General features: G+C 43.4%; 3 protein-coding genes across 5 annotated transcripts; 1 reads left to right on the forward strand and 2 right to left on the reverse strand.

The window, feature by feature from the left end:
• The first annotated feature begins 928 nt into the window (after positions 1 to 928).
• Positions 929 to 55,744, forward strand: CCNYL1 (cyclin Y like 1). The gene is made up of 10 exons (XM_090044850.1): positions 929 to 1,310; positions 21,097 to 21,171; positions 25,919 to 25,953; positions 30,116 to 30,216; positions 32,604 to 32,639; positions 35,583 to 35,634; positions 40,616 to 40,735; positions 44,535 to 44,701; positions 50,800 to 50,962; positions 53,944 to 55,744. The coding sequence occupies exons 1-10, from the start codon at positions 1,100 to 1,102 to the stop codon at positions 54,058 to 54,060; spliced, it is 1,077 nt and encodes a 358-aa protein (XP_089900976.1). The 5' UTR covers positions 929 to 1,099; the 3' UTR covers positions 54,061 to 55,744.
• Positions 55,745 to 59,973: 4,229 nt separating this feature from the next.
• On the reverse strand, positions 59,974 to 64,450 carry FZD5 (frizzled class receptor 5). Its single transcript, XM_090044851.1, has one exon. It carries the CDS (start codon positions 64,365 to 64,367, stop codon positions 62,676 to 62,678), a length of 1,692 nt encoding a protein of 563 aa, XP_089900977.1. The 5' UTR covers positions 64,368 to 64,450; the 3' UTR covers positions 59,974 to 62,675.
• Positions 64,451 to 101,437: 36,987 nt separating this feature from the next.
• On the reverse strand, positions 101,438 to 230,424 carry PLEKHM3 (pleckstrin homology domain containing M3). 3 transcript variants are annotated; one of them, XM_090044852.1, is made up of 10 exons: positions 228,880 to 230,424; positions 214,499 to 214,729; positions 209,984 to 210,874; positions 209,223 to 209,267; positions 188,949 to 189,884; positions 167,629 to 167,774; positions 162,831 to 163,024; positions 148,698 to 148,761; positions 122,198 to 122,355; positions 101,438 to 105,291 (listed from the first exon to the last, which is right to left on the reverse strand). In XM_090044852.1, the coding sequence occupies exons 3-10, from the start codon at positions 210,573 to 210,575 to the stop codon at positions 105,114 to 105,116; spliced, it is 2,313 nt and encodes a 770-aa protein (XP_089900978.1). In that variant the 5' UTR covers positions 210,576 to 210,874; positions 214,499 to 214,729; positions 228,880 to 230,424; the 3' UTR covers positions 101,438 to 105,113. The 3 variants fall into 3 exon arrangements, with proteins under 3 accessions (XP_089900978.1, XP_089900979.1, XP_089900980.1); XM_090044853.1 differs by lacking the exon at positions 214,499 to 214,729; XM_090044854.1 differs by lacking the exon at positions 209,223 to 209,267 and having other exon boundaries at positions 228,880 to 230,422.
• Between the last annotated feature and the right edge of the window lie 25,145 nt (positions 230,425 to 255,569).

Below are 255,569 nucleotides of genomic sequence, written 5' to 3' on the forward strand. Positions count from 1 at the left end.
CTACTAATCCATCTTCCCTAGGGCCTATTCTCACATTCCTATCCTCTGAGCAGCTGTGATAGCTGCTAGTCACGCAGCAAACGTGTAGTCAGGAAAGGTGAGGGGTTGCTTTGTGGGAACGAGTTGCGGGGGAATGGGACATTGAGGTGTCCTTCTGAATGAATAGGTCATGTTTAACCCTGAACAGCTTGTGGGCTTAACGTTTATATCTCCACGTGTTGTAGACTTTTCCCATGGGAATCTCTTTTATGAGTAGCTCGACCTCATTAAGATGATCCTAAGCACGTTGAAAGTACAACTTTAGATGAACGCCATTTCCACGCAGGCAGAGAGAGGAGGCCGCTATTTGAGCAGAGGGGAAGAGACCTGTATGGTGACCATTTCTGTAAGGTGTTTGAACTGAATCTGAAAACTCTGTGAACCGCTACTGCGGTGGCTGTGGCAGCAGCAGCAATGCTTGAGCAACGCCCAGTACCGCACTGGGGCTGTTTTGCTCCACGGAGGTAGCATGGCCATGGGGCAGGGCTGGTTTGGTGCAACCCACATGTGGGAGCTGCCAAGGGAACCAGCTGAAACTCAGGCCAAGACCTTCCGTGTCCCAGGGCACTGTGTGTGGCACCTTGACAACATGCACTTCCTACAGTGACTGCCCCTGCCCCCAGAGTAAAAATCTCTGAGGGGGGTAGAGCTGCACCCTTGGGAGAAGGGGCTGAGCCGGCCTGGTGCAGACTGCCAGAGGTGGGTAAACGAGCACAAGCCACCTCAGCTCCCCTTAGTGCCTTATTCCTCCCCCCTCAGCCCCGCCCCAGCGTGACGCAACGGAGGGGGTGGGGCCTGGGCGGGGGCGGAGCTCACGCAGCCGGGAGCGGATCACGTGAGGCACCGCCCCTCGCCGTGCGCTGGGATTGGCTGGGCGGAGCCGCGTGCGGCGCGGGGCGGGGCTGTCTGCGGGGGCGCCTGGGAAGGTGGCGGCGTCGGCTCGCGTCCGCTTCCGCCGGTGCCGGAGCCGGAGTCGCGGCTGGGGCGCGATGCGGCGCTGCGCTCGCCCATAGCCCCTAGCCCGGCGCGGGGCGGGGCCGGGCCGGCGGCGCCGGGCTCCATGGGCAACACCGTTACCTGCTGCGTGTCGCCGGACGCCAGCCCCAAGCCCGGCCGGGCCCGCGCGGGCGCGGGGGGCGCGGCGGGGCCCGAGGGCCGGGCCGACGCCTACCAGGTTGCGGCCAGCACAGCCGAGGCCGAGTCGGGGGACTCCGACCCCGGCGGCTGCGGCTCCCACCTGCAGCACATCAGCGACCGCGAGTTCCCGGATGGTGAGCGCTGGGCGGGCGAGCCTTGAGGAAGGGGCCGCTTCTGCCGGGAGGGCCCCAGGGCAGCAGCGGGCTCCCTGCGGGCTCGGGGGGCGGGGGCTTGAGGCCTGTGCCGTAGGGGTCTGGCGGGTGACAGCCCGGCTGGCTGGGCCCCGTGGTTTGAGGCAGGAGCCGCCACTCTGACCCGTCCGTGTTTTCCGTTCTGGTTCTCCTCCACCGCCTGAGAATCGCCTGCTCTCTCACGAGTGCGTGCCAGGAGCTTGTGCTGTGCATGTCCCTGTGGGAAGCCAGGTTATCGCTGTCTTCTCAAAATGGGCTCAAGATGAGACAAAGACACGTTTCAGACCAAGGAAACTTTTGGTAGAAGCTGGTGAATTGATGTAGTTGCATGGGCGGGGGGCACACATCTCACTGGCCCTGGATTTTGCTGCCTAGTTAGCGGCCACACAGCTCTTTCCTTTTTCTTTCCCTTCACCGATACCTTGTCCAATTCCCAGCCAAGCACAGGAGGAGGTTAAAGAAAGAGAAAGCAGCGAAAGTGATTAGACAGCTGCAATGAAGTCATGCGAAAGAGCTGGGTTTCCATTGGGAAAGGGTGGGTGACACCAGCAGGCAAAGTGTTTCAGAAGACAGTATGGTTTTAAGCTGTGATGGAGACCTGGCTGACTTTGGATGTTTGTGGAAGGGGGATGGGAGCTGCTGCATTCCTAATCTGTGCTTAACGGAAGGAAGGAAAGGGGTGGGGGTGAAGGAATTGGAAATTACAAAGGTTTGCAACATGATAACATCATGGCAGGACAAGGGCAATTAATAATCTGGCCATGCAGGAAGATGAGTTATAGCAGTAGATTTACTGCACTGATGGTCTCTTTTTCACACAACTTTTGGTATTCTGCACTTCCTCATTTAATCAAGGATGTTGGATGTTGTCTGTTCAGACCGTTTGCAATTAAACATGGTTATTCCCGCGATTAGTAAGAATTACTCTGTAATATGTCTTCTTCCTAACCATGCATAGGAAGCTGTGGCAGTTTGATGCTGTTATGGGAATTGTCTAGAGATTACTCGGTTGCTTACTGATACTTGTGTTTGTTTGAACATCAGTGTATACATTGCATGCCTCTGGCTGGGTGAAACATTGCAGGTGAGTTTGCATTCTTTAACCTTTGACTCAAAGAAGAAAGCTGGACTTTTCATAACTGTAACAACTGCACCTATGCAAGACATGCATGGTTTGAGAGACAGCCGGTTTGCCATCTGGTGTGTAGGATGTATGCAATAACACTTAACGTTGATCTTCTGTTCTTGTTTCTGAACTTAGGGACATGTTTTTTTTGGCAGTTGGAATGAAATTGGTTGCAGAAGAGCACAAGGAAATTGTAGAAGTGAAGTTAAACTTCTGTGGTTCTGCACACAACCATATGGCACAGCTGTTGTTATAGAAATGAAATCAAATAGAACAGTCAGTTTCTTGGCTATCCTTTGAGACAGCTGCGTAATGCAGCAATGGGAGAAATTACACTTGCAGTTTAGAAAAGGGTATGATTGCAGGGAACCAGTACAGAGCCTGTGGAAAACCCCTCTCAAATCCATTTTGGTAGGAGATAGTTGTTGAATTCTCTAAAAGTTCTACTAATCTGAGCAGAAAGCTTAAGCCAGTGATTCTCATCTAGAGTGTCCTAGCACCCTAGAGTACCACCAGTTCCTTCCAAGAGTTGTGCAGAGTTCCCTGCAAATGTTAAGCATGCAGACATATTTCATGAGACAGAGTGATTTCAAATAGGAATTCATAATGTTAAAAACATTCTCATCTGTTGTGACCATGAATCTTTTGCAGCAGAAAAATTGTTCTATTATTTTTCTGGACTCAAAACTGAATGAAAACAAGAGGTGACATTTTCTGATGGGTGTGTTGAGTCTCATAAGGGGTGCTTTGAGCCTAAAAGAACTGAGAGCCACTGACCTAAGCCAAATAAACCTAGTCAGAAATAAGGGTTACTTTCTGTTTGAATCAGGTCAGTCTTGCAACTAATACTACAGCCATTCAAAACAGCAGCAAGTTCATTCAAATATCACCATTGGCTTTGGAGCTGGGAAGCATTTAATTTTATGTTTGCAGCTGTTATGATAGAGCAATACAATCCAGAGATAATGTAGTGGCTACAAATTGGTTTTGTGGCTGTTGAAACTTTGTTCTTGAGGCTGGACATAATTCTAGAATTTGAGATGCTTACCTCATACCATTTATAGAAGACATTAGTGGTGCAGTTATTTGTAAAGTTCTGTTTGTTTTTCCCTTTTACATTCATGTGACCTTGGAGAGATTTTGCAACAATAAATGACTGTCCTGGCTACCTGCTGCTTCTGGGTTTCAGTATATTTGGTTTTTGTGTACAGGGCTGCTGAACAAGAATTGAGTTTTTGGAATCTTGGAGTGATATACCTATGCAAATAGACTACTGTGGAATGATTATTTTATAAAAGTATTTCAGGGTCTAAAATGTGACAACCTAAATAGTTGACTTTACAACATAACACACTGCAAGATTAAAAAAATCAAACTAAGACGTTCTTATGAAGGTATAGCCTGGGAAGATGACAGTTACAGTTTTACAGTCAGTCTCCAAATACAATGAACTCTAAATGTGGCTATTGGTAGCTCTGTTGTGCTGTCTCCAGGCCCCGCAAGCATCTGATAGAACTCTACAAATTCTATACTCTTTACTGTTGTCATTAGTGATATTGATTAATCTAGTCCAGCAGATTTATGAAAGGGGTGGTGTAATGGGTTGACTGTTCTTCCTATTTCAATAACTGCAGGATTGGAATGTGTTATTGTTAGCCAGTTTCCTTTCCTCAAGTGATTAAAACAATAGCAGCAAAGGAAGTAGAGGTCATTAGGATTACTCTATTCCTTTCTCAATCTTAGCTATTTTTTGAGAAATTCTTCTACTGACTAGAGCAAGCATCTAGAATTTGGAAGTGATAGTAGAGACTTCCTTCTAAATTTCTGGGTTGAATCAGAATCATAGAAGTAGGTTCGGAAGGGACCTTCCAAGATCTTCAAGTCTGACCCTCCACCTGGGTGGGAGAAAAGACTGGACTCAAATGAGTCCAGCCAGGTAGTCATCAAGCCTCTTCTTAAAGATCCCCAGGGTAGGAGCCAGCACCACTTCCCTAGGAAGTTGGTTCCAGCTCCTAGCCTCCCTAACTGTGAAGTAGTTCTTGCAGATGTCTAATCTAAATCTACACTCTAATAATTTGTGTCCATTGTTCCTTGTCATGCCAGAGGGTGCTAGGGGAAACAGTGTCTCCCCTAAACCCTTCTAGTCCCCACCCCCCAATGAGTTTATAGACAGTCACCAGGTCCCCCCTCAGCCTTCTCTTGTGACGGCTGAACAGGTTTAGGTCCCGCAGTCTTTCAGTGTAGGGTCTGCCCTGTAGTCCCCGGATCATGTGAGTGGCCCTCCTCTGGATCCTTTCAATGTTGTCCACATCCCTCCTGAAATGGGGCGCACAGAACTGGATGCAGTACTCCAGCTGTGGCCTGACCAGCGTTGCATAGAGGGGGAGGATCACCTTCCTGGCTCTACTTGAGATGCACCTGTGGATGCACGACAAGGTCCGGCTAGCCCTGCCAACCATGACCTCGCATTGCCAGCCCATGTTCATCTTGGAGTCAGTAATGATTACAAGATCCCTTTCTGCCTCCGTGCTCTCAAGAAGGGAGTTTCCCATTCTGTAAGTGTGCTGCTGGTTTCTACTGCCTAAGTGCAGCAAGCACCCTGCACTTGTCACTATTGAAACACATCCTGTTTATGTCAGCCCACTCCTGTAACCTATCCAGGTCTTGTTGCAGTCTTTCCCCCCCTACTAGTGTGCTCACCTCACCCCAAATTTTGGTATCCTCAGCAAATTTAAACAGGTTGCATTTCACCCCGTCGTCCAAATCGCTGATGAAGAAATTGAACAGCGCAGGCCCAAGACCGAGCCCTGGGGGACTCTGCTGCCCACTTCCCCCAGGTCGAATATGACCCATCCACCACCACCCTCTGAGTATGACCCTTGAGCCAATCTGCAATCCATCTGAATGTGTAGGCATCAATGCCACAGTTGCCTAATTTTTTAATGAGGATGGGGTGGGAGATGGTGTCAAAGGCCTTGCTGAAGTCTAGAAAGACTACATCCACGGCGACACCTGCATCCCTTGCCTTTGTGACCTGATCATAAAAGGCAATCAGGTTGGTCTGACATGACCTGCCCCTAATCAAACCGTGTTGGTTGCCCTTGAGCATCATTTCTGAAGCGGGCCCATCACAGATGTGCTCCTTGAGGATCTTCTCAAAGAGTTTCCCAAGGATAGAGGTAAGACTGATGGGCCTATAGTTGCCCAGGTCCTCTCTCTTCCCTTTTTTGAAGATGGGGACCATGTTAGCTATCTTCCAGTCATCCAGCACCTGGCCCGAGCACCACGAGCGCTTGTAAAGCCATGCCAAGGGCCCTGCAATAACCCCAGCTAGCTCCCTCAACACCCTGGGGTGGAGAGCATCTGGACCCGCTGACTTGAATACGTCCAGCCCCTCCAGAAGCTGTCTAACCCGGTCCTCCCCAACCTGAGGTCTGGAGGTGTTCCCCTTGAGTCCATCTGGCATCACAGCGGGGAAGCCCCGGTTCCTGCACAAGAAAACAGAGGTGAAGAATTGGTTAAAGAGTTCTGCTTTCTCCTCTGACGCATCCACCAGATTGCCCGGCGTACTTTGCAGGGGCTCTACATTTCCCAGTGCCTTCTTCATCCTCCCTATATATTTGAAAAAGGACTTATTATTATCCTTGATCTTGGATGCTAGTCCTAGCTCTATGTCCGCCTTAGCTTTCCTGACAGCCTCTCTACAGGCCCGAGCAGAGGAGGTATACTCCTCTTTGGAGCTAGCACCCCCTTTCCACTGGGTGTACACCGCCTTTTTGGCAAGCAGGCATTCCCAGACATCCTTGGTGAGCCAGGGGGGCTTTCGGGCACTCTTGCCCCCCTTGCATCGTGTTGGGATGGACTCCCCTTGGGCCCTGAGTATTGTTTCCTTAAGGAACGACCACTCGTCCTGGACACTGAGTTCTCCTGCCCTCAAGGGCCCAAGCGCCTCACCCACTAGTCTCCTCAACTTGTTGAAGTTGGCCCTCCTAAAGTCTAGGGCTACCATCTTGCTGCAGGCCCTTGACACCCTGCGCTGGATGGTGAATTCCAGCAAGCGATGATCGCTATCGCCCAGGTGGTCAAGAACCTGGAGGCCCCTTACCAGGTCATTGCCTGTGGCCAGGACCAGGTCCAACAGGGCGTTTCCTCTGGTGGGACCGTGCACCTCCTGGATTAAGTGGAGGTCCTGTATCTCAGCCAGGAACCTCCTGGAACCGTCTGTCCTGGCTGACTGTTCCTCCCAGCAGATGTCCGGGTAATTAAAATCACCCATGACAACTACATCCCATGCCTTACATGCCTCTGCAAGTTGGCCCGAAAATTCCGGGTCCAGCTCCTCCCCTTGGTTGGGGGGTCTGTAGTAGACCCCCACCGTCAAATCGCTCTCCCCATGGTCCCCTTGAATCTTAACCCAGAGCACTTCAGCCTGCCCGTTGTCTAACCCCATTCTGCTGGCAGAGGATGTGCAGTGCTCCTTGACATAGAGTGCCACACCCCCACCTTTCCTTCCTTCTCTGTCCTGCCTGTAAAGCCTATAGCCCCCAGTGCTAACTGCCCAGTTGAATGCAGTGCTTTGGAGCATGGTTGGAAAACGAAGCAGATAATACACTGGCCTTTATTTAACTGAAATTTTGAGTGGAGCTTTAATGTATGTTAAAATTGCTAACAGGAATTTGAAAGCCTACAGCTGAGGTGTGAACCTCTTTTAACCTTTTTTGCTATGAGGAGTAATTTGAGGTGCTCACTCAGGCTTGTATATTTAAATGAGGAATATTTTTCCCATTTTACCAACGTGGAATCTTGATGGATCAATTGCAGCTAGTTAATGTTGATAAAAAGAGAAACTAAGATATGATGAGGAAAAAACAGTACTATCGTACATAAATCCAAGCGATTAAGATCCACTTCTTTGCTGAAGATGTCAGAGCTCTTAATTTTTAAGTGAAGTTCGTATTCAGTGGTTATGGGCTTGCTCAACAAACCTAGTAGTTGGCCATTAATTTATCTGTTGTTATTAAGGACTAAATCACAGTAAGTCACTTTATTTTATTAACTTGCATTATGCACTGTACTCATAATGATTACTATGTATTCCTGAACAGCAAGATGAATGCTGTTTAAATAGAAAGTGTATATGTCCAGAACAAAAATAATCTGTGTACCTTTCACAGAATGGGGGTTTACAAGACTGATCTGAAATCACCTTAGGCTTATCCTCCAAGGCACAGCCTGGTACACTTGCTCCAGGAGCTCAGTAACATTACTTTTATTACACGTGTCCAGTCCAGTCCAGAATTGAACAGGAAATAGCAATGTGAAAGTCATTAGTGGGACATAGCATCACTAAGTAAACTTTTATAAACAAATTTATTTTTGCTAAAGCTTGACTTACTCATATTTGCTTTACATGATATATTGAACTAATAGAAGATTATGAACAAGGAAAACTTGAGTTTGCCTTTCCTAAGCACCATCCAAGTACATGAAGCTTGGTCATATTAAATGTTTCAGGCTAAGGTTAATTGCATTGTAGTTGCCAACTGATGGCTTAATTGAGCAGCGAGTGTTCACCCTGATTGTATGCAAGCAGCATCCAAGAAAATTGTGCGTCTGTTTTTAATTGCCCATCAAGGCTCTTCCTAGTTTTAGTAATAGCAGATGGCTGCCAGCTTTTAGCTCTTTACATGCTATTTAAGGTTTCTTGCCCTGATTACAGTTTGTTAATAGATATGTTTTAGACTTGTTTCCCATGTAACCCTAACCCTCACTGCCCTATCTAGGTTAACTTTATAGGGCTGTTGGCCTCCTTGTCACCTGCTGACTTTTTAGTCAGATCTTTTGTCCTCTAGTCTTGAAGGCCTGGCTTAGTTTTACTGGACTACAGTGAAACTTGTCTCAGTTACACTCTGAGAGCATCTTTTCCCTTTTCAGGCTTGGAGTTCAGCACTTCTGAACAGTGTTTTTCATGATTCACATAATCAAACATAGCAGGAAAAGAGCACTGATCCGCTGAATTAGTGTGCCTGTGCTCTTTGGAGTCAACTGATGCTCTTTTGTTTTAAGAATCTGAAGATCAGTTGGAAAAGGTACTGAGTGGGTTGGATAATCAAGAAGGGCATAGAAATCCAGATGGGATATCAGGGGGCACCAAATGAAATGTGGTAGCCATATATAGGTAATATGGTGTCGGGGGGTGTGGGGTGGTGAAGAGGCAGGAAATAGGTGAGGGGGAAAGAAAAATGAAAGTTGCGTGTGTATGTACCAGAAGTTTTCAAAACCAGGCCGAGAATCTTGTTAATAGGGATCAGCCTATTACTTCCATGTTGTCAACACTGGAACAATATTTGAAACGCCTATTACTAGTTAAAAGCCCAGACAGAAGAAGGTGGCTTCCCAGTGGAGTCCAGAAGCAGCGTCATACCAAAAAGGGGAGTCCTTTACTTAATTCTTCTTAATGTGCTTAATCGCTACTGTGCATCCATTGTTATCTAGAAACATACTGATAAACTGTAGTCTGACCTGCCTAATGTACAGTCAGTAAATTTTGATGCAAAAGATCTAAGTTCTGTTCATTTTTTATATTTAATTTTCATGTTAACTAACCTAAAGTACGTGGGAGTTGAATTTTCATCCAACTAAAGTGTTTGCAAGCTCAATTTAAAAAAATTAAATAAAAACACCCCAAAAAGCAAAATTCCAATATGAACTTTTTGATGCAACCTAGTAGACCTCTGAGTTTGCTTGCTTAAGTAAAAGAAGTTGTGAATAGAAGACAAACTTCACCATAAACAATCATGATCTGTTTCTTTGCTCCTTCTGTGCCCTTCTCTTTTTCTCCTGGGTTTTATGGCTGTCATCTTGTTCTTCCCTTTCTCTCCTGAAAACAAAAAACCAAAATCTTTAAGCTCTTTCTCTTGTGATTCTTCCCAGAATTGCAGGTGGTATATAATCTTTGCACAAAACTTCAGTTATTGACTTCTTTCAAGTGGTGAACAGCAGTTATCTGGTCAGAGGCGCTTCTGGAGGCAATGTACTGAGTGCCCATTTTATAGAAATATTTTCCCAGGAATAAGTGTAAAGTTTTCACTGTCAACTGGGAATTGATAATAGGGAATGAAAATACTGTAAGTTTGTCCACCACTCCATTTCTGCTTGTGTGCTTTTGTGCTACTGGTAACCAAACAACCTTTATTTTCTTTTTCCCCTTTCAGCTTTACCTCCACTAAAATTTTCAAATATTTCTGTATCCAGAGAATTTAAAATGTTATGTTGTTTTGATTGAGGTTCATGTTATAAGTACTAGCTAGATATGAAAAGCCAACTGAAGTTCATACGGACAAAAAGCCTCTTCATCCATCACAGCATGAGCCTTCAGACCTGTAGAACTTTTGTCTTGGCTATAACGGAAATTTAAATGTCAAGAGAGATTTATTTTTTGTCTCATTATGCAGGGCAGGGGAGAAAATGTACAATATAGTAACCTGATGGGTTTGACATAAGTGAAATTTTGAATTGCATTTCAGGTTACCTTCCTTCAAGGATTCTGTGGTCTGTTTACAGCTTAACTGAGAATTCTGTTTCCTGCATCAATGTAAATAATACCTTCATGTTCTTGGTTTAAAAAAAAAATTAGACTGATGGATCTGTTAGGCTTAAACTTTGTGCTTCTTGGTAAGGAACTGACCTTACTGCAGAAGGTATGGAAAGCTCCATTATACAAATAGGAACAAAAATTATCTGAATAAGCACTTAAGATAAATAGAACTGGAATTTTAAAACCTTTCACCTCCACCTCCTTCCTGATTCTGTCACTGGAAACCCTTCTCGTTTGCTTTGCTTCTCCAAACTGCAAGGTTTCATGTCTAGACGCAGCAAAAGATGTGGCTAAGAGCAATCAGTTTTTAGGACATAGCATATAGTGAATTTCAACCAGGGTGTTGTGGCAACCTAAGGTGTTTTGAGATCCTTCTATAGCTGCTCCAGGGTGTCATGCAGTATTAGTCCTGTTACCTGCTCATGAGAGAAACCCATAAATTTCAAATAGGAATTCCTAGTGTTAAAAACATTCAATTTATTGTGTTCTTTCTCAGTTTTTTTGCAACAGAAAAATGCTAAAAATAAGTGAAAAGTAAGAGCTGGCATTGTCTTGAGGGGTGCCTTGAATCTTTAAAAAAAAAAAAAAAAAAAAAGTTGAGAATTACTGGCATAGCAGAACCTGATTGGGAGAAGTGCTGTATAGAAGACCAATTAATAGGTGGAAAAATCAGCAGGGACATGAGATTTCTTAGATCTGGGTGTGGGAAGTAACTTCAGTCCTCTAACAATGCTTCCTTAAATAAAGACAAAGATTGGGAGGATGCAGCAGAACACTACTGGAAACTTGGAGTACAGTCTTCATCCTTGTTCTCATCCTTGCTTAGGACCCATCAACAAATAAAGCCATCTGGAGGGTTCTGAGTTAACTTTTCCATGTTATTCTGTTCAATTAGAAGGAGCAAAGAAAGTTAAAGTACTGAAATAGGTATAAAAAGTTGCATAAAAACACAGTCCAATATCTGTAAAGAAGATAACAGTAAAACATTATCCCAGGGTGAGAGAGAGAGAGACTGCTTAAAACTCTTGATTAGAATTTGCATTTAAGTATGCTGTGGGATTGACTTATAATCAGAAGAATACATTATCTAATTCAATTTTAGGGGACAGACACAGGGTTTTTTCCTTTTGAATATTTGTTGATAAGTTCTAGATAAAGCCCTTGAACCACTCCTAGTTTATCCCTGTCCTTTCAATGAAAGGATATTGACACTGCTGTCACCCTCTTGCTATACATAATGGCAAGTTGAAGGGTATTTTGATGTTTTGGGCATTCTGTCTGGTAGTTGTATGTAAGAGTTAGTTCCTGAAGTTTATAAGAGTAGGTCAGATGAACACTTTTCTGAGATGGTTTTGACCAGGGATGTCAAACACATGACTCATGGGCTGGATCCAGCCTGCAGAGCCATCTCATTGGGCCTGTGGGGCTCCTTGAGGGGCTAGGAATTCAGAGAAAGGGGCAGGCTCCATCACTCTACCAAAATCTGAGATCCTGTTAGGGACATGTTTCCTCTGCAGGTAGTAAGCAACAGTTGTGTTAATCCCTGTGGCTTCCTGATACTGCTCACCCTGGCAGTCCATATCTTCCCTTTAAGAAGATGGTTGGTCCAGGGTTGACTCCTGAAGAGCCTGGTGAGTTTGATTTCATCTTCCAACTCTCTCTGGTTTAGATGAGGATGGAACCTGCTTTGACCAGGCAGTCTGGCTTTACTTAAGCCAAAACATCCTCATTTTTGTCATGTATGGCATAAAATACTGGCTTACTACAATAGTGTGCACATCAGGTATAAAGTTGTTGCACCAGATTCCTGTCTGTTCTAAAATCCAAAAAACTGAATTTGGACATTTGTAAAATTTAACTTTTAACAGGATTGTTCTGAGCAGTTATTCTGGAATAAAATGGAGTAATTAAAGTCTGAAATTGGATTAAGAATAGCCAGAGCCACTAGATTGGGAAAGTACTGGTTGATGCCTGCACTAATATTAAAAGGTAATTTGAACAGCCTTCCTGTAACTCATAAAATCCCAAATCTCATATTTAAAATATACTTTTTAAAAACAATTTTTCATTTCCCTCATTTAAAATGAAGTCAATAATAAATAGTACTAAACCTGCTTAGTCAGAGGGCCTAATATGCAAACTGCATATTTACTTAACTTTATTCCATGTTGTCCTTTTTCAGAGATTTGATGGAATGTGAGATGTGTGATGGGCTACTAATCCAGTATATTTGATAGTAGTAAATATTTTTTTTTCCTTTCTCTCTTCTGACCCATCCCTTGTATGCAAGGCAAAATTGTGATGAAATGTGGGAAACACCTTCTATAATCTGCATAGATAGAAAAAATAGCTGCTGACAGATGCATCAGAATATCTGTACACTGATCAATGAAATCTGTTGGGCCCTAACATTAAATGGGTCAGGCATAACAATTTCTGAAAGTTCTTTGCTTCATCTGAATATTTTTCTCCACCCAGTCACACTCCTCTCAAACTGTGGTTTGAGTTTTGTTTATTTTTAAATTGGGTCTACCTCCCTATTTGGGAATTTGTGGTCCCTCTTACAGTCTGCCTCTCTGTCCACATAAAATAATACCTGCAACTCTGCACAGCAGATCAACAGTATAACAGGAAAATTATGGAAGCCTGTTTCCTTTCTCTTAAACCTTGAAAAGTCAGAAGCCATTTTGGGATGCATTTGGTAGCTGTGTTAGTCTCAGACAAAAATAAATGCAAAACTCTAGAGCTCTTGGTTTAGAGAGGATACCTTTTATTAGACCAACTAAGACATCGCAAAAATGTTACCTTTTTCTGCAAGCTTTCAGACGCACACACCCTTCCTTAGGCTCAGGGAAAAATAAAGCTGATAAAAAGTCCCCATAGGTAGAAAATAAACTTCCTTTTCTGTAGAGGAAGCTGAAGGTGGAAGTCTGTTCCTCTGGGTCTCTTTACACACTCATGGACCCAGAAGCCATTTCATGCAGTTAAATAGACATATACTGCAGAATATGCTGTCTCAGAATTCTCAGCAGGGGCTATGAATTAAATCCACTTGGGTTATGCTGCAGTGCAAATAGCAGTGGCATGATTCTTCTTGTGGGACTACCACAGGGGGATCCTGATAATGCAGTGTTAATAAGGCCACATACAGCTTTAACCCATGAAATGCTTGTGGGGTTTTTTTTGTTTTTTTTGTTTTTTTTTACAAAAGAGCATCTATTAAACATTTGCCAGATATTAGACCACAGCCTTCATTTTCTGGTACCTTTTTAGTCTAAGTAGCAAAGATAAAAGACATTGCTTTAGTTAGTTTCTTACCAAGTCAAACTGTCCTAAGGGCAGCTGTAACAAAGAAGGAAGACTCGCTTCCCAGTATTAACACTTTGAATTGAGTAATCCACAGCCCTCCTTGTATAAAAACACTGATCCATTTTAAATATGTATGAATAAGGGGTGTCACTGCACTTGAAAGTTTTTAATATATTGTCACTGGTGCCTGAAAGAGAAGCTGACATTGCATGCTAAATTTCAAAATAATTCTCTTTAAGAACTTTGTGGCCGGATTCTGTGTTCCTTCATTATGTAATACAAGTAGTACTTGCTCTTTACCAAGGAATGGAGCTGTAGTCCTTGAAGATGATCAGTTTAACAATGACCAGCTATGTGGCCCTGTGCAGGTAGGATTGATTTCCTATGGAGAAGGAATGAATGGTTAGAAATGTATAAGGATCCTATTCTTACACAACTGTGGTTAATATTAGGAAGGGTAATTTATAATCATGATGGAGATGCGACTATGGAAAAAAAAGCACTTCCTTACTCAGACCTTGTCTTTGCATACTTTCACAGAGCCCACCACAGTCCCTGCTGCAACCAGTGAGTGCGGAGCTTTTTGTTTTTTTGTTTGCTGGGAGGCTGAGCTGGGCGGGAGTGGGGCAAGGCAGACATGGGGGGCTTCTTCCGTGGCTCCCCCCGTTCGGGGAGAAGCAGGCACAGCTGGAGGAGCTGTGGGAAAACCTGCAGTTGCCTGGCTGTGCCTGCCTTTCCCTGGCTGATCTGAATCACTCTGAATCTTTTCCAAATCTATTTGGAGGCTTCGGATTCAATTCAGACCTTTTACTGAGTCTCCCAATTTGATATGGATTATGAGGTTCAGCTGCCAAATCAAGCCGAATCTCCTCCAAATTGAATCGGTGATCGAAGCTTTGCACAGCCCTAATAGACATAGCTAGATCTAGATAGATAGATGTGTGTGTATATCTAGATCTATATATCTAGATATTTTTAAATTAGAATCAGTCTATGGAAAAATGAAATGAATTCTGTCCCCTGTGAATCAACAAGACACTGATTTTACTTTCTGTGCAAATCTACTGAATGTGCCAGGTATTGACGGTTTAATCTGAAGACTGTGTGGCATCGGGCATATCAGTGGATATAACTTGGATCATAGAAATTATGGGTGTAGCATGGAAAACGAAACTTCTTGTGTTTTCAGTCCAGCGGCTAGTTTGCAGACATGAAGATCAAAAGTAAAATTCACACAGCTGATATGGAAATAGAACCTCACAATGCTATTTTGGTCACAATTTTGGAATAGAAATGCACTAAAGTGGCTTGAAGGAAATGGATCATGAAACACCACTTCATCTGAATTCCTAACCATGTTGGGAGTAATAAACTTCACTCTCCCAAGCATCCTGACATATCTGTTAGTCTTATGCCTGTTTTTGTTTTATTTTTTTATTGGGGCTGTTAAATAGCCAGGACCTTTCTGCTCTGATAGATGATAAAGGAAGGGCACTACAGTCATTAATCAAACTGTCAGCCTGCTGGGCCAGAGAAGAAATCCAATCTAGAGCAATGAGATGCTTTTATGACTTAATGGTTTAAATATGTGCTGTATCAAAATGTTAGTGCTCTAAAAGATATTGTCCAGTGAAGCAGAGGATGGTAATAATGCTATCATGGGAAATAAATTACTGTAGGACTCTAAACTATTGTGAATTCCCTTGCTATAAAACTGTCAGAGGGAGTGTTACTTGGGTAAGAGTGACGCTCTGTCATCTGCATTCTCTTCTAAAGTTAGCTAATGTAATGCAGTGTATAAACACCTATCGCTAGGTGTTTGGTGTCCAACGATTCAGTTGTTGAAAAGCAGTTTGTATGGCTAGAAAACTTATTTTATAATCATGTATATGAATACAGTTGGAGCCTAGGTGCTGGGTTGATGTCAGGGGAAGGACATAATATGATCTGCCATGGGACAGGCACCATAATATGATCTGCCATAACATGATCTGCCCATGGGATAGGTACATGCCAGCATCAGTGCAGGGAACAGCGGCACTGGTGGTTACAGAGGTTTGCTTTTAGCTTGTCCTTCAGCTAAAACAATTTATAAATGGGTATTGTGAAATAGAGAAGCAAGAGTGAACGTCAGTTCCCTGTCACTCTACCTGACCTGGTTGGTCCGGATAACTTGACGGCTTTGGTGCTGCTTGAATTATTAACTTTATTAAAATCCCGAAATTTGCAGATGTGCATGTACACACACCCAATCTTCCCCTGCCTTGCCTCCTCCCCCCTTGCAAATTTTGGGCATTGTAGTTCTGTATAGGGATGTATACTACCAAGATTTAATTTCACAGTTGTGAATCTGGTGAGGCATTTGCCTTCTACTGGCTTTCACTTCTGGGAAGTCATCCTGTGGTGGACATTCAGATTTCTTGATACTTTTTTACCTTGTTTTTTTTACTATTTTACCTTGTTTTTTCAGCCCTTTCTATGGCTTTGGCTGTTATTTTCCTCTTCTGTTCTTGTTTCTGCCCTTTCTGTCCCTGTTCTTCTACAGTTCTTTTGGGATAGCTGTCTTACCCACCACACACCACGGACTAGCAGAGCCGACTGTTGTGCAGCCCTGCCCTTTGCCACTGATTGGAGGGGGACAGGGTCGGATGACAGGCAGCCCTCTCAGCTAATCACTGGTGAGGGGCAGCAGCCATCTTGCCGCCTTGTCAGCAGCCTCCCTCCACCCTTCCCTAGGGTGGGCTGTGTGGCTGGAAGGACTGCTGGGGAGCCAGCATCTTATTTTTTTTAGTAAGTCCCTCTTCCCCCACCCCCCACAACAGAGGTTGCCCAATTTCACAGTTTCTGTGAAATCCACACAGTCACAATTTGGATGGGTCCCTAATCATCAGGGATCTGGGTTTTTTGTCGCTTGCTTGTGGCCGGCTGTGGGAAAGCAGTGCAGGGTGTGGCAATGGCAGTGGTGGCTGCCACCGTGCCACTTGCCCACAACCGGCTGTGTGCAAGCAGCGTGGAGCATGGCAGCAGTTGTGCAGGGGTGGCCACAGTATGTGAGTCTCCCCTCTCCCCTGGGCAGGCAGGTGTGTGTGGCCCGTGGAAGGGCACCACTGCCCTCGACCCCCCCGCCCTGCTCCTGGGACCAAGCACAGAGATGCACTCCCTCCCTTCCCTGTCCCCCCTGCTTCTCAATCTAGATCCCCCATCCCCTTCCTTTTCACCTGCCCTGCCCCTTCCCCACACACACACCTACTTGTGTGTGTCTGTCTGTGTATGCATGTGTGCATCTGTGCCTGTGTGTGGGGAGAGTGAGGGGCACCAGCAGGGCTGGGGGGTGCTTTAATTTTAAGGATGGATTTTGGGAGTTTGATCAGAGAATTTGCAATTTTTTGGAGGAATGCAACTATGGTAGTCTTGCTGCCACCTTGACTATTGCTGAGATAAGAAAGCTAGGTACATTTACAACTTTAATTAGGTGTTTGTTGCATGGATCTTGTCCCAGGTGAGAACAACATAATGTCTCTTGGTGCTTTGTTCCGCTTGTAGTTAGAAGTAAGATGTTTAAGCATATGACTTGCAGCATTTTTAGCATTAGATTGACCTTCTCCCCGTCTTTCTTCCTTGAGGTGAGCTGTGAGAATGAAGCAGGTCAGAATAATCAGAGAAACAAATTTATTATCTTCATCAATTAAACATAAAGCAGTTTTTTCCAAGAAAATTAATAAAGATGTCTGAAAAGTAAAAGAAATACTAGGGAATCAAAGCTCATGGAAGAGGTGATATCTTGTATTAGATCAACTAGGTATTTGCAAACAAATTGTTTTATTTATTTGCAAGCTTTTGGGTACACACACCCTTCATCAGGCATGGGAGAAAGCAGAGACTGTAAAAGTTCTCTTAGGTAGAAATGAAAATTCATGTTTTGTATTCATAGGGAAATATTATGTCACTTGATATAACTTAAAGGAAAGAAAAAAACATTGTTCTTTGCTCCTTTCATCCAATTTTTTCACTGAGCTACTGTACAGCTATAGGCAAACCAAAAATTTGCTTCTCATAGAATGCCCATTGTGGCATAAGTACCAAAGGCATTCTGTTACAGTTAGCTTATGACCAAGGATCCTGGTTTTTCTTTCCCATGGGAAAACAGAGAAAACCACAGATTTACCCTTTTTATCAGAGAAAATGCAGATTTCTCCTTTTAGCAGAGAAATGCATGGATTCCCTGCTTTTGCAAACAGCTCTGCTGGCTGGTTTGCCTGGAAGGGAATGGGGAGGGGGAAGGACGGGGCCTGAGGCTCTCAGTCAGCCACAGCTCTGCTCTGCTCAGCTTCACTCTTCGCTCCTGGAGCCTGAGGTAAGTGGGGCTTGCAGGTGCTGGGTGCCCTTCTGGCAGGGTTGTGGGCCATGGCTGGGGGACACTAGCAGGGCTGGGGAGGGGGGGAGCTGGCCCCGCCCCCACCTGAGCAAGCAGAGCAGTGGGGGAGCCGGCTCCATGCTATTTCTGCTGCAGCTGCCTGCTGTTAGGGACAAGGAGCTGCAGACTTGCATCCCTGGCCCCATTCCCTGACAGCTGTGGGCCTCCTCCAGCAGGGCCCCCGGGGCAGGGGCTGTGGGTGGGGGCAAGAGACACAGGTAGGGCGAGGGGCTGTTGTGAGGCCAATGAGGGGCACCAGCAGGGTTGGGATGGCTTTGGGGGTGAGTGAGAGGCAGCTGCAGGGGGCATTGGGGGCAAGTGAGGGGTACCAGCAGGGCTGGGGGTGGGGGGCTTTAGGGGGCTTTTAATTTTAATACTGGATTTTGTGGGTTTTATCAGAGAATTTGTGACTTTGTTTTTTAGCAGAGAAAACCAAGATCCCTGCTTATGACCATCAGTTTTTATGGCATGCAGTCTAATGATGAATATCTGGTAACTAATAGTGATGCAGAGTGCTTCTACTCATGGGTTGCTGCTTTTCCAGGCCTAGATCGGTAGTAACTGCCAGTAACATTACTTGCTGTTTTAGGCCACCTGACAATCGCATGTGAAAGGTATTGATCTTAACCTGTTTTCTAATGGGTAGGAGTTAATATCAGAAACCAATCAAAATATAAATGTAAAGTAATAAAACTGACATTCTTAGAAATTTTAAGTATAGAAACAAGAAAGATAAGTGTGAAAAGTAAATGCCTTCTTAGCTTCAAATGCTGATTGTACCTCTTCTGTGGATAATGTGGTACTTCATTATACAGCTGTTAGTTTGACCCCATACGTGAGTGCTGCTGTGTTCACTCTATAAAAGAGGGAGATGGGACAACTTAATTGCATGAATAGACTGGGTTGCTTTTAGAAACTAATCAGGGGAGAAGATGATTCTTGAACTCACCCCCAGAATAGCTCTTGTGTATCCTATTTATATAGCAAGGGCTCAAAATTTATGAGACTTGAACTTATATATACTCCTGGACTGCTGTCAAAACAATGCTGTTGTACCGAGAGACCACTGATATTTATATATTTACTTATTTAAAATACCATATAGCTGGCCAGTGTCCAGGATGAAAATCAGTGTTGTATACCATTGAGAATTTGGAATGAAATGTGTAAGAGGAATATGCATGCTTGACTTACTGATTTATGAGAAATGTGTATACTGTGGCAAAAAGTAGGGGGGTTGATTGAAGGGAGGGGACATGTGAGAACCTGTCACAGTACTGTATAATATGCATTATCTTGGCTGCTAGTGATAGAGTTGGTATTTGTAATCTGAGGGTGTGATACTACATCAACACGTTGCCTTGAAACCTTTGATTATATAGACTTCTAGTTCGGTTTTACATAGTTCATGAAGTAAATGTGACATATAGAATAAATCCAGGAATAGGGTTCATCAGAATGACATACATAGACAAGAAATTGTTCTTTCCAGTTTGAGCAAGAGAGTGTAGTAGAAAATGATTTAATTCACTCAGACTGTGGAGCATGGGTTGGTATGTCTGCAATGTGATTCCCTCAGACCAGCTGTTCCTCTTCTAAACCTGATGCCAGATCGAAATAGCTGTGTGATGGTTATGACTCTTTCAGTGCTAGCAAATTTTATGGTGACTGCTGTGAACTTGGAGTGAGTTGTAGCTACTTTATGTCAGCTTTGATTTACTGCGTCAAGAGATCAGAGTAACTTTAACTCCTGACATTTACTTGCCAATAGTATACTGATAAATATTCAGTGTAGGAATTTTTTGAGGGGGGCAGGAGGGAGGTTTAGAATTCTGTTAAAAATAAGAATGCAAGAGAGCAATCTAAGTGTCCATGTTTGAATGCAGATCTGTTATCACCCCAGCAAAAATTTTCCCCTCTGAACACTTACCAGACTGCTGTGTCAGTACCCCATCACACCAAAGCAATGTGTTTTAATCTGTGCGTGTTATTTTCAGCAGGTACTTTTTGATGCACCTGGTGCCGATCCTCAGTCCAGAACCCCATTAGATTTCTCAGAGCTTGGTTTCCCTACGAACCCAGAAGTGGTGCAGCCACTAAAAAACATGTTAGTTGCTTAACATGTTTCCAGATCTGGTTCCGTTTCATGGCTTGCACTTCACTTCTTTAGATTCTTTTTTGGTCCTGGAGCCAATTTTTAAGGCTGACTTCATTCATTCTGTAGCTTTCCTCAGGATTTGAGCTCATGACTGACATGTCTTGTATTAAGATGATGATTGTACTAATTTTATAAAATTAATAAGTTGCATATTTACTGCTTAAGTAATCGCAGTAATATCTTGAAAAATGGTTTTATCCCTTTTTAAAATATTTGTGACTGTTTCCTATTAAAATTAATCTATAACAAATTCTGAGTTTTAGGTGACAAATTCAGCTTTCTGTTAGTGCAGACAAATTTTGGAATATAAAAAAAAAAAAGATGATGTTCTTTACAGAAGCTATTTCATTGCCAGTCTTTTTTTAATGGTTTTTTTTTTTAAATAATTAATTTGTTTATTTTATCTACACTGATTCTGGAATTGTGAACACTTTTGTGGTCCTTCTGTAGTAACTAGTGCTACTCATAAGAAGTCAACATTTTTATACTGCAACTTGAGCATTGTTGTAGCAAACTAGAACAGAATAGTTTTAAATGGATATAAACTCTCGTCTTGAGAGATTGTGTAGTATGGTGGGCCGTGCAGTGATCTAGAAAGCAGGTTGACTAGGTATAGATCAGTGATTCTCAACCAGGGTGTCCCATGATCCTTTCAGGGGTGTTTTGGAGTGCCATTCAGTTTTTAGTACTGTTAAGTGTGCAGGCATGATTTAGAAGATGTACCAGGGTTTTCAAATAGGACTCCATAGTGGTAAAACCATTCTGACCTGTTGTGGTCTGAGTTTCTTGCAGCAGAAGAATTGCTTTATTTTTCTGTAGTTTAAAAAAAAAAAAAAAAGAGTAAAAACTAAGCTGGCGTTTTTCGAGGGATGCCTTGAGTCTAACAGGTTGTGTGCCAGCCAAAGAAGTCTGGTATCATTAGGTACCTTCAGCTTTTTCCACTTCCTCTCACCAACTCCTTCCCTTCCTCTCCTGCCCCCCAAAAACAAACAAGCAAACCCCCAAACAAACAACAAAATGAACTCGTCTGTCTTTGCCTCAACTATAATCAGCTGCATCTTTTCCTTCATGGTATATTTTTTTCTTTATCAGTTTCAAGTAGTATTTTTGTACTTTCTATTTCAGATTTAGCTTTGGAATCGAATCCATCTGATCATCCCAGAGCAAGCACAATTTTCCTGAGCAAATCCCAAACTGATGGTAAGGTTAACGACCTTTTTTCCCCTTTCTGAAAAGGGAGAAAGGAGCATGGTAGAACATTGAAAAACATAACTGGCTATTTTAATTGCACATCAAGTTTAACTTGCTTTGTATTTCAGCTTGCTTGAAAAGGGGCTACTAACACAAGAATTTGTAGGTGTTTATAGAAATGTTTTACCCAGACTATTTCATAATGACAATTTATGTCATTTAACCCTTAACATCATCTTGCCATTTCATTAGAATTTCCTGATATTTAGTATTAGTTTTGGGATTCTACTAGTTTGAAAGAGCAGGGTTGTCTCTTCACAGTAACATTAATCCAACTGAAAGAGATGGTGGTTTTATAACCATGACTTCAAAACAGTCTGCTTGTAAAATGAATCGGCATTAATAAGTTGCATATTTACTGCTTAAATAAGTACAGTAATATCTTGAGGAAATCTTATCCCCTTCCTGACTATTTGTGATTCTTCTGTATTAAAATTCACCTGTAACAAAGTTTAAGTTTGAGGTAACAAATTTAGCTTTCTGTTAGTGGAGATTAGATTTGGATTGTAAAATCTGAACTGTTCTTCATCTTTAATGAAGCTACTTTCATAGGTGTTTTATAAACAAGATTTAAAAAAAAAAAATCTGCTCCTAAGTGGGAAGCTGTTCCTAATGATTTGGGGGGCCTAAGCCATCAATTTCTCTCTCTTCATATACAGTTAGTGTTCAACCCACACCACATACTTGAGTTCCTCTACCAGTGGAGTAGATTAAATTGTAAACAAAACTTTTTCTGTGAGAGATCCAGCCTGGGATCAGTATATAGTTAAATAATGAACCAAGCTGAATATTCAATAGCATTTTATATAATGGTGCATTAATATATCAGCCGCATACCAGATCGGCACCAATAAAAGGAAAACTTATCAGCAATAAGGTTTTTTTGGCTGGCATAACTGATAATGTCACCGATAAATGCCACATGCATGAGTGCAGCTGCAGCATTCACACAGCCAGGAATGCAGCCCAGCAGCTTGGAGAGAAGCCTCCAGCTGGTAAGTCTGTGGGAGGGGGGGAAAGGGGCATGGGGGAGGGAAGGGGTGTGGGGGTACAGATTGAAGCCTCTGTGGTGAGGGAAGAAGTGGAGCAGGGGCAGGCACTGCCCAGCCAGGGCAATGAACACAGCACCAGAGCTGGGAGTGTGATGGAGCTGCAGGGGGGTGGAGCAGCTCCTGCAACTGTGCACACCTCCCAGAGAGGCATGGGAGGGTTATGTGCCCCTCCCCAGATTTTTGCATGGGATGAGGGTGGGCTTCCTGCTGTGGGCTCAGGGCCAGGGGCTGCACCTACCTCTTCCCAGTTGGGGGGCTGGACTGAGTGGGTGGGGGCAGGGTGGGCAGCAACAGTGCTGGCAGGGGTAGATGCAGGGTGGGCTATAGCCACCCCTTCCAACGCTGCTGTTGCCTACCCCACCCATTTGGAGCCCTGCCCTTCCCCGCCCCACTGGGAATAAGCTGGTGCAGCCCTTGGCCCTGGGCATGAAGCAGGCAGTCCACGCTTGCCCTGTGCACGTATCTGATGAGGCACATGCCTCTCCTTGTGGGGTGCATGCATCTGCCCCCTAGCCTCCCTTGTTCCCCAGATGAGCCACCTGCAGCTCCATCTTGCTTCTGGTGCTGGGGTCTCATTCCCCCCCTGACTGGGTAGCCCCTGCCCTTGCCCTTGCCCCACTCCCTCCTTCACCATGGGAGCCTCAATCTGTCCCCCTACCCCACCACGCTCCTTTCCTCCCACAGGCTTACTGGCAGGGTGCTGCTCTTGAAGCTGCCAGGCTGCATTCCAGTAAATCAGCCGTTGAATCGGCATTGACCAATATGGCTGGTTAATAATCAGCCATTGGTATTGGCCAAGAAAATCTTTATTGGCACACCCCTAACTGAATATGCAAATTCACCTGAAAAAGCAGAGAAATATTTTTATCGTTCCTCTGTAAATGTCTGGAATAATAATAAGTTTAAAAACTAGGTGTTTTCAACTTTTTTTGTCTAAAGTGTCTGTATTTTTTGTAGTAATAAACATAATGTTATAAAGGGAAAACTAATGCCATTTGCATTGACAGACAGCTTTAATATTTTTGCTGCCGGTATAGCCTCCCTGAAGAACAGTTAAATTGATAAGTCTGTTAGTTTCAGTGCCACAATTCAGAATCCTATCAATAGTAGTAAAATTTGGTCAGGTCAACTTTGATGTTTGGGAAATAAATATCCAGGCAGCAGAGGCAGGTGTTGGTCATATTTGTGGAAGAGAATACAAAGGGAGGCCTAGAGGAATTAGACATCTATTGAAGGCTGTAGATGAAGTCTAGAGTTGCAAATTTCAGACCCATAACAGGTCTTACTTTTAATTTTTATTTTGAAACTTGATGCAGTGTGAACATGAGTAGTATGATTGTCAGTGTGCAGTTAAGTTAAAACTGTTGAACTAGATGATAGTCTTGCTGGGAACAGTGTAACTTAAATATGGTTCATTATTAAACTGTTCACTAAAACAGATTTTATGGGACTTCTCCATGAGGAGAAAGGGCAGATCCAGTCTAGATTTTACTGGATCTGCTTTACTCTTAAACCTTGTGTGGAGGTGGTAAAATCAGTAACTAGTATGTTGATGCTATCATCAAGACCATACACTTTTTTATTTGGTAGGACTGTCATTTTGACACAAATTTTAAAGTGCTAGTAACTTGGTAGATGTAAGATGATGTAGTCCTGTCTTTTGAAAGCTACCAATTCCAAGTCAGAAGTTGAAAGTTTGGAAACACGGTATCTTTATTATAAAAGCAGAGTGGCTGGACTGGATTATAAAGCAATTTATTTTCTCTAGAACTGTGTGGCCACATCCACACGAGTGTGGACATTTGTTTCCCTGGGACAAAATAGCAGTGGCACGCCTTGTGCCACAGCCAATTGTCCCTGGGGAATACCTGCACCCTCTGGTGCACAGCAGGTTACCCTGGATGGGGTAGGGGAGGCTGGGGCCAGCACTGAGTTGGTCCCAGTAGCCTTACTTGGGGTTCTGGGGGCCTCCTGAGGCTGCAGCAGCAGTGATCTTGCTGCTCGGAGCCTTGCTAGCAGCCAGAGCATGATTCCGCTCAGCCAGGCTAGTTTTGAGTGGTGTGCGCTGCCTCTGCATGCACTGCGCTACTTTTTATTTTTTGCACAGGTTTTTTGACCCCTGAGTATCCCCTGCCCTTGCAGTGCAGAGAACAGCTGAATGTGTGGTATGTGGTGCTGTAGACACATCTGTGGCACTACATAGCGCACAGCTGTGCTCATCTGGACACGGCCTGTTTATGTGAATACCTTCAATACTTCTTTGTTTGGCTATCATAATTCTGTTTACTGCTACGACACAATAGCTGGCTTTTAATTTCTTACTGTTTTTAAGACTGATCCAGTATAGTATGGTAAAACTGCAGTGGTTCCAGCCATCATGCTCATGGATGGAACAGAATTTTGCTCCTTTGCCTAGATGGTTGTCCCCTGCCCTGAATCTTCAGTAGAACAAAGCACTTCACCTTTTTAAACATCTGTATCGTGACAAAATCACATGGCTCTTTGACCTGATACCAGACTGTACATGTGAAGTGAATTTAAATATGGCAAGGCATTGTCCTGGTGTGCAAAACACTGAGAATATAATATATTGTTATGACTTCTGTTATTTTAAATCGAAGCTATGCAAGTACAGTTAAAAAAAAAAACAACAACCCTAATTAGGATTTGAGCTGATGAAACTGCTGTGAACAGTGAAATTTCTTGCCAGTGTGCTTGCAATAAGCTAAGTAGGTAAGGTATCTTGGAAGAGTTACAAGCCACAGACTTTTTAACCTGGATATAAAATACAGATCTGGCACAAGTAGAAATGAAATGCTGTGGTTTGGACAAGCTTGGATGCATGCTATTGTGGCAGTAAGTGGGTTTGTTGTTCAAGCTTCGTGCTTCAGTTATTTTTTATGGTTAAAGTATAAAGAAATTAATCATTGGAAAGTTAATGGAGGGAGCAGTAGATAAAGTGCTAATTGACAGAGCTTGGAAAGCCCACCCCGCTTCACCTCCTTAGTCTAGATCTAAGCTTTTCTTTACCTTCAAAGAAGACACAAGCTATTAAGGAGATACATTAATGGAAAACTCTTACCTGAATGTCAAATTGTCTAGCTTCATTCTCTCCTCTACTTGATATAAAACCATTGTAGAATCTAGGTACTCATTTGTAAAGTGACTGCTTTTTTAGTTAGGTCAATAACTTATTGAGGAATGAGCCAACTCTTTACTCTGTCTACCTAAAACTTAGGTGACTTTTTCCTCCATAGTGTGGTAGTGTCATAAGTATTTGTTGACAAGTATTTCCATCTAAATATGGAGACCAACTACTAGGTGTTATAAGACCCAACTTCAGACCCTAGGGTGTCTTTATTTTACATGTAAGATGAATAATGTCTCAAGTGTAAAGCTTGTATTACAAATTTCTGGCTGTAAATAGTTTTTAATTATGCTCTAAACATTTTTGGTGCTACAGCCCATTATAAGACTGAGAACAATTGAATAATTCAATTTTGAGTTACTGTAAACTGAATTTACACTTTACCAGTTACAGGTGAATCTGAGCTGCAAATTCCCATTTATGTTTTATAAAGCTAATATTTTTCTTGTCCTTCCATCTGAATTTTTTTGTCCCTTTCCCTCTCTTCCCTTTTTAGTGCGTGAGAAGAGGAAGAGTAACCATATCAACCATGTAAGTAAGACAGACTATTAAATATAAATGCTCTTTGTTCTTTTTTCATTGTTCCTTAAGCAATTCAGGTCTAGAAAGAGGTCTTTAAAATTTTACCCCCCTCTCTCACATATTGGTATGTGAAAGATCTATGCCTGCAGGTATGATAGAACAGAACAATGTCACAAGCACAACATTGACACTTTTTTTGCACTTACCTAGTGTGGTAATTATAATAACCAGTTGCAGGGGGGGAAGATTGAGACGTGTGACTTAATGACTCAAAATAAGAAATAAAATCAGGTAAATTTTAAAAAATTTTGGTCTTTAGATTTAAAACTTGAGTCAGTAAATTCTTCCTGTTTAGTGTTGCTATATGAAGGCATTTTTTTAATACCACTAGTCTTCAGTGAAGTGCCTTTCTTAAATGCAATTTTTTTTTGTTAAAAGGAAGTAAAATTTGAGCTGAGGTGGTCAACTAGCAGAAATTATTCTGTATTGTAAAAACATACAAATATGCAAACTGAGAATTTTTTCATCTTGAATGTATGATTGCATTACTGTAAATGCAAATCTTTTTATTTCAATCATTGTTCGTTATCTTTGAACATTTTAAGATCTCTGTCAAATTCCACTTTAGAATTGCTGTCCTGCAGCTCCATGCTTACCTTCAGAAGCATGTTAACATGTAACACACCTCCAAGTGAGTCTGTACATGCAAGGGATGTCACAAGCATTTTAAGGTGTTCTAAGATGGAAAATTGATCAACTATGAAAATATTTATTTTCAAAGGTCTTTGAGTCTTCCTGAATTATTGTACATTTTGGCTCTTGCAGTCATTGTACATTATACAAAAATCATGGTGACTGTAAAAATATAATTAACAGTGCATATCATTTTACATCTGGCAACACCAGCAGCATGAGAGAATTAATGTCATGATAAATGGGCCAAGGGGATGTCTCCTAGTAACTCCCACTGTTTGTTTTTTAAAACTGGGGTTTGTAAAACTACTTGGTGCCCAACAAGTCTAAACATGCTGTTAAAAATGAAACATCATTGTTAATGTAACAGTGTGCATTTTGCCTAGGGTATCTTCAGATATATTTGTTCTGAAATTAAAGTCAATTCTCTCTGCTAAGACCTGGTTAAGGACCAACTCGCTTGTTTTTACTGGAGGACTAAAGAACTAGAATTCGATCTCTGCCTGAGCATCAGCTGAGAAGTCTGAAGGCTATTGGAGCTTTTGCCAAGAGAGCTGTCTTAAGTCTGGAGATATGGCATTGACTAGATGTTACCAAAAACAAATGAGTCTTGATTTTATTATAGAAACAAAGAAATTAAAGGCTGGAAGGGACCTTGAAAGATCACAGAGTAGTTCAACCCTGTTGCTGTGGGCAGGAATACTGCTGAAATCAAGTGATCCCAGCAAGGTGTCTGTCCAGTCCTCTTGAAGACTTCCAAGGTTAGGGACTGCACCACCTCCTTGCAAAGTCTGTTCCAGATTCTGGTCACCCTTACTGTAAAGAAGTTCTTCGTTGCGTCCAACCTGAAACCATCCTCTAACAGTTTATGGTCCCTGCTCCTTGTCTTCCCCTGCGGCGCCCTAATGAACAGTTTTTCTCTTAGCTCCCAATATTCACTCCTTACATACTTACAGATGGCCATCAAGTCTCGACTCAGTCTTCTCCTCCCCAGGCTGACAGTCCCAGATCCCTTAGTCCAAGCTTGTCTGACATATGGCCTGTGGGCCACCATGCAGCCTGCCAAGCCATTTTATCTGGCCTGAGGTCCCTTACTCGGGACTGGAGAGGAGTCCTGGTGCCTGCTCTGCGCTCCATGGCGAGGCAGGCAGGGGCAGCCCACGGGCCCCAGCTGGCAGCGAGAGATGGGGAGCTGCTTACCCCCGCGGGGCCAGACTCATCATGTGAGCCAGCTCCCGCCACCGCTGCCTCGAGGGCTGTGTGGCATGGGGCTGCCCCATCTGTGCCTGACTGGACAAGCTGGGGACAGCACCTGCAATTTCTCCTCTGGCTCCTCCACTTGTCCCCGGTGTGCAGCCGGGGGAGCTGCAGCATGGCTGGTGCCCTGCCCGTGTGCCGCTCGGAACGGGACAAGCCTGCATCGGTCAGTCCTGAGCGGCACACAGCTCCACCGCCGCGTCTGCTGGCTGGTGCAGACCTGGTCGGCCTCCTCCCATCCCCAGCAGCACATGGGAAGCCAGCTTCAGCTGCATCCTGCTTTTCCTGGCCGGTGCCGACCCGGTTCTGCCCAGGCAGGTTCTGCAGCACCATGTCAACCCAGGCATGGCACCAGCAGGCCGGGTGGGCTCCAGGTCAACCCCAGCCTGGCCCTGCAGCTTCTTTAGCACCAGGTCAACCTGGTTGTAGCTAAGCGGCTCCTGCAGTATCATGTCAGCCAGCACCATGTCAACCCCTGCAGCTTCGTTGGTGTCAAAGGTCACGTGACATCACTTCCTGATGTGATACCACTTCCTGTGAGGTCTTTGAATATGGCTCGGGAGCCCACTGAGTGATAAAAAGTTTGTGATCCGGCCCCACATTCAAAAAGGTTGGACACCCCTGCCTTAGTTGTTCCTCATGAGGTTTGTCCTCCAGGCCCTTAATCATTCTTGTGGCCCTTCGCTGGACCCTTTCAAGATTCTCCACGTCTTTTTTGAAGTTTGGTACAGTTTTTGAGGCATTCTCCCAAAAAAAGGAAAATACTGTACTTTTAGTATTAAAATTCAGTAAAATCCTTATTAAAAAAAAGGATCCTAGGTACTAAAATATGTTAGTGCACTGGAGGGAAGAATCCAACTTCCATATACCATATTTACTCAAATCCAAAATGAAGAGGTTTTTTTTCTCAGTTCAACATGAGGGCAGCAAGTGTGGGGGGGGGGACCTTCAATCTTAGGTTCAAGTACTGGCCTAGGGGAGGCAGCTACTGCAACTTGAGGCCCAGCCTGAGCTCCAGAGGTGGAGCCACTACCTGTCCCAAGCTGGGGCTGAAGTGGCTTATGCAGCAGAGGGGGTATGGCCCAGGGGATGCACAGCTGGGGAGGTGCAGGGGAGATGTGCAGAAGCAGGGGAACTGCTGTGCCTCTGGTTCTGATTCAAGCCTGAGGCCAGAGCTGCAACAAATGCAGCTCCCTGGCTTGCTTGGGACTAAAACCATCATATGCTCTGTACTCCAGACTGGTGCTGGGGGTGGGGCAAGTGACGGGGGTAGGGGGCAGGCACTTGGGGTGGGGCAAGTGTTGGTGGGGGGTCAGGCAGAGGGGCCAGGGATGCAGAGAATTTAAGACAACTTTCTGATTACACATTTGTTATATTTTGCCACGTATAAAAAAAGTTGTGTTTTCATTTACAGAATCTAGTGGGGGGAGGGGTAGTCTTAAATTCAGAGTTGTCTTAGATTCAGTTAAGTATGGTATTTATTAGTTGAAACCTTCATTGTGCCTGACTTTTTAAAAATTCCTTCTAAGGTTTCCTCCTTAGCCTTCAGCTATAGCTCTAGACAATGTTAAGTTTTCCAGGCAGTTTGCACAGTAATTCAAATTGTGGGACATTGAGTAAAGTGATTAATTATAGCAGAGGTTTTATGTAAAACTGAATTTTTAAGGATGTGGTATTCAGTTCCCCAAATGTGCCCAGTTTAGGATGTCATGTAAAAGAAAGGGTGAAAAAAATATGCAGGAGTAGGAGCCAAAAAACAGTTGGGGTAAGGAAATGTAAGAACATACTTAAGGATTGGGGCCAGGGAGCGGGGGGTGCACTTCACCAAATATCACGATTTTGGGGCATAGTGGTAGGTGTGCACTGGGGGGGAAGTAGAGTGGAAATGTCGGGGGTGGTATAGATTTCTGTGGTATGTGCTGTGGCTAAAAAAAATGAATAGCTAAACTCAAGTTCATTGATTCATGTCTAAAACTAAAATTTCACAATCTTGGTTGTGTTCATACATACACACATACATACAGTCCTTTCAGATGGGGTAGTGTTTTGAGTAACTTGACTGAACAGGTAGCTTAGATGCCAAGAGCCTTCATTTACAAATACCTCCAGTTTTATACATTAACATTTTGGATGAGCAAATGGAGTTGTAAACCTAAAATCCAAACTGGTAAAAGCCCTTCTCTTACCTGTGTTAATTTTTTTTTTTTTTTTTTTTTTTAAGGTTTCTCCGGGGCAGCTTACAAAAAAGTATAGCTCGTGCTCAACAATATTTATAGATGACAGCACAGTCAGCCAGCCTAATCTTAGAAGCACAATAAAATGGTGAGTACCATTCTAATCACAGAAGGGACAGAGCAGCATTGCAAGCTTTTTCTTTGGGAGTAGTAAATTGTGCAAGTATATTTCATTTGAGGTATTTGACTCTGGTACGAGTCCAGTGCTGCTCATCCTTGGCAGTTTGCTCTTGGAAAAAAGCTGCAGAGTCTGGGGGATAGGTTAGATTTATAGAAGTATGATGGGAAAGCTTTCTTTTGTCAGCCAGTACTGCAGATCAAGGCCGTTGACTTTTACATATTTTGGTACAGCCATGGTCAGTGCACCTGATGATTTTTTGTGTGGAACTGGGCTGTCAGCCTCTGAATAAAAAAGGGTTGTTTAATTGTTGAAAATAAAAGCAGAAGCAAAATCCGTTGAAATGGTGGTGTAAAAATATTCTTACTTTAGCTGTGATGTTGTTCTGCCCTCTAATGGTAGCAAACTATAGTGGGGTTCCCTTTTTGGTTCTATAGTCTTTCCGCTGTATTTCAAAGTATGTTTGCTATTTTTAGATGCATATGTTTTCAACAACTCAGTCTTTGTTGTTCCCCATCTGAGATGGCTTTTTGGTCCACTTGCTGCCAATGGTGGAGAGACAGCCACTTCCCTAATGGAACAGTCATTAACTGAGATTTCTGTGAAGAGGCTTTCCTGTATTTTTCATGAAAGCAGTACATTTGTCACCAGAAAGATTGAGTAAAATTTGGAAGTGTATTAAACTTTGGATTTGGCTTATTGAATCTAAGGTTGATGGTGATGCATGTGCCTGCTGCTTATCTGCTTTGCCAGAGTGGACATGTTGGTAAAGAGTTTTGAGCTAACCCATCCCCTCTCGTCCAGTCTCTGCCACGTGGAATATTCTTCTGGCAATGATTTAGGTCGTGCACTGGGCAATCCTAACTCTTTAGGACTTGATAAGTATTTTAAATCTCTAAACTTGAACTAGTAGGACACTGCATGGTTTAGAATTGTAAAATAATCTTTTCTTATAGCTAGCCTTTCAGCTATGACCCTGAATAATAAAGAGCTGGAGAATTTTTCTTTGACATGTTGACTGAATGTAACGGTCACAATTTTCCCTGTTCCTCTTGGCCAGTGCTAGTAGTGATTATGTAAAGGCTGGTTCATTACCTCTGTGAAATTAGTTTAATTCCTGGTATGTAGGTGTCCACTTCAGACCATTTAGTTGGCAACAGTGCCAAATATGACAAGGACTGAAAGGACAAGAGACTGAACTTGAATATTGTTTCTTGCTGGGCTCATGACTCAAGATGTAGTGGAGCGGTCCCTCCTATACTTTTTCTCTGGCTAAACGTAGGCTTTAATCTCTCCAGGGCTATTAAATCAGTGATTCTTTGTCATTTAAATTCACTTTTAAAAGCCTTTAAGAGAGAACAGATGCTTTACTGTGCAGTTATACCTATTATAATATTTCTTATAGATGTTGAAACACTGTATCTTGAGCTAAATCTCAGCAAGTATTGCTTGACTCTAAGGTCATATTTTCCTAACGCTAGGCTCTGGCTTTGGAGCAGGGGAAGGAGCTGGGGATGATGGTATGGGAGTACCATCAGATTAGGGGTTTTGATATTTTCACTCAAGATGGCATTCAGCATCACTTGGTGTGGGGGGGGTGGGAAGAGCAGGTCAAAACCATAACTGTTGGTTTGGGGACACTTTCTCATGTAGCTGCTGGGACCCTTGACTATGCTTCAACTTGTCTACTGCCAGAGCCTGTAGCTTCCCAGGGCACAAACCCTACCAGATACTCTTCTCTGCTATCAGAGGCAAAGATATTTTGCTAGCAGCTTCCCCTGGTTCAGTCTCTTGTTTATATAGATATGAATGTCTCTTGTCACTGTACTCCAAATGCCATTATTGACTGGCTGCTTCTTGACTGGCATAAAGGACAGATATTTCAAACTATAAACTGCATTTACCATAAAGGTTTAAAGAAAATATTGAACCCTTGTGAGTCAGTTGTTTTTTGACTTTTTGAATCTTAAGCTCCCCCTCTTTCCTCGATTAAACAAGCATGCATTTAATCTGTGCACTTCACTTTACTTCTTGGATGAGATGAGAGGATATATGAATATGCACACACATACACACAGCATTTCAAGTGAGTTTAACCAATTGAGTGATATCTGTTCTGGCTAATATCTGTTCACTTTTGCAAACATCAGGACTGAGGGATCAGGGAGCTTGTGTCAAAAATGGTTTAGGTAGGTTAGGAAGCCTATTTCATTTTAACTTCAGCAATGGCTCAAGCTGTAAATGGTTTGCAGTAAGTTTCTCTCCTTAGCTGCAGCATGTGTGTCAAGATGGAATGCACAGAATATGCTTCAGTAAAATGACATTATCTTCTCTTTTCCCATCTGCTTTCCTTTCAGTGTGACACTAGCAATATACTACCACATAAAGAACAGGTAAGTACCCTCAAGAGCTGTCTCTTGTTAAGTAAAATAACTGTCCTGTAATTGAGTCAGTTATGACTAAATAATTTGAGTTACCTTTGGTTTAATAGCTAATAGTTTTGTGTTGGTAGCTTTATAGTTCATTGAAGGCCCCCCCCCCCCATGCTTTCCCTCTGCTTGTTGGTGTCATTCACTGACCTTCTCTAAAACCAGGTCTGTGTTCAACATAACATCAAAGGTGAAGAACAAAATGTTAACAAAAATGAAAGTGGCAAAAATGGGAAACCTTTCTGAATATGTGCCCAAACTAGTATTTAAGTTAGGTTTTGTCTTACTCCCTCCTGAATGAATTGTGTGTAATTAGGTGAATCTAGGAGAACTTTTTCCTGTGTTTTGTATCCTATAGATCCATGTATGAATTGCCTCAAGTTGTAAGACCTAATTGTTTAAGAGGTAGCATAATAATCTTTGAATTGAGAAATGAATATTGAGGCTTGTAAAACTTTTTCCACTTAATTTTAGTTGCAAGTCCCATTCAAGGTTTAGAAAGTGGGAATAGTAAGAATAGAATACAAGGACCCTGACTTCTTTAATTCGTGAGCAGTCATAACAGCTGTGGGCAGAGGGATTCCAGCAATGTCCCCTTAACTGAGATACCTCTTCGGAGTTATCTTCTCTAGCACTGAGCCCAGTGTTCACTAATAATTCCTACTGACATTAGCTGTCCTGAAAGAACTAGTCTGTAGGGCAAACAACAGATGTTAGGAAATGTCCAGTCTAGCCTCTCTAGACTTCAGTGTGAGCATATTCTAAGGGTGAGGGATAGGCAGCCCCACTAGGGAGAAGGTTAGTTGAAAGTAAAGATGCCTTTAATCTCAACTGCCACACTACAGTTTTTGCTGTTTTTGGTAAAGGAGGACAGTCCTTTTTGTTGGGCAAGAAGGGCTGTGCTTTAAGCATTAGACTTGATTTGAACCTATTGTGGTTTAGGATCTATGAAGATGTTTAAGGCTTTGGATTTGAGGTATTGTGTCAACCTGTGTTATAACATGTACCAACACACTTTGCACAGGCAAGACAAATCTAAATAGAGTAAAGACCTCAGAGCAGGCATGAACTTTTCTATAAGGAGCCAATTTATTGAAACTAAAATGTTTTAAAACAAAAATTCATGGAGGGGCAGGGGGATAAAGATGCTATTTGACATGTTTGATAGCATGGTAACTTTAATATAGACAAGTTGGCTGCAGTTAGATTGCTGATTTTTAAACCATGGAGAGCCAGAGGTTTGATTTTGAAGGCCAACATATCCTAAACTGTATATTTAAAACATTCAGGACTCCACCTTTGTTTTTTCAAGGAGGTTGGAGCCAGATTGTACTCCTGAAGGAGCTCCAAGGCAGTGTTTCTCAATCAGGGCGCTGCTTCACCCGTTAAAGAATCTTGTGGCATCCTAGGATACCATTCGGTGTTAAGCACTATTAGGCCTGCAAACAACTGTACATGATTCCCAAGATGGAGCAGGGTAGTACCCCTGAGCAGAGATTCTCAACATTTTTAGACTCTAGGCACCCCTCATCAGCCTCAAGGCACTCCCTCCAAAACGTGTCATTTTGAACAGCAGCCCAGTTGAAATACTAATTTATCCATGTGGCTTACCTCCTTGCAGAGGGGTCAGGCAGTGAGGGCTGGGGAGCAGCTAGACGGGGGGGATCTTGAGTCTACCCTTATCTGCTTGTCTCCTCACACCTGAAGCCTCAGCCTGTTTTCTGCTCATCTCCTTACACTTCCTGGCACCCTGGTTAAGAATCACTGCCTTGGACTTGTTCAGAATGTGTTCAGAAATGCAGACGTTTTCATTGGCAACAGCCTACTTTGTCAGGTGGTAAAAAATGAATGATGAAGTTAGGCTGTTGTCTGCAAAGGCTTATGCATTTTTAACAAGTCTCTAAGGTGTTGCCCTGCCCTGCCTTCTGCCTGCCTTCAGATTAGCTTGACTGACTCCCTCTCTATATGATCAACAAGATAAACCCAGATAATCCATAGTGTCAAAAGTCTGACCTGCTGTGTGGTCTTTCTGAGTTCTTTGCCACAGCAGAATTGTTCCTTTTTTTTCCATAGCCAAGAAAGCAGTGAAAGCTAAGAACTGGCATTTTCTTCATTAGGGTCAAGGCATCCCTTGTTAGACTCAAAGTCAAGAACCACTGCTCTAACAATCCCATATCATAGATTGTAACTTTATTGCAAAGTTTTGATATCATGATAGCTACCTTAAGTTAGCCATCTCAATGCAAAATTATAGAGGAAGCAAGCATTTTGCTACCTTAGTGCTGACTTTGACTAGCAATGTTATCTTTTTTCATCTGGGGTGGGTCTTGAGTAGTTACGTTATGGAAAAACTACCTATAGGAATTTACAATGTGATTAACTCATGTTTCATTTACGTAGATAATTAACACTGTTTCTTTAATTGAAAATGGAGCTGCAGTTCTGTTGGAAATGTGCTACAAGGGTTTGGCACTCATGGCTTTTATCGTTAGCTGCAGCATGGATTTAAAATCATATTCAACTATTTGATAGCATTTGTTACCTTAATGAACCCTTTTGTAATCTTCAGAATGAAGATTTCCTTTAGTGAATATATCTGCAGAAAAAAAACATTGGCGACTTTATTAAGTCGCCTATAGTACTTATATTTTAGATGCCTGACTAACTTTTGAGTGTTGAGCTAGTGGTTTACTCTCTTCTACTTATTAAACACTTTTGGTTGTGGCAGATTTCATAATTGGTCTTAAGGGAATGCAGCAAAACCTAGCTCCAGATTTCAGGAAAAGAATTGAAACTATAAAATGTACCTGTAATCCCCTTTTAATAGAGTGAATAGCTTAGTAAGAGATGCTGTACACCATCAATAACTAATCCCTGTTGGTAAAACATGTACTCCTTATTTTATAGAGATTCAGACAGATCATTGGATATTTTTGATGAAAAATCACATCCTCTTACAGTAAGTGCCATCTCTTGAGTCTTTCTTTTTAGTTCTGTGTTTTTACCTTGATTTGTCTTGCATGTGAGAGAGCGCATGGATTAGTATCCAGGTCCAAAGAGTAAAATCTTCCTTTTTTTTTAATTACTCTGTACTCAGTTCACCAAAGACATGACTATCTCTTCTGACCTTCAGAAGCCAGTTAGTTCCTGAAGATATTTGCATATCATGTGCTGTCGTTCCCTTTTCATTTGGTATCTGTAGAGTAAGATGAAAGAAAATGCAATATAATGAAGGTTTGATATTTAGGGGCTTAAGATGTTGCTTCCACACTTTTTTTTTTTCCTTGCCATTTTCCTCCTGTCTGTTTTAGTGCTACTTTATGCCATGCAGTTGGTTTCCTAGTCATTTAGAAAGACATGTATTGCCTTGAAAACCTATATGTCTACTTTTAAGTGGCTGTAAATAGGAGTAAATGGTGTATGAAGCGTTGCACAAAGCAGGAGACAGTGAGTCTGGCCTTTTTAAAATTTTGCCTTTTCAAATTCATTAATGTAAATACACTTAGTGCTTCTTACCTTGTAGTGTGGGAGATTCACCATGTTGTTAGTCTATAATTACAGTCCTGTTTATACAATCTTTAAGGTGCAAAATCTAATAATAGAGTCTAGCTTAAGGCTGTGTGCTTTCTGTGGGTAGTTGTTGAGTGGTGTCAGGTTTATGACTGCCTTGCAGAGTCCTGGCCATTTACTCATTTTTGTCAGGAATGAATTTAGTTGAGCCTGTTATAGTTCAAATGTTTTAAGCAGATGATGGTTAATTTATCTGCCAGATGCTAAAATTAAGTGTTAGAGTTCATGTAACTTAAGTGTTACAGTTTCTTTCTGGTATCATGTAGACTGCCTAGAAAGGACCGCATTGTGCTAGGAGCTGCGTCTTTATTATAAAAACAACAACAGTCCATCTTTCAAGGTAGATGCAGAGGGGAACTGTAGTCCGTCTATCAATGAAACGGAACTCTTGGGCTCGTCTCTTGATGCAGTGTATATATTGACTAGTGAAGGACAAATGTCGTGTTTTATTGTATTAAGTAATTTTACAGGTATTTGTTGGTATCTGTAGCATTGGATTTTGAGCTCTAGTATCAAACTTATTTTGAAAGAGTTTTCTAAAAATACCATACATGAGGGTGTTCAATACAAAGGAGTTGAATCCCTGTTGTAAGATGGGTCAACCGTTCTCAGCATCTCAGTTCTGTTCCTAAGGACAGATGGACAGATGTAATGGGTGCTAGGACCCAGCCACTGTCACCACCTTTCCCTGTGGTGGTATATGGAGAGAGTGTCCACAACTGGTGCTTATCCCTGCAGCAGCAGGGGAAAACAACTGCTGATAAAACCCTCTGCAACTACAGGGGAAAATGCCAACTGTGGGCACTCTTCCCGTGCCACTGTGGGTACTTTACTTGTGCAGCCACTGGGAAAAGCAGTGGCGGTGGCAGCTGGATCTTAGTGCCTGCCCACCTCTAATACAAACTGGGTCAGTTTTGCTGCTGCAGGCCCGTGCCTGTGGGCCAGATCTGACCTGGGCTGTAGTTTGGCAACTCCTGACCTAAGCCATTAAAATAGTTTGCTCCTCCTTGATTTGGAGGAGCAGGCTGCTCCAAATCAAGGCAAATCCTTCCTGAAGGAAGTATACCAACAGATTCATTACTGACTTTTTATCATGTCCAGTTTCAAGTATGCTCAGACTTTTTGGGTTTCTTTCCCCCATCACTCTCCCTGCCTTCAGTCAGATTATTTGTTGCTCACTTGCTGAATTGGCTGCATCAAGATCATCAGCACTGTGGTGTGCTCCAGTAACCTTTGAGGATTCCTTATTCTATGGCTTAAGATTGTCAAACTTGCTTGGGGCTCCAGACCAGATCCAGTCCATAGGACTCCTTGAAGGCCAGATACAGCTCAGGATGTAGGGGGTTGCGACAGTGGCCACTGCAGTAGAAGCAAGAGGCCTGGTGACACCCAAGTCTGGCAGGCTCAAAGGACCCCAGAATCTGCCATGGTGACTGCTGGTGTCCCAGGAGACTGCATAAAGAGGCTCTGCAGGCTAGTTCTGCCCTACAGGCCATATATGTAACATCCTGCTGTGGCCTGAATGTTGTTTCTGATGCCAGGCACCTGAGTATTTCTTGCCTGTGCACTTTCCCTGAAGCTACTGCTTCTGGTATTTCCCAGTCTGTTTAAGATATGGTCCTTTAAGTGACATGTGCAGTGGTCAGAGTTAACTCAGACATCTAGACTGTGTCAGTGCCACTTGTTGCACAGACCGTGCTCAGGTAGTTTCATTGCAACATCGGAAACTCCAACATTTGCTGAGTCTCCAGTATCATTTGTTTGAAGTCCCAGGAAAACCATTTGTTCACTAACTTGCAGTTGTTAAAATCTTGAGTGCAAGGAACCTGTGCATGAAAACATCTAGCAACCTTGTTAGTCAGCTGAGGGTTTGGTATCCACTTAAAGGCTTTCCTCAGGAACAGCATATTAAAGCTTAGCGCTCAAAGTTAAGGTGCTGCTTTTTGCGTTTTGGAACCTGCTTGTTTTGCAGCTCCCCCAGACCTCTGCGGAGAAAGCTCTCATTTTTCTCTGTTAGGCACAAGAGAAGCACAAACTTTTATGCATGAGGGTATGGACATGATGCAGTATCATGTGTGGCATTTAGTACTGGTGATCATTCTGACAGCTGTGTTTCTAATTTGCATACTTTCTTAGCATGTGATGTATTAAAAAATCCTAAGTGCTCTTCAGATATGACCCAGGTTCATCAGTCTACTTGCTTCTGATGACACCTTTGCACTATATTACTACTCAGTTCTATGTGTCTGGCTTTGAGTGCCCCAGCATTATGATCCAGCTGGCAAGCTGTGTTGTGGCTCTTGATGTTCTCTCTTTCCCTACCATATGGTTATTGCTATTGAACATGCAGAGGAGGCATGAGAGTATTATCCTATGATTACTGCAGTTTAGCTTCAGTTTGCATTAGAGAGAGAGCCCTTTAATTTTATCCTGAAAAACCTCTCTCAGTATGAAAGCCCAAACTCTCAACCCTCCTCAAGTTTGGGATACTAAGATTCCTTTAGGGGTGTTGGTCAAGTTTTCAAAAAGTCTTACAGGATGTGGGAGGTTAGTCTGATATCTTGCATCTCCCTTACTTAAAATCACTTCATTTTTGGCTTTGTCACTTTTAACTTAGACCTTGCTGTAGCCATTGGTCTTATAGTAGTAGTTTGGCAACTCCTGACTTAAGCTGTTAAAACAGTTTGCTCCTCCTTGATTATGGGCCATGTCCAGACAAGTGCAGATGTGCAGTATGTGGCACCGTAGAGCTGTCTGCGCCCCCCCCCCATACCAGGCATGCAGGCATTCTCCACAGTTTTTTTTTTTTTTATCCCAGGGTCAAAAAACCCATGCTGAAAAAACCAGGGTGGCACATGTGGTGGCATTGTGCACCACCCAGAACTAGAGCTGGGCCATCTGGAGCCACACTTCATCTGCCAGCTAGGCTTCCTGCCATGGCTGCAGCCCTGGGAGGCCCTCAGGACCCCAGGTAAGGCTGCTGGGGCCAGCACAGTTGCTGGTCCCAGCCTCCTGTACCTCACCCAGGGTAACCTGCCACATGCCAGAGCACACATGGCACAGGCATTCCCCAGGGACAAGCAGCAGCAGCACAAGGTGCTGGGGAAACAAATGTCAGCACTCATCTGGATGCGCCCCTGGGGTGTGTCCAGACGAGCATGTGCATGTGGTTTGCAGTAGCTCAAAGGTGTTAGAAGCACTGCAAACCACACACAGCACATATGCAACCATTCACTGCTGTAGCGTGGTGCCAAAATGTGACACTGGAAAATCCCAGTGTTAAAAAAAACCTGTGACAAAAAAGTGCAGCACACACGGCAACAGTGTGTGCTGCCAGAAATGGCCTGGCTGTCCAGAGCCACACTCTGGCTGCTGACCATGCTCAGTGTTGCCAGATTGGCTGCTGGCCTCCCCTGCTCCACCTGGGACAATTTGGCATGTGCCAGAGCATGCCCTGGGGCACAAAGCAGTGGCAAAAATGTGTGCTGCTGCTATTTGTGCCATAGCAAATGCACACACCTGCATGTGGGGACGTGCCCATGGATTCTTTTTTGGAGGGGGTTTCCTTAAGCTTTCTTTTCATTGATAGTGAGACTCCTATATGGCCAGTATCATTAAAGATAAGAATAATTATGCTTTTGACATTAGTTTACTTAAAATAGTATCTCTTCCGTCACTGTCCCCTCAGCTGGGAGGAACATTTTTGAGGTATTTTTCTCAGTTTTCGTCTTTTGAAAAGCCAGTGTTAGGTGCGTGCATGTGCGTGTGAAACTTCTCCAAAGTGAAACAATGTGTGTCCTGATAAATCTGGAAAAAACATGAGAAATTCTACAGATGACACTTAATTTCCATGGTGGCATATAGAGATGGATTGTGGGTCTGTCAGTTGGCCTTGGATATCAAAAAATTACTTTTAATTTCCATTGTGTTAGGGGATTTAATTCAGGTGAGTAAAACTATGCTGTGATATCTTCAGTAGTAGTGATATATCTATAAACGATGTTATATACAAGGACGTTACATAAATCTTAGTATGCCAACAAGAGAACTTACTCTTTCTTACAAATTTCTTGCATGTCAAAAACTATGCACTTTATAAAAATTACCCCAAGAATATAACTTTAATGCATCTTCAGGATAATAGGAAGCTGTCTGATTTTAATTTAAACTCATTCTCACAAAAGCAGAGCATGAATTAAAACAAATTACAAAAAATAAAACTATTGCTTTTCATAGGGGATGCTCGCTATTCCATGTCCAGTACTTCTTTTTATATAGGATTGTATTCCTTTTTTTTTTTTCTTCTTTTTTGCAAGTGGAAGTTTTTAGTAAGTAAGATTTGCAGTAACTGCACATTCTTTCTGTTTCAGCGAGAAGAAGTTCCAGATGACTACTACAAGCATGACCCTGATCACAAGCACATCTACCGCTTTGTACGGACACTTTTTAGTGCGGCACAGCTGACGGCTGAATGTGCAATAGTGACACTAGTAAGACATGCTTGGTCATTGGAAATATGTTTCTGAATATAAGCTTTAAAGGTCTATTTTTCATTTATGAAATTAAACTACATCAGATCTAAAATATAACTAGATGAAAAAGGAGTCTTTGAAAGCCTGTATTGGTAATAAAGATTAATTGTATTACAGTTCAACTATAAATTAGAAAATATTTTTAACAGCTTTCCAGAGGCACTTATGCAGTTCTTTTCCTATACTTGAATATTCAAGTCTCAATCACTTGTCCCATTAAACTTGTTTGTTTTAGACCATAAACAGCTACATATTTGCCATGAAGAGGAATGCGGTTACAGGGAACTGCCAATTAGATATGTGGTTACTGGTTTGAATGTAGCTTAGAGTATTTGTTATTGGAATCAGTATTAACTGAGTTGTGACCTTATTGTAATTGTTGTGGGTATTTTCATGCATCCTCAAGCATAGTTGAGATGGGACTTCAATTCAGCTCCTATACATACAGGTTGTACAAGTAGTGTAATAATATCTGGTTTTGTTAGCCAGTGAGTGGCTGTAGTGAAAAAAATGAATGGGTTTTATGCATGTTAATTTAGAATTCATGTATAGATTTTTCAGATTTCTCATTTGCTACTTTACTGGAGACTTCTTGCTGTGGGATATTCAGAAAGGGCTTAAATACATCAGTGGTGAAAAGGAAAGTTTTCCTGGAGACAGGCAAACATTTCAACGTGTTTATATAAGTTATTAGGTTTACAAAATGTAAAAGCTAATGTTATTTATAAATTAAAGTTTAAAGTAGCTGACGTGCTATTGGGCAAATTTGAAGCAGCTGCAGCCCTGGTTACCTATGGCTTTTCCAGGAGACCTAGTACAGGGGTGCTCAGCCTCCAGTCTGTGGGACAGATGCAGCCCTAGGTATTGGGCCCACAGGGCTCCCCACAAATTAGGAAATTTGGTACCAGGGGAGCAGTGGCTGTAAATATGGTCACCCTCCTATGCTGCCGAATTCCCAAGCCCCATGCAGCACTTTGGGACCAGGTTAAAGCCAGGATACCCCCTGCTTTCCTCTGTGCAACAATGTGGGGCTCTCACAAAACTGCCCAGTGCCAGATTGGGACCACCAGCCAGAAATGGCCTGTGGGCGGTATGGGTGCTGCCTATCTGGTTGAGCACCACTGAACTCGTATATCTGAACCTGTAAGCAACAATAAAACTAGCCATGTTATTTTATAGTGCTGTTGCATACAATGCTAGTGGTACAGTGGGGCTGTTTGAGGAGAATAAAATGGTTGTGCAAGCCTCTCACAGAAATTTGCAAGTTAGAAGAAGGGATAGTAATGGATAGCCAGGTCAAACAGTGGGGTAATCCTGGGGTGAAAGAAAAAACATCTTTTCTGTTTCATCCATTGAAGAGGTAGGCTGCTTCTAACTTATCAGCTACTTTGAGTCCTTCTACATGTGCAGGTAAAGGCACAATGATCTAATGCAGAATCTGCACAATCATGACTCCTGCCATGCCCCACACATGATGTGATTTGTGGAATGGCACATCAGATTCTATCACTCCTTATTGCTGGTACAGGGGGAGCCTGACCCCAGCTTCCCCTGCACTGGCAAGAAGCAGGCTCCCATGGCTGGAAGCCCCTTCAGCTAATGGGGCTCCCAGGTGTGGAGGTTCACCATGCACTCCTGTGACTAGGACCCCTTCCAGCCACAGGGGTCCCCGTAGCAATGAGACCACAGCTGACATAGTGCCTCAGCTGTGGTGTTGCATGGGATGCCGCTGGGGTGGGATCCTTGTTAGCTGTTGGGGCTCCTAGCCATGGGGGTGGAAGCCAGCATCAGCTGGGAGCTCCAAGGTTCACGGGTGCCCATGGGCCCCCCCTGCCCCCTAGCTTAGAGCTCTGATCAGGGGCTTCCAGCCACAGGGACCCTAGTTGCATGTTCAATTAATGGCTTGATAGGAAGCAGCTACAAAGTCATTACACATTTTGTGGAATAACTTTTTAACTTATTTCTCTTTTTATCCTACGATTAATTGATTGAACATGTTGCCTGGTGATAAACTGGTTAACCATGCCTTATGTATAATATGTAGATGGGACCTTTTAGTCAGAGTCTAAATAAAACACAGCTGCCAAAGGGTCAAGCAACAGTACTCTACTGAGAAACTTCTTGCCCTTGCACTCTTAGACCACCTCCTGCTATTTTAACATCCTCATAAAATTTAGTCTTAGGTAGAATCTTTTTTTCAAGGTATGTGACTGTGTTTAGAACTAAATTAACAACAAAGGCATACATTTCATTGTATCTTGCTGAACAACTTCAAAAAGTAGATTAGGTGGAGGAACTGAAGAGATACAGAATATCCAAAAAAACACTCTTTTCTTTAAAAAATTCTGTATTGAGAATTTGGGCTTCAGTCATCTGCTAGATTAATTTTGATTTCTCTTACTCCTGAAGATAAATATAGTTCAAAAGATGAGTAGAGAAGGAAAAAAAATATAACCAAAAAAGAAGGTATAGGAAAAGAGAGAACCTCTTTATTTCATAATTTGACTTTTAAAAATAGTGATCGAGAAGGCTGAATAACTACATTCTTCATAGATTCATAGATGTGAATAGATTCTTGTTTTGCTTTGCTTGGGTAAAGCATGCAAGCAGTTTTGCAAAACAAGATTCTTGTTCTGAACAGCTTGCCCAAGGTCACAAAGTTGTTAGAAAAATAACATTAAGGAAATGAGTGGCTTGTGGGTTTCTTTTTTTCTTTAAAGTGGATTTCAGCCACTAGATGGCTCTGTTACCTATAGAAAAACTCCTAGAGAGTCCAATCTGAGACTATAATAGAAACAAAAGTTAGTAAGTATGGTACCTAGTTATCTTTATCATTCAAAAAGCCTGGTGAATGCAAAGGGTAGTACTAAGGTTGGTCAGCTAGAGTTGCCTCCAGATTCCTGTACCTGCTTGTGAATGGAACATTTTAAATAATATGCCTTTTTGTATTAAAAAAGTAGTGTTTTTTATTTTTTATAAAACATTTTTATAATGCCACATATTATTTTTTTAATTAAAAAATATATATATGTATTTGTCTGTTGCTTAGCACATGTAACTGTAATAAACCTGTGTGTATAAAGATAGAGAAATTTTGTCAGGAAGCAATAGAGATTCAAGCTTCATGGGCTGGTTGGGCCTGGAAACCATATAAGGGAAACAAAATACCTTGAAACTGTAGGCTTTTATCTGAGGATTTTTCACCACCTGTCTCTGAGTGCAGCAAGCTGATACACGAGGTAGCTCAACTGCCAAAGGGTTGGGTGGTGGTGGCTTAGTCTGTTTCATACAAACCATCTAAGGACTTGTGTGATTTTAAAAAACATGCAACACATCTGCCTAAGAACAGACCATGGTTCAGACTAGTTCTTCCTGTCTTGCTTCAAATGCTGCAGCTGATCCATGATGAGAGAGAGTTTTAGGGATGAGTGGTTAGTAGTCACAGATGTTCAGTTATGAAAAATCTGATATTTCCAATAATTGACTTGAGTTCAGTTTTTCACTGGTACAGCAGAAGTTACTAGAAATTCAAGAACTTTATAGTATGTTTTAAGATAGCTCTCTCTTTATGACTTCCATTGACATGGATTTATGTAACTTTTTTTAAATTCTAAATTTTAAAACCAAGTAATAGTCACGGATGGCTTACTCTGATAAATGAATGAATATTAGTTAAATCAGATGAGAACATCGGTTTGAGTTCTTAACAGTCATTGACTGAGATCAAAGATGTCTAAGATCAGTTCTCTTTTTGTAGGTTTACTTGGAAAGACTCTTAACCTATGCGGAGATTGACATCTGTCCTAGTAACTGGAAAAGAATAGTTCTAGGAGCTATTCTGCTGGCTTCTAAAGTTTGGGATGATCAGGCTGTATGGAATGTGGATTACTGCCAAATATTAAAGGACATTACGGTTGAGGACATGTAAGTTGCAAGATGTCATCAATTTGCTGCTCTTTTCAAACATCATTTTTGGAGATCTAGTCAAGTGGTCCATTCTAAGACTGATGCTCAGTACACAGAACTGAAATAGTTTGTTGTTGGGTTTCCATTGCTTTTTAAAGCAAGAGAATTACCTAACAGGGCAGCTAGCAGAAACTCTCTTATGGAAATAAATCCTATAGAGTTCCCTCACTTTATGCAGGCTCTGTAAGTGCAAATTCACTCTTATGCGATGACCCTCTTTATATAAAAAATTCATTATATGCGAGGTAAATTCACACTTATGCAATCAGTGTGGTGGCAGCCCATAGTCAGCTGCATTGTGGGAGTGACACGCACCAAAATAGTCTCCTGTGTGGATCTGTGCTCCTCGTTCGTTGTCTGCAACACGTGTTTCTGTAGTTGCCATCCCCATTATGGTTTCAGTGTCTCACTAGCTTATCACCTACCCCTCTTCCTGATCCATCAATGAAGCCTTCACCACCCTCTCTTCACACCAATTAAACATTCACCGCCATCCTGTGCTTCTGTGTACTGTCTGCTGTCGGTGAGTACCAAAATTGTCTTGTAAAAGTGGTAGAGATGGGTCTGGGGGTCAGTACAGTCGTGGCTTTGGAACATATCCCTATTTGTTACATTGGAAAGTGGGTTCCCTTTATGTGAATTTGGGTTGAGTGTTTTTTTCCAGGAACGCATGTACAGCATAAAGTGAGGGAAACCTGTACTTGTTTCTAGTGACTTACATATTGAAGTTAATAATAACCTATACTAATTTGTGTTGCCCACTCCCAGCTTTTCTTTCACACTATCAGTTTGCTATTTTTATTTTTTTATTACCTCATGAATGTCATTGCTGTACTGTACCAATCAAAATCTGAAAGTGATTTTTTTTCGAGGATTCCTTTGCGTCTATTAAGATGAAATTTTAAATGAAATACTTGGGGATGCCTTTTTAGCTTGGGTTTTTATAAGCTCCTGAAACTAATTGTGATTTCTGTCTTGGGTCTGTATTCCCAGTATGCTCGGGAACATCCCAAGCTCAAAGTACAGAGCTATTTTGTGCAACAGATCTGAACAGCAGACATCTGCTGCTAATGTAGACACTTCCCAAGTGTTGCCTACTTCCTTTCCCTCTCAGATGAGTTCTTGAAAGCACTTCTTGGATCAGTATAACCAGCTGCTTAGTCTGACTGTTCATTCTGCCTGTTCATTACATACCTCATGTACTTCAGCTGTAAGTTTTAGGAAACCTTTGGTTCTATTACATTGGTTACTGTCTCTTTATCTTTGACTGTCCCAGTTCATGCTGTCTCATAAAGCATCACCTCTTCTAGTTCTTTGTGCTTACACAGTAGGTCAAGTGAAGGGGGAAATGAATGACATAGTGATAAGTTTGGAGGGGTTATATTGTTCTGAGCAGTTGCGTCATGTCCTTGCAGGTAAACGTCATTGTTCTGCTTCTAAAGACGGATTATTGCTAGTGCTGTGACAGCTTGCACAAGGAAGTTTCCTCAGACAGTTGGGTCCTGGTCTGAGGATCTGAAGCTGTTCTGATTTCACACATTTCTTTTGAGTCATGAGTAAAGACGACTTGGAAGATATTTTTTAAAAGCTTTGCCTTGGAAGGGTCCAGGGTAAATGGTCAGATAGTCAGTTGGTCACTCAACATTTTGGATGCTTGCCCATCAGTAGGAGCAGAAATGAACAAGATGCCAGTGGGACCTAGCAAGAGCACCAGCATTGCTGTCCCTGGAACACCCCAAATCATCTTGCTAACTACTGGCACTTGAGATTTGTTTTCCTGGACTATCAAGACAGGTGTGCATTTGTCCATGTTGCTGTCCACTCCAGCAAGTAACAGGTCAAAACCTTCATTTAGTTTAGTCATCAGGAAGCATAGATCAGCCCTGTGGTATTTTTGTTTGAATGACCTGTGTTGTTCTGGTTTGAAGTACTTTATTGTTGCAATGTCTTGAGATCTAGTTTCTACTGCTGTGGAAGCATTGCATGCTCTGAAATAGAGGTCTGGTGCCTTTTCCTTCCTCACAACCCATCCCCAGTTGGTGGCATTGTTGCCTAAGATTCTTTTGCTCACTTTATACTGTAATTTTAAGAATAAATGTACAGATTAGCACTCTGGTAGTCTTGCTGCTTCAGCTCTCAGAAGCCTGCAATACTTGTTTGGGAAGAAGGTAGCAGTTTCAAAGATTTTAGAGAATTTTGGACATTGAGTCTGGAGGAGGGCTTTTCTGACACAAAGTATCTCTGCTGGGTGAGACAAAGGCAACTAATCTCTCTCCTAAAATATTTAGCATTTCATGCGCCTCTTTTTCACGTTCATATGTCTTCCATAGTACGCTTTCTGGCTTCACTCTTCATAGGTTTGAAAATTAAGTCCGTTAGTTTAGGGACCATCCATAACACAAATCAGGCTCCAGATTGTGGGGTTGGTAAGTTGATATGCATGCATTCTACCTAAAGGTGGTAGGGAACATGTACATTCTGCCCAAGCATCCTAGCGTTGTCTCATCACCTTCTCCATTAAGTCCTGGTTCTTATGCTGAGTTGTTTGGCCAGCCTGATCTTACCCGTTTGTTTGTTTTTTAATTCATATACTTAGTTATCCCAAAGACATCCTAAACATGTAGTGAACAGTTTGTGTAAGGCATGAGTCCTTGGTTTGGAAAGATCTCTCACTGTCTTCCCCACCTGCCTTTTTTAAGGGTAGCAATTTAGAGACTAGCTAACAGAATAATGAAAATTTCTGATAGCTGTATGTTTCTTAATACTAATCTTGAGTTTCCCATGCCTCTCCATTAGTTAGTTTATGGATGTACCATAAGTACTAAGGAGGTGGTGTGTGCACAGATGTTTTATGGATCTAGTAAACATCATACTGGATTTGGTGCCTCATCCAAACAATAGTTTAAACTCTTCCAGGTGTTAACAGTTGATTGGTAGATTTGTATTTTTCATATCTTCACTAAATGTTATTCCTTCTGTTCAGGATCAAGCTAGGACTTAAGTGCAACTATCTGTTCTGCAGGATTTCACACAAGATTATTTTTCAAGAATACCAGAGGCTGAGTTTTCCTCCTCCTTAATTTAGTTGTGCCTTATGAAAAAGAGAATATTGAAAATGGTTGAGAGAGACTGTCTTCTCAATAAAATGCATGTCATATTCGGCACCCAAAGCACTCCCTTAATGGTGGTTGCCAGTGCTGTTTTTGGCTTCTCTACCTTTCTTTGGAACAAATCAAATTGAACTAGTGCTGAAGATATCTGCAGCCAGTCAGGTGTCTACATCACCCTGCCAAAGTCAGTTTTATTGAAACAGTAGCAGTATTTATTTTTCAGTGTTCTCCTGTGTGTAGTTGAAAGCTCTGTGATCTTACCAAGGCAGTGTCCTAGAGAAATACCTTGTGCATGCAGAAGTGTTTACACCTTTTGATGAAAAGGTGTTGGTAGCTGCGTGTGTTGGTTTGAAGTACTTTAGGAGAAGGTTTTATTTTTTTGTTTTGTTTTGTTCACTGCTGTCTTTTGCTGGACCTAGAAGATCTCCGAGCTTTGGAGTTCCCATGCATAAATCTCCGAGCTTTGGAGTTCATGCAGAAACATAAATCCAGGAGTCATTGCACTGCATAAAATGGTCTGCACCTTTAGGAAACCACTCCCAAAGCCAACAAAACTTAATTTAGGCCCAATTTGGTCTGACAGCGTCCTTTTAATTACCAGCTTAGCTGCTGTATTTTTAAATTACTTTCCTGATGGGAGGAATCAGCATGGTAATCCTGCTGAGGGAAGTGCTTGGAAAAAAGACTTTAAAAAATTGGTCACGTTCTTCTGTTGGAAACAGCTTTGTAGAAAGCATTAAGTTGGTTATTGATGAGGCCTGTCCAGCTGTCACACAGGCGGGGGCCATATCAGCTGGGGCCACACCAGGGTGAGCCATCGCCCCTGGGGCCACACACTCCATGGACCCTTTTCCACTCTTACAGACAGATTTTGTGCGCAGACAGAGGTAAGGCTTTGTGCAGGTGTAAGAAGTAACTGTTTGTGTTGTCTGGGCTTCCTCTGCTGTCCAAGATAGTAATGGATCCTTCGGTCCCTACTTACTTGGGAATGCTAACTGCAGAACTGATGAGGGGTACTTCACTTTGCTTTCAGCTTTGTGCAAACTTAAATAAAAAGAGCCACAACAGAAGGGATATTGATGAAATATTTTTTTCCCCTTCTCTTAACTCTACCAATGTGCTTTAATTTTACTGGATTTTACAGTCTTTGGGGTCCCAGCTGTTGAATCTGGTAGGAAAATTAAATTTTTGGGGAAAGTTATAATGATCTTTATAAAGGGTCCATAAGCAAAATTTTGATGGGAAAGGTTGATAGGAGGCAATTTGACCAAAACATCAACCTTCTGCTTGTTGTTTTATGCCTCTTCACCCCCCCCCCACCAAAATAAAGTTTGCACCTAAGGCAGTTAAGAAAATGGCTTTCTAATTGAAAAACCAAAGGAAATTAAATGGATATTTCGAAGTCCTTGTTTGTCAGAAACTTGCCTGCTTTGATGGAGTGCATCCATAATTACTAAAAAAATTAACTGTGCAGCTGCTAATCCAATGATTGCATGAAAGAGGGCACATGCTGTTCATTCTTTTGGCTACATATGTTTGTAAATACAGCACAAAACACATGGGCATTATGCTTTTGCTGGATTTTTAAACCCTATTAATAGACTTGTTAATCCTATGAAGTATTGTGTTTTTGCAGAATTAAAATGTATTAGTGTGGCAAGTACAAAAGGGGTGGTGAAGAGCATTTATTCATGGGATAAATCAAGGCCTGATCAGCTGATCATCAAAACATTATCTGATTTACATTTCTATAGGCTTATGACCATATGAACAGGAAATTAATTTTGGCAATAGGTTCAATGGGCCTTGAGTCCACCCTGCTAGAAACAATACAAAGCTGCTGTTCACATTATGAGACTAGCCATCCAGCACAAGACACAACCTGAATGATTCCTCGATGCATTTTTCCCTTTCTGGTGGGTGAAACATCCATCTTAAAAGCTTCCAAAGAGCAAGAACAACTTAGCATTGAAAAATCATTACTGCAGTTTGAAAACAGTTGATTTATACAGCTGCTGAGTTGTGTAATTAAAGCTCCATTATCTGTGGGAACTATAGTGCTGTTCAGAGTTGGTGTTATACTGAATCATGCATCCCAGGTACCAGTTTCTACTTAAGGTTCATTTTGTAAAATTGTTTATTTTTCTGTAAAATATTTCTGGTGTACTTGACCACACTACAATAGCCCAGACCTGGCCTTTTCATGCAACAGGCCACTTCCCACTTTTCTCCAGATATTTTGCCCACTACAAATAGCGAAGTGAGTCAAAACTAGAGACAGTGCCCTTTGACATAGGACTTTGTTATTCTGCCTAATGCTATTGAGGTGAAAATTCCTTCTCCCACCTAATGTCGCTTATTTATTTATTTATTTATTTATTTATTGGAGATGAATCCATGTTGCTTCAAGAGGCTTTTTTCTCAGAAATAATAGCAGCAGCTCTTCATAGATCCATTTGTTGCCGTGGTGATATGCCTACTCCTTTTGTTGGTCTGCGTCTACTTCAATAAACCCCCTTCCTGTTATCAGACTGGCAAAAATGTCTGCAAGTTCTTCAGAGCTAATAAACAGCGTACATCACTCCTTTCATCTGATGGCTGTAGTGTGGGGCCTTATGAGAGAGTGAGAATGGAGTATGAATTGTACAGCTGCACTAATGGAACTCTGAAGAATGAACCTACTGAGTTGACGGAGCGAGTGCACAACAGTGCAATAACCTTTCTCCCCCAAGCTGAAGGTGCTGGGACTCAAAAGCTGAACCTTGTTTTGAACACTAGTGAATTAATCTACCTCTTTCTGAAAGAGAGCATACATAATGTGTGTGACTTTATAAAGTTTGCTGGTTTTAAAAGTGAGCTTGAGCTTTGTTCAGTTTGACTCAGTTGAAAATGCTGAATCTTATCTTTTCTTTTTTTTTTTTTTCCGGTTTCTTCCTTCCTCATTAGGAATGAGATGGAAAGGCACTTCTTGGAGTTGTTGCAGTTTAATATCAATGTTCCTGCCAGTGTTTACGCCAAATACTACTTTGACCTTCGCTCCTTAGCAGATGACAACAACCTGAGCTTTCTGTTGGAGCCTCTTAGTAAAGAGCGAGCACAGAAACTGGAGGTAATGGTATGAGACTGTGAGCTGGGTGCCCCGTACCTGCATAGTAACTGCATCTGTTGCTAATCATATGAAATGGTCATTAGCAAAACTAAAAAGCATTTAGATTGGTGCATTAGAGCTTATTCCCTTAACAAGAGTGAGCATTTTTAAACCTTTGTTGCCTAAGCAGATACTCTGAGCAGGAGGAGGAAGAAGAGAAGCTACAGAAGTCTGGTAGAGTTCTTAGTTTAAAAACTGAGTATTAATTTATGGGAACTTAAGTAAGGTAGGCTGCTTAATACTTCAGGTTTGGCTGCTTTGGTACCAGATTCTTGGTCTCTTCCCCTTGTCACTTCTTTCCAAGATACCACAAACACTTACGATCAAACCATTCTCAATTAGATGAGCTGCAGGTTTCCACAGTGCCTCCTGCACAGCTCCTGCTGGCTTACAGGACTGGTTTTAATGCCCCTAATCAAGATATATTAAATGTAACATTTGGAGGTAGCAGATCACTTCACAAGTTTAAAAAATCACCTTTCTAAAGAAACATCAGCCCAAATTAAATAAAAGAGTACATTTTGGAAAAATCCCAAATAGCCAGAGGCACAAGAATGAATGTCATGTACTAGTACTAACATAGCAGAACTTTGCTAGTTAAAAAAATACACCCACCCGCATGTCCCAAGCTGACTGCACAGGGGCCCTGGTCCTGTTCTCTGGTATTTAAGTGCATTTAGTTAAAACAGGCCTTGCTTTTCACTGTATAGGTCTGTATGAGGAATGTTTTGAATCATCTTGCAGACCTGGAAACTCCAGGTGAAATTTCTGGTAGAGGCAACACCAGCCTTTCTGAGCTAACTTGAACACAGTCTGTTATATGAGTCTCTCTGTTCTGTTATATGAGTCTCTACTTGCGTCCTGTCCACCCTGTGTAGACTTTAACAAGTGCTGTAACCTCTTCCATCAAAAGAGGGGTTTGCTACATTATTTTTTCATTTACCCCAAGACCTGTAGAGCATGTTGGCTGCTTTTCTTCTTCCAGAAGCTTAGGGAGGCTTACTGAGGCTTTAAAATGATAGGCAATATGTGCCTAAACATTTCCTTACCTAAAGCTGTTGCTTTTCTGTTCTCTTTCCATCTCAGCTTTGACAAGTAAGTAGTATTAAGGCTAACGAGTGTCACTGATTTGTAATGTGGTTACAGTGTAGTTTATATTCCATAGGAAATTGTTTTTATTGAGTTGATCAGTATTGAAGTAAAAATGTGTGATGTGTAGAGATGTGAGCCTCAGTTCTGTATTTCTTTGCCATGAGCTGGTGGGTGTCTCGTATTAATATTATGTCATTGAATGGTTCTCAGTATGCTGTGGTTTGCCACAATGTTCACAATTGCGTGTGTGTATGTATGTATCTGTAAGTTTTGTTTTTTTTTTAAAATTGTGGCATGAAGCCATAAATATTGTTTGAAGCATTTGCAAAACTTCATGTTAACCTTCCCACCCCCCCTGCCTTTTGAGGCAGAAATACAGAAGTCAGTTTGGGAGCCCATATAAAGTGAATTAGTATCCTAGTGAACTGAAAAATGACGTATACCATATGGGGGACTGAGGCTTAATATGTCAACACAGGTTTCTTGATGATTGATGTGCTAGCATTTAAAACAGGCTGGCGGTTCTGGTTGGCCTTGTAGTGGGGGCTTATGCAGCCAGTGTCTCAAAGAATGCCACTCTCAAGCCAAATGAATGCCTCCAGAAGGTTGACAGAAATAAATGTAAATAATTATTTTAAAATACACTTAGCAGTTTGTTCATGCTGAGAAGTGCTTTTCACCTTTTGAACTCGCAGAATGCCGGGCTGTTCAGAATGGGTGCTGCCTTAAAGGGAAGGCACAAGTTTTTTCCTGAATGCAGGGCTCTGCAAGTTCATCTGGTGCTGGTGGTAATTATTAACGGAGTGCACAGAAGGAAAAATCTGCTTCAGCATACAAAATATAGTGACGTCCTTGTTCATTTGCATATGAGCGTCCCAAATGAGGGCCTGTCATGTCAACTGTTTTAGAAACATGGGGAGGCTGCCCCGTTATGAAGAGCCCATAGTTCCACCACAGATTTGGTGGCAGCTAACTACTGGAAAATTACGCCAATGCCTTAGTAGCTAAAGAAAGTTAACCAATTTTGCAGTTTGTTTCAAGCAGTTGGATTACTAAATTTTTGCTACCTGTGCAAATATTAAAAATTTGTATTGAAGTGGGGGGACATATCATGCCCTTGGGCTCTGGGCTGGCTCCGTCAGTTCATAACTTCAACCAAAAATTGACTGGCATCCTGGCAGCAAAAACAGAAATCCTATTAAAGTTCCAATTTCTGTTCTGTCTCTCCTGGTCCCAGGCAGTTGTGCCGGACTGAAAGAGCAATGACCTCTTAGCCTTTTTGTCCTGGGCCTTACGCACATGGTCTTGTAGTTTGCACTTTGGTATTAGAAACCTGTAGACCAGGCCCATCTGTTTAGATGCAATTGTGAATACACTTGAGTTGGATTCAAGGTTTCCATTAGATTGTGAAGAGGCAAGCATAAGATTGAAGTTGTTTAGAGGGTGCACAGTCTTTAAAAGTCTCGAACTCCTGCGACTAAAACTGATGCTTGTAAAAGGTGGGGAAGAGATCTAAGAGATGCTGTCTTGCTGTAGAAGGCCCTTAATTATTTTACCTCAATTTAAAGTTCCTGTTGGCATACCTGGGGCATAGCAACTGCTTAGTCAAGAGCTTTGTCACTGTATGAGCTTTCTAATACCCGAGCACTGCCAATTTTGAGAGGCAAGGATTTCTTAGGGTGATCTCTTTTATTGGACCAGCTATGTACATAGTTTTATGTACAATAAAAGAGATGACCCTAAGATATCCTTGCCTCTCTTGTAATTTCTGGACTGTCTCGGCTACAACATTACTCTTATGCTACCTGCTTCTTATTTGTGCATTTATTTGGTATTTGAATGTCTTCCAGGCTATCTCGAGACTGTGTGAGGACAAATACAAAGACTTGTCAAAAGCTGCTATGAGACGATCTTTCAGTGCTGATAATTTAGTTGGTATTCGCCGTTCTAATGCCATCCTCTCCTGAGGAGAGAGAGAAAAGAGTGCAGCACCGTGAAGCCAGCATCCACATTAAACGAGGAATACCACCACTCCATGCATACAAGCCAGCAGTGATGGTGTCTTCCAGCAATGGGAGGAGGGGTAAAACTAGCCAAGGGACTCCAGGGCTTGAAGAGTGTATTCCATGCAGCAGATGGGACCTGGTCATATCAATGCTCTCCTCCTTTTAATGTATCCAGAGGTGCAAAAACAAGCTTCCCTTCCCCCACAGATGTTTGCTTACTGTGTAGGCCTATAGCTGTGAACTATGAATTTTTAATAACGAGTAGTTTTAAATTTTAGAATTTAAACACTAACCACGTGACGATAGTTACAACGTTCTTCCCTTTTCTCCTGTTGTCCAGAACACCACTGCATTTGCCTTTCAAGGCTGATGTGGTGCTAACAAAGAAAAACAAATACATACCTGGGACTCTAATAAAGTATACAGCCACTCTGGAGCTGGAACTGCGGCGAAGATCAGTGTCCAAGGGTTTCCCCTGATTTTGCTACTAAAAAGCTGCTTCTGCTATTGGAGATCAGTTCTAAGCCAAGAAGCCACTGAGCAAGATGCAGGTCTAACTGCACCACTAGTATTGCTCCAGGAGAGATTGTCAAAGAATTGTGAATGTTTGGCTTGGGAGCAGAGAAATGTTTTTTACATATTGATTGTTTAAAATACATAGGGTCCATGCTGCATTTCTTGTGAACTATGGTGCTTCTCACTTTCTAATACTTTTGTTATTGCTCTGAAAGATACGCAGTTTGGTTAGGTTTTTTTGAAGATCTGAATGAGAGGGTTTTTTTGTTTTTGTTTTTTGTTTTAATTGGAAACTGTGGCATTGTCCCAAACAGTTTAGCAAGCCAGTAACGAATAGACGGTATACTGCATGCACCTCTGAATTTCACTACAGATTCTTACAAGGTTGACAAGTGAGACACATCGTGCATCTGCTTGTGCTCCCCTTGACTTCGGCTTCCAGGCAGGGGTTTGCATTCATGATGTGACGGTAGTGAGTTTTGAGGATCTTGAATTGACTGACAGGGGTAGACAGCTATTTTCAATTTAGTAATAAGATTTCTTTCACATTACTTACACAAAACCCAAATGCGTATCTTATCACATTTTTTTTGAGAAGTGAACTTTAGTTTGTGCAACTCTGCTGCTCTTCAGAATTGAGTTGACACTTTCACTGAGAATTTGGGGTGGAGTTTACTTTCAAGCTTTGAAATTCTGAACTCTAAACAGAATAAGTATTAATAAGCTCTTCCTGTTATAAATCCTAGTATACCTTCCCCTCCTGGATGTAAACTGATTCTAGGCATTTTGTCCTAGGAACAAATCTCACTCAGTATGGCACATTTGTGCCACCTCACTTCCAGCCAGGGTCGAGAAAGCTATGCTTAATACCAAGCCCATATGCCTTTGAGAGTAAGGGGCTCATGAGTGTAACAGTCAATTTGGCAGCACTCAAACTATTTAAATGTAACACATAGTATTCTGAAGTTTGCAAATCTACCAGTCCCTGGCCCCCGATCGATGGAACTTGGAGCTTCAGGTATTGATCATAATTCAATTTTGAAAATAATGCTACATCTTCAGGTGGTTTTTCTTTCTCATGTTTGTATTAAAAGAAAAGCTAATAAACTCTATTTTAATTAAAGTTAAAGGGAGTTAGTGTGTTCTGTACTGTTTTACATGATTTCTCAAAATGCTTTCTAAGCAAGTTTGAGAACAGGAATGGGGTACTTTGGAATCTTACTACATCTTAGTGGTTTGTTCTAATCCATCCCCAGTCGCAGCTGATTAGCATTGTCATTTTTACCAGGTTTATCTTCAAATATGTCTTAGTAGCCAATAAAGAGTATTATTTGGAGACCTTGAACAGCTTTGTGTACTGGGCGGGGGGGCGTGTGAGCTGAAGGAAGAGTATTACTTTAAATGGACACTTCTGTGATTCCAGCTTTTATTTCGATCTAAAATCTGAACAAAACTGTTCAAACAACTGATCAGGACTGGTAATGTTCCCTTGCACTTAAATTTACTCATTCTTTTTAGAGGCGATTTCAATGCACGGTGTTGTGCTAGTTCCCTTTATGAATCTACTTTGGAACAAAGTTAGTTTCTGTATCTTTAAATCCCTGACTGAGTGAACTGTAACCCATTTCTTACAAGTCTCTGGCTGTTGGCTAATACCCTGCAGCCTGGTTTTGAACTTTCTGGTTTATGTGAGGTGACTATCAATGTTCTTTTCCTGGGCTGCTTATTTTGCTGATTGATATATAGCTTTCATGAAGCTTCTGGTGTTTTATAAGAAAAGGACCACCTGTGGCAGTCATTCACCTCTTTGCCGGATAAAATAATGGAAACCGGAATAGTCATGTTAAGTATTTCATAATTCTGCTTGTAGGTACATGACTTTTTGACAGCCTGGACTGTGCTTCTACTTGTAAAATCACAAGAGAACCTGATCTGAAGTGATCTGAACCTGCTTTCATAGAGGATGTGCTACCAACTGTTGCCGGTGTTCAGCTAGTGTAGTTGCCTATAAGAAGCTTAGGAATGTATCAGACTTACCAAAGCTGATTAACATCAGCAAGTACTGTGATCTAGGGCATCTGAGGTACCAAGAATTGCTGCTTAAAGCAATGCAGTATGCAGTGCTGCAACATTGTATCACGTCTGAGACCCATTTTGTGACAAAACAGACAAAAGATTAAAATGCTAAGAGTTTGTTACCTTCATAATGAAATGGTTTATCAGTGCATTACTATCTTTAGCCAACTTGAAAGCATTGCTCAGGTTGGCTAACGGTATTTGCCGTATTGTAGACATCCCTGTCTGCTCCCCCACCCAAAATTCTGCCATGTTTCCTTTGGGCCTTAGTAACCAAGCACTGCAGGTGCAATTTGGTTCTGTAAAAATTATCTTGTGTGTGAATTCAGTGTCTTAAGAGAGATGGTACAAGCTTATACAACTTTTTTCTTTCAGCAGTTTCTCTGCATCCGTTTCAACTGAGCATTCCAGTCTCTTTCATTTAACCAGAGAGACAACCGTATTTCAGATGATGGGATCTCCTGACCCATTGCTGGATATTTTGGTATTTTAAAGGTTACCAAGAACAGTTGAAATGGAAATAAGGTGTGATCTTTATGTTGCTTCCCGATGTATAATGGCCTGGGATAGATTTCCCAGCCTACTTTTTATAAGAATATTCTGTGGTTAATGGGAGAAGTAGGATGATGCTGTAACAAGGCTGCAGCCAGAGCATCTTAAGGCATTTTGATCAATTCAACAGTTAAATAATAGGAAGAAACTAAAGACACTGATGCACCTTAAGTAGGAATTTGGTTCCTGTTCAGTGGTGCCTCCTTCCACCCAGAAACAAGAAAGGCAAAACTAGAAATCTGCTCTTGAGAACCGGTTTATTTATTTTTTTGTATCTTTAATGTAAAATAACAAAAAGGTAAAAATGATGTTGCATCCATTGAAAGGGTACAAGAGCCCTGCTTGGTATGTACTTCAGGAGAATGTCTTCCATGTGCTTCCTCTAGGTGTGCCCAAAAATGGGTCCTTTCTCATCATTCATTACTCCTTAGATGGTGAATAGCAACTACTTTTGTTTCCAAACAGGAGACTTGAAAGGAAATTTTATTCAAAGCCATGGTTTGGAAATACCCTCTGTTTCTAAATGTTACTGTTCCTGAAAAGACAAGTTTATCTTTCCTTACCTCTTTTGCAGGCTGTAACGTGCACTGGGTAAAGTTTAACTAAATGCTGAAATCAACAGTTGTATACTTTGATTTGTAACAAGATGCGCTATGAGTCAACTTCCTAGCTATGGCAGCACTCTTTAGCGGGCAGCAAGCTGCCCAGGTATGTGCTTGCCTCATTGCAGGCTATCTAGAGTAAACACAACACCTGTCCACAAGTAGGTGGTGTGGGGTGGAGATCAGTACCATGCCAACCATTCATTGATATGATGCTAGTTGAATCCAGAGGGCACAAACTTGCTACAAGTACAGTTTTTTCCTGTGTATACAAAGAACTGTTTAGTTTCTAAGGCCATTCCGTATGAGAACTACTTTAAAAGTGGCTTTTGCAGGTAAAGGGACATGATCTTGACATTTACTCCATTCTTAAAGTGCATCTTTTCTGGGTGAGAATAGGAATGTTAAGAACCAAGTAGGCATTTCTGGACAGAAATGCAACTGAGGGGGGAGCTCAAGTGCAATATGTTTACTCTTTAGAAAATGGGGACACAACCAACCCATGCCAAGCAGGGCTGTCTAAAGCAGCTGCTATTATATACAGCATGGGTCATGACAGTTCTCAAGTCCTGTCTGTGACTGGTGCAATGCAAGAGAAGGGAAGAAAGCAATTTGCTGAAACGAGCCTGAATAAATACGGTGATGGGTGGGATACACAGTGGCAAACAGGGATCACTTAATCGTGGCACAGAACTTTCCAATACAGTACAGTGGGGTGGGACTGTCTACCCCATATGATCAGCACCTTACTACTTACAAGAAGCAGTTTCCATGCTGGTGACTAACTCTGGGTCCAGCTCTTGGCACCTGGAGACTTTTCAGTCTTAATACAGGCTCTAATGCTGTGTGAACAGCTTGAGACCTCCAAGGCCTGAGCAGGGGAACTGTTCTAATCCTCACCTTTCATGCAGAAAGCTAGCATTTAAAAGGAACCAAGGGCACACTGTCACTTCCTATATTATAAAAGACCCTGTCCTGAGAGGCACTGCTTGCCCTCTATCCCCAGTGGGAGTTGTGGCTCTTGGCACATGATAGGATTGACTCCTTGCCAGTGAGCCATAGGAGGATGGGTAACTGTGGGCTGGGGCCCCAGAACCATATTGGGTCAGTGTGTCTGTTCTGTTGGTTCTACTTTTTGTCCTAGATAAATCTTGCCAACTTGTTAAACGTGTAGGCACCTGCTCGATGGATCTAGATAATCACAAGTGAGTAAGTTTTAATGCCTTGCCTCCCTATTTAAAGTGTTTCCCACATGCTGGGGTAGTTTCATACTTCGAATCTTTTGGAATATTTGAAGCTCCCTTCAAGGTTTGGAAAATGTTCAGGCTTTGTATCTGTAAGCTGCCAAGAGGCCATACAGCAAATCAGGAATGGGCCTGAGACCACAGAGTACCCTAACCCAGTTGCCTGAGAGATGTCAGGCTGGTAAGTATCAGAGGACTGTTCTGCAGCTCTTTGCCCAGTGATAAGGCGAGCCTGCTCCAAATTGTTTTAGGGCCCATGTACTAACAGTGGACTGTGATTTTTGCACATCAGCCTCCTTCATTCTATAGGTGCAGTTACAGATGCAAGCCCAGGGCCATGGATTTGCTTCACAGTAGCTTCTGTTCTACTTACTATTACTTAAAAATGGTTTTTGTTTTTTTTTAATCAGACCAGCCCTGAGTTTCCCCATGGCCTGTTTCTATTATACTTTTCCTGCAAGGATCTGTACCACTTCTTGTTTCCTTCTGGGGAATATGCAGTGCCTTGAGCTTGGAAACAGGGACCCACTCAACTAAGCAATGCGCCCATATTCTACATGGAGGGTGCATCTACAAGCTGAGTAGACTAATTCAACTATGTATTAGCACAGTAGGCAAACCCTGTGCTAATGCACAGTAGAATAATAGTCAACTGCACATTAGCATCACCAAAAAAAGTGCTCTGGCACTAATGCACAGTAGCACCAATTATGGCGCATTATGGTAGTACCTGTAATTACAGGTACTACCTTATGTGCTGTAATTACAGTGCATGAATGAACATGTAGATGCAGCTAACCGGCCCTTTCTAATAGACTTACAGCTACTCCCGGCAGTGTAGGGAAAGCAGTAGGAAAGAGAAAACACACATTCAGCCAGATTGGTCTCATTTCCTCCCTTATTTTTATTTTGCTCTACCAGGATTAGGAACAAAGAGACAAACAAAAATAGACATTTCTTTGTTTTCTCATAAATAACTAATCTTCATACTTTTTCTTTGAATAAAATTTCATTTTCTTCAACTGTTCACAAAATATAATACATAGTTATTTGTTTTTTTTTTAAAAAGTTGAGCAGTGTCAGCACTAGAAGTAGCTGAGGACTCAACACCTTGCCTATGCTATTATACAGGGCACAAAAATAGCTGCACTTTTCCACTTCCTTTTCTGTTGTGGTGGTTTGTGGTGTGACAGGCTCCAATTCTGAGGAACCTAGAATCCAGCCCCAAATGCAGTGTTTGGGCTTTTTTGACTGCCTGCACTACCAACCTGTCATTGGACCACAGCTGAAATCATACTTGTTTCCCTCCACAGCCCCCCAGTAGAGTTGGCAGTTTGTAGCTGATGATGGGTTTTTAAAGGTTAGACAGGGTCAATTATATACACACATGGAAAGAGTGGGAGAAAGAGAGAACTTTTGACATGGTTTTGTTCATTTATTGCATGAGGTGTGCTGAACTGTATCTACAAAAGGCACTAAAGAGAGATGAGTATTCCTGGAGGGGGATGCAGTCAGTATAACGTTATTTAACGCCCTGGACTACACGACTCTACTGCTTAGTGGATCTGTGCCAAAGCTGCCTCATTGACTACACCAGTACCAAACCCGTATCAAAGTTCACAAAATCTGTCCTATTTACAAAATGGATCCAATACTACAACTATATACAGTTTGTAACAGAGCCTGGTGAAGTTCATCCAGGGAGAAATACTATATAGCATGCTGGACTAAATGAAGTCTGTCACAAAGCTACTAGGAGCCTGTTATTGAAGAGCAGATGACAAGGGCGGTGAGCTAAGTTGCCTGCCTGCCTGTTCCTACTTTCTCATTTGTGTGCATGCACACACCCACAAACAAGGCCTGGAGCTCTTTTGGGTACTGCTGCCATGGTTCACCTCCCCTGCTTTTTTCCTCAAAGTGAGGGGGCAGCTTTTAAGTTCTGCAGTCCCTTTGGGAGGGGTTGCCCAAGCAGTGGCTCTCTGTCCCGTGTTGGGGTGATCACCTGAGGTAGTGTAGACAGACCTAAACTGAGTTCTGAGGGGATATGCACAGGTTGAGGATGGAGAGAGACCCTAGCTTTTTATGAGCTTTTGCCCCCTTGCCACAGCTCCTTTTGTTGGGCACAAAAGTGAAAAGGCCTCTACGCAGAGTTGTAGTTTAAGAAAGGACACTACTTTGACAGGTCCCCACATGCAGAGCTTGCCTGCGTGCAGTGCGGCCAGTATTGCATGCATCTCTCTGGCAAGTGACCCACCCACAAACTGCTTGCTGTATTTGCTTGGTTATTACTGTAGCACTTGATGCTGTGCCATGTAGGTAAGTGATATACCCCCTCTTATGCAAGGCGCGCATATAACCTGCAGCCTCATAACTTGTAAACAGCCTCTGGCTGCCAACACTGGCCACCAGGGACTGAGTGCTCCCAGCTAGGTAGCAGCCTCAGCTAAGTCTCTTCAGCATTTACCCTGGGTAGTGAGAGATGCTGGCCACTGCAAAACAAGGAGGTTTAAGAGGGGGAGAAATAGTGCTGTCCTGGGATGCTGGAGGGGGAGTGCTGCAGCAGCCCACAGCACAGACTTCGCAGGTGCAGGAAAGCAGCCACGGCCAGGCCCAGGAAAGCGGTCCCATGCATTTATGTCCTGCTGCTTTGCCTTGGGCTTTACAGATCCCCTCCGCTCCTTTCCTCTTGAGTCACCCTGTGCGTTCCCTGCGGACCTGTCTTCTACAGCAAAGAGGGCGTGTAACCTCTGCACTCCCACCCTGCTCTGCCCTCCCTTCCCCTCCTGTTCAGACTTTTCCTCCCTTCCCCAGACTGGAGAGAAAATGACAAATCCCATTCATCTCCCCAGCCGCCTTCCCACTTCCAGGGAGTGCAGGATGGAGCTGCCAGACTGCCCCTTCCTGGGTGGGTCCCCGCTAGCACAACCAGCCCTTTGGGAAGCTGTGAGATCCCAGATGAGCCCGAAGGAGAGAGCTGGGAGCAGGGGCAAAAAACCCAACAATGATGTGGGCAGCAGGAGCACAGCTCTGATGGGGGCCAGGGCTGAGAGAGGTAGTTAGCTGCGTCAGTCCAAAGGCAGGGCAGTGGCGGCTACAGACCAAGAGCGTCTGCGAGCACAGCTAATGTCTCTCAGGGAGGGGAAGTGCCTGCAGGGGGGAAGAGTGGTGCTACCACCCCTGGGACAGCAGCGTGGCTGGGGGAGGTGCAAAACAAGAACCAACCCGGCTAAAGTAAAAGCCTACCAGCCCTGCTCCCCCTCAGGCTAGTGCCCGCACAGAAAGAGCCTTGCAGGCCTCCTGTCCCTCAGCCACATGCACAGGCCAGGCTCCCCCGGCTGCCTCTGGGACACCCCAGCATGGCCTGTGGGGCGGTCAAGGTGGGTGCTCAGGAGTGAGGTGCTCCCACTGTGGGGAGGGGAGCGAGCGGCCCAGAGGGATTGCCACTGGCAGGAGGCAGCCAGGGCTGGGGAGATAGGCAACCCCGAGGAGAAAGGAGCGTGCAGCCCTGGGCAGACCCCGCCGCGCTGCCTGCCCCGCTCCTGCCCTCCTGGCCTTGCTGAGCAGCGGGTGCCCCAATGCCAGCGGCTCACACGTGCGACAAGGGCACCTGCTTGTGGTAGGCAGCAGCAGCGCCCGCCCTGGCTGCCAGCACCGTGCTGTCCAGGGCCGCCCCACCGGGCTTGGTGCTGCGGCAACACTGGCCCGAGAAGCGACGCCAGGACTCCAGAGTCTTCCCCGACCAGATCCAGACACCGGACGTGATGCCCACAGCCAGGCCCATGAAGTACTTGAGCATGAAGACAGCATAGTCAGGCTTGGCGGGAGGCGGCTCGCCGGGGCAGGCGCAGGCATGGGCACGCTCCCAGCGCTCCCGCGAGTGCTGCTCGTAGACGTGGCAGGCCACGACGGCAGCGGCGGGCACAGTGTAGAGCAGGCTGAAGACACCAATGCGGATCATGAGCTTCTCCAGCTTGTCTGTCTTGGTGCCGCCCTGCTTGATCACGCTGCGGATGCGGAAGAGCGACACGAAGCCGGCCAGCAGGAAGAGGCTGCCGGTGAGCAGGTAAAGCACGAGGGGCGCCAGCACGAAGCCGCGCAGGTTGTCCACGCTCTGGTTGCCCACGTAGCAGATGCCGGCCACCGGGTCGCCGTCCACTGAGCCCAGCGCCAGCACGGCGATGGCCTTGGCGCTGGGCAGCAGCCAGGCGGCCAGGTGGAAGTAGGGCGAGTAGCTGGCGATGGCCTCGTTGCCCCACTTCATGCCGGCCGCCAGGAACCAGGTGAGCGAGAGGATGACCCACCAGATGGAGCTGGCCATGCCGAAGAAGTAGACGAGCAGGAAGACCAGCGTGCAGAGCGCGGGGCCCGTGGTCTCGTACTGCACGTGGCGCGAGTCGGCGCTGCAGGCCACGCGGGCGTGCCCGGCCACCAGGCGCACCAGGTAGCCGGCCGACACCAGCAGGTAGCAGGCGGACAGGAAGATGATGGGGCGCTCGGGGTACTGGAAGCGCTCCATGTCGATGAGGAAGGTGGCCACGGTGGCGGCGGTGGAGAGGAAGCAGAGGATGGCCCAGAGCCCGATCCAGAAGGCGGCGAAGGTGCGCTCGTCGGCGCTGAAGTAGGGCTGGAAGCAGGGCACGGCGCAGTTGGGCACCTGCCCGGCGCGGGCGCGGTTGTAGAGCGGGTGCGACTCGGGCGCGATGGGCACGAAGGGCTCCCGGCAGCGGCAGGCGCGGGCGCAGGGCGCGGGCAGCGCCGGCTCGGGCGGCGTGGGCTGCGCGAAGAAGGGCGGCAGCGTGGTGGCCTCGCTGCGGTTGTAGCCCATGCACAGCGCCTCCGAGTCGCCCAGCACGGGCAGGCGCTCGCAGCTCATGCGCTCGGGCCAGGCGAAGCCGTACTGCCGCATGAGCGGCGAGCAGCCCGCCTTGGCGCGCTCGCACACGGAGCGGCAGGGCGGCAGCGGCTTGCTGTAGTCCGGCAGGCAGATGGGCGTGTAGACGCTGCACAGGAAGAAGCGCAGGTCCGGCGAGCACTGGATCTCCACCAGCGGCCAGAACTGGTGCACCTCCAGCCCCGCCTCGTCCTGCGTGTCGTGGTTGAACTGGTTGGGCATGTAGGTCAGGTTGTAGCCGATGCCCTTGCACATGGGCACCGTGATCTCCTGGCACACCGGCGCCTTGGACGCGCCCGCCGCCCGCCCGGCCAGCGCCGCCAGCAGCGCCAGCACCAGGCTCCGCGCCCCGCCGCCCATGCCCCCGGGCCGGCTCCGGCTCCTCATGGCAGCCCGCCGCCCCGCGCCCGCCGCATGGCCCCGCGGGGCGCCCACAGCCGGCCCCGAGCCGCCCGCCGGGGCCGCTGCTGCAGCGGGCAGAGTGCGGGCAGCGCCGCCACCTGCGCTCTAATGCCCGGCCCCCCGCCCCGCCCCCGGGCCCGCCCCCGGCCCCGCCCCGCCCCGCCTCAGGGAGGCGCTGGGGCCGCGGCCCGGGCGGGGACGCGCGTCCCGCGGAGCCGGGGGAGCGGGGGCGGCGGCCCGGCGTCGCGCCCCTTCCTCGCGGCTTTTCCTCTGGTTGTTTTTTCCCTCCGGGGTGTTTGTAGCCGCCTGCGGGCGCGCTCTGCTGTCCCGGCAGCGGCAGAGGGGCAAATACCGCAGCCCGGCGGAGCAGAAGGGCAGGCGTCCGCTCCGCGCCGCCCAGCCCGGTGGAGCGGGCTGGTTTCTTAGCCATTGCCTTGAAATACCTGCTCGGGAACAGCATGGCCGGCTGCCTTTGCCATCTACCTCTGCTGTGAAACACCGTGGGATGGAGGGACGCTTTTGAAAACCCTTTTCTTCAGCTCTCGCTCTTCCCCCCACATTTTATCACTGCCCCGCCACTCGCCGGGACCTCTGCCTGCCTCTGGCTCAGCGGCCGTCTGTGGCCCGACGGACACCTTCACCTCACCTTTTTTCATAAAACGTATTGAACAGCTCTCGGTTTAGCTTATGCATCAGAGGGGAGTTATCAGTGCCTGACAGGGCCATGGATTACGGCTGAAAGGGCAGCTGGCCCTCCCAGGAAGGGGAAAGACTTGCCTTTTCTCCTTTATCCACTCCCTGCTCTCTCCACATCCTATCCCCAGAGCCGCGATGCTTTTGTTCTGCTCTTGCTGTTAACTTTGCCCCTTTACCCACTGAACATCGTGGTAATTTGGGGGGGGGGGTGTTATGACATCCACTAATGGGAATCAAGAGTTGGCCTTTCTTGGGGGTGAGCTGATCTTAAGGATAATAAGCAAGGAGCAAGTCCCAGTGTTTTGCAGGGTGGAGGAAAAGTCTTTTCTTCGTGAAAATGAATGGGGAGTGTAGAAGCAAATCTGTCTGAATACCTGAACCCTTCTCCTAGGAAGGAAACTGGAGCAATCCAGCTGCCATTCAATGTCCAGGCTACTAGTTCAACAGCAGAGTGATTTGGGGGTCTGGGTTTAAGCAAGGAAAATGGGGTGTACAGCTGCAATATCATCAAAGAAGTCCCAACTAGGTCAGTCTTTGGACCCCTTCTGGGGTCTAATAACTACACAGAGCAGGCTACAAACTGTCAGGATTTGTATCCATCCCCTCGATTAATTATTTCACAGCAGTGGTAAGCACCTATTTCCTCTCACATTCTGCTAACCCCTCTGCAATAAACCAGAAGGAACTAGGGAGGAAGGAAGCCTGTAGCAACAGCAATATAACCCCTCTCCAGCATCTTGGTTACAAAGTGTTCTGTGCAATTGCAGCCACAGGGAATCCTTACGGCCCATGTCCATGCAAGCAGACCCTCTTTATTCAAGGTGTTGTTCATGCTGCATTTCCCATTTCAGCGGGGTGCTATACCACTGCAGGCAGAGATGTCTTAGGAGTGAGTCTGCTGTTGACCTAGTAGCCTAGACAACTTGGGGAGGCTAAAAGTGTTCGGGGAACTTGTCTTCTTGTCACTGGCACATCGTCCTATCCTGAATCTGTCCCACTGGAGCTAATGGCAAAACTTCCACTGACTTGAATAGTAACTGGATGGTTCCACAGTGGGCACAACTACATGTCAATTAACAGGCCTGAATTTTCTGTGCAGAAAATTCAGGTTAATTAAAGCGCCCTTGGACATGCATCTGAACATGTGTCGGCTGGGAACAAATTTGCTCCCAACAGGAGCAGTTCAGTCCAGGGTTGCTTCTGCCCTGCTCTGCCCCCTTGCAGCATCCAGGGGGAGCTCCCCCGGGGTGCTAGCCCCAGGCTGGCAGGAGGAGTGGGGGCTGGTCCTGATCTCTGTGGGGGGAGGAGGGCTGTTCCAGCTGTGGGGGCAGCTGCCTCCTAGCCTCCTAGACCTGTCCTGATCTCCATGTGGCTGGGAGGCAGCTGCCCTGCAGCTGGGACAACACCCCCCCCACCCTGAGGAGAGGATATTGGGGCTTACCCGGGCACCAGTGGCCTCCTGCTGCCTGAGCTCACTGGGAGCAAGCACTCTTTTTTCTAGTACCTGTATATATTGGTACTAGCAAATAAAGCATTAGACTAATTTAATGCACAGCTATTGATACACACATGTAGATGGTGATGCTTTACTGCACATCAGAGTAGTCTAATGCACAGTAATGTGTCTTGTGGAGACACACTCAGTGTTTCCTTCATAGGAGAGGAGTTAGGGTATTAGGGCAGATTTGCTTCTACAATCACCATTCATTTTCCCAAAGAAAAGACGACTTTTCCTGCACACTGCAAAACACTGGGACTCGCTGCTTATTATCCTTGAGACCAGCTCACCCCAAAAAAAGGCCAAATCCTGACTCCCATTACTGGCTGTCACAACACCCTCCCATTGTTACAGCCTTCCAGGCGTGGGCCTCTGAATGTTTTGCTTTTGTCTGACTAGTAACAGAGAAAAACTCCTATTCCCACCAGGTGACGTGCAACAGTTTCTTCACAGTCTCAGTACAATGATGGCAGGAGCCTGTCCTTGGTGGGGTTGCCACAGAAAAATACCATAGCCAATACAAAGCAGGCTGAGCAGCCCCTGAGTGATGACCTTCATTTGAATCACCCAGCTCACAGAATGGCATGAAGAAACAAGGAAGTCATTGAAGTTTATCAAACAATAGCCAGCTCCTGGTTCATCCCATCTCCTCTAGTCTACAGCATCCTACACAGAGTAAACACAGTCATGGCATTTATGAGTGGCCTATCACCTCGGAAGCTCAGGCTCTGAATCTGCAAACACTTGTCTACACAACAGCTCTCACCCCAGCTTTGCTAAAATGGGATTTTAAACTGATTGCTCAGAAGCAGTGCAAGACTCCAGTGGAGACTTCTAAATTGATTTAACCCTGGTTTCTGTTTACTAGATTAAACTGAAGCAAAAGAAGCCAGATTAAAATGAATTTAAGACTGTTTACATGGTGGTTTGCATTAATTAAATCAATTAAAACTCCACACCTTTGGTTAAACCCTGGAAATGTGAATGTCAACAAGGGCATAAAGCAGAGCTTAACTTTATACAGCTGTAGTTGTCCCATTAACTTCCAAAGAAGGCTCCTGAAAATCAACTTCAGTGCATACAAAACTATTTACTGGGCCAGGTCCTGAACACCCAGGAGATGACATAACAATGGGATTTGTTTGTTGCTTTGCTCTTTCTTGCATAGATACAAAATTACTGTTTTAAAAATCTGCTCACCGTTATTTCAGCTCTTAATGTCCAGGAAGTAGACTAGACAACCTACTGGGTATCCTTATTGTGTTCAATCTCTTTCAAACTCTCTGATGCTTATGGAAATGTTGTATAATATTTAATGTGAATGAGACCAATCTGGTTCCACAGATATTTGAAAAAAAATAGCTTATCCTTTCTGGAGAGTTTTTAAACCCACTGACAGAGATTAGAGAGAATTAGGGATTTATTAATTCTGTAGAGTTAATCTTTATGTAGAGGGACATTCTCTGTTTAGTTCTATAACAGGATACTATGGTTACTTCCTGTTTTAGCTACTCGAAACTGCCAAAAATGAATGCATTTCTTTTTCATCAGTATGGTTAAGCTGATATGGTACCTGTGGTGTAAATGCCAAGTTGCTGACAGTAGATCAGATTATGAAAAAAAAAAAAAAGCAATATTATTTTCAAAAAGTATTTGTCCCTTTTTTGGTTGAATAATGTCTACTCCTCTACGAGGAATTCAAAGCAGTGTTGTCACATGTCCATGCATTTGTCCCTCTGTATCCGCTGGTTGTCTCTCTTCATGTGGATATTCATTTTGCAGTCAGGGAAGAGTCTTTGTTTTATGTTTGTTCAGTACCTGGCACAAAAGATTTCTACATGTTCTTACAATAGAAATAAGCTAGCAAAACCTTACTCCCATCAGGTTCAATGAGATTACATCCATGGATAAGGACTACTTGTGTGCCTGTGGTTTTGCAGGATCACAACAAATACACCAAATTAGGCATATACTTGTAGGAAATATAGATGGATGAAGATGAAACGCTAGATAATGATGGGCCAGGATGTTTCCAAGCAAGTGGATTCATTCACAGTTTCATAGAGTTGAAGGTACCTCTTGATCTAGTCTGGCTGCCTGTGTCTTAGGCTATCCTAGTTACCTGTGGGCTGAGACCAGTAACCTGAGTTTGGCAAAAGCCTGTCCTCCAGAAAGGCATCTGCTCTCGACCTACAGACATAAAGCAAGGGTGAATTCACAGTTCATTTCAACAGTTGGTCTGAGCTAGCCCATTCTGTGTATTTTTGACTATTTTATCAGTAAATGCATGAATTAAATTAATAAAATTTACCTGGATCCCTGTATTAAATTACACACCAGGTGAGGGGCTATAATTCATTCATGGTGAGTCCTGAGGACTCTCATGGCTCACACTTTTATTCACTTCCAGACTGAACCATCAGCTGCAGGGGTAAGAGGTGCACCTGCTTCTCTGAGTGTTTGCACACCCAAATAGTTATTTGCATGTGGAAGGGATCAGGACCCCGGGCAAGTAAAGGTACAGCTCTGGGATGCAGCCCTCAGGTGCAGTAACTGCCTGCCTGTGCAGACACATGCATCTGTTGTGTCCCAAACTGAAAATATTACCTCTTATTTTGCATGGGTTTGTAGAAAAAGGGTTTCCCCAGTCTCATGTATAGGCTCATTGTTGCCATTTATCTGTATAGAAAAACCTTTCCCTATTCAGCCCTCCTTGACTGTCTCTCAGGAACCTGATAGTTCTGTTTCTCCTATTTTGTGAAGGGGAAAAAAACCCAACCTGCCCAGTAACTAAACTTGCAGCTCCAGATGACACCTGGTAACATCAGCAGTCCCCTCAGGGCTAATCCCAGCAGAACTGCTGGGGTATTTAGCATAACAGTGGGAGACAGCCCTGCATCTTTCTAACTACACAAAGCCTGTCAGAGCAATGGGAGTCGAGGAAGAGGTGCTAATCGCCTTCAATGTGCAGCACTTAGCACCTACTTGGTAGGTGCTAAGTGTTGTGAATTACCATGGGGCCTGCTTGTGATGGGAACAGAAGGAGCTGTGAAAGCACATTGAAAGGCATTGAGGACTTTAGTTTCACTTCATTAGCAGCAGTTTCTAATCTGTATATTTTTACCCCTGCACACTGTCTACACTAATCCTCCAAAAGCTGAGAGGGTTCTTCAAAGATGCCAGTGCAGACAGGGTGGAAATGTGTGCACTGACAGGTCTATTTATTCCAGAATAGTTACAAGTATTTGTTGAAAAGGAATCCATCCTAGATCCTCAGATGAACCTGCAGTCTTCTTGACTCCAGAACAGAAGCACTTTTATGTCTGCATGGAAAAGTTATTCCAAGCTAAGTCTTCCAGTATAATATAGCTATTCTGGAATAACTGTGTCAATCAATAGTTCTTTTTGATGCAGAGCTCAGGATTAGGAAGAAGGTAGGAGCAGGGTTGGGCATAAGGGGTTTGGGTGGGTGCAAGGAGTGGCGATTAATACGGATGGATGGCAGGGGAAGGGATGAAGGGGAGGAAAAGGGATTGGACTATCTGGAGATTCGTGGGGGTAAAGAGGATTAGGCACTGTCAAGTCTTCACCTCTTCCCTTCCATTTAAAACTGCTGTCCCCACCATTCATCTTTCCTTGGCCAGGAGTACGTGGGGGGAAAAAAACCTCTTGGCAGGGGCAAGAAGTGGCAAGGAAAGTGGTGGGGGAGGGTGAGCTACTGACCGGTGTGCAGGGCATAAAACGTGTGTGTGTGTGTGTGTGTGTGTGGATGGGAATAATAGAAGAATTGGAGAGTCTGAACTTTGGGAGGTATTGGAATTGTATGAGGAAGACTGGGGGGGAAAGGAGGGGATCGGAGCTACATAGCAGGGGGAATGATGGGGAAACTTCAAAGCCCACATATCTCTGCTGTCATATCTGCCTCCCTCTTAAAAAAAAATGTTCCCACTGAGTCCCTCCTAGCCCTTTTGTTCTCTCCTCAGCTCTTTAACCTGCAGGTCCTGTGCTAACACTTGTTGGAGAGAAGTCGGAGGAGAGGGAACCGGGCTGTGCTGGACAGGCAGAGAAGTAAAGAGATTAACATGCAGCCGGTGTGTTCCATTGCCAGGGTGATCACTGAAAAGGGAACAGAGACAGCAAGTGAAGGCTGGGCTTGTAGTGAGGGCTGGGCTTGGATGGGACTGAAAATTATACATTTTTGCTTAAGGCAAATTTGGGCTTAGCTGCAGCATAGCAAACAGAAGCTGTCCCACTTACCCTACCCTCAAACACGGAGCCTACTCTACCTCCCCAGGGGATTCCTTTTGAGATCTTGTCCTCATCAACTTCTCAGGAAGCCCCAGAGACTCATGTTATGTTGGCCACCAGTCTGCTGACAATGCCATGGCAAGAAGACTCCTTTATCTATGGTAGCTACAAAATTCAGCTCTGAAGTGGGGCATACATGATCTGCCCAGGCACTACTGCACCTCTCTTCATGCCATCACATTTCTGCCATGCCCCTTCAACCAATCCTTCCACCATTTTGTTCAGGTACCCCTAACACCCTGACCGCAGCTGAAGTTTATGTAGATAAATGGTGGAATTCAAAATGGGAGCTCACAACACTCACCCTGGCATGTTCTTTCAGACCAAGATGCAAATTCATATTAGAGCGCTGAGACAGAATAAGGCAGGCCAGCAAATGTCATCCAGTTACTCCTAATACATCACAGTGGTATGCAGAGCCTAATAAACTTTGATAGACTGAAGTAAGACATAATGTCTGAGGACATTATTTCCCTTGGCAGTTTGCTAATATCACCATCACCATAACTAACCTATACCCAGTCCTTACCGTCTCCCCAAAGAACACAGAATTAAGGCTGAGTTGCAGGGGAGGAATATACTTTAACTTTTTGTTTCCTGGTTTTCAGGGGGTTAGGTATGTCCATTCTCCACATCCTCAAGGGGCATGAAGTACTGCTAAGCAACCTTAATGTTATCTAAACTAAATGTTAGCATATTCAGTTTATTTTTTAGGCTTCCTTGCTTTCTTCTTCCCAATGTATAAGTTAAATACATTTCCTCAGTGGTGACAAAGAGCTTAGTTTTAGAGTGATACTCTCACTTCAAATTAATGGGCTACAGTGCAAAGGAGTTTTGATTGCTTAAAGGCCAGAGTATTTTGCAATGTGTTTTATAGCTAGACATGGAGTGAAATCCTGGCTTCACTGAAATCAACAGAATTCTCCTCCTGATTGTAAGGAGGGCAGGTTTTGCCCATTGTTGGTCACCTCTTCAGTGACCAGCAGTGTTGCGGCTTAGTTGGATTTCTCAGGATCTCAGGGTTTTGTAGAAAACTCTTGCTCATTTGCATTTAATCTTTAGGGCCCTAAAATATATCTATAAAATAAGTGCACGTGAGCAGGGAAAAACAAAAACCAAACAACTCCAAAATGTTCAGTCACTGGTCTGGCCTGCAAATATGCCTCCTGGAATACAGGTTTACATTTTTCACTTGCCCCAAATGAAATTCATCCTAGTGCAGGGAATCTGCAAAACAAGGACCTGGAAAGAACATATAAACCAAATCATGCTGCTCATTTTTTCTCTCCATTATGATGTATTAAAAGGCATGAGGGTTTTTATAGGTTAGTTTATTATGCATGTTTTTTACTTTAGGCATATCAGGAATCAAATGTTAAGTCTAATCTAGGAAAAGAACTTCCTAGGGGTCCCACATGTATAATAATAGCTTTTTCACTCTTCAGCTGGAGGGATGTTACATTTACTACAGATCACAACTACTAATACTACTTAGCTTTTAGAGCTTAACAGGTCATATTATTGTACCTCTTTCCATTAACCTGTTGGAAACTTCTGTAATTAAAGGGGCAGGATACCACACTATGCAGGTATAAAAGGGTTTATAGTGGTGGTATCATGGGGAAAATGTTATACTGGTAAGAATACATTCACTTCAAGGGCTGTAATCATTTACCCATTTTGATAAATATATATATATATATATATATATCACATCCATACTGAAAGTGTTATTATACTGGTGGAAAAGCTTTGCTGACCAACAGCTTTTTAGGGGTTGTAGTTTCATATGCCAAACATTTGTGGAGAGTTCAGACTATCACATTCAAACATTTTAGCTAATTTGAGGTAACTGGCATTTGCAAACATACTCTGCGACATATGAGAATGAAAATCTGACATGTGAGAGAAGTAGTAGTTTTGAGGAAGGCTCTTTATCAAACTATTTCTGTTAACCCTTTTAACTCAAATATCAGACAGAACTTAAGAGAAAGCTCTTTGAGCAATGCAAATATCCTTTGCCATTCAGTTGAGACCTGACAAAGCTGCCATTCCATTTTCTTAGTTCCCAGAGGAGTTCTCTCAGCAAAAGCAGAGGAGCCAACACTTGCAAATCTTTCTATGTCTGTGGGACAGAACAAGCAGACCTTAATTTTAAAGCGATGGGGTGGGGATGACTTTGATGCTCATAGAAAAGCCCAAAAGGCACAAACTCATTTGCCTTTCCCCTGTACATGTCGGTTTCCTAATGTACCTGTTAACTCTTTACCTAAAATGATAAAAACAATGCTTATGGGTTATTTCTTCCTAAAATTAAAGACCGGCATGACCTACACCAGACCTGAACCCTCTTAAAGTCTGGATCAGCTCAGGTCTGGACCTAAACTTTGCAGAGTTGCCTTCCTTCATAAAATGTATCTAGCCAAGCATCTCAGAGCCACACTCCACAGTCATTTTGGGTCAGTTTAGATCTGGAGTCAGAAGATGACATCACAGTTCAGCCCTGTCCTCATTTTCAGTGTAGTGATGGTACTTCGTGGTGACAGAAACTGAACAACACTAACAGAGCAAGTATACCCTGACAGCTAAACCCAAAGCCGGCTGAAGTCAGTGGGAGGACTACTGCTGAAGACAACTTCCACTAACACCCTGTAACTTCAGTAAGCTTATGATCAGGTCCTGAGAAAAACGCCTCACTATTGCCTGGTTCAGGGGCCAACACCTGAGAAGATCTGTTTTTGCAGAGGATCCTGATGGGGCACCGGGTGCAGCTAGCCTGCATGAAAGATGGTCAGCACTGAACAAGCCTGCTTTGCTAAATTAGTAAAAAATTAATTATTCGTTCCCCAAACAAAGCAACACTGCACCCAGCACATGATGCAAAAATAGCATTAAAGAGACACTCCAATGCCATATCCTGTATTGCACTGTGTTTATTTAAAATGTCTGTGCCAATTCACCCCACTATGTAAACAGCTTGGAAGAGGCTTAATGCTACATCAATCTACTTTTCATAAACATGCTGTGTATTATGCTGGGAGCCTGGTTTCAAGCAGCCTGAATAGAAGAGAAGGAATACACAAAGTCAGTGAAGTGAAAAGGTTAAGGTACTGTATAACCTATTAACCTTTCAACATTTGCCTTTGTCCTGGGCTGTTCTAGAAATGTTAACTCTTTCCCCACTACCCACAAGCTCTTGAACCTTTTCCCTTTACAGCACTTAGAGCGTGGGGGTTGCTGCATGTTCCTATTTTAATCGCTGATTGATTTTTTTCACTCACCAGTTGGCGTATTTTGATTTCTGGGGAAGTGATAGAAAAACAGAACACAGACAGAAAAGAGAAAGAGAGCGGGAATGGAGCATAGAGATGGAAGGTGTGAGCTTAAATACCATTTCCTATTGTATTCCTCTTCTATCCTTTCCCACACTACATTTTCAGCAAGACTTGACCTCTGCTTATTAGTGAAAAACGGGAGGAATTTATGCTGTTCAAGTCCTAACTTGTCTGCCAATGACTTTGCTAAAGACAGCAGAATGGATGTCCCTGCTTGGTAACATGCTCACTGCTTTTAGATTAACTCATGAAGCCCTGCTATTGCCAAGGAGCCCATACATGTGGTTTATTGCCCCAAGTTCAGCACTCTCTGGGCAAATTCCTCCCTGGAAGAGGTGCTAAGGAAAAGGTGTTGTAGGAAGTGTGAGTCAGCCGTGCCCATTGTTTGCCTTGTGACTGCAATCACAGCATAGCCTTGGTACAAAGGTCATGGTAATGCCTCACATCCCATCTTTCTGCTCAGATCTACTCCATATATGGCAGGAAAGGTTGTGCCACCCAGAAACACCAAACAGTGCCTCTAGGACAGGGTTTTCTAACCTCTGAGCCCCTCTTCAGGAAAATAAAACCAATCGTGTCACACTTGGTTAGCAGGACAGCATGAGGGCATTGGCCTCACTACTGCTCTGCACCTTACCTCCCTCAGTCAACTCTTTGCTTCACCTTAGGATCAGAAGCTGTTTGCTTCCTTCACACAGAGTTTTTCCCCTCAGTTTTTGACTTAAAAATGAACTAACGAAGGTGGTGTTGTGTCCCAAAAATGCTTTACAAAAAAGCCATTTTTTTCATTCTGACATCTCTTGGATGATACTGAAAACTACCACCAACATTTCCAACCTTGAAGCTGGAGGCACTTCAATCCACTTTTCAGCGCCTCATTTTTTTCTGTGGTCTCTCCCAGCAGCTCTTCCTGAAGTGCATGTGGTGTAGCTATAAAAAAGCAGTGGTACTCTGAGATATTCATAATGCTGGCTCTAAAAAAAATCTCTGTTGAGAGATGGGGAGAGCCTGCCTTTGTGTTTTTAAGTTATAAAGCTTGCAGATTAGTGGAGGACAGGTTGTTCTTTCAATGTAATTTCTTTATGTAGACAAACATTGGTAAAGTTTTTTGGGGCAGGTGGAAGTGCCCAGTGCCATAAGGGTCCGTGAACCTGTGGGCCCTGATATGAATGCAGAAGTGCTGCCATCAACTTCAGTAAGTATAAACTGAAGCTTCTTAAGAAGTGCTAAGAACCCTCAAACCCCAGTGAGGTGCATGGTACAGAATTCAGATTTCAGGACTTTGCAGGATCCAGCCTCATCCTGATACAACTGTATATTACAATAGTCCCAAATGGGCTGAATCAGCTCCATGTTATAAGGCCAGGGTTCTTCCCTCATGTGGTTCAGAGCAGGTTAGCTAGGATTCCCCAGGGCTGGGGACAGAAGTTACATATACACTGGTTTAAGTGATCAGAAACTGGTTTAAACTTGTAACAGAACATAGGTTCAGTGCACATAAACCAGTTTCAAAATGGCCAAAACCAGTCTGAGATAAACCCGTTTGAATGTAGTATCAGACTTAACTGATTCAGCTCATGGAACTTCTGTCCCAGACCGCTTCCTGGTTTAAATTAAACCAGAGCCCCCCAGCATCCCAGCATGCTCTGCAACCCTGGGCTGGGCTGGGCTCTCTGCTTCAGTGGAGCAGGGCTGGTCCCACCCCTCTGCTCCCTAGCCAGAGCAGGGGCGGGCAGGGGCAGGGGCATGGTCAGAAGCCAGCCCCACCCCTAAGGTGAAGGGGGTAGAGAAGAGGTTTATTCCCCCTCCCTCCCCTGTCCCACCATCATGGCCCCCAGGCAGAGTCTGCCAGGCAGGTGCACAGCAGCCCCTGCCAGGCATTTGTTGCTTGCTGCTTCACTGACTGGGCCGTGGCCATCCCGGGCAGTAGCCTCAAGCAAGCTGGCCAGATAGGGGGTTTAATTCCCCTCTTCCTGTCCCACCAGCATGGATCCAAGCTCAGGGTGCTTCCTGCTCACTGCTGCAGTGGAAGAGGTAGGGGCATGGCCAGACACTGGCTGGCATGGCCCCCTGAGGCAAAAGGAGCAGGGAGATGGTTTATTCCCCCCTCCTCCCCTCTACCTCCCAGGGACTGCAGCTGGGGTCTGCTAGCCCTGACTGCCACCTCCACCAATTGCTCCCTCCATGGGGTGAGTGGCGGAATAAGCTCCCTCCCTGCCCCTCCACCAGATGCCAGAGGGAGGCGGAAAATAACCCCCTTCCCTGCCTCCTTTACCTAAGGGGGCCATGCTGGCCAGCCTCCGGCTGTGCCCCCCTCCCTGCCACTGGAGTGGCAAGGGGGGCAGTGACCCTCATGGGGCAGCAGCCCCTGTCATGGTTTCCAGGGAGTGCAAGCCTCTTCGGCAGGGGGGGGCTGTGGGGCTGTGCTGTGGGCAGGGAAGAGATGCTGCAGACTGCATGGGGTGAGCAGTGGCACCAGGGCTTGGAGGGATAACTAACTCTCCCACCCCCCTGAGCCCCGCTAGTGCTGCCGCCACTCACCCCGCACAGTCTGTGGTGGTTCTGCCCATCCTGCTCCCACCCGCAGTGTAGCCTCCCTACCCAAAAAGGCTTGGGCTCCTGGGAAACCATGACAGGGGCTGCTGCCCCATGAGGGTTGCTCTCCCCTCACTGCTCCAGCAGCAGGGGTGGAGGCACAGCCAGAGGCCAGCCAGCATGGCCCCCTTAGGTGATGGGGCACAGAGGGGAGTTATTTCCCACCTCTCTCCAACATCTGTCAGAAGGGCAGGGAGGGACCTTATTCCATCACCTCCCTGTGCAGGGAGCAACTGGTGGAGGCGGTGGTTGGAGCTGGCAGACCTGGGCTGCTGTCCCCTGGAGCAGAGGGGGTGGAGGAGGGGAAACAAACCCTCCCTGCCCTCTTTGCCTTAGGGGCCATGCCAGCTGGTGTCTGGCCATGCCTCCACCCTTGCAGCAGTGAGCGGGGGAGTGCCAGGCAGACCCCGGCTCGGGTCCATGCTGGTGGGAAAGGGACAGGGGAATTAAACCCCCTCCCTGGCCACTTGACTTGAGGCTGGCCATCCCGCCCCAACACAGCTTCCCTACAGCTGAGGGCTGCTCTAGCCTGAGCCACTGTAGGCATGTGCCTGCATTTCCTGAGTTAAAAGTGAAAAGTGACTCACTTGCAAATTGATTCCATCTAGCCAGGTTAGACTAACCTGCAAAGATTGAATCAATTCAGGCCCTGGCTTTTTGAATGTCTGTCCCTAGCCAAGGTGTCTGGTGTATCGTGTTTATCTCTATTCTGTCGTTGCGCTGAGCTGGTTTGCTATTATAGTATTTCATTTGTGTAATGAGTTTTTGTATGGACCACATCCCTTAATAAGCATGTGTCTGTCATCTGCACTGGAGTGCTAAGGATATAGTTCTCTATTTCTCATCAAAATGAATTACTAAACAATACTGGGCATGTTGTATTGCTATACTCCATGCTTACCAGGAAAACTAGTAGGAACATGATGTTTTGCCATGTTCCAGCTTGTGCAATTTACCCATGGGTCAAAGTGAACTATTACGAAAACACTTTTCCAATAATTGGACCTGCTGGAGAGCTGCCCAGTGCTTTTCCTAGTTACTGTCACCACCTTTATACAATACCTCCTCCATATATCTTAGAGCCTAGGGGCAGGGGCAGTCCATGTGTGTGTTACAGATCAATGACTTGGGTCAATTGCACCATCCCCAGCTGGCATAAATGCTGTTTAAGGGTTGTGTCCCCATTGTGGGCCCAGCATGTTTAGCTGATACAGCCTAATTCACCACTGCAAACTAGTGGAAATCATCACATTGCAAGGCTGGGAAATCTTTAGAAAGTCATATTTTGTCCTGCAGATCTGGGCTATGGCCATCCACGTCCTTGGAGCTTTAAGGTCTGGGTCACTGACCCTGATTCTTTTGTGATGGAGGGAGAGACGGAAGATTTGGGGGGGGGGGAGTGCTTATATTTTTGACTCCTCTAATGCCCCACCACCATCTGGGTATATCATAGCTTCTCCTCTCTGGTGGTTGCAATACCCCTGTCCTGTTTCAATCTACTTTAACCCCTGCTGATGCCTTATATATACACACCACACTAGTCTAAATAGCATCCAGTCAGATGGAAAAATCCACTCAAGTAGAAGCTTAAGATATGATCCAACTCATTAAAAAGCAAACAAACAAATTAACCAACCCCCCCTGCAAACTGCCCCCCACCTCAAAAAAAAACCCCTCAAAAAACTTATTGAGGAAGCAAAAACTTGCATCCCTTTGGCTACCAGACATAAATCATTCTTCAGTGAGATGCAGCCAAGTAATAGATGTTGTTCCATGGAACAGCCAAAGGATTCCTTTGGTCAGCCCCATTCAGCTGACTTAGAAGCATTACCCTCAGTAGTCAACCCAGTAACAGGCAGGGTTTTAGGAGGACAACCCCCCAAATTCTATTATTGAGTTTTTCTTACCCCAATGCTTTTTCAGTGGGGAAAATGTTCAGTACATATCTAATCTATGTATTGAGTGTAGGTTTTTCCATAATGCTTATTAGCGTAAGTCGCTGGGGGTAGACACTAGTAGGCTCTGGTCCCTGCTGTCAATAGGTTCATAGATTCATTGATTTTAAGGCAGAATGATCAGCTCATCTGACCTGCTGCCTGCCACAGGCCATTGATTTCAGGCAGTGATTTGTGCATTAAGCCCAATAACTTGTCACTGAATTAGAGCTGGCATGCATTCAGGGTAGATTAAAATGTTTAGACCCTTGCTGATTAACTTATGCCGAAATGACAAATAAAACTGGTGCTTTCTAAATCCTAGATGTAATTCATTATGATTTTTGCTCACAGGCTGCTCATTGCAGTCTCCACCTTTTGTTTTGTTCTCTTGTCACTCTCGTGTTTTATAAATTATTCTAGCCTCTTACTGTAAGCTGCTCTGAGCCTTTGTGGGAAAAGGTGGCATATAAATTGAACAACAATAAATATCCTATCCAGATATCTGTGTTCAACTTTGTTTTATACTGCATTATAGGCAACAATTGAAGCTGGATGCAGGTATTTATGAATGCCATCTCTCTTTGAAGCACAATAGCACATGCCCCTCAGTAAAAAAATCATAGCTTTTAAGTTTCCCTGCCAATTAGTTATTAGCTGATTGGCAATAAGCAATCAAAGGGTGTTTCATTATGCCCTCTGCTTAATAATTCTGACTTACAGTAGATAAGAGAGGACAATCTGCTTCAGATATGAACCATTTTGAAAGAGAAGAGTGATATGCCACACAAAAAAGAGTATGCATCAGCTGTTGCACTGCAACTGGGCACGCTTACACAAGATGTTTACTGTGCAGTAGTAGACTAATTAGCTCCACAGTATACTTTGTGTGTCTACACTTGTGTCCCTATTAGGTTGAAGTAAACTAATTTACCCCGCAGTAGGATAGTACTTGTAAATACAGGTATTTGCAAGTACTATCCTGCTGCAGAGTAAAAACTTCCACAGCAGCACACATGTAAATGCTGGAGGGGTTGGCTGGGGAATGAGGGTGCTTCACTGCAGGGACTGCCTGCTGGCTAGCTCCACAATGAAGCAGCCTTGTACCCCAGCCAGCCCCTTTGCAGCACGCTGAGCTGGAGGGAGCAGCCCAGGCTGACAGGCTGACCCCCAAGATCCCCAGCCAGCTGGGGTTGCCCTGACCTCAATGTGCTGCAATTCCAGGCTCATGTGTAACCGCATGCCCAGAAGCAGTAAACTAGTGAGAGAAGCACTGGAGTTCATTGCAGAGCATTAATATGCATGTGTAGATGTACCCACTGTATGTCTGCATGCTGCTGTAGTGATGCAATTACCAACATTGCTGAAACTATAAACCTGAATAAAAGCTGGAGCAGCTACAATTGTATTGCTACAGAATCATGCAGCTATAACAGGTACACCCTAACAGTTTATATTATTATCACTTGATATAGATAAAATTGCTACATATGTCTGTACCCTTTGCACATATAGTAATTGGCAAATGAAAGCTGTACAAGAAAGAACCCTAGGTTTTTTGTTAGCATTATTCAATTTTATAACTATTCCTTCATATAATGTCTCTGTTTGGTTCCTGGGGAACAGGTCTGCGTGTGTTGATGGGGAAAAGGGGTAAGTACGGCATCTCATTTTTACTGTCAGCTTGGTGCAGTTTCCTGACATTGCTCCAGATACAGCTAATTCTTTGTGCCTGGTTGTATATAATGCTACATTTGCTACACTGGGAGACACGTGAAATCCAATTACAGGCCAGGTAGGCATCTGTTGGTTTGCTCTGTGTTTCTGTTTCTTTTCGTTTTTTATGAACATGTAGCTGAACATCCAGAAATGGAAGAGATATGGTATCAGTGCCAATACATTTGATGGGATTACTTCTTATCTCTACAGTGCCACAGGTATATATAGTGCTTTACAAACAAATACATATGTGGTTTTATTTTGTACACTGCAGTACTGCCAGCAAGTTCCAGCCACACATCAAGATCTTGCTATGCTACGTGGTGTTTAAAGACAGAAGAAAATAGTGTTCCCTGCCCCAAAAACTTAAAACCTTTGGTGATAAATCCCTCAAGTGAATGCATCACAAATGTCCTTATCTTTAGTCCACATAACAAAGATGTCAGACTATCTTCATCACACCCAGGGGTTTTCTTTGGGAGTTGGGCTGATCTTTCCTTCTAGTTCTGCCCACTAAAATGTTGGCCTGTGTTGACATTTTGTGATCTCCCATAGAGATACCTTGTAACTGTAGACAGTTTTTCCTGCTGAGAGTGGAGTTGTTTTGTAAGACTGAGATGTACAAGGTGGTGACCGTTTCTGCATTTAGTTCTCTTGCTGTTCTTTGTTAGTCTACTGATGTTTATTTGGATAGGGTATCCATCCACCTGAGGAATACTGAGACTTTACAGGCTTCTCTGAACTGGCAACTTGTTCTATAGCAAATGGGTTTCCTTGAAAAAAGGGAATCATAGGATTTTCAGTAAGAGCCTGTGGGAGATGGGTACCTAATTCCCTTAGCTTCCAGGAGATGAGGGGGGAATACCATCCTTCATTCTCCTCTATCAGAATTTCACAGATCTTTCTGCATATTAGCTAGCAAGTTTTCTGCTCCAGTAGCATTACATCATTGGAAACTCCTGTAGACAGACTGTTGGTGGCCACCATCTTCTCAAGTAGCGTGACCTGCTGTGAACAAGGGTTAGGGGCTGTGGGAAAACATTAGTGGTCCATCTGTGATAGAGCACTCCCAATATTACTGTAATGCCAGCACAGCTGAATGGATGCAGCAAAGGTGGGAAATGTTTCAAATTATCCAAGGCTTTTGAGATTAATTCTGCATTGCCTGGTGCTATAGACAACTATCATTTTGAACTGGTAGTATACAATAACCCCTTTTTGTTCAGGGTGTAAAGGCAAAGCAAAGGCAGTGGAAGCATATCAGCATATATTTCATTTTTGTATCATGTATATGTATAAAAAAATAAGTAGTTCCAATTTCCCCCATGTTAAATTCGGACACATGGCTATATGCAGTACACATCCATATGGCATACAAAGCACTGTGGCTGGTGTTTCTGCCCTTAACATGTGTTATTTCAATGCATGGGGTAACTTCCTACATGCACGGCTGCAAGCACTGTAAAGAACTCATGTGCAGAGATTAACCTTGCTTAGCTGAACCAACAACCATGATTTATAAACATGAAGCCAAGGCCCCCATTACCTTGGAACAATGGAAGAAACGCAGAGGCTGGGGTGGCATGGGTGCTAAGACTGACAGCTGAGAGGCTGCAAGCTCAAGGCCATAGCAGAAGCACTTACGGTGCAACTTGTTAGATTCCAAAGAAATCTGTGAATTCTGTTAAATAGCTTGTCACACAAGGACAAGGCATGGAAGAAGCAGAGAGAGGGAGAGTAAGGGGGTAGAACATAATTTAACTCTTTAAAAGTTGGCAGCTTGAGTAAGAATTCAAGCTCAAGTGAGAATCAAAAGCTGTTATGATACCCACTGAAATGTTACAGGAATTAGGAGTAAGACTGTCTGGTGTCCTGAAGGGTGCATGTCTATACCATGGCTGCTGCATGCCCCAGCTGAGCTATTCCTCGAGCACAGCACACTCATGCCTTCCTGCTCACATGTTCCAATCCACCGATACACCGGCAAGGTCACTCCAGGTCATCCTTCTGCAGCTGGTGCTCTCAAGACCCTAATCCCACCCTGCTTGAGAATGGCCAGTAGAAACAGCCAGAAGGCAGGGTAGATATGCACCTTCAGGCTAAGTACAGACCATCAAAAAGCCTGAGGGTGAATCAATTCATAGATTTCATAAACATTAGGGCTGGAAGAGACCTCAGGAGATCATTGAGTCCATCCCCCCACCCCAAGGGCAGGAAGTCAGTGAGGGTCAAAGGATCCCAGCAAGATAGGCATCCAACTGTTTGTTAAAAGAGTCTAGAGTAGGTGCTTGCACCACCCCTGGAGGGAATCTATTCTAGGCCTTGGGGGCTCGGATAGTAAAGAAGTTTTTCCTTATGTGCAGCCTAAAACTGTCTTTGAGGAGTTTGTGACCGTTGGACCTTGTCATCCCTTGGGGTGCTCTGGTGAACAGACTTTCCCCCAGATCCTGATGCACACTCCTGATGTACTTATAGGCTGCCACCAGGTCCCCCCTGAACCTGCGCTTTTCCAGGCTGAAGAATCCCTTGGCTTGCAGTCTCTCTTCATAAGGCCTGTTCTCTTGTCCTCTGATCATGCGCATGGCTCTCCTCTGCATTCTCTCAAGTTTCTTCCCATCCTTTTAAAATTGTGGAGCCCAGAATTGGATGCAGTACTCCAGAGGTGGCCTCACCAAGACAGAGTACAGCGGGAGGATGACATCCTGAGATTTACTTGAGGAGCATCTATGGATGCAAGCCAGAGTTTGGTTTGCTTTACTAGCTGTGACATCACATTGGTGGCTCATGTTCATCTTGTGGTCAATCATGACCCCCAAGCCTCTTCCAGCCATGGTGTTAGTGAGCAGTTTGTTTGAGCTGTGTAGATTGAACCAATAAGAAAGTGAACAGACATTCATTTTTGTTTCAGAAATGCAGCCACATGCCTGCAGTGGGCTTAGGCTACAAGCTGAAGAGTGCTACAGGATGCCTCCCTGCTCAGTTGGGGAAGACAGCTTGGGCCATGGCTAGCCTACCCACCTCACAAGGGTGGAGGTGCAAAGCATCTTGGAATGCTGAGGGACTGTGAGTTAACTTGAATCTGAAGGAGATCTGGGGCATAAGTTCAATAAACTGATTTAACTGAAATCAGTTAAGTCTGATACTACGTCCATCTAGGTTTATCTTAAACCAGTTTTGACCATCTTGAAGGCAGTTTATGTGCACTAAACTTCTGTTGTGTTATGGATATGAGCTGATTTTTGACCATTTATACCAGTTTGTGTGTAATGTCTATCCCTAGCCTTAAAGACTCACTAAAAAAATATCCCTATAGAGAGCATGAGTTGAAGTTTACTTCATCAGCTGCTGTGAAACAATATCAGGGCAACCTTGTTGGACATATTTCTGGGCTTAGAGCATACAATGAGGGAGGTGGGGTGGGCTCTGGAGTGTCCTGCCTGGGGTGCCATGCTGCTGAGATCTAGACAGGCTCTATGCGACTTAGGAGTCTAATTTCCATTGCAAGTCATCCCTTAGTCACTTCCATGGCTTTTGCCCTGGACACCTAAGTCCCTTACCATCCTTCAAAAATTTCAACCTACACCAAGGCATTATTTTCTGTACTTGTGTAAATATACTTAACATTTGGTACAAAAACAAATATATATACCAAACTGCAGCCAGACTCTGTTACAGTGACTGCATTAGTTCCACCTTAGTCCCTGGAAAAATCATGGAGAAGATCCTCAAGAAATTAATTTCTAAGCACTTGGAGGAAAAAAAATGATTAGGACAGTCAGCATGGATTCACCAGAGACAAGTCATGCCTGACAAACCTGATTGCCTTCTGTGATGAGGTGACTGGCTCTGTGGATGCAGGAAGACTGCGGTGTACCTTGATTTTAGCAAGGCTTTTGATATCATCTCCCACAACATTCTTGCAGGCAAGCTAACGAAGTATGTGCTGGATGAATGGGCTGTCAGGTAGATAGAAAACTGGTTGGAGTATTGGAGTCAAAGACTAGTAATCAATGGCTCGATGTCTAGTTGGCAGCTGGTATCAAGTGGAGTGCCCCAGGGGTTGGTTCCAGGACCAGTTTTGTTCAATGTCTTCATCAGTGACCTGGAAGATGACACAGAGTGCACCCTCAGCAAGTTTGCAGATGACACCAAGCTGGGGGGAGTAGTAGATATGCTGGAGGGTAGGGCTAGGATTTAGAGTGACCTAGAAAAATTGGAGGATTGGTCCAAAAGAAATCTCATGAGTTTCAACAAGGATAAGTGCAAAGACCGGCACTTAGGATGGAACAATCCCATGTACCCACGTACATGGGGGCTGACTGGCTGGGCAGCACTGAAGGAAAGGGCATGCAGGTTACAGTGGATAATAAGCTGAATATGAGCCAGCAGTGTGCCCTTGTTGCCAGGAAGGATAACGGCATCCTGGGCTGCATTGGTAGGTGTGTTGCCAGTAGGTCAAGGGAAGTGATTATTCCCCTCTATTGAGCACTGGTGAGGCCACATCTGGAGTACTGTGTTCAGTTTTAGGCCTCCCACTACAGAAAGGATGTGAACAAATTGGAGAGTCCAGTGGAGGACAACAAAAATGGTTGGGGGGCTGGGGCACATGACTTATGAGGACAGGCTGAGGGTACTGGGCTTGGTTAGTATAGAGAAGAGAAGACTGAGGTGGGATATAATTGCAGCTTGGACTAACTACCTGAAGGGAAGAGGATGGAGCTAGACTGTTCTCAGTGGTAGCAGATGACAGAAGAAAAAGCAATGGTCTCAAGTTGCAGCAAGGGAAGTTTAAGTTAAAATTAGGAAGAATTTTCTCACTAGGAGGGTAGTAAAACACTGGAACAGGTTACCCAGAGATGTGGTGGAATCTTTATCCTTGGAGGTTTTTAAGACCCGGCTAGGCAAAGCATTGGCTGGGTTGATCTAGTTGGGGATGGTCCTACTTTGAGCAGGGGGTTAGACTAAATGACCTCCTGAGGTCCCTTCCCTTATTTTCTATGATTCTGTGGAAAGTAGAAGATCCATGCTGTTGACATGGTATTTATCCATATTAACTCAAGCGTTACAATACAACTTGAGAAAACCAATGCATTGATTTAGGTTGTGATTTTCAAAGGATTTTAAGTGACTTTGGGTCCCAGAGGAAAAAGGATTTACGTGACTGAATTATCATGCAACGAAAGCTAGGTCATACCAAGAACGCAGCAAAAAGAACACGGTAGGTACATTGTAAATAAGGCTGGGTACTCCACCCTGAGCCTAACTGCAGTTTTTCTGCTTATTTATGTTTGATTACCATCTTCGGTGGCCCCACAACTGGGGCTCCATTGCACTGGGCTCTGCATCTATATATACAGAGAATGTCCTTGATCCAATCCAAATGGACAAAGCAGATAATAGTATCCCTATTTTAAAGACCCAAGCAAAGTCTAAGACCAAGTCTTCCTGACCACTGGCTTGACCACAAGACCCATCTTCTATAACACAGCAATTTACTTTGTACTCACTATGATGCACTCAGTATAACAGTGTGTGCGCATAGGAGTTTTCCTCTTCCTTGCTGCCATTGGATGCATCACAACCTGAAACTGTTCATATGTGCACTTTTTGGAACATCAAGGCGTGTGTGTGTGTGTGTGTGTGTGCATTTACTGGCCCATGAAAAGTGGGAAATCCCATCATGAAGTTGACATGATAAATTATTATGGTTCTTACAAAGTCCTTACTCTTCATTGAGTAAATACTTATTTATGGACTTCAAAATTGTAGATTATGTAACTACATCATCTAAGACTTTAAGAAACCTACCATGTATTGAACTGAGAGTCTAAAAGGTCCTTCAAAGCAATTAGGATCTATTGTGATAGGGCCTATTATGTATTGAGACCATTTTAAAAACATGTGGTATTTACCCAAAAGATGGTAATGGCTGTTTAAATACATAGTCAGGTGGATGCTGAAATGGAAATTTCTATGTATATTGAAAAGTTTCAAGTAAAGAAGTTATTTGGGGTGCTTTTCAGTGATAAATATGTGCTCATTTCTAAAAAGTGAGGGTGATTGTATTGGGATAAATCTGTAGGTTTAAAATTAAGTTGTAGTGAGACTCCTGGAAACTGTTAAATGGACAGCTCTGAAGCAAGACAGTGAATAGTTTTCCAGAATACACATCCTGTCCCACTGCAAAGGGTCTGAACTTCAGGGCTAATGGATGGCTGAAAGAGTATTTCAGCTCCCATGCCCACTGGTACTGCCTAACCTGACTCATACTGAAAAGCACTTTTGCTTGGCAATTAGAGACAACTTTATCTCCAACAGAGACAGTTGCCCATTTGGAAACGCCATGAAAACACCAATTCATTCCATGTGGCCTACAGAGTGACCCACAAGTTGGGGTTACTACAGACTTGCGCTGGATTGGAAAGGCTAACCTATGGCCTGACTGTCAGTTGATGTAAAGTACATAGCACCATTGGCTTTCAAAGGCTATTGATTTATATCCATTTAGGACCTGATCCCTAGAGACAAAGAGTCCATATCACATCTTAGGGTTAGCCAGCCCCATCTATTAAATGATAATACAGACTATTTACTACACCTTTTTTAGACCAAAGCTGTTTTGGCCTACAATTTTGCAAGAATAGATATTTTATTTTCCATTCTCTGCCCCTACAAATGAGGTGCAGTTATGTGGGTAAAATAGGTAAAGCAGTCTAACTGTAGCATGAGACTTTTTATACCATGTTTCAGACTGAATGCTTTCCAACTGTTCATATGTTTTACATTCAGTCATTCTACACATGCATTAATGCACTGTGGTTACTGTTCATTAAGTTTAGTACCTGTAACAACAGGTACTAAGTAAATGAGCAGTAACCGCTGCTACTGCACAGTAGTGCTGGTGCACACTTTTTAAGTGATGCCACTGCACAGTAGAGTAATTCTACTGCGCATTAGTGCAATAGCATGGCTTTTGCCGTGATTTAGCATCTCATGTAGACATGCCCACATAGTTTCAGTTAGAGTAAATAAGCAGCTTCCAAGGGAGATAATTCCAGGTTTTAAAGGGCTCTTTAGTAAGGACCAATGGCTAGAAGTTAAGAGTTAGACAAATTCAAATTAGAAATAAAGCAAGATGTTTTGTCCTGTGGAAAGCAGACCCCTTTAAAGTGCTTCAAGGTGGACACCCAAACATGGGAGCAACCAAAATCACTCTCTCATTGCTGAAAATCTTGTCTTGCCTGTTTTCAAATCAGCAGCATAGAGGATTCTTTAGCCAAGTGAGGAGAGGGTAATGCACACATGCAAATAGCACTAGATAGATAGATAGCCTTTACATAAACCAGTTGGACACATCAGGCAGCATATGCCCAAACTAGTTTTTCCTTTCTCACCTTTTTGGGACTAGACAGCAGATTCTCAGTAATATGCTTTTAACATCCTTGCAGTGCTTGACAGAGGGCTGAAGGAATGTGTGGAATTAAGACCTAGAAATGTCACACATCAAATTAAACAAATTCTGTTTAACTTCAAATTAAACCCAGGCCTCATCTCAACATCAAATGTATTGAACACAAACAAAAAAGAGGGACAAGGGAAAAGGCACACTGGTTGTTGGAACTACAGATGCCATCAGACTTCTTCAGCTAATGGTGCTTTGGTTCAACCCTTCTGCCAATCAATTCTGGGATACGGTCTTGTTGACTGAAAGACAGTGTGGTTGCTCCATGCTGCTGAATGAACTGGGTCAATTGATTTATTCTAGATTTTTACTGATAAAAGAGAAAGCTGCGTATGTACTCAACCCTAGGGGATGAGGAAGCTGTCTTTACTGGCTGCCTAGTCTCGCCTGATAGTAAACGGAAGAAGCATCCTTAATGGGCTCTGGAAGATTTTTTTTTTTTTACCTCAAGGCCTCATGTACATTTGGTTGGGAACCAAGTTTGGACAATGATTTGGCTGCCCTCCAACACAGCTAACCCAGACAAGGTCAAACTGAGTTAGGCCAAATTGTTTGAGCCTTAGCACGAATGAGAATTGGCAGGGGAAGAGGCATGAAAAGGGAGGAGGGAGCAGATGAGTACTTTCAGAAGACACTCTCAGAAAAAAAAGGAAGACGATGGACGCTCTCAGAGTACACTTACAGTGGAGTCAGCTTGAGCATGCATTGTTTTTTTAAACACTCTGGATCCCTTGTAGCTATGAAACTGGTGGAGGCCATTCAGAATAGCTGCTACCTCTGGATCAGGCTGAATATTATAAAGTACCCACAACTGTTCTGTGAGTAAAGCTAAAATAGCAATAACTTAAAAGCAAGTTTTGCAGATTAAAAAGCACAAGAACCTGCCCTGCTGAAAAGAGACTTGGCTGCAAAAAGGGATGGGGCTGCTTTAAAGCACTTGAAACAAGCCAAACGTTGACTCCAAAAACGTACCCATATGTCACATTCTGTCTGCAAAATACCCTGTGTAATTGGCTGCAAGCTTTAAAGAATAAAATCCAATTTACCTGTCAAAAAGAAGAGCTGAATGGGCCCCTACAGAATGTGGTGGCGAATGAAGTGCTGCCCACTCCCACCCCATAGGTTTTCTTCCCCCTCCCCCCCAACCCGGATTTGCAAGGGGGAGGGGGGAAAAAAGTAAAAGTTGGAACAATCTACTAAAGAGGCATAGTGTTCTTTGCACAGTTAGCCCACTAATTACTATTAAGCCCTAGTTTCTTTTTGTGTTCCAAGGGGGTGTCTTCAATGCGATGCTGCCTCTTGGGCCTTTCATGAGGTCGGACTAACCCTTGAATGGCAGATTTTGCCCCTGAACCTCCCTGCTCCTTTTCTCTACACGGCTTGTTCCCCTCCATTCTCTCTCTCCCTCTCCCCCGCCCCCGCCCGTCCCTTTCTTCTGCTTCTTCTCTTTTTTTTTCCCCCTTTGCTTTTCTGATAGCATTTTCTGTCCATGTTGTGTAAGGCCCTAAATGAATCTTGACTGCCCCCACGGCCGACTGGAGAGGCACAAAAGCAGCCCATTCCACTGGTTGTAGCGCCATTGTGTGCCCTAACAATGCACTAATTGGCGGTGACAATTGTGCGGGTTGGGGAGGAAGGGGGAGAGGTCGGTCTTTTCCAATCACTGAGCCCCCTCAGTGAAAAGAAGAGGAGTGGAAAGAGAGTGAGAGAAACACACACACACACACTCACAAGCCACACAGGCATCTTGTTTGCACCAAACTTCAAGAAAATTAATGCTGATAAGAGTAAAAATAATAATTTTAACAGTGGTGGGAAGAAGAATAGAGAGAACATCTCAGTGTGCCAAGATATCTCAAGATCCTAGAGGCTGAAGAGCATATGTGCCTGAGGCACCACTTAAATACCCATGGGAAAAGAACTCAAACAAAACCAAGAAGAGCCTGGTGCCATGGTGCTATGCTGTGCTGTGCTTTATTTAAAAAAAAAGAAAACACAAAAACTGAACGAACTAGACTTTGAAACACTTATTTCTGCTTGGAATCGGTTGTAAACAGGAGGTGGCTGAGTCCTACAGTGCGCTGCTGTATATGGGTGATGGGCTGAGTGGCTGTCCCTTGGAGGAAGTGTTTCTCTTGGCATTGTACAGTACAGTAATAGGGGAACACACTTAGGTGTAATCATCTGAGCTAGGACCCCAGGAGAAAGGAATGATTATGAGCGAGGGGTCAGGTGCTGAGGAAGGAAGGCTGATTTTTAGCAGCTCAGTAAGACTATGAAGTATGGGCCAGATACGGATCTCAGACAAACTGGGGTATATCTAGATTAACTCTATACATTTTGCAAGAGTTTCTCTAGCATGGCCTCATTACACAAGACAAATCTTCTACTTGGGTGAGGGACAGCTTCAAGTTCCAGACCCAAGAGGTCCAAGATTGGAAGCTGGGGTAGGAAAACAGCACTAGTATTGGTTAATGAGATGAAGCTGGGTAGGAAGGATCATCTTGGGAAGGAAATACAATCTGGTGATTAAAATTCATTTACTGGCTCTGCCAGAGACCTCCTGTGGGACTTGGAATGAACAACATGGGAGATGTTACAGTGCTCTGTGCCCGGGTGGTCTTCTGAGAACAATCTTCATCAAATTCTTCTGAGAGCCAGGGGGACAGATGGGTGCTAAGCACTTCAGATAACCTTGCCTGTAAGCCCTCTGCATTTCCGCTTCCCGTAAGCAGAAGCAGAAGTGAAGTAACCCTTTTTGGTTCACAGGCATCATGGCACGATAAAGTCATTAAGGCCTGAGACATGCCACATAAGTATCTGAACATCAGGTTCATAGCAGTAAAGTCTGGCTCTCTATCCTGAATTCAGGGGACAATTGTATCCATAATACCATGGTTTAAATGGAGCCATGGGAGGCCAGGCCTGAATCAGGGCTGTAGGTCCAAGGTGCTGTGTGATGAGCCATCTAGTAGAACTGTGGCACAGTGGCTCTCAACATCATGTTTCACCTTGATACTCTGGTATAAAATGGCATGTGATGCCTGCGGGGATAGTGTTATAATCATGAACTGCAACTACCTTTCTCTCTCTGTTTTTATATGTCCCCCGAGGGGAAGCTGAAAAAGCTGGCAGACGCAGTTAAGAATGACACACGGTCCTTAGCTTGACCTGTGCTATCGCTGCCCAGGATTGTAAAAGGAAACGGGCACGGGTATGCGGCACCTGCCTGCCACTAACATGCCATGAGATTCGGTGTCTAATTCCCCAAGACTCCTTCGAAAAATACCAGCACAGACAGTTCTTTTGAACTAAGACCTGTGACCCATGAGCTGGAAGGACTGGAAAAAGTGATGATTTTTTTTTATGTACTATTCACAAACACTACATTTTGCTTGTGTTCTTTACATCACAGCCCTAACACAGAAACAAGGGAACAGTAAACAGGTATTCCTTGTATTCTCCTACCCAAACGCACACACCTCAGTCGCAGAACCACTGCCATCCAACACAGGCACAAGTCAGAATGCCAACTTTCCAGCTGCCCTCCAGGCACTGCTATATCGAGGACTCAGAGGAATGACACAACGGCATTAAACCCTCAGATAATATTACTAATTCCATGCTGTAAATACAATGTGCATGCTGTTTCTTCTTGCCTTCCCCTTGTGGGCCTAAAGGCAACTCCTGTCAAAGTCTATGGAAACGTTCCTGTTGATTTCAATCCTTTTTTATAGACAGACTCCCTGCTTTGCCCTAAGCCCTTAACAGACGTATTTTATTGTTTCTGACTGCACAGTAACACTTGACATAAATGTCTAAGTCCAGCTAACAATGTCAATACTGTGTAAATATCTACTGTACAGACATGCATTTTTATGACACCCTCTCATTCTTCTACTAGGTATTACCTAGTGTTAGCTCTGTGCTGAACACGAGTTGAATCACACCTTTTTATCACCAACCCGCCAAATCAGGAAATCACTATGGCTTGTGTTTCCAATCGGGAGGGGGGCGCAGATTCTGGTTTCTCTTCCACAGCTGCATCTTCCATTGCAGCCATTTGGATCTGTATCACTTTGAGAGCAGCTTTTGAAAGCAAAGCAACCATTCCCAGATGCTATTCAAGGACAGACAACAACGGTCTAGTCTTAAATAATCCCATGGAAGGCCAAATTTTGCCTACAGAAGTGCATATATCATGATCTTGACTTTAAGAGTACTTGCTTCTGTATGTCTGAAGGCAGAAAGACATTCTGGGGGCTCATTTCTCCTGGCACTGAGGGCTAGATTCTGCTCCTGAGGAATCTGAGAGCAGAGCTGCAAGTAAAAACAAGGGGTCTACTTCTAGCACAAGAGACTGCTTGCAGTGTGAAGAAAAGTAGCAGAACCAGATATCAGATTTTAAGTGCACTTTGGCATAGACATTGTACATGATGTTTCTGCCCACTGTATTAGTCACAGGTGACTGAGGCTGTATTGTAAGCAAAGTCTGCCCTGTCCAAGGATACTTTGGATCCAGTTGTTACATCCCATTCTTTATACCCATTGGCTTCTTCCTTAGGTCCAGGTACAACATATTCTAACACAATTATTGCTTTTAAATCAAACTTACATTGCTAATACAGATATTCCTAGTATCTTGTTAATACCCTGTAGTCCTCAAGGCAATATTAAGTGCAAATCTTGACATAAACTCTTACCTCATTTTTCTTGCTCTCTCAATGAGCCTCATAACCTTACTTTTAATACTTAATGGATAACTCTTCATATTCAATTCTAGAAAACCAAGAGTTGTTTCCTATAGACAATGAAACTGCTCTTCAACAGGATTGCCACTTTCCTGTGAATGCTTACATTTATCTCTGCCTAAAATGGTTGGAATTCACTCCAAGAAGCTCTTGGTTTTGTTTGCAACTCCTGACGATCCGACAGGTTAGTCTACAGGGTCTTGTGTTACCAATAGGGGTAAGTGCCGAAAAGCCTATCTAAAACACTGTTTTGGAGACCATTCAATTAAACAGGAACCTTTAAAAATGACAATTCATAACTGTTTACACGAAGTCCCAGGGACACTTTCCTTTCCCAGAGATCATTGGCACGTTGGTTCATGTAAGTTTCCAAGCCACCCCCTGCCTCCCTGCGAGCATTTCACTGCAGTCAGTCCCTGAGCTAGACAGCTCAGAGATGAAGCATTCATTGACCTTCTAGGAGAGAGGGGGGAAGAGTTAGCTTAGGCTTGGTTAATTTACATATTGTAATTTCACCCTCATTCATTTGTGCTGTATTGTTTGGGGCTTACAAGCATGAAAGTAACAAGTTTTAGGAAAATGGACCAGGGAGGTTAAATTTTAGTTTCTTAGAGCTAGGAGCATGGCTCTTAGTGGGTTTTTGAGTCCTGAATTTCATTTATTTTAGAAAGTGTCTTCTAGATTTATTCAACCCGAGCCTTATTGCGGTCTTGTTTACCCAACTGAAGACTTTTTAATTGTGTTATTTAGTCTGCCCCTTAAAACATCATGAGTTGAAGGATTCAAAGCTAGACCCTGCAAATTCATATCACAGGTGGGAGCTTTTAGTTTGGATACTGAAAGGTCCGATTCTCCACTCTCCTGTGCTTTTTGTAGTCATTTACAAGGGGCGTTCTGGTTTCGTAGTCTTTAGCACACACTGGTAGGAGATGACTCTGTGAGTTGTAGGGCAGTGGAAAATCAGATTTGGAAATGAGGTTGATGTTCATTTTCTTTACAAGACATTTTCTTTACAACTGACAGTCGTTTCAATTCTGGAAGTGAAAGGGTGACTTTTTTTTTTGTTTGAGGAAAAGAGTTTCAGGTTAGATGGGTGAGCTCCAGTGGCATAAACCTTACAAGGTAACAGTTCCAGGGAACTGGCTTTTGACAAAGGAGCCTGGGCTACAAAAACCTTTTAAATTATTCCTGCTGAAGGGCGTTGAGTGGGCAGAAAGTTTGGGAAGGGACAAAAACCTCCTTAACTCCCTGTTCTCCCAAGAGACTGGACTATAGAGGTGCAGCAGTGTTGGTGAAATCCACCTTACCAAACACCTGGGCAAGTTGGTGTGAGGGGCATTTAGAAATATGGATGTGAGGGATGAAAATAAACCCATCGGAGCACCATGTGGAAAGGTGGCTGAGTTAGGCATTTGTCCAGCTTATTCCCAGAGGGTCCTCTTCAAGAAACTGAGGACTTGTGCCCACTGGAACATCTCTTTCAATACCTGGGAGGGGAGTCTGTGACAGAGATACACCAAGGCATAACATCCCCGATCTTGTTTAGTATTAAAAAAAAAAATCAAAGAGCTGTTTACACCTGTTCTGTCTCTGGAGAGTGGGAGTACGTGCAGCAATGCAGTGTTGGCCTGCTAGATTGGCATTTCAGTGTCCTTCCACACCTGAGGTGAGGAAGGCAAAGCTCACCCAGAGGTTCATCAGCACTGTGGGTTAATATAAACATCAGCTAAGTATATTCTTGCCAGGAAAACAAGGCAGAAATTTTATTGCAGCAGTTATACTTTACTGCAAGGACACAGCTCCAAAGTATTTACAACATGAAACAGCTTGGGAGCGGGCGGGAGAAATCACAGCACCTCAGTACGCGACTCAAACCAAAAATGAATGTTGCTTGCAGCTCTAGCCCAAAATTGTCAGTGACAGCAGGGGGACTAGGTATCTGAGGAACGTGGCTTACTTAAATGTCCATAAAGCGAAACGTAGCACAATGCAGGGAAAAGCTGCTTGCCTGCAGCCACATGAGGAGAGAACGTCCAGGTCTGCTACATGTTAGGCTTGCAGCTCTGATCCTATTGACTGAAAGGGGGAGGTTGCAGCAAGAGGGGAAGAAGATGTAGCAACAGAACTTTACTCACCTTGTAAGGCAAATAGAGGTCTTATAAAGAACATGGTCACATCACATGGCTCATTTGGTTTCAGTCAAACATTAACTCATTGCTTGCAGCTGGTTTCATCAGAGGGATGAAGTCCAAATGCACCTGTGGACCAAAGGTTTTACATTCCTGATGGATCTTTTTTTTTTTAAGGTGGGGCAGGGGCAAGAGATCACTGCAGTCTGGGTAAGCCAGTGATGTGCTGCTGCAGTGTTGACGGATCCTTTTAAGGGTGCTCTGCAATATCACCACTGGTAGGTGTTTAAACAATTACACGTGATTCACAAAATAAATCCAGTTTCCAATCAGAATCCAGAGTGTGAAGAACACACCATTGTGTAGGTGCTGACCAGCTGTGGGCTGCTTATGTCATTGCAACAGAAGACTTGCTCCAATTATTTCTCTGTAGTCAAGACATGAGTGAAGCTAAACGCTGGCATTATTCTAGGAGTGCCTTGAGTCTAAAAAGGCTGGATATGAAATTATTCCATGCAAAGTGCCCCAGTTTTACTGGGAGGGTGACAGGATGCCCTTGAGCACTCTGCGGCTTGGTGCATCCTGGGACGTGGGAGATGTAGGTTCAAATTATTTCAGACAGCGGAGTGTTTAGACTCCATATCACCCACTTCCTAGGAGAGATCTAATGGCTGAGCTATTGAATTTAGGCACCTGAATCCTGCTTAATCCTCACATTAGGTAGTTAAGTCATTTTGCAGATCTATCCTTTACAGGCTCAAGAAACATATTTACAGACAAGGCAGAGCACAGATAGTGATGCTTCAAAACCTTCTACATAAAGTCTCACAGGGCACTCTAGCCTTGGCCTGGATGGATCACAGAGTGGTGAAGAGGTGGCTGGGCATATGGCCACTCGATCCTTAGCTTTTTGATGCTGGCTGTCTTAGACTTCAAAAAAGGGCCTCAATGCATACCTATACTGAAGTGACAGATAGTGGATATACTGTGTTGAAGTGACTGTAGTGTTGTACAAAGTTACCCAAGTTGGCTTTAACCTTGCTAGCCTGCGTACTGGTAGTAGACTAGCAGAAACGGCAGCACAGCCATCTAATTTTCATGGCATTTCAATGGCATCCAAGTGTTTTCAGCTTCTGCCTTGCTGTTTATTTCAAGTTCCTTACAATCCCCTGATCTGATTCATTGTTGTGGATTTTTTAAAATTATACTTATTGAAACCCACTTTAGAATAACCATAACAAAGAAAATGTCTTCCTCAACAAACCTAGAGAAACTAGGTCTAACTATATTTAATGTCTCAAAATTTGGGGGTACTTGGCCCTTACTCATTGTTTTCTTATTCTGGAAAATGCAGACCCCCCCGGCCCTTCTGTGAAGGTCTCCTGTGTTCTGTCATGTACCCAAACATGATCACCCCACTTGCTTTCCTTTGTGACCCAAGTCAGAATTTGACCCCTGGTCTCCAACGATACAAGGTTATTTCAGCGCTCAAAGGCACAACCTGTCCCCCTCCCTTCCTCCCTGTGTTCTGCTCCACAGCGAGGAAAGTGAGGGCAGGGTTAACTCATGACAGGGTGGCTCAATGGTGAGGACTATCTACCCTGGCTTGTATAAGCTTTACATCACTGGACTCAACTTCTTCACAACAGTCCTTGAACTTGCTAAAATTCTGCAAGGCTGATGACCCGAGAGATGGCTGCATTTCAGGAGTGGGTAAAGTGGCCTTTTTACATCCTTGCATCTTGCATGACGGCATTGGAGGACTCGTGGCCTGATTTTCCAAGGTGCTGAACATCTCCAACTTCTGCTAGTTGAAGCTAGAGTTCTAGATGTTACCCCCCCTCCCCTGATAATCCAATCATTAATGATTTGTGAAGTACTTTTTGATTCTCAAATGGGCACGTCTAAAGCCTAACTATCCAAAGCCTAATGAAACCACTGGGACACTTTCCAGTAATTTCAGATGAGCTTTGGATCAGACACAAGAGCAAAACATTATTATTTGCTAGAATTTGAAGGACTTTTCTCAGCAGACCAGTGTTTTAAAGCTGACTAGATTTTAGAGCTGAATAGCCAGTTAGTAAGCTTTTTAAGTCTGTCCTATTTGTACTATAGCAGAGGTTCCCAAACATTTTCTCACTGAGTACCCCCTTCCAGATTTACCAGCTGCCCATGTACCCCTACCAGCATGTTTTATATTTTAATCCCTTAAATGCCAATTATAATTATAATGAAAATTAAATTAATTGTTACACAATTTCTCTTGCATACTCCCCAGAGATGTCTTGTGTACCCCCAAGGGTACACATACCACAGTTTGGGAACCCCTGTACTACAGTATTTCAATAAAAGAAAAAATACCAATGAGATATTTTTGTACCATTTATTAAGAGTTGCCTTTATACACAGGGGACTGATGCTGTGAAACAATGAACCAAATTAAGCCCCACTCAGGTACATTTTCAACGTATCATTTAACTTACTGAGTTGAAATGATAACATACTGCTTCTGCGAATAGTAAGAAGAGATTCGATAGTGCCGATATTAGAAAAAAATCCTGCAAAAATAAAAACACAAAATACTTGTCATAAATAAGTTAATAGCTAGAGCAGGACACCCGACCAGGAAGAAGGGTACCATACGAACTTAGGAGATGGGAAAATCCATTCTTCTTAAGTGCTGTGGGTGAATTTGGTGCTTGTCAAGAAGGATTAGGTTCAGACCAGTGTGAATTCCCATGCTAGCTGTTCTTAGGCCATGTCTATAGAACCAGTTTTACTGGCTTAAGTCGCATTGGATTAAAAAGTGGGTTTGAGGAACTGGTATGGAATCTTGTCAAGACAATCATTTTACTTCATAAATTACTTATTTTGGTTTAGTTAGTGTCAGTAGTGAAGGACTGACTTAAGTTCAACTGAGAAAAAGCCAGGCTTTTGCACCGAGCTAACTAGACTCAGTTTGGAATCACATCCACAGTTCAATCAAAGTAATTCTGTTGACAAGCTCTTAAAAACCAAACTGAAACAATCTCTCTCCTCCCCCAAATAAGAACATCCATGTAGGGGTTTGTATTGGTTTACATGAACAGAGACACTTTCAGTTAAGTCAGTGCAAATGTGTCCCAACGAGGCCCACAAATTGGTCTTAGCCAGCAATACCCTTTTAGTTCTGGGTCTCTCAAGCTTTCTGATTATTCCCAAACGTGTTGGCTTTGTGATGTAGATTAATGCCGGGATTTAGCAGAGGCCAGCACTTCACACACAACCCAAGTCAGAACGTGAACCTTTGGTCTCCAAGAAATGGCAGAATGTATACAACTGGTTCCTGTGCTCTTTAGTCCTCAAGCAGCTAAAATACAGACATGAATGCCATTTTCAAATGGGATTTCTGCTATTTGTTTAGATATGGGGCTTAAAAAGGCGTAATTGGAACAGGCACATGTCAAAGCTTTCCCCTAGACTTACACATGCCATGCTTATTTGCTGGACTGAAGCCATTCAAACACATTTGAAGGAGGACATTGATTAAACCTCTCTGTACTTATCTTCATGAAATTAAGGAGCTTGAGGAGTCGTGTTAAGCCAGTAAACACAGTTTGCAGCATAGGTCCAGTTATGTTTAACATCAAGTTGGTTGGCCTTGAGCTAATCAAAGATTTCAGGAGGACCAGGTGGCACACAGTTAAACATCACTGGTCTCCGTCTCTACTGCAAAGTCAGGTTTAATACCATGTTAGTTAAGGTGACTGCTGAAAGTCACGTTCTAACTCAGTTTACCTTCCTACTGAAGGTACACCTTCCTGAGTGTACATAACAGAAACAAAAAGCGAGTTCCTCCAAACCCAGTATGCTCCCCATCCCCAAGTGTATACAAATTAGAAATCTCATTATTACAGTTCCTGGTAAAATGGACACTGACATAAGTCAGGGTTTACAGCTCAAATCCCAAATATGCTTTCATGTGACAGAACATTGCTGACCGGTTCCTTCACTTTTAGAAATTAAGGCACCAATTTAAGCAAAAGTGAAAGGTTTGCATGCAGCTTGGTGTATACAGAGCCAATATACCGTCTACAGAGCCACTGGGCTAGGGGGAACAAGCAAATTGATTTACCCCATTGCTGAGAATCCTGTGAGTGACAGAAGAGTATTAGTCAAGCAACAGATTCAGTCAAGAACTTCACAACAGGAACAAAGCCACTAATATACAGTACTAAGGCACTCCTACTGGGAAAGAAAGATTAGAAGGCAAATTATGAAGGAGGAACCACCAGGCTCCACTGTTTCAAGAGCTACACCATGGGCTCTGAAGCTTGAAGCCTAGCAGCAACGCTCAGCACTGTGAGCAAGGAAGACAAAAAGAGACAGTAAGACAGAGAAGGAAACCTGCAGCTAGAAGTAAGAGATAAATTTATAATGATGATTGAATTAAGTCCCTTCTATAGGGACCAAGAGTCAGCTGCAATGCAGACCATAACCTTCCCAAAGACAAGCTTTTTCAATGGCTTCCATTCTCACAGGGAGAAAGCAAAGTAAAGGCCCTCAGTTTTCTCGTTTCAATGTAATGAGGCTTCCCATATATTTTTTTTTTAAACTTACAGGACATCATCATCAATGTTATATAATGTACACAGGTGACAATGTTAATGTTTAAGAGAAGACTTGACAAGAGCAGCTCTTGCTACTCCCCGAAGATTCACTCCTGGTAGAGCAAGCCAAGGCCCTCGGCTCTACAGAGAACTTGAGGTTCCTGCCCAAGGCATCTTATCTTGGATATTTTGGAAACCAGCTCGACTACAAGTTTCTAGCAAGTTTTTACCAGCACGTACCAGCCAGAACACTGTGTCACAGTACAGAGAAATCAACTTTCACCAGTCAGTACTGGCAAGGAGGAGGACGACAAGAAAGTCTGTTACATAAAGACCTCTGCAGAGCAGGCCTAAAATGCTCAAAGCAATAGGTAAAACACATGCACCAAAACCACTTAGTTCTTCCATGTGACAACATAGTAACTATTAAGCTAAAGGGAGCAAAACTGTTAACAGTTTCCAGTCAAAAACAAAACAGTTGCAAGTAAAATGCTCTTTACATCAGAGATTAGGACAACGACTGATTCAGACCCCTAAGGCCAACAAGACTTTGGAAATTTCCCTTGTGTGGGTTGACAATGTAAAAAAGGCTGCAACTTTAATTTTCTAGCTAGGTCTTTACTTAGGCAAAAAAAGGCTAGCAGTGGGGTAAAAGGGAAGAAGAGAGAGAATTGCACACGTTCTCTTAAACTGTACTAGGTTAAAAATAATCTTAGGCTAATTAAATTGATATTTCAAAGTATTCTAAGCAGTTTTAAGAGTCAGACTATAATCTAGCCATTTCTATATCTATAGCATTAATTAGTTCTGTACAAGCACATTAGAGTAGTAACTTGATGTGCAACTTCTTCCCCAGGAGCAAAGGGTATCTGTACACGTGCTCCGGGGTAGAGGAGGCTCTGAGAGCCACTCTAATTAAAGCACTCACAATGGCACGTGTATTCAGTGGCCCACATTTCAGAATGGCAGCAGGGGTGCTTTAACTAAAGATCATTTCATGTGGGGGTTGCTGGAGCACAGTACTTAGCACATGCCAGCAAACTCGCAGCAGACTCAATTATATCGAGTCTGCTCCAATGCCTGCTAATTAGCACAGATTGGAGCAGAGCTCCATCACATGTCTAGGTGCCCAAGAGCACATTTTCATTGTGTATCAGACAAGCTGTGCATTTTACTTTTGACTCGCAATGAAAAGCTACTGTACATATTCACCTCCTTGCCAACAAGAGAGGAGGACAAGGAGACAAGCACAAATATATATGTTCTAGTCATGGAAGGCAGAGGGAGAGATTTGCACATCAGAATCCTGTGCACTTTTCCACTTGGTGCATACAGACGGGTTAATACCAAGAAGGAGCATGTGGCAGTCTAGTCTATGTGAAGGAACTACAGGCAGTTAAGCAGACCAGCTGTTGTTCACGCTGCTAGGTGTTCTTGTCCATTTAAGTGGGTGCCAGCATAGAAATAGCACATAAGATTCTTTCTTTTTGTTTTTTACTAATAGTATTTTCAATTTACACATTTTGCGTTGTGGTTTTGAAAATTAATTCAGGCTTAATCTTACTCCCACTATGGTCAAAGGAGAGCAGAAGTGGTTCCTTCATTATGGCCCTAAGATGCAGTGAGCCTCATAGAAGAGCCCGAGAGGATGCAGTTTCCTGTGCATGCTGATATACGCTTGGGTTCAACTCTTTTTATGGAGAAAGGAGCAAGATGTCTCCCAAGCAGATTTCTTCAGGTCTTGTTATGCTGTGAGCCACACAAATGTTGACTGGTGTTAGTGCTGGCTCAAGTTTGAAGCAGTCACACCTTAAGGCTAAAAACCTTCTCCATCTCCCACCTGCACAGCTGTGACTTGCCACTACAGGCCTGGTGATCCAGGCCAGGCTTCTCTCCCTGCTTTACCAGGGCTTGGGGAAGGGGGTCAGGAACAGGTAACTGTCCAAGTCACCTGCCTCTCCTGGAGCCTGGCATGGGCAGTGATGAGGCAGTAACTCCTGCTCCTCCTCATTGTCCCCAGCCACTGGGCTGCTAAATACTCCCACCAGCCATGGCATTGCACTGGCTCTGCTGTCCAGCTCGGTGAGGTGTTGACTGCTCCATCACTGGCTGGCCCAGAAGCACAGCACGGCGTGCTGCCCCTCTGGTTTCCTTCCAGCAACATCACCTGCCTCCCCTGGAGCCTAGTGCAGGTAGCATGCTGGTGGCTTGCCATGATGAAACAGCACCTCCTCATCCTCCCCCTCAACCTTCACCTGCCACTACTGGGGCTACTAAATGCTCCCACCAGCCATGGCATGCTGCTGCAGAAGGAAACCAGCAGGGCAGCATGGTGCAATCGGTCAGGCTGGGCAGCGATGAAGCCATCAGCACCTCATTGGGTGGGACAGCAGAGCAAGTGCCAGACGCCCCACCATGCAGCCCCCACCTCCTCCTCAGTACCACCTCATGCAGCTCTTTCTTTTGTGCTGGACCATGCTCTGCCTGTCCTGCAGCAGCATCTTGGTGCACTGACTCCAGCTTTCCATGCCTCAACCCCCACCTCAAGCTGTTGCCATTTTCAGCTGTACACAGAAGCACTATGTAAAAAATCCTGGGATACTGGATGACTTCAACTTGAGAAGCACAGCTGTGGAGAGTGGCTGCACCTTCATGGAGGTTATGCAGATCATGCAAGAGTCTGGCCTTGGAACAGCATAACAAGTGCCTTAAGCCACTCAAAGGTGTTAATGCGTGGTCCATTGAGGGGTTAGGAGCTCCGGGAGCCAACTAAAATTACCATGTGACAAGGCCCATTAAAATCTGCTGCTATTGCTACCAGGAGAAGTTAATGCTACTGGTCTGGTGGTGTAAATGAACACAAGGTTATTTTAGGAATTGGCTCCCTTGGAACACTGCTGTAACAAAGAATCTCTCCTGTACTGTATGATTTATCTTCATACAAAGCTTATGGTATTGGCAGTAGATGCTAATATGTTAGAGCATTACCCTTTGGGGTAATGGCAGCCATCATAAATGTCATGCCAGCTCCAAAAGCTTAATTTATACCATATTTTATTTAGCCATAATTCAAAGTTAAAAAATCAAATTCTGATCTCCATTACACTCACATAAATCCAGAACAACTCCAATGATGCCATTTGAATTTTCTAATTATTCTAGAATGTGGCCTGAAATATCCAGAAAGGCGCTGGTGCCTTTTGGAAATAAAACATACACCAAATAAGCAAATAATACACAGGGTAAGGAACTTGCTTCTTTAAAGTCATATGGTACCTGCCAGTGCACACAAACACCCCCCCAGCAAAAACTGATGTATGTGAACCAATGCTGTAAAGGATCTGGTGTTTGGATGTGTTATGATATGAAAACCACAACTGCCCTTTTTGTGACTTGACTTTGTATTTGAAGTTAATTCAAAGTTATACCGGCCAACTCCTGATGATTTCAGAGCTGCTGGCTTTGTCATGTGACTGGGCTAAGTGACACATACTGAAAATAGTGTGGGAGTGTTTTGTTTATATAACGAATGCTACCACATTTCTCATTTGCATGACTAATTCCAGAATATTTCCCCAAGTGTTTACAATTGTGAATGTGCCAGGAATTCTTCCTGGGGGAGCCAGGTTGGATCCCCACAGAGCATTTTAATTTCTAGGGATAAACAAAGCATTTAATGTAAAGTACATTGACTTGTGGGGGAGTATTGTATAGAGGAAATATTAATTTTAGGATTAAGAGTGCCCAATTCATTTCCAGGGAGAAAGTACACTGCACATAGGAATCTTTTAAGCTTCCCGGGTTAAAAAGTAGTTCACTATGAGGGTGTGTCACCAGTCAGTACTATATTCATTACAAGAAAGACTCCCCCTCCCCCGACATATAGCGACAGGGTCTTACAGAAGGCAAAGGCACTGGCTGCCTAACTAATATCTATAGAAACATGCTTCCCTACAAGTACTATACCTAGTCATTTAAAAAAAAAGAGCTCAGGTTCAGCTATTTTTTCCCTGGAAAGCAAAAAAGAGAGAGAGAAATACTGATATCTGAACAGGAGAGAGTGCAACTTTTTTTGGTCAACCACTTATTTTAAGTGCTATGCCTGCTTTTCCTTTCTTTATAATAATCCAGCAATTAGCTTGATATTCTGATGAACAGGGCTCTGTTTTCTGCTAATATCTGATGCTGTTGGGTCAAGCAGTTATTTAGGAGGTATAGATTGCTGGCCTGCAATTTAGCAAACTTGCTTGGTAGCAGCGGCAAATAAATGCACATGCATACTAGTCTGTAAACTTGTCTCCTGACACTGTAGTTGCTTTCTACAAATATACACACAAACACATACATATGTAATATGTAATATACATATCACTGGAGAAAGAATGAAGATATTTTATGGATTCAAGCAAAGGGGATCATGATCAGATCTCACTAATAATGAGACAAATTAGACACTGTCAGTGGTGACTTGTTTTCCCAATCAAATAACAAATTCTCTTTTCACAGCAGATATTACTTGCTGCAATTAGTTTTCCAAGTACATAAGGCAGAATACACTTCCATGAACTATTTTTTCTGCATCCTAAGTTCCTACTGAAGTACCAAAATCCCTTTGGATCTGCCTGATGTTGCCATGGCTCAGTGCAGCCAGTATACAAACTGCACAAGAAAAATGCAGCAAAGAGACTGAATTATGTTTCAGGAGTTAGAAAAACTTTATACATTTTTCTTAAAAGGGAGAGGCTTCTTTTCCTGTAGGCCTAGTAGAGTCAGGTTAGGAAAGCATATTTATCACATCTTTGAGCAAAGCATTGTTCATTAATTTAAGGTGGTTAAAATAAACCTTAAAAAGACTTTGACCATGAAATCAATATGGATTTGAACCAACATACCATTGATGGAAATGAGGATGTGGCTCAGACAGACAAGAGTAACAAGTGTAAAATTAAGCAACGGTGCTTCAATGACGGGGCACAACTGTGCTTCAGTGAAAGACCCCATTGACCCCAAAATATAATTATCCCCCCTCCCTTTTTATAGTATTTTGCTGGGACAGTTATAAATGTATGGGCACACCTAAAGGAATTATCCTGGGTCTTATGTTTGCAAGCATCCTAAATGAGAAAGTTAGATGTGACATCTTGTTCAGGGAGCAAAATAAATAAATAAATCCCTACATGCTCTTCCCTTAAAGTGGCTTTCCATGCATTGACATTACAAAGAAGAGGTGGGCTTAGCACCACTGCCACCTTCTTCAGTCCTGCAGAACACTTCATCAGAACCTCAACCAAGGCTAATAATAAATAAAATACATAAATATAAAAGTAGATGATTCATGGTTTCTGGGTGAGCCACAACAAGAACAAAAATAATAATTAACCACAGGTCTTGGCAGGAAATATTTTCTGCCTTAAGGAAAAATCTTCTCCTGAGGTGGAAAAGAAAAAGCTGGGACCTTCATTAGCTGAGCATAAAGCATTTCAAGTAAACCACATTTTGCATGAGACCTAGTGGTTCAACTTCTCCACAAAATGTAATTTGGCTGTTGGTATTTTAAAGCCCACCTGGTTTCATGGCCCTTTTGGCCAGTACTAGCGAATAATCAAGGTGAGACATCATCTCTGCAATAAGATTTCTGCCTGGCTAGCTGAGCAGCTGCTTGAGTAGGTGAATGCAGAAGAGGATCTTTTGTAGCTGCCAAGAAACTGAGGGAAGTCATGTGTTCTGGTAGGACAGCTCAAACATGGTGCAAGACTCCTCCATGCTCTCGTCCATATTGAGTCTCCTCCAGAAGGATTTCTGCTTCTTCTGCAGCTCTTTCCGCACACACCTGGGGCAAGGGACAGACTTCACTTTGCACTCAGAGTGGAAGACAGCGCCACAGCTCTCACACCTGCAAACACAAATCAGTTCCATCAATGAAAACCACACAATGACCAATGTTGCTGATCCGAAAAGCCACGTGGAAAGCATAGACTGTTTGGGCAACTCAGAGCTTTTAAGACCCATAAAGGTGGAGGAAGCAAAAAGACACTAGGGTATACACCAGGGCAGGTTCCTTAGCTGATGTAAAAGGCCTTACCCTCTGCTGAAATTAGTGGGTCTGGCTTTACCCATTTATATCTGTTGAGAATCTGGCTCTGAAATTTGAGCCTTGCAAACATAAATTACTACAATGATTAATACTTATTTTTTAAAACAGCAATATCAATATTTACCACAGAACAGGTAAGTTCATCTTCTACAGAGAAAGAGACTGCCTGTTCATTTATTGTTTCTTTGATAAAAAGAAGCAAATGCTCTGCGTTAGGTTGCAAACAAAAAGTGACAGCATCCACTTCTGTTAATGAGTATTTCTGAGCTTGCAACAATAAAATTCTGAGTTTCTTACTGGAATTCCACTGCTGTGGTCATCTGTTTTCTGAAAGGTGAAAGTGTTTCACTTCAACAGCAAACACTGAAGTATTCAACAAAGTATTCAAAAAAGGAACACAACGTTCCTGGGTAGTGTTCTCTGTGCGGCTTGTCTTATGTGAGAAGTCAGACTAGATGATCCCAATGATCCCTCCTAGCCTTAAAATCTATGCAAAGAAGTGCTTTTCTTTTCTAAAATATGATATTATGACTCAAAAGAACCAGATGTCCTAACAAAAATGATTGGTTACTGAGCTGTTCAAAGACAATGAAACATTAACTTCACAGCACATCAGTTCTGAATTACGTATCTTTGTCGAGCAGTTTTATGTAAGAGCTATGAAAACGGGAGAGCTAACCTATTTAAAAGTCTCATCTTTTCCAAAGTGAATAACCGGCTATAGTAATGATCTGGCTTATCTGCGATTGTTGGTATCCAAATAAGAAAAGGGTTGTTGATGCTGCTGATTTATAATCTTAGATGAAGTACTTCTATTAAATAATGAACACAATAGAACAAGAATCCTTGGTGATATTATTCCTGTAGTGGTGCTGCTCACCCGCATGGTTTTACCAGATCTCTCAGTATCTGGTGTTTTTCTTAGGTCCCAACTGGTGCAGTCAAGTGACTGCATGAAAATTTTGGCTTTCATCATTTCAAAAAATGAAGTTTCTAGCCCTCAGGCTTGCACAGACAAGCATGTAGAAGTGAGAGATTGCCTTGGAAAGGTCAAGAAACCAGAAGACAAATATGAACGAATCATACTTGATTTAAAAAAAATCTCATGGTTTTTGAAACGTAGGATTTCCAGTACTGTGGGTGGCTCTTGGAGAAACAGAGATTTCCTTTTGTCCATTTCCTGCAAATGCACCTCTGCTCCAACTTAACAAAACAAAACAAAACAAACATAGTTCATCCTTATTTCCTGCTCTCCATCTATATACATATACAGCACTGTCCAACTTTCACCGGCTATGCAGTTTTAAGAAGTCTAGATTAATAGAAGCAGAACCTCAAACAACATGAATTGTCACCACTGCTTTGCTATCAAGGAAGCCATAACAATACCAGCCAGTGGACCCTTCTCCTACACATGGCTAGTAGTTCTCTAGCACCAAGGTCTAGTTATATCCCTCACAGATTTGTAGCCAAACACATAATTTTTTAAACGTGGGACTGGCCCATACACAACCAGCTTCCTTGGATGTGCACGTTCTACTGACTTCAGGAGTCATGTTACTAAAGGGGACCAACCAGGGTTGGGGGAGAGAGAAGGGGTGGCATGCACGATAGCCACAACTACAGTGGTGGTGTGCTGCTGTGATCAGCACTGTGGCAGCCAGCGCTGCCCTGAGTACTGCAGTAGCTGCCCAAGGTGCAGGGTTGCCCAGCTATGCCTCTGCTTTAGGATAACTACTCACATGCTTAAAGTTAAGCATTTGCTTTGGTGCTTTACTGGACTGTGACTTCAGGGAATCAATGCAGATAAATAAGAGTGACAGAGACAGAAAACACAGCTAAAACTTTTAAACTTTAAATCACTCTGAACTGACACTAATGGTGATTTTATCAAGCTAATTTCCCCTTGTTAGTCAGCAATTTACAATTCTCTGGAAGTTGCTAGAGGCTAATGATTGATGATGAATGTAATTTTGTGTTCATTCAGTGCCACTCCCTTCCTTCTCTTGATAATTCTCCCGAGCACTTGGGGAAGGAAAAAAAAAAAGTTATCAGAAAATGGTGTTGAAATCGAGGCCTGCAGGATTACAGGAGAACCAAGCACACCTGTTCTGGCCAGCCAAAGGTCATCACCAGAAAAAAGGAGAATGATTTTACAACTGAAACCAATTCACTGTTCATTCTGTAATGCAATAATAAAGATCAGGTGGAGATAACTTACTAAAATTAACTTATCACATAACTAAAAGAAAAAAATACATTTTGATGCAGAGGATGACGATCATAGAGCAGGCGTGGGCAAAATGGTGGATGCCGCCAGCAGCCAGACTCCATTTCCCAGCAGCCCTTGCCCACGTCGCTGTGGCTGGTTTCCAAGGAGACCCCAGGAATGGCAGTGCCATGACAAGCAGAGGATCACAGCTTTGCCCCAGCTCTGGACCGTGCTGTCACCAATGCAAGATCCCAGCCCTGGAGCGGTTCCCTGCTGAGCTGCACACTCTGCCAGTGCTGCTGGTGCTGGTTTCCATGGAAACCTTGGCCCTGCATGGTCACAGCCCTGCTGCTGGGGTTTCCATGGAAACTGGCTGTAGTGATGCAGGCAGGGGCTACTGGGAAATGGTGTCCACTGTAGGCGCAATCTGGCCCATGGACTGGACTTTGCTTGCCCCTGTCAGTCACAGAATTGGAGAAAATGAGGGTTGGAAAGGACCTAGTTTGCCCCCCTGCTCAGTGCAGGAACTAGATCAGCCCAGCCAAGGTTTTTTCTAGCCACGTTATAAACCTCCAAGAATGGAGATTTCACAACCTCGCTGGGTAACCTGTTCCAGTGCTTCACTATCCTCCTAGTGAGACAATTTTTCCTAATATCCAACCTAAACTTCCCTTGCTGCAACTTCAGACCACTGCTCCTTGTTCTGTCATCTGTCACCACTGAGAACAGTCCAGCTCCATCCTCTTTGGAACCAGCCTTCACATAGTTGAAAGCCACTATTAAATCCCCCGTCTTCTCTTCTCCAGACTAAATAAGTCCAGTTCCCTCAGCCTCTTCTTAGAAGTCATGTGCACCAGCCCCCTAACCATTTTTGTTGTCCTCTGCAAGACTCTCTTCAATTTGTCTACATCCTTTCTGTACTGGGGGGCCCAAAACTGGACATGGTACTTGTCTGATGATGATAATGCATGGGATATATCCATACTTCATTAAAGCTTTTGACACTGCTTCACATGGCATATGGCATCCTCTTAAGTAAGGTGATATGGCCTAGATCAGTGGTTAACTGGTGGTTGGCAAGTGCAGATACAGTGAAAAGTCTGGGTGGTCAACTACCCCCTCTGCTCTTTCCCTCAGCATTTCTGTGATGTCAGGCATCATCATGCTGAGTTTCACATATGCCACCTCTCCGGAATGGGAAACAGCAGCGCTGCCTTTAGGCACCACTGTAGGCCAGCTAGTTAGCTGTGCTGAGAAATCTCAGCTAATTGGCCCAGGAGCAGAGCCATGCTGCTCTGTCATTTTTTGTTTCAGATCTAGCATCTGCATAGGTAGCTTGGGTGGCTCCAAGTATGCACACAAGAGGAACACAAGAGAAGTAGATGGTGGGACTTTGCGGAGATCTAGGAAGGGGCTGGCTGTAAAGCAAATAATAGAGCTGGGAGACAAGTGGACTGTGGCAGTTCTTCACAGCAGGAGGCAGGGCGGCAGGTGTGGGTATGTGGACCACAAAGTCAGAAGAATGCTGGTATTTATATGACCAATTGAAAACCATAATTAAAGAGTAATTTTCAATGGTTCACTGTCACACTGGAAAAATGCATCAAGTGAGGTTTAGTAAGTGGAAGTCCAGGGTTCAGTACTATCCAACATTTTCATTAATGACACGGATGATCAATTAGAAAATACACTGATTAAATTTGCAGAAGATATGAAGCTGGAAGAGACTGCAAGCACTTTGGTGGACAGGGCTGGAATTCAAAAGGTTTCGACAACTTTGAGAAATTAAATAAATAGGATAGAATGCAGTAACAAATGAAACGTTAGTGTTTGGGGACACCAGCCTGGTGCCAACACAGAGGGGGAGAAATACTGCTCTTAAGTAGAAGTAATCAACCACACAAAAGAGGGTTTTAAGGGTTATAGCAGATCACAATCTGAACAGGATCAGTAATGTTATGCTGTTGTAAAAAGCCAAAGTTACACTGGGATGCATAAACAGGAGTGTCATATGTAAGGCATATTAAGTCGTTCTTCCACTCTACTCAGCACTGAGGTAACCTCTGCTGGAAAACTGCCCAGAAAGATGGGAACTAATTTGGCAGAACCTGCATAACAGCACTAAAAAGAATCAGTGGTCTAGAAAACATTACCTACATGGGAAGATTGAAAAACCCGGGTTTGTTTAGGTTTCAGCAGTTTGAGGGGATCCATAACAGCCTTCAAATGCATAAAAGATGAAGTTTAGAAAACTTTCTCCATGTCCACTAGGGATGGGGCAAGCAGCAATAGCTTAAACTGCAACAAGAAGTTAAGCTAGAACTAGGAAATTTTCTAACTGTAAAGTGAAGTACTGGAATACAGATTACCTATGGAGGTCAAATAATCTCCATCACTGGAGGTTAAAAGCAGTTTAAACCAACATCAATCAGGAATGGTTCAGGGATAGGGGGATGGATCAGATGACCTCTCAAGGTCATTTCCAGATGTATAGTCTGTGATCATTCATTGTGTACTAGCTTTTAGGAGCAGACCCCAAATTAGGGGTCTAATAGCACCCCCAAATAGGCTGGGTGCTATACAAGCCTAGAACAAAAAGATAACCCTTGCTCCTAAGAGCCGATTACACTATATGGAAGTGTAAACAACGGTAACACAATGTGTAGATGAGACTAACAGGGTTCAATATTAAACCCTAAGGATGTCAATGCTTTTCAAAGATCACCACTTTTACTTCACCAATGATGCTTGCTTTGAAGCCCCAAGATCAGGCTACTGATAATAATGGATTGGATAATTAAAGCAGGCAAACAAGGCTGATCACATGTTACTTCTGGAGACAGGTTGGGATATTCTGTTCATCTTTGCTGAATGTTCAGGTTTTAGCAACCTTGTGGTACTGGGAAAGGACACAGACATTGTCTTTCAATAGATACACATGCATGTTCAACAGTTGGAATATCTTTTTACCTCCTCCCCAGTGTCTTAAGGTGAATAACCTAAGGCTAGGAATCAGCACCAAGTTGTTTTGGGTTTTTCCCCCCAAAATGGATGAATATACGTTTGAACATTCAGCTGCCTAGAATACAGTACTTACTTTGGCAGTAAGCATTTCCACAGGTTCAGAAATACTAAAACATCAACACTATTTTACACTCCAACCACTGACTCCACATTCAATTCAGCACTGATTTCAAAGCCCCACATCTGGCTTTTAAAGGCTCTAAATGGCTGGGGCACCCCTATCTGACATATTTTCAGCCATGTTTTTATTGGTTTTTCTAGCTGCCCTACTGCCAATAAGGCATAGGCTCTTTGTTGGGGGTGCCTTTACACAATAGCAAAAAGCAATTATATACACACCATAGTAAAATGACTCATCTGCTACAACAACCAACTACCCCATAACTTAAATGCCATTAATAACTACAAGCCTAATTGGGAGAACAGCTCAATGGGTGAATGCGAGGTGATATGATATGAATGAGAACTGAACTCCAAAAGAAAATCCTAACCCAGAAATATCAGAAGCTACAGATGCCAAAACACTACAAATTAAACTTTCAAATGACAGTCACCTGCATATAACTAATACTGTGGCTGTAGACTTAGTTTAAAAAAAAAAAAAAAAAAAAGGAACTCTTTTCCCACCACACCTTTCCAGCAAACAGATTTGGTGCAGCTGTAGTTTGTAAAGGCAATGGGTAACACCTGTGTTAGGAGAGAGGGCATTTCTCACGCACATCCAAAACGGTGCCTCTTTTTGAAGCAGTCTTCAATGAAATATTTCTTTATGCTCCTCTCCTCAGATCCTTTTGTGACACCTCTGGCAAATAAAACGGTATTGTTGGAACTCACAGAAAGTAAAAGACAAGAGAGACATTTGTTGCTTTGAAGAAGACTGAGAACAGAATAAAAAAAACAAAAAACAAAAACACAGAGGTTTTCAGGCAAGCACCTCTAGGCATATACACGACAGTGAGTCTGTGCATGTGCGAGCAAGGGTCCCTCTCTTTTGGGGTCAACTTTTTCCCTTCCATAGTCAGCCAGTTATTTCATTTCCCTTGATGGGCTTGGGTACAATACTTTACACTAGCTGCCCCCTGTCTTATTGCAAGGGATCTTTTCTAGGCTTCTTGGAGTCTCGACAAACACCTTCTCTCATTTAGGAATAACATCATGACCTCTCTTCCTTCTTGTAAAGAAGGTGCTGCAGACTTTACTGATCTTTAAGCAACAAGTAAGGTTGATGTTAAATGCCAAGTAGCACAGCTGTGGGGGTTGGGAAGCAGGGGGAGTGCGAGGAGCAGAGCAGGGGATGGACAGGAGAAAAGAATGAAAAAAAAAAAAAAAAAATCAAGTGTCCAGACAGTAAAGAGTGATGCCTGAGGCTATCAAGCCTGCATTGTAGGGTTTTTGTTTTTCATTCTTACAAGGAGAATATAAAAAGGTTTGGGGCAATACTGTACAGCCCCCATGGATCTTTAGATGAAACACGCTTCCCATGACAAAGCCCAAATGCAGCCAATGAATTGGCAAAGCACCAACCACTACAGAGCCACCAGATCAGTGTTTCACCATCTTCAAGTGCTAGTTACATGGCTACTTGGCTCTTGCAATCATAGCCTCACTGCTAAACCTTTGTGTCTGACAGGGCTCCATTAACTTTGAGGAGACTTTGCATGGCTGTAAGGGTCCACCAACGTAAATCTATGAATACACGTCATGAATAGAGTTAGAATCAGCAGTTTCTATACACGAGATATTAAAAACAGTTCTGTCAACCTAGCTGCAAGATGTATACATTTTTCAAAAAGAACAACAACATGATATAATGTTGTTCAAGTTACTGTTCAATTTTTTTGGGGTCCCTACTCTTCACAAAGCTGCTGGTAGCCCTTGCCTGGCAAGGCATAAGACCATATTTCAAAGTGCACATCATCCACCACTGGGGGAAAATGCTCAGAAGTGTTCAGTGCCAAAAATACTGAGTTCTTTCGAAGAACTGTTCACTTGTTTGGATATGGATTCATAGATTGTAAGGGGCTGGAAAGGACCTCACAAGATAATTGGGTGCAGCCCCCCTACAGTAGGCAGGAAAAATAACTGGGGCCAGGTGACCCCAGCAAGGTGACCGTCCAGTCTCCTCTTGAAGATTTCCAGGATTGCACCACCTCTGAAAGGAGCTTATTCCTCAGTCTAGACAGCTTAACTGTGAAGAATTTTTTCCTAGTGTTTATCCTGGAATGGTCTTTCAGGAGTTTGTGGCCATTACTGCTCATTTTCCCCAGTGGTGTCCTGGTAAATGAACAGTGGTTCACCGAGCCCTTTATGTCTTCCCCTGATGTAGCAGAAAACTGCTACCAAGTCCCCCCTCAGCCTTCTCTTTTTTAGGCTGAAGAGACCCAAGTCCCTCAGCCTTTCCTTGCATGGCTTACCTTGCAAGTCTCTGATCATATGGGTGGCTCTTCTTTGGACTCTCAAGCTTTTCCACGTCCTTGATGAAGTGTGGTGCCCAGAACTGGATGCAGTACTCCAGCTGTGGTCTCACCCATGCTAAGTAAAGTGGAAGAATCACTTCCTTGGTTTCGCTGGAGATGCATCGGTTGATGCATACCAGAGTATTGTCTGCCCTGCTGGCTACAGCATTGCACTGATGGCTCATGTTCATACTGTGATCTATTACTACCCCCAGGTCCCTTTCAGTTGTGGTGCTAGTCAGTTTGGCATCACAAAGCATGTTGGGGATTGTTCAGGAAATAAAGTATATTTTGTACAGAGGTGTAGCATAGAAAAAAATGCACCTGAGGCCTTCTACCTCCAACCTCACTCACCTCTCCCAACTCACTTGCAAGCGCAGAAACACAGGCAATCAGAGCTGCATGGTGTTATGGGAGTGCAACGTGTTCTACGGATCACAGTTCTCTAGAGTGGCACTGAAATTTGCTGCTGCTGTGGGGGGAATCTTTCACACGATTTTTGGTGTTGAAATCCATATCCGGAGGCCAAAAAAGAATAAATACTGGTTTTGGTGGCAACCCCCGCCCCCCACAAACTACGGGGTCCGTTCTTCCCAGCACCAGCAAAGTCAATTGCTGCTCTATAAAACCATGATTCCCAGATAGCCGTGAGTTCTATGACACGAAATACACTTGTTTTTATTTATTAAAAGAGCATTCAGATTGCAACATTTGGAAATGCTAGAATTCAGGTTTCCTATGCACTTAGAATTTAGCCCTCATGCATATGCATTATAATACTATCTTTAATTTTATGATCACGTTCAATTTTGGTCCACAGCATCTTATTTAATGCCAAGGATGTAGAAATAACCAGGATAAATTGTTTTCACCTTTCCTTTGCCTTTTTACAGTTAGCTAAATAGAACTATGGCTAAACAGAACTAGATTCTGCAGATCCATTTTTGTTGGTTTTTTGTTTTTGTTTTTAATTCTTTGAATTATGGTACTGCCTTGAGAGTCCTAAATGAGACCAGGTCCCCAGGGTGCTAGGTGTTACACAAACTCACTGCAAAAGACAATACCTGCTCCAAACTCTGATAATATAAGTAGATGAGACAAAGGGTAGATGAAAGGAAGAAGCTTTAGACACATTTTACAAATGGGGAACAAAGAGAGGAATTCACTCATTCAGGGTCCCCAGGGAATCTGTGGTAGAGCTGAGAAATGAACACAAAGCTTAGTCTAGTGCCGTAACTGTCAGACCATTCTTGTAATTTTATAAGCTGATTTTTATTTTGTTCATAAGACAACTTACTTTGTGCCAGATCTTGCAGTCCCTTAAAACCCAGGTGACTAATCCTTTGAAGACAATGAAATTACATGCGTGAACAAGTGTTTGAAGGATTGGGCTCTATGCTATCTAGAAGTCTGTAAGAGAGACAGTGTAAAAGAAAGAAAAGCCTGGACAATTCATTTTACTTTTAAAACTATGTCCTATGTGCATTTTCCATTAAGAGTACTCAGGCACCCACCTGTGGCTGTCTATGAAAAACTCAAAACTGCTAAGCAGTGCAGCTTAAGTGAGCCATTTCTAGAGAATACAACTCATTTGCAGTCTTGTTTTGGGTATGTGTGTGTATGCATGTTTTCTGAATTGCCTGGCTGCGGATAACAAACACATAGGCACCCTTCAAAACTGAAGCTGTTAACAGAACCAAAGAAAAGAAAATGTACTAGTTTGCATTCACTTACCAAACAAAAAGCTGCCCAAAGCAATTAGTGCCCCCTGCACATGCGCAACAATACTGTTACAGTTGCTTAGGAACCAATTGGAAAAGCAGGCTGGAGAGGAAAAGGGACTCAAATACAGCACATGAATGGAGTAACTTGGCACTAACATGGGCATCAATTTGCCTTTGCTCAAGGAGCTTGTTTGAACAGTGCCTTCTTTCCTTTGCCTTTCATATTTCTTTTCCTTAGCCAGTCAGCCCTACCTAGGTAGCACAATTTTTTTATACATTATTTGACAACTCTCCTAAAACTCCAGGCCAGTCTTTAAAAAAAAAAAAAAAAAAAAAAAAAAAATGTATAGTGACAGATAGCAGACTTGATAGCAAGCTGCTGGTAGAGCATAGGATGGAATCAGCACACAGCTGCCAACCTTCATAATTTTGGTGCTAATCTCAGGTTATTTTGTAATTTTCTTTAAGGCCTCAGCTTTGGGAATCCTGTGATTCTCAGCTTTTATGAAAAAAGGAAGGGGGTAGAATTTCCACCGTCTTCACAGTTATGCAGGAAAGCTTGAAGGCATGACCTGAGCACATCCTGGAACTTCAAAAGCTAGAAAAGGAAAAACCCAACATTTTTTTTAAACTCATATTTAAGGAAATTGCATGATTTCTAAATGACTGGCATTTGCAGTGTTGTCACCTCAGAACAAGGGAGAATTTTCTGCAGTATGAGGACATTTGGTTTCTGGGGAGCTCTGGGTAGGAAAGGAGTGAGGGCACAGATGCCGGTGTTTGGCCCAAGGAGTGATTTTGCACTTAAGGCAAGGGGAAGGTGGAAAGGTCTCAGTGGGGCTGGCAGGTAGTACTATATAAATGTATTTGGTTTGGGAAAGAAGAGAGGCAAAGAAAGCAGGCAGCCAAGGGAACTTACAGATAAGTAAGTGCACTATGTTCAGCCAGTAGGGTGGTGCAAGCTATGAAAAGGTGGTGCAGAGGCAGGAAATAAATTGGAGGTCAAAATATTGGTGAGGCCAGGTCCTGGTTACCCTTGTGACATCGCTGTAACACAACTGTGGACATGAGAAACACTGGTAAACTGGTGAAGTGACCTGCTTGTCTAATATTTGCTAGCTTGGGCCCAATCTCTGATTTTAGAGAGAAGCAGGTTTTGGGAGAGTTTGGGTAATACCTTTTATTGGACCAACTATATAGCTGGGTGAGCTGTTAGACAAACTTTTGGGAATCAAGTGCCCTTCATCAGGGCATAGCTAACCTTCTAGCTAACCTTATTTTCACAGTAAAGTCAGTCAAATCAGCCTTTAAATTACTCTGTTCTAAAAATCTTTCCCTTTCCAGAAAAATCAGTGTATGAAAGGGATATATTCCAATTCTTTCCTGCTGTATTACCTGGTCACAATTTTCTTTTGCACAGACAACATACCCAAAGTTTGGTCCAGATGATTTTGACTGCGTACAACAGATTAATGTGAAATCAGATTGTTGAAAGAGCCCAGATCAGGTGCCTAAATAAAAGCAATGGATTTTTTTTTTTAAGCAGCAATCTCTATTTCTGGCCAGATTTTTGAGAGATCAGCATCCAATGTACCAAGCTTTCTTGCAAATCTGACCCTAAATTACTAATGCAGCTCAGTAGAGCTCACATTATGGAGAGATCATCCAGCATAAAGCAAAAGAAAGGCCAATGAAGCGAAGATGAAAGATAATACCTTGATGGATGTACGTCAGTGGTGCCAAGAGAATTTCTGGAAGTGTTCTAAACTGCATATTTTAATATCTTCACCTAGCATATATCTTAAAGATTTCCACAAAGACTCAAGTCCATTTTTCTCCAATGGCAGCATAGCCATAACACAGTAAGCTCACAACCCTGCAAAGATTTTCACATATGCTTAATTTTATGCGCTGTGCAGAGTCCCATGCACTTTATACTATGGGTGAACTTAAACATGTGCATAAGTCAACAGTTAAAAATTCCAAAGGTATCTAAAGTGGTTGATATAGCCAAGCCTATTCTATGGAACTTCTCATTTAAATCTGTTTTCTGGGATTAGAAAGGTTATACCTTAGTTGGTCCACAAAGCAAATTAAACTTTGCAAAGGTAAAGTAGCTTTTCCTGAAAACTGTCTGCAATCACAAAAGAACCATTTTCAATAATTCTAAAATATATACACACAGAGATACATAGCAGCCAAAGCCAGTTGCCCAGCCCTTAACTAGTTAGGACTACTCACTTGTCTAAGACAAAGCCATTCACATGGGCAAGTACTGGCAAGAGCAGGACTTGATTAACTGAGTTTACCTAATTAGAAAGAGAAAACCCTTACAAAAGAATACCCCACTCAGAACGAGTAGTAGATCTCCATCAAAACACTTGCAGAGCAAGTTGCTACTCATGAGCTTTACTGCAGAGGGGACTAATTAGCTCCTCAGTAAATCACAGAATCAATGAGTCGGAAGGGACCTAGACAGATCATCTAGTCCAACCCCCTGCCATGGGCAGGAAGGAGCACTGGGGGTGGGAGGGGTCATAAAGTGTCACAATACATATGCCTTGGTATTACAGCATAGTAAATTAACTTCACTGTAGGACAGTACTGTTGGGTACAGTACTAGCCTATGGCGGAGTAATTTAGTGCACTGAAACACGTGTACACTGTCACAAAGGCTGGCTGCGGCATGAGGGTACTGAAGTATGGGGGCTGCCTGCCAGGTAGCTCTGCACTGTAGCACCCTCATGCCCCAGCCAGCCCTTCTGCCACCACCCAGGGCATTTATTGCATCACACCAACAGCATGTGTAGATGCACTCACAGCATGACTATGCATGGCAGACTAACAAACTCATTTTTTCCTGATTCAATCAATCAGTGTTTCTCTAGGTAATTCATCAAATTTACAACATCAAGTTTTCAAGAGTTGTCCCAAGTCTTAAAAAACATAAGTGAAGATACAGATAGCTGAACAACTATGAGGGGCTGCAGTTGGTTCAATAAAAGGTACCAGTCACAAAAATCCTAGCCCATAAAGGTCTTACATTTTTACTTCTTGACCCCCTCATTTCAGGAGAAGAGAAATAAACCTTTCACCACATTAAACCTGAGTAAGTAATATTAGAATAAATCAAGGGGTAGCCCCAGGTTACTGACAAGACAGACAATAATATTTCTACAGCTCCCTCTTATGATCAGGGGTATTAAAACATATTTTGAGACATTTTGGTAAATAAATGAGTGACCCAATAAGATTTTTTTTTTTTTTGGTACAAAGCTTGGAACAAGTTTTAAACTAGACACAATAAAAAAAACAGACAGATCTTTAAGCAGTGCAAATTGTCACCGCTCCAGGGAAGTCAGAGCTGTGACAATTTACACTGCCTGTAGGTGTTTATGTTTAAAGACGAATAAGGCTATTATATCACCAATTAGTATTAAAGGGCTACTGAAAGAAACAGAATTATGTAATTTAGAAAGAGCCTTGATAAGTTTTAATGTAAAAGTATGGGGGGGGGCACGAAGAGAGAGAAGGAGAACGAAGACAGAGGAATCAACTATAAAATTGCAAGAGACATCCAATATGATGGACCAGTTTTCATTTTGCTACTTCTGGCTTCAAGCCTTTGTTAAACTATACACAGTTGTACAGTTCAATCCAACTGCCTCCCAAGAGAAGCTGTAGAATGGAAATACCATTTAGGAGCTTGTAACTTTGTGAGTCCACCCTTATAAAAGCTAAAACAGCAAACAGTTGTTCTGTATTGTTGAGCAGGATGTAAGGAGACTGCCAAGCACAGCCCACTAGCCCGCTAATTAAGTGAACTGATTGTGTTTGTTTTGGAGCCGTTTGCCAACAAAGGAATGTGTCATGCTGATTAGTGAGGGAAGGGTATGTAATATATGTGTAGTCAAAGCCAGATGAGTGCATAATCCAGGTATTCACTCTGTTTGCTCAAGGACTGACAGAAATGAATGCTGTGCAAATAACCTGACCAAAGAGAAACTCCAGCCCTTTAAGAGAAGTCCCTCATGCTTCTCTCTTTTCTCTCAGGCACATCCATCCACAACAAAGGCTAACCTGCTTGAATTTCGACTCAGGACAGCTCCAAAAATGACAGAGAGAACAAGAGACTTTCCTCTGTCTCAGCTGCTGGACAGACTATTTTATGCCATCAGATAGTTGAAGTCTAGCTGGGAACCTCCCAATCAAACCAATCCCCAGAAAAGCAAGAGCTCTCATTTAGGAAGGAGAAAGGTTGGGGCAAAACAGCTCAACATATCAATCAGGACTCAAGAACACCCTTTGCTTTCCAGCCATTCAACAGCGAGATGAGCATAGGAGCTTCTGAATAGAGAACAAATAACTTTTGCCCTGCAGCGCAAATCACTTTGTAACTGGGTTTCTATACTAAATTTTATAAAAAGAAACTAACATAATATGAAGGTCTGAAGTTTGGCCTGGGTTACACAGACACAATCCCACTGATTTTACTGACAATGCACTGGAGCAGCTGGGAGTAGAGTCTGGTCCTTCAGGACACTCATTACCACATTTTCAGCCTGACCCGCGCTACTGACAATGCCTGTGGAAAAACTGGCCACGCCCTCATTTTCAAACAATTCAGCTGGCCAAATCAGTAAACCCAGCTATGAGCTCTAAATTAGCTGGATAGCATCAGACCTGGAAAGAAAATTAGGCCTTCATTTTAAAGTGGCTATTCTCTTCTTCACCACAGAGTTGCAGCTAGAGCACTCAAAGTGTCTAGAGCTTGTTAGGTACTATGAGCTATATCATATCTATGTAGATGAATCCCCTAGCAACATATCTAAGGTACATTTAAGTGCACAGCAACAGATGATTTAGGAGGCATGTAGAATAGAATATATAGAACCTCATATTTTTATTTATTTATATATATATATATTAGCTATAGCTATGTCTTCACAGCTATAGCTACAGCTAGCTAGCTATATATAAAAAATATGAGGTTCTGTATATTCTATTCTACATGCCTCCTAAATCATCTGTTGCTGTGCACTTAAATGTACCTTAAATATGTTGCTATATATAGATAGCATATAGCACTTAGCACCTCATATTAAGTCTATCCCTGGGGTATCTGAGTGGCTGGGTCAGAGATCATCATCAGATGAAGGAATCCTGGCTCTCTCAGATTTTAAAAAATTCCCAATTTTCAGGTTTAAAAAAGTAACCCCAAATCCACATTTTTCCATGATTAAAACAAAACACACACACAGGCACGCACAAAACATTAGCGGTGTTTCATTTTAATCACAGAAAAATGTGGATTTCGGGTTACTTTTTTCAATCCCAAAATTGGGGATTTTTTAAAGTCAGAGAAAACCAGGATCCCTGGCATGTGTACTAGAGAGAGACACACACAAAAAAACCTTGAACTCTTTCCCCTGGGCTTATTGGCTATATGTACTGCTGGAGCCAAAATGGCTAACTCAAATTCTCTTGTTCTATCATTTCTCTCTGCTTGCTTGAAGAGTAGGGCAGAAGTATGAAATTAAATGGTCTAATTAGTTTCACATTGCTACTCTGCTCCAGACTGGATAGGGGAAAAGGGACTGTTGGTCATGCAATCAGGCAACTAATGAGGAAAGGAAATGGAGAGGCTGTGCCCAGGGAAAAAAGCAAGATTTAGCAATGATGCTAGCAAAAGGGCTGAACAGTGAAAAATAAAAGGAGAGAACTGTCATTGCCCTTTCTCCATGACTAATTAAAAGTGATATAGAAGAAAGCTTCCTTTGGCCTAGTATCGGCAATTATTTTGCATTAGTTGCGTTGTGGAACTTGAAACAAAAATAATTCTTGACCTCTGATTTGTGCACAAATAGAAGAGAAGCATTTCCATGTGATCATCAACAGACCAGTGGCAAACACTTCATGTTTCAGGAAGGTTTTAATAAAAACTACTGTAGAGTGTATAGTCTCTTATTTCAATTGCCAGGTTAGGGATAATATATCCCCCAACACTTTTGTGGTCAACCAAAAATTTAATACGCAAATCCAGCACATACTTCAGCTCAGCATTGCTATCCAAATATTTTACTTGTACTCATTAGGCTTTTTGGGATAACTTAAAAGGTCCTGTATAGTCATCTTAGACTTTCTCTTTTCTATGTGTTCTTTCTTGCACACCATTTATAGAACTCAACTGTACACCTTGTTTAATTTATGTCCAGTGTTTTGTCTCTACAGTTCTTGGAATCTGAAGTCAGAGAAGGAATGTGCAAATAGTTTTTAAAAGACATGTCAGACTTGAAATCCCCCAAAGGCTGGCCTTGGCCACTCCTGGCACAGAAATCTTTGTCAGCTCAAGAGTCTCAGATTCTTATATTTAGCAAGCAGATCCAGATCACCTCTGGAGTAGGTTCTCCTTCCTTTCTTGGCTTCAATCCTGCTACTTTATTCTCAGTACAATGAGAATAAAATGACAGCCTAACTGAAAATGCCAGATTGTGTGTAGGTGTGTGCACACGTGTGTAAAAGATGGCTGCTGGAGGTGCTTTCTTTCTGGTGGGTAAAAAAACCCGGAGTCATTATCTTCTGTGGTTATCAGTGGGGAGAGGGTGGGGCGGGAGTAGGAACACTGCTCCAGTCTCCTGGTCCAGTTTCACTTTGGGTTATTGCATTCTGCATTCTTCTGTTTTAACTGGACACACTGTTCTTCCTCACTTCCTGTCCTTAACCTTACTTAATTAATTGATAAATAGCTGCTGCATTCCAGTAAGGAACAGCTTTGCATGCATCTAAAGTAAGTGTGTAAAAGTCAGAATTAGGTCCTACATACATGCCTCTACACACAGTAGATTATCAGTCATATCTAATATTGAAGGTACAATATATTGCAGGAACAGTGAAATCAGAGTGAAGTCAGACCCAGTCATACAGAAAGCACCTTTGGTTCTGGGCCTTGTGCAAACTCAGAAATGCTCATTTGGATGTGCTCATGTTGGCAGGCAGCCCCGATGGCTTTCATCTTCTGGAACGTGGGTGACAGGACCTACAAGGCTTTAAAAAATGCCTGACTGTAGGTCTGTGGCTTTTTTAATCTAGTCAAATGGGGAAGTGGCCCTCTCCATTTATCTTCATACGTCACCGCCTCAGGAACATACTCCTCCTGCCCACCCCACCCATGCCCTCTGTCCCTTTGTCCCCCTGCCTTCTACCCCTGCTGTTGGAAAGGAATGTCGTTTGACCTGAATTTAAGAGGATAAAATTCATAACTAAAACCTATAAACAGCAATATACTGTACCTGCTTGTGGACATATCCTCAAAGGGGTAAAGGATCTCCCCGTTGTTGCAAATCTCACAGATAAAGCCCTTCTGGCTACAAAGGCTGCAGTTGTACACATGAGAAGTAGCAAACTTGATAACCTTCCCCAAGAAAGGAGCCAGCTTTCCTTCAATAACCTGCAAGAAGACGACAACATTCACAACCCATAACATAGCAGGACTCCTTGAAACAATGAAAGATTTGAAAGCTTCCATTAATTTAAGGAAATAATAATGTATAGCACATTAAAATAATCTGAGTACAATTCCCCAACAGCTGAAAATCACAAATAAGATTAATGGATAATGAACAGACAGTGACCAATAAACAGAGAACTTGTGTGATCATTTTCTTTTGAACATACATTGCAAAGTTCTTACTGAGTGGTGAATAATTTTAAACACTCCAGTGTTCAACCACCAAGGCAGGATAGGGTAAGAGAGTTTAAATCTTTCACATAAATACAAATGTAGAATGATCCAGCACATTTATGAAAACTGCCTTATTTTCGCTCTCTAACCAATATGCCAATTATGTTTCAAAATGAAAATCACATTTGTAACGTATGTAGCCGTGCACCAAAACTTATTCTTTCTGATAAAATGAGTTTCTAGTTTTAAGGCAGGTTTTATTTTACAATGATGTCCATTAAAATAATCTATTCATTCATTTCCACAATGAGATGAAATTTTGAAATCCAATAAAGGAAACTACACTTTTCCCTTCAGGAACCAGCTCTCAAATCAAAAAGTCTCCCACCACTCCACTATCAGACTATTGTCAGAAGCGATTTGCACTCCCTCTATTGGTGTGAAAAAACATGTAGTGTAGATTAAGTTGCTAGCCACAACATTCATCTAGATTTCTGACTCAGTAACAATGTCTCAATGAGGGTGCTATTCATGCAAAATACTTCTTATTCAGACAAAACTTCCATTGACTTTAAGGAATTCTGCTGGTGTAAAGAATAATGAACACAGAATAAGTCCCTAAGTATGTATTCTTTCTTTCTGCTCTTCCTGTGGTCTGAATGGTAGCTTGAAAGTTTATCAACAGAAATTTCTTGGGGTTTGATAGTGACCTACAGTTAATGAGAATGTAATAACAACTGTTCAAAGGACTGTGCCAAAGACATACCCCAAAGAGATGGAGTCAGACTTTAATAAGTGCATAAATGGGCAGGTTTGGTTCACCTGGAGTTTCAACATATTTCTCCCCATCGGTTTTGTGCTATGAGTTTCACTAGCCATTTTGGGTGGGTACAAGTGCAACACAGAAAGTGCAGGTCAAAGCCAAGCTGCTGGTCAATACAAATTTCAAGAGAATTTTTCAGCTACATTTAGCATAAATAGAAGTTTTCTTTTTAAAGTAACATCCTCTTCCATTTCCCAGTTGACATCACCATCCCAGGGAGTATGCAATTGGGAAAGGAAGTTCCTGAGTAGTGATAGTATGCAGTACTGAAACATGTCCTCTCCTTGCCTGGAGCTCTGCACTGCTGAGAGCATCTGCGACAACAGGAAGCAGCAGTGTTATTGCTAGTATTACAGAGAAGACATCTGCTCCTGGTAGAGGAAAAATGATGTTTCTATTGCATCCTGGCATAGGAAGATTCCCATATACTAGAACATAAACAATTCAGAGATGTCACTGCATGTAACAGAAAATTCTGCATCAATTCAGTTAAGCCTGTTTTTAATATTAACCCCTTCCTTGCGCCCACATAGCCACTCACTTAACAGTGCCCTTTTTAACAGAAGTCAGGAAACAGTGGTACACGTGAGCCTAGAGCCGTAGCTTGCTGCTGGAAATCATATATCCTCCTCATGGATGAAGACGACAAGCATACTCATCTCCCCAATACAAAATACTTTCAGGTCTAGGGATGAAAAGGATCTTGCCATTACCCCATATTCACATGGCAAGTGTGAACAAAGACATTTTATTACTCCACAGTTTGTCATCCTGTGTTTGGCTTTTGTATACTGTATAAATGTAGGTCAAAGGATCCAGTGCACCAAGGCCATTAACTAGCTGGAAATTTGGGCATGGGGCAGAGGGGATAGGGACGGAGAAGAGATGGAGGAGGTGGGGAGGAGGGCATGGTATAAATGCAGTCACAGGCTCAGCATCCAAACCCATCCCTGGATAATTTTCACCATTTTAGCTCTTTTGGCCCCACTATGCCAGGCAGGCCAAAGGAACTCAGATCAAAATACCAATCCACCCTATATCCACTCCACAAAGGCAGTGTGTTTAGGTTTTAAATCAGTACCAGTGTCAAGGTCAGCAGTCCTTCAAAACTTCTCCTTCTGATATAAGACTAATCTGAACTGTATTATTTTAATTCTGTATGTGTGATGAACTAGGATCTGGATAAAATAAAAGACAGTTTTCTGACTAAGATAAACTTACACTAGACAGAACACTTAGAGGTGAGTAACATCTGAATTTTATTTATGCATTACTGATTATTTATATTCTAGTACAGTCTTCTGGCCCTACTGAGTTCATGGCCACAGTGTTAGGTGCTATACAAGCACAATAATAAAATGCCTCTCTAAAGAGATTACAGCTTAAATAGACAAGACTGGCAAAGGGTGGGAAATAAGGAAGTATTATTATGCCCAGCACATGGAGGCAAAGAGAAAGTAAATCACACTGAACCTGTGACAGAATTGCTAAACACGCATCTTTTGAATCTCTGTTTATAACCACATATGTACGCCATTATATTTTCAAAAATATATGTAAAAGGTCATGCTATGGTGTGAGGAATTAATTTTAATGGCAGACCAAGTCTGTCAAGATTTGCACCGCCTCCCCGACATAAGCTAGATGGCCAGAAAGATTGCGGGGGGGGGGGGGGGGGGGGGGGAGAATGCATTTACGTGTCCATTTTCCATGATTTTTTTTCCTTGTAATGGCAGAGCATTGGGTTGATGTGCTATTCTGGAGTATACAAATGCTACCGCAGACACATACGGAAGTTCTCATCTTCAAAAGAAACATGCACAGCAATTTAGAATGCAAATTACAGGCCATTTTACCGTGTATTAGGACAAGAACAAAATGCAACATCAAACTAATGGTGATGCATTGCTATTTTTAGTATCTGCAAATTCCATATCATTTTACTTTAACAGAGACTTCAGGCACCATTACTGATCAGCAAATAGGACTTCTTGCAAATTTTCATTATAATGCTTGTGCCTCATGAGAATGCAAACTTGATCTCTATATTTCTCCCTTCCAAGCAGGAGAGTTGATTTTTAATTACTGGCCACAGAGAATAGTTTCAGTGGAATGCTCCTCTAGCAGGTATTTTGTGGCTTAGGGAGAAGCACAGAACCGGTAATCAAGAATGAAAAATCCCTTCCTTCCGAGCACTCTTTTGAAACGGAGTGGGCCCGGAGTGCTGGTTATTATACATCCCAGCCACAGGAAGAGAGAATCCCAGGGTGACAGTACTATGAGAAGACAATGAAATCAGAAGCTGAGCTTCACGGGAACACAGATAAGAAGACAGGATGCTCATTTGTTTTAATGAACCTAACACATTAACAACCAGGTGAGCGCAGTATATTTCCCTTTCAGTCCAATGGAAACTGGGGTTCTCAGGCCTGAGGAGCCAAAAGTGTGTAAGGTTGCTATGCAATTTTTTCTAGCTAAGAGAGCCTGCTTGTTCCCCCGCCCCCTCCAAGAATGAGAAGACCACAGTGGCTAAAGAATATCTAGTTCTAGGTTTAATTACTAGTAACTACTACTGCAGTGAAACTTTCCCAGGACACTGCAGTGGCAAGGAAGGGCTATTCTCTGAGCAGCACATCAGGGTAGCTTCCACGACTTCTGAAACGATCATTCTTGTTTTACTTGCATCCTTGGACATTAAAATTATGTTTAAAAAAAACAGGTCAAGTGCGCCTGGATATTACTCATGTGTGGTACATTGTCATATTCAACAGCTGCAGCCAACAATGGGCTACAGCAGGGATGCTCAACCTCTGGCCTGCAAGCCAGATGTGGCCCTCAGAGCCATCACATCTGGCCCGTGGGGCTCCCCAGCATTTGGGAAATCAGGTGGTGGGGAAGCAGCGACAATTAATACTGCCACCCTGTCCTCTTGACAGATTCCCAACCCCAGGTGGCTGGTCGGGCTTGGGTCACACTCCACGCCCCTGTATCTGAAGCAAGGCTGGGCCACGCCACCTTGCCTCACCCACAGGGCTAGGCTGAAGCCAGGCCATGCCTCATAGGGCTGGGCCACAACCCCTTCACCCCACAGGGCTGGGTTATATCGACTTCCCCTGCAGAGTTGGTTGGGGCTGGGGGTGGGGCATTCCTCCCCAACCCCTGAGCTGTGCCCGATTGAGGCTGGTTCACACATCCTCCCCCTGCTCCCAAAAGGTAGATTAGGGTGAGGCCATGCCCCCTCTGCCATCCCCCATGGGGCCAGGTTACATCCCCTTTCCCTTTCCCTGAGGGTACCCCCCTATGCATGGAAGGATGGTGCCTGTCATGCTTGTCCCAGGTGCTGGATCAGGACCACCAGCCAGATCTAGCCCAGGCAATGCCCATATGGCCCATCAGGGAAAAAGGTTGAGCACCACTGGTGTACAGGATTGCAAAAAAGGCACTCATCACCTATTTCAGTTCTCCTTTTGTAAGCTCCTTTGTCCACCTACAACATGTACACACTTTGAAAGGGAAAGCACAAATATTGGGAGAAAAGGGCTGGGGGAAAACGGGATGCACAGCAATACCAGCATGCCATACATAGCAGTGGCAGCTCCAGCATGGGGCACGCTGTGGGGGCTGGAGCTGCTGCTGTATGCTGCAGGTCAGAGCCAGAGCAGATGCCACTGCCATCACATGCTGCAAGGTCAGAGCTAGTGCTGCAGCTGCCCCACTGCATGCTTCAGGGCGCAGTTGGAGCTGCTGCTGTTATTTCCTCATGCCCCAGGCTGGATACCTCAAGGAGCCACACAGTACAGATCCAACCCAGGCCACAAAGTGAGTTCATACCCACAAGTTAAGGGAATTGTATGTGTGTTCTGGATAAATACATAAGTAGCACACTGAAATTGATTTAGATGACCATTTAAACACCCAAGCCATAGAGGAAAAGTAAGGAAATCATGAAGACATAATTCAAACCCTTGTCTTCCCTCTGTGCCAGGAGTGGGAAAAACATGGCTCACAGGCTGTATCCAGCCCACCAACTGATCCTTTATGGCCCACTGGCCACCGACAGGAGCCTGAGGAGGGAAGATACCACCCCCACACCCAGCTTCCTGTAAGAGTTGTGGCTGCGCAGTCCTGGCACCGCAGTTGCTGGCAGCCAGCCCCACATGGGATGGGGTGCGATGCACCTCAGAGTAGTTGTTGCACCTGCCTGCGGCGGTGAGCCCCTACCATCGCGGCACCATTAGGAGGCGAGTCCATGCTAGCTGCTGGGGTAGGCTCAGCCCAGGGCGGCCATCTCTGACTTCCTCGGTGCAGCATAATGGCAGGGGCTCATCACAGCAGGCAGGTGGGCAGCATGACTACTCAGGGCTCTGCACTGTGCCCCATCCCATGTGGGCTGAGCTGCTGGTGGCTGCGGTGCCAGGACTGTGCAGAGCCAACAGGAAGCCAGGTGGGGCAGGTGTGTGTGTGTGTGTGGGGGGGGGGCAGAGGGGTCTGTGCGCCGAGTAGCATGGCCCAGCCCTAGCTGCGGCAGAGCGGAGCAGTGTGGGACACAGCTCTCCCTCCTCAGGCTCCCAGCTGGCTGGGATCAACTGGCATCTCTCTGTCCCCCTCCTGCCCTAAACAGCTTGCTAAAACTTGTAAGCAGCCCCCAACCCATATACTTGCCCAACCCTGCTCTATACTCTCCTCCTGTGGGTGCTGTTCACTACATTAGGTAGCAGCCTGAAAACGTATCTTAATGGGTGAACAAGCTTTGTAAAAACAGGACAGGATTATCAGGAGACCTGTTGCTTGCTAGTAGAGAAACAGATGCATGCATAAGCTGCGAGCTTCTTAGAAGCAAGTAAAGACTGGACACAGAATAGGTGGCACCTGTCTTGATTCCACCAAAAAATACTCAAGATGAAAGGCAGGCAAATCTACTGTGCCAACTGAACTCCCTTTGGACACAATCAAATGAATGTCATCATGGATAGCAATGGGCAATTGTTTAAAAAAGTGTCACTGCTTATTAGTCTGATTACTGGCCCTTAATGATTTCCCAACTCTTCTGTAGCTGGAATTAGTTGGGTTCTAGTTACCAAGTCTTGTTCTTTTAAAAGCATACTATTGATAAATATTACAGGGCCCAGCTCCGCCGAATATTTTAGTTCATAGTAACTCAAATTCTCACTCTAAGGAAAACAGAAAATTACTGCTCAAGAGTCTCCTAGTCACACTGGTGATAAGTTGCTTATGTCGCAGTCCTATTGGAGTCAATAGTGTTACCTGGATGAGTAAGTGCCTACCAGCATGAGGGAAGCTTGCACAATCTTGCCCCAAGCGACTACAACACAGTACAGGCAGTAATGCAATACTCATTTTTAATATTAAAAATTAACCCAGGGACTGGGGTGGCTTAGGGAAACTGTAGCAGATCTTTTCACTTCAAGGTCACTAGTTTAAATCTAGACAGAGATCAAAAGTCAGTCACCATTAGCATTAGATGACTGCTTGATATTCTGTGAAAAACAAGTCGCAAGGCTGAGTCCAGTTCTTTGCTGATTATGTTGTTTATTCTGATTTGAACATCTCGCCGTCTCAACAAAGTGGCCAAAAATTGACTGGACTGGGCGGAGACAGACCTATCCTCCAAATCAGATTGTTTCAATCAAAAGACAGAAACTGGGAGTGTGAGGAAAAAACAAAAAAAAGAAGCAAACAAACTCCAGGAACATGCCAACCACAAAATAAAACAAAAACGCAACAGCAAAACTAAGACACTTTCACAGCTTCATCAGTGCCTCAATGCCCTTCTACACCCCTCCACACCAGCAGCTTCCAAACTGTGGGTTGCAACCCCCAATGGTATTGTAACATCAGCAGATGGGGTCACAGGGGCGGGGGGCTGCACGTTGGGAGTGAGGGGCCATGCTGAGGAAATGGGGTCATGCTGAGGAAAAGGTTGGGAAGCACTGCCCTCCACAAACCTGTCCAGAACAACTGAAATGCCTGATCCTTGTATGAAACCCACTTACGTTTCTCTTTTAAACTCTGTCAAACACTTCATGAACTTTTCAATTGTCAGAGAAAACTATTTGGGTATCTATACTTTCCCTAGACTTCTGTGAGTTTTTGGGGTTGGTGGCAGGAAGTTGGTTGCAATGTTAATCAAGAAACAATATTTAAATAACAGGTTGTTCCAACTTTCACAGAGTGCCTGTGTGGCTTGTCTTTGGGAGACTTATAATTTCTTTTGCATTCCTTATGGAACTTCGACTTTGTAAAGTGCAGCGGATGGTTGGGAGCATGGAGGACATAAATTCCATGAGCTGTATAAAGACTGTCAAGCCCTTTGGTAAATGGTATAAAGTTTGCAGGATACTGCTAGAGAATTCAGATATCCCTGTTTCCAAGGTGAGTAACTCCAAAAAGCAAAAAAGTCACAACTTTGGAAAACAGTCACCTTGCATTAAATCATATTTGGATTCTTGAACTGAACTCTTTTGAGCTTACTGGACAAAATTGCTTCTTGAGTTATGAAGCAACAAAAAAACTAAATAAAAGAAAATCTAAGAATTAAGAACTTTTGTTTTAAAACCAGAGACATCTAAGAGTGAGAAAATAAGGAGCAAAAGCAGTATTTTAAAGGGAACCTTACAATCTGAACTATGGGAAGAACTGCTTCATCTGCCTATATGCTCAACGTGTGCTAATTACATGCCATTATGATGCGCTAGATAATAATTCTCATGTCTAGAGAATGTAATATCCCTACTTCATCGTAACACTGATCAGAAAATATACTCTGCCCACGGGATTTGGAACATGCCCAACTTTTCTGAACTCTTACTACTAGATGTTTAGCCTCCTGACCTACCAGAAGCACACAAGCAGGGTCAAGGTCAGCACCCTCATAACTAGTGATTGAACTATTGCTAAGCAGCCCAACCATTAGGGTTAAGTATTTCTGTTAAAGAGGTAAAAACACCATAAAACTCAGATACTATCATTGCCATTGCAAGACAGTTTAAATTTGCCAAATGGCTCTGTGACCCCACCCTTGTAAATCAGCTTGTTAATCATTATCCAAAGAGAGGTGATAAAGTTGTTTTATAAGCCAACACTAAGGCAGTAATGTTAACTACTTATGGAGGGGCTGGCGTATTTCCCTGAAGATAACATTTATTAGGAAGCACTCAGTTTAGGAACACTGGTTTGCCTAGTTACTCCATGCTGGAGTACTGGACAATCTGTTCCACTTGTCTCTCAAGTCTGATTTACAGTCAGACAAGCGAGGGCTGGAAGGAATAGGTTAAATGGTATAAAATCTCTAGAACACCTTGAACTACAGGTTCAAATATCAGTAGGTGTTGTCCCAGCTCTTCCTCCAATTTAAGATTATTTAACAAGGTCAACAATACTGTGCTGTAAAAACTTATGCAATATGAGAGAGGGAGAGCCAGAGAAAAAAAATTAAGAGATGCACTGAAAAGCAGAAGTGGTGTTAATGTAAAAAAAATGCTCACCTCAACTGGTGTGCCTCATGTAATGCTTCACTGAAAATACACTAGCTCAAGGGTGGGCAAAACATGGTTCGCCGGCTGGATCTGGCCCGCCAAGGCATTTTGTCCAGCCCACAATGGGTCCTTTGGCTCCTCCAAATCCAGGCGATTGGTATGGCCAGTCCCTCTGCCCCCAGGCATGCAGCAGGGCTGGGGCAGTGGCCAGACTCAGTTTCCCAGTAGCCCCAGTAGAGGCTCCTTCTTGATGCCGCTGTTGGACTTGGCTCTGCTGCTTGGACACCCTGGCCCACCCACCCTGCACACTCTTTTGGAGGTAGGACCTGAATGGGCAAGGCACATAGCCAGGCAGCTGGGATGGGGCCGCAGGTGGGGGGAAAGCCACATCCAAGAGTGGGATGGGCAGGTGAGGCTAGGGGTTGGGAATGCAGGGCGGTACAGTGTGGAGCTGGGGTCCAGGGCAAAGCTGTTATCTGCTGCCCGCACGTCCCTGTGATGGGCGCTAGTTCTGTGGGCAGGGGCATGCAGGTCATGGCTCTGCCCCAGGCCTGTGCTGTCACTACCTCAAGATCCTGGACCCAGCTGTGCCCACCCATCCCACTTCTGGACATAGCTTCCCATCTGCCTGCCTGCATACCCTGCCTGCAGGGATCCCAGCCGATCTCCATGGAGACCCTGGGATCACCGGGTGGTAACAGTGCAGGACCAGGGCCTGGGACAGAGCCACAATCCACTCTCTGCATCACACTGGTTCTCCTGGCAGGGGGACGTGGAGAGTGGATCGCGGCTCTGTCCCAGCCCTGTGCTGTCACCACCCCCCACAATCCCAGTCCTAGCCCTGGCCCCACCTGCCTATCCCACTCCTGGATCCTGCTCCCTGCCTGGCCATGGCCCCATCTCAACTGCTTGGCCATGCACAGGGGCCATTTAGGGAGTTTTGGTAAACTGTGGTGCTGGTAGGGGGAAACACGGTACTGACCCAGCCCATGACAGCTCACTAAAACTCCCTAAGTGGACCTCCAGCCAAAATAATTGCCCACCCGTGCCCTAGCTATTGGGGATCACCGCGGGGAGGGGCTCTTGGAAGAAATGAACCTTTAGGTGGGGTCCAAGTGAGCAGATGCAACAGACCTTCCTTCAGTTGTCTAAATCAGCAGTTTTTGGCTGGTGGGCTGGATGGGCAGTGCCTAGGCCATCCATAGGCTGGATGCAGCTGGTGGTCTTCATCCAGTATGGGGTGGTCACAGCAGGGCCCCATCTGGCCACTCAAAGGGGCGCAAGGGGCAGCCTGGCTCCAACCTGGCCCCTGCAGGGGCAGATGGGAGGGGGCATGGCTTTTCCCACAGGAGAAAGGTGGTGTGACCCAGTCCCAACCTTGTCCCATGGGGGAAGGGACTTGACCCAACCCCAGAGGGGGGAAGAGGGTATGGCCCAGCCCCATCCAGCTGTGAGGGCAGAGGGAGGGAGCGTGACCTGGCCCCAACCTGTTCACAGGGCTTGAGGTTTGGGCATTTGGTAGCATAGGTTGGTGTCTGCGTTTATGATCACTGCTGGCCCCCTACAAAAATTCCCAGTCTGTGGGGACCTCTGTGGGCTGGATACCTATGGCTCTGTGGCCACATTTGGCCCAGAGATTCATTCCTGGTCTAAATCAGTAGAAATGATCTTTACTAGCTCCTCTGGACATTTCCCTCATCTTGCTGGAATCTCCAACACCCAATGGACATTCAGCCTTCACCTACAAGTGCTCGTGTGAATCCCAGCTTTGCCAAGACACCAGAAAAGTAAAGACACTGTTTTTTAGATTGAACAGGGTGGAAGGTTAACAGCAGAACCTATTCAGTTCCACTTCCAGGCAAATCAGCTTGGATTCATCCCTCTGCCCATGAATCTAGGCTGTTGCCAGAGGAGGAGTAAAGACTGATCTGCCCTCACCTCTACAGCAGTTGGATACCAGAGTTTTTAAAGAGCTATTTAGAGTGTAATCTGTTTCAGAAAGTATTTTTTGTGCATTGTTTTCATCTTTGTGCTATATCTGTGCAAGCGATCTGTATTGCCTACCTTGGATAGCTTTAGAAGACCTGGGTGAGAAAAGGATGAGAAGAGTGAAAGCTTGATTCAAAACCACCACGGACTTCACCAAGGCTAGGCTATTATCCCAACATTTTAAAGCCACAGATTTGGAATTAACATGTTAAATTTTCTTTAGCTGACAACGCAAGCTACAGAAAAGAAATATACTAGAGGAGGAAAATGAGTATATTCTCAACTAATGAAGTACTAACCACTAGATCCAAAAAACAGATAAAAAGTCACTGTATAAGTGGGCAGATGGAGGGGATGGGAGTGAGATGAGGAAATGGAGGGGATGGGAGTGAGATGAGGTAGGTTATCAATAATAATTTTTCCTGAGGCTTTTATTTTAGAGCAAACACTTAATGTCACTAATTCTAGTTGATATTTTAATACAGAATTAATCTGTAATGTAAATGAAGGGAAGTGGGGTGGGGTGGGGAAGAATCATCTTTTGTTTAAGGCACTAGAGTGAACTTTAAAAATCTGGGTTTGGCGCTCTGGTTTGGCTCTCACCAGACTTACTGAGTGCGGACAGAAGTGCAGCTCCCAGCTGCAATTCAGAATGATTTTTGCAACGCGCTCTGAATTACAACATTACCACAGACCAGACAAGTTCACTGTTGGTTCCAGGGGGATGAGAATCTAGCTGTGGGTTGGGGGCCCGCAGCCAGGTTCACATAGCAATGGCCACTCTGCCAGTGCTCCCTGTTTTCAGAATGGGAGGGGAGAAAGGCAGAAGAAGGAGCTTGTTCCTGGGGCTCCCCAGCTGGTGCTGAAGGGTGGGTGGGTGAATTGGAGCCTCCCCCACGGCAAGGAGGGCTGCAATACACCAGCCCCATCCTCCGGGGAGGGCTGAAAAACTCCCAGACTGGTCCTCCTCTGCTCCCTTTTTTCCTTCCCATTCTGAAAGTGATGACAGGCTGGGAGCTCTGCAGATACAAGTTAGAAAATGGGGTGTCTTTTGTAACATCTTTATCTGATACCTCATGCATCAAGGGGTCAGATTTTCACCCCACTGCCCTTTTTTGAAGTTGCCTGCAGCTGTGTACTTGTATTTGGTCACAGCTGTGTTGATCACTGCTGTGTGGCCAGAGCAGGTGAAAATTGTCACTTCTGTCTGCGTCCATTGCATCATCTTGGTCAAGTCACTTGCTCTCTTTTTACCTTGATTCCCAAGCAATTCTTCATGTTGGATCACATTTTTCAACCCTTTACTTGCATATCTAAATTGTACGCTGTTTTGGGCAGGGACTGTCCCTTAACAGGCTGGTGTGGTCCACACTAATAAACAAAAAAGGATGAACCGTAGTAACAGTGCTGTCACAGGCTGCATCTGAACAAAAGGTAACGTGGCAGCAGCTTCCAGCAGACTTGTCAAAATGAAAAAGGTGCCTAGATAATAAGTGAGATTTTAAAATTTAGCCCAATAAACAACTATCTTGGGTATCTATTGTGATTTGACACTAGCTAGGTACAACTTTCTACATCTAGTAAGTGCAGCATGCTGCATGGAGACTGGAAGCCAGAAATCTTAGAAACTACAGCCATACATTCATACAAACCCAGTTTAGCCTATGCTGCACCACCATGATCTTCTACTGCATTAATTCATAACAGAGTTGTAGCTAAGAACATCCCAAGAGGAAATTTAGTAAAACACACTGGAAGAATTAAAAAGGAAGAGTTATTAATTCTTTGACAGGCAAGACACATTTCTTTATAGGCAAATACTTTATACTATAATACTTCTTTATAGGCATGTACTTGGTAATCCTTTCAGGCCATCTTGTACAGTGTGTTTTTCCAGTAGAAGGAGATAGCGGTACCCTGAAATTCAGGTAAATCAGCCCATACGTTTTGCGAAGAGTGGGAAAAGAATACCAAAAACACACAAGGCAGAACAACTGTTTCTCTGTAAATTGCAAGCACATGATACATGGGAAGAGATAGGAGAACAAAGGCACCCAAGAAGCCTGGAAGCACATCCAAGCAATGCTGTGAATATTGGAGCTGTGCTCGGAGCTTAAGCTGATATGAGTAAGCAGCCGCCAGAAAGCTTCAGTACAAACAATGTGGCTTGAAACTGGTGGTGCTCTCTCCACACTGAGTTCCACAACACGACTTCCGTGCAAAAGCTTCTCGCTTCATACTCAGAGATTTCAGTCTCCCTGCCTTTCTTCTTCTCCCCAAGAGTTGAAGGTTTCATCTACCAGCCCTACCTCCTATATCTGCCGCACCCTCGTGTTCTCCTAATCATGCTGTAGGATGAATTACAGGTTGCCTTAAGAAGCAGGTATTCAAACTAAGGTCAAAGGCCGCATTAGTCAAACAAGACATAAAGAGTAGAGAGTGCCAGGAATTTGGATGGTTTAGAACACAGAACAATTTCCCTAATGTAAAAATACATGTGGGTATGCGTGTGCACGCACACACACGCCCTTCGTGTCCCCGAGAGAGAGAGAGAGCGCGAGCCCTGTTAGTTTGAACATAAGCAGGAGACTCTACAGTTGGTCCATAAGGTGCCATGCTGCACTTTCTGTCTTTCTTTACCACACAGAGCCAAGGGCCTAATGCTGAGAAATGTAGGAACGTGAACTGGTATCTATCATCATTCCCATGCCCCAGTTGACATGCTGCCTGTCCAGCAGAGGAATCAATCAACTGCTCTGTTGCACAGGCAGCTTGTTATCTGGGGAATTATTCTGAGTTTTCAGTAAGAGGCCCTTAGCTTTGTGTGGCAAACAAGGACATAACATACAAGTTTGCACAAGGCTCAGCAGTGATCACGGTACAGCATAACTTCCTAGAAAGGAGCGGAAAGAAGATTCAAGCAATAAGAGAGCTACTTGGGGATTCAGGCCTCCCCAGTCCAATTCAGCTCTGCCTTCCTCCTCTAAGTAACCTTGGGAAAAATCACTCCAAGTTTCATTTTCCCAGGTCTTAAAACAAGGATAATAGCACTCCATACCTTTTTCGGGTGCTGGGAAAACATACATTGAAAGACTGACAGATGGGGTCAGTTTAAAGTTTCCTTCATTGCATCTACTTTTGGTTATTTGTTTTACAGAACAGAGATTTAAACCAAGACTTGGCATAAGTAGGTTGGCAAATATGCACACTATGATGATGCAAGAGTTCTCAAACTTTTTCATCACATAGAGCATATACTACTGCACATTTTCATGGGCTACCTCTCCTTCAGATTCACAACTGCAAAGCATTTGGGGCCAACTATAGTAACTGTTTATGCTAAAAAAATAATGTTACGGAAAATAACATTTTCTAGCCGTCTTCACAGGATTTTGCAGGTAGAAAGGAGGAACCAGCACCAGATGTCTAGTCAAGCCTCCTTTCAGCATAGTTTGAAGCTCTAAATGCACTTGAACAACCGACATCGTTTCTACCTTACAAAAGGAAGTCTGATGAGACTACAAGCTGCTACCTACCTGCTGGCTACCTAGTAGGACTGCACAAAGCTTCAGTAGCTGATTTGATTTGGAGGAGATTTGGCCCGATTCAGGGACTGAATTTCCAAAACTGAACTGAATCAAAAGACCAATTAAAAGCTCCGAATCTATTCAGAGCATCCAAATAGATTCAGAAAAGCTTCGGCCATAAACTAAACAGGCAGCCGATACAGCTGCCTCCAGCTAGTAAGTCTGTTGGGGTTGGAAGAGGGGGGAGAGAAGGGGCTTGGGGGAGGGAGGGATTGGGGCTGGAACAAGGTGCCAAGCTGTGGGGCAGGGTTCACGTTACGGGGGGGGGGGGGGTGGGATGCGGGTGTGGCAGCGCTGGGAGTGGGAGTCATGCTCTGCTGCTTGGCCACTCTTGCCTGGAGCGAGCTGTGCCTGCATGCCCTCCCTGCCCCCCACCATGCCAGCTGGGGAAGTAGTGGCAGGGCAGAGTCCCTGCTCCCAGGGCTGCCATGCCCACATCCAACACCACCCCACCCCGGGCAGCTTGTCCCAGCCCTAATCCCTCCCTCACTATCCTCCGAATTGGCCAAATCCAAATCTGAAGCAAATACCTGCCACTTTGCACAGGACTACTACCTAGTAGCTTTTGTGAATGCTTCCCAGTCAAATATCCATATCCCAATAATACCACCACAATTGCCATGATTTGGCACAACAGCAAGACTGGCTGTCATACTGGCTTAGATACCTTCATCAGGGATGTCCTCATCTTGAGCTGGAGATTGGACTCACAACTCAAACTTGTCCTGCCATAAAATTCCTTCTTTCAGATCACAAGGGCTACAAGAACTTATTCCTATCTATACCCACCTCTATTTCAAAACAGAGACAACAAGACATAGAAGCTTGTACTTCTATTTTGTAGGATGAAGACTGAAAATGATCGAGTCTCCAGAGCTGTGAACTCAGCAGTTCTCACAAAAAATCCATTCACACCATTTTTGTTCATTTGCTGTAAAAAAGTCTCATTCTGTAGGTCCTGTTGCATTGACACCAGGTAACCACCTGTGTCTCAGACTGGAGAGCCAACTCTGAAAGCCAGGAATATCTTGCTAAGCCCTAATGCAGGTTCTGGTTTCAAGCAGAACAAAAAGGCAATTCTCTTATTACAAGTTTTAGCTAAAATATTGACCCCTAATTAAACTAAGATCCATTTATATTCCTAGACATTGCTTGTCTCAATTTCAATACCTCCCCACCACTCCGAAAGCCAACAGCTGACCAGAAGATATCAGATCATTCAATTTGTATTGTGCACACTCTGCATACACGTGCAAGACCCCTATATAAATAATTACAACAGAGTGTGGTGGGACCAAAAGGTTTATTATAATGTAAGTTTGCACTGTTCCTAAGTGGCAGTCATTGGTGAAATGGAGAGCATTTCACTTACCATTCCCTGTGTAGATGCTGCATACAAATTTAAATTAAATTGATTGACAAATATTTTCACTTTCTTTTTTTTAGGATTATTGCCCAGAAGTCTTACTGTTCAAGCCTCACAGGAAGATGCAAAATCCTCTAAAATAGTTTTTCTATGGCTACAAATGTCATGCTCATGTATGTGGTCAAATATATATCTATCCTGAGTGCCTATATGGCCCCCTGGCCATGGCATCTGAGAATCACTCTGCAATTTATCTTGGAAAGCCTTAAAGTTAGGGAAGTGTACTCATTTTACAGATGGGAAATTGGGGTACAGAGGGCTGAGGTGATTTGCCCCAAGTCTCACAGGAAGTCCACAGCAGAGATGAAAACTGAAATCAGGTCTCCTTTCCTTTGGGCTAGCCATCAGACTATGGTCAGTGACCTCTCTGGATCTCTGTATCTGTGTGGAAAAGTTCTACTTGGAATATTATTTCTATCTTATATCACATCATTCATTTTCAAAATGTCATTTGCCTCCATTAAGAGCACCTGCATTCAGAAAAATGCAACAAAAAGGGGCAGGGGATCACAGCACTGGAAAGGGACCTCAAGGATCATCTGAAATGAATTCAGGAATATTATTGCTAAACCATTCCTGTCCTTGAAAAACAGCCAGGTGAAGGATAGCAGGGCTGCACCATTAGCTGGTATAAACTAATGTGCTGCTCATTTAAATTCAGCACTTTTTTTTTTTTTTTAAGTCAACCAGGAACATTTGAAAATCCCACTCGTGAATCCCGAAATATGGATTTAGGAACTCAATTCCTGGCTCCTATGTTTGAAAATTTTGGCTGATATGTCCATGACAACTTACATGGTAATCCATTAAAAGAAAAATATTATTTAAAAGTAAAACAGAAAACAACCTTTGGACCAAAGTAATCCCCAGCATAATTCCAACAAAATCAAACACTAGGGTCCTATATCCTTAATGACAGGTCGACACTTGGGACACTTTACTGACTACTACTTTGGTTAAACACACCTAATGAAGATGCAATTTATACTGGCAAGACAACCTCTCTACCCCACAATGAGCCAAAAATGGGCTTATTGACACTTAAAAGCATTTGCTGATAGCTAAATCAATACTGATAGTGTTGGAGTCATGCTGTAGCTGTGACCATCCAGGAAATGAGGCAAGGATTTTTTGTGGATACTATCTTTTATTGGACCAACTGCATGATTGGGATAGATTCAGAAAAGCTTTCCAATGCAGCGCATTCTTCTTCTTTAGGTTTGAAAAAGGCCCCTTCTTTCAGATCTAAAAAAGAATGTATTGTATTCAAAAGCTTGTCCAGGTCTATCCCAACCATGCAGTTAGTCCAGTAAAAGAGATTGCTCACAGAAATCCTTGCCTAAACCAGTACTGCAATACCAGAAAGCCCAACTGGTAAAACCACAACTTATTATGATAAAACCGTTTCTGGAATAGCTTCACCCAGTACCGTGAAGAGCGTAAATTAGGCTGGCAAGAGGACTTTTTTGAAAGAATAACTGTCTACACTAGCTCTGCTGGTTAAGGCTTTGATATTTTTCCATACTTGCAACCAACATATAGCTATAGCCTCAAAACTTTAAAAAAAAAATGTAGACCTAGCCCTAGCTATATCAACAAAGGCACAGTTTTACTTCTATAACTGCATCTGTACCAAGAGCTTTCGCCAGCACAGGTCTGTTGGTCAGTGATCACATCTCTCTACCCTGCTGAGCCATGCAGTTTTAGCTTCCAAAAGTTTCATGGCACACACCTGGCTTAACTACAAGTTGATAGATATGGAGTTTTCCTAGCAGTAACTCCATCTTCATTCCTAATACCATTCCCTGTGATGAACTCACGAATTCAGTACATCCGTGTAATCTAGGTAAAGAGTTAACCGTAGTTGATTCCATCATGAAAAGACCTCTCAGTCCGTCTCCCTTCCACCCCAGTGCTGAACTGTTGAAGGAAAGAACAGGAAACTAGAAAGGCAATTATACTAACAGCAGGGATTATCTTCAAATGAAGGGCATATAGATTGCACATTCTAAGGGGAAAAACGTACGAATTACTAACAGCATATTGGTGCAAGAGAGAGCACTGCTACTGGGTTCTTAAGTCAGTAAGTGCTACATTACAACCTGTGTAAGTGCCATTTTTTGACTGTACTACAATAAAATGTCTAGAAAATATTAAATTCCAAATAATTACAAGAAAAAGATCAATATTAAATTTAAAAACAAACAACCCCTCACCCCCAAAAAACCAAAACCAAAACCCCAAACCTCCTACCCGTGTGCTATCCTGGAGTCTTTCTTCCAGTTAGAGATGGGAGAATTCAGTTAAAATAACAAGCAATCTGTAGTTTTGCCCCTCTTTCACTGGCGCCTTGCCTATTCTACAGAATATCTGCCACGAGAGCTGTGCTGACAAAACTATGAAGACATGGTCTATACTGCTCTGAGCCTTTTACACAGGGTGGGATATAAACCCAAACAAACAAACAAACGTTTTTGTTTCTCACTAGAATAGCTACAGATCTCTCATAATTATGTAAACGAAGGTGCCAAAAACCTGCTTCTGTTAGCTTAGTACATGCCAGGGGCTATGCCAACATAGTTATAGGGGCTCAGGGGCATGATCTTTTCACACCCCTTAGCTGAAGTTACGATGCCAGCAACATTTTGTAGCATAAACCTAACTGTTAAGATTCCCTCACAATACTGGCCAAAGAGCAAACCTAGCCCTCTCCCTAGACTCCCCATCTTCCAGCTCACTCACCCAAAAGAAGAGATGTATGGAAGAAAAGTCTGTTCCTTTTTTGCTACAAAGATTTGGGAACAGGTCTTGGAAAAGAAAACTGGTGCTGAACCATTTCTTTTGCTCTTCTGATATGTTTCCAATCTTGGCATCACTATATGCTGTACTGGATCTTAAGTCAGGTGACTCCCATGCTTTAGGAATTTTTTCCCCCCTACATTTGTGCTTTATAGGGAAATGTATACATTTTTTCAGTAGGAATATAGGAATTGCAACAGCAGGTCAGACCAGTGGTCTAGTTAGTCTAGTGCCTTGTTTGTGACACTGACTATTACTAGATGCATCACGGAAAAGTGAAAGAAATTCTCCATAAATGATAATCTATCCAGAAGGGAAACATCTTTCTAATCTCCACCAGCATGTGGTTTGTTTATGCCCTGAGGCATAAAGGAATATATTCCTTATGGTGTTTATTTTATTCACTGTAACTATAGCTCCCAAGAATGTTTAATCTTTTTGATAAGTGGTGAAGGTCTTGTCCTTAGTAGTGTCTTGTAGCAATGAGTTCCACCAGCTAATTGTGTGCGTGTAAAAAAATATTATTTTTATTATTTTATCAGTGTTAAAATGTACCTTGATTTCACTGATTTCCTGTGTGTTTTATGAGAAACGGTAACAGCAGAACCAATTCTTCACATTGCTCTTTAATTTTATTCCTTTATCATGGCAGTATTGATCTCCTCTCTAACGTCTTATCTCAAAAAAAGTCACTTGGGAAAGTTAATTTGAGGTAATTTTTAAAGGAGATGACTTGAGCTACGTTAACATTTTCTGCGGATAAGTATTCACAATTAAAGCAGTGTTAAACCAATTTAAATACTTTCAGAGTGAATTAAATTAAAATCAAATTAAGGTCACTTTAATTCTGAATAAGTGTCCATGTGGGGGGTTAACATAGTTAAAGTAGTACACTTTAAATACAAACCTCCAATTAATGTGAATTAATTTTCCTGAATGTCCTAGTATAGATGAACCCTAGCTAGATAGCCCTCCTCCTCTCCCCATCCCTGAGATTTTTTAAAATTGATCCTGATATTCAAGGCCTTTCATGCCTTGAAACATCTTTGCTGTTATTTCCTGTATCCTTTCTATTTTTGTTCTCTCTTTTGTGGGATGATAGGATGAGAATCAAACACTGTACCCCACAACGAGAAAATCCATTCAGAATCCAGAAGAGTATCTTTTTAATGCAAGAGACAAATCACTGGAGTCAAGTCCAGCTGAAAACAGCAAAGTTTAAAAATTACCAACTCCCAAAGGCCAGCTCACTGTTTGGGGGAAATAAACTGCTGGTTTCAGTCCATTTTGCACAAATAGCTTCAGCACATCGCCAAACTATTGACCCAAAAGTGAACGGGCATGGAGTACAGTCTAACCTTCCAGCCAACAGGGGAGGACTCTCCAGAACAGAAATGGGACAATATTGACAGGTGTGCACTAGCACTGAAAGTACTGTAGGCAAATAATGAACTTCAATTTCTTCAGGGCTGTCAGTTCAACAGCATTTACAAGAACTTTATCTGCTAAAAATAATCACAATGTTTTGAAGATAAATATTTGCCTCTTGGTAACTGAATATCCCCTTGTCTAAGGCTTTTGTTAGTTGGAATAGACTAGAATAAAACATCTAACAGACAAAACTGTGATGTTTTAACAGCAGTCTCATTCTTGATTTACACCAGATTACTCCCAGGGGCTTATGAGGCCAGTCATATCTGGCACAGGACACAGACTGAGCCAAAGGGAAAGCAGAGATGAGCTGTTACGCTGCACCACAGACATACATCACTTGGAACAGTTCTAATGTGGTTAAAACCTGAAGCAGACAGATGTACAAGTCTGTTAAACTGGTTTAAAGCCACTTTAAACTGTTCAAATGTGTTCCCAGAAAATCAAGTACTATTTTGAACTGGTTCAGTATTAAGTATTCTGTGACATGGGTCTCGTTCATCCTCCAGGCATCCCACACTACATTGCTCATAATTCCCCATAACTACTGTAGCTACTGCTCTGCTCTGCAACCAGAACTCTACTGCCCCCTTTTTCTCCTCTTTTGTTGGCACTATTGTTTTTAGTCAATGAGCTCCCTTGTCTTGCTTATTCAACAAAAGCTATCTTTCTGCATCCTCATTCCCTACTTGATGCTGCCTGTCATCATGCCCCCCTCCCAGCCTCTGAGAACCTGGAAGCGTGAGTCTAAGCACTCCCCTATCCACCCAGAAGTCATGCAAACACAGCGTAGACTTCAGTCAATTCCAAGCTATTGACGTTTATTGAACTCCTGTTTAGAAGAGAAGAAAGCAGAAAAGAGAAAAGGACCCTAGTCAAAGGTCATCCACTCCCCGCATCCAGTCATTCTGGCACAGTTTTGCTGTGGAACTGCATTCCTAGTATCTACCAAATTAGGTTGTTACTTATTCAAGCTCGTGCCTTTCTCAACCAGATGGGCTTGAGGGTACCATCCTGCCCTTCCTTCTGCTACAAAACTTTGATTTTCTTATGCAGCTTTAAATGAATAAAAGCCTGCTGCCTCTCCTGTTAAAAGGCAAGCCTGTCCAGATGCTCACATCTGTATTAGCACTGCCTGTGAATCAGCAAAGAGCCAGTAAAAGCATCATCTGATTACAAGTCTGGCATGTTTCCAAATGTAATGACAGTGTACATTGGTTTTTCCTTTTTTTAAACAACCTTGGTGAATGCTTCCCTCACTTGCGCTAGATCCCTGTCCTAATGGAACAGAGTAATGAAGCTCCAGCCATTAGGTAATTGCTACCATGCATTATCTGTTCTGCAGTAGCACCTATGAGCTCCAGTCATGGAGCAGGATCCCGTTGTGCTAGGAAGCAGTTTTAAATTTGATTTCCTTTCAAGCAGCATCATGCACCACATCTTCATCTCAGGCAGACATTAATTTCCATTCAGCTTGCAAACAAACCCTCATATCACAGTTTAAAAACAAAACAAAACACAGCTTCTCAGCAGAAAAAAGATTCCTTGTTTTCTGGGCAGCTTAAAGTGGACTTAAACAAGGCAAACCGTCAGAATTTGGACTGGGGCACAGAGTGCTTGCTTCTGCAGATTACCTTTCTCTGCTTTTTTGATTCAGTCACCATGTCTTATCTTTCCATTAATCTTTAATATGCCTTTTAGTTAATTCCCCAAACACACACAGTTTACATGACAGCAGGGCAGAGTGTTAAAGCTAACCCTGCCTCTGACAAAATGGGCAAGGGTAAAATAAAAAAAACCCCTAAAGAAACAAGGAAATATTTAGAAATTTAAAAATAAAACAAAACACTACAAATATTAGCAGACATCCAGTAAGCAGGGGAGAACAATGAGAAAGTGCAACAGGGAAATTAGGTAATGTCTTTATGTTACTCTTATGAGATTTATTTTCTTCTTTTTTTATCCCCTCCTTCCCATCATGGTTTCACTTTGATGGAAACAGGCAATCCGATTTCAAAATTAAAGACTCTAAAAACGAGAAAGAGCCTCTCCAGGCTGATAAAAAGGACATGGCTAGATTAAAAGCTAAATCCAATTTAACCCACCCACTAGAAACAGTAATTGAATTACATTGCGCCTCAATATGATAAGTTTGAGGAGGGGGTGGTCCTGCAAAAAACAGAAGGAAATATGCTGGAAGAAACCACTAAACAAATGACTGCATTGTGACTCTGGCTCAGCCCCCTCCCACAGGGAGTTTGATAAGCTGCTGATTGCTTCTAAACCTCTACTACCAATGTTAGGAACTGATTAAGCAGCTTAAAGGCACTGGGGGCTAATAGACTGGCCCACCAGGGAGACTGCCGTTTCCATTTAAGCAGCTTGCTACTTCATGGCTTGATTATTAAAGAAGGGACCGAAGAACATACTGACAAGCCATGAACACAGTTTTATTCTTCCAATGACTGTCCTCCCCCAACCCTTTTTTTTTTTTTTTTTTTTTAAATATGGAGTAATTTCTGTCTCAATGTACTCAGCTATCTTGCCGTCTTCCCTCTTTGCTATGCATCTCCATATATTTACTTGTACATACAGCTTGATTTTCCTTTCTTGCTTACTGCCACCCCACTTCTTGTTCCATCTGTAACGTGATGTACAGGTACTATACTATACTACAGGCCATTCATGTAGGTCGTTCAGCAGGAACTGGGAAACCAGAGAGTGGTGCATATCTTGGAGGTTACAGACAGTTACAGTAAACTAAAAGGGCCTCTTTGTATGTCTAATTAACTTCATCAACATTATTACCGTTATTGTTATTACTATTATTACACTAGTATTATTACTATTAATTTTTTCACTGCTCTAGTCTTTAGGACCAGAAGCTCCTGTTCCCGAGTAGCTCCCCAGTGTGCAAGGTGCTGTACAACAGAATAGAGAAACAAGGGGCCACTTCGAGTGGAGAAGATGCTTCACCAGCATGCAGGGTGACAAGAGGAAGGGAAGACCAGGTAAGCAACAATGTCCGGGGAGCAGGGGGCCACAACTGTCCTGGGAGTGGGAGGGAGGCATGTGCACCGTCAGGAAGCCTCAGTTGCCTCTACACTAATGCTCATAGTATGGGGAGTAAGCAGGAGGAACTGTGCCTCCTGATTGCAAGTAAGAACCCAGACTCAGTAAGGCTCAGAGAAACCTGGAGGGACCCACCTACAACTGGGCAGCAGGCATTCGGGGATACACCCTATATAGAAGAGACAGGACAGAGAGGAAAGGTTGGGGAGTTGTGCTGTATGTCAAAGAGCACCTCACATCATCAAGTATTAGCTTCAGGGTAGAGGAGGGTTGGGCAGAGACACTATCGGTCAAATTACAAGGGGGGCGTGGCGAAAGGGACCTTACGGTGGGTGTCTACTACAGACCATCCAACCAAGGGGAAGAGCTGGACCAGGACTTCTCCAGTCAGCTTATGGAGGTGGTTAGGTTAGGATGTTATTGTCATGGGTGACCTAAACCACCCAGACATTTGCCGGGAGGAGCAGACAGCCAGGTCTGACCACTCGCGCAGGTTCCTGGCTGTATTACAGGATCTTCACCTTATCCAGGAGATGCACAGCCCCACTAGGGGTAATGCCTTGCTGGACCTGGTCCTGGCCACGGGGGATGATCTGGTGAGGGGACTGCAGGTCCTTGATCACCTGGGCAATAGTGATCATCACCTGCTGGACTTCATTATTCAACGCAGGGTGACAAGGGCTCAGACCAAGACTAAAGCCCTTGACTTCAGAAAGGCCAACTTCAATGAGTTTAGGAACTAGTGGTGGAGGCACTGAAGGCTCAGAAGGTAGAGATGGGAGTCCACGAGGGATGGTCATACCTTAAGGGGGCGATCCTCCACGCCCAAAGGGTAACAGTCCCTGAGAGAAGCAATGGGGGGAAAAGAGCGCTCAGAAACCCCCTTGGCTCAGCAAGGGCATTCAGCAATGCCTGAGGACTAAAAGGGAGGCGTACAACCAGTTGAAGGGAGGAGCTATCACCAAGGAGCAGTACTTCTCAGCCTGTGAGGGTAGGAGGGCTATTAGGAAGGCCAAGCCAGAGATGGAACTCAGGCTAGCGTCCAGGATTAAGGACAACAAAAAGTCCTTTTTCAAGTATATTGGGAGCAAGAGGAGGGCACCAGGCAATGTACGGCCCCTGCAAGATGCAAACGGTAATCTTGTGGCTACACCAGGCAAGAAAGCTGATATTTTTAACAGTTTCTTTGCCTCTGTTTTCTTGAACAGGGACCGGGACATCCCACCTACCAGAGGTAGGGACAAACTTGGGGATAACTTTGTCAGTCCTTCAGTCAGTGCAGATGTAGTTAGGGATCTTCTGGAAGGGCTAGACATTTTTAAATCTTCAGGTCCAGATGTCCTCCACCCAAGGCTGCTGAGGGAACTGGCAGGGGTCATCGCAGAGCCCTTCGCCCAGCTGTATGAGCATTCATGGTCATCTGGCCAGGTGCTGGGGAATTGGAAACTGGCTAATGTGGTCCCAATTTTCAAGAAGGGGAAGAAGGAGGACCCAAGTAACTATAGGCCTGTAAGCCTCACCTCAGTGCTCGGGAAGATCTTGGAGAGAATCATCAAGGAGCATATCTGTGGGGGGGCAGCAGGGGAAAATCATGCTCAGGGGCAACCAGCATGGGTTCATCAAAGGCAGGTCCTGCCTAACCAACCTGATTGCCTTTTATGACCAAGTAACTAAATCTTTGGATGATGGTGTCACTGTGGACATAGTTTTTCTGGACTTTAAGAAGGTCTTTGACACTGTCTCTCACCTCATCCTCATCAATAAATTAAGCGACTGTGGCATTGATGCCTGCGCAGCTGGATGGGTAAAAAAATTGGCTGATGGGGCACACCCAGAGAGTAGTGGTGGATGGGCTATAGTCAACCTGGTGAGATGTGAGCAGTGGAGTCCCCAGGGCTCGGTCCTCGGGCCCGCACTGTTTAACATTTTCATCAGTGACTTGGACAAGGGGATGGAAGGCATGCTGTCCAAGTTTGCTGATGACACTAAGATGTGGGGCGAGGTGGAAACGCTTGAAGAGAGAGACAGGCTGCAACTAGATTTAGACAGACTACAAAAGTGAGCAGATGAGAACAGGATGGGGTTCAACATAGACAAATGCAGGGTGCTGCACCTTGGGAGAAGGAATCCTCAGCATACATACAGGCGGGGGAGTTTCCTTCCTGAAAGCACAAAGGCAGAAAGGGATCTTGGAGTCATTTTTGACTCCAAGATGAACATGAGCTGCCAATGTCAGACCGCAGCCAGCAAGGCCAGCCATACCTTGTCATGCATTCAAAGGTGCATCTCAAGCCAGTCCAGAGAGGTGATCCTCCCCCTCTATGCGACTTTGGTCAGGTCACAATTGGAGTACTGCGTCCAGTACTGGGCACCGCACTTCAAAAAGGATGTGGCCAGCCTGGAGAGGGTTCAGAGGAGGGCCACCTGCTTGGTGAGAAGGCAGCAGGACAGGCGCTATGAGGAGAGACTGAGGGACCTGAGCCTTGGCAAGAGGAGACTTAGGGGGGACCTGGTGGCTGCCTACAAACTCATCAGGGGAGATCAACAGCAAATAGGTAGAGCCCTTTTCTCCCCAGCAACACCTGGGGTGACAAGGATCAATGGAAATAAGCTGATGGAGGTTTAGGTTAGAGATCAGAAGGCAATATTTTACAGTTAAGGTGGCCAAAATCTGGAACCAGCTTCCCAGGGAAGTGGTCCTGGCTCCTACTTTGGGCAAATTCAACAGGAGGTTGGATGACCACCTGTCTGGGGTCCTGTGAACCCAGCATTCATTCTCAGGCTAGATGATCTGTTCAGGTTCCTCCTGACCATAGCTACTATGAAACTATAAATTCCTACTTGAAAGAACTACCCTATAAGTAAATATTACTTTTCACAATATGGGGTAAAAAGCCCCATAACCACCAATTTCCACCTCCACTGAGGCTTACTGTACATTATGAAGCAATTTCCCTTTGGGCAATGTGAATGGAATATAACAAAATATTAACACTAAACATTATGGTTGAAGTTACAAAAAACAAAAAGCAAGAAAGTTAAAGTTAAAATATGGGTGCATCCATATGAACCCCTCATTCAAACAGTACTGATGGTCTATGTGGTGATCAACATCTAAGGTTGGCTTTCAACAGGGAAAGCTCCAAATGCCTAAATTTGCCTACACACAGATTTATAGGCTCCCTGTCATTCTCTCAGCTGCACATACCATAAAGACTTTGACTCTGTGTGGTCCAAATGCTGTTGTCTTCACTCAGGAAGCACAAGCTTTTCCTGTGTAAGGGCTAAACCTTTGCTCTTAGGCTGCCATATTCTTGTATGCTAATCTTGAATGACCATCTATAAAGTTCTGAGTGAGAGGGGTGTCTTACTAACCCTAGCATGTTTAAACAGCAAGGCAAGACATGCCATTATTGGCACTGGCCAAGAGGATAAGGAACCAGTTGGCCAACAGAAGAAAGGTACGTTCAGCCAAAGAAACTTACCTGCTGGAGGTCTGCAAGGGAATACAGGTGGATGTGCTGAAGAAGGTACTCTCTGGGGAAGATTCTGAAAAAGAGGAGAAACAGGAGTGAGTGGATGTCAGGCTTTGAGAGAGAATATCATCTCTGAGAAGCTCCAACAAGCATCAACTATGAGTCTTCAGTGGGAAGCCGTATCTTCTCCCCCAAAGGTTACACAACCGAAAGGCTAGATCGAGTGGCAGAAAGGATCTGGAGTTTTGTTACCCTCAAACACAGTCTGCCTTCCCAATATTCTTTACCTGCTATTTTTACCTTCTCCCACATAGCATCTTGGCTCTTCTGCAGCGGTTAGTTTAAGTGTGGGCTATGATTATTTAGATCAGATGAAATTCTTGCATCATACACAGAGGAAGCATTTTAAGCAATTAATTTACTCATAGAAGTATGCACTTAACATGGATTTGAGGCTTTGGTAACAACAAACCTGTTGAAGACTAGGCTAAAAATTGTCTAACAACATTGTTTAGGAAAGTATTTTTTCCGAGCTAGTTATAATGGAAAAAGCCCCAGTATGCATACAGTTATACTAGTGTAAAAGGGGCTTACTCCTCTTTCATCAAGAAATAATTGCACTGGTGCAATCTTTACCCTGGCATATTTGGGAAAGGAATATTCTCCTTTCAAGAAAAAAGATGTCAGGTGAGACCAGCGAGACTCTTTTCTTATAAGCTGTATAATAAAGCTAAGTCATGTGACTGAGCAGATAAATCAATGAATTAGAATTATTTGTAAAACTGATAAATATAGAAAAGTTGTAAGAAATACACTTGACTTTGCAAAAAGCAGTGGATATTTTCAGAGTAACTGTGTAGCTCCCTTGAAAATGTTAAGCAGCAGGAAAAGAACTACAAGTACATTTAATTAAAAATGCATATCAAGATTGGTTATAGGAGAAACAAACAACACACTAGATTAGTTTGGAATCAGCATGAAGGCAACAGTCTCACAATACAAAGGTATCCAGTGCAAGGGATATAACGTCAAAAGCAACTAAGCAGATCCAGAAAAGGAGCCATTCTGCAGCACATGCCGTGTTCTGCAGAAATTGCAAAACAAGTACAAAACCAAAATATATTCATTAACATGCAGCTGAAAAGCAAAAGAGAAGCAGAATTATTGGTAGGGCCTATTAATCAGAATAAAAAGCAAGGTTCTTTCACATATTAGGTTTCAATAATGGAACTAAATGAGCTATTGGAAACACACAGGGAATACAAAAAAATATGTTACTACTATTCAGAGGGTGATGACATAAAATAATTTAAACATTATATTGGAAGTCACTGAAGAGATGTTTGGAGCTGGGAAAATATAATTAGGTAAAACATAGATCTAGTTAAAACAGCAGAAGTGACAGATTCTGCACTGAACTGCACTCTCTGGACAAAAGAAACCGGAAGACTAGCATAAATGAATCCAAGAAATAATAAAAACACCCAAATTAATCTTGCTTAGTTTTCCTAAAAAAATTGAAAATTTCAAAGTTGTACAAGAGAGACCTGAATACGCAATGCCATCACAAGGAATGGAAATTGGGTCCTAAATCCTTGAGAAATTTTTGGGTTCTTTTTCCCAAAGCTAACAACAAAACTTCAGCGTCACTTTTTTTCCTGGGTAAACTGCAAAAGCAATGTCTTGACCATTTGTGGCTATTACGGACTCCACGGCAATTTTCTCAATGAGAATATTTTTAAGTATATTTCAACTCAAGCAATCAAATCATGTCTACCTAATTCCTAATCACAGTCTTAGTTGGATAATGGATTCTTCATTTCGTGTCTTAATGTATGGTTTAAACTACTGTATTTCCCTTGCCAGAGGTAAACGTATTTCAGTTGTGGGCTAAACAGCTATAGGTGTTTTAAGACTCAGTTAAATGGAGGTGTGAACCATGCTTAGATATCTCTGGCATCAATCATAAAATAGTACAAAAATAGCTAAGAGACAGTTCTGGCAGAAACAGTCAAAAAACCAAATCTAAACCTATGACTTTGGTCTGTCATATTTTCACACTGGACAGATTATCAAAACTGTCAAAAACCATCTTCTGACAAAGTCAGATCTAAGCAGCATTTTGCATCAGTTAACATTTCAGTCTTCCTAGAATTTCTTTTATTAAAGCATTCCTTCTTATTCTCTGGAGCATACACTCAGTATTCCCAGGAACTGTGTTATGCACCAAAGTCTTTAAAGAACTGCTTCTCCTAAGGAAAACAACTGACTAGCGAACATTTTTCCTTTTCAGGTTGTTGAAAGTTTTTATTCTGAAACCCCTGGTAGGCAGCAGAGGTCTATAGCCATGTACAGATGTTTCTACTGGGAGAACTGCTGTGGTCCTGGGTAGAAGTCCAAAGTGTGCACACATCCAATATTTTTCTCCTGGAGCAAAAATTATTAATTTATCTGGGAGAAAAATAACCCAGGAATAACTTGGATTAAATCACTCCCAGAGAATTTCTCTTGGGAGACTGAATGACTGCATACGTTCTCTTGGCTTAACCCCTACTGGGGATCAGGAGTAATGCAGTTAGGAGAAAGGCTCCTGTGCCTTCCTGAGACCAGGATCACCCATCTGAAGAAGGTGCAGGAGGCAGCTAGAGTTCCAGTGGGGGGGCAAGGTGGGGGCATCCTTTCGCTGTGGCATAGCAGCCTGCCTCGCCCTGCTCTGAGTCAGCTGGGGGCCCTGGCTTCTGCTTGCCACCCACACTGCCTAGATGACTTAGAGCAGAGCAGGGTGATGCTGGCAGCTGCCTGGCATGGGAGCCTTTCCCCTGGCTCCACTCCTCTTAGCCCCCAGGAGAAGTTAAGACTGGGGAAAACATTCAGTCTACCAGGAGAAACTCTCCTGGGTGAGATTAACCCCTAGCTGTTCCCAGGTTATTTTTCTCCCCTGGAGCAACCATTTTTGCTGCAAGAGAAAAATTTTGACTATCTGCACACTTTGGATTTCTACCAGGAGAACAACACTTCTCCTGGTAGAAACTGAATCTCTTTATGTGGCTGTTAACCACTCCTGTCTCCGTGCAGAGGCTCTTCTTCAGCTGCCAACTGCTACTTGACACCCTGGCCCCTTTCCAATTAGGGGAGAAGACAATCTGTCAATTAATGAGGCTCCGCTATTGTCGGGGGTGCCCCCCCTGGAGAGCTTGCCTATGAAGCTGTCCATACATGGGGCTGGAGGAACCTCTGTACAGCCCACATACTGAGCTATCTTCCGTAGACATTCAGTAGAAATAAATGTCTGTACACAAACAATGACTGATATCAGTGAAAATTCATACGGCATCTGAGTTAGAGAAACATTCTATTGCACGTAAACCCTGCTCAATATGCAATAACACATGTGTAATTCAAACTAAAAAGAGGACTGACTCCTCTTAACGATATATCACCATTTAAGATATCCTCAGCCATTCCCGTGCTGCTCCTGCCCCTTTTCTATGATCGCATATTAGTTTGCGGATCTCACTTTCCCATCAACATACTTCTCATTATTTGGCAGTGGCTAGTCCTGGACAGAAGAGCCAAATAAATATCACCCATTCCTCCAATTTCAACTTGACAGAAAGAAGCTGACAGCACTTTCCTGCTCTTAGGCAAGACATACATGGCACATCTACACAAGATGGTTACTGTGTGGTAGCAGAATAACACTGTGCAGTAGCATGTCTGTTAATAACTGTGCTAATAAGCTACTGCGCAGTTTTATAAGGTTACTGTGCAGTAACCACCATAAAACATGCACTAGCAGTATTGCATAATAAATGTAGTTACTGTTCATTCAGTTAGTACTTCATTAAGGAAGTACTAACCTAAATGTGCAGTAACTACATTGTATTAATGAATGTGTAGATGTGCCCACGCAGAAGCTGCAGTACAATGGCATGAGTAAGTGAAGTGGCACTCAAGAGACAGGTGTACTTATTTCTATTACCATGGAAACTGAGGAAAGAAAAGGCTTTGAAAAGCAATGTTAGACCAGTGTTATATTTATATGATCCCTTCTTGTTGACTCAGGCTGGATATGAACAGCCAGGTGGCTTGAACCTGCCTGCAGTAACAACCTGCAGTAGAAAAAATTATGACTCGAGCCATTCTCGTTCTATAATCATTCCACTGTATGTTGAACACCCTCAACTCCCAAAGTCCAGAGTTGAGGTTACTCAACCACTAGAGGATAAAGCCTTCAGACTGCTTAAAAGTTGGTGGCCTGGGTCAGTGCACTGTGCAGTTTTAAGCAAATTACTACAACTGAGTGGAATGGGGGTAAATGTACTTTTCATCACACTGCAGTTCTGGGGAAGGGAGACCTTGAAGCATGTCTGCACTAACCTTAAACCAGAAGACTTTACTCCTGAACTGTGAAACCTGTTTTCAAAATATCTTAGCTTATTAAATGGTGTTGAATAAAAAGTCAATCTCTCCAGAAAGGTGCAAAGCGGGAGAGAGAGTGACTGTGCAATGTAGTAAACTGCTAAATACAGCACCCATCGTTATTAAAATGCAACTATATGAGGACTTGATGCAAACAGAAGGAAAAAAATGGATGGGAGGAATGAAATGCAAGATCAACACTTAAACGGAGTTTAAGCTCCATCATCAGCTTTAAAAAAAAATCACACTGCTGTCTGAAAATGTGGCATTTTCTACAATGATATTTGGTAACAGCTAAGATGGATGCATTTAACTATCATTTGTGAAAGTTGTTATTTTCTGTGTGTATGCAACAGCCCTTTGGGTTTGTTTCCTGTTCCTATATGTAGTTAGGTCTTTGTCCTGCCTAGGTCAAAGCATGTCTGGATTTTTGCAGGTTCAGCCTTCCTCCCTTGATAGAGATTCTTGGCCAGTCTCCAAGGAGGAACAGTAAAGACATGTTATAAAATGATCTTGAAAGGAAAAAAAAAAAAAACCAACTCCTCATGTCAGACGGTCTTAAAGGTACTCAATCAGGTACTGGAATCTTTTAAAAATATAGTCAATTCAAAAACATTCACATGCAGTATCATTTTCTGTTGATTTTCAAAAGGGGGGAGGGATAAACTGAGGTAGGGAAATAGCTGGCAAATTCTACATCAGTGATTCTCAATCAGGGTGCAGGAAGACCAATTTAAAGGGGGTCATGCATTATTAGCACAAACCAAACATGGCTAATACGAGCACTGTCAGGCGTGCAACACTTACATGCAATTCACAAGATAAACCCTGAGATTTTAAACAGGAATCCAGACTGTCAAAAACATTCTGACCTGCTGTGGTCTGGGTTCTTTGCAACTGAAGAATTATTCTATTATTTTTTCTACAGACAAAAAGGATCAAACGCTAAGAGCTGGAGTTTTCGGCGAGGTGCCCCCAAGTCTAATGAGGGGTTCCCTGAATCTAATGAGGGGCACTTTGAACCTAGGCAGGTTGAGAATCACTACTTTACATCCTTGGGCTCACCAAAGTAAAGACCTCGTCACCTGCTGCCCCAGCACATGACCCTGGGATCCTTGAAAGGCAAATGGTACCGCAAAAGCACACTGACACTTATTCTGAACATTTATACAATTTGGAAACACATAGCTCAGTTTCGTCACTGCTGCAAGATGGAGGTGTTAGAACTGTGTTACAGGATTGCTTTGCTGTAACCAGGTCACGAGTCATGGTTAAGTTTGCAATGTACAAACTAAGTTCAATGCTAACAAGTCCTTCAGCACTGCCATTTCCTGGGAACAATGATTTAAAGTCTCCAAAATGCCGTAGAAATAAAAACAGTCCATGCAAGCATGGGGAGAACCTCAGGGACTTCAGATCCAACAGAAACAAAAGAATTTAGCATTTCTTGCAGCCTTCTAAATTTTTTAATTTGAGATTTTTCTTTTATACAATGCTATGTAATCTGAACTACAACAGTTACACAAGATAGAGTCAGATATTTCATCCATCCCCTTGCTGTGATCTTATCAGGTAAGTATCTGCGCAAACAAAAGGTTATCTTGCAGTGTCCTCTTGCAAATAGAATCACTGATAAGGTTATGCTTTCTGCATTTAGACAAAGTTGCAGTGTTTGTAGCCATGGTGCTTTGTTAGCAGTAAGTAATCTCTTTGCATTTAAAGTCTGTTTATCATCAGCTTGAGTAATTTTTCTCCAATGGGTTAAATATCCTGACAGCTCTGCTAAAGCTACAGCAAATTAATCTGCCTGAGCCTGACACTATAACCAAAGTACAAATGTGATAAGCAGAGCAAACCCTTCTTTTACACTGCAACCAAAAGAAATCAAGTTAGTTGGCAGGTGGGTACAGCCAGGTCCTTTTGTATAAAATAAGCCTGTGGAAAGCTGCTAAAAAAAAATAATCAGAAAAAATAAGCTGGCACCACCATATCCTGTCCTAGCCAACAATGTCTTATTTGACCAGGTCTACAGTTTTATGGTGTTACAGGGTTTACACCAATTCTCTCATTTCCAGATCACAGCAGAACAGAGAACTAAGAAAGAAAAAGTATTTTTCCTACTTCCTGTGGGTTTTTCGTCTTCTGCCTAATATGACCTTGGGAAGCTTTACATCGTAGGAATAAGAGTGTGTGGGAAAGAGCACATTTAGCACAGTGCCAAGTAGATCTCATTCTGGCTTCAATGATGCTGTGTTCTGTTCTTCAGCCATCCTATTTCACCAGAACAATTTGGGGTATCATAAATTAATTTCTATGCATGCCAAATATCTAGGAAGGGTTACATTTGGTACCCATGTGGATAGATCAGGGGCGGGCAATTATTTTGGCTGGAAGGCTGCTTAATGAGTTTTGATAAGCTGTGGAGGGCCACAAGGGTAGCCCAGCCCCTTGACAGGTGCCCAGCCCCCTGGTTGCCATCTTGTGACCAGAAGTCCCTTAACTTTTGTCACCAGAAGTCCCTCCTCTTGCTTTATGGAAGTACTCTTTGGGGGGTGGGGGGGGGTGTTGCCATATGAATCAGAAAAAAACTCCCAAATCATATACTAAAAGTCAAACATCTGTTACAAAGAATCAGAACTAATGGTAGAGGTGAGTTCTTTTATTAGATCAACCAGAGGTTTGCAAAAAAAAAAATTCTTTATTTGCAAGTGTTTGGGCACAAGCACCTCCTTCAGTCAGGCATTGAGGAAATATTGTAAAAAGTTCTCCTAGGCAAAAATGAAAGTTCATCTTTCATAGGAGAGTTGAAGGTGTGGTAAAATCTCCTGTTTGGAACAGTTCATTTTATGCCTGATTTTTTTGTCATGATTTGTGTTTCTGTAGTGTTTGTTAGGGTGCCCCCCTCATATCAGGGGTGCCCCCCCTGGAGAGCTTGCCTCTGAAGCTGTCCATACATGGGGCTGGAGGAACCTCTGTACAGCCCACATACTGAGCCATCTTCCTTCTGGAAGAAATTTCTTCCAGTAGAAATGAATGACTGTACACAAACAATGACTGATATCAGTGAAAATTCATACAGCATCTGAGTTACAGAAACATTCTACTGCATGTAAACCCTGCTTAATATGCAATAACACGTGTAATTCAAACCAAGAGGACTGACTCCACTTAACGATATATCACCATTTAAGGTATCCTCAGCCATTCCCTTGCTGCTCCTCCCCATTTTCTATGATTGCATATTAGTTTGCAGATCTCACCCTCCCATTAACATACTTCTCATTATTTGACAGTTATAACACTGTGCAGTAGCATGTCAGTCAAAAACTGTGCTAATAAGCTACTGTGCAGTGTTATTAGGTTACTGTCTCTAACCATCACAAAACATGCACTAGCAGTATTGCACAATAAATGTAGTTACTGTGCATACTACTTCATAATAGGTAGGGGCGACGCATAGTGGGTGCATGTCCACCCCCTGTGCATGGCGGTGCACTCCTTACAAAAAAGCACTGCCGGCAGCATCTGCAAGCAGTTCACAATTCCTTCTGGCCACTGCTGATGCTCCTAGTGGCGGCTGCGGGTGGTCACCGACCCTTGGTTGGCACTTGCCACCCCCCCAGCCCCACCCCATGACCGCACACTGCGGGAGCTCCCCCACTTGCTGCCACCACGCTCCCGTGCCCTGCCAACCACCAGGAGTTCGAGTCATTCTTGATAATAGGTAAAAATAAAGTCTTACCTCTTGTGTTCTGCATATGTGTGTGTGTGTGGGGGGGGGATGTAGGGTATGTTGCAGGGTGTATGCATATATGTGGGAAGGTTATGGGTCCAAATTGTGGGTGTTTGAGGTTTAGGGATGATGGAAGGTTGGGGGCTGTGGGACCTGCCCCCCCCAATCCCCCACCAGAGCAGACAGCTCCTGGTGGTGGTGGCAGCAGCAGCAGCAGGCAGGGCCCTTGGGGCCCGCACAGGCACTGCCGCCCTGAGGCGCGCAGCTCCAGCCACAGCTGCACGCAGTGGCAAGGAGTGCAGTCTGGCTGGCTTGCCTCTATTGCACAGGGCTCTTTGTGATACGTGCATAGCTCCCAGCACTCGCACACCACCAGGGGAAGCCCCTGCATGATGGAGCTGGCTTCTGCTCCCACTTCCAGCACAGTCTCAGCAGCACACATGGTAGGAAAGGCACAGGCCTGTGGGCCGTATTATGCCCACCCCTGCATCTTTCACTAGACTTCACTTCACAGCTGCCTAGGAGAATAAGTTGTTAATGTTAAGGCACCCTCTCCAGTGGAGTTTTTAGGGGTTGCCAATTCTCACCATTCTATTCTGAGTCATGATCTATAGTGCTTATCTTAAAATCCCAGTTCCAGGGATCATGTTATTGGAGAAAAATCTCAGTTTCAATTTTAAAAACAAAAAGTTACTGAGAAAAAAATGCCTTAAAATTGAAATCAGAATCCTCAGAAGCCAAAAAGCAAATACCAGTCCTCATTTATGGTTTTAAAAGCTCACAGTTTAAGCCAGTATCATGTTTTGTTTGTTTGGTTGGTTTTTTTTTTTTGGAGTGCTCCAAGTGGCAACTCTAGTGATAATAAATGCCTTCACATCTAACAACTGACTACTTCATCTAATTATAAACTGCCAGCACTCATTCCCTGGATTCCTTAAATGAAGGTTAGACTTATTTCAAAAGATCTTTAAACAAGAAAAGCACAGTATATGCTTATTATTAAGTTCCATAAAACTGAACATTCAAGGGCAGACTAATCAAAAAAAAAATGATCAGGCATTAAGCAGAAATCCTAGAACTCAAAGTGGTAAAAACTCTGAAGTGGAGGAGGTCATAAACTCCACTTCTAGGTAGCTAGTACAAGTAAGATCATGAGAACAGTATGAAATTTACTAATTACCGTAGCTCAAAATAGGAAACTAAGTGTCAATGATATTAAGTACAGAACGCAGTGAATTACTTTGGGACAGATGGCTTCAATTTACAAGTTAATAGCACCACCTCTCTTCTGTTTAGACTTCTAACCATCTTAAAATTAAATGAAGATCAATGAGACCTTGATGTTTGCTGCAAGCAGACCCCAAAGTGATCTCATTAGGGTGAATATGGGTAGAACTAATATTTCAAACAATACTCATGGCTAATGGAAATGCAGTTGGGAATCAAGATAAAGTATTCCCAAAGCAATCTATCTTAAATCGAAGAATCAAGGCTAAGTCATGGTTAGATGCCTAATATTACTAATCTATTTGACAGGAGGTACAGATTACATTTCCTAGGCATGGCTTAATTACTAATAGATGCTATGTGAACCAGAGAATTTTGTTGCCTTCTGAATAACAGAATTCTGTGGAAGTTTCTTTTCAAGATATCGGTTCTTTAAATGGAAACTGTCATACAGGCCAGGTGGAACTTCCCCAGCAGAACATTCATCTGGGTTCCCACACACTGGGTCTGTATAATCAAAATCTTCCCCTGTTCCAAGTAAGCACCAGCACTATCTTTTTTTCCTTGGCCTCTTTGGTACATTTCCTAGGCACAAGTTCCACATCTGTTCTTGAGACAGGAACTTCACAGCACAGCTGCCCAATGCTCTCTCAGTACTAGTGCTTAAGCACCCAAAACTCCAACCCTGTGAGCATGGCCAACTAATTTCTTCAGACACCCAGACTTCAGTAAAGATTGTAAACACAAACCTCTCTTTATTTTATCTACACCAAGAAACAAATGATACAGGCAAAGCAAAGCATGCCTACATGCATTTTCCTTCCCCTGTTCCCTCCTCACTTCTGAGCACTGTATGATCTAAGGTCAGAGTAGGAAACATAAGGAATATGTTTTGTTTTGTTTTTCCTCTCTAATTTAGGAAAGTTATTGTTGCAGAAATGTATCAATTGGCTTCCTCTCTTAAATGCTTCTATCTTCTAGTCCGGAGTTGAGGTTAAGGCTATGAATGTAAAACTGAGAATTTAAAAATTGCTAAACTCTAAGACCTGCATTTTAGCCTAAAAGTTTACAAAGCTGAACAGTTTAAAACAACCACAAATAGGTAAACTGTTCAGTTACTGGGAAAAAAATTAGGTTGTTTGTAATCTGGACGTGACAGTTACAGCAAACTAGTTGTAACAATACTCCTCATGAAACACAGAAGCTGATAATGGGTCCTCTGCTGGTTTAAGCTCAATTAAACCATGCTGATTTACCTCAGTTGAGGATGTCCTTACCGTCTCTAGTCAAACTGCTTTTTCTTTGTTTGATCTTCCCTTCCAAATTTAAAAACAGCATGAAATGAGTACCCAGAAATTGTCATTACTCATGCAGACAATGATAGACCAGCAAAATAAACAACTGAACTGGAGCTCTTATGGGCTACAAGGTATTACAGGCTTCTAATATGGCGAAACATTAGTCACTAGCTCTTGAGATTTTTTTTTTAAGCTATTCTTACATTTTTCAGTCCTCACCTCTTTAAAGTTTATAAAGTGGATCAGTCCCAAATTCTCTACTGGGTGCTAAGTTTTAACAAAGTTTGCAAAGTGCCTATGTACATCAGCATTATAAATAATGTTTCCACATTTAAGTCAACTAGATCCTGAGCTAACCTGGGTTATAGCCATCTGGTATTCTTCAGAAATAGCAACTTGTAAAGCACTGTAAACATTTTAGTCGTCCTAAAGGACACCAAGAACTCCCAAATTAATTGCCATCTTAGTTTTGTGATCTGGGTTCAAGAGCAAGGTATAGATTTAAAGAGGACGATCATGAGAATAATATTAATAAAAAAACCCTGCAGGCCAATCTGCTTTTCCCAAATAAGGAAGGCTATCAGTGTCCCAAAAAGCAGCAAGGTGCCAACACAATTAATCAGTCTGTTTTTAGTTCCCTGTAGACAGCAATATTAACAGTTCATTTCAGTTTGTTTATATGGGTTTGACAGGCCTTCAAGATGCTATGTTCACTTGCTAGTGATTAATAGTCATTCATATATTAAGGTGAAGACCAAGCTGAAAAAGAATACCTTTAGGACAGAGAGATAACACTGCATTCTGGATTCCTTCCCCATCCTCTACATTTCTAACCAGGAAACAGTACTAAATTTAGTAGCACTAACTTATGCTGCTGTTTAAATTCCAGTTTGTAACTTCTCCGTTCGATGACTTTTTGTTCTTAATATCGACTTTGCAAAAGGTGTTATGCTGATATTCAAGGTTTTCACACTATGAAAGATATTGGAATCCTTTCAGGGGAGAGGTATGGCTTTCTTCTCTGTGTTATTGCCTTTAGAGGTGGTTGCCAGTGACCAGAAAGATGCCAAAAGTCACTCAACTCTGGTGGAGATTTTCAATAGCATACGTTATAATTATCCAGCTAACTACCCTTTGGGCTTTAGAAAGGTTTTTTTTTTTTATCTGCCTCATTTTCCTACCACACTGGACACACATTCCCCCCAAGATGAAGAGCAGCAAATACAAGAACAAGCATAGCTTGGGTTTACATGGTCAGGAATGTTAAGAAAACAGAGTATCCATTAGTAGCTCTTCAATGTCATCTTTGCTTTAATCCCAAAGCTTCTAGGCAATTTATAGGGGGAGAAGAAAAAAAAAAAAAAAGAACCTTCAGATGCATCTTGGTACAAAACTAGCAGGTGCACATGGACTAGAAAGGAGATATATCCTTCCTCTTATATTTAACCAATTGGAATGTTGCTTACAATTTACTTATTTGGGATATGTCAAGTCAAACATACTAAATTTAAAAAGAGAGTGGAGAAACTCATAGTGGATTAACTTCACACACAGCAATTGTTTCATGTGTTGGTTCTTAACCCACAGTAATTGGAAGCTAAGTCACAACGAATTGATCCCAGAATGAAGGTGTTAAATTATTGTGTTTTAGCTTCTACTTACACCACGGGATGGTATAGGCTTGGGAAACAGTTACAAAACACATGTGTTCATGGGTAGCGAGTCCCCCCTCCTTTTTAATTTGTTATGTTTCAGCTGTCTATGCCCTTTGATTACTTATAGCTATAATACTTCTACGACATTCTTTTGTCCTCTCTTTTCTTCTAAAGCCTGACACCTCTCTCATATTTGCTGCCTAATTCCATGTTACTCGTCTCAGCCTCCTCTTTTTCTGCAATGTTCCCCTTTTGGCCCCTAGGTAGGTTCTCTTTATTCTCATTCTGTCAGGTTTTTCCTTTGTTCTCAATCCTTATAGGCCTCTTTACTTCCTAGGGACCCTTTCCTAGCATCTCTGGATCTCAGTATCTCCTGCAGTCTCTGCTCTTTCCCCTTTGCCCCACTGCCTCTCTCTGTTCAATTCTCCTTTGATCTCTTTTCTTTCACTCTCTTCATTGACTTCCTTCAGTCTTTGCTGCCTCCCTCTTCTCTTTTTTAATCAGAGCACTCTTTTCTCCAGTATTAATCAAAAGCCATAATTTCTTTTCAGCCACTTTTCTGAATGGCAACCTCTATAACTACTGTTCTTTGGGTTTTATTTTCTATGAAAGGAATAAAATAAAAGAGTTGTTATAACTGCATGGAAGAAGAATCTCTAGAAGGATAATACAGCCCACTGAAGAGATAGAAAAGCATTCTAAGTTTGAAAATGCTGTATGTGTGTCCCTTAAAGTTTTATAAGAAATGTGTGCATCACTGCTCCGTTCCAACACTCACATATATTAATACCCTGTGGGTTTAATACACAGAGCTCCACTATTGCTTTTAAGAACCTTGCCACCCATAGCCATCTAGACTTAGCTGTACCTGCAGCAACTATTCAAGGAGATGACATAAGTTCTCTCTTGAATAGCAAACATCACCTTTCTCCTACTGCTGGGATGAAGTAGCCAATCCAGACCCCCACTTTCCCTTCAAAGAATTAAGCTCACCACCACCACCGCCTCTCTAAAATGCACACTCAAAATACAGGGAGTGGACAGTCCTTTACATGGCATTCTTACTCTCTGAAATTTGAACAGTCCAAAGTAGTACCTTTTTTAACTAAAAGTGATAGAGATTTGTCTTATTAGCAAATCTGAATGGTACACATGCTTAAGAGACATGTATGCTTCTACAAGTCAGCTGTGTTTGCTTGAATGCACTCAGCTCACAGAAGAGAAATAGGGGAGCTGAGGAGCAACTTCCACCTCAGTTCTTAGCAGTTCCAAGGTGAAAAACAACTTAGCCTTTAAAAGATCAAGTTGCTACTACTTAAGAGGAGCAGCTGTTTATAGTTGGTTTGAGAAAGTCATCAACAGCTAGTGGACTAAGATGCACTGTTTTTAAATGGAGCTTGCTTTGATAAAAGGATTGTGGCGTAGCCATTTTATGTTGAGCGGAAAAGAACAGGAGAAGGAAAACAGATAGCACCCAAACTATGCAATTTTTATTCTTGCAGGGATGTCCTGAGATAACTATGCATTTTCTGATTCAGACACTCTAGGAGCAGCAGCAATAAATAAACTTATGCAATAAAACCTTAATAAGCTTATACAAATCACTGTGATAGGCTTTCCTGTGGCAGTAAACAACTGCTCCCAGATGCATAGGGAAGCCTTTGCTGAAAACCACAGTGCAGCCACCTTTCACAGTTGGTAATGCCTTAAGAACGGAATCATGGGAACTAAGGAGGGGAGGCAAAGGTTGAACATGTGGAGACGAGAAAACAGGATTCTTGTGCTGCATGGTGTCCTTGGTTCTTACCTCCTACGCAGGTCTTCAGCCACTGCTGCTCTGCAGCTGAACAAATAGGCTCTGAGAGATTTCAGCTGTTGTCTCAGTCGGACTACAGTTGCCAGTGGCTCAACATGCTTGTACAACATGGGATTTTCTTGCTGGATGTCAATCAATGGCTCCTCGTACACATACTCCAGGAACTCTTTGGCTTGCTTTGACACCTGAAAAATGAAGCACGCAGCTTAGTGGTTGCTTTCTTTCTGCCCCTTTTTCTAAATAGACCATTTCCTTTTCCATGAAGCCATTTTTAATCATTCTTGGCATCCAAAACCCTCAGTAGGAATTTCTGTTACTAACCAGTGGTGATGGCAGAGCTCAAGAGAGATCTCACTGTTTTCATCTGCTGATAGCCAACTCTTACTTTGCCAAGCAGGTCCAAATACATTTCAAGGATTACTTTCCTATCTGTACAAACAACAGTTATTTTCATAGACATACACACTCCTAATGCTTCATCTATTGATAAAAATCATACACAGCGTGTGTTCGACAGCAGGGAGTCCTCTACTGAGGACAGTAATCTGCCACTGGATTTATTTCAATAGATCTTTTGCCATGTCAAAACATTATGTGCATCAACCAATTCCTACAAAGGGCCCTTTCTTCCCTCCAAGTGCTTATAATGTTTGTGTGCACATATCTCAACACACATGCTTCAGGGGATGTAGCCATTCAAGTAAGTGCAGTGGAATAAAACGGACAAAGGGAATTACAGAAATACTAAATTTCCAATTCAGCTCCTTTTGAAGTCAACTCTCAAACACACAACTGAAGTTGGGCTTGACAGAGCGAGAGTGAGAACAATCTGAACCACAGCTAAAGAAAGTAATAATTAAAACTACTTCTGGCATTAAAAAAAAAAATCTTGATAATGATTAGTGTTTCATTGAGCCAGAGCACCTAAGAATTAATCTTAGGAGTCTCCCTTTTATCAGGACAACAGAAGAAGAGGGAGTGAATCACAGTTTTCTGAGACCTAAAGCTCTTCCCCTTAAGACAATATAGGATGTGAGATGGACAAAGCAAAATCTGACCTTATAAGAGTACCAGTTTATGGTACTATGAACAGGTCAGGGGAAGAATCTGCTAACTAGTAACAGTGGGAGCTAACACCAAATGTAACCTTTTAGAATGAATAACCTCTCTGTTAACAAAAATATCATAAATAATACCAAGTACTGGCTGCATGCTAGCAATTAAGTAGATACTATGATACATATTTTTAAACCGAAGAGATACTGTAAGATGAATTAAAGGTCACTATTCCAATGACAAACGGTTCAAAAACTGTATTAAACATCCCACTCATTTCTCAGTCTTTGTGAGCCCCCCTCCCCCCTTTTTAAATGCATATGCAAAAAAATTGTACTATCTGAACAGAGAAACAGATAATGCACTGTCCAAGTAACAACAGAGGAAGTCTGCATAAAAACAGAATAGTACAGATCCCAGATGTCTGTAACATTTAAATGTTTAAATAAATACATTTAAATCATTAAAGACTTTTATGGTATACATTTATTTTGTTTTGTTGAAAGGGCTGAGTTACACCCAAGAGAAAGGAATACAGCCATCTTCAATTTAAACTGCTTGTACGCACATTAAACAATTTACCCTCCAATAGCCCCTGAGAGCTATAGTATCCAACATAATTATTCTTTTTTTCTTTTACTAATAGGTCAGCTGAGTCAAATATTCAGCAGTCCACTGAGTGCCTTGTGAACATGCAGCATCACAACTAAGATTAGAAACTGGGAGTTTCCCATATGCAGGACTATCAGCATAAATTTTGACTCAGATCAATACAGAGCTCAAGCAATTGCTTAAGTACTTTGTTAAATCAAGACCTATTCATGTGTGAGGACATAGTCCTGACTTTGAGACAGCCAAGGAATGGAAAGCAGAACGGAACAGGGTTTCCAGAGTTTTCTCCGCCACAAAACTGAATGTCAGCATCCCAAGGGCTATTATTCTGGAGAACTTTCTCACTGTGAATCAGTGTTGAAATACTAGGACACACCCTAACTGTTTGCCTGTTGCCTCAGGGAAGATACAGGAATGAATAAGAGGCACTATTTTATTTTGTTTCAAAGGACAGATTCATCAACCCATAAACACCCATGACAACACGGGTCTGGAACTAGGAGGACACACACAATAGGTATGAAATGCCAGAATTAAGGCTACCGGGGCAATTATGCTACAACATGGTCACATTTTTTTCCCATAAGGCCAGTGTGCACAGAAGGGACAATACTTATTGAAAGTGCAGTTATCCACTATTCTATTTTCTCGTCAGTATTCAGTATGGAGCCTCATCCCTTACCTACTACATATTGTTCAAACCCCACTCTGGAAACAGCTATGTTTCCTCCTTTCCCCCCACCTCCCAAGGTGCTCATCATCATCACATTATCTCAGTCAGGCTTCCACCTCTGCATTTGAACCAGATGGTCTCTTGTTCCTCTCTGCCTTGGTGTCAGCAGGAAGGGGTCACAGAGCACAGAGGCGGGGGAGCCACCTGCTTTCCATTCTAATGCCAGCCCAAGCCCCTGGCTGCAGGGATTACTGGAAAGTCCACTTGTCCCTGTACTGATGGCCCAAAGAAGCATGACCAGTCACTCTTTGGAGATGTAACACGCCCAGTCCGGTCAGAACTAAGGGCTCCGACAAGCAGACCTCTAGCTACATAAAATTCTACCTCAAAACGTTTAAGCCTGGCAAAATTATAAAGCAACTGAAAACAGGGTCTCACAAGGACAAGGGTTAAACAACCTCAATAATGGATGGTGCTACCAACCCTCCTAGAATACCCCTCTCCAAAATGTTATTAGAAATGCTAGAAAGTTTTATTAAAATAAAAGCAGCAAGAAATAAAACACAGAAATTGGACAGTTCTTTAGTCTTAACTATCAAAAGAACAAGTGTGGTGGGATGAAGAATGATCTTAGGGTTAAGGGACTAGGCTGGGACTCGGAAGATTTAGATCTCATTTTCAGCTCTACCACACGCTTTCTACGTGACCCTGACCAAGCGACACAATCTCCATCTCTCAGGTCACTCTCTGTGAATTGGGGATGATGATAGTTCTCTATGCTGGAGGGGCATATATACATACATTAATGTTTGTGAGGTGTTCAGACAGGGGGAGGTTGGGATGACCTAATCTTGGCACTGCTCTCCTCCAAGTGAGAATTTGTGCCTGTATTGACCTTTTGCAAAGTGCAAAGTACAAACTGTTAATTTCTTGCTGTTATAATTAGAATGAATTTAATTTTAAATAAAAGCCTAAGAGACCTGTCCTTATGTGTGTTCAAAGAACTGGGGCACTTTCTTTCCTCCTATAACCAGACCATTTGGAACCAGGTATAGTTTTTAAATTCTGATTTAAAAATCCACTTTCTTCTGTAGTCTCACTGATATGATGTCTGCCTACTTTATCATCATTTAACCTATACCAGTGCCTCTTCTCCTATCCCTGCTTAGGCAAATAGTAGGTTCCCGAGAGTGGCATCCAGAGAAAACTCTAATATTTAGAGCTGGCTTCTCCAGAAGACAGACTCTTCGCTGCTTTATGCAAGAAGTTCATTAACTTCTGAAAAATCTTATATTACTTGGCAGAGGACTTTCATTTTTCTGAGGGCAGACTCTGGTTTCCTTTTAATAATCTCTCTTTTGACAAATTTTCCTCTTTGAGAGAGCCTGCTTTTCTTCTGATAGAGCACTTACTGGCTATTTTTTTTTTCAAACAACAGATATTAATAATATTTACAGACATAAAACATCAAACAGCCATTCCTAGCGATGACTTATGTTTGAAGCTTTAGTATGGTCTTGATTTCTTATAGGTTTGTTATTGTTTCAGCATACTCTCCCTGCAATAGCAAAACACAGTTAACCCCATGAAAAAGTCTAATAAAAATGTGTGTTCTATGAACAATTTTTATGCCCTTTGTGAAAGATCCCAAGATGCATTAAACGGCTACTAACATTATTCTGTCTGTATCCCTTCATTCACATTTGTATACCAATCAGCACACCCAGGGTGCCATGGGGTTAAAACTGTTTGAGCTAAAATTCTGTCTATAAGACCATTCTTTATTTTCCATCTCATCCTCATAGAATGAGTGAACATGGGATTCTTTTCTTGAATTATTTCTGCTGCTGGTATTTGATGAAGCCTTGCTGTCCAATCCTCATGATGTAACGAGAAGGCCCGTACTAAGAGACTGAGTCCACTGTGCTCAAAAGGCAGTCACAAGCTGGGATTATTCTGCCTGCCAGGGGAGTGCACTCCATAAACTTAGTGCCCAATCTCTACAAGAAAGTTTAATTCCAAATATCCAAGGGTGTTACCTTGGGATCCACCAGTTCTTCAAGTGAGCTAAGGAGGAAGAGACAATGTCAGAGCTTGCCAGAATTTGAGGGCTATGAAGATGAAGGTCAAGAGAGATAGTACAACACATGGACTAGAGAAGTGGTATTGGAAGTGGATCAGCCAAAAGAAAAAGCATGGCACCTCCCACAAAGAGGTCTTGAGGCTTAAACAAGGATGCAAAGGCATGACGTGGCTGCTGTGGACCTGAAGAGATGCTGTTGAGAAGTAACAGATTTGTAGGTAAGCCACATGTTTGGGATAGATCAATGTGGTTGAAGGAACAAATATGAATTTACTGTACATCATTTCGTGACCTGCAGTATTGCTTCTATTTTTATTACACTGCATCCAGCTTACTTGGTATCACCCAACCCCTATGGAGATTACCTTGTATTTTGAAGTGTCCCAGTTATGTACTAGCCGTGCAGGTATTAGAAAGCTGTCATCCACATGGCAGGTGCTGCAGTAATACCACCCACTGTAACTGCACACTTTGGCTTTTCCATTGGAGAGGCCTATGGAGCGCTGACAGCCTGGGAGAAAAAAGAAAAAACAAAACAAAACACCACATTATTTTTGTATCCCTTGCTAGTGAGGTTAAATAGGGATGTGATAAAGGAACTAGCCATTCCCCAGATAAGAGCACTGGAAAAAGATAAATAGCTTTCTACTCTCTGCAAGTAATGGGATATACGTGGAGATTTCAGCATGATGTGCTGAAACTCCAGAAGCATCCATTACATTTGGTGTGCAACCTGGGATAAGTAGACTTGTTTTTTTGCAGGTGCTGAGTACTTCCAGTGGACAGCCTGTTTGATTCCCCTCAGGGGTTGGTACCCATCTGATTGAATAGCACGCATCTGGAAAGATCATTTACTTCCTTTAGATTATAAAGCAGCAGTATATAGTCACAGGCTAATTATTTAGAATTAGCCAAGCAAAAATGTAGTACTCAGTTTGCCCCTTCTCCCATGCTGCAGTACACAATTAAACATGCCACCCTATGGATACTGGCTTGGAAAGGAATCCACCCACCCAGTGGCTACGGGGCATTCTAAAGCCCTGGAACCCTTTGAAGAACGCACTATACTATACTAATATTAATACTATACTAATACTATATTGGGGGGAACAAGCAAAGGTATAAGCAGGCACTTCTGCACCCTGGAAAGAAGCAGCATATGGGGCAGCGGTAGCAATTGGCCTGCTGGCAGTGGCACAACAGTTGGGAGAGCAGTGGTGATGGCTGTGCACCACCCCACGATGGGTGCCTGGGGCTGGTTCCTGATCACCCCCTGCCCCCCTTAATTTACTGTGATCCAGCACAAGTGCCTCAGCTGACTGCCACTGCAGCAGGGCTTCATGGGAAGTAACTGGAGTCTCATTCTCAGCCTACCAAGGGTTTTACAAACAAAACTGTGACTAGAACTCCCTGGTAACCAGCACAGAACCCAGAGAAGAGATAACTCACGCTCTCTACACTGTTTACAAAGAGAGAGCAAAACTCCATCTGCACCAGCCCTAGCTTCCCCACTGATTTAAGATGTGGCCTGATGAAGAGCATCTTTGCAATAGTTCAGTATGGAGGTGACAAAAGCATGGATGATGGGAGCAAGATCCACAGGAAGGAAGAGAAGAGCAAGGCTTTCAGTTTTTCCCAGACCCTACTCTCATTTGCTTTTGTTGCTGACCAACTACTTGGGCAAATACACTTTCCTCCACTGGGAAATGCCCCTGCAATCATATCTGCTTGCAGGTTTTGGCTTATTTTGAAAGAGTAAATACTGTCATTTCCCAGTTGGATTTTTTTGTTTTAAAATGGGACAGCAATGATCTAGATTGAACAAAGAATTCAATCAAGATGCATGGCATCTATTTGCAAAATGTCTTAAACTTTACATCAGATCCTCCCACTCTGTTCTAAAGGCTTATAGCCGTTGTTAAATGGATAAGTACAAACCCACTAACTGGTAGAACAGCCATAACAAACACTGAGTTGGCAAATATACGAGGAAGCCACGCAACAAGTATTGCCATACCAAACAATAAGCACCATGTAAACAATAGCGAGGACCACCCCTATTAAGGAAAAGTAATTTGGTAAGGTATAATTAGCTGAACAATTGACACTGGGAGATATTCATAAAGATATTTCTTCTTTTATTTTCATTGTTTGTGATCATTAATAGTTTTTTATTACAGTAGCACTTGTAGTTCTCAGTTGCAATCAGTCCCATGTGTTACGTGCTGCACATTCATATGGTAAAAGATGGTCTCTACACAGAGAAGACTGTCAAGTCAGGTTCACACTGGAAACTTTTGCTAATATACTAACACCACTTGTTAGTGTGATTTTTAATGACATCTTTCAATTAGCAAAAACCTTAGTTGGATGTTATTACACAAGTAAAAAGGTGCTTTTGCTGATCTCTTATTGTGGGAGTTATGCCAGCAAGGCATTTTTATTGATATAAGGTACATCTACACTTGAAGGGTTTTGCTGGTACATCCATACCAGCTTAAATTAAAACACTTTTCCACACTGCACAGCATTTGAGGCCACCTTGTGTTCTCGTCTGTGATGAAGGTTAATCACAATAGATAGGCTGATGCTGCCTCCCCACCCTTCATAACAGAAAACACTTCAGACCATTTCTCACATCCTACATTGATTCTTTGTACCATGCATAGCCAAGGGAATCAATGCAGGTTGTGTCCTGGCTTAAAATGAGCTACACTTTTTGCTGTTAAATGAGATGTATGTTCCTTGGAAATCGTAAGTATAAACACATTTCAGACTGATGAGAGACACTTGCATCAGTACCCATTCAGTGCGCAAGGTTATCAGTAATGAGACAGCCACATGTCTCAAATATTACCACAAGAAGTTTTGAGCAAACATATGACATCTGACCTTAGTTACAATTCAAGCCCAAAACTGAAATGTTAAGGTCTTGGTCAGCATTCCAAAACATATTTTCAGGAAACTATTATCAGTGAAGAACAAGTCTCAACGCTGTTGCAGAGAATGAATCAAATACAACAAAATTTAACTAAAGGCATGAATCTTGAACACGCAAATCCTGTGATCTTTAGAATAACACATATTACAATCAATAATACAAGATGGGGCATTAGAAAAAGGATGGTTTTGTGTCTGTAAGCCTGGGACTGGAACTCAAGAGAAATGGGTTCAATGCCAGGTTGTGCCAGACTTCTTGCATGACCTTAAGCAAATCATCTCATTGTATACCCCATCCAGCAGTGTATGCGAGTGTGCATGTGTGCGAAGAAGTGCCCAGTAGTAGTGAAATGCAGAATTAGAGCCTTAATAAGGGCACCTTGCTTCCCTGCGTGTACAACAAAAATTGTCATACAACTTCCTAACCTCCTAAGAGTACAGCAAGAAGACATCTGATAATGTTTTCAGGGTGCCCATATTCCAGAGGTGATAAGCTCCCAGTGAAAGAAAGAGAAAACAGTTCCTTCACAATGTGTTTGTGTAAGTCAAATCAAATGGCAGGTATTTATAAAATCTTCTGAGATACTGAATTCCCTCCATTTTTTCAAACTGCAGTAGCTTCTCCCCTCTCCATCACTGACAACTTTTTAAATCCCTGATGCCCACTTGAAAATTGAAAATAAAAGCAAGTTTCCTTTCAAAATTGGCTTCTACTCTTTCTGGCTTCCTTTCTTTTTACGTCTTTGGACTGCAGGAGTTAATGTGCCTTTACTAGCTCCCTACTACACCATAAACGGGCTGCTGTAAAGACACCTGTGAGACCATATAGAACAACGATAGCAAGGAAGTTATATTATAAAGTCAATCTCATGAATGTAGACCATTTGAATTTAGTACAGCTGTTTGTATCCATAAAAGTTTGCAGGAAAAGACCCCAAATAAGCAATTAGTAGCAGAAACAGATTAACTCTTAAACAAAACATCCTTTGTGTTCATGCAAGCATCCTTGTTAGCTTGCTAGCAGGGAAGAAACAACAAACACAAATGCCTGGTTTATTCACTGTACTCTAGGCTAGTGAAAGAAGCTTTACAAATTGTTATGGTCTGACCTGCTAGGACACTGATGACTGGAAATAGCACTTATTTAAATTAAATTAGAACAATTTTGTAATAAATTAACTTACTTTTTAAAATGTTTTAGATCCAACAACTCTCAAAACATTTTCCAACCAGAGAGTTCACACGGGTTTACGAAATAAGCATTATATCCATGTGACTAATGGGCAATTTGAAGCTTAAGGGCCACATTTTCAAAAGCATGTATTAACTTGGGTGTCTAACTCAAGATGCCAAAGATCTGATTTTCAAGGTGCTGTATACCTCTTCTCTTTTACTTGAAATCCATGGGAACTACAGATCCTGAACCCTTCTGAAAACCAGAAACCACCTGTCTTAACTTGGGCACCCAAAGTAAACTAGCTTTTCATAGGTTGCTTTGCTCTAAGGAAACCCCAGTCAGTGGCAGAGCTGGAAACAGAATGATATTGTCTCCTAAGCTTGTGCCCTCAGTATTGGACGATCTGTCTTCCTTTTACAATATCAATATGATTGATCAATCAGGAACAACTGTTCAGAAAAACAATGAAGGACATGTACCAGAAGTGCATGATACATGACCTTTTCATTTAGGCTAAATTTCATGCAAAAACATTGTGAATGCACTCCTCAACAGTTGGTAGCAAAAACCTCTAGTCTAAGAAACATAAAACTGATCTGATCCAATAACTCAACAATGTGAACCAATAACTCTGTAAATACCCAATGTCTTTGGCTAGGGACAGACAGTACACACAAATCAGTTTAAGTGATCAGAAACTGGTTTAAATCTGTAACAGAACATGGGTTCAGTGCACATAAACCAGTCAGAAAATGGCTGAAACCAGTTTGAGATAAACCTGGTTGAATGTAGTATCAGACTTAACTGATTTGGGTCGAACTGGTTTATGCAATGTATGTCCCAGACCCCTTCCTGGTTTAAGTTAAATTAGAGTGTCGCAGCATCCTGACATGCTCCCCAGCAGAGCCGGCCCCTCTGCTTTGCTCCCTAGCTAGAGCTCTGGCAGAGACTTGCAGGCACAGCAGGGTCTTCTGGCCTCCCCCTGTCCCCTTACCACTCCCTGGGATCCCTTCTTTCTCTCTGCCACAACATGAACCATAGCCAGCATGTGGTAAGCTAGCTAATGCTGTATAAGGCTCCAGCAGAGACTGCAGGCACAGCAGGTCTGCCTGGCTTCCCCCTGCCCTCCCCCCCTCCGCTGCTCAAGCAAGAAATCCCCCCCACCTTCCTTCCCATCTCCCACAGCAGACCCCAGCCCCGCAGACCCTAGGCATATGGTATGCTAGCTAATGCCAAGAGGTGTCTGTGTTTGTGTCTCCCCAATTTCACTGGGGCAGGCAGACAGAGCAGTGACTGCTTAGGCTTGTTTGGAGCTAATCAGCAGGTCAGCCAATAAGCTGTTTAAGAAGTTTTAAGAAATGGAGAGAGGCCATTGTTTTGCTAATTGGGTGATAAAGACTGTTATTACTATCATCCCCCAGCTGGCTTGCTTGCCTGTCAGTTTGCTGCAGGCACTATGACAAAGCAGGGAGGGAGACTGAAAAGCTCTGAATCATCAACAGATGCATGCCCTGCACCTCCCCCTGCTTTTATCTCAAAGTGCTAGCCTGGGGCTGGCAACACTCCTGCCTTTTGAGCAGCCAGTGAGGAAAAGCCTGGGACCATTCAGGCAGCCCTCCCTAATGAGAGTCCTGCATCTGGCTACAGGCTCCCTTCCCTCTGCTCCTTGCAGAAGGGAAGGGAGGGCTGCTTTAGCGCCCCCTGGCTTCTAGGCTGAGCCTCTGCAGGCATGTGCCTGAATTTCCTCAGTTCAGAGAGATGTCTGTCCTGTTTCAAACCAGTTCAGCCAAGCCAAGTTAGACTAATCTGCAAAGATTAAATCAGTTTATGCTCAGGCTTTTTGAATGTCTGTCCCTAGCCTTTACGTTCAACTTTACGCATAATAAGGGTTTCTCTGTTAAAGAATCTAGCTTTCTTATTTGTTTATTAAACTGCTTCCACATCAACCAGTTTACAAGTGCTTCTGTGTGACCATGCTTTCCTATGTTTTTATGTACAAAGTTCGGTAGGACAACTGGTTGCCTGACTCTGGGTAGATCAATCACTGTTCTAAAAAAATATGTTAATACATAGAAGGACAGAGCTGGAACAGCTGAAGAGATATTTAAAAACTTATTATGCCCCGTCTGTCTGACGTGCCATTCTATTAGCACTGGAAGATGCCCATAAAATGTACTCACTCTGTTGCTATGGCATCCATGTTTTTAAGAACATTACAGAGGTAAATCGTGCCTCTCTGAAAAGGAAACACAGAATGACCCCTAACCCCCATTCACTGGGTAAGATGGAAGAGCCTAATTAAAGTGATCATACACCTTTCCAAAGGAGAATGGTAACAGCTCACAAAAGTAGGATAATGTTTGCATTAGCAATATCACAGTACAGTAAACACTGTAGAGCCAGCCTCATAAGAAAGAAGCAGTGAAGGGTCTAAATCTTTTTTACTATAAACTGCCCCAGAATTTCAGATCACAGCATATGCATGGAAGACTTGGTGATTTTTTTTTTTTTGCTCCAATTAATTTTTCCATTTATTACATTCAGCTTTCTTTTCCAGTTTGGATGAAACAGTGAATATGAACTGGTGTGCATGATGTTGGCTTGATTTTGTAATGGATGATATATCCCTAAGTGGTGAAGCCATGACTGAGTTAGATTTCATAGATTTCATAGGCATTAGGGCTGGAAGGGACCTCAGGAGATCATCGAGTCCAGCCCCCAGCCCCAAGGGCAGGAAGTCAGCTGGGGTCATAGGATCCCGGCAAGATAAGCATCTAATTTACTCTGGAAGGTGTTCAATGTAGCTGCTTGAACAACCTCCGATGGCAGGCTGTTCTAGACTTTGGGGGCTCGGACAGTAAATAAATTGTTCCTTAGGTCCAGCCTGAAATGGTCTTGCAGGAGTTTAACTGTTTGACCTCATCATCCCTTGGGGCACTCTGGTGAATAAACATTCCCCCAGATACTGGTGGTTACTCCTGATAAACTTATAGGTGGCCATCAAGTCACCCCGAGCCTGAGTTTTTCCAGGCTAAAGAGCCCCATGGCTCTCAGCCTGTTGTCGTAAGGTCTGTTTTCCTGACTTCTGATCATGCGTGTGGCTCTTCTCTGGACTCTCTCAAGCTTCTCCACATTCTTTTTGAATTGTGGAGCCCAAAACTGGACACAGTACTCCAGCTGCGGCCTCACCAAGGCTGAGTACAAGGGGAGAATGACGTCCCAGGATTTGCTCGAGAAGCATCTATGGAGGCAAGCCAGCCTTTTGGTTGCTTTACTAGCCACAGCATCGTGTTGCAGGCTCATGTTCATCTTGTGGTCAATGATGACCCCCAAGTCTCTTTCTTCCATAGTGCTAGCCAGTGTAGCACTGTTGAGCCTATAAGGATGCTGCAGGTTTTTCCTCCCAAGGTGGAGAACCTTGCATTTTTTGGTGTTAAACACCATCAGGTTCTCATCCTCCCATTTGATAAGCCTGTCCAGGTCAGCCTGGATCAACCGTCTGTCTTCTGGTGTGGATGCTTTGCCCCAGAGTTTGGTGTCATCAGCGAACTGGCCAGTCCGCTCCTGACTCCAATGTCCACATCATTAATGAAGAGGTTGAACAATATGGGTCCAAGGACAGAGCCTTGGGGGACCCCACTGGTCACAGGGCACCATGACGATTGACTTCCATTGGTTACTACCCTCTGGGTCCAACCACGGAGCCAATTTCCCAGCCAGGGGATCATGGTGGACCCAAGGCCACAACTGGCCAGTTTCACCAAGAGGTGATCATGGGATACCAGATCGAAGGCTTTTTTGAAGTCACGATATATGACATCAATCTCTTCTCCTTTGTCCAGGTGATACGTCACCTGGTCATAGAAGGAAATGAGATTGGTCAAGCAAGACCTACCCGCAACAAACCTGTGCTGGCTATCCTTCAGGATGTTGGCGTTAGCCAGTCCATTAAGGACGGCCTCTTTAATAAACTTTTCAAAGATCTTCCCCAGGATAGAAGTCAGCCAGATCCACTTTCCTCCCTTTCTTGAAGATCGGCACCACATCGGCCTTCTTCCAGTCTTCAGGCACTACACCAGAGCATCAGGAGTTTTCAAAGATCCGTGCCAGGGGCTGGGCTATAACGCTAGCCAGCTCCTTGAGTACCCTGGGGTGTAGATTGTCAGGGCCGGCTGACTTGAAAGTATCCAGCCTCTCAAGGTGTTCCTTCATGAGGTCGGCATGGGATCTCCCTCACCTGGACCTTCCTGTCTCCTAGTGGACAGTTTATCAGGGGTGACCACCAGGATCTGGGGAAATGTTTGTTCACCAAAGCGCCCCAAGGGATGACGAGGTCGAATGGTCATAAACTACTGTGAGACCGTTTCAAGCTGAACATAAGGAAGAATTTCTTTACTGTCCGAGCCCCCAAGGTCTGGAACAGCCTGCCACTGGAGGTGGTTCAAGCACCTACACTGAACATTTTCAAGAGCAAACTGGATGCTTATCTTGCTGGGACCTCAGCTGACTTCCTGCCCTTTGGGCGGGGGACTGGACTCGATGATCTTCCGAGGTCCCTTCCAGCCCTAATGTCTACGAAATCTATGGGACTGATGAAAGACCGATGCAAAGTACCCATTTAATAGGTTGGCTTTTTCCTGGGCATCAGCTGTCCCATCTGGTTCAGCAGGGGTTAAATGTTACCCTTGCTTTTCCTCTGGCTCCCCACATACCTGAAAAATGACTTTTTATTGCCCTTGATGCTCGAAGCTAGTTGGAGTTCAGTTTCAGCCTTGGCTTTCCCCGTTTGCTCCCTGCAGGACCGGACCAGTGCAGAATAATCCTCCTTGGAGGTGAATCCCGTCCTCCATCAATTGTAGGCCTTTCTTTTTAGCCTCAGGAGGTCTGCTAGATCCCTGGAGAGACAGGGGGGCTGCTGTGTCCTCTTGCTGCCTTTCCTCTGAGATGGAACAGAATTAGCTTGTGCATTGAGGATCGCTCCCTTGAGGAGCAACCGCTCTTGAACTCCCCTCCCCCTAGGGCTGTGGTCCCTTTGGGCCTCACTGACAAGCCTCCTGAGCTTGTCAAAGTCGGCTTTCCTGAAGTCAAGGACTTCTGTGTTGCTGACTTGCCAGCTTTACAGCAGATGGTGAAGGTGATCAGCTCATGGTCACTGTCACCCAGCTTCCCATCGATCACTAGGTTGCCGATTAGGTCATCTCCAGTAGCCAGTACCAGTTTGAGCAGCATACAAATTGAGTTATACAAGTCTTTCTCACTAAACCTCTATGAACAGCCCATCCAATCAGGTGCTTATTTATCAGGGAAACAAAAATAACTTTGGGAAAGTTTCACATATCTTATGACCACTACATTCTGTATCTTGCTTCACAAGGCACTAGTTTGCCTGAGCATCATGAATCCAGATGTTGGAGTCAAAGGCAAAAATAAATGAAAACTATTTTTTAAGGAAGGTTTCCAAAATTATCTAAAATGGTCATGCTATCCATCAAGAATCCATTATTTTAAACCCTAACCTCCTACAATTGGCTGGAACTAGGAACATTTTAAGCTGAAGAAGTTCCCAGTGGAGAAGTTATAGACATTTTAGGACAGTAGTACTCAACCAGGGCATCCTGGAGTGTCGTCACATCCTTTCCAAGGTGCATCGAGGTGTGAGGAGATAAGCAGCTTAAGCCCAGGCTTGTCCCTGCCTGGCCAGTCCCCTTCTACTGCCTAGCCCCTCTGCAAGGACATAAGCATGGTACTATATAAATTAGTTTTTGAAACTGGGTGCTACTGTTGACTGAGACCACAGTGGTTGATAACCACTGTCTTAGGGAAAGTTAATTCCATTTAACTATAGATTTTTCAACGTCTCAGTCTGCTAAGGGTTAAATTCACCCAAATGAAAGGGAGCTCTATGAAGAAACCAATCCTGCAAGCCCTTCCATACAGGAACAGTTCTCATTCACATTAAACATCAATACGATGGTGTATTCAAGGCTGGTTCACTTGTGAAAATGTTAATAGCATCAGGTATTCAACTGCATGGAAAGATTGTGTGCAACTAGTTCTTCAGAACACCTTGCTTTGCTTCTAAGTTGGGATGAATTACTACAGAAGAGGGTCCTATTATACACAGAGGTTAAAAACATGGTTATGGTAACTCTCATCGACATCCACAAGGTTATGATGTTACGCACAGAATAACATAGAACTATAAATTATACTACACTAATTGCCCTCATCAATTCTGGTTGGATTTTTGTTTGCTTAAGCTGGTGAACGAGACAGAGGAATGGCACTGTTTTCATGAACAGAACAGCAGCAACAAAGACAGATTCTGAAGATGTCAAACACACCTCAACATACCCATAACAACTCAATTCAATCTCAGCAGTATCAAAATGATCAACGCAGCAGGAACTAAGCCAGCCAAGCACCTACAAGAATACCTTGCCACCCTTCATAGCTAAAGAAGAGCACACCTCTCAGGTCTCTTAAAACAATTTACATCAAGAAGGCATCATTGCCTTCTAAACAGCATCAATTTGGGCTGTTTTAGAGTGATAAGGGAAAGAAGCAAATTCCAAAGTCCCAGAGCCCTGACAAAGAACACCCTGTCACATCTCCCACCCACTCTAGAGAACCCTTTCCAGAGAAATAATTTCTGCTAAATCAACCATCTGTTTTTGTACTGCACTCTGTCCATTCCAGTTATCTTTGGCCCATTTGCTTCAGCTCCTTGGAGAGTACACTACACTCTGCACATTCAGCACAGAATTAACCCATGTTGCTTTCTTTAAAGGCATGGCTACAGCCATTGCAGGTTCTGCCCATCTCTAAGGTTTTGCTGGAAGAAAGTCTGTCCTTTCCTTTCTGTTGCACTGAGTTAATCAATTGTCCCTCACCATTGTGGCTCTTTCTACAACCTTTTCAAATCAAGTTATGAAAGCACTTGGTTCCTTTAATGTTATGCAGTTCAAAGTGGTGCAGAATGACAAATCTATTCCTGTAGCACACACCAATTATGCTATTTGTTTGTTTGTTTATTTTTAAAAGGAAAGGCCAGGAAAGGATGGCAGCTCCTGGTTTAACCACTTTGAAATCCGGAGCCTGCACCTACGGGACAGAACACAATGCTTGCTATCACAGAGCCATTGTCTTTTCCTAATTTTAAACACTTCAAGATTTCAGTAACAAAACTAAGTATAGTTTACCTCCTTAGAGGTACCTTTTGTAAGGGGATGAGCACCTTTGTGTTGAAGAGCAAGGTCAGAAAGCATACACTGTGACCTTCCACCAGAAAAATCCTGCCATTACAGAAGCAATTTCCTATCAAGTTCATTTTTATATTTGACACAAAAGCCCGAGCCTTTTAGGAGAAGCCAGAGTAGGGAAGGAAACGCTGCTTTTGGATCAGCACCAACCTTGACTAAAGGGTATGGGAAAGTAGCTATGGCTGAAAGACACGTAGCTGGAGATGCATTGTCTGCAGAAATGGAGGAAAAACACAAGCTTAAAAGCTTCACCTAAAATGAAAAAAATAAATAATAATAAAAAAAAAAATCAAAGAGCACGAGGCTAATTCTAAACAGAGGAGAAAGTGAGGTGAAAGAGGGGCTGCAAAAACAGCAGCAGTAGTTATGTACATGGATGAACGATTCTGGTCTTAATAGCATATCTGCAAGCAGATACACAGCACCAATATCAAGAGGCTTGTTTTCAAGTTCTAACTCTCTGTGAGAAAAAGCACAAACAAACAGGACAACTCTAGAATACATAATGAGCATCCTTCCTAGAACTAAGGGAAAACTGTGGCAGAAATGTGCATGTGTGGAGGAAAGGGGGAGAGAATCAGGACTGACTCTTTCAAATTGTAGCAGGGAGGAGCTGAAGGAGTTCCACACAAATGCATGGGGTAGGAGGGCAAATTAGCCTTTCCTTATTCTAATAAAGTTCCTTGTTCAGTATTGGAGGAAGTGATTGCCTCTGCAGCTTTTTTGCCATTGTCCCATCATCAAAACAGCAGCAGAAGCTAGCTCATTTAGAAACAGCATAAATGGAAGGGAGAGAAAATACCCAAAGGTTTAACCCTCCAAAAGACATTTGATATGCTCAGAGAATGGCCAAGGTTTGTTAGAGGCAAGGACTGTTTTGGGTGACATCTTTTACTGGACTAAATGCATGGCTGGGAGAGATTAAGACAAGCTTTCTGATGCAGAACACTGGCAAAAATGCTATGTAAGCAACAAAAAACAGAGAGCTGTCTTAAAAATCACCACTTGTGCTGTGCCAGCACCAACACTGGACATTCTAGTGTAAGAAAATCAGTCATCAAAGAATCACAGAAAGGGTGAGTTGGAAGGGATCTCAAAAGGTCAGCTAATCCAACTCCCTGCATTGGGTAGGGGTGGGCATAACTAGACTATCCCTGTCAGAAGTTTATCTAACCCTTTCCCCCAACCCTTAAAACCTCTAATGAAGGAGCTTTCACATCATCCCTGGGGGTATATTCTAGTGTTTCACAATGCTCAGGCCATGTCTACATTACACTGTTCCAGGTGAGCTGCTTTTTGTGCTGGAAGCAGTGCAGCCACATGGGCACAGCACCACAGGCAGGCTAACTAACTTGGAGGCAGGCTAATGGGGACTCTCTCCAGCACCTTCTCTCTTGAAAACTAAATAATGGTGACTTTTACCTATGAAACATTTTCCAGTCACTCGGTTATACAGAACATCTCCAGTAGCTCAATGCATGTGGAAAATGGAATAAATGAAAATTATTTAACTTTTAGCCCTTCTGTTGATGCTCCTCCCATATCTTCTATGTCTGGGAGTGTTCCTGAAGCAGTCCTTCAGGACAGTTTTTCAGACCCAGGAGGAGGAAGAGTGGGAGACGGATACAACTTCCTTTAAGCACCACCTGATTAATTTGTCTACACTGCAAAGCAGCCATTCCCCTGGGATCTCTGTTTTTTGTTCCTTAACTAGTTTTTAATCCACATCAGGACTTTGTCCCTTACCCCAGGGCTATTTATTTTCCTTAATAATCTCTTTTGAAGGACCTTATCAAAAGCTTTTTTGAAAATCCAAGTAAATTACATCCACCTGCTTACTTTTCTATTAACTTTTCACCAACTTTTTCAAAGAAAGCAGATTAGACACAAAATTTTCCATACTTAAGGCATGTTGTTCGACCTCATTAGGTTATAATTATCCAAGTGCTGTACAAGTCCCACCTTAATTATAGTCTCAACCAGCTTCCTCAGAACTCAGGTAAGGCTCATTAATCACTAATATCAGCAATTTCTAGCTTTGTTTTCTTTTTGAAGATAGATCCTTCCCTTGGTACCTAACTTCTACTAAAACTAGTCAAGAGTCTCTTCACTGACCATAACAAGAGTTGGATGGGACCTCAGGTCACCAGCCCTCCAATCTTTATTAAGAGTGGTTATTTCAGGATACATTGAATAATCTCAACAGCATCCATATTGTGTCACATTAAACAAAGAGGCAAGAGGCCATCCAAGGAGGGGAAAGATCATAAAATCATCAGTGCAGATTCAGTATTCATTATGTCTGTACACTTGTGTGTGTCACAAGCAGGTACCTACCATGTCTATATGTGCATGTGTAAATAGTTCACATATACGTGGCTATTAGAAGATGCAATGTATAAGTATTTCAAGAGATGAGACAGACACATTCTATGCAAATTAAAGAATTCAAATGACAGAAATGCTAAAGTAAAGTTTGCCTACAGGACTTCAATACATCCCTGTTGTGTACCATGAATGGTGCTAGAGTCTTCACCTGCATAGTCACATTTTTTTTGCATTATCCAATACAGATTTGATAGTGTACTGTGACTCACACATGGATATACAGTGAAAGATACAAGGGGCGCATCACCCTATGTCCCCATAGCAGGACACTAAGGTGACACAGAGATTACATGAGTCTACATGTGACCAGCAGCTACTTCATCATAGTGGTGCACTCCCACATTGCTATAGCAAAACAGTGGCTAAAACTAACCATGCGATGCATGATGCAGTATGGGTGGTTACTGTGCCATGCTTTAGTACGTCCTTTTGAAAAGAAACAATCAAGACGGGTTTTTGCTAACAGATTGATCAGCTTCCAGAATGAAGTTATAGCTTGCGAGATTATTTGTTTGGAAAATATAAACTTCTCTCTGAAGTTAGTCTGAAATCAGGGTTGATACGCACCTGATAGACTAACTACTACAGATATAGAGCACAAGCTTTCATGAACTTGAATCCGCTGCATCAGATGCTGTGAAAGGATACCAGAAAGCAGTGTATGAAGTGGAGTGACTGCTCTATGCTATCCTACGATGAAGTGAACTCGAGGGTCATGAAAGCTTGTACTCTTCTTTATTTACTTATCTACTACCTTATTTAGTTAGTCTATGAGGTTGCAATCACCTTGCCTTCAATATAGCTTTAGACTGTCTTCAGCAACAGAAAGCTGAGAAAACCCCTGTACAGAAGAATACGATGAAAGAACTCTCCTAGCCATTAGGACTAGCAATTTTAGCAGTACATGCTATATTCTGGGGGTTGGGAGGGCAAAAGCTGAGAGTGACCCATCAAGGAGAAAGAGTAGCAACTATGGCAAAGCATGATACAGGGCAACAAGGGGGAAGTTTAGGTCAACAGTTAGAGTCCTCTCCCAGGAAGAGGTTGGGATCACCTGTTACTGGGTCTGTACAAATCTGACAGGAACTCCTTCCTCTCCCCAAGAAAAAAAAAACGCTGGGTGCATTTCCAGCAGAATTTGGGCAGCACCACTCTATGCTGAAGCAGGAGTCAGCAACATTTCCCAGTGGGGACCGGAGAGGACACCAGAACAACCTGGCTCAATTCAGAGACAGGTAAGTATCAGAACCCAGTCACCATGGCCACTTCTTCCCATTGCTTAGCTGCAGCCTGGCACAGCACAGTGTGGCACAAGCCCTCCACTGCCAGGGCCTGTGCCACCTGGCTGCAGCATGGCTTCAGCAGAGCTTCCCTTCCACTGAAGCCTCAAGCCTCAGCCTGCAGGACAAGTCCCCCTCACTACCAAATGCTGTTAAATAAAGGCATGTCTCTGTGGGCCAGATATAAAGGTGATGTGGGCTGGATCGACCCCTAGGCTGTAGGTTCCCAACTCTTGCTCTGGAACATTAGCTACCATGTACAGCTAGTAGCAGGATGCTGGACTTAATGAACACACTTTGATCCAGACTGGCAAATCCTGTATGTCCCAGTCCAATTCATTTATTTGTGTCCCCATGAAAGAAGTAGTTGAGCTATCAAGAAAAATACCCAGTTAACAGAAAAAGACCCCGAGACCTCCCACATGTGAAGCTTGCTATGGCTTACTTAGACATGAAACAAACAAAGCTCTTGTGCACATTTCCTATTACAAACATTAAAGTCTTACCAAATGACAATTAGACCTGTGCCGAGGTATTCGTAGGGCTACCAGACACAAGGCCTCAATCTCACCATGTGAATCTCCAGAAGGGAACCCTGCAACTGCAGGGATCCAAACACTCCCCGCGGGCCACGGCGCTATACAAGGGAGTCACCTACAGAATCAGGACAATGTGTGGGAATTGATTCTGGGGACATGTAAGGGACAGATGGTGGGTGGACATTTTGGAGCTGAAGGAGTGCAGAGCTCACTCTGTCTTCTTTCCTGAAAGTACTTATGTTCCAGGTCAAAACATTAATAAAATGCAATAACAACCATATTCCCTCTTCACCCTTTCAATCAGCAGACTAAATATGAGATTATCATTGTTAGAGAGAAGATGGAAGAAGCACAACATCTTGCCCTATAGAAACACTAAGAACCCAGCACGGGGAAAACATCTTACATGTACAGACCAAGTTAAGGCATCAGTTCCCACCACAGGAAAACTGTTTTGTTTTTTTTTAAACTACCCTTCTGACCCCAGTGCTTCAACAATCCATGTCTCCCGCCCACTTCTCCCCACCCCATTGCCACAGTCTGACATTGCTGTCCTGGCTTATATCTACAGTTGGAAAATGCTAGTCAGCCCCTAAGATAAACTTGTCAAAGCTAGGCAGAGAAAAACTCATTCTTCTCTACCTGCTTGTGAGTGTCAGCTGTTTGTCTGGGAGCCTTCCCTGAAAAGCTTTAAAGAGGAAGAGAAGGGTAGGGAAAAGTAGAGTGCAATTCAGACAAAAAGGGGTGGGGGAGAGACAAAGAAAGAAAGGGGGGAAAAAAAACCCTGTCCCCATCAGGTCCTCCCAACATACTTCTTTATCAGAGGTTCATTGTCAATCAATTAGCCAAGGCAGCAGGGGTCTGTAGGGTGGGGGGTAGTTTGAGAGACAATGGGCTGCCCTGTTGTATTACTATTTAATCACTTTTACTAAATAAATAAAGCAGCCCTGAGGTGCTGTCATGTCAAGGGAATTTATAACAAAAAAACTTCATTTTTCATTGGTCATTACTTTTTTTCCCTGCAGGACTAGAGAGGGTTATTACTGTAGCCTTAAGTTCCATCTTTGTGTTGCCTGCCTTTGATTCCCACTCGGACCCTGCCACTTTCTGGCACTAATTTGTCAGGCTGAACAAAGAAGGGATTTGTACCTCCTGTAAGGTCTCAATTAGGAAAGGCTTCTGCTGTATTATGTGCCATTCAGACAGGACACAATGACGGTAATTACAGGAATTTGCACTAAATGGCTGAAGAATTCACAGCAAAACTTTTTTTTTCTTTTCCAAGCTTACCCCTCCCAGCAGCCGGAAAAAAAAAAAGCTCTTAATGCCTGCAAGATGTAATTACCAACAGCAGTCCTGTTAGGTTAAACAGCAGCCTATGAAGTAAAACAGCAGAAACCGCCTATAGTGATCACGATGCATGGAGATCTTCAAGCCTCACTCTTTATTTTCCAAAGCCTCCCCAGCGTGAACTTTTTCTCAACCCAACAGGACAGCATTTCCCCAGTTATTATTATTATTTATGATCTGTATTGTGGTAGCAGCTATAGGTGCCAATTGACACTTGGAACCCCATTGCAAAAGGCACACAGCACACTGAGAAGATAGTCCTATGTACGTATCAGTTGCTTTTAGAGTAAGGGTTGAGTGTTATGATGTTGAAAATATAGTTAAAATTAAACCCAGTGCCCTGATTCACAGACATGTTGAGCATCCATCATTCCTGTTGAGGAGGCTGAATCCTGAGCTGTGGTTGCTCAGCATCACTGAAAAAAAATGAAAAAAAACCAAACAGGCCACAGGAGCACAGCAAATATCTAACATGTAAAAGTCAGAGAATCAGGGAAGCTATAGACCTTGTTTTTAAAAAGAAAATTCTACCTTAAAAACAAAAATATTCTTTCACTGAATCTGAAAAAACAAATGAATAAGCCCCAGCATGCCTCACTGCTGTGGAGAATAGGTGAACAATTCAGGATGAAACGTAGCATGTTTCAGAGAATTCCCCCAGAATACCTAAAGTGTCTTTCAAACTAAAAGCAGGTTTCTCGCTACTCCTCCAGGGCCTGCAGCCTGCTCCTTTTCCTGCTCCAGCTGAGGATGCTGGTAGCAGTCCCATTAACTACCGTGAGCAGGTCAACAGTCAAATGACAGAAACAAGGGCATCTACTGCACCCTCCGACTATGCTAAAGAGGGCCATAGCAAAGCATGAGAAAGTACACTAAACCCAGGCATGGATGCTATGTGGCTGTCACAGCAGTGCTGACCCAACAATCACAACAGAGACAGCTTTATTAGCGTGTACCCAGTGCAACTCTATACAGCTACAAGGCATCCACTTCTGGGTTTAGCATGCACGGGACAGGTGACAGTGCTTTCCCAAGGCCCTTCCTAGCACAGTCCAGAGGTGAGGTAGACATTCCCTAAGAGACCAAAATCTTTCTTTGCTGAATTTTAAGAAGAAAATGAAGAAGAGAATAATGAAAATGGGCAAATCCGAGAGCTCTACTACAGGCATCTTTATGGGTTCTATCCCCATAGTATCTGAGCAGCTCACAACCTGTGTGGTATTCTTTTTTGACCATCCAGGTGACAGAAACATCTGTAGGCACACAGGAATATTTTCCAAATGCCAAAATACCCTAATTTCAGTGTGAATTTGGCACCAAGGTGATTTTGAAAATGTAGCGGCAAGTGACTTGCTCAAGGTTACAGAGGGAACCCGTAGCTGAACTGGGAACTGCACCCAGTCCTGTAAGCCAAGTGTCAGTGACCGAACTGCCAGATCAGTGATTCTCAACAAGGGTCCTGTGACACTGTAGGGTGCTGAGAGATCCTTTTAAGGGTCCTCCAAAGTATTATCACTGTCAGACATGTAGAAACCTACACAATTTACAAGATCAATCCAGAGATTTCAAATAGAAATCCACCGTGTTAAAAACATTCTGACTCGTTGGGGTCTTTCCGAGTTCTCAGCAACAGAAGAATTACTCTGTTATTTCTCTGCAGTTAAAATATGAGAGAAAGGTAGGAGCCTGCATTTTCCAAGGAGTACCTTAAATCTGAAAAGAAAAAGTCTGAGAACCACTACACTAGCTAATCCTTCTTGCTCATGCAAGATGGGAAAAGTATGGGTGCCCTACTAAAATAAGACTGGGGTTTTCAAAGCAGCTGGGAATAGCCAAACTGACAGTGTTTTGAACCCAAAAGGAAAATCCTACTGAGAAACCAAACTAGTACCAGTTCCATTTCACAGATGCAGAGTTTACTCTTTCAAGCTAGAAGAGGATCCAAATTCAGTGATTTGGAAATTCGCACTGAAACCAAGCATGGCAACACAGTTTCAGACAGCTACCCTCTATTTCTATTCTTTTCCCCAACAATTGTACCTTGTCCCTGCATAAGAGTAATTTTTAAATGAATTAAAATTTTAATTAAAATAAAAATAGAACAATTTGGTCTTGATAAGGAAATCAAAACTCCGGGCAGGGAATACATTTGCGGATGCAGACTCAAGAAAAAATACACTGTAAAAAAACAACACAGCACATGTGTCATGGTTTGCAAGTTTGAAAGCAGTGGATAAGATACAGTTCAGCATACAGTCCAAATCCGCATGGCTTGAGGTTAACCAAGCTCCACTACCAGTAATGTAAACTACACCCGAGTCATTCGATTGTACATAAACACACTAGCCTGCTCATCATCATAGTCTTGCAGTGCCCATGATGGTAGAATTTCAAAATTGCTTTGCAAACATCAGCAAATGATCCCCATGATCCTTCTGCGTTTGGTTGGTTTATTTCCCTATTTTACAGATGAGAAAAAATGATCAGACAGACTAATAAACCTCCATTTTTAAAAGCGACTAGTGATTTTGAGTGCTCAGTTTAACACAAGTTAGCTGATTTTAACAGAGCACTCCCACTCTAATCAAACTCCCTCTCTAGCATCTCAAGCTGGGCACCTAAAAATGGAAGGCCTCAAAAATCACTAGTTACTTTGAAAGCTTAGGCTTATTAGCAAGTGTCTGTGAATTACTTCAAGGAGCTCAGTACATCCCTGGCAGACACAGGACATTCAGGCACAAATGTCAGCCTTCCATTCTTGTGCTCTAACCATTAGACATGCTCTCCCACTGTGAATCATCTGAACCATCGAGGTGCAGCCACCACCTCACAGCACAGAGTTATATATTAGCACAAAATGGAACTGGAAGGGAAGAATATTTCTGTATTCAGCGGAATGAAATCACGACGCTTGGAACTAGATCAGCACATTAGACTGACTCTCTAGTCTTAAATACGCCCTAAGATTTTTAAATCCCCAAAATGAGTGAAAGAATAGAGATTTATACCAAAGAGATGATATCGCCATTCTCACATGCCGGGGAAGTGATTCTGCAGCGATTCAGACAAAAAAAAAGCACTGCCTACTTCATTGCCAGCATTGCTTCCTGGAAAACCCATGTTCCTCTTGAGATCTCCTGCCTGGTACATTGCCCAACCCAAGCTGCTTAGATTCAGAGACTTTGATGGAATCCCATCAAAGTGTTGTGATAATAAAACATTAAAATAATATCTTTGCTTTTTGTAATGGGGCACTGAATACTTACTTTAACTCCACAAATATTATTTCTCTTACAACAGCACCTAGAGACCCAATCAGAAACCAGGCCTCACTGTGCCACACACATACAGTCTCTGCCCCAAAGAGCTTATGATGTACACCACGGGTGGACAAAATCTGGCCCACCAGGCCATTCTATCCAGCCCACAGGGCATCTAAAAAAATTAGAAAATGTATATTTATCTGCTCCTGGCTGCCTGTCAAAGATGACAGGAGACAGGGGCAGTAGGACCCAGGGGGAGCCGGCAGGACTCAGTAGCAAGGCCAGCCTGGCCCCACCCCAACCAGAAGCCTCTGCCTGCTGCTGCTTTCACTGCTTCCCTGCACACTGCATTGCTGGACCATGAGAGCATTGGGCCCGTGCCAGTACCCCAGGGCTAGGAGCAGGAGCGTGTGCCTGTGTGTATTTGTGCATGCTCGCCCGCCCCATGAGGGAGGAAGAGTGCATGCACGCCAAGCCAATGAGGGAGGAAGAGTGCAGGAGTCTGTGTGTGCACGTGCACACCCAGTGAGGGAGGGAGGGAGAATGTATATGTGTATGTTCATAGGGTGAGTCCCACATGCACACCCCACCATACACATACACTGCCATACATGCAGGGTCCCAGACCCACACCCCAGTCACCCTTCATCCCCACAGACTCTGTACCCACCCATACCCCACATATCCACACACCAACAGCCCCCCACAAACCTATACCCACCCCTTCATCCCCCCCACCTCACAATATACAAGAGTGAGACTTCATTTTAAGCTATTGTGCTATCACCTCTATGTACAGTACACAAACACATGTAAATTAGGACAAAATATTTTTTGAAATCAAATTAATGTAGATGTTTGATTTTTAGAATATGGTATTCTGGTTTTTGATATTTTTCTGGTTTTGAGATGGCAAAACCCCTTGCTGAAAGGAGTATTTCCAGGGGCAAGGGGAGGGCCTTCTGGTGACAAAGGTCAGAGGCTAGGGGGCGGGACTTCCAATTGCAAGATAGTAACTAGGGGCTGGGGAGCCTGTCAAGGGCCAGGGCTACCCACCCAGCCCTAAACAGCTCGTCTGAACTCAGTAAGTGACTCTCCACCCAAAATAATTGCCTGGCCCTGATCTACACATTTTATTTTTAAAAAGGGATTTTTATACAAGTTGTGTGATGGGAGATTCCCTTAAAGGTTTTCTCTTACTGAAAAGCATTTGGACTCAGAAACTGAAGGACTGCATCCAGCACCACTCCTTATAACCCTTTCTATTTCTATTTCCATGACCAACTGCTAACCAAGCCAAAACCTATTTGGTTTTCTCCATTTGATACCATTAGCAGCCACTAATGTTATGGCTAAGGCACTGGAAAATAAGTGCCCATTTATTGTGTAAAAAGTTTATACAGTCTTACATGTTCATGAATTATGTTTATATCTTTGCCTCGCATAGAGAATGGGAATACAATGCCACTTCAGTGTGGTTGCTTACCTGCACACTTGAAACTCTGTGCTGTTAGTCCTCTTTCCAAAGACAAAGTGGTCAGGATGCTCAGAAAACTGGTGGTCACAGACTGGCGCTTGCTCTTCCTAAGGTCCTTTCCAAAGGGATAATCTCTTGATTTGTTTCTAAGGGTAACTTGCAGGTTTTGACCTAAATTTCTGGCTGCATTGGCAGCAGATTTCAGTGCCTCCATCCACTCCTGTGCTCTTTGGCGTGTTTCTGCTCGCAAACGGAGGACATCTTGAGGGAAAATGACCTGAAAGCAAGAGTCACAGTCATCCAGAGTATCGGTCTGGACAGACAGGCACACATCAATATTATAGCTCAGGAGAGGGTCTTCATCTAGTATACCGGGCTGGAATGCCATGAGATAAGATCTGCTCAGAACAAAAGTAAATGCTTTCCAGTTATTCTGTACAGTCAACCTATAAAGAGTCCCTGATTTGATAATGTTTTGGTACTCCTTACTATTTTCAGTGAAATTGGTGGGCTGGAAAAATTCAGTGGGCTTCTCTTGCAAAACATGAATTTGGGCAAGATCATCATTGTTGTCCAGTTTCTGGGTGTTTTCCAGTTCTTCCGGCTGCCTCATGAAAGCTGGCACAGAGGAATGTACCACTTCCCAAAGTTTCTGCCCCCAGTCCAAAGCCTCCCATGACGACTGTGCCTTCAACTGCAGCTGGGAGTTGTCTGATAGAATGGCATCCACCATCTTTGTTTCAAGGTTGCCTGTAACAGTGATACTTTGGAAGTGCGTAAGTGGATAGACTGTAGGAAGATTCTGGTTGCCACTGCTGTCAAGACAATACAGGTAGAGTTTATATGGAGAGAGCTCTGCATAACAGGGTTGCCAGTAGCTGTCATGATCCTTTCTAATATCTAGGTATCCTTTCTTCAGAATGTTTGGGAAAGTCGGCTTGTGTTCTGGAAGAAAATCAAACAATTACTTAATTATTTTCTGAACACTTCATTCTGCAAGTCATTTTGGCTCATGTTAACAGCTTGATTTATGCAGGTTCTTTATTTATCCCTTGATTTATACAGGTTCTTTATGTGCAAATTTGCTCTTATGTGATGAGCATATTTAGATCCATAATTTGTTATAGCCGAGATAAATTCACTCTTATGAGATCAGCATAGCTGTCCCCCTGCTGAACCAGGTAAGCCTGTAGAGGGAAGGGAAAGGACCATGGCCCCACTCACCCCAGTCCTGGCTGCAGCGGCCCCGGGAGCAGCCGACACCAGCTGCCTGCACCAGGGCATGGCGCAGCCCAGGACCGGAGGTTAGTGGGGACAGGTGGAGCACAGCACAGCCCAACAGCTGCAGGCACCTGGTGCTGGCCACTCCCAGTGCCACTATAGCCAAGGCTTGGGAGAGTGCTGCTCTGTTCCCTCTGGTTTGTTATCTTGTGGAGCCCCAGGAGCAGCACCCCTCCCCCCACTCCTTCCCTAGTCCCAGCCTCACTCCCTCCTTCCCTGCTATGGGAATCTATCCCTATTTGTTGCATTGTAAAGTGGGTTCGCTTTATGCAAATTTGCTTTACGCGCCATTCTCTGGGACCTGTATAGCATAAATTGAGGGAAACTTGTATATATATTGAAAGCAGAGGTTGAAATATTCATGCAGTTGATTGCAGATTAAAACAGAGGTAGAATAATACATAGCTTTTATAAAACAACTTTCATTTGTAGAGCTTGCAGAATATTACAAAAGAGATGCATAGACAGCACTTTCTCATTTTACATACAAGGCAACTGAGGTGCAGGGCTGTTAAGTGAGTTGCCCAAGGCCACTCAGTGGGAACAGAGGTTGGGAACAGAACCCAGGCCTCCTGAGCTGTGGTCCAGTGATTTATTCAGAAGGCCCCATTATCAACCCTGAAAAAGCAGAAATGGAAACCATAAAATGCTAAATGTACATCAAGACAAGGCTGGACCCAGTAGTGTATTGCCACCTGGATAGTCTTTCCAAAGTCTCTCTCTCTAAGCCTGCCATGCTTTCTAGAGCAGAGCAAGAATTAAATAGTACATTGTAGCCTCTGGTTGAAAGCCCAGAGAGTCTCTTCAAACTAGCAATCACTTGTCTTAAGAAACTCCAAAATCATAGGCCCAATTCTGTGAGGGCATAAGAATCTCTGAAGAAGTAGCAAGTTTATTTTAACTCCCACTGAGCTCCGGACACTCAGCAGCAATCAGGGGCCTAGGAGCATTTTGTAGGAATGGACCTTGTGATTATGATGTTACCAAGGCACAAGATGACCTTTAAATCATGCAATAACATAGATTTTCTTTCTTTGGTCTTTCTATGTGACAGTTCCATTTTCAGACATGCCTATTCTTATTCCTGTATGTATGGATCATTGTGGGAACATGGAAGGATCTGACATATTGCATGATGTGCAATCACTCTAGTAATGTAATTTGTTAAGACACATACTATTTACAAGAATATAAAATTGTGCACAGCTAACAAACTTACATTTAAAAACATCCGTAAAGAGACAAAACTTGCAGAGTTCAGGTTTTACACAATAACAATAAATCATTGTAATCATTTAGCATCTTTTACCTAAAGACCTCAGAGTCCTTTACAAACATTATGAAAGTGTAACCATGTTTGAGTATGATGAAACCAAGTTTTAACAATGCTAGCATACAGCCATGTTGCAACAGATTCTCTCCGCTAGTCATTTTATTAGTGCAGGCAGGTCTTAAGAGTTGGTTAAAAAGCGTGCTTTTCTTCTATTTATCACTTATTTCATTTAAAAGATTTTATCTGATTTGAAATTCTCCTGATGCCTCATGAATTTCAATGTCAGCAATGCTATTCTTCTTCACAAGAGACAGGGAAACTAATTAGAGACAAAAGTGAAAGTGACTAGTTTAGTTTCACTATGTGAAATGCAGAAAGTAGTATACAAACAATATACATTGCAGAATACAGATGACTTCATAACCTAAAGTATTAACAATGCAGTAAGAAGATGAGAATCCGTTGAAATACTTATCTAAACCTCCTGGATTTTCTGAAAGGCTGGAGCAATCTCATCAGATACTGCTTTTGCCCTAGATTTTCAATTCTTGTTTTTGACTGGGCCAGAAACACATAGACTTCTAAGCCATAGATACCCTATCCTTCTTGGTAGTGCAATGATGAACGATGTTGTAGCTGTGATGGTCCAGAAATTAAAGCTTGTCTAACTTTATCGCAGATATATATTTGGTTCAATAAAAAGATATTACCTGAAGAAATCCCTGCCCATCATCTATATCAGCACAAAGTAGGGGTCAAGTGCTACCATATTAAATGCATGCCTAGTGACCTACAGCCACACAAGCAGTGCAAGCATTCAGTAGTACATGCCAATCTTTGGAAAGCCTCTCAGTTATGTCAATAGTAGCATTTTTTTTCACAACAATATGAGGCAAGCGTAAAAAGGCAAGGTACAGAGCCATATTTAATTGCACCCTGCCAGGATAGTTTATTTCACAACATTTCAGGTGTTCTCTCAAACACCATGATCCAAACAGATGTTGAAAACTGGTAAAGCTGCATTTATTTCAGAGGAACCACACTTGTAGCAAGAAACCCTTTTGTCTGTCCCCCCCCCCCCCGCCCCGAATGTGAAGCTCCTCCATACGGTAAAAGCCCTTCTTTTACCATTTGCCCCCTTTTGGGGATTCTCTCTCTTTTCTACCTTTTCTTCCTTCCTCTCTCTTTTTCTTTTATTATATCATTATTAATTTTTATATAAATGTGTACTTGTAGTGAAAATAGAGCTTGTAGATGCTTTTACAAATATACTTTAAAAGTAACTTGTACCATGTAACAATGTTAGCAAGGGCAGGAATCTCTGTATGTAGTGGGTCCCTGAATAAATCATGGTTGATTGTGTAACACAGTAGCTAGTCTGGATAAACAAGTTAATGAGCAGCGATTAACATCTACAAAACTACAAACCAAGAAGAGGAAAGAATCAATACAGAGCCAGGAACTCCCTGAAACTTCACTGTTAAAGGTGCAGAAGCCCCAGTTTGAACTAATCAATGCTGGAAACAGACCCTTGGGGCTGGAATACCCCCTGATCAACCACTGCCAGAGCTCTATTCATCACAGCAGTGAATCAATCAAAATTCATCAAGGGACTCCTGAGAGTGCACCTGTGCGTGTATGTGACCCCTGGGGCTGACACCTGCCATCCAGCAGCTACCAAGAGGGACTCCCTCAAGGTCAACGACCCCTGGATTGTTGGTGACTCCCCAAGAACTGGGGAGTCACCAAAGTCTGCCAGAGAGGGATAAAAGGCAGCAAAGAATGACCTTCAATGGCACCCTCTTTGACCTGACCAGCACCCTGCCTGTCCAGCCAGAAGGACCAGCTGGCAGCCCCTTTCTGAAGCAACACTGCACTAAAAGAAGCCTTGACTGGCCATCGATGGCAGACTCCAGCACTTGGGGATAGGTATATCTTGATACTGGTGCTTAATGTTCACAGCTAGCTACTGAGAGTGTGCATGTGAATGTGTGTGTTTGAGGGGGATCAGCACCAAGGTTTATGGTCTGACTTTTGCATCCGTCCAATAAACTAGAATTTTATGATGATCCTGTGAGTTGGTCCTTTGTAGCCAACACACTGATTTTTGCACCCAGAAAGAGCCAAGATTAACAAGAATTTGGATCTTGTCCTGGCCAGTATGGAAGAATTTGTGGAGGAACAAATCACAATATGAAAGAATTCAGGATCCTGAGACAGGGAAAGTATGAGGTCAGCAGAACTAATTTGCTAGATTTCAACAAATCAAATTTCAACAAACTCAAAGAGATAAACAGGCATGGTGCCATGGGAAGACAGCTTGAAAGATAAAGGTGCCCAGGAGGGCTGGAAGCTTCTAAAGGGAACAGTATTGAAAGCATAGACGACATGTGCAGGGGGGAGGGGCCCGTACACCCCCCCCCCCATTGGCAGCCACTGCTGGTGTCTGTGGGAGGTCACTGCTTGCCACCCCCTCCACCACCAACACTGTCTACAGGTGGTCCCCGCTCAGCCCACCCTCACTGCCAATGTCACCACTGCTGCCTGCACACGGTACTCATTCACTACCACCATGTCCCCGCATCCCCTACCCCTAGCCTCAGGAGGCACGAGGTGCTCATAAATGAAAGACTAACAAGAAACTGTTCTGATACGATGGAAGCACAAGAAGAATATGGGTGTCCAAGAACCTGCCAAATACAAAAGAAAAAGCATACAGCCAATAAAAAGATGGGCAGGTCATCAAATAAGCATGCTAGGAAATAGCAAGAAATTGCAGTGACAAAATCCAAAAGGCCAAAAAATTTGTTGCATCCGGCAAGGAAAATTAAAGACAACAAGAAGAGTTTCTATAACTATACTGGTGAGAAAAGACAGACCAAGGAAGGTATGGATCCACTGTTAAATAACCAGGATGCCCTCTTAACAGAAGATGTGAAGGCAGAATTACTCAACAGCTAGCTTGCCTCAGTCTTCACAAAAATGTAAAGCTGCAGCCAGACACCTAATAAGGATTACTTGGATAAGGAAGGGGGCAAGCTGAGGGATGAGATATCAAAAGAAACAGTCAGACAGTTTTTAATCAGTGTGAATGAATTTAAACCAGCAGGGCCTGATAAACTTCATCCCAGGGTATTGAAGGACTCGGCAGAAGAGATCTTGCAGCCATTGGCAATAATATTTAAGAAGTTACGGGACATGGGTTGGGTACCCGAGGACTGGAAAAGGGTCAACATAGTGCCTCTCTTTAAAACAGGCATAAAAAAGGATCTGGGGAACTACAGATGAATTAGCCCCACCTTAATACCCAGGAAGTTATTGGAGCATATTAGAAGGAAATTTGTTTGCAAGCATCTGGATGAGGGCTGCCATAAAGAAGAATGAAAACACTTTTTCTCCCTTGCTGCAGAGGGTTGAACATGGACCAATGGCTTGACATGGCAGCAAAGTAGGTTTAGATCGGATATCAGTAAAACTGTTAGACCTGTGGGGCAATAGAAAAGACTCCCTGGCGAAGCTGTGGACTCTCCATCATTAGAAGAGTTAAAGAGGTTGGATATGCATTGGTCAGGAATGATCTAGAAATAGCTATGCCTATGCTCTGCTATGGTTATTTCCCATGCTTCTGGGCTTTGGTGGTCTCATGGGGCTGGGAAGATTTCCCCCTTACACTCCCCTGGCTTCCAGTTGCTACATGCATAAGAGGCACTAGATACTGGCTGCACCCAAGGCTGGGGCCAATGTTCCTGCTGAGATTTAAACCTGGAGGTTCCTAGCTAGATGATCTTGTCCCCTCTCTCAGGGTCAAATCAATCACCATATTTAGGATCAGGAAGGAACTTTACCCCATGGTCACACTGGTATAGATTGGTTTTTGCCTTCCTCTGTAGGTGGGGGTGTGGTGTGGCCCTGTTCCTTGGATCTCTTGAGTATATTTTAGCAACACTTGCAGCTGCAGGACACTGGCCACTGCTGTCCCCCTACTTTGCCTGAGCCAGGTTAGGGTGTCTGCTTTGCAGCTGTGTCAGGGCTGACTGGGTAGTTTTTCTAATAAGTTAGATAGTGGATTTGTGTGGGGTGGTTTGGACAGAAAAGATCATGCTTCTGGTGAAGGGTCAGAGTAGATGACTTCTGAAAGTCCCTTCCTGCCCTGATTTTTCTATGATTCTATGAAACCAAACAGGCCCAAACCAAACTTATGTTACCAAACATCTCACAACTTCAGACAAGTTTGGTCTAGAACAGGGGTAGGCAAAATGCAGAATGGCCTGGCGGGCTCTCTGGCCAGTGGTGTCCCTAAACATTTAGAAAAATTATATTTATCTGCCCCTGGCTGCCTGTCATTCGGCCCTTGATGGCTTGCCAAAATTCAGTAAGTGGCCCTTTGCCTGAAATAATTGCCCATCCTGGTCTAGAACCAAAAGATGAAATCCTGAGCCCACTGAAGTCAATAGGCACTTTGCCACCGAGTTCATCGGGGCCATGATTTTGCTGCTCAGGTCCATCTGTAACATAGTACTTTAAGAGAAATAATTACAGTTTTCCTGATTGTTGAAAAAGGCTTGATCTCTGAGTTAATTCCAGTTTGATCCAAACCGACACAACTGCACCCATAGATTATGAACAAAGCATTTCCACATCACTCTGTGTTGCTTTAAATCTTTTTTTTTTTTTGCTTTCTTTGATATTGTTGACATTCACTGGACAGTCAATGTGACCTCTGAGACCCAGAAAAGTTAGATCACATATACATGCAAGGCTGTGACTCAAAGTAATTCAAAACAGGAACAAATTCTTGATCCCATTTGACTTTTACTTAGCCAATTAGGGAGACTGGTTAACTGTGACTTGCTTTCACATTTTAAAGATGGCTGCCCTTGACACCATTATGGAGACGGCTTGACTGCTGTGTTCACTCAGATGACTTCTACCCAGATTAGGTTGCCTGCATGCAAGCAGCCATGATGTAAAGCTGCACACAAACAACCATGTCCTCACATATACTGTATTCAGTGATACATATGACTAGGACTTCTGAGAGCTGAAGCTTAACCATTCCATGATTCTTTCCCAGATAATTTTGAGATAACTTGTCTGTACTTTTGGAGATAAGGAAGTATGGTGGTTTGACTTTAGAGGAATATTAGCATTCAAGTGCCCTATTCTGCATTTGTACCACAAAATTAGTAGCTGAGCAACACCTGAGCCATAGTCTGCAGTTCCTGACGGATCAGCCAGCCTTCGTTAAAAGTAGGCACTTTTGTATGTGGCTGGCAAAAGGGTTTGGGGTTTGACTTGATGTACTTGAGTATGAGCTAAGCCAGAGCTCTAGGCCAACCTAGGACTGGTTCGCTCTCAAGTGAAGACATACCCTTGCCTTCTGTACTGAAAGAGAAAAGTGGTTCAGCTAAGATCAAGTTTAGTTAAAGGTGACCTTTTCCTTAAGGCAGGACCAGGAAATGTAATTAAACTGAATACCAGTGGATGTTTACACTAGCAAAAAGATTAAGTTTAGACTGGGCTCAGACAACTTAAGACAAAACCATGTATCATGATAAAAACACATTATCTAACATTTTATCATCATAGACATGGATTTCCCAGGCAGATCTTTGTTTTAAATGTCACTGATTTAAGCACCATCATTTCTGAAAAGGGTGTAAATAAATCAATTCACTGCCTGCAGTAAATTGCAGATGCATACGCTATTAAAGAATATTTCTGCTAACAGAGAAAAAACCCCTCAAGTCTCAATCTTAAAATTGCAGAGATAAAACCTACTCAAGTCCCAAACGCAATAAGGAAAAGAAAGCCCAATTTTATTTGCTTTCCATCTCTGGCCTTGACATTCATTAGTAATTCTGCACTAACTCAAAAGCTATTAATTTCTTTGAAACCTACACTAATTCCCTTTGTAGTACAGATAATGGGTACACATTCTAGAGAGTCATCTTTCCTCTCTATTAATCCAATAAGAGAGGCAGTGCTTCTGCAGATCCAACTGCACTCTCTCTTACTTCCATCAAGCACAGATGATAGTTTGAGTTTCCCCATAATAAGAAAAACTCATAACCAGTCCCCAACCCCGCCCCCTCCTTCAGCTGCACAGAGGTTTGCTTGTCTTTTGTTGGGCAAGAGAAAGGCTGTCTCTATCTCTCACTAGGCATTCAATTCAACCCCCCCACCCCTTCCCCCAAGCTCCTATGAATTGGCTTCATGGGCTCCTACTTTAACTGGGACAAAAACAGCAGCCAGCTTGATTAAAATTCAAATGTCTCATACTGTTCAGGTCAGGGCAAAGGATGCTGGCATAGATAGGCTGAACCAGAAGGTGCCTCCCCCGCCCTCTGCTCCCTCATCGCCTTGACACACAATATGCCAGATAATACCTTTCCACTAAGAGCAACCGTCTTTCCGTCCACCATACAAACAGAAACAATGTTCTCTCCTCCCCATCAGGGAAATTAAATTGAGGCACAGTAAAAAGGGAGATAATCACAGTAAATGGCTCACATCTGGGCTGTGCCTTTTTGAACTATAATTTCTTGAAAAATAAGGGGAAACAAACTGAGGCAGAGTGGCTGGGCACAGCACTGCCTCTGCAGATTTTCTCTTTTGGGGGAGCCTCTATTACAGTGCATTAAGATTTCTGGCACCAAATGGATCCCAAACGTGGGCTAAGACTCAACATTCCTCCTTATACCCACATCGTCTCCAACATTCATTGACTTGCAAAAGGGTTGATCAGAGGCTGTTTAAGCAAACCTGAAATATTTTTTTTCATTGCCTGTATGTAGTATATAGTTGCATATAACTGTTTTTTTCCCCCCTGGATGACATTTGAAAAACTCCATTAAAAATGAACACGTATTTTCTCCCTCTTTTTTTTTTTTTTTTTTAAATTTTAGTGTGTGTTAGACTAGGCAGTGATTTCCAAAGGCAATAAAGACAGGAAGGAGTCAGGACTTCTGGTTTCCATTCCCAGCTTGGCCATGGACTTGCTGTGTGACCCTGGACAACTCATGTACCCTCTTTAGGCCCAAGGTGATATCTACTCAAGCTCTGCATTACATGCAGGAGCAGTGCTGTGAAGCACAACTTGCCTGCTCTGCGAATGCCAACTCTACAAGATGAGGCAACACAGGCACCTTGAGCTTGCATCTTATGCCGCTCAGTGCTGCTCTACGGTTCACTGTCTCAGGCTTATCACTTGTCTCCTTACCGGCATGTGCTAAAAACTGCTCTGAAATGGCTACAGTCTCTTATTTCTAAGATTTGATGCAGGAAATGGAGTAGGAGCGAGGGGGGCAGGGCAGTCTTAGACAGCACATGCCCTACATCTCTTCTGTCAATAGGGGATAAAGCCTGTGTTACAGAGGGCCATGCCTAATTCATTAATATTTGCAAAGCCCTTGCAAAAATCTTTGCATGGAAGTCTATGTTTTAAGGCCAGGAACACAATGGAAGCTAAAGGGCATGGGGCCAGATCTTATAAGCGCAAAGAATTATTAATTTAGACTCAGGACAGACAATTCATTAATACCTATAATTCCAGTGGACTGCTCACCTCCAGCCACTTGCATGGCTAGATCCCATAAGATGCTGAGCACTCAGGGCCCAACCTAACCAAGAACTTCTAGCGCACATGACATTAGGTACAGAACCGGCCCCCTTCAGCAAAATGGGATACACAATCGCTGGACAGATTTTGTTTGATCCAAGCAAAGTCCCACAAACAATTATAGCCTATATCTGCTACACGTACAATTGAGCCCAGTTAAAAAATGAGTCCTCTTCTTCCCAGCTAACTTGCTCTTACAGGAGCATGGATTAATTTTCCATGCTTTAGCATATTGGATTCACCTCTTTCCTAAAAATGATGCCTGTATAAGAGCTAAAGCCCCCTTCTGCCTTCTGCTACAAATCTCCCAAGTAACTTTTCACTGAGACTTATATGCCTGGGCAGCAGTTTGCAAAAATACCTATGCTAATAAAAAAATAAGCGTTTTCACTTAGCTGTTCACTATTTTTCAGTCTTTAATTTCAAGGAAGGTAAAATCCGCTTTAAAAAATGTCAGACAAGGCTGCTTTGAACCGCAGGTTTGTCCACTCCTTGTGGAGTTGGTTTATCTGGTTCTTTTCACTCTACTAAAGCGGTTAGGGTAAGTGTGTGCAATATGTTTAAAACAACTACACCTTGATACTTAGGGCACTGAAAATATGCACTCAAACCCCACCATCTCACATGAAATAACAGATTTCAAGAAATGGTTTAGGCTCAAGGGAAGGGGGTGAGCAAACAGGCTTATTTTTCAAGTGAGCCTTATTCAAGCTACCCGTTCTCATACATCAGTTAGCACTGAAGGATCAGATTTGTTAAGCCACAGCAACAGATTAGTTGTGTTTTCTGCCTTGTAGAAAGTGCCCGTATGCTAGAATTCTAAAATACAGTTCAGTGTAAGGCACACATGAAATGAATTGGCTCAGCAAGTGGTAGAGATTTTTAATTGTTTCACAAAAAATGCTCATTGCCACTTTCAGGAAAACAGATAGAAAACAGAGGCTTGACTTTGCTATCAGTTATGAGAACATAAATCAAAAGTGACTCAAGGGAAGTTGCTCTATACCTTGTCTACTCATTTACGCTATTGCACAGTGAGCCCCAAATGCTTCCAGATCAGGCCCAAGTAATTACTGAGTGATACACTCAGAAAAGACAAACCACAATCAAGACTCAGACTCACAGCTATGAAGCAGACAGAAAATGCATGCACCGTAAGCAGCTCTTTGATCCAGCAAACATGCATGCAACACTATTAAAGGAAGTGGAAACACAAAATAAAGACCAATTCAGCAACTTGTGTGGAAATTCGCTCACTGATTCAGCTTTAAAGAGAAGAGAGAAAGGGAAATAAATAACTAAACAGAGCTAGTTAAAACAGGGACAGTTCACATCAGGGGAGGTAGGTTGACTCCAACAACACACACAAATTATTATAATAGGGACTAACCTGGAAATTCTAGATACAATCACAACTTTAATACAACCAGCCAACATTGCCCAGGGGAACAAGGGTCTGGCTCATTAAATACCTAAAGTTCCTTAACTCAAGGGAAAGAGGAAAGAAGAAAGAGGAAAAACCTACAAATGCTATACTGAGTCCCATACTGCAGCCAGTAGTTCAGTCGGAAGAGCCTCAGGACAGGCCTCACATGCAAGCGCTCATCACTATTATTGTTTTTGTGCAACCCTTCTGCTCTGTAAACTTGTCTACTGTATCATCCCAAAGATCCTTCCTACAGTCCCATGTACATACAAGGCAGCAAACAGGTCACACTACCCGTCTGTCCAATATGGATACCTTGGCTAGCCACCCTACACTGTTTTCAGTGCCTCTCGCCCACCTAGCAAGGCCTTACTGAATGACCTCCTTTGCTTCTCCTGTGCCAACAGTTTCCTAAGACTGATCAAGAAACTGTGAGCAGATTAGAAACACTGCCAGGACAGGCTAGGTCAGGAGAAGGTTTTTAACGAGACAGCACAGTGCAGATGATGGGGCAATGGTCTAGGAGTCAAGAGACTCGAATTCTATTCTTGGCCTTGGCACTGAGCAAATCACTTCCCCTCCCACCCTATGTTTGGGTTGTCTACTCCGCTTGTAACCACTTAAAGGAAGAGACCATCTCTTACAGGCGTATAAACAATGCCTAGCACTATAGCATCAGTTTCAGCTGTCACCTAGAGTAAATATTGAGATTTTAATGAGATAGTTTAAGCCGCACATAGCCAGCTTGCTGGCAACCAACAAATGGTCCAATATGTGGGGTCAAGAGTTCATCCTTTTGCCTCATCTCAACCCCAGACATTGCTGAGCTATTAGCAGATATATGGCAGGACAGGGTGGCACCTTAGAACAACTCAGCATTTTCTGAACCACTACCTGGTTCAGAAAAGCATAAGCATCTGTAGGCAACTGTCAGATACTAGGCTCAGACTGATGAGGTCTCCAGTGAAAGAAAGGTGAGAAAATCTGATACTAGCTACAGGCATTCTGTCTTTTCACCTGAAGATGCTTTGTAGAGGAACATCCTCTACTGTCAGTCTCCAGGCCAATTCTTTATCCCCATGAGACAGCCAACACCAACAATTTTATGTATTGGCTTTTGGTCAGATAAGGCTGCAGTGCTCCATCCCTCACATCTCCACTACACCATAGGAGGACTCATGTCCGTATCTTGCACTGTCAGGAACATAGAGCAAAATGTAGTAGTGAGTCACCTCACAAGTTTGCTGGACTGCTCAACACATCCACCCCTCCTAGATGGATTCACCACGCCACCAAACTTAAAGGCAAGGGCTTTAGGGGAAGATTTGTAAAGATGCAAATTGGGGACCTACAATCTTCCTACTAGGAGTTCCAAACAGCAGACCCACGAGGCTCTGACACCTGGAGCAGCACAAGCATCCTCCTGACAACCGCCTGCAGAACCACACCGGACCAGCCCCTACCAGACACCAGCATCTTTCTACTGGTGCAGAACCTTTCCCAACTGGTCACCTTCCAGGAGGTGAAAAGCCAAAGCAGACTCATGGCACTGCCCTCTGCTGACTTATCACAACATCAGAACCAGGAACAAAACAGGCAGGATTGGGGTAAACTATTTTAAAACAGAATGAAAAAGCGTTTGTTTAAAAAAAAAAAAAGTTTTTGATGTAAAACTGAAAACTCAACCTTTTGTAGTCTCAATTTTATTCTATTTTTTTCCCCTCAATCTTAATCTTTTCTCTCTCAAAAACGGAAACTTTCAACTTTGGCAGAACAATTTTATTTAGAAAAAAGCCTGTTATTGATCAAAGAAAAATGCCAACAGAAAATACTGATCAGCCCTAATCGAAACTCTTCAGGGAGCCTGTCACAAGAGACAGAGCTTTTCATTTCTTAAAGTCTCATCTCAGCAAACACACAAGTATCTTAAGGAGTCATACTGATGGTAGTGGCACTATACACAGGCATAAAATTACTCACATAGAGATACCTGTCTGCAAGTACTGGGCTTTAATCACTTATCAAAACATGACCCGATTTCATAGCAACCAAAATCTTGTACCCATTGCCAACGCTTCCTATCTGACATTTACATTTCGCAGCAGTATGAGAGAAAGCAGAGAATGTGAGACGTAGGCCTAAATTACCCCTTCAACTCCAAATGTGGTCCCTTCAGATCACAGGTATCTCTGGCATTGCAGGCACCACACTCCCATTGAATTGCACTGTACCCATTTCTGTGAGTAAAACCATGACAATAGTTCCAAGCACTGCTGAGCTGCCACCCTTTGCAAGCCGAAAATTCACTTAAATATGACCTTTTAGGTCTCCCTCACCAACTGTTAAACAATCACACCTAGATGGCACTGGTCAGATTTGCTCCGCTCACTGCTACCTGAGTGCTTCTTTGCTCAGTGTAACGTGAAGGATTACTCTTGCTCTCAGACAGGATTTCCAAAGTCTGTGCAGTCCTTGGAACAGAAGAACGGAAGAGGGAATGACACTAAGGCTCTTACAAAGAACTCCTAGGTAAGTATACTACAATTGATCCCAAGCAAGGGGCATTCAAGTAGAAACAAAGTCTCACTAATGCATTTCCCATGACAAAAAAGCTCTATTACCTTATATACTGTATAGACACTAAAAGCCAGGTCTTCTGTGATTCCACTCCTGCAGAAGCCAAAAACACAGCAGACTCTACCTTTAAAATGACCAGCACCAAAGCAAAACTCATGCTGAAGTGGGCAGAGGCACTACTTCCCCACCTAGGCTGAGGGAAATGCAGTAGGCATAGGAGAAATGATGGAAAATAAGGGCTTGATTTAGTTTAGTTTTCACCTTTACCAACCTGTGATGTTATTAGTCACACAGGTGAGAATTTCTTTTTTTAAAATACTGTACAAGAAGTGAAATGCTGGCTCCACTTCAGTCAGTGAGTTTTGCTATTACATTTCAATAGTCAGGAGACATCACACAGGCCTGCTGAGAGGTTTTCTGCAAATCACTGCATTTTTTGGGCTCTCTTCAATATATCCATTTAGGCCTCAGTCCTGAAAACACTTTCACCCACATGCTAACTAACATGAGTAGTTCCCAAAACAGTGGGACTAGCCAAATACAAATGTTTGCTGGATTGGAGCATTAACGTATAAACTAATTGGTGCAGGGAGTGCTGCTTACTATGCATTTGTACAGCACATAACACAATACAGTCTCAGCCTTTTCAGTTGGAGCCCTTAGGCACTACCATCATAGGCTTAATAAAGGATCAGAAGGTATTACAATACCTGTGCAGCTCAGGGGGTGGCTAGATTTGAATAAAAATAATCACAGGACTATCAAAGATAACCACTTACCTATCATATTTTAAAGAGCTAAAGTGATCTTTTACTCCATGCTATGGACACAGTATTTTCTCTGTGTTTGGTCAGGCTGCCTGCCCAGGAAAACAAGGTTGACTTGAGTTTGCTTTAAGCTTCCTTCTTTGTCATTTCCACCCACCACTGCACTCACACACAAACTGGAGACAAACAGCATTGGTTTATAACATACTGGCTGTTTTGCCAAGGGGCATAAAGGGATGCTACCTCCTAAGGCATATGTTTTTCAAATCCTTTTCCTTCCACGGTGCTTGAAAACAAGGTCCAATTTCACTTTTATGAATAGTGAAGGGGAAATACATGCACACACACAGAAAAGACCAGATAACCTCACAGTAGTACACACTTTACAAAGATAATGAAAAAAATAAGTGATATATTGAGTGAGGCTTTCTTGTGTAACAAGCTCAATAGCTTCAAAAGCACTAAAGGAACTTGCAAGCTTCTAGGAAGATTCCTCTTCAGAAAAAAAGATCCAATCAGGACCAAATGGAAATAGCTGAGACTAGTTCCAACCACTCTTACGCATTTAATTTCTATTAAGGCTCCCAGAAAGGACTCTCACACTATGGATGTGAACAGCAGACTTCCCCATTGCTATAACACCTCTTAGCCAAACCTAAAATTAGTCTTTAGGGATCTTCAGTACTTATTTAGAGACTTCCACAAGAGATATTTACCTGCAACTGGTATACATGGCTGGGCCACACTCTTCTCTTTTCTTTTTCACAGAAGAAACCAGTCCATAGCAGCACAGAGCTTCACAAAATATTTAGAACCCAATAAAGGACTCCAATTATTTCATTAGCTTGGAAAGGAAGAAACAGAACAGTCACTGGTCTTTCAAAAGCTATATACTAGAACTGACGGGAAGAAACAGACCAGCTTAAGCCATTTTCATGCTGCAAAATAAATCTTCTACTCTTCCAAAAATATTTTGAGAGACGTAATATTTTCTTCTAAAGAGACTTCCAGAGTTATCCTTTCAATGATATGAACAAGCACAAAACTCCTTTGCAAACAGCAGTCTGCTAGGACTACAACTAGATTCTGACTGAGTTACTTAAAGACACCAACTGCCATGGGGCCAGAACATAACAAGTAGAAATTTGGGGGAGATATAGCTTAGTTCTTCTTAATGCAGTTCCTTTTCCTTGCCTTGCTCAATTCTCCTCTTCTACAACTTTTCTGCAACTATTACCTTCAGCATACAATAACTTTTAAGAGGCTAGGGCTTTTGACTACTTCACTGGGCTTAGCTTATCATGTGACTTGTTCTGGTCCTCCACTGGGAAGTCTGAGACCAGAACAGCTATAAAGCCAGACCCTTGGCCCAGCATGTAGACTCTCAGTTAGAAGTGAAGGTGAGTAGGCAGCTTTTTGGCATTAGGGGAATCTGTTAATTTTTAATAAATTGTTTGGCCTGGGAATCTCATGTGTCCGTGACTTATAAGTGCCTTTTATTTAAAGGGAAACAAAATTACTGGGGTGGGTATATACTGACAGACCTCGTTAACCCATGGTGGGAAAACACTGCTCTCCTACTTTTAGCACTGCGTATCTTATTGACAGCAGCTCTACATGAGCCTTAGGCAGAGAGGTCTACACTGATGCTGTGGAAAATATGCTTCCAGTGCCCTGACTAGGAAAGAAGCAGCACTGAAAACCTTAGACCTGAAGGGAGGCAGGAAATACAGGAAATTCTGACTAATTTAGTCAAATCACTGGGATAACTTTTCACTAGGGTCTTATTTAGTTATGGCACTGAATCTCTGCCAGAGTCCTAATTCATCACCTGTAAAGTATGATTACTTAATTACAAATGTACACACAAACTCCATTACAATAAAGTTTGCTCCTAATAATTGGTTGACTTAAAAGGTACTGACCCTTGCCCCCTATAGCACCTATCAAGTCAGCTGATGCTTGCAAAACACTAGATATCTTCCAGCTTTCTCTGGTTTAGTAAAACCTTGATGATCAATTATTTCATTTTGGAGAATTACCTTCTATTTTGGCAATGAGTGCATGTAAGCATGCAAAGCAAAAGTCTTTGACTGATTATTGTACTCCTGAATGAGTATGCAACTTGCATAGGGAGTACCCTGAATTCTAGTAAGATATTGTACATGAAGCATTTCTCTGTATAACAAGATGATGCTCAATTAGCAAGCCAGAGTGTACAAAATTTGCCCTCATAATTTTTGTAACATTTTTTCATTATTATTATTATTATTCTTTTTTAAAACACTCTCTCCTGAATCATTTTATAGCAAACAGAATACACTTCACAAGCAACTAAAAGTTAAAAATGGTCTACTACTGCTAACTGGTCATTTGCGGCTTATTAGTTAATGTTACCGACCACCTAGCAGTGAAGAATTAACCAGATTTTACTGTATATATGGCAAAGGTTTCTGGATAAGAAAAAAAAACAAAAAAAGAACAAAACAATTCTAGTGAAATGTCTTTACAAAGATTTGCGCAGAGGTCAAGAAAACATCCTCTCTCTTGGCAGTCAGTGGGAAATAAAAGAGAGCTTAAATAAGAGAGGCTTTAAAAAGGAAGGAGAAACTCTCCATCAGGAGCTGCTATCTGGAGACCCACCTTTGGTATCTGTTATGGTCCACAGGCCCCAAAGAGAATTCTTGCTAGCTGTGTGTGTGCTCCTAGGCTGCACCATTACAGAGCAAGAGGACTCCCTCTAGTAACACCTTACATTTTCAAATCAATGTCCAAGTATTTGTTAACCTGAACCCTCTTCACTTGGAACTAAAGCTAAGGGAAAGCCAGGGACTGAATGTTGTGACTAAGGGGGCACCGATAAAGATTTTCTTGGCAGATACCAATAACTGATTTTAACCAGCCATGTTGGCTGATGCTGATCCATCCGATAACCAATATTAACAGCAGACTGAGTCATGCTGGGCTGGGCCGGGCAGCTCAGCTCTCCCCTCCCCTCTGCACCCCACCCCAATCATGTCTGTGGCATTCAGTACTTTTTACAGTGCCTTCCCCAGTCCCCGCCTGCAGCTTATACCATGCCAGCACCGGGGACACTGCAGCAGCTACTCTGTTCCTGTCCAGCCTGCTGTTAAGGAGATGGGGGTGTATCCCTGGCTCACGGGAGGAAACCTAAGCACTCAGGGGCCCCAGCCAGAAGACATAATTATCAGAGAACATTATCAGCTACAACAGCCAAAAAAGGCCTATGGGCGATAATGTAAAATTCCCTTTTATCGGTGCCAATCCAACAGGCAACCAATGTATCAGTGCACCTCTACTTGTGACAAAAACTTATTTCTTTAATTTGGTAAGGCCTGGTCTAAACACAATATAATTATTTTACTTAAGGGTGAGAGGTTTTTCATTTTTTCATGTTTTAACCAATATAACTACACTGCTAAAGCCAGACGCTGTGAGGCTGGTATAAAAGTGCCTCAGATACTAGTACAATTTGTCCTCTTTTATCCCTAAGGAAATAAGCTATGCAGATAAAATTGTATTTATCCTGGTAAGCATACCCACCTAAATGAAATGAAAATTTAATGATATGGAAACAACTCAGGTTAAATCAGGCTTTGGATGTCAGATGTTGTGTTGTGCTCACCAGGAATACATTGGATTTGTAGCTAGTCCCTGGTGCTCGAGCCAAACATCACATAGTTTTTTGACTTGTTTACAGCGGGGGTTGTCAACTGGGCTGCTTAAGAAGGCCCTAGGGGGTATGTGTGGGCAAGCAGGGATGGAGTGCCGCCACGCACCATGCTGCACTACTGCACAGGTGCCACCCACCCAGCCAGATGTGGGGTGCAGGGGAAGCTTGCACGCGGCGACTGCCACAACTCCGCATTGGACTGCATGCCACCCTACCTCCCACCACTCCATGTCCAGCTGCCAGGGGTATGCTGATCCAAAAATGTTGAAACCCCCCTGGTTTACAGCATATGGTGGAGAAATATGAGAAACCATTTTGCCTCCTACTGTAAGGACCAGTTGTAGGCTTCCTTGGGCCCACACCAGTGCTCCCCCAGGTACCCAGAGTGTCTCTGTCATTGTCTCCGTTAGTGTCTCTCTCCATCTCCCCCTGTCTGTTTACTTTGGCTTGGCTGCCCTGGCTCAACCTTGGCCTTGCCTGGACCCCCTCCTCCTGTCTGTCTCCCTCTGTCCATCTGCTAGGGTCAGCCACTCTGATTCAACCTTGGCCTCATCCAGCCTCTCTCTTATCTGCCACCCTAAAAAGAGATGGTAGGAAGGGAAAAATGGCAATTTAAAATGCCATCAGGGCACATGCACTACCCAGTAAACGCCAGACTGTCTGGCTGTTATATGGGTACATGAAAACCTCCTTGCCCCTGGTTTTAACCCATCTTTCAACAAGATGGAATTGGTCTCTGTACACAGGGGAACATAGGCAGATCTGTCCCAACTTTCCCATAGGTGCTCCCTCCACTAAAAGCTGGGAGGAGGCAAGGTGAAACAGGACCAGCAACCAATGGGAAACAGGATGTAGTCCCTAAAGAGATGTAGTCTTCAACATGTTCCCCCTCTGAGCTGAGAACCCAATGAAGGCAGAATACCTCCTTGGACTTCCCAGAGGTAGATTGGCGGGGGGGCTTTGCCCCAACATGGAGCATCTTATGGGCTAGACCTTTATTTTGGTGCTTAAAAAGAAGCTGCTTTCTCTTTGAATTATGTGGCCCTAAGATATGTTTTAACCCTATAAAATGCCACAGCCTGGCTATTACGGCCGTTTGTCATCTTTCCATTCCTCTTTGTTTTTCTTTAAACCAGTTAAGTTGTATGATTGTTTAGTTCAGTGATGCTTAACCTTTTCTGTTGATGGGCTGGATGGGCAGTACCTGGTCTGTCCATAGGCCAGATGTGTCCCTGATGTGGTGCTCAGGGTGGGCATGGCAGGGCCCCATTTGGCCACATAAAGGGAGTCAAGGGGCAACCCAGCCTGATCTGGCCCTGTGGAGAGGAAGGGGGCATAGCCTGGCCCCTACCCAGCGGCATGGAAAGGAGGTATGACCTGGTTCAGATTCAGCTGTGCTGGAGGCATGGGAATTTGGCAGCAGGAGACAATGGCCACTACTCCCCCACCACCACATTTTCCAGCTCACAGGGAACCCTGTAGGCCAGATGCAATTGCTTCACAAGCTGTATTTGGCCTACTGGCTGGAGGCTGAGCACCCCTGGGTTAGATAGTCAGAGCTCTGTGGCAGGGACTGTGTTTTCCAGAACCACCCAACACACTTTTGGCACCTGTAAAATAAATAATAAAGGAGAAGACACCAACTTGGTGTTTCTGAAGACGACAGCAAAATTTCTTCCAATGTTCTGCCTGAGAAAGGAAAAGGAAAATGTACAGCTTGCTGAAATGTTACTTCACTTGTGGCTCAGTCAAAAGATCTGTGTCAATCTGATAACAAGACTTCCTGTATCCCATGCAAAGCTGGCAGAAATGTATTAATACTGATGAGCACAAATAGTCTTCTGGAGTTTTTCTTAATTGTGAACTGGGTAGCCATCTTTCTTAAGGAAACAGTACACAGTAGTTTAAGCCTAAAAATCAGGCTTTGCATGGGTCTCTCTACAAAGTTTAATGATTCAAATGTACCTTTAGATTTTTCTCTGAAAATTGCTTTTGTTTCCAAGCCCACTGGGAGAATGGCCAAGCCAATCCAGATTGTGCTAGTAGGGGTGAACCAGGTAACAACACTACAGATCAGAAATTGACCCCTTTGGTATAAATGAATCCCAGTGGTTTAGCTTACTTTAACCATTTAACCACAGCGAATGAAGGCAGGAGGGGAGGACACAAAAGAAAATGCACATTTTAAAATCTGACTCTTGCTTCTTTCTTAGATTTAAAAAAAATTAGATCCTTAGATGGGGCCAGCTAACTCAGCTCCACTGAAGTCAACAGTTTTATTTATGCCTGTTTACACCAGCTGCATACCTTGCTCACAACTTTTAGCCTATCAGTCTATCTTTCAGGAGAAGGTTGTTAAACCAAAAACCCAACCTCAGTGGAACTCCGAACATCTTGACACATACCAGTGTTCCCTTGGATGTCCTCCTCCTTGTTTGAGAGGAAGGAGACTCTGGTGCTGTTGGTACCCTGACTCTGCTGCTGCAGAGTTGCATCCGTGAAGACAACTCCCCAGTCTATGTGGCTGATATCAGAGCGGGACCGGTTGTGCCCTGGCTTAAAAGTAGCAGCTTCCTCATTTTGCACCAGGATATCATTCACAGACCGGGGTCGATCTCTCCTCCGCTGACAGATATTGAAAATGTTAAAAGTGGAGGCCTCCCTCTGCTCCACCCAGGAGAGGTTGTCTGGGGCTGTGCCCCTTTGTAGCGTAAATGATTCTTTGGCAGGGAATGCTTTCGGAGCTTTGGTTTCCAAGAGGCCATTCTTGCAGCCTTCCCAAATAAGGCTGCTTTTTGCTAAAGAAGCAACATTTCTCAGATCTCTGCTGTCTTTGATCTGATTGAACACTTCATGCCCTACCAGCTCGGGGACCTCCTGAACCCCATACACTTCAGATGGCTGCACTATCTTTTCGAGCTTGGTATCAAAACTGTTGAAGAAATCTTCAGTCACCTCCAAGGCTGGGCTGATGTCATCCACTTCTAGTGCTTCCATTTCTTATGTCGCAGAAGATCTGGGTCTTCAGTGATGCACTAAGAAGATACCGCGTGAATGTTCAGGCACAGAAGATAAAAGTGCTTCAGGAAAGTTCCTGGCACTGCTTTACCTTAGATTTGGGAGGCAAAACATGTGCTAACCAAAACTCTGTTGATAAAGATCCCCTGCAAAAAAGTCTGGCTTCAGATGAGCTGCTTAATTTCCCCAGGTTATGGTTCAGGCTTGTGTTGTTTATGCAGATGATGGGATTGTAGCTCAGCTGTTCAGTGAAGCTGGTTCACAGCAGTCGGGAACTCCTGTAAAGCAAAATGGTATTTTAATAAACCCTTTTTCAAGTGAAACTGTTTAGTCCCCTAACTCTTTCCACAGCTGAAGCCCTCTATTTTTTAGGCACCAGTGTTACTATGAAGCCTACAGGGCTTCTGTTGGTCACTGAGTGGAGATCCTAATTCAAGGAGTGATAATATGTAAGCTGTACAGAGCAGGGTGGGGCACCAGATAAGGGGAAGCCAAAGTGATAACATTTGTTAGCCAGGATAAGCTTTTGAGAGCTACAGTGAAAAGTGGTATTTATCAGCTTTCTGTGACACCGCCATCTATGAAATGCTTGGTGCAGGCTTCTCTAAGGAAATCAGGGAAGCTTAAAAAAAGCCTGGAATTGGTTTAGAGACTCTTTCCCCCTCCCACCTGAAGTGATTCGCTCAGAGTCCTCTCCTAAAGGGTGCTTTATGCTCAGTCTGGTATGTTAAAGGGCTAATCTATCATCAGGGAGCATACCCTGATCTTACCAGGTTCAGTTGCTGTGTCATTTTTTTTACACCAGCTGCATACCTAGCTCACAACTTTTAGCCTATCAGTCTATCTTTCAGGAGAAGGTTGTTAAACCAAAAACCCAACCTCAGTGGAACTCAGTGCAATTGATGCTCCGTTCATAATGTTTGTGTTGTGGAGGGGCAAGTCCATTTAAAACTAATCCAACTCATTAGGAAACCTGGGCAAATTTTTCCAACTATCTAAGAATGCCTGGGTATTTCTACTAGTATAAGTATGGGCCTTGCAACTGCTGGAGGACACACGATGACTCATAAAACTGTGCCTACCCAGAGCAATGCAGTGCTGTGGAGATATACCTGTAATACTTCCAAACTAGCTTGGGTACCAGAAGCAGGACAGCAGCATTACTATAGTACCCCTGGCTGAACCACTTAGGTCTTCAGGGAAGGGTATACTAGCTCAGGCACAGTGCCATACTGACAGTTATACTGCTCAGCTAGCCCCAGGATCTCTGCATATTGACATTCAGATGTACCCTTAGTCTGCAATTTTTTTCCTCCCCAAGCAAAATAGACCCTAGCATACACAAACGTTACATATTCTTTTTTTTTCTTTTAATCCTGCACTAGAGGTAGATCACATTGAAGGATAAATCCACAACTGCTACCACCAAGAGGAACTGCTACATTTAGCTTAACTGGTTGAGATTTTGCTTTTAACATATCAGGCCCCAGGATTACTATAGATTAAAACAAAAAAACCCTTTAATCATTTTGTACAGTGGGGGCCAACCTTTTTGGCAGGTGTACCACAAATTAGCTCCATACCCTCCCCAACTGCCACTCTGGTCCCATTCCTCTGGTAAATCTGCTGCTTTGCTTTCTGCTCCTTTTTCTGTGCCCCATGACCAATCTCTTCTTCTGCTTTCTGCTTCCTGTCCTGTGCTCCCTCCCAATCTCCTGGTCTGCTTTCTGCTGCTGTGCTGTCTGTCTGTCCCCTCCACCATCTGCTGCAAGCCACACACAAAGGCTGCCTGTACCACTTGTGGCTCTTGTGCCACCAATTTAGAACAAAGTCTTTACCTGTAAACTTTTTCCATTCCCCAACAACTTGTTGGCTTCCACTCCTACATCCCTTTACTATAGCGAATTACATTTTTTCCCTGTGATGTTCCACTTAAACATAATTGATTACGAGACGATAAGAGCATAATTAACTGCATAATGATGTTCATCCCAATTTATCATCTTTTGCTTATGCTGAAACGCAACCAGGTTATCTGTATATCTAAGTACATAAACCCCTTACATGCCTCACATCTTTCTGCCTCACCATCTATTTTATAGCTTAACTGGACCTGGGTCATTGCGTACAAATTCTGTCTGCTTTGTAACTAATGGCACCCTTTAACTGACTGAGTCAGAAACCGTGATGATGCAGCAGCTCTCCAGGCTGATATTTACAAGCCTTGAAAATGACAGAAGCTAGTAAAATCTTTGTTTCGCTCCAATAGCAGCTCTAAAACTGTTGATTAGCCTTTAAAATGAAGAGAGCTAGTCAGTTCCGGGGCCCCTAATCCCATAGTGCTCTGTATTTAATAAGCACTGTTTATCTTGAGTTTGGGTAAGTGCATACCCTGGGTAAATGGAGAGCTTCCCAAGGCTCTGTGTTTAAATGGAGTACACTCTAAAAAGAAGGGGCCTTCCATCAACTGTGAGAGCTAGACCCGTCTTGCAATTCACAGATGGTGGTCTTTCTAAAAGGTTTTTCAAGAGATGTACTTTAAAAAAAATGCACATAACCATGGTCATTTCAAGCATTCATATAGGGTTTTTCCCTTCTAGCTATTTGTAATGGATCATCAAATCACTGTCTGTTAGACAGCCCTTGTGATAGTGCCCTGATCTGTATTCAGCTCTATGTGTGCACTTTGGAAAGCATATTTAGTTAGGCAAACTGATGTAACTAGATGTGGGGCTAGAATCAAAACCATGGAGCTGAGCAAAATCAGAATTAACATGGTTTAGAATCAGAATGGGATGAGAGCACTGGCTCTGCTCAGTTAACTAACTACACTAACTCTGAAAGCAGTGGAAAATAAAGACCTCTCTACTTACAGTCTGAGATGACACAAAACTAGAACCCAACTTCTAACCCACTTAGGATCTGCAGTTCATGCCCATCCTGCCCCTTTCTCTTTTACAGGCCTGGGCCAGACACAAAATTGTAGGGAACCAATTTTCCATTGTGGGGTCAACTGTAGCACAAGTCTATTGAAAGTAGTTATCACTGGGGAAACTTCCATTATTTGGGACCAAAAAGTCTTCCCTGATCAATTGGTGAGATCTTGGTGCTGCTAAACTGAACCATTAAAACGTGACCAAGGCTTGAACTAGACCCTATCTTAATCCTAATCCAACTCTGGACACCAACCCTGGGGCCCACCTTGACCTCTAGCTGGCAATCCTGGTGTCCTCTGAAGTCAGAGAAGGCCTTTGCTATCCATTTCAATGAAGCCAGGATTTTACCCTAACATTTGCCACTAAAATGCAGCCATTTCTGACAAGACACATTTATAAATAATACTCTGCCTCAAATCTCCTCTTGCGAACTATTAAAGCTGGTGTCTTGAGGTAAAAACAGAGGCAACGGATTTAATCCCTGGAAAGAGAAATGTAGAGTAAGAAATAACATTAAAGGAACTTCATTTGAACTTCTTCAGCCAGGACAAACGAGAGAGCAGGAAGCCTTTTCATGGGGGTCCCTTCAATCACCCTCCATTTATTGTCTCCCATGTAGTCAAATACCCCACTAGCATTTCCTTTTGGGGTGATCTTTACACAAGTGCAGTTAGTTAGACAGAAACAGGCATAAAATAATAAGATGCCAAACAATAAAAGCTAAAGACCATCCTATAAGATGCCATTTCACTTGGGTTGACAAAAAGTGCAACACTGTTCCCTGCTGAAAGTTCAAGCAACTTGAACAGCCATAAATAGAGAGAGGCTTCTGACCTGTCACTGCAATGCTGAGAGGAACAAAAGAGGCCACGAAACACAGGCTGACCTGGTTCTCCATTTTAAACAGGAATAAAATAGCAAGAAAACAAATAGAATACATATATAATCAAGGAATTATACACTTACACTCTGAAGGTTTATCATTGAATAGTGGAGGCCATATTTCACATGGCAGCAAACTTGTCCTGGTCTTGTAAAATGTAGCACACAACAGCCTGTGTTCTTACAAAACTGCATCTTCAAAATGACTTCATGTCCAGGAAGTGATGTTGAGTCACATGGTCAGACGAGGATGCCATGCTGCTGCATCATACTGTGGCATTGCAACATTGCCACCTTATGATACATTCTGTATTCCTGGACAAATAGTTATCAAAGGACATGTTAACAGTCGTGGTTGGGAAATCCCTGCTTTATATACAGATTAGGTGCTTTCTTTAAAGCAATGGGGACCAACCTTTTTTGGCAGACATGCCAGTTTAAACCCTATACCCTCCCCAAGTTCCACTCCAATACCCTTCCCCTGCCTGATCTACTACTCTTTTTTTGCCCCCTGCTTTCTGCCCTATCTGCCACTGCACTGCCTGCCCCCTCCCCAATGTGCAACATGCCAATAGAGGCTGCCCATACCACTTGTGGCATCTATGCCGCAAGTTAACCCCCCACCTTTAAAGAATGGAACGTGCAGTGTAGTGTGCAGAAGTTATCATTAGGACTTGGATACTGTGAAAACTGTTTCTCTTTAAATATATCTTGAGTAGGTCTCTGATAAGGGCATGCTGCAAGGGTTATACACAAGCTTCTGTGGTGAACTTGGATCAAATCAAAGTGGATTCTAGCATCATCTAATAGATTTGTGTCTTTGACAATGGCAAAGCAGTAGCATTTGTTCCCTTTGTCTGAATGATGGGTTTCCTTTTCAATCATTTTTAGGATAATTTATTTTATTACTACAAATGGCTAAACTGTTGTGGCAGAAATTTTTCACAGAAATTCAGCCTGGAGCAGACACCTGGCATAGAAAACTTCAGCTAAAATAGCCCAAATCTGTCAGTAACAAGCATCTGAAAATGAGGCTTTGTAAGGGGAACATGAAACAACCCTAACTGGCAGTCCTACTAGCCCCTGCAGTACTGGCAGTAGGAGCACTGTACTTAAGGTAAACTGTTGACAAAACATCTTGAAACTGGATCTAGGATAGCTGAAAACGAGCAAGTGCTTCTCTCTATCTGTCTAGAGATATTATATGCACAGGTATAAGTGAGAGAACAAAGTGGGGAAGATTTAGCACAAAGAAAGATTTTATTGGCATGAGCTAACAACCGCCATACCACCTGGATGTATGGAGCCAGGACTAAGATAGTCAGTTGTTCCAAATAAAATATGCAGGTGGCACAATATTTACTGAAGATTAGACAAGACTGGAAGGGGACTTAAGAGCTTAGTGACCAAGTAGAGGGAATTCAGGGTCCATAGATGCCCAGTAGTGACATGCTCTAGAAGGGATGGTTTGAATCTCCTGTGCCCATTTCTGGGTTCTCAAGTTACTCACTGCTCAGGGGAAGCACCTGGATGTCACTGGGGATAGCTCAGTGATCATCATACACGCTCCTGGAAGATGAGCGTTGTGAGAGATGGAGCAGTATGTTGCAGGCATAACTAGACTGCCACCACTCCAGGGGGATTTGTGTCTTGCCATGTTTAGCAAATAGTACCTCCAGTTACTGGGATAATATGAATATTTAAATGATGATAAAGTACAGAATCCTTTAACAAATAGTGCTCATCACATGGCCATGGATATCTTATGTGGGAATACACAGATGCAGGCTACCATGAAAAAGTCAGATTTATCAACGGCTACAGCAAAAAGGTATTCAAGAAACTGCAGTGTTTTCCTAGAATTCAAAGGGGGGTTGGGAGGAGGCAAAGAAAGGAGAACTATTGTATCTGGCTTGATTTTTTGAAGCAGATATAGTTGATGTGCTTTCGGACTGTCCAAGCATAAAATTGTGAGTAGCTATATTTATTAACTGAGACAATAATTTGCCCCCACCCCTTAAGGAATAACACTTAGGGACAAACTTCTAGGAGGATGCACAAGGATGTAACAGCACAATAATGGCGATAGACAAATCCTTGGATTGCAAATGGATCCCTTGTGTGCCAAGGATCTAGAAAAGTGAAATACTGCTCTTACTCGCACAGTTCCTTTCCATCAGATTGAACCCTTGCCATTTCCCTAAACTTGGGTATATGGATTGTTTGCCCAGTACTGAGAGAACTTTCTGAAGTGGATGCTTTGCAAACTTTCTACATGAGCAAGAATAACTTTTAGAAACGAAAATAAAGATTAACTTTAACTGCAACTGCAACAAGAAAAGGCTGAATCCAGAAGTTGGAACTGGTACAGACAGAGTCAAATTTAGTCCCGGACTTGTAGCATCTCTATGCTCTAGGTTGTTGGGTCATGTTCTCACATTGGAACTTCCTCTTCTGCACAAAGCCTGAACCAGTGGTGGGAGGAATGAACCATCCTGTGCATCTCAATGAAATGTTGACTGTATGATCCCATCCTGCTGCTTGTTCCCTCCCCTGCTGGTTGGGGGAAGTCTCCTCCTGGGACTACACTAGGTATAGATGGGGTCACAATGCAGGAGTGTAGCAAGAGGGCTAGAGAGGCCCTATTTTATGGTGTTTATAGGGACTGGACTGCCTTGACTCAGCCCATGGGTTACAAAACCAAGAACAGCAGAGTAACTACTTTACTAAATAAACTGCATGGAATCTACACTGAAAGGGTCTTAGTTTCACATCTCATTCAAAAGGCAGCCTCATTTCTTTGCCCACACTACCCAAAAACTCTGCCCTGTGAATGCTTTGGTTTGGGGACTAAAATGCCTTTTTTATGAATCAGGCCCTAAGGTACTTTGATCCATAACCTATGTTTCCTTTGATGCACCTTGAACAATTGATGCAGACTTCTCAGCACACCCTGTGCCTTTGGCTGCTGCTAAGATTTTAGCTGCATGTATGGGTCACAGATCAAAATACCACTTGGAATCTAAATGAGATGCATGTAGGTTGATGTCTCTAATAACTGCAGTCTTCTATGCAACAGTACTTAAGGGTCATTCAAAGTTGGAAGGCCCAAGACTGAATAGCTATAGGTATATTTAAGAAACTGCTTTCAGAGCTTCAGTTCAGGAAATGAGTTGTTACAGTATGAAACTGGAAGTAAGGACTCCTGGGTTCTAATATGCCGTGCCACTTCTTGGTTGTGAGTTGTCCACAGTTGCACAATAAATAAATCTGTGCCTCAAGCTACTACTATTTACATATCTCACAGGGATTATAAAGATTGATTAATGTTTGCAAAGAGATCTGAGCTCTAGGGAAGAAAGAAGGCAGAGAAATGAAAAGTTTGTTTTGCAGTCTAGGCTGCAGCATGGATCTTCCTGGCAAAACAAAGTAGTGCCTGATATTTTATCTGTACTGCAGTAGCACCAACACAGCAACAGTTTTAAACATATTTCTTATCAGACTCCCCTGTATATCAGGATGACCCCAGGACTCTCCCTCAGGTACCTGGAATATTTCACCCATCTAGCAATGTAGGGGTTGCTGCATCCCTGCCCTTCCTAGGTGGAGAGCCTCTCATGAGAAGACTCCAATCTGAGATCAAGGTGTAATTGAGATAGGTGCTGTTGGCACGTAATAAAAGAATTCCCTGTCACAAAGCACTTTGAAGCTAATACAATCTATTGGGACCCACGTGCTTAAACTGGTTTAAGCACATAACTTGTACGTCTTGTACAAGCATGTACTTGTAGTTCTAACTACAACTTGGTCTTCCTTCACTATGAACTGTTCTCCAGAGACAAATACATTCCTAAAAGTACTTGAAAGTATAAGGAATGCCTATCTCAAAGCCAATTATTTAAGCACCAACCTTGATACCATCCCATTAAGAACTGGGATAAAATATTAGATTCATGATTTAAATAGGTTTTGCTTTTTTTTTTTTATTGAGGGGCACCATAACTCTCCTTTTTTTTGTCTAAAAAGGAGGCAGGTCCACAAACTATTTCCTTCTTTTTTATGATAAGGAATCTGCTTCCAAAAGGATAAGAATCACTTACATGGCATCCAGTACTGCTTTTTTATATATATTTGACCAGAAAATAAATATTATAAGTTCTCTATCCCTGACCTCAATCAAAGTCAGTCTTTGCAGTACAGTCAGTATTGCTAAATCATTCATTTTAAAAGTACTTTCCAAAATAACAAGTTCTCAATCTTGCACATGTGGTGATGGGTTTTGTGTCAAGGAAAGAGATTTTAGAATAAATAGCTCCCTGAAAACTTCAACCCAATATTCAGCAGCAGTCAAAAAAGGCAAACAGAAGTTTAGGAATGATTAATAAGGGAATTGAAACAGCAGAAATAGACATTTATGCCACCATATAAATCAACTGTATGCCTTGTATGCCACACCTTGAATACTGCCTGCAGTTCTGGTTCCTCTATCTCCAAAAGGATGTACTGTATAGCAGAAGGCAGAAAAATCATAGAGAAAGAACAAGCATGATTGGGGTATGGAGAACATTTTGTACAAGGAGAAACTAAATAGGTTAGGACTTTTCAGCTTAGAGAAAAGTTGACCGAAAGGGGATATGATAGAAGACTACAGAAATAATGAATGGCATGGAAAAAGTGAACACAGATTTGTTATTTACTATCTCTCCAATACTAGAATTAAAGGACATACAATGGAATTATAAGAAAGCAGGTTTAAAACAAACTAAAGGAAGATTTTTTTCATGCAGTGTGTAACTAACTTGTGGAACTCATTGCCATTGGATGCTGTGGAAGTTCAAAAGCAGATGTGACAAATTCATAGAGGACAGGCCTATCAGTGAGTATTAAACATGAGTGGGGTGCAACTTCAGAGTTAGGATTTCCTAGCCCTCTTTATGCTGGAAGGTGTAATGGAAGAGGGGCAGAGGATGAATAATGCTGGATATGTCCTTAAACACTGTTCCACTTAACATTGCCTCTTTGCCATTGAAAGTGAGGCTAGTGGGCTAGACAGACCTATAGAAGTTCTTATGCTATGTTAATCAGGCCTTCAAAGATGTTAATTCATATACAGCAACTTCTAGGGTAAAACAAAATTTTAACAGCATACAGCAACACTGCAGTGAGCCCAAGGTACCAAAAGAAGTGACAAGGAAGGGGAAGGAGGAAATATGATGTGGAGAGATCAAGGATTGGGGAAAAAATTCTTTCCCAGGACTGATTTGTGTACAGCTTTCTGGAGATCCATATCATGCTGACTCTGCCCTGCAGCAATCTGACACACACTTAACTCTTGGCCAAAGAATGCTTTAAGAAATGAGGGCTTGCATCATTTCCTCCTTTACAGTAATTAACTGTTGGAAACTACTCTGGCTGGGCTGGGACTGAGGAATGGAGAAGTGGGCCTGAACAAAGACAGAAGAAATGGCAGTGTTGCCGAAGAGATGCTGTATGGTTCATGTTGCCATATGCATGCAAACACCACAGCCACACACATCGAGAGCGTGCTCAGACGAGTGCAGATGTGTGATATGCAGCGCCACAGACTCACCTGCAGCGCCACACACAGGTGTTCCCCACGCTGCTACTTTGCAGTGCAGGGTGGGGGGGCTGACCCCGGGAGATCCTGGGGCAGAGTGGATAAAAATATTCGATTCTTTTAAGAAATAAAAATACCCAACAGATTATTTTATTTAAATCATATTTTTGATTTAATCATATTTTAAGATGTTTTAAAATAACATAAAAACAGTTTTAATTTAAGATATGTTAAAGCTCAAAGACATAATTGAATAGGGATTATAGCTTCTAATGATATACTATTTGAGACAATATATTAATGTAACCTTTTGAGAAGTTTTATAAACAAGTCACAACAGGCCATGGACTATATTAGAGGCCCAATCTTACAGGTTCCCAGAGGCTCCTCTATAGATTAGTAAAGGTTAAAGAAAACCACTCTACCCAATGGGACTCAGCGCTCAGTCTAAAAGATCACATTAAGCATCTCTGTGATGCTTAGGTTCAGTTCTCAAACTGTGGATTTGTGTCTCCAGAGATCATAGGCAGACAAGATTCTTTGGGTAGATGTCGTATCTTGTATTAGATCAACTAAATAGTTGGAAAAATTGTTTTTTTGCAAGTTTTTGGGCACAAATACTCTTTTTCAGGCATAGGGAGAGTTTGTTGTCTCCAGGGATAACATCCTTGTTAACAGCAGTATATGGAGACGAGAACCTGTAAGATTGGGCCTCTAATATAGTCCATGGCCTCTTGTGACCTATTTATAAAACTTTTAAAAAGGTTACATGAATATATTGTCTGATTACCTACCCATCAGCCCTCTTGTCTCTCTATGAGTTTGTGTACACACAGACAAATCCTTACCTTTCTCACCAAGTGCAAACTTTCAAGTAGTCAAATGAATAAAGGATATCAAACAACTAAAATGCACTTTTTATAGAAAACAATGATTAAATAGAGGCTTCCTGCCCACTGACTTAAATCATGATATAAATTGATTTGATTTAAATCAAATCCACCCTGTCTTGGGGTCAAAAAACCATATGCCTTAAAAAAGTGGGGCAGTGCATATGGTGGCAGTGCATATGGTGGCAGTGCACACCACCCAAAACCAGAGCCTGGCCACTCCAGCTGCTGGTAAGGCGTCCTGCTGCAGTATTGCTGCAGCTCCCCAAGGCCCTCAGGTAAGGCTACTGGGGCAGGTACAGTTGCTGGCCCCAGCCTCCCCTACCCCACCCAGGGTAAGGTGATGTGCAAGGGTGTGCCACTGTTCCTTGTCCCTGGGGTAACATATGTTCCTTCTCATGGGGTCATGTCCCATGAGGCAGTCTATGCTCCCAGTGCATCCAGGTACTTAAACATGGCAGTAGTCTCAGTGAAGCCAGGAAGGGCTGTGCTGGAGTTTTAGCATTCAGCAGTTAGGTCGGGGTGGGCAATTATTTTGGGCGGAGGGCTGCTTACTGAGTTCTGGCAAGCCATCAAGGGCTGCATGACAGGCAGCCAGGGGCAGCTAAATATTAATTTTCTACACTTTTTAGGGGCCCCTTGGGCCGGACAGAATGCACTGCATCCAGGCCGCAGGCCACATTTTGCCTACCCCGAGTTAGGTGCTAATTCAACAATTAAACACATTCCTTAAACACATTCCTGACCTGTAATATGTGAACAGTCCCAATAACTTCAGCAAGATGTTTAAGCACCTTTCTGAATTAGGGCCTTAATGAATGTTCACTATACATGACCACCCATAAGTCTTAGGACCTATATACAACTGGCATAAGCCTGTTAAAACAGGGATGTTGGCTTTGGTTTTTGCCTCATGTAGCTCAGACGGGTCCTTGGAGCCATTCTGTTCTCCAAACCCATTATTTTGGAGGCAATTGTGAATGGAGCCTGGTGATGATAACTTTATTTGCATTGGGTGTGTGCATGTGTATACATTTGACTCGCATTTTGTCACATTGACTTTGACTGTTAAAAACCCTGTATATCTTGCCAGGCAGGCAAACTGGAGGCAACAGGCTGAACTTTTGAGATCAGCACAAAGAAAAGTATGTCCCATAACACGATGTCAGTCAGACACTGCTGTGGGTTTCATCAATAAAAGGATCCTTGAGCCTGCAGGAGTTGGGTATAAATGACTGAACCAAACATTTAAAAAAACAAAAAACAAACCCTGGCTGATGCTTGCTGTGGCTGGTCCTTTGCTCAACCAGCCCAGTGTGGATAAAAATCAACGATTTTTTTTTTAAATAACCACCCCCCCTTGATTTTTAAAATTTAAATCAGTTTTTTTGGATTTAATCATATTTTTTTATTTTTTGTTAAGATGCTTAAAAAACCCCAACCTACATAGTTTTAAGATATGTTAAAGCACAAAGATATTATCATGGAATAGGGATTGTAATTTCTAATTACATACTATATGAGTCAATATATTCATGTAACCTTTTTCGCAAAGTGTTATAATTAGGTCACAACAGCCCAAGGACTAATATTAGGGGCTCAATATTATGGGGTGCCCAGAGGCTCCTCTATACATTAGTAAAGATTAAAGAAAACCACTTTACCCAATGGGACTCAGTGCTCAGTCTAGAAGATCCCATTAAGCATCTCTGTGATGCTTATAGATTCATAGATGCTAGGGTCGGAAGGGACTTCAATAGATCATCGAGTCCGACCCCCTGCATAAGCAGGAAAGAGTGCTGGGCCTACATTACCCCAGCTAGATACACATCTAGCCTTCGCTTGAAGACCCCCAGGGTAGGGGAGAGCACCACCTCCCTTGGGAGCCCGTTCCAGACCTTGGCCACTCGAACTGTGAAGAAGTTCCTCCTAATATCCAATCTAAATCTGCTCTCTTCTAGCTTGTGGCCATTATTTCTTGTAACCCCCAGGGGGGCCTTGGTGAATAAATACTCACCAATTCCCTTCTGTGCCCCCCTGATGAACTTATAGGCAGCCACCAGGTCGCCTCTCAACCTTCTCTTGCGGAGGGTGAAAAGGTCCAGTTTCTCTAGTCTCTCCTCGTAGGGCTTGGCCTGCAGGCCCTTAACCATACGAGTGGCCCTTCTCTGGACCCTCTCCAGATTATCCGCATCCTTCGTGAAGTGCAGCGCCCAGAATTGCATGCAGTACTCCAGCTGCGGTCTGACCAGCGCCCGATAGAGGGGAAGTATCACCTCCTTGGACCTATTTGTCATGCATCTGCTGATGCACGATAAAGTGCCATTGGCTTTTCTGATGGTTTCGTCACACTGCCGACTCATGTTCATCTTGGAGTCCACTAGGACTCCAAGATTCCTTTCCACTTCCGTGCCACCCAGCAGGTCATTTCCTAGGCTGTAGGTGTGCTGGACATTTTTCCTCCCTAGATGCAGCACTTTGCATTTCTCCTTGTTGAACTGCATTCTGTTGTTTTCTGCCCACTTGTCTAACCTGTCCAGGTCTGCTTGCAGCTGCTCCCTGCCCTCCGGCGTGTCCACTTCGCCCCATAGCTTAGTGTCATCTGCAAACTTGGACAGAGTACATTTCACTCCCTCATCCAAGTCGCTGATGAAGACATTAAAGAGTATCGGTCCAAGGACCGAGCCCTGCGGGACCCCACTGCCCACACCCTTCCAGGTCGAAACCAACCCATCCACCACGACTCTCTGGGTGCGACCCTCCAGCCAATTCTCCACCCACCGGACTGTGCAGTCATCCAAGTCACAGCCCCTTAACTTGTTCACCAGTATGGGGTGGGATACCGTATCAAAGGCCTTCCTGAAGTCCAAGTATACGACATCCACCCCTCCTCCTGCGTCGAGGTGTTTTGTAACCTGGTCATAAAAAGAGACTAGATTGGTCAGGCACGATCTGCCTGCCACGAACCCATGCTGGTTTCCCCTCAGCATAACTTGCCCTGCCGGGCTCTCACAAATGTGAGCCTTGATAACTTTTTCAAAGACTTTGCCAAGGATGGAGGTGAGACTAACTGGCCTATAGTTGCCCGGGTCCTCCTTCCTCCCCTTCTTGAAAATGGGAACCACATTGGCCCTTTTCCAGTCCTCCGGGACTTGACCCGTGCGCCACGAGCGTTCAAATATTCCCGCCAGTGGCTCTGCAATGATGTCGGCCAGTGCCTTCAGTACCCTCGGATGGAGCTCATCCAGGCCTGCCGACTTAAAGGCATCCAGTTCTTCCAAGTGACCCTGCACCACCTCAGGGTCCACGCATGGAAGTCTGGTGCCTTGCTGCTGCCTCCCTACACTCCCAGTGAGAGACTTGTCATGCCTCTCGCTTAGGAACACTGAGGCGAAGAACTCGTTGAGTTCAGCCTTGTCCCCTCTGTCCGTCACCAATTGTTTCTGCCCATTTAGCAGAGGTCCTATTCCTCCCTGGGCCTTCCTTTTACTCCCTATATATTTAAAAAACAATTTCTTATTGTCTTTTACTTGGGTTGCCATCCTCAGCTCCATGGTAGCTTTGGCCTGTCTAACTGCCTCCCTACAAGCACGAGCAGAAGAGGTATATTCCTCTTTGGTGATCTCTCCCTGTTTCCACTTTTTATGTGCTCCCCTTTTGGCCCTTAGTCTGCCCTGGATTTCTCTGGTCAGCCAGGGAAGCCTCCTGGCCCCTTTCCCTCTTTTACCTCTCACGGGGATCTTCTCGCTTTTGCTCAAAGGATAGTTTCCTTAAGGCACAGCCACCCTTCTTGGGCTCCCATCATTTCAAAACTACTACTCTGCAGTGCGTCCTTCACTAATCGCCTGAGTTCACTGAAATCAGCTTTCCTAAAGTCCAGCATGTTCACCCTACTAGTTACCTTACCCACTCGACACCTTATGTTGAATTGTATTTTTAGGTGATCACTGTCCCCCAGATGGCTACCGATCTGTAGGTCCCCTACTATGTCATCCCCTGTTGCCAATACCAGATCCAGTAAGGCATTCCCCCTAGTGGGACCATGTACCTCCTACATCAGGTGGAGGTCCTGTACACAGGTTAGAAATCTGCGTGAGCGGTGGGACTTTGCTGTCTGTGTCTCCCAACAGATGTCCGGGTAGTTTAGGTCCCCCATGACCACCGCCTCTTTAGCTTTTATGGTCTCCGAGAGTTGCCTCAGGAGCCCCAAATCTATTTCTTCCCCTTGATGTGGGGGTCTGTAGCAGTTTCAGTTCTCAAACTGGATTTGTGTCTCCAGAGATAATATCCTTGTTAACAGCAGTATATGGAGATAGGTAATCAGCTCTGCTTTCTCTCATTTATCAGCCCTCTTGTTTCTCTGCAAGTTTGTGTACACAGAGTCAAGCCCTTACCTCTCTCTAAAACTGCAAAGTTTCAAGAAGTTAAATGAATAAAGGATATTGAACAACAAGAATGCACTTTTTGGAGAAAAGGATTAAATCAGTATCCTGACAAGTGATTTAAATCATGATTCAAATTAAATCCACCCTGAACCAGACTATCTTGGTCCAGGAAGTGGAGGAAGCTGGCATATCCTCTATGGCAGCTAAATACAAACAAAATATTTGTAGAACTAAACAATCTATGAAAAGGTTTTACTGATCGTTGTTCTCCCTGCTTGAGCACTGCGTCAGGGGTAAGAAACAGCCCTGAAAATAGCATGAGACTTTTCCCCAAATGGAAACTGAGTTGAAAATCTTTTAGCTGGCCTTCATACATCCCAACTTGTTTGTTTGTTTTTTTAATAGTAAAAAGAGATTCACTAGTTTGCATGAGTGCTGCTTCCCAAGCAGAAACTGAGATATCACTAAGAGCTGGGTCAAGAATTCTGCTGGATGGAGAATACTTGAATTTCTACTTGGGGTATTCTGCTGCTGCTGCTGCACTGCATACAAGTGTCCTCCTGACGCGACTTTCATCCAACAAGTGCATTTCAACAGCGACACATGTGAACAGAGCATTGAGAAGTATGGCATTCAACATCTTTCAGGCAGGCCCAGAGATTGCAGGCAGACCCAAGACACTATGGGACTTCTCTAGATAAAGTGTTATCCAATAGAAACATAAAGAATTTTGTTTTTTATTACTTTATTATCTAGGCTCCAGACAATTCTCTTCACTATAGATGGTACTCAAGGACCACCCTGTAGACCAGAGCTGGCCAAATGGCATGAGCAGCTTCTGGGTGTGGCATGTCGCAGATTAAGGAGGGGACAGGCAGCCCAATGCCAGATAAGGTAGGGAGCAGAAGATTGGACAGGGAGCACAAAGCAGGAACCCAAGAGCAAAGCAGCAGATTGGGCAGGGGAAGGGGATTGAAGTGGAAATTATGGAGGGTGCAGGGCTCATTTGTGGCACGTCTCCCAAAAAGGTTGTCCCCTACTGCCTTAGAAGATACCTGAGGTCTCAAAGCTCATGTAAACCTAATTATTACAAAAAATGCTACTTACTAAGAAAAATCTCTTAAAAAAATTCTGATTTTTCAATTTGTCAGGGCTATTGCGGTGAAACACTTCTTATTGCCTAGAGAAAAACATCTAAATGATATTAAACGTCAACAAAATTGCATAGCCACCCTTCTCCCTTCTGAGATTATGTCAACCTTGTGAAAACCTGCCAAGTCATGGAGACTAGTTACAACACCACAGTACTGCACTATTCCCTCCACACAGATCAGTCTTCCTGGTTTACTGCAGTAAATTACACCTTTTTCTCAAGTGATCTTTGCAAGGGCTCAGCAGAAATCCAGTAACAGCTGATTAATTTATATGCAACATCCAATATTATTTCTTAGGCTGCCAAAGTTTGTCAGGCATTGCAGTGATAAGGGCCACAGAGGTAGGTGACTTCTGTGGAATAATTAGATCTTTCAGCTACATTATGTAGCATCTTCCCCTACATTTTTGGTTCCTAGATTTCTTAATCTGGGCTCTAAAAAATACACAATCCTGTGTTAGAAAGAATGTCAGGAAAGCCCAGTGCTACATAACTGAAGCTACTGTTGTTGCAATGACATGGTCTTGCTCCTGCAACAATTTACATATCATCATCTCTTGTGCACCACAAGCAGTTGCACTCAGTTCAGTGAGACTGCTCAGACTGCAGGAACATTTAACACGTAGCTAAACCAGTGCAAAAGCGCAACTTTAAAAGCTCTTTTCTCTGAGGATCAGTAAATACATCAGATACAACTCATTCTTTTTGCCAGCTTGGTATTTCATCTCTATCTTACTTTCCCAAGGCTAGTGACTGTAGCATATAGTATTACCTATGAGATTTATACCTGGGTGTAACCCTACAGGGATGATTTCATCCTACAGTTAGTGATTCTGTTTAATGGGTCTTGGGTGCTGGGACATTTTAAAAAAAAAAAATGACAACAAAGAAAAAACTATTATCAAAAAGAAAAACAGGCCACTGGAATGTGCTGACCCCCAACAGAGGGTTGTGGTGCTGTTGTACAGCAGTGCATACACCTCCAAACACGCAACACGTGTACACTCATGTACGCACAGCTGAACATGCACATGCATGCCCATATGTACGCATGTGCACATGTGCCCGCACACACCCATGCACCCATGCAGACACACATGGATATGCGCACACACTGCTGAACACGTTAACACATGTGCATGAGGATGCACCCACATCATACACACATACACACACTTGCATATGCACTCGGGGTATATACACATATAACACGTGCGTGTATACACATGCATGCACATGTGTACACTGGGGTACACATGTATACACGTGTGTATGCACAGGTGCAAGCACATGCGGGCATGGACTTGCACATGCACTTGCGCACACACATGCATGCGTGCACAGGCATACACACCCACCTGTACATACACACGCACCCTTGCATGTGCACTGGAACACACACCTGTGCACCTGCACACACACCCATGTGCGCCCACCTGTACACACGTGCACACACTTGCACATGCACCTGTACACACGCACTTGCATGCGCACGTGCACCTGTACACACGCACGCACCCTTGCACGTGCACTGGAACACACACCTGTGCACCCGCGCACACACCCATGTGCGCCCACTTGTACACACATGCACACACTTGCACACGCACCTGTACACACGCACTTGCATGCGCACGCGCACCTGTACACACATGCACATACTTGCACACGCACCTGTACACATGCATTTGCATGCGCACGCGCACCTGCACACACGGACACACACGTGCCCAAACCTGCACACAAGTGTGCCCACCTGTACGCACGCACTTGCATACACACATGTGCGCCCACCTATGCGCACACCTGTACACAAGTGCACACCCACACGTGCACACCTGTACACAAGTGCACACGCATGTGCACGCACACACTTGTGCCCACCTGTATACACACACTTGCATACACGTACCCACATATGTGCACACCAGTACACACGTGCACACACTTGCATGTGCACTTGCACCTGTACACATGCACTTGCACGTGCACTCGCACCTGCACACATGTGCACACACTTGCACGTGCACTCGCACCTGCACACATGGGACACACACATGTGCACACACCTGCACACACTTGTACGCACACGCGCACACACCCGCATGCCCACCTGTACGCACGCACTTGCATACACACATATATGCGCCCCCATATGTGCACACCTGTACACAAGTGCGCGGACACACGTGGGCACACCTGTACACAAGTGCGCACAACACCTTTACACACGCACGCAGGCACCGAGCAGGGGACGATGCTCCCTACCTCGGGCCGGGCCCAGACAGGCGGGGTCTGCGCACCGGGCACCTCCCTGCTGCGCCGCCGCCGCCGCCGCCCCGGCGCATCTCGCCCCCAGCCCCCTAGGGCCCCGGCGCCGCGCAGGCTGCAGCCCCCCAGATGCGTGCACAGCTGGAAAGCGCTGCCCGGCCCGGGGAGGAGGGGCGGGGGGGCGTTACCTGGCCGCCGCCTCGCCCGCCGGCCCAGCCCGGCCCCGCCGCTCCCGGGCGCTGCGCATCCCTACCCCGCGCCGCCCCCTCGGCCCGGCCCGGCCCGGCCCGGCCGCGTCCCGCTCAAATCCTTCCCCGCCGAGCCGGGGAAACAGACCCCGCGACAGCAAGGTTCCCGCCTGCGGCTGGAGCGAGGCCTTGCGCGGCACACGCCGCAGACGTCGCTTTCGCGCCCGGAGAAGCGCGCAAGGATTGCACGGCGGCCAGCCTGCAAAGGGGTCGTGAGGCCATTGAAAAAAGGCCCCTCCGGCTCTCTGGAAAGAGCCAACCTGCTACCGAGTGAGTGCTTGAACACGTGGGGCAAGGCCGCGGCTGGTTTCTCCTCAGTTTTCATCTGTAGGCAGAGCAGAGCGCTCCCCTTGCAAGGTGCGGCCATCACTGGTTCTGACCTCCGCTGCCAGGGCCCCCGCTGCAAACCATCGGGGGGCAGAAGCTGGCGGAAGGCATCGGAAACGGGTTCAAATCTGGAACCCAACAGAAGTTCAGTGCGCGTAAACTGCTTTCAGAATGGCTGAAACCCGTTTATGATAAACCTGGATGGATATAGTACCAGACTGAGCTGATTTAGGTTAAATCAGCTTGTTGAACTTCTCCAGTTTCAAGCTCTCTGCTCCAGCCAAGCAGGGAGACATGCTCTAGCGTCTGCCTGGCTTCTGGCCTGGGCCGCTGCAGGCATGTGGCTGCGTTTCCAGAACCAAAAGTGAATGCCCCTTCACTTGCTTATTTGGTTCAATCTACACAGTGTAGACTAACCTGCAAAGGTTGAGTTGATTCCCCCTTGGGCTTTTTGACTGTACTAGAGCTTCTTGGACAAGCTGGTGGTTCGGCTTGTGGGTGTACAGGTGAAATGTAAAACCACTGGCCACCCAAAACAGACTTTCAGTTCATGATGGACAATACCACCAACTCCACTGGTCATCCAGAGGGTGCATTATTAGGAATCTGACCAAACCTACGTATTCAAAAACCAATTAAAAATAAATAAAAACAGATTTGAGGATCTCTTTGTTTATTTCTTGCTCCTCCCCTCCTTTTCTGAGCCCCTGCAAATCATGCTTTCATAATATCTCATGGAAACAGGATGGCTATAATTTTACCCTTTTTGATGATCACTGAGATCCCCAGGTACTCACATGACTCCAGGAGATGCAGCTTAATGGGAATTACCACATATTGCCTCATTTATGACTGTAAATGCCTAAGAACTGGCAGACTGTTAGCAACTTGATCACTGTGCTGAATGATATAAAACCTGAAAAGAGTTTCACTGTAGATGTGATCTGTCACCTGCCATGATACAGGATACTTACTTTATTGTTATTGATTTCACTTTTACTATTTGTACAGCACCAGAACTAGTCAAAATTTTTTTAAAAAGGAAGCAGAGAATTGGACTTTTGTAAAATGTTGAGATATGGACAAAAATTTCCACTGAAGTTTTGAATTCCAAAATATTTTGACCAGCTCTGTTTAACATTGGAGGCATGCTTGGCACTTCATTGAAGTTGTGATCTCCAGGAAGACCAATCATATATAATCTTTGTATAATTTGCTAGTTGGTATTAATATAAAAGGATGTTTATGCCAAACAAGCCTTGTCTTCAATTAAATGTCTCCAATAGTGATATTACGTTTCTCATTCTCACTGGAAAATGGAATTTGTAACAGGTTGTTTTAAGGTAGATTTTCATAGAACCATAAAAAAATAGGTGATTGGTCTGCCTGAGTGGAGAGACAAGACCCTCTAGCCAGGACCCTTCAGATTGCAGTCCCAACAGAAACATTATCACCCCCACCCCCTCCCCAAGTCAAAATCCCCAGCCTTGCCTGCAGTCAGCACCCACTTCTGCCACTGTCAGAGACACGATACACTGGATAGTGGGCTAGATGGACTATTGGTGTGACCCAGTATGTACTCTGTATGTACATGCAATGCTTCTGAAGAAGGTGACAAAAAAATCTTGACGTGTAGCAACAGCAGGGGAAAAAAAATCCTTCTCAGTCCCATGTGGCAACCAGCAAAGCCCAGAAGCCTGAGAAGTACTCATGGCTTAGCACAGGTATAAATAGCTATGCCTAGATTATCCCTGACCAATGCTTATCTAAACTGTTCTTGAACACGTCCAATGATGGAGACTCCACAACTTCCCTAGGCAGGCTCTTCCACTGCCTCACTGTTCTAACAGTGGCATTTTTTTCCTGATATCCATTCCATACCTGCTTTCCTGCAACTTCAAGTGTCCTACACTCTGCAGTGAGAAAGAAAAAGTATTCTCCCTCTTCTTTATGGTAGCCCTTCAGATATTTGAAGACTGCTATCATGTCTCCTCTTAACTGCAGCTTCCACAAGCTGAATGTGCTTATTTCCTTCAACCTTTCCTGATATGACTTGCCTTCTAAGCCCTTTATCATTTTTGTTGTCCATCTCTGGACTGTCTCTAATTTCTTCATGTCCTTTTTAAAATGTTTCAAAACTGCACACAGTACTCTAGTTAAGGTCTAGCCAGTGCAGAGTAAAAAGGCTCTATCACCTCAAGTGTCATGCATCTAAAGCTCCTATCGATGCAGCCCAAAATCTCATTTACCCTTTTTGCAGCTATATCGCACTGCATATTCATATGGAATCTGTGATCCACCAAGACTGCTGGATCCATCTCTGTAGTGCTGCCATCCATCCAGGTGTCATTCATTTGTATTTGTGTTTTTGATTATTCTTCCTGAGATGTAGCATCTTGCATTTGTCAGCACTTCAGACTTTGCTGCAGCCCAATCTTCCAATCTGTCAAAATCCTTCTGAATTGTGCTCCAGTGTATTTTCAGTCCTTCCTATTTTTGTGTCATCTGCAAAATTGCTCAAGCTTTCAATTTAAGCATCCAAATTGTTAATAAAGACGGTGAACAGCACGGGGCCTAGGACAGACCCCTGTGGGACACCACTTGGAACTTCCTGCTATTCTGATGTGGATCCATTTATAATTTTCCTTTGCTTGCAGCTATTGAGCCAGTTGTCTATTCACCTTGTAGTAGTTTTGTCTAGCCCAAATTTCTCCAATTGGTTTATGAGAAGGTCATGTGGGACTTTGTCAAAGGTCTTGCTGAAATTCAGACACACTATATCCACTGCCTAGCCTTCATCCACATCACTAGTTATCTTGTTGAAGAAGGAGATTGAGTTTGTTTAGCATTATTTGTTCAGAGTAAATTCATGCTGGCTGGTCATGATCAGCCTTTCCTTCTCCAGGTGTCTGCAAATGGATTTTCTTATGATATGCTCTAGTAATGTCCCAGGTATTGAGGTGAGGCTAACCAGTCTATAGTTCTCTGGGTCCTCCTTTTTTACCTTGTTCAAAAAGGAGCAGTACATTGACCTTTTCCAGTCCTTTGGTACCTTACCTGTTTTTCATGACTTTGTAAATGTTATTGCTAGGGGCTCTGAGATTTCTTTTGGTAATCCCTTCAATACCCTGGGATGAAGTTCATCAGGCCCTGCTGACTCAAATTCATTCACACCCATCAAAAGTTCTCTGACTTTCTTTTGTTATCTCATCCTTCAGCTTGTCCCTTTCCTTTTACTCTCTCACCGGCAATTTTGCGGTAAAGTTTACAGCTCTTGTCATGCCCTACATAGGAACCCATTTAGCAGTGCATTCAAGACATGCTTAATGCAGACATGCACAAATGATATCTATATATTGTATATACCTAAAAATAGCATTGGTATAATGCACGTAAATAATTTTTGCAAAAGGCAACTGATTCCAATGACAGTGAGGAGCACACATGATTTATGACTGACACTGACCACTGAAAACAGAATGTATCCTTCTGCACAGTGACAAAGAGCACACTATCAGAGCATGTAAGCCACTCCAGTCCTTTCCTCAGAAATGCAGGAATGGTTCCTAGGCTGTAGTCAGAATATCTATTTAAGGCTCTCACTTTGTATATTTCATCTTTATTTGCATTACAGTTGTAGCTAACCCTGCTATTCCTGTTGTTCATTCTTTTCTCAGACGACAGTGGAAGTTATCTATCACTTTAATTTAGCTTTTCAGGAGGCTTTCCTTGTACAGCTCCTTGCCTTGCCAAAGCTTCAGTGGTAGCTAAGAAGTATAACTCTTGTGCCAAGTAGAGAGAGGAAGCTAGCTGTGCTGTCTAAAGTTAGGCTGAAAGCAGGTCAATGTGACACCTTATAGACTAACTCTGACAAGTTAGCCTCTCTGAACAAGTTAGTCCATCCATAAGGCACCACACTGCTCTGTTTTGTGCCAAGTGTTCTAAGTCTGCCTGAATACAGATTGACTTTTATTAGCAGATGTTTTGGATGGGGAATCCAGAAAAAAGATGACAAAGCTGAGATGGAAATACAAAGCGCCCGAGCGAGGGACTAACAATCGAGGGATGGGGGAGAGGAGGGGAACGCGACTAGGTTACAAACGATACAATGTTAGCCAACTAAGCCTGGGGATGGGGGGATGTGGGAAGGGGGAAGGGGAAGGGAGGGGTCGCGACGCCGAGAGAGAAAGGAGATAGATACACACATACCCGTTACAGTGGTCCGCAATGTTGGAGGAAGTGGCTCGGAGAAAGCGTCTCAGTCCATAAAGTCCGATCGCGGGGGTCCTCTTCGGGTGGGGTGGGGTCGTCCGTGGCGGCGAAATCCTCTCGACGCGAAGCTAAGCAGGGGTAGTACATTGGGATGAACTGCCACCAGTAGGCCATCAGGCTGTGCACTTGGATGCAAACAGTAGAATATAGTAGGGTATGTGGTTGGCTTTGAAAAAATTATAAGAATAATGCCTACCTGTTAACAGGACTCATAGTAGAGATGATATCTTTCATTAGACCAACAAGATTTTTGCAAAAACATTTCTTCAATAGCAAGCTTTCAGGCACAGACACTACCTATTTCAGCTACTGCCTTTAATGGGACTGCTCTTGTGTTTACAGTCACACATATGCTTACCTACCTTGCTGAAATATGACCATGTTTCACTTTTGGCCTGTAGATATGAAGTACTTTCAAGCTACAATGAAATGCCAGATTTCTTCCTGTAACCACAAAAGACCTTATTTTAGAAGTATTTTCTTAAGAGAATTATCCTAGTATAGCAGAGTGGACAGTTGAGATGTGGGTAGAAGACTGTAATAAAACATTGAGGCCAGGTTGAGTAAGAGTCAGAAGGAGTTGCTCCTGAGGAGTTACTCATCGTGCCTTTAAAAAAATCGAACCCATATAATGCTTTGGATAATAACCAAATAGTCACATACCTTAAAAATATTAACTGAATCAATATCTCTTTAGGTTCCCCTTGGCCTTGATGGAAATGTGTCACCTAGTCCTGTTCTTCTTACTGTCCAAAACACTTCTCATCCAGCAACAGACTTAACTTCGCAGTGGAGTCCGAGGGAATAAGGGGGAAGCCAATGAGACAGATGGCACTTTCTGTTGCATGGACAGGGTGCAATCTGCATATAGAAGAGGTACATAGATCCTTAGAAAATAATTCTTCCTCAAGCTTTTATTTTTAGGTCCTATGAAAAAACACAGAAAATCCACAATATTTTCCAGGGATGGTTAAGTGTCTTCTCATTTCTAATCGTGATTTTTATCCTTGTGACCCATATGGAATCCACCTGCCCCAGTATAACAAAAACTTGGCGTCTCTGAAAGCAGGTATTTTATTTTCTCTTCCTTTAGTTTAACATGTAATTAATGTTCACATATGGTACTGACATTCTGTGTGCCCGGGGAAAGAATTGAATCATCAACCTGAACAGACTACCGAAAAATGATGGAATAGCAGCTGTTCTCCTATGTATTTCTCTGACAAATTATTAACAGCTCGTTGCTGATCTGCAAAAGTTATTTTTGTTTGTTCAAGAGTCTCTGTTCCAGATATACTGATTTTCTGTTTTAAGCTTAGTTCCTTCATCCTATTCTGAAATCATATGTCACCTTAAATGGGATTAAAGATGCGACTACAACTATAGGGACAAGCAAACAAAGCTTCCACACAGCTTGCATTCCAGCTTTGTCCCCCTTATCAGAATCCACACTCTGAAACAGTCTACAGTACACAAAGGCACGTAGTGGCTGACTCATTTATTACAAAGAAACATATAATTCCAGATCTACATTACCCATCCACAGAAATAACTTTTTGCCTATTTGCTGCCTATTTTAAAGCCTCAGACATTCCAATCTTCTCTGCATACGCCTTTTAAAAAAGTTATTACTTAGGCTCTGAAGCCAGGACAAACAGCAAAAGAGACAGAAGGCATCATTGCCTGGTAACACCGTGCATGTCTACATGAGACACTTATTACACAGTAGCCTAATAACACTGTGCAGTAGGGTGCCAGTCAAAAGCCATGCTAATAAGCTACTGAGCTGTGTTATTAGGCTACTGCACAGTAACCATCACAGAAAAACATGTGCTGGAGCTACTACGTGGTAAATGTAGTTACTGCACATTCAGTTAGTACTTCATTAAGGAAGAACTAAACTAAATGCGCAGTAACTGCGGCACATTAATAAACATGTAGATGGACCCACTTGTGAACTAAAACAATAGAAACTTTAGCTTATTTTTGGTATGACTAACAGCTAAAAGCAAATTCTGTTCCTCATAATCGAATCTCCTTCTATCACTTCTGCAAAATGCTGTCTTGTTTCCAGGGACCAGACCATTATTTAATTTGAGAGTTTGGCTCCTTTTTGTAAGGATTAGAACCTCTCTTCTCTGAGCTAAGTACATCTCACAGAAACCTTTGGTTAGATCCTGAGCTGGCATGTATAGGGAGAACTATTTAATTTAACACCACCATTAAAGAGCTGAGCCAATTCACACCGGCTGAGGATTTGGCCCATCACCATGTCCCCTCCCTCTGAAGACTAAGCCCTTATTTCACACATTTTAATTACTGATTCTCTACATGGAAGCTATTACCTTATGGAAAGGCTATTAACTGATGCATTAGGCACAAGATAAAACCTTTCTGATAATTGTTTTGTAAGTTTAGGTTTGTGAAAATAAATATCATCAGATGATTAAATTAAACACTGGAGCTAGCCCTGATATACACTATTTTCACTCATTACACAGAAAGAAAGATCAAAGAGAAAAAATCAAGTAGAGGTATGCTGACTTCTCCAAGTTTAGAATATGGTCACCTATTTAACAAACTAATTAGCCTCATATTCATTTTGAATGACAAAGAGATGTTAACCCTTTATAAATACATCAGCATCTATTTCTCTGTTTTGTGCTTTGTAAATTAGCACAGGCAGCAAGGCTGGATGAATGCCACCTCGAAATCAACTGCTCCTAAAGCACATACTGGGCATGTCTACATGAGATACTTAATGAGCAGTAGCCTAATAACACCCAGAGTAGCATGCCAGTCAAAAACTCTGCTAATATGCTATTGTGCAGTAGTATTAAAATACTGCACAATGAGCATCACTAAAAAGCCATGTGCCAGTGCTAAAGCACAGTAACTGTAATTACTGCACATTTAGTTAGTACTTCATTAAGCAAGCACTAAACTAAGGATTGCAAGATCCTTTGGATTAGCTGGGAGGATAGATGCACAGACATCAACGATTTGGCCGAAGCAAATTCCAACAGCATTGATCATCCGAAACCAACTTCACTGGACAGGTCACGTTGTTCGCATGCCTGACTCCTGCTTTCCAAAGAGAATCTTTTTTTCACAGCTGAAAGAAGGTCAGCAAAGTAGCAGAGGGCAAAGAAAGCACTTCAAAGACACCCTGAAGGCAAACATGAAGAAGTGTAACATCGACATCAACACTTGGGAGACACTTGCTCTAGATCAACCAAAATGGAGGAAGGCTTTTTGGGAGGGACCTCAACACTTTGAAACAGCTTGTTGACAGGCAGAAGAGGAAAAGAAAAACAGGCAAAAAGAACATCAGAACATCCAACACAGCAACACAGTGCCCATCCCTCCTGGAAACACCTGTTCTCACTGTGACAAGACATGTGGATCTAGAATTGGGCTATGGAGCCACCTGTGGACTCACTACGAAGATCCTTGAAAGACAATTTTACTCGTTCACGACTGATCAGCCATCACTAAACTAAATGCGCAGTAACTACTGTGCATTAATGAACTTGTAGGTGTGCCCACTGGGTGCATCTACACAAGACATTTACTGTGGAGTAGATGGTAACCCACCCACATTTAGCTCTGCAGTAAAACGTCTCCATCTACACATGCAGAGCTATTAGACTGGAGTAAACCAATTAACTCCACTGTTGTTAGTAGTGCCAAACACAAGTACTATTGTACTGTGGAGTTATTTACTCTGCTGCAACAAACTTGTAGACGCTGATGGGACTGGGTTGGGCATGAGGGTGCTTCCATGTGGGGGCTGCCTGCTGGCTAGTCCCACACTGAAATGCACTTGTGCCCCAGCCAGCCCCTCTGCAGCATGTTGAGCCAGGTCAGAACAGACCCAGGCTGGCAGGCTGATGCCAGCCCTCTGCCAGCTGGGGCTGCACCACCCCAGCTCATTGTGCTGCAGTCCTATGATGCATACATGTAAATGCTGTGCCCAGGAGCAATGAACTCCAGTGCAAACTAGGCCAGAGTTTATTCAGTCAAATTAATTTCACATGTAGATGCACCCACTGTATAGGAGGAGGGAGGGAAAGACAGGAAAAGAGTGGATCTCATTCTGAATGCAACTTTTTTACTCCATTCTGTGGACTTTACTTCTTCCTTGCTGAAGGCAGGAAGAGAGTTAGACTCAGTGAGAGTGCATAAAAGTCAGTTTACTCCCCCTGCTCCCAGAGTCCAGCACCCCCATATTTTCTTATTTTCATGCTGTTTTCATTCCTATCTTTGATGAGCAGATATTCCCATCCTTGTGCTAGAGTAGCAACAGGCACTTTCTTTCTAAAACCACTTAGCATAGACCCTGTTTAAATAGGGAGAAGGTACCTGAAATGGAATTTCACTAGAACATTTTCCTGCTTTGATTTCTTATGTTGGGAAGTCCAAACAGTGGGCTATTTAGACCTAGTTCCCACTGTAAGCTAGCCATCACCACAAATACGCACACATACACACATGCACGAGCACGCATGCACACACGTGCGCACACACACACGTGCACTCGCACGCGCACACACGCACGCGCACACGCACGCGCACACACACATATATATATATGCACACACACATATCCAGAAAGCTCTGCTATTCTTCTGCTAATGGGATTGGCACCGCTTAAAGCAGTCTGTAAGGGCATTGTCTGCAACCACAGAAAGAGAAACATTATTCAAAGACCATTCAGGCCCCAAAAGAAGCGGCAGAGCAGAGCAATTATTGGAGACTCTCCATTAACAAGGGGCATCTTTGCTCTTTGTCTGTGTTGGTTTAATAAGGCCTGCTAATGGGGCTGTGGGGGAGGGGTGCACTAATGGTTCTAAACAAACCTCCTTTTCTCCCCCTGGTTGTTATGAGAGGTGGCTTTATGGAGACTGACAGCAAACCCATAAGTTACCATATTGCAAAATGACCTTCAGAAAAACTTTGTGTGAACCCTTCTGCTTTCAGTTCCATCTCTTCAGTGCCACGGACGCATCATTTTTGTTGTTATTCTCTTTTAGTTTCTCCATGTTTTCCAGTTCTTTCCCATTCATCCATGGCCCACTGGTCATCTTGTGAGGCTTTCATGGCTGGACACAACAATAATGAGGAATGACAGTGCAAATTAATTCCTTGAAGCAAAATCTGTGCTTTTGTCCATTTTCAAGCAACAAGAACTCAAAAGATAATATTCAAAATGAAGGCCTTGCACAAGGCACTATTCCAAGTCTCTGCACTGTGCAAAGGGGAATCTCCTTGCACATGATTAATACTCAAATTGGGCACTAGGATGGTTTATTGAAGACCAGATTAGCCCCTTTTGACAATCAAATGGTGTCCAGAGTTTGGCCATTCCCCACCCTCCAGATTGCTGAAAGTAGAGGGGCAGGAGACAGATCAGTCTGGATAGGCCCTGCATAACTACTCTAGTCTTTAGTATCCACTCTGTCACTGTGAGATACAAGATACCAGATTGAAGGGACTTGTGGTCTCGCTAAGTATGGCATGGACCAAGGCAAAAGGCAGTTTGACTTCTTTCATTGATGCATTAAGTAAGATTCTTGAGATTTTGCTGTTTATAATTCTGTAGAGAGAAGTTTTTCCTGGCTTAAAAGGCATTAATGGAACTAACTTGCCCAAGTTCTCAAGGCAGGACCAGGGTTAGAACCCAGGTCTGGATTCCAGTCCTCATCCCTACCCTGTGCTATAGGCTGCCTTTACAATCACCTTGAACTCCAGTTTTAAATTATACAACTTGAACACATTGCTGCACTACAGAAAATGTCAGGAACAAAGATGTTTGTGCATGTTTGTGCACATACATGCATGCTTGTGTGCCTAGCAACTGCACTTCATCAACATTTATTAGCTAGTTAATGTCAATGTTGCATTGTTCATTGATTATGGTTAGAAGGAAGTGTTTTTTCTCTAATAGGAAACTAAGGGTGTGTCTACACATGCTATTAATTTGAAGTAGGCTTATTGCACAGTAAAAATACTGGAGGAGCACATCTGCACATGCTCCCTCTTGGGAGCAGAGTTGCTTCCAATGGCCGCGTTCACACGAGCGTGGACGTTTGGTTCCCTGGGGGTAACTAGTGGCCACACACCTTGTACCACCGCTAGTTGTCCCTGGGGAATGCTTGTGCCATGTGCCCTCCGGCATGCAGCAGGTTACCTCAGGAGGGGTAGGGAAGACTCGGGCCAGCACCTTGCCCCTCCGTCCACCACTCCACTTTTTTTGTGCATGTTTTTTTGACTTTTGGATATCCAGATGTCAAAAAAAAGTCCTGCACTGCTTCCTTGCAGCACAGAGAACAGCAGAATGTGAGGCATGTGGCACCACAGATATGTCTGCGGCACTACATACCGCACAGTCACGCTCATCCACACCCTGCTTTGCCCCTCTGCTGCAGCCTGGAGCAGCTCCAGGCTCCCCCTGGGTGCTAGCCCAGGGGCAGTTAGGGAGCATGGGGCCAGGAGACACCTGGGGGAGACAGCTGGCCTCTTGACCCCTTACACATCAGGAGGGGTCCTGATGTGCACAGGGCAGGACAGCTGCTGCTGCAGAGCTCTCCAATCCCATGCACATGGGGACAAGCCGTGTGCCCAGTGAACCTTCCCTGTGCAGCCTGGGCCTGGCTGTGACCTGTCCCATTCTGGGGCAGGTCCCAACCAGCCCCGAGCAGGGTGGGAACTCTTCTGGTCCAAGAAGCTCCTGGCCCTGGCTCCGCGGTCAGAGTAGGGCCTGAGAGATTGCTCTCTGACCCCCGGAGCTGCCTACTGCTGGGGCAGACCTTGAGCTCAGAGCCCAACAAGGACAATGTTCCCCTGTCCCAGCATCAGGCAGCTCCTGGTCTCAGCTCTGCGATCTGAACGGAAGTTTAAAGAGTCCCATTCCCCTCAAATCTTCTTCTCTGCTGTATATTCACTTTGCTGTATATCTCGGTTCTCCCAGTTGATGGTTTTAAGTAGATTCCTTCCATGCTGGTCTTCTTAATACTCCTGCTTCTTGCATCATTTCCCACTGAAATTAGAACTGTGGCATGGCCCATAAGAGTTTGATCCAAAGCCCCCCAAAGCAGTGAAAGGATCCTCAGTGGCTCCAGCAGAGTCTGTGTTAAGCCTTAAGAGAGCTTTGTACGTCTGATTATTAAATAACAGTATTACACAGATCTGAACTGTTTCTGTGTGCTGTCCCCAGCAAAAAAGGAACAGCTCTGGCAGATGGCTTTCAGAAAGCCAGAGATGTGTTTTGTTTGCATACTATTGTGAGAGTAGGACATGTTGAAATATTGGACAGGAATACACCATTAATCTTTGCCAGCGTGCCCCAACCTCATTTCCCTGTTTTGTCTCTGTATCCTTTTAGCTCATGTCTGTACAAATGTATGCTGACTTTGCCTTTGCTCCAGTGGTGCAACTTGACAGTTTGTTCCGGACCTTCCTTGCTGTTAGTCTTTGTTTTTATTTTCCTTTCTAATGAAGAAGATGTAAGTGAAAAGTGCCAGGTGACCCACCATGTAGACTATGGCTGCCATGTAGGAGAGTGCAAGTTACTGCATCTCTCCATTTCCCACCTGCTGTCTTATCCATTCAGACTGTAAGTACTTCATGGCAGGGACTGTCTCTTACTAGCCTAGCCTGTGCCTCTTACTAGAAATGTACAATGCCTAGCCTGTGGCAGCTTTTAATGGCTAGTGTCATAGCCACATAAACCTGCATTTACTGACAGAACAGAATCACTGAACAGCCACTAGATAGCAAGGACTTCCAGTCCTCACTGACCTGGAGTGAGTCTGATGAGGTGAACAAAAGCCAACAATGTAAACCCCATTACCTATGTCCAACTCATATTTTAGACAACAGATTCTAGATTATAGAATAGCATAACTAGCTAACCTTGACTCAACTTTAACAAACCTCTTCATACATTAGAGTATTTCATAATCTTGTGTAAGTGTGCAAGGATCCTTCTGTCCTCATTCCCACTTCTGACTGGAGCTTTGGAGCCAGACCTCTCACCCCTTCTGCACCACTTTGGGAATACAAATGGTTTAAGTGTAATTCCAGATTTATTGGTCAGGGTGTGGTGGGTGACACTTCAGGAATCTTGAGTTGCTGTAATAGTTGTTCCAGGGCAATTGCAGCTGCATATAATTTGGAGCACCTATGGCATGCACAGGAAGCTACTCATTTCTAGCTACAATTTGTAGAAAGCCTTAGGTATTATTTTAGTGCTCTTATTTTCTATGAATATGATGTGAAGAATGAAGAAAAAAGTATATTATACAATTAACACCTGAGCTATAATGTTCAAGAAGTATAACTTCCCACATCATTCCAACATATTTGTGCACAACAAATTCCGTTCAGATTTTGTGCATTGTGAAAAACTGAGGTGCCTCATTTCAGCAATTAAAAAAATTGTGAATGTGATTTTTAAAATCTTGATAAAATTCACAGCAAATTCCTCCCTCCCATGAGCTGAATACTTTCACTGCATTACTCTTAAAGGAAAACATTGCAGGACCACTGATCTGTAGCTGCTATACTGTGAAAGCTGAGTTAATTCCTGTCCCCACCATTACCCACAAACCTGTGTGACCGTATTTTTTTCCATTAAACCATCATAATCTTGAACTATTTCCTTACACACAACAATCTTCCTCTTTCTCCCTCCACACAGCAAATCCAGCCTTTTATCTGCATCCTGCCAAGAATTTTCTCTGTGCCTCTATAAAAGTTGCCCCAGCCCTTCCCCAATTACCAACACCTACAAACCCATTATTATTTTATGAGTATTATTATTGCATTAAACTACTAAACACCCAATCTAATCATGGTATCCCTTGAAATACAATCTCTTGGTCATCCAGAGGTGCATAGCTATACTGCCTATATCTCCCTACTTGTCTCAAATCAGGGCTCTTGCACTCTCTACATCGCTCTTAGACCTTTGCTTCAGGTGATGCTGTGTGTGCTCTTTCTTTGTAATGACACATTTACTTCAGTATTATACTCAGTAACTTGGCCACTAAATGTATCTGTGGGCTGTACAGAATTTCAGGGGAAGGGGCCATGCCTGGTAAATAAATGAACTGGGCTGGAGTTAGTACAGCTGCTGGAATATCTTCTGGTTTACTAGTTGTTTTACTTCAATAAATGATAGAGTCTCCATATTATTCTGACATGCTACTGCTGGTGTTCTTTGGAAATAAGACAGGTACAAGCAGCTAAGGTGCTAGCCTGAGATTTAGGAGGCCTGCATTGAAGTCCCTGTTCCACCACAGGCATTGTATGTGGGAGTGATCAGGCAGAGCATTCTTCACTGAAGTCCTCCTTGGCAAACACACCTATAGTTCCCCATCTTCACAATGGAAGAAATTGTGGGGATGGATATACAGGCAGTCTTTGACTTACAATGTTTCGAGTTACAACTTTTCGCACTTACATTTATAAATTGACACCCTATTTCAACTTTATGACGTCAGTTTCAACTTTACAATGCTTGATCCAATGCAACACCATGCCAGAGAACAAGTTCGCTGCATTGCTCATTTCCATGGAGAACATCTGTCCAAACTTCCTTGGACACTTTCTTGAAGAAAGCAGACACGACTCCACAAAACCCTGCAGCCAAAACTCCTGAGAAGACTCTAGCCAAGAACCCTTCAAAAAGTCCAACCAAGGGCCCTTCAAAAAGTCCAGCAAAGTTACCTCAAAGAAGTCCTTCCAAATCAATATGCTTGTATAAATACATTAATGTAGCTATACTACTCATCTATAATTGATCGAGTACAAAATTCTGGGGTATTTTCAGTGAAAATAGGGTATCAGGCCTTGATTCAGGAACCAATCCCCCATTTATAACATTGTTTCTTATGAGGAAATTGGTTCTGAGTTACAACGTTTCGACTTAAGACACAGTTTTCAGGAACCAGTTGTGTTGTAAGTCCAAGGACTGCTTGTACTAAAGACTGTGAAGTGCTCAGGTGCTGTTGCCATATTCATATCATGGGTTCATGGTATGTCCAGAGCTCAAATTATGTGCGACAATATTCTTGATTACACAGGTAGGATTGTACGTTATCCATCAGAAACTTTTCCATATCAAATAACTTCCTACAACAAAGCCAGGCATCCCAGCTATTTTATGCATTGCTGAATATTTGGATCAGGTAGCCAGCTGGCACCCTGCATGAGGATGGAGGGTTTGGGAAGAAAAGAGATGAAAAAGCTGAGCGCTGGTAACCCACATGCAATGCACAACCTGAAATTACACCTGGCTGCCAGCAACCTCTTTGTTGTACTGTGTCTTCTGGCAGCAGGCTTTCAAGGCTACCTTTATTTTGCTGATTACAAAATTAGTGTTGGGCTTAATGAGATCTCTCCTTTTATTTGTGCCTTTTTTCTTTTCTTCCTTCCTTTTGATGGTGTGACCATTTGCTCTCATCTGTCTCCATGGTGATAAGCCTTCTCCTCCCCCCCCCATCTCTCTTTCCAAGTCTCAGGTACTTGTGATGCTATGGGACTCAGGGCTGCATGCTAAAACCCTTTCAGATAATGTGGAGAAACAAATTGCTCACCGTAAATGAGCCTAGTCTTCAAAGTACCAGGATTTTCTGTAAAATTGATCTCCATTTCCGTACTTGGAAAGCAAAGTAATTTTTATATGTAGTATATGCAGCTACAGTGTATGCATTCATATGTGCCTCACACTATACAAATACACAGTGAGGTATGTATCCTCTCTGCTGATCTTATTCCAGCTAGTGGATCTAGCTTTTTTCTTGTGCTTCTCAATGTATCGGTCCCTTCTTCACCTTCAGGTGGTTCTTTGTTCACTCATTGATATGTTGTTTGCTAGTCTTTATGCAACTCTGATAATCAAGACTGAGTCCCCAAAGGAAACTCCTCTCTCCTTGTCTTTGATGTTCAGGTAATGGCTAGTCGCTGAATGAAATAAAAAAAGCAAAGTAATTATTTTGTCTTCACCCACCAGGCTGAAGTGCTGTGGCACTGGTGCTTGTGTGAGTCTGAGGTCGTTGGACCCACAGTTGTCTGCAAATGTGGGAGCTATGCTGCAGCGTGCAAATTTTGAATAGACAATTTAGATTCCTGCCTTTGAAAAATGTGACACGTTAATGTTAAGGCATCTTTATGGGGGAGGGCAGGGAGATTTATGGCAAGATAAATGCTGATTGTTGCAATGGCACTTTGTGGGATGAGTCTCACAGTGGAGTCCATCAGTCGTTCTACTTCCGACAGGGACAGGGAACATGCAGCACCTGAGCCTTGGACAGCTGCAGACCCCAGCAAGAGGGGGAAGACTAAATTAAACTAAATAATACCCTCTAGTTCTTATATAGTATGTTCCATTTGTGGTTCTCAAAATGTTTTACAGAGGAGGCAAGGATAGTAGTTCCCATTTTATAGGTACTGATACAGGACTTACCTCTAGTTATGCAGCAGGCCAGGACAGAAGCAGATGGACATCTCCTGACTCCTAGTCTGAGGCAGGGCTATTCAATTTCTTAACTGCCATGGGCCTCATACCATGGGGGCACTCTGGCAGGGGCCTACAGCCCCCCCCTCCCCCCCCCCCCAGTTCCTTGGCATTGAATGAGCAAGTGGTGCCCCATCATTGTTCCACTGTGCATTGAGCATGGACAAGGAGCCCCCTCTTCACCTCCTTGGCTGTGGGCCCCATTGAGTCAGGCTCCCCAGCACTTCAGGCTGTGCTGAGCTGTGCTGCCCTGCTATGCCCCCTGGACAGGGACCAGAAGTGAAAGCCAGCAAAGGAAAGGGGAGCTTGGAGATCCTACCTGCCGTGGCGGCCAGACCCATGAGAGGACCAGCAGCCAGGAGGAGCTGGAGATGTGGGGGCACAGGTTAACCCCTCCCAAGTTGCATGCAGCCTTTGGGCCACCAGCTAGACAACTCCTGTCTAATGAATTATCCACCATCGCCAACTAGCCGTCCTAAGATAAACTAGCATCAATCCTCGCTTAGCACGTACTCTCACTCAGCTAGAAAACATAAAGTGTCTTTAGAGAGAAAATCCTTTTAAACAGCCAGCTAGAAAGGAAACCTTCTTTCGAGCTAGTGCAGTTTGCTCATCTTGGGTGTCACATCTCCCCTGGGAAAAGTATACAGAGCTGGAAGCAACATCTTATACTTAGGTTGCCAAACACTTTCCATTTTAACACCTCTTTTTGGTTACTTATAACTTGAAGTCTTTCAGATGGAATTTACCATGCTGGGTGTCTGCTCAGAGCTGATTTAAAAAAAAAGAAAGAAATTCAGCCAAAACGGTCCATCCTGTGCCTTGGGTCCTTTGGTATAATTTTATGTGATCATAAAATTAAAGACTATCAAAATGTATATGCAAAAGAGGAGGGCTGAATTAAGATTGCTTAAATTGCAATGAAGGTAACTTGAATCAATATATTTTTTAATTGTGGGGAATTTGGCTTTGCAATCTTGCTAATACCTTTTTAAAATAGGGGTTTTTTTCTGTGTAAAATATATATGTTAGCCATGGCAGAACAATAATAGCATGCAGTAGTTGCTGTGAATGTCCAAACAGTTTTGTGGTGTGGACTATTATAGCATAGTGTGTGAAGGTTCTGTACTGTAAGACACCTTAATTAATATGTTTACAAAGTTTCCTTCTCATATACAGTCTTTATGGTGGCCTCAGACAAAAGTAGAGAACCAAATAAGGATTCTGACATTAGCTAGCTAGTTTACTAAAGAAGGGTGTCTTAGCAGTTAAGGGGTTAACTTGGCACAGGTAACTCACCTCTGCTCTGCCACAGATGTTCTATGTCACCTTGGAGCAGTTATTTGGTCTTGCAATGCCTCAGTTCCCCATCTATAAAATGAGGATAATGGCAACTTATCGTGAGAGAACTGTGAAAAGAAATCTATTAAAGACTGGAAGGTACTCAGATACTACATAATGGGGACCAGGATAGTACCTAGGATAGATATTTTCTTATAGAGCCCTTAATACCTTCTGAACTGAGTGCCTTATTTCCTATGCAGGTTAAATCCATCCCTTATAGTTTTGCCAGTGATGAAAATGAAGCACATCAAACCCAACCGTATCACTATTTCCAGTCTCTTTCTTTCCCCTCAAGCATTTTCCTTTCAGCACTGTTTCAGTATGAATAGCTAGATTCCAAGCTCCCTCTCGTGTCCAAAAAATATTAAGGCAGCTAGTTCTCCTCACCTCATTAACTGATGAAGGAAAGCAAATGCTGGGTAAAGTAAAAACTGGGAATGCACTTTGGAATTTAGATCCCCTCTTATTCACTCAATGCAAGCCTTTCCAAAGAGTGTCACAAAGAGAGATTTACATCTAATGGGGCTTTTAATTCTTTGGCAGTTCTGAAAAATTAACCCCCTCCCCCCCAAAAAAGAAAACCAGCTCCCACCTTCTCCCTAAAGCCAAATCTTATGACTTGTTTTGAGCTGAAATGACAATTTTCCAATAAAAATACAATCAGAATTATTTAAGATGAAATACAATGTCTTTTTAAGCACAAATGAAAAGTTTTATTTGAATGTTGGGAGGTATCATTATTTATATTTAAAATTATAAAATGAGAAGAAATCTCATGTTAGAAACATCAAAACATAACATGACAATTGTTCACTGGAATGAGTGATTCCGTGAAAATGAAATACATTTCTGAAATGTTTGGTCCAGCTGAATTTTCTTTTTTCAGTGGAGAGAAAAGGTTGAAAAATTATGGCCTAATTTTGGTCATAGAGATTTGCACCAATGTGTAGTCACACAAAAGCTTACTTCAGAAGCTTTTGCATACTTACTTTTAAAGCTTGCTGTGGGTTTGGAGATGGCACAATCAAAAAGCAAAGCCAGTACCATGTGACTTAGGTGATATGTAGTGTTAATAGCAAATTCCAAACAGCCGAATTAAATCATTAGGTTGGAATAGTCATTTACATACAGTTTGCAGGCTGAATGTTTTAGAATCATAGTATAATAGAAAATAAGAGTTGGAAGGGAGCTCAGGAGGACATCTAGTCCAACCCCTGCTCAAAACAGGACCATCCCCAACTAGACCATTGCAGCCAAGGCTTTTTCTAGGCGGGTCTTAAAAACCTCAGAGGGTGGAGATTTCATAAGCTCACTGAGTAACCTGTTCCAGTGCTTTACTACTCTCCTAGTGAGACAGTTTTCCCTAATATCTAACCTAAACTTTCCTGTCATCTGCAAACTTGCTGAGGGTGCACTCCTTCCCATCTTCCAGATCATTTATGAAGATATTGACCAAACTGGCCCCAAACTTGATACCAGCTGCCAACTAGACATTAAGCTACTGATTACTACTCTTCGAGCTGGATGATTCAGCCAGTTTTCTATCCACCTCAGAGCCCATTTATCCGACATGGACTTAACTTACTTGCAAGAGTGTTGCGGAAGACTGTATCTGAAGCCTTGCTAAAGTCAAGGTGTATCATGTCCACTGATTTGTCTGCAGAGCCAGTCATCTCATCATAGAAGGCGATCAGGTTGGTCAGGCATGACTTGTCCTTGGTGAATCCATGCTAACTGTTCCTAATCACCTTCCTCTCCTCCAAGTGCTTAGAAATGGAGGATCTTGAGGACCTGCTCCATGATTTTTCCAGGAACTGAGTTGAGGCTGGCTCTAGTTTCCCAGATCTTCCTTTTTCCCTTTTTTAAGGTAGGCACTATATTTGTCCTTTTCTAGCCATCCATGACCTCTCTGACCACCACAAATTTTCAAAGATAATGGCCAGTGGCTCTGCAATCACATCAGCCAACTTCTTTGGCACCCTTCCTTGCATGTATCGCATCCAGCCCATGGATTTGTATACATCCAGCTTTTTTAAATAGTCCTTCACCTGTACTTTTGCCATTGTTGACTGTTCATCTCTGGCCCAAACTGCTGCCAGGTGCAGTAGTCTGGGAGCTGACCTTGCCTGTGAAGACTGAGGTAAAAAAGACATTGAGTACTTCAGCTTTTTCTGAAGCATTTATCACTAGGTAGCCTCCACACTGAAATACCTTTATCAGTAGAGATGCATAAAGGAATGTATGGAATCAAGCCCATAGTTTGGAGGAAGGTGTACCTCCAGAAAATAGTCCATTGCAGGAAAAAGCCCCTCATCTTGTGCTTGGTGGCAGCTCTGGCCGGGACCTGGAGCCGGGGCTGGAGCTGCCATGCTGCTTAAGGTCAGGGTTAGCTTGGATATACAGTAGCTGCAATTCAGGCTGACTCTAGGGCACCATCTGGTGGGAGGTTGAGATAGGAAACCAGGCCCCACCACCAAAGCTAGGCTTCAAACTGGCAGGCACTAGTCAATGACTAGAAAACTATTAAGAGTACAACATCACAAATACAAAAGAAGTGAGGCTTGCTTACAACTGATAACAGAAGAGATTATTTTAAAATCAGACTAATATAAACTTTTTGGCCTACCAAAATATTCAGCCTTTTGCTTTTTGATAACACATATTTACCTAAATTGAAGATAAGCACTCTTTATTGAGTTCCTGCATCTCTTCTGCTAATGGTTAAAAAGTTCCCCATATACACCAAATCACTCAAGCCCCTTCCATAAAAAAAAAGGTAAAGACAAGATTCAACAAAGGAAGAGAATAAATTAACAAAATCTAAATGTCTTTATTATGACTTATAAAGAAAGGCTACAAAGCTACTTTTTATGCATCTTGTATCTAACTTTGAAAAAGAGATGCCTTTAGTTTAAAAGGAGTTTGTGTGTGTGCAATTCACTGGTTCAGTTATGTTTCTCCATCAAGTCAAGCAACTTATGCTCATAGAAGATTAAGAGCCACCTGTTGCCAACTGATGGGATTCTGTGATAGGTCAAGTGATAAAAGACTACGCTGAAGATCCCACATTCGGTCCCCGCTTTTGTTACCGAATGACTATGATATAGATATTTAAGCAATAAAATAGAGCAGTTCTCTGGCTGGGCCTGAGCAGACCCAGCATTCCTGTGAGATCCCTTTGGCCAGTTTGTTTGCAGTTGAACGAAGGGCTGTCTCACAGCAAATCGCATTCATTTAGGGATGCTGCAGTCCCATACTGGCTTTTCACTGAAGAGGAGATAACTCTACAGCCGTCAAGATGCTTAGACCACTCCTGGTGTGAACTCTCAGGGCTCTATTCTCATCTTGGTGCATGGAGCTTTAGGTGCATAACTCTCCTTGTGTAGGGATGGGAATCACCCCTAAGCTACACACACATAAATGGAGAAGGATTTTCTCCACCCGTCACTGGTGCAAGATGTTTTAAAAAAAACAACCCTTCACGAATGCTCAGGATTTCCCTGAAGAAACACTCCAAATAAAACACTCCTGGTGCTTCAGTGTAGTCCTGATTTTCTTGCCTTGTGATGGATTCCATGGGACAGCAGGGGGCACCTTCTCCCCATTGCAGCTCTGTGCTCTTCGCCCTCATTTCTGTTCCCTGCCACAGGGTCTAAGCTAAACTTTCTCAGGTTTTCTCTTATTTCATTTTTAAAAAGACCCTTGTGATGTGGCACAGTGTGTTTCATCCATTCTTCCCTCAGAAGTGCTCCTCTGGGCGTATCTACTCATCACCCTATGTTGCTGCAGCAACATGCTACGGTGACATATGACATGCTATGGCAGGGGTAGGCTAAGTTTTTTGGTTGGAGTGCCGAAAAAGCCACAATGTCTACCTTGGAAGGTGCCGGAGTACCGGCATGGCAGAAAAACAAAATGAGGGCGGGGGGTACATAACAGGATGCACTGCATATTAGTATATTTAATAATCATAAATGTTGCCTTTGTTGTTCTGTATTCCTTTTTTGTTGAGCATGTTGCAATGAGAGAGGGAAAAAAAGAGATTAAATAAGAGAAAGAGGAGAGAGAGAGAGAAAGAAAAAGAAGAGCAGAGAGAGAACCAGACACACACAGGCACACAGAGGACCATGTGCACAAACACAGAGAACCAGAACAGACATGTGCACACAAATATCTGCAACCGGACACATGTGTGCACACACAGAACCAGACAGAGGCAGACAAACACACAAAAACAGATTTTCATAGATTTCATAGACATCAGGGCTGGAAGGGACCTCGGGAGATCATCGAGTCCAGCCCCCTGCCCAAAGGGCAGGAAGTCAGCTGGGGTCATAAGATCCCAGAAAGATAAGCATCCAATTTACTCTTGAAGGTGTTCAATGTAGGTGCTTGAACCACCTCCGATGGCAGACTGTTCCAGACCTTGGGGGCTCGGACAGTAAAGAAATTCTTCCTTATGTCCAGCCTGAAATGGTCTTGCAGGAGTTTGTGACCGTTCGACCTCGTCATCCCTTGGGGCGCTCTGGTGAACAAACGTTCCCCCAGATCCTGGTGGTCACCCCTGATAAACTTATAGGTGGCCATCAGATCACCCCTGATCCTACGCTTTTCCAGGCTAAAGAGTCCCATGGCTCTCAGCCTGTCATCGTAAGATCTGTTTTCCTGACCTCTGATCATGCGCGTGGCTCTCCTCTGGACTCTCTCAAGCTTCTCCACATCCTTTTTGAATTGTGGAGCCCAAAACTGGACGCAGTACTCCAGCTGCAGCTTCACCAAGGCCAAGGACAAGGGGAGAATGACGTCCCGGGATTTGCTCGAGAAGCATCTATGGATGCAAGCCAGTGTTTTGGTCGCTTTATTAGCCGCAGCATGGCATTGCAGGCTCATGTTCATCTTGTGATCAATGATGACCCCCAAGTCTCTTTCTTCTGTAGTGCTATCCAACGTAGCACTGCCGAGCCTATAAGGATGCTGCAGGTTTTTCCTCCCAAGGTGGAGAACCTTGCATTTTTCAGTGTTAAACACCATCAGGTTCTCTTCTGCCCAGTTGCTGAGCTTGTTCAGGTCAGCCTGGGTCACCCGCCTATCATCTGGCGTGGATGCTTTGCCCCAAAGTTTGGTGTCATCGGCGAACTTGGCCAGTCCACTCCTGACTCCAATGTCCACATCATTAATGAAGATGTTGAACAGGATGGGTCCAAGGACAGAGCCTTGAGGGACCCCACTGGTCACAGGGCACCACGATGAGTGACTGCCATCAATTACAACCCTCTGGGTCCAACCACGGAGCCAATTTCCCAGCCAGCAAATCGTGGTGGAGCCAAGGCCACAACTGGCCAGTTTGGCCAAGAGGTGATCATGGGATACCAGATCAAAAGCTTTTTTGAAGTCAAGATATATGACATCAATCTCATTCTCCCTTGTCCAGGTGATAGGTCACCTGGTCGTTGTTGGGCTTGGAGCAGGTGGGAGTCAGGCAGGCTCAGCTGCTGCCAGTTACAAAGCTCGGGCTGCTCCCAGCAGGCGGCTGGGCAGCTGTAAACCCTGCTGCAAGCAGACCGGGCTCCGTGGTTGGCAGCAGCTACCCAGAGCCTGGGTCGGTTGCATCCAGGAGGCTGCAAATATCTGCTCTGGGCTCTGGCATCAGCTCCATACCAGCAGGTGGAGCCTGATCTGCTTGCAGCAGGGCTTGCAGCCACCCAGCTGCCTGCTGGGAGCAGCCTGGGCTTCATGGCTGGCAGCAGCTGCCTAGAGCCCAGGCTGGCGGTGGCATGCCAAGCAAAATGACCTCGTGTGCTGTGCTCAGCACATGTGCCGGGGGTTGCTGACCTCTGTGCTACAGCGACGTGTGACATGCTACAGCAACGCAGTGGTCATGCGAGTCTACAGGTGAGTAGTAGCTACGTTGTCACAGTGGTGTGCTCCCCCATTTTAACACACTGCTATGGTGAAATAGCGGCTAAAACTAACTGTGCACCAAGTGCGTGGTGCTGTATGGGCGGTTACTGCACCATGCTTTAGTACTTCCAAAAGGAAGTACTAAAGCACGGCACAGTAACAATGCTGCTGTAGGGCAATGTGTAGATGTGCCCTCTAAATACCTTTCTCATACAAGCCCCATACATGGAAGGCCAGGAAGGGACTCTGTATATTTAGAAAGAATGGCTCGTGAAAGCTATGTCTCATCCTCTAGTCTAGTAATGTCTGAAGCACATGTCCACAAACTATTGACAGCATATTCCTCTTGTTCCTCTGGAGGTGTGGGCGCAAAGTTTTTATGAGCTATCATAAAAGCTCATAGGCACGAAACAGCTCTTGAATGTATTGGTCAGGTAAACTGTAACTGATTTGTATTAGGAATGGCTTGGTTCCTCCAGGAAAGCCAGCTGTAGGTATGCCACATACATTACAGAGTACAATCAGATCTATTTCAGTGAGAGATAGTTCCTAATTATCTCATAGAACTACCACATTTTGGCAATCGCCACAGCTGATCAGGGCTTATTGGTGGAATTACTCAGCAAGAGATGATGTAGTCACTGAGCCCCTTCTATTGCTGGAAGCTGCAGTTTGTGTATGTTGAGGAATTACTGCTGTCCTGTGTAACTGGGGTGTCCGTATGTCTTAAACCAGCTCCCAGTACACTTGAGTGGAGTTGGAGTGGCTTAGCCAAGCCTGGGGCTTTAGCTCAGCACAGTCACAGCTATTTCCATAAGGGCCCTGGCAGCTCCTTTCTTAGAGAAGATGTTCTAGAACAGTAGTATTAAAATGTTTTCCCATAGTGACCCCACTAACAGACTGACAATTTTGCGCAACCTTATACAGCAGTAGCTGTTTGTGTTTCCATAATTAAGACAGGGGAGAGACATACTGCACCTCGCTGCTCTGCAGTACTGAGGATGGCCATCACAGAGGACAGTGTGGTTGGCCTCTGCCCTCTATTGATAAGAAACTGGATGTAGAATCATAGAATCATAGAACCAATGAGTGGGAAGGGCCCTAGACAGATCATCGAGTCTGACCCCCTGCCATGGGCAGGAAGGAGCACTGGGGGTGGCAGGGGTCATAAGACCCCAGCCAGGTGCCTATCCAGTCTCCTCTTGAAGATTTCCAGGGAAGGTGAGAGCACCACCTCTCTGGGAAGCCTGTTCCAGGCTCTGGCCACCCTTACAGTGAAGTAGTTCTTCCTCATAGAGGATGTGTTTATGTCCTCTATTTTTCTCTTGAAGACAAAAATAGACAACATAAAAGTACTGGGTTTCCTATCAATAGAGGACAGAGGACAGAGTAGCAGAAAACTGGACTGTCCTCTATGATGGCCACCTCAGCAGTACCTAAGCCTGTGCTTGCCCTTATTCCACAATGAATGTCCGTGAAATCAGGCTAAATTGTCCAAGATGAATGAAATTGAACTAAATAGCCCTAGGGTTTAGTTCTCACTTAGTGCAGAGTAATTACAGGACAACTACTGCAGATCAATGAAGCCAAGGTAAAACCCTGCCCCTTGTTAGTTACAAGAACATGGGGTAATTATGGGGTTATGAGAAGTAGGGGCTCTGGATCATGACCTACAGTTTACGAACCAATGAACAAGGTGGAATGTCAGTTCTGTGATTCACAAATTTCTGCTCTAGTTGGGTCACTGTAATACTGCTCCCCTTTCTGGCTCCACTCATGTTGATTTTGCTCATCATGGAGGGCTGCTATTGGTTTGGGAAGTAGTTGTAACAGTGGGTATGATTTCAGGTTTGGTTCTTCAAGATAATGAAGGCAGGCACTTGAGAAAAGAGGAGATCCGATTACTATTACTAATAATACCAGCTTGATTGACTGACAGTACCATCAGTGCTGAGTAATTTCAGTGGAATTTCTCTCCCCCCTTTGTCAGAATTATCATAATACTATAACTTTACTGAGGTGAGGGGAGTAAGAGAGAAACTGCTTTCAAAGGTGAGATAGAAGTATTCTACCTTAAGAGTCAGAACTGGATGGTGGTACAAATACAGTATAGTTCTACTGATTCAGTGGAGCTACCATGAGTGCTACTTGCTATACAATGGAAAGACAAATGAGTAAAGTGATCAGATTAGGGAAGGGAGTGGGGGAAGAAGGCAGAGCCATCAGCTACCAAAAGGGCCTTAGAAGGTGTGTGTGTGTGTGTGTGTGTGTGTACACACGCGTGGTAGGGATTGCAAAATGGAAATCTAATAATTGTCTTTGGCATCCTGACAAGTCACCTGACTGAACTTCTTGTCTGTAATTACTGCACTGATAGTTTAATGGACCTTAAACCTGCAGGTCAGAAGCCCTTTGTCTGCACATTGCATTGTCCCTTGGCCTTAGTCACTGCCTTTCATTAGGAGCTCCAGTTCATTTAGAAGCCCATACTCACCCATACTTTCTGCATCTTTCTGCACATCACAATCATGTTTCCCAACCCTTTGTATTTTTTGAATAGTCATTGTATAGCTGGAGCTCAGTAATCCTGCTATAGATTGAACTGGCTGATCAGCAAGTTCAGTTAACACAGAGAGGCACAGAGAAACAGAGAGGCCTGGTACAGGGCAAGACCGTAAGAGAGAACAGACTAGGGGGACATGGTAACCATTACAAAGCATGGTAGACTGGGACTCTTTCCAAGATAGATTTTAAAACCAGGGGAAATCACAGGTCAAACATATGAATATAGCATGGTCTCAGTTAAGCTGTATCTAGAAACTGGCTCAAACTAGAAAGTCCATATCTGGCTTTCAACACTTAGGAATGGTTAGATTAGTGTGTCCTAATTTTTTTTTGCCTGGGGCACACCTTTTTCCAGATTCAAATTGGCAGTACATTTCACTTCATTGGTCTGCAGGCCAGATCTGATCTGTGGGCCGGATCCAGGTACATGGGGCTGGCCCACTGTGGCCCCCTCCAACTGCATGGGGTTGACCTGCCTGGGGCCCCATCCAGTCCATTTTTTTGGCACACTTCTGTCAGCACACTAGTGTATGTGGAATACCCTTTGGGAATTGCTGGTTTACAGCCAATGTTTTCCATTAGTCCTTGCCACAAGTCAGCAAAATTCAGGTTAGGTTGGGATTTGCTGCAGATTTCCAAAGGTCCCAAAAGCCCAAAGCACTTAAATCAATGGTTATGGTTTAGGTTCTGTTTCCAA

This window comes from Crocodylus siamensis, chromosome 4 (genome assembly GCF_052110815.1).
Source record: "Crocodylus siamensis isolate JL-2025a chromosome 4, ASM5211081v1, whole genome shotgun sequence".
In the NCBI taxonomy this organism is placed as follows: domain Eukaryota; kingdom Metazoa; phylum Chordata; order Crocodylia; family Crocodylidae; genus Crocodylus; species Crocodylus siamensis.

Bases quoted from the DNA above. Each gene is read 5' to 3' on its own strand.
- CCNYL1 (XM_090044850.1), top strand. From the start codon at position 1,100: ATGGGCAACACCGTTACCTGCTGCGTGTCGCCGGACGCCAGCCCCAAG. The intron at 21,172-25,918 runs GTAAGGTTAACG...TTCCCTTTTTAG, and splicing joins GAGCAAATCCCAAACTGATG to TGCGTGAGAAGAGGAAGAGT. The intron at 50,963-53,943 runs GTAATGGTATGA...AATGTCTTCCAG, and splicing joins AGCGAGCACAGAAACTGGAG to GCTATCTCGAGACTGTGTGA.
- FZD5 (XM_090044851.1), bottom strand. From the start codon at position 64,367: ATGAGGAGCCGGAGCCGGCCCGGGGGCATGGGCGGCGGGGCGCGGAGC.
- PLEKHM3 (XM_090044853.1), bottom strand. From the start codon at position 210,575: ATGGAAGCACTAGAAGTGGATGACATCAGCCCAGCCTTGGAGGTGACT. The intron at 167,775-188,948 runs GTAAGCAACCAC...TTTTTCTCCCAG, and splicing joins ACAGAGTTTCAAGTGTGCAG to GCTGTCAGCGCTCCATAGGC. The intron at 163,025-167,628 runs GTAATCTCCATA...TTCATTTTTCAG, and splicing joins GGGACACTTCAAAATACAAG to GTGTCAAAGCAAGCCAAAGA.